The sequence below is a fragment of the Centruroides vittatus genome, unplaced genomic scaffold, assembly GCF_030686945.1.
Source record: "Centruroides vittatus isolate TY-2023 unplaced genomic scaffold, ASM3068694v2 contig_958, whole genome shotgun sequence".
In the NCBI taxonomy this organism is placed as follows: Eukaryota; Metazoa; Arthropoda; class Arachnida; order Scorpiones; family Buthidae; genus Centruroides; species Centruroides vittatus.
The window spans coordinates 2011677-2300034 of NW_027122637.1; the positions used below are offsets into that span (position 1 = coordinate 2011677).

Here is a 288358-nt window from a genome sequence, read left to right on the forward strand (position 1 = left end):
TTTATATAAATATATTCATGAAAATTCTCTCTTAAGAAACCCGTTTAGATATGTAAGCAATAACAAATATGCATAATTTAAACTAAATTTGATATTAAAATATATAAAAACTAAGAAATATTGAAATTAAATTATACAAATATTATTCTTTTTCAAATACTTTATTTATCTTAAAGTCCGAAATTCAAGAAAGAAATTATCTCTTCTCTAAACTTAAAAAAAGCGGCTGTTGTAGAACTTTTTAATGTCATTTCTGATAATTTTGGAAAATTAATTAAGGATCATACTTAACGATCTTAATTAAAGTCTGGGATAACTCAGATATATGCCAATATATTTATTATCTAAGATAAACGTCTCCAAACTTCACACAAGGAATTTGATTACTCATTCAAAACTTCTGACTAATTAATGGAAAAGATTTTTCGAAATATAAAATATTTGAATTTAAAAAAGCTATTTTAATAATAAATTTTATTGCTTTTGTTCGAAAATTTTAATAATTAATCATTTAAATAACTTTTTTTAATCTACAAATCTCGGGTCGTGTCATTATACTTAATATTAAAGTAAAAAATTTATACTTTTCAAGCTTTTTTTAGTGTTTTTTCTTTCTATAAATGTTAAATAGCATTAAATAAATGAATATAAAATAAATGCAAATATGTCAGTAAAAGATTTAATTAAGAATGAATAAAAATAATAATAATCAATCTTTAAAATATATTTTATTGTTAAAAATAAAAATCTTATACTAAAATATTGTTTGATCTTTGTTGTTGCAAAATTATGTGGTTTTTTTTGGAAATTATTTTCTGTATAACAGCAATTAATTTAAAATTTGTTATCCTGTAATGAATTTTTTGTGCTGTGAAATATTGCTTAGCGCTAGATTAATCTCTAAAGAGGCTGTAATATTGCTCTATATAAAGAAATTGTTTATAATGTATTTTACTTTTAAATTATTATTTTAATAAATAAAATTTATTTAAAAATGTACTAAATTTATTTCGAATATTTAGCGTAAATGAAATAAAATATTCATATTACGGGTGATGTTTCCGCTTTTTTTTCAAATTTTATAGCTTTTAAACCCATGTTATTGCATATAAAAATTTGCTGTGGGATGAAACGTATAAAAAGGAATGACTACAAAATAAGGTCTGTATAAAAGTGAAGTGTTTGAGTTTGTCTATAAATATATAACTAGAAATCATAAAATTTCTTATTTCTTGACTGTATTACTCAATATTTTGATAGAAAGCGAAATTGTCGTTGAGTTATTTAAAAAAAATAAAAAAATTTCTAGCATTCTGGTTGATTTAGCCCTGTGAGCAGCCAGCCAATTTTTGCGCTTCAAATACGAACAACTCCCCTCCGCAGTATATTACTTAATGTCGACCTAGCATCAATCACTCACTATGACAGCTCCTTCTTCCATCCAACTAGTATTGTTGTTTATAATAGGTCTGAACAGAGATGCGAAATTGCGGTTAATACAAGCAACTAACAAATAATGTTTCGAGAATGCTTTGGAGTGAAAAACATGTTTTTTTTTTTCTTTCTTTAATAACTGATGTAATTACAGTGAACTCAATCAGGAATATATTCCCCGAGGGGAAAGAAGGGGAGTACTCTTCAATTAACAATCACTATATAAAAGGCACAACCCTAGAGACAACAAAAACCAATGCGAAGATAACAGAGATAATGGCACAATTTCTTCTAAAAGGCGATTGAGTTGCTAAGTGAGATTATAATAATGAATGTAATGAACTGATAGATGTTAGAGAATGTTATGATAGTCTTTAAGACGATAAGCTGTATTTTACCAAATTTATTGTGATGACAGATTATTACGGGTTTATTTGATCTATTTATTATACGTAACAATAGCTATTAATAAGTCGATAAAATACGTCTTTATAAATTCGTCGCTGAATAACTAACACCTTTTAAAATTACCCTTCCGTATAAAGACGAAAATATCGAACTTGTCTGTTTGGTAGAAAACCTAATTAAGATCCTAATTAACCCGAAGTTGTATCCGATAAATCACTCAGAGCACGCGCTATCGACCAATATTTTTTAAAACAACTCTTCTTGGCCATTCGCGTAGGTCACATCTCTAATCCTGGGAGACTAAAGAGTATTATGAGGAAATAGTGACTCCCCTTATTCCATCTGTCCCCCCGTTAGACCTAATTGTGGTCTTTTCGATCCTTTACACATGTAACATTAGACAGTAACGAGCTAACAGTGTTTTATACTCTGTCTATGGGGACTGTCTCCACATTACAGTTGGCCAACTCCTGGGGGCACTCGGGGATAATGCATTTTCTAATGGAAGGCCAATGGCTTTCTATTCTCTCTTGCTCAGCTTGATATTTCTTCTTTTCGAATATTCTGACCCGTTATTGTTTCTAGAAAATAAGAAAATTGAAAGAATGTATATATTCTTTTTTCCTATTTTTCTTCCAATAGTAAGATTCCTAGTATTTCTCCGAAATTTGAATAACATATACAGTTATTTACGGAAATATTGTCGAATTTCTTGCTGATTTTATTCTATCACATATAAATAGTATTAAACGCGTTTTAAAATTTATCTTCACGTCATTGTAAACAGTATAAAGCACTGTTGTTTATTTATAGTTCATAAGCTTGTATAGGAAATGGCATCACACAGGAAACATGTGAAGCCATTACTTTTTTTTCGTAAACATTATATTCTATAAAATGAAAACATATGTTGCTATTTTTTGAATCAGAATAACAGTCTCGAAATATAATATTTAGAAAGAAAGGAAATATCTTATTTATGCTAATACAAGTAATAGAATATCGATTAATTGAAAATCATTTATTATTTTACATACATTTTTCTACTTTCTATTAATATAAATTTAACTAGAAAATACTTAATATTGTTGATACATTCGAACTGTCGTTTGTTAAATTAAAGAAGTGATGATCAAAATGGCGACGTGTTAGGTTTCTGTAATAACAGTGTTTCTTAAAATCCGTTTTTGAAATCAATCGAAACAGTTGTTACTGTTGCATTAAAAATAGATCACGTAGCTATAACTCTTTCTTCCTTTAATGATAGTTGAACACTGTTTAATTGATTCTTTTGTCAATAGTTGAATTCGAGTAACTGGATTTGATTTTCTTTAATCAATACCGCATTTTCTATAAATAAAATGAGATAAAGACGGAGAATTGAAAGTTTATCTACTAACATAAATATTTTGCAACCTTATATGTACATTGCTGTGTATGTAGTCGTACAGTACATAAATGTTTGCATATAGTATTTTACTATATATAGACCTACCCATAGTAAATATATTCATATAAGAATTAACTAAATTTTTAGATAAAAAGACGAAAGTATACATCTGTACAATATACAGGATAAACATTTTTGGAAGTTTTTTACGATAGAGTTCAAGTGTTAAAAGTAATAAATGGAATACACGCGATAATTGGATTGGAAAAAAGACGGAGCTACAGATTTTTCTTTGCAAGTGTTGATTGCTTCTGAAATCTAACGATATTAGTTTCATTCATTTTTCTTTGAATTTAAGTGCATTGTCATTTATCTTAATTCAATTAGATTCATTTCAATTATAATCATCGGATCTTTTGAAATTATATTATCACGCGTATTGTTACATTAAAAGCAAATGCTACCTTGGCTATTGTAGATTTTTCTCTCAGACTGGCTTAATCGATAATATTTATGTCCGAGTTCAAACACTGTTAGATTTAAATTTATTTAATTAACATTCAACACAGTGTTGATAATTAATCAGAGAGATAAGATAGTTGACAAAATTTATCTATGGACTATTCCTAGGAGAAAAAGCTTTGCATCAGCTGAACGCATGGTTAAAAATGCAAATAAAATACATTCGGCGCGGTTTTTTTGAATAAATCAATAATTTAAAAGTAGTACCGAGAAAAATATTGTAAATATTTTATTCTATTCTATGTAATTTGGCTTTAAGTAAATGTAAAATTTCCAGTTTGCCCGATGAACTAAAAAAGAAAAACTAGCCCGTAGATTTAAAAAGACCGTACAGACACATAGATAAAATAAAGTTAAGAAAGTTTGATTAAAATTAACACTACTTTATTATATATAAATCCGAGGAGTGAAACAAATCCGACTAGATTTAGGGTGTAGCTAGTGATTAATGAAAAATACGTCAACGTAGGCACCGGGGTCAATTTAATCATCTCGAACGCTGCGACTCGATCGATTAAATTTTCTGATAATGCATACATTATTTTTAGTTCTCTATTGTTGTAGAATTAGCATCGGGAATGTTCTAGTAGCAACACAACACGAGAGGTAGCGAAATGAAATCAGCAGTCGATGCACGTATTCTCTTAATCAGAAACCAAAGTGTCACCCGATCAACAAGAGAGTGCTGAACGAGCAAGACTAACAATGTCTCTCCATTAAGCAGCAAGTGCTGACTGAACTAGTTTTTCATTACCTCTGATTGCATTTCCTCTCCGATTGCCACCTTAGTTCAGACCGCCTTCTCAATGTCTCGTCTCTTTTTGTGTCTGTCCTATTTGGAGCCAATTGTCTTATTTGTCAATCAGGCGATTTCTGAGTCGTCGAAGAGAATCAATCACCTATTTCGGAATATAAGATAATTGATGGAATGATGACCAGCTGCCTCTCAGTCCGCTTGTGCCAGATGTGCTCGAGGATATCGTTGCTTCCGTTTACACTGCAGGAAATGGGTATTGCTGGAAATGACGAATGATGTACCACTTGTGTAAATTTCCTCTTTCGTTCATTCCCTTAAATCGAATGGAATTTTCCTCTTCTAACGCGTACTTAATTAAAAAATAAATAAATGAATTAAGAACGCTCGAGACCTTTTCAGAAGTTTAACAAATTTTTATTAATTTTTATGATTTGCAACGATTTTTAATGCTTAAGACAGTAGGCAACGACTCGGTCGAAACATTTTTTTAAAAATCATAATCCTTGATTATTAATCTTTTTTTTAAATTTTCGAAATGTCTCCTGTTTTCAGTGAAAAAACGACCGTTAATTCTTTTTTTTTCGACCGAAGGATTTGAAGGGGAAAAAATAAAATAAAATTACAAACCAATTACCGCGTTTCGGTGGCTGTACCCAACTTAAAAAAAAGACTAATGGATTTTAAACTTTATGTAGATGATAAAAAATATTGGTCTCTTCTAGGGAATAAATTTGCTTACAGACATTATAAAATTAAATAAGCTAAGGAGATCAGAAGTTTATTTCACTTTTTTCCAACCTGAAGCAAATTTGCATTTTTCTTAAGGATAACTCGTTTGCGGCTGTGATAAATTGTACTGAAGGAGATTATTTAAAATTTGTTGATTTCTAAAATATTTCGATTTATAAGAAACTTCACTGATTTACAAAATAATTTAATCGGTGAAATTTAGTCTGTAAATGAAATAATATTTTTTAAAGTATTAAGCTAAAATCTATAATTTTAATGTTATTTATATTCCTAATGTATTCATTTATATTCATAGGAATTAATAAAATTAACTTGATTATATTTAAACTGGTCTTGGATGTTATAATTTAGTCATAACTTTTTGCATCGATCGAAGTTTTTTCTTTCGAAATAAAATAAAACATAAAGAAATCAAACCGCTGTCCATCAAAACGAAAATGTCGTAGGGTGTTTCTGGCTGATTTTGCTGCGTCGATTTACTGTCAAAAAATATCCACTCGTGTTCTTATCTAAAGAGATTGAATCTAAAGTGCAATCACCAACAGTTTTCATCATTTTATAAGGTAAAAAACGACTTAGGAGGCGAGGAAGACAAAATAAAAATACTTCTTTAACTTGATTATCATTATATTGATTAGTTAAAGAATAACTCCTATTAAATTATTAATAAAAGGTATCTACATCGAGTTGTTTTTAATTTAACGTTTGGTTTGATGAATTCTTTTACGTAAAAATTGCGGTCGAACTAATTTTGTATTTTTCAATTTAAAATATTGAAATAACTGGTGAACAAAATAACTAAAAACGTTTATTTGGAGATAGAGATTGCATCTCTCTCGAGTGCAATTATTACAGAAACTAAGTTGATCCTTTCTCTCATAAACTAAAGGATAACGTTTCATAATCTGTTATTAACTATAGAATTTCACGAAAGACAAAACTAATGTAAGGATCGCCGACATCCAATTTTCAATAACAATTATAATCCTTGTCTTTCAATCAGAAATAGTAAAAAAACTATTGACTTTCTAGTCTAAAATTCCATGGGTTTTATACAGTATCTTGTATCCTCGTTGCAATTTTTAAAATAAAAATATCAAACGAATTTAGAAGATTTCACGTAAGAAACTATAAGATATATAGTAATAATAAAATATTATCATTTTTATCGATAATTCTTTGGTAAATTATTAATATACATCAACTAACAATCCATTTTTATGGCGATTTACTTTGAATGTTCTTTTTCTTAAGAGAACGTGTGGAAATTTCATTTAAGTGACACGTTCCTTAGAAATGTCTCTTAATGACAACTAGGAAAGGTGTTATCGTTGACTCCTCTGAGATATATTACTTCTTTTTGCCGTTCTTGCGTGCTTTCTTATTGCCGTGTCCTCGGTGTCACCGATAAGTTGTAATGATGTCTTCGAGCTAAAGACGAAGCTCGAAAGTATTAACGTGTCAAATTTTAGTAATCGGAGAAAATAAGTTAGACGTTATTAATTTTCCTTCCGATGATAAGTTTAATTAGCCAAAGAAAAATTAATATCGATATAAGAAACGATCAAAATATGTGTTTTTCTAAGCGCCGATTTATAATCTGCTCCTCTTTTTAGAGTAGATGCAAAGAAAAAAATCGTTCCGCTGATAAAAATTCTAAATCCTTTAATGTTCCATATGAATCCGTAGTAAAGGAAAGAATTTACAACGCTGAAAAAATTTACTCTCGCGTCGCATCGATTGGCAGCAGGATGCATTTTGTGAATGGTTCCTTTTCGATATTTGTTGTCTAAAGAAAAAGTGGAGTAAAATTGGTGAATTGAAAAGAAATAGGAAAAAAACCACCTGCGATATCAACATGTGTCCTCTGGCAGACGCATAAAGACAAAGAAGAAAGGAGGATTTTCTATCTCGCATCGATGTATCTGCAACTCGGACTCCCGGACACCATTCGGTCTTTTACTAAACCGTTCTGTACTGGAGACTGCAAATGGCCTCATCTATCATCTCGGGTATATCAAGGTGTCAGCATGACCCGAATGTCTCAGCTACGTAAACAGTTCTTCGATAGATGGTGAGGTCGAGTTTTCAATCAGATTTCTTTCTTTTCCCCAAAAACAAATTTCTCGGAGTGATGAATCGATGCGAGCAACACAACGTTAACGTAATTTTTCTTTAACTTATCTCCATAATTTCTTTTTTATATATTGACTCTTTCTTTCCGAGTGATTTAAACTTATTTAAAAGATAAAAAAATAAGGCGACGAAACATAATTTATTTGGCTTTGTACTTTGTTTAACCAACCAGACAGATCGGAATTATATAAACATAGTACCGTGTAGTCGTAAAATGGAATATTTTGCCGAAATTATAGTTTATTTAAACTTCTATATATTTCCAGCATAATTCTGTCAAGAGTTGTGTTCAGGAATCCATTGCTCTCATAACCGAGGCTACCTAACCTAATTATGGTGAGTGGCGAGATTATGAAAGTCTGAAGCACTCAACCCAATGATTTATTCTGCATACTATAGTGAAGACAAGAATATATGATTTGGAGATAAATGAAGTTGGCTTACAGTGCCATGTACATTGATAATTGACTCGACAAACCGGAGAATTAGGCGCTTTCTAAAAAAAACCCGAAATAATTAAAATGCAAAATATAGCAATTTAAAAAATTTATATATTAATAATTTATTCTCCAGTATGAGTTTTCAAGATATGAAAAAGACGTTTTATTTTTTAAATTTCCTGCGAAAATTTCCAGAATATTGTTTATTTTTTTTCTAGAAAAGATAATATTGAAAGAGATACTTTGCATTCGGTATAGTTTCCATTGAATATATTGATATGCAAAAAATAAAAGCACTTGAATGTCCTTTTAGACTAAAATGAAATCTTGAAAAACAAATTCAAAACTTGACTCTTCTGAATTATAAATTATATTTCTTTTCGACGATATTTAAAAAAAATGAATATTTTCAACTTTAAAACTTTTTCATAAATGAATTTACGATAAGAATTTGTTTGAAATTTTTCAACTTAGTGATATTACTTATTGTAACAATTGTCATTTTAATTAGTCTAGCATAAATTCTCAATCCTGACAACATAATTGCATCCATGAGTCAGTTTATTAAAAGCTGAATACCAAAGATAAATTATGAATTTAGTTTATCTAGAAATAAAAAAATACGACAAGTTTACTCGGTTAATTGCTGTGGTGTCATTTAATGAGAAGATAGCTGTCTTGAACTTTATTATTGTTGACAAGTTAACCAGTTTTAGTACTGAGAAGTCTACCGAGCTGTTGGGTCATCGTCATTCCAAAATGATTTATATGTTAACCAAAGGTTGAATGTTGAAGTCAATAACAAAAAATCCCATCTCCTGTCTTTTTAAAAGAAAATGAATATAATAAGTAAACTTAAGTCTTAAACGAAACACTTAATTAAATGAGTTCCGCTTCGTTTGATCGAGTGAAAAAATTTGAGATAAATATTTGATCCGTTCTCTACTAAACGAATAACGTCGGTTCGTACGAGCACAGAAAAGCTTCTTATGAACTTGTATTCTACTTCACTCGGTTACTTTATTAACACCGAATGTTTTACTTGGAAAAATATTCTTCTTTTAAATTAAAAATATATAATCGAAGCAGCATACTTAATCTTTTAATTCTTCAAAATAAATATAAAAATTAATACTTCGGAGTGTGTTTATCTCTGTTTGTTATTGTTTAGATTCGGAAGCGTAAAACCTAATGATAAAATAATCTTAAATTTTAAATCGCGTTAAAGTAGTTAAAACTATTTTTAAAAAAGTCTGTAAATATTTGAAATAAATTTAAAATAAATGAATGACCGAATGAATAATTCCTTTCAATTGCCGTTAATATTTTCGAAGGATGGAGTGAAATAAAAGAGTGGTGACCCAGACCAGTCACATTAGACAGCCTGTTTATTGAACTAATTCGGTGAAGGAAGCAATCATCTACTCTGTACTATACGCAGCGTAAGAGTCGTTAGTTCCTAACTATTGCTGGTCTGGGAGTTGTTGGACACTCACTATCCAGTTGTTAACGTTGTCCTCGTAGAACGATGACATGTCTTTGGATGCCAATACCCACTATATATACAGTTAATTTGTCAAGATAATCTAAGTTCTAACTCTCTAATCTGGCATCTGACGTCACGGGACCTTATCGACTGTAACTCGTCTCGTTGACCTTTATTCTTTGGTAAGACGCTCGTTTAATCCTTATTATTTTTAATTGTTATTAAACATCTTTATCGTAATTGGAAGCATTTTGTTTTAATTTAGAGAACTGTAAATTAATTCAATCTATTTTAAAATATTTGCGACGTTTTTTAATGACAATCGATTTTAAAATTCTATATTTGTTTTTCGTGTCGTCGATAGATTTAAAGTAGAAAATGATATTTTATATCTTCTTAAATAAATAAATCTTCTCATTTATGTTTAGTTTAAAGTTTTTTTTCCGATGTATATCCTAATTATCGAGTATTAAGAGCGTAGAATTCTCGCGAGAGCACGATAGGAATTTCCTGGAGAAGATTGAGGCAGAGAACAAACTTTAGCTTTTCTGGGCAGCGCGAATCGAGATGAGAAGTTATCGATATGAGACTGTTCCTTTTGCCCCAATAGACAAACAGGCAGAAAAGAAGAGGGCAAGCAATCAGACACGTAGTCGCAAAGGGACTGAGGTCAATCCGAACGAAGAACGCTTTGGTAATGTGATATGTTCATCTGTCCTCTGGTCTTGTCCAGCGGGGGACTTGTCTTTCCGTTGTGCAATGCTTTTCCCCGTCTCTCTTTAATCTTTGGAAGTCGCCGGGGAAATACGATTCTGGAAGAGAAACGCCATCCAGAGTAGCACAATCCCTACTTTTCTAACTCTCAGTCAACACAAACGTCTCTTACGATTTTTGCTCGAAAATTTGCGTTTCGGATTTTCGAGTATCAAATAATTTGAATGAAATAGCATTGAAAAAATGAAATCTATCAAGACGGTTTTTAAAGAGAAATATGCGACTCGATTTATTTTTTCCTCCCTCGGTGATTTCCTTGACAGTTTTGGATCTTCCGAAGAATTTAAAATCGCAGTTTTTAAAATTCTCACTTAAACGGATCGATGGATCCCGAGCTAAGCAACTTTTTTCCATATTATGCAAACCGAAAAACAATAATTTAACGCTATCGTATTTACATAATTACCAATAATTTTGAAAGTTGATTTTTTGTAAATCTCCAGAAAGTCGTTAAATTATTAACCAGTCATGCGATAGCCCACCACACTACAACTAAATTCGACTATTTTCTTCCATATTATTCTCCGAGGAATTCAATCCGCTTCTACTTCTGTATCAATTATGATATCAAATCGCAATTGTATAATTTTCCTATTAGACTATCGCCGAGCCGAGTAGATATCGAGTAGTCTTTAGATAGAACATATCAATTTGCATGATCATTCGAACGGAAAAAAATAAATTAAATTAATGCAAATTTTTTTCCCCGGATCTTACGTATTAACTTGACTTTTGCATATTCAGTCGGTAGAGGGATGACGGCGAGAAACTCTCTAAAGAATATTTCTATGAAGCGTACGCCAGTTGATGCTGTTCTTGCGCAGTAAATTTCTTGCTGCGCTGCTGCATCTATTGGAGGTAATTCATTTGCAATCCAATTGGTTCCGGAAAAATCCGATGGCTTGGTGATTATCGTGCTCCTCCTTTCAATCCTGGTTGAATATTAATACCCAAAGAAGCAAACAGATTGAATACATTCTGACATTACAGTAAAGACTTGTCGCATTTTAAGTAGAAGGGAAAGCAAATTTTAATCGACGTAAGAATTACATCTTATCGTACGACCTGCATAGTTAAATACGCCTTATTGTCGTTGTTACATCTTCCGAATATCTTCATATTTATAGAACTCTCTTATAAATATTAAAATGAAATTTCCCGATCGCGCGTATAAATTTTTGATGAATTTTTTCAGAGCTTCATTCATCACCCAGACACCATCTTTTATTTACATTCGCCGCCAATTAATTTATAGAATTAAGCGAAGAAAATATTCTGCGACCAAGGTAGCTTTAATTAGATCAAATAATAACTAATTTGAATTTTTAACTCTTTTAAACATTTACGAGATTATTTTGGGGGGAGTTAACCGGGTATTCTGAATGTCGAAAGAATCATCGGATTACTCTTGCTGGATCCACTGGCTAGTTAGGTATTACGAGCGGGCCATAAACAACAATTTACGTCACGCATTGTAATGAGATTTGTCCTTTCTAGATGGCAATACTCGCTTTGATGCCGATAAAGAGGTTTCGAATTAGAAGAATGGAAAAATCCTCCAAAATAACATTACAATTCTCTACAACTAGCAAATTATAGTAAGGCTTATTTATTTCGTAGTTCGATTATCTCGCCGTTTTTCTCTATTAGATAATTATATTATTTATGAGTAATGCGTTACTGGTAATGACATTACATTACTATTCCTTCGACTGTTCCGAGAAAACACTCGCCTTTAAAAGTTGCGAAAATGTTAAAATTAATTCCGTACAGAGTTTCGAATACGAAAATAGTAGCGAATTAAATATATTTACGATTTATTATTTAGTTTTTAACTTATTTCCACTTGCATAAGAAATATATTTGGTTTAAAATTGAGAAGACCTTGGAAAACTCCTTGTTATCTCGCTATCCTTAACGAGCAATGAATTGATAAATTTGTTTTAATAAGCGCCTTTGTTACATTTTTAGCAGTGGCACTTTTGAAAAGAAAATTAAAAGTTTTTTTTTTTCCTTTTGGGGAATTTAAGTATAGAGAAGGAGTTCTAGAAAAATTATTAACGCAATGCATTTTTGAACCTTTTCTATCATCCATCCATTTTAAAGGATCTGAAACTACTCGACCGATTTTACTAAGCTAAAAACTGTTGTCGATTATCTCAACAATACTTTCCGTTGGAATCTTTTTCGAGAAAATTTTTGTGGTAGATCTGAAAAATATGCATTTACGAAATATATGCATTAAACTTTATACCAGTGCTGAAAGTAGTTTATGCTATTGTAATATTTTTTAAAGTATTTTTAATGGAAAAAATTTTTTAAAGTTTTGAGAAAAGTTTAAAATATTCAAGAAATTGATCGAGAAAATGATTTTCTATCCTGATCCTTTTCTGAATATTCAAGATATAATGATCTTTCTAGTATTTATTTAAAATCCCTTTATATTTTTTTTGGTTGGGATCTAAAAATATTTCAAATTATAATATATTCTTAGTTGAATTAAGTCTTAACCATGTATTTTGGAGTTTTGATATATTCTTATAAACAGTTTTTCTCCCCGTTAGCTTAAATGTAAAAATTATATGAAAAAAGAGAGACGAATCAGTAGATAAAATAAGTTGAATTGAAATAAGTTAAGATAATTCTATAGAAGTTTAAAAAGTTAAAGTAGTTTTATTGCAAATTGGAATATTAAATTCTTCGTAAGGATCGAAGGAGATAATAGGAAATGAGATTACAAATTGAAAAATATATTCAGTTTTTCATAATTACTACAAAAATACTTAAGAGTTGAAAAAAAAATTGCCAAGGAACTATATATGGCACGTATTCTATAAAATTTCGAGTGTTAACATCGTGAACAATACTTATAAGGTGTATCAGTTCGTTATATTAGCTTTATTAACGAATAGTCATTGACAGAAAATGTCGTTGTGTGGTCGAGTTTCACAAGATTCTGTCATTTATGCCCCGAAGCTCTTACTTTGGATAAATGACGAAACTGTGACCTAAGATAAGTATGTAGGAATTAAATTTATTTACCTATAGAAATTTAAAGCTTTCAGCAAATAGAGAAAAAATTGTCTAAGAGTCGAAGAGTGCTGTTATTTACGTGGATTTATTTTCATGCCCCTAGGAAAAAAGACAATATGACACCGAAACATTCTTAGAAATGTTTCGAAAGATAGAATATTCTCTTTTGCTTCACTAGATCTTTCTTAAAATTGTAAAAATTTCAGTCAGAATTGTATTAAAAACCAAACAGTTTGGTTATTATTTTCAAATTGAATAATTGTTAAATGAAGTCGAACAATTTAATTAAAATTACATAAAGAAAAAGAAAAGGTATATTAAAATAAGTGCTACATTAAACTAAATCATTCAAAATGAAAAAGAAAGAAGCTTTAAGTTTTCATAGTATTTATCTTTATTTGAATTCTCTCGAGGAGAAAAGAAATGGATTAGATATAAATATTTTAAAATTATAAAAATATTCATAAAGTAGCCAAGAAATAATTCTTGAAAGGGGAAGTATATCACTTATAAATAGAACGTGCCCGGCATCGTGATCGTGGCGTGGGATTGAATGCCACTCTGATGGATCCGAACTGATTTGGAATATCAAGTCTCTCATGCCTTGAATATTAGACAAACAGAATATCGGATCTCGGATAGTAATGGACCCGTGGATGGTGAAATAATCTTTCTTTCGGGTCGAGTGAAGCCTATCACATGTTTCCAGTAACTGAAATTCTACGTGTTGGTCCCTTTCAAATAAATAATCTTTTCCCTCATTTTAAAGTTAGAATAGTTATTAAAAACAAATATAAGTTTTAATCTAATTAATTCTTACTATAAATAACTGTTACGTTACAAAATATTCTCAATCCATTTTTACTTGTACTTATCTCAATGTCCGCTCAATACACGATACCACTTTTACAAGTGAAATCTCTATCTCATCTCTAAATAAATGCCATCGAATTCAAAATAATCTTTCTATCCGCAGAAGAAGAAAAGAAATTAAATATTTTCATTTCAAAAATATTAATTTTCGTTGGGTTTTTATTGTTATAGTCAAAATGATGATTTCTGTCGAAAATTTAGTTAATTCTAGTCAATGTAGAATGCATTAGAAATAATTGTATTCAAATTAGTTTATCCTAATATGTCTCATTTCAATATTCTCTACATGATAAAGATCAAAAATTCATCTATTTCGCTAATGGAATGAGAAATGATACAATGATTCAATCTCGTTATTATCCTTTATCATCTTTCTATTTGTTACCCATAAAAAGGATTGAAATATTATCTATCTTCGCTTTTACCCACGTATCAGGATGCTTATATGAAGAGTAGAAAATGAACTTCGATTTCAATACAAACAAGATGTCTTCTATTTGACTCGTATCCACCCCTCGAATACTTTCCGATGTTGCTAAAACAGTATCAGGTTTAAGTATTAACATTTCTTAAACGAATTTTTTTTTCTAAATTATTCTCCAAACCCCATTTTTTAAAATTTAATTTTCTTATTTTTCAAATTAATTATTCTAGAAAAATGAAATTGAATGAAAATATATGAACGAATCGTACTTTGCGTAAGTTCACACGGACTTTGACTGGCCTTAATTTGTTTCATTACCGCTTGACCTAACTCGTGATAGGTCGGAAGCGTGGATGATAAATAGAAAAAAATATCACTCGAACTATTTAAAATTCTACTCGAATATTATGAGCTTCCTGATGAGGTTCGAATCCGGCTCTCCTACAACAAAAGCCACGTATCGTGTTCTGTAATTAATTTAAAAAAAACAAACATAATTTCTATAATAACTACTACTCAGATTATGGAATGAATTTATGATTTTATCTGATAATTTATTTTTTATACGTTACATATTATTATTGTAATAATATTTTATCATTATTTTCTTTTCAAATTGCAAATTCCATTAAGCTATATTAATTTTATACCAGAACCCTGCTGTAATTCTATTTTTTCAAGAACGTAAAGTCTCGTTTCAATTTCATATTCTTAGGCCAACTCTGAGGATGAGACTTTTCTCAGAGTTGGCCTAAGAACAGAACCCGCGACTTAACTTAGTCGTGGGTTGTATTCCTATTTTGTGGAGTGAGTTTGTAATATACTTATAAATATTTCTTCAGCTTAAATATAAAATTTCCTGCATTTTTGATGTAGAGTCTACCAGTGATTGAGTGGACAAAACCGCCAAACACTGATGGCCGGTTGGCTCCTGACCAACGAGCCGACCATTTTAAGTTTTCTGGGTTTTCTTCGCGTGGCTAAAACCCAAATAGGAGCCACTTTCCCATAGAAAGTCCTCTCGGGAGGCATCCCTCCTCGGCAGATGGCTCGTGTTGCGCTGCCTTATCCCATCAATTCAATTCAATTTTGATACAGTAACAAAAATGCTCAAAACAAATTATATATAATTACGTTAGATATAGTTTTAGGTGTAATTTTTCCAATTATAAATTAACAAGCTTTTTCTTTAACAATTTGTAAGAAAAATGAAATAGTAACCATTTTAATTTATTTTCTCTTATCAAGTTTCGTTTATCAGGTAATTTGATGCTATTATGTCTCGTCTATTTTGTAAAATTATTTATATAACATTCCAGTAAAAATATAGAAAATGTAATAGACGAAAAAGAAAATAAAAAAGAACGTTTCAGAAAATTCCATTTTAACAATACAGCAGCGACTAGACTAGTTTTTGTTTGTTGATTTCCATTCAGTCTGCTAAACAGAGATACCAGAAGACAGGGGATTCTTGAAAAGAATTGTATTCAGACAATAGGCTAATAACAATTAAGACATAAAAGTTAAAAGAAAAAAAAAAAGTAATTTAAAAAATTTTCAATATATAAGGCTTATATATTTTTCATTTTATTTAGAATAAGAAATTTATATTCAATTCAAATAATAATAAATTTTAAACAAAAATTTCGATAAATATCATTGAATGTTGAATTATATAAGGAATATAACTTATATACATATATATATATTTTCTATAGGAATTATTTATTAACCTACGTTTTAATAAATTTCTGTTTACACATTTTATATATTTTTGGAATAAAGCCAAAGGAAACAAAATAAAAATTGCAGGCAGGGGTATTATTTCTGTTATTTTACAATATTTTATTTTAATGACTATGATTTTTTATTACGTCCTTTTTGTTCCTTTTTCGGGAAACAAAGGAATCAAATTCGATAAACAAATGGAAAACTTTTTTTAGTTTTTCTTTCAATAAAATTGAACAAAGCGGAAAATAACAAATAAAAATAAAAATTTAATAAATATTTCTCTGAAATATTATTATTAATAGAGAAAAGAACGTATATAAAAGTCATATTGTACAGTACCTAAAATTAAAATAAATAAATTAAATTTCTTTCGTTCTTTCAATTAAAACTTTATAAAAATATAAGAAAACATTTAAAATTTAAGAATTTTTAAATTAAAATTAAATATATTTTATTTGCGTCGACAGTTCGACATGCCTAAGGCATTTATAACTAGGGATTTGCTCTCCTATCACGAACTTTGCGTGACGCTAATCGCGTAACATGTTACCCGCTCATAAAAATAATTAGTTATAAAATATTTTGTAATAAATAAGGCCTTTTATCTGCTACAAACATCGAAAAAAGTTTTTTTTATTTATTTATTTATTCGTTAATACCCATAAAATACGACTAGGCAATTTATAATTCGCTTAATAAAATATAAAGCAAATAAGTATTTTAAAATCTGTCGTTTAGATAATTAATCTAAAATAAGCGTTGTTCGTTATTATCTTTATTCGTCGACACTTGAAAAATTTGTACCTTACGTCGATAAACAAACGTGAAGAAATGCAATTAAATAACTAGTCAGCCATTACTTTATAGTTCAACCCTCGATACTATACTGCCATCTGTTGACAATTTCGAGTATTTCTCGTCTAAAACTTTCTTTTTTTTTTCCTTATTTATTTCTTATTTATCTTTAAAATTAAATTATTTATTTCTTTTCTTAATAGCAAAATCAGTTTAGAAGATTTTTTACAAAATAGTTTTAAAAATTAAAATAAACCTCATGAAACAATTATTTTTGTGAATCGTAATCCCAAGCTTTAACGACAATTTATTTTGAATATTTTATTAATAACACAGTAAAAATTCTTCCCAATTCTTTGGAGAGAAACCGATGTTTATATATTATTTGGTCATTTTATATTTATAATCTGAATATAAAAATTTTTTTTCGAAATTAATATTTTATTTATCGTTACGAAATGTTTGCCGCAAATAAATTATTATTATTATTATTATTTTTATGAAAACTTATAAATCAAAATATTTTTATTATTTTTTTATTTAAATACGTATCCCGCGAGAAAGAAACGGCTACGAGAGTATTAAAAAAAGTTGCACACGAGAATTGAAACGTAACATCTTATTGGTCACACCTGTTCCGGAATGACGTCATTTGATCGATAACACAACAGCCAGGACGGATTAATAAAACACTAAAGGCCCGATGACAGCCGTTTAGTCCTGCTTAGGTTTGTCACTGCAACTCCGCCCAGATGTCGTCATGGCGCTACAAGACTCGGGACTTACACACAAAATGTTTCACTCTCGAATTACTGCTTAACCAGTTTATAAAAATGATAATTTTTTCCCCTTTTTACTTTTAATGTTTTTCGTATTTCTAAACTCTGCATTATACAAACTCCTCTAAACCCTCCCCTGTAATGCTGCGCTTAATCATTTTATACAAAAGTAATTCCTCCGTTCGAATATTTTAAGCTATTGTATCCAACAGACTCTGTTAAACTTATAACAAAATCGATAGAATTACATTCTTAAAACATGTAAATTGTTTATTTTAAGCATAAGCCAAATTAATGTTCTGAAATTATTCAAACTGCTGTAATTCCGAGGCATATTTTTGTCACTTGTATAGTTTTAACCGAGTAGATCATTTATAATATTCTAGAATTTAGAATTTTGGCAAAATTCCCTGTTAGATTCGGTAGCATTCTTCAGTGCCATTAATACATTATACAATTAGTGTGGTTTCCATTGCTCAACTAGGATCTCATCTGTGTAATGCGTCCTTCGTCTCCATTCATTATTACGCGAATTAATGTTATGTCTTTTGTCCTGATTTGCACTTTCTATTGTCGTCGAATTACAAGGCAGTTCATCAAATGCGTAAGTGGACATCCCCATTGGTAAAGTACGAGACGGGGCTTTAAACAATTATTACTATATATATATAATATTCCTCGTTACCGAGTGAGCAAACAATATGCTTATTTACTAATTGAAAAGTGAATATTTTAGTATTTATGGAAATATTTTTTCTCTCTCGTCGGTTTGTCCGATCCGTACCAAAGAGGGATTCTTAAAGGAGGGAAAAAAATCTGTAAAATAATCTTAAGTGACTAAAGTCAACATTAATCACGAGACTTCATCATCAAAGGATCTTTGACGTTTCACCAACAATTTCTGAGGATGCGGAAAAACAGAAATGAGCAGATTATTGGAGATTGGTCAGTGATTAAGAAAGTTCGAGAGTTACCGTTTGATCAATAACTACTGTCATTCTATCTTTCTTTATATCTCTAGAGATGAAACGTTATTATGAACTGAAAAGTGGCTTTAAAGATTTTACTGTTTATTCCCTCTACATTATCTAATTCTTCCGTCTTTATTATTTCCTAAATTATCGAATTAATATATAAAAATTTCTAAAGTATTACCAATTAGTTGCAAACTTTACCAACAGAGGGCAGCATAGAAATCCTTTCGCATAGCCATTTTTCTATCTTTTTGTGTGTTATTAACAATACAATCGACGTCAGAAGTCATTTTAGTAACAAGAAAACTACCAAGAAATTTTCCAAATTTTTATTTCCAGAATTAAGAATTCTTTTAATATAATTAACGAAAGCAGTTTTGTCCGAATTAGACTAAATTAGGACGGGTTATTCAACAGATAAAATTAAGTATCGCCAGGCACATACGAGTACTGACTGTCGTTACAGTAACTAGCCAAACTTCGTTATTGTTACGCCGATATTCTACCTGTTGTGCAATTATACGTTTTGATGCCACTTATTAATATTTTATTCGATACTATTAAAGAGGCCCGGATTACTATAACGTGACTTATACAATAACGTTGGGATGATAATAATATCGTCGTCGCGTAAATTTACATGAGATGAATCATACCTCCCGGAAACGTATTCAAATTTGGATAGAAAATAGAAACCTTAGAGACGTTTTATAGTCGAGCTTAAAGCGCTTTAATATAAATTTCAGGTGAATCCGAAATATTTTATGGTCGACTTTATATTTTAATAGTTAGGAATACTTGTTTTACTACTCTCGTTATTCGTACTTTTGCCAGTTTTAATACTTAATTTACGAGGCAAATTGTTTGATTCGGCATCGATAGCTCTATTTATTATATTCCTAATAAAATTTGATTGCGGGAGAAACATGTTGTTTTAATTGTTATAAAATTGTGACGTGACGTCGTATTTGGAAATTCGGTTAGCATTTACTGTTTAATATAGGAAGTTAAATCGGTTTAAAGGCGATAACTAGATTCAAATCACTACCCGGAAAAAATATTTATTTGTAAGATATAAACTGAATATCTTTTGGCATTCCTATAAACCGTGAAGTTATAATATAATGCGCAGGTGTGACACGAAAGACATTTTCTCTTCGGAAGCGGTCACGAGAAGACGTCGTTTGGAAATACACTTAGTTGTCTCCCTGATATGACGAAATCGTGACGAATTCGCCATTTTAGACACGACTTTTGTCACAATTGAGCGCCAACCTGACTAGAAACGAATATTCTTCTTAATTAAGTCTTAAAATATTAAGGAACTAAGAGTTTTTCTAATTTAATATTTTGTCAGAAAATTGTTTTCCAGTCGTCTTTCCGAGTAGAATGTTGTGACGTTAAAGATAAAATTCGGCATTTAAATCTTATTTATCGTTTCTATTTTCGGAATATTTTTCCGATAGATATGTTTTCTATGTACTATAACATTGAATGTTACCACAACATTTCCAAAATAAACATTTACTTTTCCCGTTAAGAGCTGTACCATACGGAGAATGGACAAGAAACTCTGATAGTATTTCGCAAGTGATGCATTCACTCAGAACAAGAACTCCTTCGACCAATACTTTAATGCATTACATGACCAATGCCACACATGAACAAGACTTTCCTCTAGGGATTCCCTAGAAATCAACCATTTCGCCCATTATTTATCAATAAAGATTTTTTCACCACATGTTTCGTATAAATTCTCCATCGACGTACACGCGTACTTTTCTTAATTCGCTTCATAAATATTCATTCAATTTATATAAAGAGCCGACTACATTATTTAAGAAACTAAACTGGTTCTAATAAATTTGCATATTCTGAAATTTTTGACCGAGAATTCCTACACAGAATAACATCGGCAAGAATGAAATAATAAACAAACACATATCTTATGCTTTTATCATTTTTTATTTTAATTAAATTGTAAATTTTAACGTGTTAAAATTAATAACAGATATCGTAAAATGATAGAATTCGTTCCGCGAGGGTGATTGAATTAGATATAAGGAAGTCTTGACACGATTACTCATCAAATTAGCGAACTTTGAGGCGCGAAAGTTTGACCCTCTCTGACAAGTATTGACGAACAGAGAACGCTTCATCATTTATGACCTTATAACTTATTCATGTTCGTCAATCATTAAAATTAGTGCCAGGACAATTTGGTCTTTGAATTTAATCGAATTGGATTGCACCTGATTAATTTTCTACGATGTGTACTCGATAGAATTTCCTGTGTATAGTTGCCGGATCTGCCGTAGTCGATAATTGAAAATTGTTATTAATCTATATATATATAAGCTATAAAAATTGCATAAGCGAATCGTAACAGATCAATACATAATTTTCAAATATTTATAATTTTATTTACAAAAGGAAGAAATGTCTTTCGTGTCTGACTTATTTGCTATTTCTTTAGCCTGAAAATCGTGTATATATAGCAGGGGAAGAAGGAATAGAGTCGAAAGGAACTAGTTCATCTTCGGCCAACGGCTTGTAACCAACTAGCGTAGTAGTGTAAAGTTTACACACGACAAAGGAGCACATCTGCCGAAGACACTGTGTGATCTGGCTGAAAAGGCGCGTGTCTTCCTCCAATCGATTCCTTTTCATAAGAATGTCTAGAAAACAAAGGTTTATGGGTTTACATTTATCAATTTTGCTCCGTCATTGCAGAGTTTGCATGCGGATAAGATAAATTTTAATCTACGAATTCTTGAAATTTCACTTAGTTAGTTCTAAATAAACTCTAGAACAATTCAATTCTCTTTATTAATATATTTCCTAATTAATACGCGGCCGATGCATTAAACATGCTGCTAACATTTCTTAGCAAAACAAACAACTTTTATAATAGATTGCCAAGTTTTTCGCTTATCCGAGTTCGTTCCATCCATTCTTTTCATTTTTGAGATGTGCGAAATTCTTGCACGAAATGATAAATAACCCTATAAATAACACAACCACTCTATTATAAAGGTCGTATTTTTTTCTTTTGTCAACAAAAATAATTTTATAGATTAAAAAGTAATTTAGAAGAATGATCCGTTCGATGGATCGTTTGAGAGAAAAGAAGAATTCATTACGTGTTATAAAATATCACTTTGTTATCGCTCATTGGAGTGATAACAAAATGATATTTTCAATGAAACTTTGAATTAAACTATTTGTCATGATTGATGAAAGCGGCATCAACTATCCGTACGACATGTACTGTACTAGAAGGATGCTCTTGCGGTATATCCACCATTCCGAAATGATGCGGATCGAACAGACACAGGGATAGAAGTCGAAGATTTTGCCGAAATCGCCGTACATCATACCATAACACCCAAAATACTATTCCATTTCTTATCCAAAAAAACATTCTATTTCCACTCAGCTTGGAGCAAAATGCCAGATGGAAAAAACTGAACAAACCAATATTGTTTGCAGAATATTTTATATATAGTCCCTTTATAAATATATTTTGCATTTTATTAAAATCTATTCTATAATATTTTAAACATATTTGCCAGACCGTTAACCTTTAAACCAATTTAAAAAATAACCATTGTTGATAATAAAGTTATAATCTCATTTTAAATAACTTTTAATTAAATAAGCGTAGAAAAACTCGCGTTTATAATTAATAAATGGTTTTTAATTTTTTCCAACACTCAATTAATTTTTAATGAAAACTTGCAAATCAGCTAAACTTGTGTGTGTGTTTGTGTGTGTGTTTTTTTTTCCTTTTTAAAGAGCGTAAATCATCCCGGTCAACATTTATTAGATGGGATTAAGATGGTGTGTCGTGTCAGGAAGAAGACCGAACGACCAATTTTACATTAAACGTAGCAGCTATTGATTTCGTTTTCTATTGTCAACGAAGTATATTCAGGAGGGGAACCATTTGCATGTGTTGCAGCAGTCCAATTTCCGGCAATTCTAGCGCTAACTACCGTTGGTGAATTGAGGTCACGACACTCGCAAAAGTCACACTCGGCTTTAACGTAACCCGTTACAATCCCGTTACATTATATGCTAATTTCGAAGCGTTAGTCGAGTTGTTTCCATTAATATCGGTCCCGGTTGAGACAGTTACTTAAGACAATATGTATCAAACTGGATTCTTGTTCACCGTCCGACTGATTGGCACGCGCTGATGGAATTTATTTATACGGGATCGCTTCTACTAAAGGCACACCTGCCATCGGTGAATAGAAGAAACAAACCGCATCAACATTGATCGAAAATAACGTCTCTTGAGTAATCGATTCTGCAGCAACTTAGTTGTATAGTTCCACCTTTCGCTTAGAGCAAGTGCCGTTTATTAGCTAGACATCTCGTGTCAGACTTCGACCTCTTCTAAGGCAGTTCTCTTCTTTGAGAAATAAGTAAATAAATAAAAGAAATGTTCGGATGATTATTATAATCAATATAATTTCACTTTGGAATTTTGTCGATGCCCGTCGAATTTTAAAAAGGACAAATTACTTTGATGTCTGCAACAGCTTTTTAAAACAATTTATAAAGAATTATTTTTAAGTTTAGTCGTTCGAACTTATCGATTTTTAGAGGTTATTATCTCTCGAATTTTAATATAAAAACGTGTTTATTATTTACAGTAACAATTTTCGTATTAAAATAGAATTTATTTTGAACTTTAAAAAAGTTTGCATTATTTAAATATAATTAAGTTTTAAAATTTACTTAACAAGTAATAGAGGTTTCAGCTACTAGAAAAGACTTTTCACTTTACTATGTCAGGTGTAGAAGGCAGATTTCAGACACATGACACTCTTAATGATCCAATTACAATAATTTATTCATAAAAGAAGTGAGCAATGTCATTAGTGCAATCAAGTAATTTGCATTGATTGGATACGAACATGTTAGATTTCAAACTCAACTTTAATAGAACAAACCTGACATATTCCGGAAAGTTAAAAAGAAAAGAATGCGAAGAAAGAAGAAAGGAGAAAAGAGATTTTACGATAATTAAATTTAATTTAAGAAAATAGATTAAATAAGAAACCGAGAATAAATGAAACGGGTCCTAATAGTTTTATATATTATCAGCAAATTGTAACATTCGAGTGGTTTATAGGTGCCATTGCTGACAATGCAGCAGTTTCCACTCGCTTAGTTTATTGGATCAGCAATTTCCATTTGGAACATACCTGAAGATTATTGCGGTATTTGCAATTTGCAACTGGCAAAAGAAAAATTTATTTCACATATTCGCTTGCCGTTGCTGACGAATCTGGTTAGACTAATTAGCAGATTCGTAAGCCAAGCACTACCTTTACAGCGGATAAAAATGATACATTATCTTTTTCTCTGTAGACAGTAAATGAAAGCCATCAAAGGAGTCGAGTCTATGTGATTAATTGGTGAATGTAGCACTGTATCACTCCGCCCACAATCTCGATAAAATCCCCACCTTTTCTTTGTCTTAATCTACTTCTCACAATTTTATTTCCTTCCTCTAACACATTCAGCTGTCAAAGCAGCAACCCCATGTGGACAGCGAGTAATGTTTCCGACAGCCGCAGATATGGCACCGCCGGGTGTCCACAGTCGGTATTCTTTCCCTCAGGACAACCAGAGATTTAACCTTTTCGATGTTTACTTTTTTTCAGGATCAACGTCCAACATCGCTGTTACAAACACTTCAACCAAACAAGATTAACTTTGTATCAATAACAGAGAAAATTAAGTATTAAATCTACCGCAAAGCTCTTTCTTTTACTATATAACCTTCCGAAATTATTCGTTAATTAATTAATTTTCAGTAAAATTCTTCTATAAGAAATAAGAAAAAAGAAAATTCAAGGGTAAACGATTCAAGAGGTATTGAAGTTTTACAAGCCGCACATTTATCCTTGTCAGTTTGCTCACCAAGTAAATACCGAACAATTTGACTAAATTATAGTGTTTAACAGATGTTACAGTCCATTCGCATCCATAATTCCGAACTAACTCAAACATCGGACAAAAGTGGCCATTCTTCATCCGCGGATTTGATCGGACAGATATTCATCAATAATTATGCAGCTACAGAGATGTACTTTTGAGATTTTGTTATTTAAAAGGGAATAAGCCGAGCTGGATCAAAATTTTCCCCCTTCTCTCCGACTCCCGACTGTCCAATTTAATCTTGATAGACAGATAGATGATTAGCCCGGAATATCCGATGTGTATACTTTGTTAAAGCCTATCCATTTATGATGGAAAATTATTAATGAAGGATTAAAATACATCTAAACAAATATTGGTTCAGTAATATTAGGAGTTTTTTTTCGTCGGAAAATAGGAAAGTAATATCTGATAAATTCTTAGCCAGTTAAATTTGGATGTCCATCAATTTTATTGATCTCGATTCTTATCTAAAATTGTCAATTAGGAATTTATTCGCAGATTATTTTTAGAAGATGGAATGACGTTTGATATTCTTATCACTTAATTTAACTGATATTAGAAATACTTTATTATAAATTTACTGTTACTTTGTTACCAGCTTAGTGTCAATAGAGCCGTGTTTTAAAATGTAATAAAATATTGCCAACGCGTTTGAAGCCATTCAATAGCATTTTATCTGCATTGATGTATATCATTACAGATTACAGAGACAGTCGTGTCCTACCCGAAGAGAAAATTGTATTTCTCACATATTTAAATATGCATATATAGGTCCTATACATTATCCAGCTATTATTTTGGCTAAATAAAATTCGTATTGTTAAGTAGTTGAATTATATTCTTACGTTTTACACACGAATTTGTCATATAATTGTCATAAAATAGATTTAGTATTCTTATAAATTTAAAATTTTAATCCTAATTTATCCAGGATTTATATTTTGCAGATGCGAATTATATTTAAATATAATTTTTTCTTCTCTCGAGAATTTTATCCTTTTCTAAATTTTTTGTGTTCCTTTTTTGTTTAATCAAATCAAACAGACAGGTATTGGGATAAGGTATATCTAGACGTTTGTGATTTACCATTGACAAGTTGAAATTTTAAATTATTCGAAAGAATAAAGTAGATTTTTACGAAAAATATTTAAATTTTAAAAATAAAATATGCAAACTGAAGGATTCGATTATATCTATTATTTATAATGTTGTAAATATAAAGAATGCGGTCTGTTGCTCCAAAAAATAAATAAGATGTTTTAGTTTTGCAATTTTTTCCTTTCAAATTGAATTTATGGAGTTATTTTTTAAAATAAAATAAATAAAAATTAAAGCATAGTTTTTATTTTTAGCAGAAAATCGATTATCGAAATTAATTTAAAAAGAAAAATCGTTTCTAAAAGTTATCGAATGAGGAAAAGGGAGAGTATAAGTCGATTGTTTTGTTTGGAGAAGTTAATAGAATGTGTGTTGTTGCTATCAGAGGGTGACGATTGCGAAACCTTCTTTCACCTCTTAAACGATTTCTTTGTGCCTGTGAAAAAGTATGAAGTATAAACGACACTTCATCTAGCCCAGTTTCAGACCAGAAAGCATCCCACGAGAGTTCCTTTCACATCATTCACAGATCAATAGCACACCCTGGCGAGCGGCATTGGGACGAAAGAAAAGAACGGCTTTGGCCAAAGTCGTTTGGCAATCATTAGGAAAACGTGCTTTCTAGATTCACTCGGTTAAAAGCAATAGCTTAGCGCAGTCGGTGCCTCAAAAATCGCTAAATTTAACTACCTCAGCACGGGTCTTAGAACTCTGCCCAGTCAGCACAAGGGTTACTACGGCAACCGTATCATAGTCCGTTTTGCTCTATTGCTTTCTTGTTTCATTTTTTACTTTTACTTTTTTTCGTTTTCACCTTCACAATCCAGCTTATAGCGCATTGTCTCGAATTGAAGTTGTAAACTTTGCCGAAAGTGCTGCAGGAATTTTTACTTTCCAATTCCCTCGTCCCTCCTCCTTATATAAGGGAACACTGGCGCTGCAAATGGAAATATTTCCAGCCAGAACAGTCTAAACTCGTCTGTTTTGCACTTTGTCAGAATAGGCAGTCGTTTGAATATCGAGAATGTTAGCGCACACAATATATATATATATATATTTTTTTTCGGAAACTACTCTCGGAATTTCAAACGACTGTCTATATTACACAATGTAAGACTATATCTATTGCCTGCAATTGTTTATGGGCTGGATTATTTAATTACGTTTCGTTTGTGTATTGTATAATAAGTCAATATTAAGTTGTTACAACAATAAACAATTAGATGTATTGTAAACTTTAACATTATTTAGCCAATTCAATAAACAGTATTAATATATTATCTTTCTATCATACTTTATCATTTCGCCGTATTGTTATCATTATTATTAAATAATTGCGTACTATAATTTGATATCAAGTGTTACCATAGAAACTATTGGAAATTATTGTAGTCCGGGCATTGTTATGCCGAGGAATATTCGTGTTGTCTACCAGGATGATGTCGTTGTAATTATATTATTCATTTTACCAAAGTTATGAAACATTTTTATAAAAGTGATAACCCGGGTTGAAGTTTATGCTAAACTCTTTTTATAGTAACTTCAAATTTTATCCAAAAATAGCAAATGGAATTTAAATTTCTTATCAAAATATTTTCGTCTATCATATATTAGGAAGGAAGATTATTATTTAAATATTCTAGTTTTTGAAAATAAATATTTAATATTCGATGGATATTTTATTTATGTTTGAATAACGAATTCTAATTTCAAAATCTTCTATTTAAAAATAGTAAAAATCGCATGAATAAAATTTGATATTATGGAATATATTATTATAAGGTTCTAATCGTTTTTTGAATATAATCTGCTGGTTATTTTGACATTTTTTTTCTTAATTCGATTCAAAATCATTACTTTTATTATAGCATTAACGATACGGAATATTTAAATAGGACATTTCTGTAATTCCACCTTATTTCTATCTACCGAAACTCATTTAAGTTAAGGGTTTTTATTAAATTTCAGATTATATCTGCATAAAATTTTTTCCCTCTACTCGATTAAATATTATTAGTCATATTTTGATGGTTGCGGGCAACTTTCTTTCGAATTATAGGCATTTAATGCTAAATTCTCTTAACGAATTTCCATCCCGACAACTTCGAGTAGAAAACTTGCTAATTTAGAATAAGAAATACTCATTTTTAAAGTAAATTGTCCCTAATTTTTTAAAGTAGAATATTATACGTAGCATCCTGTCTCGTTTAATGCCATTCGAAATTAAATCATTCTCTTTACATCGCTCACTACCACATTTCATGTAAGTAAAGATAAAAGAAGGAAAATCATTCAAAATTTAGAGATAAAATCCATCAATATTTATTTTTAGAATAGATTTCTTTATTGACAGAAGTCTCGGGAGAATTCTAGAAAATGAGGAATGTTCCCTAATTAATTGTCTTCGCCTCTATTGTTTACTTAATGAATGAACACGATTGGCAGTGGTGTTTAAGAACACTACAAAATTACATGGCTCCAAGCTATTCTCAGTACACCCACTTAATTATGCCGGATGTCCACACTTGGGATGTACGTTTGTTGACATCTGATATACACACATCAACCAAGCAAACCTTATCGAGGTTACGTTTATTAATTAGTCTTGTCAATCCCAAACTGCTTCAATCATTATAACCGCCTTCTAGTTCCACTCGGATCCTACAAAACAAATATTTTGACGAGGACAAAAAACCGAAAGGGTCAGTCACTGAGCCGACTTCTAGTCGAAAAAATTTACTTTGCGATAATTATTAAAATTCGAACGCATCTTTATTTAGAGGAGAGAGAGTTGTTAATATTTTAAAACAGAAATAAATAATTTAAAATATAAATATGTATAATTAGAATTTTCGCGTTTACATCAAAAAGTTCAAAAATTTCTCTTCTCGAATTTCCTTTTCCGAATTCAAACATCTAAATTTAATTATGATCATTAAGACTACCGAGATTTGCAACAGTGAAAATTTAGTTAATGTACACCATTAAAAATACAGAATCTTTTATCCAAACAACTCTTTTAACCAATTAAGTTAAATTATCCTTGCATCCGAAATGAATTAAGAAGAGTAAATTAATGAACGATTAAAAGAGAAAGCAACAAGAAAATATCTGCAAAACTTGGAAAAAATTCATCACATTTCGGACAATTTAGATTTGAGATATTACATTTTTTGAATATCGCTATATTAAAAGTACGCCCCGGCATCATTATAATAGTGAAAACAATTAATTATTTTGACATTTATCATGGCTTTACATCTACTAATTGAAGAGTAAAACTATATTATAATCATCACGCAGAGTAATTTAACATAAACAAAGTCAATAAAAACGATATAATTCTTAATGTAAAACCGGTAATAAACTACATTGCCTTTCATAAGTCACAGGAAAGGAGGCTGATGTCCTTCTTCAAATGGCTACTTTCGAGAAAGTGGATCAGACCATTTCGTCTATCGCCAATAACACTTCTGTAGCCAGTATTTTTCGACCAGCCTCTACCTCTGTCAATATTTTTCTTTCAGTTCTATTTTGCTTCGAAATGACCACATTTTATTATCTTTCTAACTCTATTTTTTCTCTTCTCCACTCTTGATACAACACGCTTATCCTTGCCATTTCCTAACTATTGTTTTTCCAATCTCCGATGGTTTGCATTATTTCTTATACAATATATTAATGCGATTCATATTTTATTTGCATTTTATTTCCATAAACTTATTTCTAATAAAACAGAATAATAATGCGATGGATACAACTAATTTTCTTGCCTTTAATCGTAAAATTTCCCTCTTTCTAGATTTAATCTCTATTTTAAAGTTTTTAAAATTTGATAAGAGTTTTTTATTTATTAATAAAAACTTCAATTTTATACTCTTGAATAAACTTTTTTCCACGAAATATCTTTATATTAAAGAAAAAATCGCTTAAATATCTAATAAAAACGGGACGAAATCTTATAAAAAAGTCATTAAAATAAATACAGAATAAATCTGATAAGAGAGGAAAGTGTTCAAGTTTTTAAAAAATGCTTTGGCTGTTGTTTTGTTTGAAAATTCGGATTTTAAACTTCAATCCAACTGTTTATAGAACGAACGGTTCATTTTTCCGTCCTTCATCATTAAGTTAATCGCACGTTCTGTTCGCCAATCCGCAGAGCACCATTTACCACCATTTATTTAAGTACGGGTTATTAGTGAATCAACTTCTGTTGTTGAAAAGGACTAGAAATGTAGCAATCATGTTCAGCAATCATGATGTGCAATCAGATAGAACACAGAATTATACATCTATTTATGAGCCATTTAAAATGGAGTCCTTAGTATAGCAGATGTTCTCGGTAGCATATTTCCGAAAATACGGCGCGGTTTATCTTTCAAATTCCAAATCGTATAATTTCGTATTTAAACATTTACTTAATAAATTTTGCTTGTTTGTGAACCGTATATAAAGTCTGTAGACTGAAATAATCGTTAGTACGGATCCGCAATTACGGAAAAACTGATGGACTAATGGATAAGCGATGCGCTCTACTTAATGTGTTCACCTGAAGACGAATGTGTCAATGACCTACAGAGATGAGATGACATTCAGTCAGTTCTCGTACTGCTTCTTTCATCGATACATTATTTCCTGCAAGAAAGAATCCGATTATTTCGCTCCTTTTCACATCCTCTCACACACGCGCATAAACACAAAAAATCCTGGTTTATAAACCTAAAATGACGTTAATTAAATTGTATGCAATTGTAGGCTATATTGATAAAACGTATTCTAATGTCTGTTCACTCGTAACGAAAACAAGAAACGAATATCACGCAAGCAGAAAAACTAAATGGAATTGTCACGAAACTTTGCAGTTGGATGTAGAGATGGAGTTTAGATATGCCGAAAGGAACATTACTAAGTTTACATTGACACTTAATGAAGCGAGCGAGATGTGCAGATAGAGATGATGCGTTTTGACGAAATGACCGCCGTGCAAATAAGAGTTGCTAGGAAATTTAGGAAACACAATCAACGATTAGATTATGAAAGGTAATTTTGAAGAAGGTTCTCTCTATTCACTTCGTCGATGTTTTCGTGAGTTCGTAATGCTAGTGTTGGATTTTAATGGCTTAAAAACTACATCATTTAAGAGGTGTTCCGTAAAAAATCTTTTTTAAAATCATTTCTCTCGAATAATATCATATTTTAAAAGCTATTCGTTATTTTATTTTAAAAGAGTAGTAAGAGTATTTTTTTATTTGTCGAAACCGGTAGCTTCAGAAACTGATATTCTGAGATTTCTAAAAGATAAATGTAAGCTAGGAAAACTTGCAAGTTTGGAAAAACCATTTAATTATTCCGAGAAAATGACAATCACTTGTCAACTTCTAATAATGCAGATGACTGTCAATAATACTGTCTCCTCGGGTCATTTCGGATTGGTCGATTGTTCGCCATCACACTTCGGAAGCAATCATTAACAGAATGTCAATATTAGGTTTTCCTATTCGCAAGCATAAGACTCCAGAATATTCCTCGCTAAAGTTAGCTTTGCTATAGAAACATCTATTTGTAATGTTATGACTGACAACATAATTAACAAGGGAGAAGATGTCCAAACTCGATAAAATTGCATTCGTCCAGTTATTCAATTTTTTGCCATATACAAAACGTCGATAATAACAAGCCACGCAATTAAAATTTATGTTATTACTATTATTTTTGGTACCCAAAAAGTCCTTGTCTAACAGGAAGTACATAGAATGGAGTCAACTCTAAACGATACAGTCACAGATACCGCGTGAATTATTGAAATTTGTCACGCCAACATGTTTAAAACATTGGATGAGCTAGTAGATAACTACATATTCTTTATCTGAACAATAGTCATCAATGAGATCGATAATAAAATTAGTTACGTTTATTTAAAATAGAAAATATGATACTATTATCGTGAAATGTACGTAATAAATTTAGCCATTATTAAATTTATTATTTAATATTATTACCATGTCAAACACACACACTGACGTTGCAGTCCAGTAAATTAATAAATATAATATATTTATGTTACGTCAATTTTTTTAAAAATTAATTATCATTGAACCTTAATTTTATATAATTTTTATGCTTAAATTGATCGTTTAGTAATAAAAAACTTAATTTAAAAAAATCATTTTTTATCATAAAAAATTACGAATTATATTATTTATTCTTGTAAAATTTAAATAGCGAAAGTAATTTTTCAAAATTCAAGAGAAAGAAAAAGATTTCTAAATAATGTAATGGTTTTATTGGATCCATGTAACCATAGAATTATTTTCGTTTTTAAATTATTTGACCCGGTTTTGAAATGTCATTTGGCATTTTAAAAGCGAAAATAATACTTTAAAGTTAAATTCGAGTTGATTTTTTATTATAGAAAAATAACGCCAATCTTTAACCTTAGCCACTTGCTTTTTTTCCTTTCTCCTCGGGCCAAAAGAGTAGATTATTCGAAAACAGGCAATAAGAAAAAAATTCAAATAGAAATTTTGTATCTGGAAACAGAGATATTGCTAAATTTCGCTTAGATATTTTTTCTTAGATTTCAACAATAGTGATCGTTAGAGAGAAGCCCGCAGCCGCCCATTACCCATCTGTCATGTTTCAACTGTAAACGATGCCTGCTGGGGCCTCCTTCAATTGGACCTTTCAAGAAAATGGCTGCGGATGACGATAAACATATTTGCCACTTCGGCCGCAATCTAACTTATCTTTACAGAGCTAATAAACATCTTTTAAATCTATACAAAGTTATCAATACGCTTAACGACATTTTGTTTATTTATATAACTCATTCGGCGCAATTATAGACTATCCAAAAGTTTAAGAATCGAAAATTAAAATGAATACGTACTTATAAAGTTTAAAATGTTTCAATTTATTGCCAAAGTAGAAACGAAGTTTTTTATTTTTCCTTCCTCTTCAACTAGACAAATATTAATCGTTTAGTATTATACAAAAGTTTTATTACACTAGACTTTAATAATAACAATATTACAGTTTAGAAAGTTTTCCGTCTATTCAATTAATGGCATTTAATAATAATTACACACTCTCTTCTCTACATTTAATTATTTAAGACTTTACGTTAGCAAGATTTATATATTTTAATGAGCATTAATTAATTACTTTTGGGTGTGATTGTCAAATAATAAAATCTCTTTTATTGTAAAAAATATTATAATTGATATTTAGCTTAAGCTCCATTTCAGGAGTCAAATATTTTATAATTGAATTTGAAATATTCGAATTTTCGAAATTCCTTATTAAATTTTAATATTCAACTATTTTCACAAGCGAAAAATAGATTATGGGAAATCGTTTAACGATATCCGAGTTTTTCTTAAGTGCGTAAGAACTAAAATTTGTATTTTTAAAACTTATAAACATGTATTTTATCAGGCATAAAAGCAAAAATTCTATCCAACATCCTCTTTCTTAATCTTCTTCTCTAATTAAATCCTATAGATCCTACATAAGAATGAAGACAGCGCTACAATTGGTATTTAATGACAGTCTGCATTCGTTACTGCTGGTGCCTTGTCTTATTTGATAAACGACATAACTTTCCCTATATTTATAAAAATAATTAAATTTTTATTGCAGTCATTGCTATAATACGATATCGCAGAATATAATATAATTATATCTTTTATATATTTTTCTTCAGATATCGTACATATTAAAAATAATATATATTTTTTATTTATAAATATTGTACTTATAAAAAGAAAATTTTAAGTTATGAGATTATAAAGATATTATATATATTTAAATATAGTAGAATAATTTTCAGGTATATTTATTTTTTTATTTGAATTCGCTTTTGAGTTAATGTTTTCGGGATAAATTTCGTTGGAGGTGTTTTTAAAACTGTGTGGAAAATCCTTAAACTACGTAAACAAGATTTGCATTGGTCTAATCGATATTATCTTTAATATATCATAAATATTCTAATCAAAATTAAGTAATATTAAGAGTGGATATTTTCGTTTGTAGTCGAATTTATTCCAATTAATTACGGGAATGAAATTTGTTGCCGAAGCAAAGCAGTCTCCTTTCATCAGCGACATAATGAATGATATTTGGTACAACTTTTCCACATTTCGACAAGGTATCATTGATTTTTTTATAGTGATTTACGTATCCCTTTGCTGCACTTCCACACTAAGAGAGAATCGATTGCACCCCCTTTCGCGTCATTGGAGCAGTCCCGTTCTCCCATGATCCTTTGCGTTTAGTGTATCTGGAGAGGGATAGGGAGTTCGTACGGACAGAGAAAGCCAGCCGTGTGTCAAAGCGGTGACTTTAACTCTGGTGGACTGTCCGCAGCAGTTTAGATAAACTCAGTCGCATTGAAGGAAAGCATTGTGACAGAAGTGAAAGGTAGTTTGTCCTCAGAACTCCAGAGCTCAGCAGGAAAGCGACATTTACAGGACCTGTCTATGTTGCACAGCGCCGATACTTTAGAGAGGACTGTTGTTGACTGTGACAGGTAAGCTTGTATTTTTGTTTGGCTTTTCAGTGAAGAGTTATGTTGCTTCACCGCATTGTGCTTTCTACACATTCAACAGTCCATTATATTTTTTTGGCGGTAAAAAAGTAGCCAGTTAATTTCTATCCGAAAGTTGCGATTAAAACCGCGAATTATCTATTAATGATTTTTTAATTATCTTATTATCGTTTTCGGTAAAAATAAACTTTGATCATTTTTATAAAAGTTATATTTTCTTCGCTTTTTGTGTGCAAGCGGAAAATGTTATTTTAATAATTCGGGGAAGTTGCGTATATATGAAATGCGTGTGTTTTTAATTAAGTAAATTATATTTAGAAATGGAAAGCGGAGTTATTTGGTTATTTGATAAAGAGTGTAGATGCTCCGTCTCCTTATGTACTGATATTTATCATGGCTAATAAAAAGAGTGGATTATTTTATTCATTTAGATGATCGAACTGATTGCTTTGTTAAACTACTCACGTCAAGTTCACGCACGTATTACCTAAATGTCCAAGGAATCTGCACTCTCAATGAGTGCCATACGTGACCATGATCACTTTTTTACCGATTTAATAGTAATGGTATCTTTGATAAAACATCACGAAAACTGATTTAAATTGAAGATGTCGAATTACTAAAAAAAAAGAAAGTCATAGAGAAACAAAGAAAGAAATTTCTTTCTTTTCCAAACATTTATTGGATTGCCAAAGCTCATTGCTATGCATTGCTTATAGTTTCGGTATTCCGAGAAGGTTTGTCAACCTTCTGCAGATAAAGAAGATGGGTTCTAAATTGCTTCAATTTTGCATGATTCTTTATTTAACTTTGACCCAAGCAAAAATAAAGCTTTCCGGATTAAACAAAGCAAACAAAGGAATAATACTTTCTAAATTATAAAAAAAACTTGGCGAATAAAGATTTTAATTTATATAAAAGCTATTTCTTAGGATAATTTTGATGTTTTCGTTAAATTTGTACTGAACCTTAATGCTTGTTAATAATATTAAATAGTTTGACATTAAATTATTCGTGGGACGACAAGTAATCGAAACTTCTATATTAAGTTTCGACGGTCAATTTAATTAACATTTTGCTCTAATTAACAGATTTATGTGTATCGAAACTATGGTGTTAAATTTTCTCTCCATTTCTCTCCTTATATTCTTCTAAATCGACTTTCTAAAGATAAAGGACAGAAAAAAATCCGAATAGATAATATAATTTCCTCGTTTTATCTCTTTGATGCCGTATTTTTCAAGCTCTTAATTAAAATCACGTATTTCAATCCGGAGGGCAAATTGCCAAATTACACGGTCACACGTGTAACCTTTTGTCATAAGAGGAGATTGGATATTGGGTCACACGCAAGTTAAATTTTCACTCTGGAAACCGTCTACCTATTGATTTCTGTTTCAAATTTTAATGCTAACTTTAAGTAGAAATAAGTGTATCATTTTAATTTTTATGCTGAAAATCAATACTGTCCACTATACATATAAAAATTATTATCCAAATTTTTAACGAAGAATTCAAATTAGGGAGAAAAAATTTTTATCTTATTACTGATTATTTATAAATTTTAATTAAAATTTGAAATTTTTTGGAAATTTTTCTTTACGGAGTCATAAATAATCTACAATTATTCCTTTGGAGAGATGCGTAATGAAGTGATCTTTTCATGTTTATAATATATTAGAGCTAAAAATAATCATTTAGATTTGTTCTTCTATAAGTAATTAATGATTTTAAAGTTCTTTTGGAGTTTGAACATAATACAAATTTTTATTCGGTTCTTAATGAAGTAAGAAAAGATTTAATATTAATCATGTGAAATATTAATGTTTTGTTTACATAAAAACTTATTGTTTAAATATAAAATTAAAATCTTAATTTCTTTCTTTCATTACTTGATTTTTATAAAAATATAATTAGAAATTTTTAGTAATGATTAAAAAGACTTGCAAAAAAGAGATAAACTCTATTTCATCAGAAAATAATTAATAAATTTATTCTTTTTTGCTTATTTTTTATACGGATATTTATTATTGTAATAAATAATTTCGATTATTATTCATTTTTATTTATATAAACGAATCTAAACAAACAAAAAAACTTGAATATTTTCTTTGAGTAAAATCAAAATGCGATGAAGATTTTTAATGACGTTATATTTTGTTTACTCTATCGTTTCGATATTAAATTAATATTTACTTGAGCGTGATACATTTTCCTTAAAAACGACATGTTTCTAATTAGGTCAAAATTTGTAAGTGGATGAAAAAGTAAAAGAGTTGCAGCACAACAAACTAAAAGAAAAATGATCGATTATCCGAGTGCAGAGGAGAGAAAGAACTCAATAGTTTCTGTTCTAAAGGACATCTCGAATGACCCCAAAAGTTTTAGGTTTATTACAAGGTTGTTTGTTTACTACATTCACTTAGTCCTAACGGGAATAGTTTTCGATACTGACTGTGTTCGGTTATTGGCTAAGTCGAGAAAATCGGCTTAGTCGGCTGGTAAACTGATTCGTTTGTTTTCCATTTACTTGTCATGTGGGAGACTTTGCTTCTGAAGAACAACATAAAGATTTTCTCCAACTGAACTACTCCATAATAGAAATCAAATGATACTGATCAGATCGATATTTAAAGAATGTTAACAGCTGTAAAAATAAACAAAAATACACGTTATTATGGATAAATCGCTACTGGATTAAGCTTGTTTTGTTTACATTAACCGAGAATAGACCGGTTGAGAGCCGTAAAAACTAAGCATTGTTACAAAGTTTTGATAGGAAAATTATTTTTGAAAAAATCCATTAAAAATTTATTTAGAAAATTCTCTACTATACTCCGCTTCTGGTGAATACATCATCTTCGATGATGATGATGATGCTTTATTCTCTCGTAGTGTATGTAGTCTGGTTCGTATAAGAAACAGTTTATTCATTTCTAATATTATTTTTTTGGAAAATATAATAAAATTTCATTTTAAAAAGAGTAATATATCTTTCAAGCACTTCAAATATTATATGAGTAGCATGAAAGCAAAATTTTTGCCAAGTTTCTCTTTTGGGGGAATTCTTTATCCGGAATTTTTATCCCGCTGCTCAGCAGATTGAACATTCAGATCAGCCGTCACAAGCGGAGAAAACAAGATAGATATAAAAAGCAATTTTCTGTACTTTGCAGAAGACATCTTATAAGCTACTGGATATAATATATCAGATCTTTTCCGCACCTGTTCCCAAACTGAACGTCGAAACATGAGACATTGCGGATACGTATCGCTTTGCTGTATAATAGGACGGTTTATCACAGAACATGGACGGAAAAGAATAGGAAATTCCGACATATTGATGAAGAATCGCTCTTAGAATGGAAGAGTAATTCTCTATAGTATCTGAGAACTGGACAAATATTTCTCTGGAAAGGGAACTCTATATTAAATTCTTTGCATCATCATCCAGTCGGTACAAGATGAAGCATAAATTGCACTTTTTCTATTGTTGAAATAAGACGTTTTCGAGAAATATGGAAGCAATTTAGAAATATAATAAACCATAGACCCAAGCAATATCTCAATCAATGCTATTCCCTATCATAATTTAGCCTCAAATTATCTTTTATTACAGGCAAATATCTGATAACACGTTGTTAATTATTTGATAAGGAGCTACGTCCATATAAGACGGATATTATTATTTTAAAAACTGTTTTTAAATTACACCCGAGAATAGATGAATATTTATTGAGAAAATTGAAACTCAATATTGGATTACATACAGATTTAAATAAAATTATTGATACAGAAAATGACGCAAATGAAGCAAACGGAAACATTTGCATCGCTGGTGGAAAGAATCGGCTTTATTTTATTTGTCTGTATATTTAATAGAGCTTGCGTATATATCTTTTTTTCTGTTGTAATTTATCAAATAAAATGAGTGATGGCTCCTATTTTTCAAGAGAATAGAAATGTCATAAAGGTGTAAAGCGACTTCCGCAGCCAAATCACGCGATTTTGTAACGAATTTTTATACATAAACACACTCGCACACACCTAAATACACACACCTATATATATATATATAGGGCTTATATATGTGTGTGTGTGCGTAATGGAAAGATTGTTCTTTAATATATTCCATTCCGACATTTGTTGGAATTACAGTTCAATTTTTCACTTTTGAAAATATATCTGAAAATTTTATTACCATGTGATAAAAACGTCAGGATGAAAAATAGCCAAATATAAAAGCGAAATTTTGTTTTTGCATATTTCAATTTTTAATATAATTATAAAAGTTAAAAATATTGATTTTACGCTTAGCACAAAAGGATTATACTTCATGCGTTTGTTTCGTCAAAAACTGACGTCTTTTGAAAGGATTTTTTTCTATTACAATAGTTAAAAAGAGTATTATAATACAAAGTAACAATAAAATGCCTTAAAAAATAGGATTTGAGCCGACCAATTTTCAGACAGAGGAAAAAAATATTTTCGAGTTTTTAATCAGAAAAATATGCAAGAAACAGAGAAAAAATAATAATTTTTTCCCCAAAGCTGCATTTCTTTCGGTAGCTCTGCCAAGAATATTTACCCCAAGTTTCATATCCAGCTGCAAAGAATTTTAAACTGGAGTTATCTATTCTTTTTGGAATACAGTTCATCTCTCGTCTTGTTAATAAATGTGACAGATGTGACAATACAACTGAGTCTGAATGCAAATGAGAGGCTGCTATTTGTTATATTTCTCTCGACACCTGTTTTCGATTCGTGTCATTAAAACAAATGGAAATAAATGAACCAAACCAGTCAGAAGATTGTAATACATAATTATGCTCGATAGTCATAATAATCTGCTTTCAGTATTCTGTTTCTAATTTAATAACTGTGATTAAAGAATTTTTCATTTTTTAAAAATTTTATCAAATTAATATTTAAGTAACATTCACGTATTATCGAATGAATTTTTGATTTTATGTCCTAAAGTACATTTTAATAATATTCGATGCGGGTAAACACGAAGATTCTGTCACCAATCTTTTATAGATATTGCTATTGGACTGTACTTTTTGTGAGCTTCCTGACGGGATAATTATCTTAAGTTATCAATAACAAATATAGCTTACTAATACTTTCTTTTACAAATGTGTTTTTTTTCGATCCCAATCAAGCAATAGGATGGTGTAGTATATACTGGGACTGTTGCTGCAGTTGCTTTATTGATCGAATTCGTAACGGTTCTCCATCTCACAGACATCTGAGGCACAAAACCATTTCACTTAACCTAGTTTCTTTCAGTTTCCAAAACCTTTCTTCATGCATCGAACAAACTACTCTACGTAATATTCTGACACGGTTTGTGGTATGTCTCTATCAATATGATAACCTATCTTTGAACTTTTTATAAGGGATACGATATCTCCTCCGTATGATGTTTTTTGATAAAATAAATGCTGATGAGGAAAGAACGCCTAATCTTTAAGATAAGGTATATATAAATATAAGGCGCATTTTATTTGGACATAAAGTTTCTTTTAATAAATATGTAGACAATTACGATATCGTTGTATCGAGGACGGAAAGTTAAGCCTTGTAATAAATAATGTCTTTCAATCGAGAGCAACAATTCTACTCGAGATGCTCGAAATGTAGGGATGGATACAGCTGCTATATTTGGAAATTTGATTAGCTGCAATCTGAGTTACGTTCCTTTAACCGAATAAATGAATAAGAATTGCCTGTGTATATAAAATTGTATATTATTTTCTATTCTCAAATCACATATGTTGTATATGCGCGTATGTGAGCGCGCACGCTCACTTCTATCTTTTGCATCTATTCACCGAATCGATCAAATGATTTTCCATGTAGAAAATATTGTTTATTGCTAAATTTTTACAAGCGAAAAGATGCTGGCATTAAGGACAATACAAATGAAGAATTTCCCGGACACTCTATTAACTTTCTCACTATCGAATGGTTTCTTTCGTATCTTGGAATATCCAATATAACTCCTTCTGTAATTAATTTGTTAAGTGTGATGTGTGGTAATTACTCCTCGGGGAAAAGTGAGGCATCTTCAATAGTGCTTTGTTAGTCCGGAGAATCTGAAAAACTATTAGTTACCTGTGTTTAATTAAAGCGAATGCATCCTAAAACACGAACGCCCGTTGCTAACATATTATAACCACAAATCAAGGCGTATTCACAACTGTCGAAATCGCACTTTAGCTTCTTTCCTTCATTATAAAACACTTGCAAGGTAGAAAGGTAGTGAGTCGTTATATTTTAATACCGGCAGTCGTCTGAATTCTACGTCACAACTCATCACGAATGAGTAGAGTAAGGTTTAACTTAATTTTGTGTTGAGAAGTTTCGATGTCTCTTCTCACCTAAACGAATTTGCTTACTATTCGAAAGAAAGTAAAACAACTTTTTTCACAATATCGGGTATACAACCGAGACGGAAGAAAATGAAATCATACAATATGCAAACCTCCGAATTGAGTTTTGGAGATGGATACATCTATTCTAATATAAACTTTCTCAATAGAAACACCCACGTGGTATTCAATATAAATTTAAATATAAAATATTTTGTTTTGTTGTAATGCGCTTTTCCTTCACGCGGATCGAAAACTATTTCCTACATTTGAACGTTTTCTCCTTTTTAATTCTCAATATAAATTTTCCAACTCCTCCAATGAGCATTCCTCGTATTCGACTTCTTCGAATTAATTATTTTGATATTTAATAATTAACCTTACGGTTTGAATGAATGTATTAAACTCCTCGTCCCTTTTCAACTTATGAATGAGCTCAGGGATTATTAGGTAAACGATTTAAATAAATGAAATATTACAGACTCTACGCTATTTCTATTTAACTTATTTTAATTATAATTCTCGTTTGAAAACATCGTTTGGGGTCGTTTATTTAAAAGGCATAACCTAGAAGAGATAACCGCTACTTAAAATAATTACTGGTAAAGATGATAAAAAATAATTCATGTTTTATTTAAAAATATCAACACGGATTAATTCTGTTTAAACACGTCACCGTTTCTCCTCGTTTCGTTTCTATATTCACGCACTCACGAACATTACTATTCTAATCACACACATCAAAAGTTATGACGAAGCTAATTGAGATCAGTGAGGAAGTAAACTTGGCTTTTTCTAAATAAAATCATTTCGATAACTTCATTTAGTATTTTTCATTATCATAATAACTTTAATTCTAAATTTCATCATTTATCCAGATCACGTCAGTCGGTCTTCGCTTCTTTTCTTTAAAGACAACTTGTCTCTCTAGACGCATTAATTAGTAAACCGCAGACATTATTTTTATGTTATTTTCTTCATTGTTAAGTTAATTAAATTTCATATCATCCTCTCTTCAACTTTTTCTCTTCCTTTCTTTATAAAAGATTTTTGAAAAGCGCAATATTATCTTTGTTTTGTTAACTTCCAATGTTTCAGTTTCCCTTAGATTTCTACCATCTTTTGTTCAATTTTTTCCACTTTACACGCGTAATTTTTAATAGTTCTTCTTTTATAGGCCATATTCGTCTAAAAATAGAAAATATTAAAATTAGTTTAATAGTTGGGAGCACAATACAATTTTAAACTACTGCCGGCACTAAATAGAAACAGAATGGGAAAATATTAAATTAGTTTAATGATTTGAAACAAAATGTAATTTTAATGTTCAAACGGTTCTTTCATTAATAGTTGCAAATTTTTGGATATTGTAAAAATTATAAATATTTTCCTTCTATTTTAGTATTCATAAATGTTAGATTTTTATTACGTCTTTCTACATTTACTGAAAATGTTACACAAATATTTTATTACATTTATTCATAATAAATAATACTTTATTTCAAACGCTACGTATATATTATGAAATTTTTATATGTAAAAATACTCCTTCTTTCGCGGTAAAATATTATAAATTTAAATTGAGAAGAAATTGCTATAATTTATTTAATAAACTAAACTTAGAAGACATGCTTATCTAACACAGAATTGCAATTTTTAAAAGTAATTGAGGATTTTTATTTTTAAAAAGTATAATTTTAAACAATAAAAATTAATTAAGATTTTTCACTCTAGTAATTTTTATATAAAGATTGCTTCTAGCATAACTTCTTTCAGATATTTTTTTCAAATTATTTCCCTTCATTTATATCAGTTTTCGTTTTTGTGTTCTTGACATTACGGCTATTGAATAAAATCTTTTTAAAGCTCTTCAGATTCTAGAGATATAATAAATTTATTAAAACTATAAGTACATTCTCTTCGGCTTCGGGCATTAAATCTTATCTGTAAGTGATAAAAATTTATATAACTTATCTATAAAATATATACTTAAACTTTTACAAGAACGGAATTAAAAGTGAAAGTAATTCACTTATTATAAGAAGAAGACGAAAAAAATGCAATTTGAAAGTTTCCAAGCCGATAATTTAATTCTTTTAAGGCTTTAGATTCATTTAAGTGCTTATTAAATAAACGGTTCTATCTCGTATCTGATATAAAAGATATAAAAATGAGATTTGCCACGAAGAACAAGTGTGCCATTGGTTAATGCAAAGCAGTCTCTGATTATTGGACGTTCTCCCATATAAACAAGTAGGACAATTCTCTTATCTCTCAACATGGTAATAACTGTCACATTAGGATAGATTCTCTTCTATATATCAACCTGATTAAATATGTAAGCAAGATAGAGTTATCTCTACGAAAATTATCTGATTCGAACTAACAGATACGGCATAAATTGCATACAATTTGCTGCATTTTCCGTGTCGATAAATTCGTTAAGTTTAAAAAAAAATTATATAAAAGCTTGGTCCAAATGCCACGTGGCGTAATTAACTATTTACAGCGCTATCTTAAATCTAAACGACTGAAAGATAACCCGAGCGTGAATAGAAGCATAATGACAAATTGTGTGTCTTTAAAGCGACTATTTGTATTTAAAGTTGTATTTTTATATTTATTATCGCGTCGAGGCACGATACATCAGAATTATTTTAAGTGAAAGCGTATCTATGGGCAAATAACATGGCTGACGTCCGGCAGAAGACACGAGGATAATTGCCCTCCGTGGTTTATTAATCACTTTGTGTTGTACGTATTTGTTTACTCGTAGTTAAAGTGGCTCGCATAATCATCAGTTTTTATTAATTAATTGTCTGGTTATTTTCCGTGCGACAAGTATTACCGTGTCTGGTTGCGAAGAATCGTGAATTTGTGTACAAACCAGACACAATAACACTCGAACGTTAATGCTAGGGATAATTTAAATAAAGAATGTTATTAGCCGCTACTGCTTAGTAAAACTTTGCCACTTCTTGCAGTAATTCAGGAAATAGACCAACATCAAATCAATTTTACAGTTAATACTTAGTCACGTAAACATTTAATTACGCTATCTGTGCTTAGAGCATGCGCTTTCATACGCTTTGTTTCGATGCTGTACAACGTCTCTCACGAAACACTCACTTTAATTAAACATAATTATTTTCGACGTGCAAATCGCAAACTGTGCCGTAGATTAGAATGCATTTACACTTCATCTCTTCGGCAAATGCTTTTGGAATAGAAACGACTCCTTAAATAATTAGCTTGTTGGCTTCTATACTTTCAATGTCTGACTATTTGCAAAATTTACGTTCGTCTTAATTGGCAACGCGTACAACAATTCCTCTTCGATTGAAGTTTAAATAATACTTAACTGTTTATTGCTAACCATCACTTTAAACGATTCGCTAATTGGCAGCCGGCCATCCAATGGTTTCCACGACTCCAATCGACCTTCTATTTCCTACCCCCAAGTAATTACTAGTAAAAATCAATGTATCCACCTCCTTTGTTTCTTTCACTTTTTATATATTTAAATTTGCCGATTTACTCCTTCTAATTCTAATTTAATTTTGATGATAATTAAGCAACGAAAAAAGACCGGGAATATTATTTAAAACGTGGTATCGCCCAATAAAATGAGGAAATGCGGAAATAGACCGGAAGTGAATAGCGTTGTAGCGAACATCCGGGTGTCTATCTTTTCACTTCCGTACTCCCATTCCATCCCATCCATGAAATCCAATTGGTTGGAGACGGTATTCTCTTCACGTATCTATTGTTAAAGAAAGATGACACTTGTGTCTTAAAAGAGGAAGTTTTTGGTGTCGCGTCCAAGCATAATGCATTATACAAATAAACTTCGACTTAAGTAATATCAATACTTTCTTCCAAAGTATTTATTGCCGATGACAAACAGCATCCTCCTTTTTTCTGCACGCGCTCCTTTATTTTAATTTCTATTTTTTTCTTAAAACGAGTAATTCTCTAGCAGAAATCAAGTAGTAAATTCATCTATTAATTAAAAGCTAGCAGTTTTGGCCCAATTCCAATGATTTCATCCACGAATTCGTACGGTTGGCTGATATATAGATCAAACTCTTATTCCGCTTAATTAATAGCCCGAAACGACGATATTATTAGGTCCATAAAATAATTACTGAATTTGTAATCTGCCACGTATAATTTTGATTGACAGAAAAGTTTTATATTATATCTATTTTTATTATGTTCTATGGATTCATTGATTAACAGTTAGGAAAAAAAAAAAAAAATTTCTGTAAGCATTTCATAAAACGAGATGGCACCATTTTTATGTATTTTTATCACGGAAAAATACTTGTGTACATAAATCTTTATATTTTTTATATATATATAGTTCTAAGTTTTATGATAAATAATTGGAAGATATTTCTCAGCCGTACGCTGTATCGATGACAGCCCATTTATAAATAAAATCACGCAGCTCTCATAACTAAACTATGTTGATAGTGACACAGAAGGATAATTTGTTGTAATATATAAATAATGAATGCATTTAAATACATGCCATTATTTTATACAAACTACGCATTACCGTAAACATTATTACAATTCTTTAACAATACTTAAATTTAGTTTTAACTTATTTTTCGGGGGAAATACTTTGAAATCGATAATTAAAAATGAAATATTAACGTCGTAAAATATAATTATCAATTTTTGAGGATTTCAAGTATGTGTTTATATGGATTAAAGTTTGTACTTGAACCTAACATCATGACATTCTTAATAATATATCAAAGAGCGCGAGTGCTTCGAGATACTTGAATAATTAAAGTAACTGTACAGTTAAGAGTTGATTATATTGGCACAACCGCTTTTACCAGTGACAGGATGTCTTCAAACATAGAAATTATCAAAAATAATTTTGGCATTAATAAACTTAGCTTATCCCTCTTATTACATGTAGAAAGTTATAAAAGTTTATTTTTTTTATCGGTTGCATTTTTAATTAGAAAAAAAGTTCTTAACCTCTTTAAACAAGATAATGATTAGTATGAAAATTTTATTTAGAAGGGAAAAAAATATTTTCTAAAATTAAAGCAAATATTTCATAAACTTTTTAAAAATCCTCTCATATTAAATTTAGAATTTTTATCTACTTAAGGACTTTTCTAATGATATAAATAAATAAAAAGTATCAGAAAGAAATCACTTATTTTATTGCGATTTTAAAAATTTCGAATTATTTTACATATAAAATATTTAATTGCTTTTAATTGTGTTATTCCGATTGTGCTAGGTATTAAAATTATATTTTTAATGAACAGATTTTTCTCGAATATAAATAAAATATCGCATTTAAAATTCCTTCGATTTGAAATGAATTTAGATCTGTATGCGAGATTCTCAAAACGAAGATATTCTATAGATTCTATATCTTCAATCAGCCATACTGTCAACAACGTACGTTAAACAGCATGTTGGAAATTTTCTCATGCTATGAACACGAACAGATCACCATATTGATGTTGCATGCTCCAATAAAATTCAATAATACTTCGACAACTGTAGACATATCAAAAACTGAATGAATTACCTTCTTTATTCCTTGGTTAAATTAATTTCGGGGCATTTATTCGAGTAATAAGTGCATTGTATGATTTTCATTTTCGTACGTAAACAGGACTTTATAAACTTTTAACGTACTGTACGTAAGCCTATATATATATTTTTAAATATTTAAATGACCAATAAAAATAAGCGAAACTAATTTTGTAGCTTTGTACAAAAAACACGATCTTAATATAATCTTTGAAGTAGAAATTCTCATATGGAATGAATATAAATAGAAAAGAAATGATGCTATTATAAAGTAGTGGCTACAAATGAACAAAGGTAAGGAAGGAATGGTATGTTCGAAAACAAATCTTTACAGGCCAATCACTCAAGTAAGATAGCTTAAGAATTTCCTTTTATTGGTAATTATCTTCAAGGAAGTCTGTAGAAATCTTTCAAACAAGGAATTTAATATTGTAAGGTTTGATTAAACTTGGTAATTTATCGACTTGTGCGTCGTCAAATGAAAATCTTTACTTGTCTAGGTTCCTTTTCTTAGATAAATCGAGTGAATTTCTACTGATTATATTCCTACCATGTTCATCTATTTTTATTCTTCAATTCAATCTTTTCTTTTTTTCCCTACCCACATAAATCTATATTTCAGTTTCTATTAAAATTAGAGAAATTTATATTCATCTTCGTTTCCACTGTTTATATTTGAATAACAGCTTTTCAACATATTATAAGGATCAGTATTTTTATAAAAATAAAAAAAAAATAAATGCTTCTTTTTTCGGATAATAGGAGTAAAAATTTAAATTTTAAATATATAATTGAATATATCAAATTTTTAAATTTTTATTTAATGTTATTATGCTAATGTGCATTAAATAATTTATCTTGTGAATAATACATATTAACATAATGCAAATTAAATTAAATTTTTATTAATTATTGTTTAAAGTAATTGTAATTTTGATTATTTCTTCTGATAATGAATATAATTTAATTAAATGTTAAGAGATTTTAATGAAGAATTAAGGCTTTCATCCAAAGTTTCCGCAATTGTCAATGTGTTAAAATAAATCGGAATATAACGAAAATTTTATTGCGTTTTGCATAATGAGTTACATGTATTAATATTCAATTTTCTGCTCTTCGTATTCTATCATACGAGTCTGAAGATTAATATTGCCAACAGCTGAATGGAATATATCATATATACTGGTTTATTACGTTTTACAACCCGGCGAAGTTAGCTTTTCTCTACACTCAGGATGCTCCATAATAATAATCAGTTGGTATAGGTTATGGAGATTGTAAAGCGCATGTGGAAAATATCAAATTCTAAGCTAATCAAGTAAATCTCTACGTGTTACGCTTAACATAGTTTATATTATAAAATGAGCTTTCGGAGAAAAATAGTTTTAATAACCTAAAAGCACATTCTAAAAATACAGTGCATTGCATATAAATAAATATATTCTTCAGCGTATTGCATATTTGGAAAAAATGGCAAAACTATTCTGTAGGTTTCTTTAGTTTTAATGTTTCAATTGAAAGAATGTTTTGTCTGCCAGGTGCAGGATGTAAGAGAAAAACCTATCATAGCTGATGTATAATGTAAGAGGTTGTAATGTGGTCGAAACACGCTAGCTTGTGAGATATGTATAACCAATAATGTACCACCAGGTGAGAGTAATTAAGCAAGCAAGATGAGCATTCTGCGATAAAAATCTACTAAATGAAATTCTTTATTCTTTTTTAAAAATATTTTTATCATATTTTTCGTTGCTTGTTTTATAAGCATAAATTTCATATAAAATTATACGAATTTAAACACTTTCATACAAAATTCATATATAAATTTTTATGTAGAATTTTTAAACTTGTTTTCGGTGACTTCTAAAATATAACAATAAAAAATAAAAGAAAAATGTAGCATTAACTGACTTTCTATTGAAAATTTTGTTATTAGATATTGGAAAAATGTCTGGAAAAATAATTGATTATTATGAGAACTCAATTAGAATAAATGTCATCTAAGAAAGAATTTTTTAAATATCACTGACGCGATATCTGATGCTTTATTACCGTTCTGAAAGGCTGACAGGAAAGACACATTTACAGGCGCGTTATTAAAAATAAATAAGAACCAATCTATCTTTTTAAATTCTGATAAGAAAAGTATATTTTTTACATTATCTTATCGGATGCTTTCTTTGATCCTATTATCACGCAAGCATTTGTTAGGTGAAAATTATATTTGGATTTTCTTTGCAAAATAATTCTTTTATAGCAGACTCTAAACACCTGAGGTACACATCATCGATAGAGAAAAATGTACCGATAAGCAAGTCGTTATCTCCCGTACTTGATCAGAATGTACAAATTGAAATTCTCCTATTTAGAGTGGAGAATGAACAGGGGAAACCGTTACCACGACAACGAAAAAAGAACATTGAAACTGTATCAATGCTAACACGTTCTACTAATAACTGTTTTGTATCGTTCGAAAATTGCTCATTAACGTGACAGAAGATTTCTATATATATGTAAATTAATGTTGAAGTAGATAGTTCGAAAGTCCATGTTATAATTTTCAAAAGAAAGTCTTATTAAAGAATTCTTTATTTATCAATTTGACTTTAAATGCGAGGGTCTAACTTCTTTCAAGGTTCTGAAAATATATATTAAAAATAATCTGGGCTTAACACGAACGGAATTCTAATGGGATTTTAAAGAATTCTTTCATTCTTATTTTATAAAGTAAATTTGTTTTTTATAGAAAAAACTTTAAAAGAAATTGTTTAATAATAAATTATAATGCATTAAATTGTTAATAGCAAAAGTTTTAAAGATGTATGTGTTTATAAATTTTAAAAAAATAAATTAATTTTCTGGAGCGATTTATAGAATTTTTTAGAATTATGAAATGTTTGGTTTCCTAGTTTCTTTCTGTCATCATCTCGCCCACTAAATTAGTTACATTTACTGTCAATGACCTGAATCGTAGATATATCGCAGCCAATTGTGCCATTTTTCCTAAATTATTACAATCGAAGCATGAAAAATAAAACTCTAACGGTCGTAACCGAATGTTCCTATAGCAATAATCGAGTTCTTATTGTCTGCTCGTACAATTACTGGAAATATAGGAAATATACATTACTTCCCTTTTATTGGTTCGTTTATATATTGTTATATCATTTTTGACTTATTTCCCGTAATTAGGTCTTTTATGTGAAAATAAATAAATAATAACAAATCCATTATTCATTTTCAGATTACGGAAGAATATTTAAAATATTCCTTTAATTAGAATAAGTATTAATTTGAAATTAGTTTAGAGAAACTAACAATTTCGTTTGATTAAGCGATCCTTATATAAAAGAATTCTTAGCCAATGCATTTTTTTTTCTTTGTTGGCAAGCCTTACTGGATCTTTTGCTGAGAGGGGGAAAAAAGTCTTTTTCTTTGCGTCTGTAATGAATTTCTCTGTTCGTGCCTTTGCTAAAGCCCGAATCAATTTCTCTTTCGTGCTACGAAAGTCTTTCGCTTCGCTGCTAGAAATTAAAACAACAAAGTTAGGAAGAAATAGAAGAGGAGAAAAAAGGTAGAAAGAAACAAATTCGAAATTGTATAAACTAAAAAATATTTCTGATAGTTCTCTTATTTTCTGTTTGGCGATTAATGCTTTTCTGGGGAATGTTGATAGACTGTATTACCGAAAAGGTATTAAACGTTAAAGACGATTAGAAATTTTTTTCCTCCTCCCATATTCGTGAATAGAATAAGTTTCCTCTGCCATGAATTTAAAAACCCAGCGTTTTAAATTACATTTTATCTTTTTAGAAAAGATGAAAACTTTGCTTTAAAAAATATATATAAAAATACAAACGCATTATTATTATTATTATTATCATCGTGTTAAAAAAATATTACACACTTCGCGTAACACCATTAAAACTTTTAAAAGATACGAAAATTATAATTAAAAATTGATTATTTTTACACGCAAATCTTTTATGCGTTAATTTTTTTAATAGTTTAAAATTATTTGATTCCGTTATAATTAAGAATTTCCAACGTAGATAAATAGGTATAGTAGTAAAAATGGTTTTATTCTTATATGATAGATAGCTGGAGTCCCGTAAGGAAGGGGTCAAAATTTAGATAAGGATAACCTTCACCGATTTTAAGTATAGAGGCTGGACCATTATAGTGACTAGGGAGTGTCCCCTGACAGTCATACCATTTTATTGCTTCGTCCCGGCCATAACGTTAAAAGCCATTAACGCACTTCTCAGATCCGCAAACTGATGAAAACGACTTGGTGCTTGTTCGGATAGCGTGATCTACAACATAAAGATATAGCGGGTATTAGAAGATCAATGCCTTCCTTACCTTTTTCTTTACTCTATCCTCACCATTCTCATCTAACTTTACTTATATGTATACACGTACCGTATAAAACCGTTGTTATCATTAAGTATTCAAATTCCATCCGATAAGCCCGTAATTAAAACTTTTAATTATGCTCATTTTTAAATGTTTAACGATTCTATCGAACGGGGATCAAATTAGAAATTACGAATAATTTATGAGAATGTTTTCAATTAATCGCTGAATTCTCTTCTATTAAATTTAATCCTTTTGATTCTCGATCGATCACATTAATATAATTAAATCAAATAATTTCGATTTTGAAAAATATATTTAATTCATATTTAATGTTATTCGTATAATAAATAATTTCGAATTACTTTCGATCTAATTTTATACAATTTAATTTATTTTAACGGATTTAATTAAGATAACATTAATTAATTTAATTAATATTTTATTTAATTAAGCCTCTTAGTTAAATGAAAAATAACTCGGATAAGTTATATCTAGATTAAATGGAATAAAATGTAAATATATATTAATAATAATATAACTTTTCTAGTTTCATTTGATAAAATTATTTTCTAAATTTGATTTTTAAACTCGACAAATGTTCTTCTAATTGATTATTTCTTTCAATATTCATTAATTTTTATGAAAGAAAATGAATAATAAATATTGAAATTCGAATGTGAGTAGAGAAATAATAATTTATTTCCAGAAGAATAACTGCAACAACCCGAAGTGACTGTAAATTATATTAATTTTTTCTTTTTGCTTCCTCTATATTTATAAATAATCAAGAGAACAAATATTACCAGGTCTGTAATGAATAATCATTTCTGAAAAACAAATCGTTATAAATAAAATATTATTACCCTTTTTTAAAAATAAATAAGCTAGTTATTACGTTGTAAATAATTAAGTAGCAAAAGTTTCTATTGTACTTTGCCTTTTGTACTTTTTTTTAAAATCAGAAAAATGCTTTATTGTTAACCTATTATTTCTTTGAAATTTTATATTTATAATGGTTATAATTTTATTTTTTTTTAACTTTTCTTATAAATATTTAAAGTTTTTAAGGCTAAAAAAAATATGTTAAGAAACGTAAAGGCGTGTTTTATGTAAATAAAAGCGAATACGTTTACATAATTATCTATAGAAATAAAATATTATTTGCACTTTCGTTAATGGTTACTAATTACATAATTTGGTGCCGTTATTCACCGTTATTCACGAATAATAATGTTTTTGTAAATTGTTACGTTTATTTTTGCGAAGAATAAGTAACAAGTTCTTTCGCATTCGGATAATTTATGTATCTGAGATGAAATTTGAAATATATTATGTGAATAGAAAAATAGCATAATTTATTCAGATGTTGGAATGATATTTGTTTAAGGAAACAATATATATTCGAAAAAGAATTTTACGAATAAAATCTAAAATGTATTTTTCTTTTATTGTATAGAAATTTGTACGAATTCTTTCTGCTTAGAAAGAGAGAAAAAAACATAGAAAAAATAAAGGAGACCAGGAATAGTTTTGCCATAAATTTATCGTTCGGTATTTTTACCTACCTACGTTCACTATCAGGTCAACATTTCATGCGACCGGATAAATCTAACTCGACAAGCGAAAGTTGCATTCGTGATACCTCTAAACTTTCATATACATCACCGTAAATATGGTATAAAGTTTCTTCTCTTTGCAAAAATCGATGAAATGACCGATTTTTCGGTGGCGATGTATTATGAGTGGAGCCGAAAACGGTGAAACTCAATAAAGACGACAAAGTTGCGGTTTGAAGCTCCTCGTGACAGGATCACAGACCTGTTGCATAACGCATGATGGGTTTCTATCGAGACAACCCCTAAGGCGTGCATCTTGGTCCACCTACTGCAAACACTTAGGTATCTCGTTTATATTGACGCCTTCAACCTATGTAATCTCCCGTTTCTCAAAGCTTTGGTAATCCACCTTTACTTGCCAGACAACAATAATTGTATTTTTATCTCTCCGGACTGTTTCTGCTCTGTAAATATCCTCCAACTTTTAATTTATCTTTCAATTTAATGAAAATGTTTTCAGTTTATAGATTAGAAACGCCGGTTAGATTTCTTTTTATTTTAAATGCAAGCATCTCTCCACGTCCAGAGGGGATTTAAAGATCGGTGACTAGAAAACAAGTTCAATGTTCGGTTGAAACATTTTCAAAAATTTTTCAGAAAACTCGCTTAATAGTCGCAAGATTGATGTAACTTTTTTGCAATTCGTTAGTCGCCGAGTGAAGGCTCGTAGTATTCATTAAACTTCCAATTTCTGATTGAACCTAGCAACATCGAAAATTACCTCAAGAAATACTAACAACACAAACAAAAATCCCACTCAACAAAAGGAGAGTGAATCACTCGTTAAGAGAGACCAGACACACAAAAGACAAGTTTTTCCTTTGTCGACAACGTGCTAGAAAAACACCCCGGTCCAATCTAGTTCTTTCACAGTCGTCATATGGTAGAAGAATTCCATTGTTCACTTCGAGATCACGTGGCATGCTAACAGTGACTTTAGGGAGTTTGTCGTTTAAGAATTTTTTCCCTAGCCAAACAAAGCCAATATCCGTCTTTATTTTACTTCACCATTATTAAAATATTCCATTATTCGATGCTAAATTCCGCATACCAACTACCATTGATTATAATTATTCTTAAGTCATTACACGCTTTACATATCTTCCATTTTAGACGATGTTTTAAATTTTAGTCTGTATTAAAAAATATTACTAAAAATTATTATGCAAAATTTAAAAGTTTTTCGTGTTTTTTTTTATTCCGGTCGAAAAATTTTTAAAACGAGAAGGTGTCCAGAGAATAGCAAAAAAATCTTGTGTATGTCACGTTCGTTCCGTACGACGCGTGACAAATATCACGTCTTTTATAAATATTACAAAAAACATAGAATCTTCTGAGAAATTTTTCGATCGAAAACCACGAGAATATCTGAGTAATAATAAAATAAAGAAAACACATCTTCAATTTTTTCCGCCATTGTCATTGTGTTCTCCAAATTTTGATGCTTTAACTGGATTTGGGCGGGTGCGGCACTGTCAGTTTATTAGTTGTTTGGGTGTGGTTTGTCTATTCCAATGGAAATTTTACTGAATTTTTGTAAAGAAAATTTTCTTTTATCCTTCACTAAAGTATTTATAAATATTTAACGACATTGCAATGAAATTTAATTTTATTCCGGATGCAATTATTTTAATCTTATTTATCGAGTTGTAATTTTAAAACTCGTTTGGCGAAAATCTCTTAGATTTCTTCCGAGTTCACACTTCTTATAGGCCTAAACAAATAAAAATATCGTTAAAAGCAAATTTTTATCGAAGAAATAAGTTATTAAATGTCAGATTTGGAAGGTAGAAAGCAAGAAAAACTTTTTACGATGTTAAAAGTAGAATTCTATTGAAAAAAGCCGAATTGAATTAAATCTAAACAGCTATTTTCAGTTATTAAAGGAGAGAAAAAGAAAATTTTATGAGATTAATTTTTAACTTTCTATCTAATGTCTTAAACATCAAATAGTTTACTTACAATATAACTTTCTGGCAAATATAGCATCTGTTGTTATTCTCATGCCCGTTCAACTTATATTTCGAATTGTTTCCGCAGAAAATTATGTTTAGAAAGTTCTTTCCTTCTTTTTTATTTTTTTAAAACTATTCGATTTTAGTCAGTGAAATTAGATTATACAATAGTTTCTATTTCTCGGGTAACGTGGCAATATTTCAGGAGAATATTCTCGTATAGCTGTCTTATAACATTAAGAACTCTCTTTGTATTCCGATCAGCGAAAAATTTTGAATAGAAAGGTATTAAAAATAAAGAATAAGACCTGCACAGTCATCATTCAACTACGTACCGACGCCATAATTTCATCATAAGGCAATACACTTTACAAATAAACCATTGAGATCCATCTATCACACGGCGAACAATTTCTCTTGTAAATACGTTTTTCCTCCAGATGATTAAGTTATGCATGAAAGTAGATACTTTCAGGCGTCGTTTGTTGTATAATATATATTCACCAGAGGCACCTGACCGCTAAGAATAAATTCTGATAGCAAACGGACGTCCATTATCACAGATTTTTGAATGCACATAAAAACATCGCCATGCATTGATCTGATTGAAATGAAGACATTTGTATGGGCAACCACGTTGGATGAAAGTACTACTTGGAAAATAGTTCTTCATTCGTTGGAAGATGTGTGTCATGTGATCCAATGAAAGATTCATGGCTCGGATGTAAAATCTTACCAGACTAGAGGGAATCAGTTTTGGGGAAACACTAAGATATGTTGTGACATTTTAGATGATGGATGATAGGCGATCTATCAAAAGACATCTCTCGAGCTACTGCCTAAGAAGATCTGACAGATAGACTTCTACCGAATTTCGCATCTTCACGGATTTTTCCTCTCGCATATTCACCCCTGCTACTCTCGGGGAGAATATGAATAATTTTCTCCCCTCTATATTCCGGAATATCCGAGCATGCGATTCGTGTATCTTTTCACTCAGGTATTAGATGGCATGCAATAGGATCCAAGAATTTTGTTTATGTCTTCTTCTTGATGCACTTCCCAAATCGATCTATATGATAATATAGATCTAGATAGAAAGTAACGCCTATTTTATTCTTAATTTCTAAACGTTTAACATAATCGCATTTAGACGATTTTGAATTATTTTTACAGCATTTACTTGGAAATTAATATTATAATCTTTAAATAAGCGGAGAAAAGATTTGTTGAATATAATTTTACGCGCATTTCTTTTCGCCTCGTATTTATAAAAAATACAATCATTTTTATGCTAGTTTAAAAAATAAGTGCTATGACGTAACAGTACTATCACGTTCTGACGTCATAGTAACCTTTACCTGTAGCGCCATCTGTTAGCAATATAATAAAAAATTTTCCAATATTAATATCAAAATAAAATTAACACGCAGTTAACGTAATTTATTTCAATATTAACCCGCATAAAATAATTCTTTGCGATAATTAAATTAAATTACTTTGTTTTAAAAATTTAATAACTGTTTGTATTGAATTAAAGCCGGGAATTTAATAACTCGATAAAATGATTAAAGGTTAGACAAAGTGAGAAATGTGCGCATTATTGTACAACGAATATGATTTAATTCAAGTGATCTAACTTAATTAATTATATTTGTTAATGAAATTAGTCTCTTTCAACTAATATAATACATTAATGCAATCATTGTTACATTTTCAATAACAGACATTTATTTTCCTCTCTAAACTTTCCTTGTGTACAACCGTTTATTACATATTTTTATATTTAATGAACACAAACACAGCATTATAATTCTCTAATATTTGAAGTTTTAAAGGATTATAACGATTAACACCGATTAAAAATGATTAAATGAGATTAACGTTTCCATACTTTATTGAAAATTACTAGTAAATTTTCAAATATCCTTATAAATTGTTTAACATTGTGATTAAATGTGTATTTTTATTACAGAATTAATGAACTGGGCTTTTATTTGGAATTTCTAGAAATCTTTAAACTCTTTTTTAATATCTTAAAGAAGCTTTTTTTATTGTTTATTTGTGTTCATTCGTGTTCTATTGATCATTTTTTAAAACAAAAACAATGTTTCGGAATTGATTTTGAAAAGTCTTTCAAAATTCTATTAAATTAGTACTTCAGATACTCTTCTTAGCTTTTGAACTGTGAAGATCCCCTTATTCTTGGTTGTTTCTTTCCTTAAAAACAAAAAAATGAAAGAAATATGAACATTGTTTTTCTTGAGCTTCGTTGGTTTCCATGCTTAAACATGTTTTATACGGTAATATAATGTATAAAGTTATGGCTTTCTCCATTTCAAAATCTTATTTATTATCAATGAAAATAAAAGCTTACAAAGAAGCGTTATCGAGCAAGCAGTGGTCCTAAATGTGGACGAAACATTAACGTCCTAGTAAAGTTTTTATGATTATGCCGTTATTGTGTGTAAAGCAAAATTAATGTTTTATTACACCGTAATTTATTTTTTAAAATTGTGAAATTTAAGTATTAGAAAGACGAGAAAGTCTAACATGTAATGCAAAATCGTTATCGAAGCATCCTTTAATTCGTCTTTGATTTGGGATTATATTTCCTGTAAGTGTAGCCTATCAAACTAGATCATTGTTGGTTTCATTGACAAGCAATGGCAGGAGGATTCTCGATTAATCCGCGTAGGAATGCTGAATAGTGAGATAAAAGTATATGATTCAATCGGGAATCGAACTTGGACACAACAATGTTTGTATTGAACGTTATTAACGTGTTGAATGCAAGATATAAATTTTGCAATATTTTATTAGAAAATAAGAAAATCAATTTTAAAAATTGATTCTAAAAATATATTCCAGCATTAAACAAGAATATATTTTAGGTTAAAATTATTGGGCTGCAATTGGAAAAAATTGTAGACCTATAAATTCCTGTCGGCCGCCGTCTGTCTGTCAGTCCTTCCTAAATCTCGAGAATAGTGTTAGACAGATGAAAGTTAATACCAGATTTAGAAAACGTAAAGGAAGAAGGTTCCGATTAATTATATACAAACTTATGAAATAGAGAGAAAAGTTACATGAATTTTAATTAAAAAATTCCCTGAATGGCGTTACATAGATGGTTGGCATGACTGTTATTATCAGGAAAAGTATGATGTACAGGGGAAAGACACTGCAAATTAGAGATGGAGAACATATATTTTAAATTGAATAAATTAAAAATATGATTAAAAATTACACACCTGCATTGTGATAATGTAGTGTTTGTAAGTAATTGTTCTTTAGTTTATATCATTCTGTATAGAATTTTAATATTACACATTTTTTATAAAATAAACAAAAATGAAAATAGAAAAATATTATTTAATCTCAATGTTAAATTAAGATTCGTCTTCTATTCATAAAGTAGAATTTTTCAAACTGTTGTCTATCGTGAAACTGTCAAATCACGAAAAAAAAGTATAATGTTTCGTGATGGTGGCCAGATATTTTTTCTTTTTAATTCTGGCTCATTGCCATGGCGAAAGTAATACGTTTTCGCCCGAAAATATTGCGTTTTATCGTTTTAACTTGTCCAATTTTTGTGTTCTTTCGGTTATTTCGCTTAGTTTTCAGTAATAGTTAACAATTGTTTCTTCCAGAGAATTCTTGTTTCAATTCCTATTTTGTACAATCGACGACGAAGTTACTGACACAGAAGTTGATGCTTTCCATTCGTTTTATAGTACTCGTGTTGTGCAGATTGATTGTTTTGGCTCCGTTGGCGAAGAATATGATCCTCAAGAGTCCTCGAAAGCTTATGCCAGCCACGCTTCTAGTTTGTCCATTTTCTCTTTTCCTCCTCGGAAGCTTAGAAACATAACAAAAGTTGATTGAACTTGTGTTTTTTTATCCTCGGTTTAAATATTTTGTATTTGGTATTTCAAATTCAATTTATTTTAATTCGAATAAAAAAGAAATGAATAATTTTGAGGAGTCGAATCATTTATTATTTGTAAAGCATAATTTGCTACCATCATTGCGTTGTAACGAGAAGAATTGATATGCAAAAATATACAAAACTGTTAAATATTCAGCAATATTTCATAATTACTCATTGCACAAATGGGTAAATTATCAATATTCTTTGGTGAAAAACAAAAATTTTTATTTGCTATCTTTGCCAAAAATTATTTTATCGATCTAACACCGCGATTACCGCACTTCTTTTTTTTTCGTCTATCATTATCATTATACTAAAATCAATTTATTTAACGCAATTACCAAATACACGTAGTGTTCAATCAATTTTTGGCACCTACGTAAATGTTAGATAATTCTTACCATAAGTTGTTATACTTCTCACGCATTTCGATAATCAATATTACTGTTATAAACGTCAAGAAATATTATATAATTTATTAAATATTTCAAATAATGAATATGTAAATATCAACTATTAATACCAACTTCGTTACGGCTTAATCTCCGAAGGAAATATATTTTTTATGGTATAGTTTCGAGTGTTGGATTTTATATCCAAATTCCCTGGAGCGGTCAACTGTTCTTAGCTCGAGTTTATTCTGACTCTAAGGAATTCTCGAATTTCTACATTTTTATAAACAACCGAGTTAGAATTTTTCTTTATATATATATATATATATATATATATATATTGCTATTATTGTTTTTTGCCGCTATCTATAAGAGAAAAAAAAGAAACTAGTGGACAGAAATGCACGAAAGTAATTCAATTTTCTGAGTTGAATTGCATTAGTTTCGAAGTTTCGAAAACAATTTTATTTAAATTTGAATTCAAATATTAACATTTTAATGGTATTTATGTTTGCTAAGAAAATTTTGAGTCGTTTATTATCAATGGATAGAGAAACATTCAATCGATTAAGGGCTGCAATAAACATCATCTGTCCTTATTAGCAGCCAAGAAATATTATTACGGCTACTCGTTAGCAAAGTTTCTTTTTTCGATAATAGGGTCAGTTATGCTTCGGTTCAAATTATTGCTCCTGCATACGTTGTATTAGTTATTTATAAAGGACAACAATATTAAATATTAATCATTAATTTTCCTAATAGAGAATCGTTATCGTGGAAAGTATAACTCTGGATCATATTTATAATTTTGTTATATTAAAAAAAAATAAGTTTTTTCTCTCGAAAAAATAATAATTAAAAATAAACTTTACGGTAATTTTACTGGAAGAGTATTTTAGAAAATAAAATAATAATTTGATTTTATTTCTTTATTGTTGCATATTTTCTCCAGTTAAATAATTTAAGTACTTCGCGGGTAATAAAGGTGAAAAAATTAATATAGACATTAAATGATTCATTTTAGTAAAGAAGAATAATCATTTCTAAAATAAAATTGCTTTGTTCTAGACATTAAAAGATTTTTTTTTAAAATTGAATTAAATTCTCGGCAATTTAATTCAAGAGAATAATAGTTTCGAGTTTGTTTAAAACAAAAATTGTAAATAAAAAGTGGAATTAAAAATAAAAGCAATTTGAGCAAAATCTAGAAGTGACTTAATCGCTATTTCTAGCAATTTCCATTAAATGAAAATACAAAGAATGTTTTGGTTACAAATCCCCTGTTCTCATGCAGGTAATCACATTTGTGTAGCTAAGAGAATCGTATATTGTTAGTTAAAAGATACGAAAAACTGTTTTATCCGCTATTTCTAGTAACTTACACATAACAAAGATAAGACTTCCGTTCTTCCACATTAACAACTAGATTTATTAAGTTTCAACTGTAAATTATCTATTAAATTCGGCTTAAGAAGAAACGTCTTATGTATATAATTCATTGCATTTTCTTTTATTATTCTAAGATAAATATTTACTTCATTAATTTTAATGCATTCTATAAAATATGTAAAATGTATTTATTTTTTTAATTTAGATTACGATGTCTGCAAGTTAGAACGTTTTGCCTAATTTGATTCTAGAAGAATTCTGTTCTTCGTAAGTACTTATTTTGTTAATTATGTTTAGAATAATTTAAGGAAATCTCATTTTCAATATGGTTACAAGAAAATATATAGTAACCAGTAAAATTCCTTTTGAACAACATTGTCCCGATATTGGAGAAGTCTGTAGACATTGAGTAAACAGAAATACGAAGTATGAAGAGGGGATTCTTCACCGCTGGCAAACATTCGTGTTGACAAGATCTGATGGAATATAAACAACAGTTCCCTCTTGGAAAGATCAATCTCACCACATAGTCCTTTAATAATTTTTATTTATGAAAGATTGCCAAGTTCTGTTTATATAAATCCTGCTGAATTTATGTGTAATTTCAACAAGTTTAAATTTATGGTAGATTAAGTAGAAACTTAGTGGAGTTTGGTTAGAACTAACGTCTTTGTCAAATGATGTTATTACAGCATTACTTTAATGGCCTTATATATTTTCACCGTTCTCTTATGAACACTGGATTTATACAATGCAGTTGGATAAGTTTTGTTTCCACCAATAAATTCTCTACTTTTCGTGTCATTTTCGATATCGTGTCAATAAATCGCAATTTATAGCAATCACAAATGACAATAGATGCTTTATTTGTTTAAATGCCATTGTAATTATACGAGTACATTATTACAGTAAACACAACCATTAAGCTTAATCATTAATATTTATCACAATAAACGGAGTAAAAAGCATTTTTGTAAAGTGAAAAATTAGAAAATAAAATTAATTTTATCACATTTAACATGCGACTTGAGCTAATATAAATATTTCTACGCTTACATGAATAAAATGATAAACAAGAAGATTTAATAATAGATAAATTTGACTGTTAAAAAAGATAAAAATTTTCGAAAAATTTCATTAAATTTCACCATCTAAATAAACTGCTTATATTATAATTAATCGGCAAAGTTTCAAAATTTAAAATATCTTGTCATCATTTGGAAGTTCCCTTCAATTAATTGTAAAGCAACCATTAAGTTTTCAATTCTGTTTAACTAACTAATTAACTAGATATTGGAATAACGATGTTTGAATGTAATGACCAATTGGTAATGGCCAAAGATATTAGACCCACAAAACAATTTATTGACGTGTCACAACCGAATCAATGTATACGAATCAATTTATAACAGAAAACAATTATTGTCAGTTAACGAAACGATGCGAATTAATTATTTAAACTATCGCCATGTTTTGTCGTCGACTACAATATCTAATAATGTTTTCCTTTCACGTTTAATTGAAACATCGATTAAGCGATATCAGCAACTTGAATAAGTAAATTTTCTAATGAGATTTAAAAATGTTTACAACTATTATCCAATAGATATCTGCGCTACAATTAACTTAAATAATAACTAATTTTAATTTAAAAATGACAAATTTCTTATTATTTTTGTTTATATTTGTTAAATCTTTGTCGATTTTCTGATTTATTTATAATAATAAAATTATATAATTGACCAAAAAATGGCAAAATCGAATTTCAATCTTCGATTAGACATTTCCATTATCGATCTCGGTTAGTAGGAAACTTGTGTAATTTTTCTAGGAAAATGATAGCTGGCACTAAAGATAATGCTTGTTTTAAAATTCATTTTATCTATTAAATTAATCATATAAATCAAAAATAGCATAGTTACACTTTAGATTAAATTTTCGTCAAAAAATGCGTGATTTACAATCACTCCATTGACTTACAGATTAAAAACATAAAATTATTATTACTCCACTGATAACAGTATCAGTAAAAAAGAAAAAAAGGAAAAACTTTTTCGACACTCGCTGTATATATTAGCAAAATCCATAAAAACTTCAAACTCGCAATTCTCACTTTTTCAAATAAATCCATATCCATAAATAGCGTAAACCAGAATTTAAACTTTAGCCATTAGAACAAGAACAATCTAGGAAGTTGAATTACCTTTATATGGCAACTAGCCCTTAAAAGAAATCGCGTGTCAATCTGTAAAACTAAGTCGCATCATGCATTTCATCAAGTTAATGGCTTCTAAGAGCAAACATGTCCATAAAAAGATATTTTTTCATGGCTCTGTAAACCGATGGTACTTGGATCGATGACCGAACTACTCGATCATCATTTCCTCTGACCAGCTCACACACTCCACCCCGAGAACAAACATAGACTCAGTTGTGTATTCGACACCTCTAGAACGAATCCGCAAATATATCACCGAATATTGGAACACTATGAACTTAACTTAATTGAAACAACATTTGTGCTATAAATTTGTTCGAAAAATGTCTTCCTTCTGCTATTAATATAACTTGTTTTATCGAGTGATTTTATTTCTGCAAACTAGAAACTGGCGGTGCTTCAAACGTTTAGAATCGAAAACTTTTTCTAACTGGATTGAAAAAGAAATTTAATCGAAGTTTAGATTGGAGCATCAACCTGTTATTCTTAGCGAAGGAATGAAAGTTGCTAGCACCAACGTGAGACTTTATCAACTGGAGACATGTCACTGACCTCTTTCGTAACTGCCTGGATACTTAACCCTCCCTTGCCGCCTGTGTTTCTTCCATTTGGGGGTTGTCCCACAGAGATCTGCCTTCCATCCATTAATGGAACAGTTGGGTGGGAAAGAACGTAGTCTCTAATCTCTAAGCCTCTTTTCTCTTTCTCTTTGCTTTCTGCGACCTCAGGCAAAGATTACACGAATTCCACCGGGTACTCGTGACACGTGACTTAGTCTCATCTGAAAACTGTTATAAAGTTTAGAAGCGATTTTTACTGGTACTATATTAAAAAAATATGAGTTATTAAAGTATTATTCTTCCGTAATACTTAATGACCAAAATAAAGTTTATTCAAAATTCCCATTAGGCCACCGTTAACTTTTAATTGTTAATCTATTTAAACTTGTATTATTCGCTCAATTCCGGTAAATGTAATGCTACATTTTAATTTCATCGAGGTTCTTCTATTAAATCGCTATTATCTAACACCAGATAACACTTACTTCCCTACACTGTTTGAGTACCGTCGAAGATTGTTTAATTAATTTATTTAAAATTTAACTGCTTACACACGATAAGATTTAAAATCACTGAGTTTAAATTAACGAAAGATTGATTAAAGCAACCCTTTTCTTTTGACCTTTAATAAATATTTATAAGGAGATAAGTGATAAAAATAATCAAGTTTCTATAAAATTAATTACATAAAAAGTTAAATAAGAAAATTTGTTATAACGCAATAAATCATAACATAGACGATCAATAGTAATATATTTTTTACTCATTTTTCTACAAAATTCCTGTAGTTAGCTTAAATAAATTTTCTTCGTTTAGAAGTTATACAAATCTTTATATATAACGTATAAAATAAGAGAAAACGAATAAGCATGAGTATTTTTTATGGCTCCAAGTTGTTTATACTAGCTCATTCAATTCCCTAACTCATTTAAAAAAGATTACAAGTCAGAAAATTTAATATTAATTTTCGAATCGTTAATAATTACTTTCATGCATTAGCTTTCAATAATTCTTTATAAAATTAAATATACTTTTATATAAAAATCCAAGAAAATAATTAGAAATTGAAGAATAACTGTTCAATCATATTTCTACAAAGTACATCTAATATCTTAATGATTTACATAATACTTTATTTTTAAATTACGATTTCATTTTACTTTGTTTTTAAATTGCAATCAATTATCATTAATCTTCAGAAAATCCTTCTCTCTTCTATCTTTCTCAGATTGCATGTTCAGTATATAAATCGATCGGGTCTTTCAATGCTTCTAAATATCGTAAGCTCTTGTTGATCACATAAAATACCTCTAATTAATCTATCGACAAGCAATTGGTCCGCGTTGATAAACAAATCGATATTAATCGCAAACTTGTTCCTCCAAAAGATCTTCCCAAAGTCATCCAACAATTTTCATATTAATCGCTTTATTCCCGATAACAATATTTTAAATCTTTTGATGGAAAATGTCTTTATTATTTTTCACTTCAAAATTACTTTCAAATCTCGGAAATAATAATCTCGTTAAGCTTCGAATTGTTATTAAGGCCTCAATAATTAACCAAATAGCAGTTAAATGACTTATTTTTCTTTAGAAATTTCATCTATTTTCTAAAGGAAACAGTAAAATTTAATCGAAATTATTTATTTTATCATTCGTAGAAAGAATTAATTTATATTATTAAATTAATTTTTCAATTCAATTTATAAAGAAAAATATTTTCCTATTGCAGCATTAAAATCGACAATAATTTTAAGGAATATCATTAAATAACCAAACAATAAAAATAAATCCAAGTTTTAGAATTTTATTCCTTAATTTCTTCAAACAAATTCGACTAAACAGAAATTAAAATTTTCTACCTTAAAATAAAACTTTGATAGTTTGGAAAATTTCTATCGTAAATTAGCATTTGTTACTTAGAATATAAAATCAATTTTACAAAATATTTCTGACGTTTTCGCTATTTTTTAAGTGTTGTAATATCATTATCGAAATATTGAAGCCGTAACTGCGCTTTGCTCGACATTTTGCAGCCTCCAATTACAAGTGGAGTGCCTAGTAATGGTTTCTTAAAAATCCTACGTGGCATTCACAGACATTGTTACGTGTTGCTGCTAAAAGAAAATATTTATCAGACAGTTATTTCGATAGAATAAACTTTAAAATTATTACTACTTTCTCATAAAATAAAAATATATATATATAATTATTTCATTAAAGCGTTATACTTCTTCGGTTTTATCGTAGCAATTTATACTAATTAATAAATCTATTTCGCTAAATAATGAAAAGATACTTAATAAATAATGGGCATTTATTCAAATTTCTGTAAATGACACTCGATTCGTTAAAACTGAAAACTAATTAATGGATATTTAAACAGATAATTCAATGTTTAATGCTCATCCTTGTGCCTGTTTAAATGGCACTTAAGAAACGGTGTAAAAGATATAAAATTATATTATTTTGTTAATGGTTTTACTTTCTTGGATGTTATAGAACAGAGGAAAAGTATTGTAATCGTCAAATTTTGACCCGCTGGTTATTTGCACGTCTTGATATTTTTAAGGTTCCTTGATTAAAAAAAAAAAAAAAAAATTGGGAACAAGATTCTGTAATGGCCTGTATCTTGAGGTATAAAGCAAAACTTTATATTTCAAGACCCCGTGGACCAAAACTTTTGAAATTTGTCAGGAATATTTCTATATATGAATATTACATTTTGGAGATAGATAGAGGGGGCACAGTGTTATATCTCGAAAGGGGTCAGACTATTATTTTATTTATTTTACAAAATTTTACTCGTTATCTGCATTTAAGAATTTAAAAACACTCACCCCTACTCCAAAAAATAAGGCTTTTGCCCCTTTTTCCTAACTTAAATTATAATTTTCAATTATCGGGCTGGTCCCTTTAACCTCGTGTACGAATGCCGAAAAAATCGTGCAACAGCTTTTTTCTAATAGAACTATTAGTATTTATACTATTTCAATGAAGATATTTGGTATATAAATGAATGAAATTTAAGATTTATAATATTATTTTTGCCTGATTTTCTCGTATTTGGTTCTCATTCGAAAATATTCTTTTGTTTCGGTCTGTATCCCAAATTCTTTTAATTCGGTGCTGTTCTTAAATATTGTCATCTAAGAACGTTAAAATAATTTACTTTGAACTATTCTTTGCGCGTAAAAAATAAAACTGATATAAATTTTCTCATAAAATAACATTAAATTTAATAATATAGACTTTAACTTTTAATGAATTTATTTCAACACGCGCTCATTATTCGTGATTATTACAGCAATAGAACTATTACATCGAATTACTTAATGTTTTTAAAAGCAGGATTTATTTGAAATTTCTGCTACTTTTGTCATTTAACTGTAAACTCTGTCTTATTTATGTTGTATAATTTATGAAATAATTGAGATTGAGATATTACTGGTGTATGGATATAAAACGTTATAAACCGTTTAAGTATCTGCAATAAAATTTTATCATGAAGACATAAATTATTACTAATCTAAATAATTTCCAAGTTTGTAAAGTTGTTTGCGAAAATCGCCCGCTTTGATAGTTTAACGTTTAAAATTAAATACTTTATAAGATTTTTTCTTTGGAAAATTGTATTTTTGTAATATTCAACTAATAGAAAATGAATTCATTGGACGGAAATATAAAATAAAAATGTTTGATTACTTTAACTTTTAAGAGAATTTTCCGTCTTTCCAATATTCTGTTTAAACTAAATGAAAGTGTATATCGATAGTTTTATTTGAATAGAAGCAAAATGAAAATTGCAGAAGAGTGGATCCTTAGGCGATAATAACGCAGAAAAGAGCTTTGTAAATTAAAGACAAAAAATCTTTGTGAAACTTCAATTCGATCGAATGATAATTAGAAACCAAGAAAACTGTTAGGCTGCCAACTTCGTTAATGAAAGCTCAGAAAATCCAATCAAAGAGAGAAAGAGGTACAGATTAGTAGGAAAATAATCGGACATACAAAGTACAAAGCTTCCATTACGACTACCACAATCAACTATTGTTAACAAATAGAGGTCGGAATTAAAGTGAAAATGGAGAGATAATATTATTGGATATCTAACTGGTACTTGTAGTAGTTCTTAATGTTTCCGAGGTAGACAGAAAGAAATATTCTCTTTCTTAAGAGCACAAGTTCCTTCTTTATCTACTTCAGCAAATCTTAATTACTGGAAAATTCATTCACAGCATTTTTTCCCCTTTGCTTTTAGTATGTAAGAAAACAAGATTTTCCGCACAAAATTAAAACAGCGTCAGATGTATCACAATCCAATAAAAGTCTGCAGAAGCTCTTGAGATTAAGTCCCGATACTTAAATTCTTAAACATTTACAGGGCAAAGAAAATTAAGAACTGGCTTGATTAAAACAATTAATTAACCTCCCAATTCTTTATTAATGAAATCATTTAAAAGTGAATTATTAAACATACCAGAGACAGGATGTATAAGTTAATTTTCTTCTTTATACAATTCGATTGAGAACAGAAATGGAATATAATCCAAAAGAAATATATTATTGATCTTTATTATATCGTGGAATAAAAAGTATTAATAACGGATGGAACTTTTCTAGAAAATATTGTCGCAAAGATTCTGAGAGACTATCATAAAGAATTAAAGAAGTTGGAAGAAAAAGTCACAAATACTTTGCTGTGAAAAGAGAATGGACTGAATCTCTAAGGAATAAGGATGTCTCTTGGGAGCATTGTTGGCTTGATAACATCCTGGAATTGGTTCGGTGTAGAAAACGAAAAAAATATATATATAAAAAAATAAAGTAAAACACAAGAAGGACGACAAATTGTATATTCTTTTGTTTACAAGGATAAAAGGCACAAAACATCTAAACTCTTGTGAAGGATGAGAAAAATAAAATTTGCTTTGTTTTTTTAAATATAAAAAGAATAAAACCGTATAAAGTTTATCTCACAAACAAAGAAATATGCTAAACGATATTTTACTCGCCTCTGGAGATCAAAAAGAATGTTTTAAGTGACAAGAATAGCCTCGGGAGTATTTTCGAGGATTATGTCTGTCAAATAATTTTGCATCTCTTTTTATGCTAATAAGAAGGTAATAGAAAAATTTTTTTATTAAAATAAAAGAATATTAATATTTATATCTTAAGTTACATAGAATAAATAGAATAAGCTACATAGATATAAAAAATATAAAAAGAAATCTACCATACCGCTTTTATAAGTTTAATCTATGCAAACTCGATTCACAAATTCCCTAAGAATATTCAAGTTAAGAAATTAAATTTGCATCTGCGTCACAAGTTGAAAATTTCGTGTTTTTTTCATTTAGAATACGATTATTTTATTTAAAGTCTTATAAATTTTTGTTTATCAAAATTGAAAAATACTGCAAAGTTAAATAAATATTCAATAAATAAAACGAAACTAATGTAATAAGCATACCATTTAGTTTATTTCATTATTTCCAAGCGAATTTTCTTTAAGTTTACTTTTAATTTTAAAGTAATAAATAATTGAAAAACTAATTTTAACGTCTGTAACTATTAAAATTCTTACCACAAGTTAAACTTTTATTTTCGAGTTTTTAATTTTTTTTTTTTTCAGACAAAAATAAAATTTATAGAAGAAATAAAATGTCCAATTTTATAACATTTCTTTTTATGTTTTCTTGCTAGAAATTTTAATCATTTCATATGATTTATGTATTCTAAAATACGTAAAATTTAAAAAATCATGTCGACGTTTTTCATTTTAATTATAATTTTTCCTATTTACGATTACAGTATAATGTAAAATTTTATACGTTCGAAAATTAATCTTAATAACTTTAGAATGAAAATGTAAGATTACAGGAAGAAATATATATATATATATATATATATATTTAAATTCGTAAAATCTTAATGCTTATTGCTATTAGAAATCAAAATTTTATGTTTAAATTATCAATTTTAACATGCGCTCAATAAAAATAATTATAATTTTCACAAAATTAAACAATGGAAATTTCTTTGTATCGATCTTGAGATTTTTTCCCCTGTAGCACTTATTGAAAACAGTGAAAGGCGGCATTTTCTCCGGATTTTTTTTTTTTTAATTCGTGAATAACATTTATTCTTAAAGACATTGTAAATAAAAGAACCGAGATCAACAGACAAGCGTACAGTTATTTGTTATTAGAACTAGGCAGGTAGACATCGAGTGGGCAGAACGATAGAGCATGCACGTACAGGTGATATAAAGGATTTGAAAGGGAGATGTCATCGATTCGTCTCGATTTGAAAGTACAAATACGGCAAGTAGGGCAGGAAAAATGGCACGATTAACGGTAAATGTTTATACAACAATATGGCATGTTTAGTTTTGTTGTCATTTATAAATAATCACGGAACAAATGAATATCATTACTTATCGATTTTCTATTTTTTCCCCTCATATATTTTTACATATTTATAATATAATAGTATTAGAAAATTATTTATTTACTTATATATACATATACGGACCTATTACGGTATAATTCTCATCGATATTTTAAATTTTATTTCATGAATTAAAACGGAAAAAAATAGAAACTTTATATTATTATTATTATTATTATTATTATTATAAGATATAAAATTTTATATTTAAAATATCAATTCCTGAATTGCTGGATAGTTGCATTTTATCACTCAATTTATTCCTTACAAATGCTGTTTCTTGTAAAAACGGTGTTTAACTATATAATTTTATGTGAATCAATCTATCTTGGTAATCTGTGCATTTGAGAGTTTATGTAAATGATCTTGGAAGAGAAGAGACAATTCTAGGATTTGTCGTCTACACACTTTTACTGAAAACTGTTATCGATTGAAGTGTTGACGAGGTCTCTTGTGTTCTTGGAAATGCTAAGGTGCTTATTGGAAAAGAAAAAATTTTAGTTTTTTATTGGAAGATACTTACAATTTTATAGCTGTAAGAAAAAATTACTATCCTGCGGATTTCTTCTCTCGCAAAACATCGTGATTATTTGCAGTAAATCGATTAAACGAATTATGCAACAAACATAGACCTATAATTTTTAGTCGTTTTTTTCAAAATTATATAATAATTGATATAATTTGCAGTTTAAAATCTTATAAACGTAGGTATTTGAAGTGGAAGGGCGACGTTATTTCCGCTTCATTAAAATGTATTATATTTTAAAATAAACATCTTTTTAAATTTAGGGAAAAAACACATTAGTTGATATTTATTTATTTATAAAATCTTCTTTACTTTATGGCTTGACCAGAGAGTAAACCGCCTATTCCCGAATTCCCCGAATTCATCTAGATTCTTTTTAAAGCCATTGTTTTGAAGAACATAAAAGTGTATATTTTAAAAGAAAGTATATTTAAAGGCGAATTTCCAAACCATCGCAACTTTTGCAATTTTAATATAGCTGAAGATTATTACGAGTAAACGAATCTTATTTTTAACCGTCACGTTATAGGGGGGTTAACCGAAATAATTGGCATTGCTTGCTGCAGAAGAGAAAATTATTAAAATAACCACGTAGCGGAAATGGTAAAGCAAAATTAAAATCTTTCATGTAGTCTCTTTTTCCTTGCCTCTCTCTTCTTGATCATTTTTTCTTCCTTTTCCTATTTGCCCTCATTCCTCAGAGAGCAATTTTGAAATTCCTACGCTTCTTACGTGTTAGGTAGCCGAGCCACTTTCATATTTGTTATAGCAATTTGTACCTGTACACACTCACCATCATTCATATAAGTAGTTAATTTAATTATGTGCGTGCATATTTATCGTAGATACTTTCTAGAATAAAACGTTGATGATAAAAATTTCTGATTTGGACTGTGAACTTTTAATTATTCTGGACGATGGTCATTAAATGGGATACTTATTTGCTTAATCTAGTCACGTCCTGGTAGTCCCGACTAAACCCTCCGCTACTGTGACACTAGGGTTTATATTCGTCGTTATTCTCGCATCAATGCATTTTATTATTGGCTACTGGCTTTCGGTTACTTATACTAAATCTTAATGGCAGTTATTGCATAAAAATGCTCAATTTTCTATCCGTAATTCTTTGACATTCCGCAACTTATGCAATCTATTCCAACGCTTAAAAAGTATTATAACAACTGAATATTTATTGTGTTAACAGTTATATCACTATAATGTGTCGCTTATCGTCGTTCGAACGTAACTGGACTCATTATTTAAGATTTAGATAAGCTAATCTTCAACTGTAGAGAAGAGAAAAATACCGCTACATAAATTTACATTGAGCAAGATAATGTAATCCGGCAACATACAGATAAGATTTATACCTTATTGGAAAATTAACTGCAGTTAATTACCTTTTGTCTTTCCCCATTGCGAGTGAAGTAAATTAGGTTCATTAAAGTCAATTTAGGGAGGTTTCGACCCTGTTAACGTCTAAAATGTACTTAATATGTGATACGTATCGTAAAGTAACAAAATTATTTACATCCCCGTTTGTTGTTTTTGACAGGAGAAAATGTTGCCAATGCAAAAAGAAAGAAATAAAGAGATTATATACATTGTCATTGATAGATGACAGCAAATGGTACAAATCTTAACGTTAAGTAAGTGATTGAAGACGATGTTGGAGTTTCGGTTCAAAACAATCTTTGTTCCTTCTGCACATCAGACTATTACCTTTTTTTCCGAACCTAAGGATTATCTGTGGTCAGGTGCAGCCCACAAAAGAACTAATCCTGTTTGACATGATCAAATTTTGGATCTTTCTTCTCTTTAGAAAATGTTTATTATTTTTTATAACATATAAAACATAAAAGTCTCAACGTGGAAACGAAAATATGATTGAACGTCCTAGATTAAAAAAAAACAAAAACACAAAAATAAGTTATTTAAAATGAAATTTTATAGAATTAAAGTCATCTTTATTTTTTATATTTCTTTCTTATTTTTTGTATAAAAATACTTAATTAATTACTTAATTTTTTAATTAAATTAATGAAAGAAACGTGCAGGCTACTTATTAATAACGCATTATTAATATACTTATTAATATACTTATTAATAATCCTCTAAAATCTTTTTGAAATTTCTTTTTTTAATTAAGACTAGTTTCAAAATATTTATGATTTTTGTACACTTTAGTTTTTATTTATTTCAGTCGAGCAGAATCAGAATTTCAGTCACCATGTCCGAAGTTTTCTTAGTTCGAAAAGGAAAATAGGAAATCCTTGGCTTCGATTTGAAGGCTAATGTGAGAGAACCAAATAGAATTTATAGTAGTGTACACAGCTGTTCTTGCATTGATAAAACTTTTTCCTTTTGTGTTATTTTTACTAAAAATTATTTCCCTATCGATTTTTCACTTTAAATTTGTCTTTATTTATTTCATTATTAACTAATTTTTACGACAAAAGCTTCGTTAGATCGCAAAGAATTTACTATTGAATAAAATTGTAATAGATTAAATTCATATTTTATATTTTCTAAAGATTTTCGAAATTCTTATGAAATTTATGTTCCGAAATCCTCCAAGATGCTCTATTAATGCCTTTAAATCTTGTTTCCTTCTTAAAATGCCGAATTAATCATATAAATTTATATACTACTATCTAATTTGATGCATGGATGATAAACATGTCTAAGACAAGGTAACGCTCATAAAAATGCTTGTAAATATTTATGGAATTCAGTATAAAATATTTTTTCTTTAACTATAAATATTGGAGTTTTGTAGAAATTCCACTTCACTTTTTACGTTAGGTCCACTATTTCATTTTAAAATGTCGAAAATAAATTTTTCCTGAATGTTTAATTTATATTTTTTTTAATAATATAAATATATAAATAAATAAACTTTTAAAGTGAAAATATAAATAAATTAATTAAGAATTTTAGTTTAAAGTTTATAATGTTGTTTATGAAGGGAGAAAGTTATAAAATACAGAGTTTTATAATAAATGTAACACGAATATAATCAAATAGAGATGTTTATATCATTGCTTATTCTTTGACTTGGAAAATATATTTGCAATGTATATAATAAATACAAAATTTTATACTTAAAGTAAATTTTAAAAATGATTTCTGAATATATTTTTCAAAAAAATCGTGTTTTTATCCGGAGAGATAAATTTTTTAAAGGGGATATTCAAACGAAACTTTTCTATAGAAAATCATCTCTATAATATCTATTTCTTTGAAAGTTTACTATTTATATACAATATGTAGCGAAAAAAATAACATATATATATATATATTGTACAGTATATATATATATATATATATATACTGTATATATATACAGGTAAAAAAGCAAAAAAATGAAATGATCCAAGATAGTATTTCTAATTCAAAAAAAAGGCGATAAAATTGTAATTTGAGATTTAAGTTGGGTGAAGACCAAAATCTACAAGTTGCTAAGAAACGTACAGCAACAAGTACTGTAAATCATGGCTAATAAAGAGTGAAGCAGTCAAGACACCTGTCTCCTGGGTTAGGAGACGTCTCGTCTGTCTGCAATCGGCGCCAACACTGATCCAATGATGTCCATATTTCACATCTTGCAGAAGTGCAGCACGTCCAATCTGCCACTAGACAGCAGAAAGAGGAAATAATTGTCCACTTTATTGTCCCAGATATTCTCGACATACATGAGCCGTTGCTGAATGAAAAGTTCCGAAGACCTTTTCGCTTGTCATCGATGACAGACTTCCGCAGTCAACAAGTTGTTAAAACAAAATTTGACTGGCGCCAAAAAGCTTTGAAGAATTGGGCGCCAAACAGTTTCTAGGAAGTGACTGCTAAGTTATATTTATATATAAGTTACCTATATGATATTTAAAAAAAGAGTAGAGGGTATCGAGGTGACTTTCAGGAAAATCGATATAAAATATTAAAAAATAATAATATAAATTACTCAAGTCTGATGATTTTAAAAGTAATATTAAATAAATTTTATAGAATTTTTATGGGAATATAATAATTTAAAATTTTTTAAAGTATTTTAGTTGTAAAATATATATATTTTCAGAAATATTATCTTTATTTAAGATATAACGAGGACTTAATATCTCGATTATTCAAATATGTCAAAAAAATATTTTCCGTCCGGCTTGCCAAATTGCTTCATAATGTTCTGCGGTGGGGTTTTCTACAGTAGAATGAGGAAGGAATTCATAAACTGATAAATTGGGAAAAACGAGATAGTTAATACAATATTACATTCATAAATTAGTTGAACAAAGTGCTGTAATATTACCTGTCAAAAAAGTTCTACAGATGATATTAAGAAAAAAACAAAAGAAGGAAAATATAATTTCCTTGCTTCACTTACTGCGCTCTTCCATGATATTTTATCTGTCGACTATAGTGTTTGCGGGCGATCAATTCATTCTATACCACCCGAACTACTCTAAACATGTATAATCCACAAGACTAAATTTCGGGCCTTAAAAAAGAGGATTACAACAATCTTTTCTAAAGAAGATTATTTTCCGTTCAAACGTTGAAATAATCCAGTAGAATTTTAATCCTGATGCTATTTTATACCTCTCTTTGCTTTGCATCTTATCGTGAATTTATCATAAAGAATTTTATTTCATACTTTAAAAGTGGAAAGAACTATCTTGAATAGAATACGTGACGTTATTCTAAATAAAAGATGAGAATATATCTACCTTCTACTTCTGCTTAAATTGGTGTATCCATTCAAAATATTATCCACATTACGCTAATGTTTCTCACTGTTTTATTTAAATTTAACATTTTAAAATTCTAAAAATCAACCAATTTAATTCTGATATATTAACGAAGGAAGACGTTTCCTTTATTGGAAACATACTTTCATCCAAAAATATATCTAAGGTATATTTCAGAAAGAGGAATATGTAAGTCAAATTCGAGTAGGCCTACTGTACCGTTGGAAAATCCTCCAGTAAGGTTGCAGAAAGTTAAAAAGATTTCTGATCTTCTTTAGAGTATTTCTGCATCTGCATTTCATCCTAAACTCAATAGAGAAACTCGGATTGTAAAGTCACGACTTTTAATATTATAGAGAAACTTAAACATATAAGTTTGCATCTACGTTAAATGGAAAATATTTTAAAAGTCAAAATTTATAAAGTGGTGTTGAATATAATAGTTTTTGATGGAGTCAAAAACGGGAGACATGCCATTACCATAATGTCCTTAATACTCTTATATATAATTGCTGGTGGCGAGAAAATCCCATGGTTGCGAATACATTCTCCAAATTCCTCCCAAGAGAACCAGGATGTTTGGGCTCTTAAGCAGAATTAGATAATGATAGATTAAATAAAAGCATTAAGTAAAGAATACCGCTCTTTAATACTTTTATTTATAATTAATTATTATTACTTTATTTAGTTATGTCAAAATTATGAAAGGGATTTAAGTTCTTACTTAATTTATATCGTTTAAATACAAATTTATTTTTATTCGAGTATTATAAAAGCGGTTCGATGTGTAAAGCATCTTTTTATCAAGGAAACATTTCTTTTCGATAGACAATCGCATATCGTGTACTAGAGACTCGAGCCATTTATTCCCTATAGTAATAGTCACATTCGTTTCACTTGGCTAAATTTAGGACACTGATAGATAACAGAGGAATGGACAAAAATGGAACCCGGTTTGTATATTCAGTAGTTAGTATGCAGCTCGAGAGAAGTTATAGTTTTGATAGTGTTTACTAATTTTCTCACGATCTGTGCATTTAATAGCATCATTAACTTAATGTTTGCCGTCTAGAAAATTGTGTGTTGCCGAAATTTTGTATTTGTTTTGTGAGAAATGAAAACACTGATTCTTGAATTTGTACCCGATTCGTACGTACACTTCTGATTACGTTTGACGGCCATTACGTGCCATTGTCGTTTTAAAAGCAGATTATTTCTTAGAAAAAAAGCGATTATTTTATATATATTTAAAAAAAAATTGTCTAGTATAAGCGTAGAGTTCGATTGATCGATCCTATTAACCATTCTTGGAAGAAAGTTTTAAATAAGTCAATTTACATGATAGACTGAAATATAATTATTCAAATTGATGCCATTCATGGATAATTACCGTTTCGTTTATATAATTTGACATAAATTTTTTTCTTTTGACGAAAATTTTATATTACAGTGACAATAAAGTGAAATTATAAACATTTGAAATAACTTCATTCCTCCTTACATTCACTCCGTAAATAGAATGAGGAATATTAATTTTTTAAAAATATATAAAGCTATTTTTATCGTATAAAAAGCGGTATTTTTGCTTAATACAAATTTGTAATCGGAAAAAATATAATCTTTGACTTATTCATTAAAGTGTTGGAAGTCTAGATGGGCGTTGTCGCTACGAGACAGCTCATTTATTTCTGTTTCCATGTTGCAGTAATTCGTTCGCACAGCGGGATGTATAATCATCTGGAGCAATTAATTATTGTCTTAAATTCAGGCAAAATTTTGTCCCCAGACAAAACCTTACCAAAAGAAAGATTAATATTTAATGTCTTGTTGATTAAAGACTTGTGATTTCTTGCCATTTTGACTTATTAAATGAAAATGGAAACTAATCTGGATTTTAAAACTTGGACATTTTCGTTCTGTTACCAGAAATGTATTCGTCTCTTCCCAATTACAGATATTAACCAAAATATCGCAAACGAAAACAATGAAAAATCTTAAATTAATCGCGATAATTTGTAAATAATTTTGATAATTATCAAGTTAGTTTCAAATTTGCAATTATAATTTTAAGGAAGAATCGATTGAAATCTTAAATATCGATTCCATATAAATGTGAAAATTATAACTAAATTAATGAAGCTTTTAAGAGAGAAAATCGATTATAAATTGTTATATTAATAATTAATTGGACTTAAAAACTGAAATAAAACAAATCCTTTCCTTTATTTTATTGGCTGAGATTAGATTCTGTGAAGTCGAAACGTTTATGATATTCGATCAATCAATCAGATTAACTAAAACCACAGATACATGTAGCTTCATCTGGTATTATACACTTCTGAAACTACACGAGTCGATCGATTTTTTTATTCTTTATTGGTTAACTCTATAATATTTTCTGAAGATCGACATTTAATATTTAAATGGCTAAATAATCAAATTTATATAATATAATACTGTATTTAATTATAGAATCTGTCTACCTAACTATAAACATATATAACCGATCATTTAAGTGATTATGTATAAATGTAATCAGTTAAATGATCAGTTATTTTTATAATTAATTTTGTTTAAAAAATCTTTTAATAACTTCAATGGCTTGTCTTAAATATATAAAATAGTTTTTGCTGAAGTTTTAATTTGGCAAAATTAATTGAAAATATCCGGTGATAATCCAAATAATTAGACGAAGGAAGGAATTTAGACTTAATGTTACTCGGACAAATTTTTAGTGGCTATATTAATACAGCGAAGGAATGTTTTTAATAAAATTAATGATATAACTCGATTTTTATGTGTTTTGCTAATATTTCATCATTGGTAATTAGTAATTTCCATTTGGAAAGTTTTTTCCTAAATTAATATTTTATTGCTTTGCTGATGGTCATCTATCTAATTAATGATGTTTACTGTAAAGATAGCAACGTTACTTAAAATTAAGACTTCGATGATCTTCATAATTATTTAATAGTTATGAGGCGAAACTAGTTTTGTATCGCACGATTCAGAAATACCGTTTTTAGTTTTATTTCTGATTACAAAATCTTTGATTGTAAGGTAATTTGATTAAAGAGATTTTAGACAGAATAAATAAGAAAAAAAAGCTGCAGGAGTTTCACTCTGTGCACTCGAAAATGTCGAGAAAGAAATGTTGTGAAGTACACATGCTTAGAATGTTTTTCGTGTTTTATTTTTTGTTTCCTTTTCTATTCACGTGGAAGAACCAAAGCTGCGAGTACATTAGCGGGAATCAGAGCTAATGATTGAAATCCGGAATATGTTTGCAGAGATGTCAAAAATGGAAAACTTTCCGTACTTACATAGTCACATGACTAGCCATAAATCTACATGTCTTCTTCTCAGCCAGTAATCAAGTTGTCACCAAACCTTGATGTTTGACGTCAGCCAGATGGAACTGACGAGAAGAATGATAGCAAACCCTAAAAAACTTCCCAAAAATTCCTGTAGTATAGGGACGAATAGAATCCTTTTTTCTTATCTTTGGGGCTAAATTGAACAGCTTCAATCCCGCTGGGGTGCCGATTGTGTGATTAATGATGTGTAGGGAGTCTGCATCAAGACTTGTGTACCGAACTTTTTCTGCATTCTATTAACAAAAAAAACAGCATACTTTCTGAAAAGTGGAAATTTCGTTTTAAGTGCGTATAGAAATGTTTTAATTTCTATAATATATATGTATATTTCACTATAAATTAATTATGATATAGTAAATTTATACAATTATATAGCGTTGGAGCACGGTTAACAGAAATGAACTTAATGACCCGCGTTTATATTCCCAGATAAGATCTTTGCTATCCTGTTTTAGTTTTTTTCGAATAATAATTTATTCCAGAGCTAATTATCGATTGGAAAAATTTCAATTTTATATACGATTTTATAGCGGTTACTTTTTAAAATTCAACTTTTATTTTTAAATTTTCCTTAATTAAACATATGTAATTAGTTATTCGAATTTCTTTAATTAAAAATTGATCTAAAATCATTAATTAATGGTGAAACTTATTAAAGAGATTTTAATACCACAAATATTAATTGGTAAAAATTCAATAAAATCATTTTGCACGCTTTAATTATCACCGAGAGTAATTTGGAATTAATTTTGTATTATTATTTCTCGAACATTTTCCCTCAATTCGACATTATCCAAGCATCAATTAATCTTTAAAAATCTAACCTATTGACATTCCGTAACTGTGGCTGTCGTGTAACTGTCACATCATCGTCATTTGTAAATTGAAAAATTCACAGACATACGTGCACGACAAATGTAAAAATGATAGTTTCACACGATAGACCTATATTTATGTAGAATAATATATAATAAGCTCTTTACTAATTTTCATTTTCTTATTTGAACATTATCGTTCTTAGTGCGAAATAAATTCTAAATCCGAGACGATCGAATTTTTTCTTTATAAAAAATACAGTGTTTGAAAAGACTACCAAAGAAAAGTCTTTTCAATTCTTTCCACCAATTTAAACTTTAAATCCTCGGAGAAGAAAGAGTGTATAAATGCCATATCGGCTTTCTCGTATAACCAATGGTTCCAACTGAATGAATGCGGGGTTCCTAAAGCTTTTATATTATGAAGAAGACACACTCGAGTAGCTCCTGTCGCGAATTTCCAATAGTGTTTCAATGGTGAGAAAAATTTCGCCTCTACCATCTAAAAAGGACTCCGACGATTTGTAACGGTTTGGAGGATTTAATAAGTCTTAGAATTATACCAACGGCCATAGTTATGTTTCTTAAAAGGCTCTTTTGTAAAGAGGTTTTTGCAGCATTTTACTTGCCACTTTCATTATCTCTTACCTTTTTATAGACAAATAATGCAAATGGTTTTGATCTGATTCTGTTGTCTAGGAGATTTCCCAATCGATTTAGACTCCTTAGTAATTGCTTTAATGATAGGATGCAGACTAATATTTTCCGTTCTTTCGAGTCTCCTGCTAAATTCCCTGTTCATACTTTGGTTAATATCGATTGAATTCTTTTTATTCTAATCACAGTTTCGCTAACGTCAAAAAAAAAAATCCAAAATTTTATTCATTTGCTAAATTAAATTCACTGCTTTGTATAATTTTTTTATCAGACGAAGTAATCTATGTTACGACTAATTATAAAATTACATAAATATCTCAAGGTAAGATTCCATTCCGTAAATGTTATATACAGGAATACGAGATATAAATATCACCAGTCAAATTACTGCAAATTTATGTTTTCCGGTGTTAAAATTTTCTTTTTAGCATTCTTCTGTCTGATCCGAAGACTAGTTCCACATCTTAAGTAGCATTCTGCTTTCTGCAACCGAAGACCATTAAACTAGAGCAATAAAACATTCCATCGAAGCGATTTTTGCAAAGAGAACTTTTCTATTTCCCTCCCCTTTCGGGAAACAAAAGATAACTTGGAATTTTACTATGAGACGTTAAACAGAATTTAAAAGTATTCTTCCAACACAGCACAGGAAAGATACTTTTTTAAAGCGTCTTAAGTCACTACCAAATAAGATAATTATGATTAGAATGGACTAAACTCCAGCTTCACACGAACTTAATTTCGATAATTTTATTGTTTTTCTAGTTACATTATCCAGATATCTTCTTCCTCCATCTGCACTTTCCAATCATTAATAGAATTAACTTTTAAAATTATTGAAATAAATCCTTTTAAATTCATATTTAAGAATTTTAAATAAAAATCTTCCCAAAACAATTCAAAATAGTAAATATTTTTAAGTATTTCTACTCGATTCTTTAATCTGAAATTCTATGGAAATTTCGAATGAGTAGCTACCTTTTTAATTTCGTTCTGCTAAGTTTATTTATTTTAAATTACATTTATGCAAAAAGACACCCAAAAGACGCTGTAGAAAATTAAACTCGGTTTTTTCATATAAATATATTTTTGCCTTAATTCAAATTTTTGATAAAACTTTGAATCATTCTTCGAGCTATTACAATAAATAAACCCATCAGTTAAAATGAGAAAACTTCGTCAATTTTGGGGAAGAGACATTTAGTAAGGAAAAAATAAGATTTTTTGTGGTCTTTCCACTGAACGTTTCGATAGTGGAAGAGAATATCCGCCTAAAGGCAGGCTAATATTCCTACAAATTACAGCTGGCTGAAAACGGATAAAAAGGGGGAAAAAAGCTTGATTGCGAGCTTTAGCCAATAAAATCGCTGCAGATAATTTTATTTCTAGTAAGGGATGCTCATGAGTATGAAAAAAATCAAATCGATGTAATTTCCAAACAGCTATAATTTTTTCTTTTTTGTTTAGTTCGCTCTCAATCGCCAACAAATTAGATAAGTGACATCGAATCTAGACCTTTCGCAGAGATAACAATGATATTTTTTATTATTATTTTTAGCATTCTCCATTCATTTAAGCTGCTATTTGCTTATTGGTGTTTCGCACTGTATTATATAATTATATAACTGTATTGTACTGTACTGCAGTGTTCTTCTTTTCCTTTCGAACACCTCTAGCTGTAGAGATCTAATCGCCTTTTTTGTATGAATTTACTCTCCTTTCGTCCTGTTGCATTATTTATTCAAAAAATATATGATTCTATCCGAGTAGAATCCTAACTGCTGCATTAAAATCAGCCGTTGCATAAAAATGAAAGTAAATACCCAGTATAGATCATGGAAAGTGCGATCTGTCGGTTTTTCTAGTGACGTCAAAATCAACTTATTTAGAAAGAATTCACGTATTTTCTATATTTCTATTTCTATCAGTATCAAAATTTCCCAACGGTTTTTCTACCACGATTACATTTTTGTCTTCCATACCAATACAACATTTACTTTTGTTCACGTTTCTCTCTTCTGCAGATAATAATATTATTTACTGAGACAACGCAGAGAGTCACAAATCTAATTTGCTGCAAAGTGACTTTAATTACACCTACGCGGATTTATTAGTCTCGATGTATTAGATTACAGAACAAATTACACCGCCACCGTCATTATATCCCTCCTGGACAATTGTCCCTTGAAAAATTATAACATATTCTTGAAAATGTCACCGTACATCGCAATGCAGAGAATTTTTTAAACGAGTAAATTTGCTAAATTTTTATTTTCTCGAATTCTTTTTACAGATTTATGGATGTTTCACGAGGTGGTAGAATGAATCGTCCGGGTTCCAGGCTAAGAAGACAAAGAAGCCAAGAATGGCAAGATTATAGTTCGTCAGATAACGACGAAGATCTCGAACGCCAGGGATATCGCTATTCAGAAGATCACGGACATCAATATGAAGATCCCAGAGTGGTTGTTGACAGCAGGAAACATGATGGAGGTACGGTATCCTATTTGCTGCACGACTTCCGCAGTCGAATTATAACGAGATCCCACTGGGAGTAAACATGTTTCTTTAACTCTTAGAATTATTCGCATCGCTTCCTGCATTTATACTTATTCCTTTTACTTTAAGATATCCAGTAACTTCTGTTTTGATAGTCTTGTTTTCTCCAAGTGCTCGACAGTAGTTTTACTTACATTGATTCAATTTAAGCGTAATTTCCTTTCATAAATTCTCATTAACGATTTCCAATGTCGCAAAAAAATTCAATTTTCTTTCGAATTTCTAAACAGAAATAAAATAATCAGTATTCCGAGCCGGTATATAGTTGAAATTCTGTGTTAACCCGTGTCGAAATTATGTTAGCACCCCAGTACTTCCGAAAAACTAAAATCTGAGAAGAGTTTCCAATTGACAATACTCCACCTTTACTGGTGTAAGAGACTGTTGTAAGGAAGTTGAGAAATCCTATTCTCTACAGCCAGGAAATCGAATGATGGCTAGGAAACCTTTGTATCGGGTTTGAGTACTATCAGGAGGGCTGCTTAACATTCTATCCAACAGAATGCTACAACTTTGTACGTTTACAGAAATGTTACAACGAGTCTCCCTCTCTCTCTCTCTCTATTACTCTCCTGGCATTGCTAAAATAAAGATAGTCTGCCGCAGGGATTGTCTTGCAATAAAGGTTTATTTGTTGACTATTGCTTCCAGCCAAATTCATAGTAGTTGATTAGTTAGCTGCATCAGCACAACATAATAAATTAAGACTGTGTACTTACGTAGTTAAAGTTCTCAATTTTGCTAAGCTTTATACAGATATTTTGACGAATTTCAGTATTCTTCAAAATATTTATTTTGGCTTAAAACAAGAAATTATTTATTCCAGCTTACATCAAGAACTGCAGTTTTTAAAAATCATGTCTGACCAAAACAAACATTTAAAAAATTAATGAGCGTTTAAATATTGTAATCTGATCAATACCTAAAATCAAATGAAAAACGCATTTATCTTAGATTTTTTCGGAAGAGAAAAATCATTAAAACATGAACTTCTCATAAATTTCTACAAATATTTCTACTTTGGGGTGTGGTTAGAAAAAGACATGCTCCAAGAGTTAAAAAAAGAGAAATAATTGGAATTAAGTGAAGAATTTATTAAAGCGCTGAAAAATGATGTTTTATAATATTATTAAATATAATAAGTTTTCGTCAAATTAAATAATTCGTTTCACTGAACCCTTCTAAGTAATCTGAAGTTTTACCAGAAAAGTTTTGTAGAGAGATTCCGAAAAGTAATAGAAATTCGGAGAAGGTAATAATAGAAAATTTCGGAAAAAGGATAAATCGAAATAAAAATCTAGAAGATAAAAATATCGTTCAATAATAAAAGCCTCGGCCATTTTGACTGTAAAGTTAGTGAAGATAAATTCAATTCTTTTCTGTCCAATTGAGTTTCCCTCTGGCAGAAAAATTTACTTAACCTTTTGTCTGCCAATGTCTGAAGTTAACTCATCTGTTCCAATCAATTTGGTACCTGAACAAAACTAGACAGATGAAGAAATGTTTTTATAGAGATTCGTTTTTGTGTAAATTCAGCAAATGTTTAAGTATTCCTTTAATACAGCAATTTTATCCGGAAATTATTGGTAGCAAGTCTACTTAAACCACGCATTCTCTCAATTTATAAAGTTAGAAAACAAAACAAAAGTAGTATAAATAAAAATGGTTTAAAAGTGAATTGATATTAGTACCGTTTTGTAGTAATGGATGTAAATTTGCCATAACAGAGATAACTTAAACGAGGAAAGAATGTAAAGGGAATTAACGTCTAGACAGAAAACAACGTTATGTAAATCGTCTCCCACAGCGTTGACACATCCCAAGCGACCTGCGAGTCGACACAACCTTATATTAACTGCTTCGATACAGGCACGGGAACGGAGATTGGAGGAAATGAAGACAAATTCGATCCCCCATGACACGATACCTCCTAGTGGTGTCGGTGAGAGATTAATCCGGTACACCCAATAAACCAGACTGGGATACAGGATGTCTCTCCCCTCCACAAATCACAGACTTGTCCTCCGATTCCTTGCAGTGTCAAGTGTTAACCTAAATCGTCCTTTTTAGACCTCCAAAAAAAATATTTTTCTACAAACATTTATTAAAAGAACTCTCGATTTTCTTTTGTGTATGGCCTTTAATTAAAAATATGTAAAGTAATATTAGTAATAATTAAATTGCATTCAACCGCGAGCAATAGATTCTGACTAATAATTTTTAACTATATAAAATAATAAAATTAAATCTTATTTATTTATATGATATTTAAGTTATAGAATTTATTTTTAATTAATTAATGTATTTGTCTTCCATTCATTTATTTAACAGTTTTGCGTTTTAAGTGTAATAAGTTCGTAAAAATGTAGTCGAGAGTAATTAAAATTATATCGTAAAAATGTAATTTACATAATTAAAATTTTACAAAATGAATGAATCAAACTTTATACGTAAATAACAAAGTAATTTTATGAATATTGAGTGTCTAATTTTTAAAGTAATTTAAGTAAAAAGACAAACAAACAATATCAATTTAATATAAATGTTGGAAGAAACTGCAACCGCATTTATAAAAGGTTTTGTTGTTGTCTTTTTTTTATGTTTAACAACGAAACCTTTGCCAATATTTTTGAACGAAGATACTTCGGTATATTAAAAATATATAAAACTCTAACATAAGACGATATTTCTATTCTGACATTATGATTTGTATGAATGCATTTTTAGTTTTTCTGCTCAAACAAAATTTATTTTTTTAAAGTTTTTCTTTTTAAAAAAAGTGTTAAGATAAAGCTAGAGAATAAATTAAAATTTCTTTAATTTTTTTTCTGCTTTCATCAAAATTTAAAACAGTTTATAAATTTTCATGTTTTTCTGCTATTATTTACTATAATTTATTTTCAAATTTCCTTTATTTAACGATTTATTTTACAATTTATGTTTTTTTTAAAAATAAAAACGTGCAAGAAAATATATTGATAAAATTGTAAGTTATTTGATACATCTATAAGCAAAAGTTACTTTATTAGAATAGGCTACACAGCATTATGTATGTAAATTATCTCTCATCATTATAGATATTAAAAACTGAAGTGATTATGCATGTGTTATTAATTCTTGTCGACTTTATTACACTTAATCATTTAATGTTTTCGAGCCATAGATTTTTGAAAACAGACGACTGCGGTTTCGAGTTTCTTGAAGGAAATGACAAATTACAATAATAGATAATTTCAAAAATTATACAAAAATAGGCGCTAATACAGCTATTAACGTCGATTTTAACAATTGCGGACAATTATTTTTATTCAAAACAGACGAAAAGCTTGGTAAATAGGTTTTTGATTTGAGAAAAAGAATGACTAAAAATAAACTTGGGATGAATAATAGAGAGATTAAATGTTAGATGGCTGGCATTGTCCGAAGCTCAACTGTAACACTATATCAAATAGTTTTATTGAGTGGACTTGGGCTTTGCCAAAGACAGACTTACATCAATGTTTGGTCTGTTATATGTATAGTCTCTAATTAGAGTTCCGAGCCGGGATGTTCGTGTAGCTTGTTAGTGATCCCATTCATCGTCTAAAATGTCTAGGGATCTGATGAATGCCCGAGGCTGCAGATCTGTGGACAGAGAAGAGTTAGACAAGGAAAAACCCAGATCCTTTTGTTACGAGTCCGACAAGGGCACAATTCTTCCATTTTTTAAAATATTTTTCCTTCTTCTTCTTCTTTTTATTCTTCTTATACAGGGAGATTTTCCTTAAATAAAAGAAATCTTTTCAATTAAAATAATGTATCTTTTATAAAAAATCATTTTAAATTACAGAACATTCTTCAGACATAAATATTATTCGAGTTTAAATTATTGTTTACGTGCTTCTACCTAAATTTCTCTAATCGATAACTCCCGCTATAATATATTTTGTAAAATAATATATATATAATATTTCAAAAAATATTTTAGATTAATATACCTAGAGAGCTAATACTTTTTTGGAATGCAAACGTGACAAACTTTTGGTCACGTTTCAAACAAGTTTCCAAAAATTTATTTAATTATTTAAGTATATTTTCTGCATATTTACATCATGTGTATCGATTTATAACGCTTAAGGTATTTACTATGACGAAATATATTTCAATTGTTATTAAAATTCTAGAAGAGGAACAACTGTCTTTAAAAACTTTTAGCACAGGCGAAGAGACGAGATGATTGCAAATGTGCCATGTTCTTACTAAGGTGTGGTTAACAACCGTTGGCTCACGACAGAATACGATCACGCAAGAAGCCGTGACGCTAAAGCACACCCCTTTAAGAAGCGATCGAGTTAATAGAAGGCATTGCGCAATCACGTCTTCACTAAATAAAATTCAAGACATCCAGCATAAAAGATAAAGAAGAAAAAAAGTAAAACTGCACAGCATAAAGTTTTAATGCAATATTTGCATTTTTTAAATTTTCATTTTAATCTATTTACGTACAGCTTTAACATCACAAACTTTGTAGATGTAGCTTTTTTTATTTCGATTTTATTATTAATATAAAATTTAAATGAAGAAAGATTAAATTTTCTATATTATTGCAGTAGAATTAAGAAATGAAATGTAAAACATTTATAAAAATTAAATAATTGTAATAGAGGAAAAGGATCGTAAAAGTAAAGATTCACGAAAATTTATTTTCATGCGAAATTTTAAAATAAAATTTGGTACAAAAGAATATATATATATATATATATTGAATATGTTTCAGGATAAAAAACAAGGAAGAATCTCATAGATTTTTTTAGCAATTGAAATTACTATTGAATCTGTAAATTATTCAAATAATACAAAAGAATATTTTTAAATAAAAAATATTACATCAAGGCACAATTATACACTTAAATAAAAACATTAAAAAAAATATTAATGGAGTCGATTAGAAACGAACTTTGCGTTTTACTTCGTGTGACAATGACATTTGTGTTAAAAATGGAAGAGTTTTGCCTGACTGCAAATAAATAATTTATTAAGATGTTCTTTCGGAGCCGATTCCTGTCATACTTTCTGTCAAACTTGTAAATTGTTACAAACCATTTGGTTTATAACCATTTTAAACACGGCAATAAAAAAAGGCATTCGTGATTATTTTATGCAAAAAATGTTCGCAGAATGTCCCCCCTCGATTAGGCAGATTAAGAATTCGACATAAAAAGACAAGTGAACACTTGGCTGATCAATTATTGATTTATCTGACATCTTTTATATTTTTATGTCAAAAATAGTTCGGCTAAAAATCTAAAGTGCTAAAGAGCATTGCGAATTCTCATTTCTCAGATTTTCCGAGTGGAAATTGGTTGAATTATTCTTTAAATTACTTCCATAAATTTTTTTATGTGTATGTGTGCGTAAAATTCTCCAGGGGTTAAGAGACAGGAAAAAAAGGTTTTAACTGGACAAAATATGGAATCGATTTCTCAACTTCCGATAATTCTCCCTTCAGGGAAAGATAATGTTAAATTTCATATCTCCAGAGACATAGGAGGGATCGTAAAGAAACTTTAGATTTAAATGAAAAAATGTTCTTATAATTTTTGTAAGTATATATATTTAATGTATTTCTCTATACAAAACGAAGCATATTTGACTGTGTAGCAATTAATGAATAATTGCTAATAAAAATTATGAATAGTTTTGTTAGTCATCGGAAGAGAATGGCTATTGACTTATATCAGCAGAAGAAGTGGTTAGAGATTAGTAAGGAAGGAAACCCAGAGGAGGTAAATTCGTCTTTACCCCAATTCCGATCAATCCAAAAGCCAATTTCCTCTTATCTCGTAATACGGTACCTTACACGTGTATATGCTTGATAACTGGTTTAATCTCACCTAACATACTTCGTAAACAAGTCACGAAAGTGCAAGCTGGTCATGCAGTTTGGCACCACAGCGTCGTTCCACTGATTACAAACTGATTTGATTTCTCTTTCGCTTCGAGTATTCCTTCCTTCGCACGATGTGTCACTTGAGAATTTGGTGTCTGGTAATTCGTTCCGTAATCTTTCTGATACGATGAAGTAACTTGTAAGACATGAAGATGATCAACCAACCATACACTTATCTAACGTGGTATCTCTCTAGCTTGCAATTCTGTATGTCGAAAGCAAAGTAATTACTTTTTACCTTTTGATCTCCATATTACACTAAAGTTTTTTTTAAATAATCTTTCATATTACTATGATAACTATCATTTGTGCTTAAAGAGAATAGAAAATGAATAGGAAAACACGATGTTTCTTTACGCGGTTCCAGCTTGATCCTTTATAATGTTTTCGCGAAGTACAGGTATACGTTTCGGTTTTACAATGTGATGGAAAATGAAGGTAAAAGCGCGGTAATCATCTACATTACGAAGAATGATATATTCTGATTTTCAGTACTTTTATTACAATGTTAATCTTTCCATTCGACTAATATTGTATTACCGATAAATTACGTGATAAATAGATATAATTATAAAAGCTGACATTCGGTACAGATCACTAAGCTCATTTTTAACTTTAGCACTTAAGCAGTAATGATGCTAATCTAGCCTACACGATTCTTGTTATTAGGGTATAATTATAGTTATTTGATAATGAATGTATTATTTTTAAATTTATATACACATGGACAATAATGATCTTTGTCTTTGCCACGTGATAATTATTACTCTCCTATAATTACGAAGAAAAAATATAGATATAAATGTCTAATTGTGACTAATGCCTTTAATTCTCTTGTATATAATCCGTATTCCGTTTAAAGGCGTATATCTATGGTGTTCTTAATGACTTATGTGAATTATCTGAATTCGTTTTAACAAATATTCTTTGAACATTTTCTCATAAAAAGGATATTTTTTAAGACTGATTATATCTTTTAAATGTTATCGTTTAAAACTGTTAAATCAGAATTTTATTGCACGTTAATTTGAAAAATTTCATCGTTTAAATAAAACGATAAAATGTTCATATATTTAAAGCTTCAATTCCATAGAATCGAAGACTTTTTATAGGCTTAATATCATTCTTAGACTATTGAAGAATTGAAACCATAGAGAATACATAAAAGAACTTCCCCTTATCTAATCTTTTAGATTCTTATGGATTAATATCCGATGTCATTGCATCTCTCAAAATGGATATTCGATAGTCTTTGTTGCTTTTAATGTTTGAATTATCATAATTACTGTAATCTGTAGCGTACGTTTTCTAGACAATTCGATTTCTATATCAATTCACAATCAATGCTTAATCCACGTGACTATTTTCCCTTTGCAATCCGTCTTCCACATGTTCTTTTCCGATATCTGCTTTTTCTTGTGATGTCTCATTTATTGGTCGATCTTCCTTTAGTCTTTTTGAATCACGCTAACAGTCAATTAACGAATTCTCTTCAGAAAAACAACTGGTCTCTTCTATTTATCTATAAAAAAATAAATGCCATTATATCTTCTTTAATCTTACATTAACAAAAAAACAAAATACTTTTTATAATTTTTGAATATCATTAGAATAACAATTATTTTTGCATTTGTTTGGCCATCACGAATTTAAACAAAACTGTACGTTTAATTGTACTGTACATGTGATTATAAAATAAAAAGATCAATAACCTTTTGAGGTATTGAGATAACAAAATTTGTCATTTAGCATTTAGTTCCTAGAGCACTATTCTTCGACATTCAGGTCGAAGTTGACATTTGGATGCATCAATAAGTTACTATGGTTACATCGTTCTCTAGACAAAGAATGGTTCATGTTTGTCAGATTTAAGCTGGATCCAAATTCTATCATCGTCTTTCAGCAAGTAATTGGCAGGTACATGGGCATTGCGTGCTTCATGTCAGTAATCCTACCACATGTCATATTACTGTCAACATATTGTAGAAACCAGTTTGTTCGTAGTATGTATTAATGTGCTATTCCTTCTTTGAATATGTTGCTATTTTCTTCAATATTTGAAATTTTAAATTTTATAAAAATATTAAACACTGTTATTTTTATAAATATTTTATTTGCATTTTTTTCTTTTATGAATTATAATTTAAAAATCGAATATGTCTTGACATTATGAAATAAAAACCATGCTAATAGTAAGTAATGTATTCGGCGATAGGCTATTACTTCTATATTTAACTTAATATACGAAATTTAATTAAATTCGATTAAGAAAGTGGTTTTTTTAAAAATTTTTTTAATATATTTACTGTTAATTTATTACATAGATTTCAAGTTTTATCATTAAATATTCGTCACGTATATTATTAAATGAATAATTTTTTTAATGTAAAAATAATTTATTGTAATTACTTATTTATTACTTAGTTTATTGAAAACTTAAATTCGCTGAAATTATTATTAAATAATATGTAACATAATTTTTTATGTCAGTTATTTATAATATTAAGTTTTGGACGAAAGATTATTCAAATTTGGTACTGTACATATTGCATTACCAATTTGTGTTTTATGTCGTTTTTTTCTACAGTTGTAACATGTATACAAACTCTTCATATTAGAATTGATCGACCTTCAAGAAAGAAATGAAAAGCAAAATATAGGAAACTAGTAGGATTAACTATTTTAGTTGAGATATCTCACACCCAAGAGTCTCCAATTCTCATCTGTTTGACTTAGCGAGTGACGGAGATATTCTTCTTCTAGGACCTAAATACTTATTGCATTCAAGCTGCAGCTATACTCATTTATTTCCATTCATCTGTATTAAGCTACTAAATAAAACCTCCTTAATAATTTATAAGCAGGAAAATAAAATTTTCGGAAGAAAAACCGGATTTATTAACTATTCAAATGTAGGAAGGAAACGTGTCCTTGTTGAAAATAGCATTTCCGACCGAGAACGGTTGTGATACCACAATGATATATGAAAGACTTTTCCAGAAAGTTGGAATCGTAACCATCTACAACGTCTCTTAAGATTTTCCAACCGGAAAGTCATCGGCACAAACGTAAACCTAAGAAAAAGTTTCGTGCACAGACAGCAATATTTCACTATACATCTGGTTGAGCATGACATTCAATTGACATTCAATAAATGCTGCCGAGACCAAAAGCATTCATTCAATCTAGATTCTATCGGGCACACGACAATTGCGCCGGCTACAACTAATCTCAAGAAGTATTATTTTAAAATATTTACTTAGATAAATAGCCGAAACTAAACTTTTGTACGTCTTAATATTTTAAAATAAGTTTTAAACGTAATCAATATTAAATTATAAGTTCGGGATTAAAAATTCTTTTATGAAGTTATTAAGTTCGTTAATTGATGTTTGGTCTTTTATGCAATGTCACACACCGCTTTCATTATAAATGTTCCTAAGCATCAAAATGAAACATTTACGGATACGCTTAAGGTAAATACTTCAGGCGTGACGATGGAATATTTTCTCTCTGACAAGTTCGTTAATTCATGTTTCTCGTGAACGGCATCACGCAACAGCAGTCATAAGGAGTAGTGAGGAATGTAAAAGTCCTCGCTCTTTTCTTCTTACCATCGAACCCGTTCCTTAAAAAGAGATGACTTAAAGACGAATTTTAAATATTCTGCGAGTTTTTCTTACATTAAAAATAACCAGAACGATTTAAATCTATTAAAATATTAAAAAGGCCAAATAAAATCGAAAAATATTTTTAAACCTAACACTCGAAAATTTTCGGCTCGTGTAAATGTTTTGTAAGCTTTATTCGCTTATTGTTGTGTGTATTAGTTGCCTCGCAACCATTTTTAATTAATGTTTGCCTATATGTCATGGCAACACTTATAATCATTACTTCGGCAATTTTGTTCAATTCGTTATTTGTGAAAATTTTAGCTTAATTGATAATTGATTAATTAAATTAGGTCGTAAATATAGTCAAACAGAAATGCGTGATGCAAAATGTAATTTTTGTCGGATCAATTCTTGGAAATTCGTTAAATACTTTTGCTTTGCGTCGGCCAGCCATTTTGAGCATATATTATAACGATTTGGTTGAAACTGTAAGTCTGACAGTTTCGACAAGAATCGATGAAAAACACATATATTTTGCTTACTTTCAAGTTGCGCGTTAGAAAGCTGTCAAACTGAGACATGTTGATATAAAACACCTTTATATCTCACCTGTCTATCGTAGTCCAAGCCAGATGTACTATTCTTTTTGGAACGTAAAGTATTTCGGATGATCGAATCAATCAAATCATTGACACGCTCATCATTCTGGTCTGTTTCGATCGATTTTCAAACTTTGCCCAATATACCAAATGCTTATAGTTCTCGACAACATTGGTTTTAAATTTAAAAGAAATGATTTGAGATACTTCTACTCAATCTTTCCTGATGTCAGTCTCAAAATTGTTATCTGATTTGATACAAGAATTTTTATTTTTTGGTCACGTTCAAAAATTTTTTTTGATGGAATTGATAGAATATATCGGCTGACGGCGAGTAGATATTTTCTATTGTAGATTGATAAAAATTTGATAATGGTATTTTCAAATAATTCGTCGTTTCTAACGTATTTTGCTATACATTTCCTACTCAGCTGACCTATTTTATTTGGAACGAAACGTTTGTATTTGCTCAAATGATTTGAGAGCTATATAACAAATAAATAGCCATACATGAAAGATTACACTATTCGAAAAAAGCCTTCATTTTTATTAAAGCACTTTCTTCGATGAGAACAATTTATAGAAAAATTATTACTCATATAGAAATATCAATTTATGGTATTCTAGCATAAGAATCGAGTGTAAACTGTAATAAGAAGTGAATTTCGAAGGCAATATCAATAAAACGCTTGGAGTAATGTAGCAGAAACTAATAACGATTTAAGATTTAGTTATCCCTCAATAAGACTTGGTAGCCACTCGTTCTTTACTAGCTTTCTATCGATATCTCGGTCGATTCTTAAACGATAAAAACTTCTTCAATTCCCTAAATGTTAACTTTAAACTAGCGAAATTACTAAAAATCGATATTCATTGAAATATCCATCTTTTCGATAACCGTCAACCAATATTTTCTATTACATTTCCAAATTTAAATTTACTTCAATTGATATAAAAATATGTTATGTATGGTATAAAAATAAAAAAAATAAAATTTTTCAATATATTGTATAATATGAAATCATGCATTTGTTAATATTGATTTTTCAGATAGAGGAAAAGGCAGAGGTAACGGAAATAAAGCCAACGGAAGCAATAGTAGTGGTAGATCATTCAGTCACAGTAGTGTAGAGCTTCTTCCTGCCAGAAATTTTCAAGGATACAGAGAAGCTGATAATGATATGGAAACCGAAAACTGTTACGGGCAAACACAGAGAGATGGAAATGTAATATTAACGGGAAAGCAAATGCAGTATCCATCGTACGCTTCTCTCCCTCGCCAGAGCCACAATCAACAAACCAGAGAACAAGAAGTAAACAGGGATAGTCAAAGAAACATTGCCAATATTAATAATAACTCCAGGGGACGCCTTTATCTTTCTTTAAGGAGAGGACCTTCTTCATCTTCCACGTCGGATAACAATTCCGATGCTACTTATACCGATTCGGAACCGTTCGCCAGAAGAAGAGCCTTAGATGGTCAAAATGGTGATTTTATTCTTTATTTTTAGCCATTCTTTAGTCAGATTATTAGATCCAGCGTAAATATAATTGCACGTTTGACCTATTCGAACAGTAGCAATATTGTTCTTTTGTCGTTTAATATTAACCATCTTGTGTTAAAATTTAATAAATAATAATAATAATTCCAATAAATAACTCGACTCTAATTAAAATTAAACGCTATAAAATCAAATTAATTGCCGATACGTAAGAAAATTTAATATCCACTTCACAAAACCCTCATCTACATTTAATTCTTATTTGTCTTCAAAATTAATTAAATTAAATTTATACCGGAGCGTGGCAGATGCTTTCAATTACTAAATACTAATTAAAATGAGTCAATTTTTGTCTGGAGATCCAAAATAATTCTTTCATAAAAATGTTTTAAATTGCAAAATAATGGCATTTACTCTATTATCTACCGAACGTAAATGTAACATTAAGTAGTCTACTTCTCGGACCATGAACGTCACAAAATTAGCTATTATACACTATTTGCCTAAGTGTTGCATGGACGAAAAGTAATTACGGTTTAAAATCTTTCAGAAATTCGCAAATAAAACATTAAACGGGTTTATAATTTTGCATAAATATATTCGAAGAGAAAGTATTGGTGGCGTCACTCTTATACAAGCGAGTGCTGTGACGTAATCCGATAATTTCAATTCTTGTTGACACGACTGTGATGTCGGGGAATGAAGGGTCTGAGAATAGAAAATGAAATTTCATATTGCAGCAGAACTATTGACACAGCAGTTCCATTCACAGATAGCCAACTTGGAAATGACTGTTTGCTCAGAATCTAAGCGTGAATGTTGTTTGGTACAATCTGACCACACTCCATTCATTTCAGGCAGTAAACATCATACGATAATTCCTTCTGATAAATAGAGAAATCTAACCTCGTACTCCATTATGGTTGAGTGATGCATCGAAATATTAGTAAATCAGATTTATTTATATTTACTTTTATGTTACATCCAAACCACTAGGTACTGTACTTTGGCATTTTTATCATTCCATCATTTTCGATGCTATTTACAGATTACCTCACAAAATATATCAAAATATAATATTTCAGATTGTATTTTATTTTTTACGCTCTTAAGCCGATTTTGTCTTCAGCACTTTGATCGATATCATTTTCTCTAAGCCAGTTTACGTAACAGAAATGTTATTGCTTCTAGCTAGATCTCTTCTGCATTAAGCTGTTATCCTTAGATATTATCATCCGTTCAAACAAATATTCATTCGACGCACACGATACATTATCTCCATTTTGCACACGTATTTCAATATTTCATAAGTAATCCACCTCGGAGAATTAAAAGAATTAAAACGGTCTCTTTTCACTTTTTACTAGAAAGATTTCTTTCTGTTTTTATTCTCGTTGATAGACAAAAGCTTCTTATTTAATTGATATAAATCCGAAGAGATTTCGGGATAATCATTTATAAGTAATTTCTACTTTAATTAATTTCGGGTAAAAATATCGTAATGATTATAGAATACATAATATTAGAATCTACTATAATGCAATGGTAATCGATGCAGCGTTAGAGAAAAACTAAAGTTTCCATAGTTTCTGTTAATTTTAAGTATCGAGTTTAAAATATAGCCCTTACATTTTCAGTTTTCACTCTAATTGAAATCTATAGGACACCGATAATCGTTATCAGAGTTTTAGAATCCTCAGATCTTTCAAACTACTGTTTCATTTCCTTACTTTTTGCTGATAAAGCTTCTTTTATTGCAATTTTTTTTATCATTTAGGCCACCACATCTCTCTACTTCTTACCTTTTCAAAAAAAATGATAGATAAATATGATTTATAAATGCATAAACGTATACATAAATTCTGGATGATGTTCGGATTTCAATATTACTCGCATTAAAAAAATTTCCAAGTCAAAAAAAAATTGACTCATCGCAAGAGCTGCATAGACGCATTTACAAGAGAAGAAGAAAAAAGGAGGCAAAAATGTTTCTAACGAACTTGTAAAGAGAAGTATCTCATTTCAGCACTCTTGTTGTCAGAAGGTATATGTCCTTCGTAAGGAAACCGTAGAGTAACGCGTGTGTTTTGATTAGCGACCCCTAAGGTCAATATTGACATTACGGGTGTGGGTCTAAATTTTCCTTCGCTTTCATAATTGGAAAATGTAGCGAAGGTTTTAGTATTCGATCCCACAGAAGAGAAGAGAAAACACAAGATAGATTTTCGAGCGCATCCCTTTCACAGCTCGATGGAGTTAGCACCGGGAGAAAACACAATCCATAGATCGATGGACAAAGTAACTGATGTCAGTAACGCCTTCTCTCAAACACTGTTAAGTTCTTGTTCAATTTAATTTTGTATTGTTTGATCGACGTTTCTTACGCCGTTCATTAGTTGACCGGATAACTTATATTAAGAATATACTACTTAAATACTAAAAAAACGTCTGATAAAAAGTGAAAAATTCGACTGGATTTTAACTAGACTACTTAACGAATATCGCGAAAGATGCGTCATTATGCAAATGTTATAATATTTCATCCCGGATATATCGTATTTTTCAGTAAGTTCTGTTAGTGACATTTATTTAATTTCAATTTTTAACGTATACAAATAAAATATGTAAAACTTTAATTACTTTTGCTAAGTTTGAATTTTCATTCCTTTTACTAGATTTAATTCAATTTTAATAAAAAGTTCAATTTAACGATCAGAAATAATAAAATATTTATTATATTAAATATTTAAAAATATACTTATTTGATTCGTGTAGGAAAATTTTAAATGGTAGATATTTCTTAATTATTTTTTCTATATGTATCTCGAGCATATTTCATTTTAAACCACTTCATAAATAATTAAATACGGGAATTTTATTATGAAAAATATATATTTCTTTAATAAAATACTAATCTGAAATTAATTTTTTCAATTTACTTAACTTAATTAAATTGTTATATTTTTTTATTTAATTATTTGTTTAAAATAAATGAAAAAACGAAACCGTATTATATCAATTCCCATTAAAAATACTTAATTCTCTGTTAAAATTCGAATTTCATTTTATTTTCTTGTTACTTTTACTGTAGCTGGTGTTGGATCGCTATCCAAATCGATTGGGCATTTTGCTAGACTTCTTATACAAGATTGATTTCCAAATACTGTAAACTCCATTCTCCTGAAAAATGATACCTTCATCTGAATATATCCTTGTATTAAATGTAAAAGTTTATAAAATTTTCATTATTTTATGTTTTAAAAATAATGTCGGAAATCTTTTTACTCGAATTTTAATCTCAATGCTATCAATTATTATATCGTTCGGAAGAATAGGACATGATAAAATATGTGATATAATCGTATAAAAGACGGGAAACGGATGAAATTTCTTTTGAATAAAATGCCTGATTTGGATAAGAATAACCGCTAATAAGGTTTCCTCTCAATTGAAATTATATATTAAATTTTGTTCAGGAGTTACTTAAATATTTTAAAATTCCATAAAAGTTCTTTCATTGATGAATTGATTTCATCTTATTCGTTCCTTATTCTGCAATCTTTACACAAATTTTAACAGCCCTTTCGCATTTTTATAAATATCAAAGGACAGTAATATCAGTTACAGTGGAAAGCAGCAACTTTGCTTCCTATCTTCTTCTTCTTTTTTTTTTCTAAAGATTATGATTATGCGAATCTCTCTCTCCCTTCAGTGATGAAATTTTTATAGATTCATATATTCATGCAAAGCATGTTTCGTATAAATTATAAAAAAAAAATTCTATAAGTATTCTATGTAGTTTGTTCTTAAATAATTTTTTATAATTTTGTTTTTATGTTAATATTATAGAAAACTTCGCCTGGTTTTATTTTATTTTTTAATTTAAAGTTTTGTGTCAATTCTCTTGGTTCTTCATAATAACGCAAAACAAATTATATATTTAAATATTTTTTATTATGTTAATATATGCATTTATATATATAAATGCATATATTAACATTAAATATATATATATATCGCATGTATTTAGTAAATTTGACTGAGAAATTCCAAAAAATATATTCGTATTTTTCATATTTATTCAACATTATAAAATTTTTTTTTAGCTGAAACAAAAAGAATTTTCGACGTTAACATTTTTGTGACATTTTAATTATCTTAATAGAACATTGCAATGAAGAATTTTGGTAATAAAGTGTACACGCTTTCCAAAATAAAATTGAAAAAAGTAAAAAAAAGAATTCATTTTTCTGGAAATATTTTTATGTTCAAAGACAGAAGGAAAAAATTTTTGTTTGTGTCATTTTCTTGTCGTAAGTAAGGTTAGAGTCTTCTTTTCTTGTTTGGCATCATAAAAATAATTAATAACAATTAAATACATTAAGAGGATTAATTGCTTAACTTACTGCTTTCCCTGTTAATAATAATTAATGACGTATATTGAATTATGGATTTTTAAACTCGAAAAAGATGGTAATGTTAATCATTGATGTAGGTGAATGAGGCGTAGAATCAATAAATTTTTAGTAAGAGATTTCACACAGATCTTAATATAGTCATTGAAAGCAGCGCAGATCAAGGAGACCAAGAGAGTGGAATAATTATGTTATGATCAATAGTCAGATATATGCTTATGGAGAAAGACTGTGAATCCCCTTAGGTGGATCAATAGAATAAAAACACAACTGACGAAGTAGGCTGAGAAGAAGCACCTGCAACCAAACTAACGGTCTGGGAATGTTCAGATGCTCTATTCTGCTACATCTTTCTCTTCCCATCTCAACCCTACCCGATTTTTTTTCTTCTTTTCGCAGATAAAAGATAATATATTTTTCCTCAGTCAGAAGCTAGGCAGGTGTTAAGATGAAATTTGTGCAACTAATTCCCTTCCTATATTTTTATGTGTGAACGTATCGCAGATTTAAAATTTTTAAATTGTTACAGTTCTAAATCCCACATCATTCATTTTTAATTCTTTTTCTTCTTTCGTTTTCAGATGTCATTAACCTTTTAAAATTGAATTTAAATCTAAACAAGAATAAATTAAAATAGCATCAAAAATTGCAACGAAATAACCATTTAAACAAGATTTTTTCCGTTTTTGATAAGCTATTATTTAACAAAATTAAATTTGACGTAACTTTAGCTTTAAGTAGAGAACATTAACTGATAAAAGATGCTGGATTTATGTTCGGAAATTAAACCAAGATAAAGAAACACAATTATTGTTATCATTTTCATCTAGATATTAGCAGAAGTCTATACACGTAAACAGGCTCAAAAGTATAACGCCCCATTTTTAAAAAGTATTACAGAGAATATTTCGATGATAAATATTGAATACTTATCTTAAACATTCTCTTGAGAATATTAAGTACTAAAAGTTAATGCTTTCGACATTAACTTTTAGTAATTAGTGGATTAAATAGCTACGTGTGTGTATAAATATATATAAACGATTAACGGTTATATATTTTTCTTAAAAAAATCAAGGATAAAGTCAACGCCTTCTAGTGTCAATTAAAGTGACGTTTCCACTCGAGAGCAATCCGTCATGTCCATCTGACAAAAGTAACCGATAGTCGATATTGTCCCGGCCAAAAGACTACAAAAAAAAGTTGTTTCACTTAATATGAACTGAAATGCTAAACTTCCGTCCGAATAGAAAGCTTTGCTAATAGTTCTGGCTCCAGAAAGTTCTGTAGGATATTAAATATTAAAAAGAACATAAGCACAAAGGAAATATAAATTATTTAACTTTAAAAAATTTATATCAATTTTTTTAATCGTGTAATTTATTAGTAAAAATAAATAAAAGTTCGTATATTAATACAAATATTTATATTGCATCAATTAAGGCAAATTATTTTAGATTTTTTTTTTATTGCTCGACAAAATTTTCGAATTTAATTTCTTTTTTTTTGTGACAATGAAAATTCGAAATGAAAATTTTTCTTCCAGACGAAAGATAATTTAATAAATATCATGATTTAGAAAATGGAAAGTATCAACATTTCACTAAGTGATGGTACGATGATAATTAGTTAGAAATTTATTTTTGTTTCATTCGTTTTAATAGGATAAATGGCTGCTAAATGGAGTTGTGTTTTCTTTTCCTTGGGGAATAATTATTCGTTATTTGAGTTGTTTAAATAAATGTGTAACACGATTAGTAAATTCTCTCTCAGTAGTCATTCGATATGGTATTTCTCAGATCCCTCTGAAAATGAGTAGGCCTTTTCTGAAATAATGAATTAAATTATATACTTGTATATTGCTTAATTGAGTTGAATAAAAGTGATTCCGGGTTATTTTTGCCGAAGTTTAACATTTATTATATTTATTTATAGTGTTTGGTGATAGTCCTCCCGAACCCGCTCCCGGTACACTCCCTTCTAGAACCACTCCTCCAGTTTACCATATCGAAGCACTGGGAAGAAGGCCCAGATTGGGATATTTAGAAAGCGAATGCGAATCAGAACCACCTTATTTACCTAACATGCTGTCAGGAGGATTATCTTCGTTTGAATCACAAGGTAAGAGCTTAAGCGGATAATCGAATGCACAAGTGTGCTTCATCTCTAGGGAGATTTGAATAAATTTTAAATACCTTATATTCTCGATCGAATCGATCACCCATAGGACATTTTGAATAAACTACTTTCCGTATTGGATTATATATGCACTTTGAAAAAATTATTTGTGCCTCGATCGATTCAATCCTAACTTTGAGATTTTTTTTGGCAGACATTTCCACATTAAATCCAACTCAGACGGTTCCTGATGCAACGGCGCCATCTTGCACCGGTGAAGATGGAAGAACGAATATCAACAAATTAAATAAGACGGATAACGAAAGGTAGGAGATGATGGCGAATTCGGAATTATGTCTTGGACGACGGAAAGGTATTAAGAGCTAGAGAACGAAGTGATGCGAACAAAAAGAATGGATAAAAGATTGGCATGCGGGTTGAATGACACCAGACATCGAAAATGCGCTTTGTGTTTTGTTGTCCCAAGTCAATCTGTTGTTCGGGATATATTGGTCGTGTTCTCTCTTGATTTGGTATTCGACCGTTTCCTTTTATTTCTTTATTCCTCTTGGCATATTTGCATATTCAGGATTCTCGCTCCATTTGACATTTTTACAAATTTATCATAATAACAAGTCTCATTTTCAAAACCGGTAAAATTACAATCGAATTATCATTTATCTAGAATACATTATTTTCGGTTTTTATTTAATTAATACATTTAATTACGTTATTATTTTCTTAATTAAATTCTTGTCCATTGTAATTTATTTCCTAAAAATAATTTTATTGGCAGGAATCAACCACCTTCTATATTCATGTTATGAAAGCAAAAACTTTAAAAACTTTTCAAGCAAAATAATATGAATAAAGAATTAATATTAAATCTTATTGCATAAATTTACAAAATCCTTTATTTCAATTTATTGACCGTTGCTAGCTAATCTTCGCATTTGAATTATTGTCGTTTATTTTGGTTTCTTGATTCCTTTCCGCCGAAGTATGTTTAATTTCGAAATTTGTTTCGCCAATTATTTTTATCCGTATCTTTTCTTGCAGGATATATAGTCAACCGCAACAGGTTTTAATTCCTAAAACTGAGGGAGCGACCTCGGCAACCAGCACAGCCACCACAGCCACTCCTAGTGCGCCTCCTACAAGTAGTCCAAATACGGGAGGGCCTACTTACAGCAACCCTTTACCAGTATTCTGTAGCACGCCTAGTTCAACAACGGGCCCTATGGTACCTGTTCCTAACTGCGTGAATCCTCAACTTATCCAACCAGCCACGGCTCCCGCTAGAGTCAGGCAACCCTTCTCTCCAGCTTCAGCATTTTCATCTACAGCCATCTCTTCATCGAGGTTTCATTTCCAGAAGTCTTGTAGCCATAGATGTTCTTGGAAGATGTCTACCATTGTTCTTATATTTGTAACTACCATTCTAACGGCAACAATGACTTATTTTGCAGGTTGCAATCAAGTTCTTATTAATTACATAATCCGCAATTCATAAGTTTTATATTAATATAAAAATGCACACTTGTCTCTTACAGCTATGAGTTCTCTTAGCGTTTATCCAGAAAGCAACAAACCGTGCATTGTTGTTTCAGATAGAGAAAACACTAGAAGTACTACAGGTCCTACAGAGCTTCCAACGAACGTTAAAGGTTATAAATTTTATTTATTTTATACTATGTAATGATATCTTTATGTATAAAATATATTTTAAAACCAGGAATAGGACTTCCAGCCCAATCTGCTTGTTTAGTGGGGCTGACGGACACGGCTATTTACAAAAAGATTATATTGGGCACAGTTCTAACGAAAACTCTGCCTGCACACGAATCGTGGAATGTTTGGTTTAGTCAACTAGAATCTACTTTTGTTCGTTTCAACTTTTCGGTTTCTCACGGTACTCGACTAGCTTTTTTAGCAAGGAAGAACGAACCACCTTCAATTACTGCTTATGATATTATGGAGGTGATAGCCGATGAGCACCGATTGTACAAAAGAGCCACGATAGTGAGTATTTTCTAAATATTTTAGTTATAATTTTATGATTAAAAATGATCCCTTCACAGACGTTGAAATGATTAACAATTTATCATCATTTAAATATGAATTACGATTGAAATATTAATTAAATCGTTATCAAATTTTTCGTTAATTAATTAAAAATTTGAAAAATAGAAAAAAAGGGAGAGTTTTAAAAATGTTTTAAAAAATATTGAAATGTTTAGATGTGGAGAAACATTACTTAACTAATATTAATTACGCCGAAATATTTCATTCGAGTTTAATTACTTATAAGAAAAATTTTGGTTTTAATAAGTAAATTTAACTCAGATAAGAAGAAAATTGAACTTTTATTAAATGCGTCTTAAAATTAATTTAAGATTTGATCAACTGAATTTGAAATATTAAAATTATAAAAATAATTCAAGAAGTAGCTTTTTGGAAGAAATTGTTCATCACTAGTTTTAATTAATATAGCAAATATCCGAATTAAAATTACTATTTGGCATATTATATTTTTCAAGCAAACTATTGACGAAGAAAAATAAGCAATGTCTAATTTCAGTAGAGGAGATTGAGTCGTTAAATTCAATTGTTTTCGCTAACTTTTATTTAAGAAACATGTTCCCTGCAGAAACCATAAATGTGTGCTAGGACAGTTAACAGGAGCGAAAACGAACAATCAAGATTTTCTTCGGCATCCTTACATCTGGTGAAATTACCCATTGGGTCAATACAAAGGTGCTTTTCTATGACTTCTTTTTTCACTATCGGAAAAGTCGAATCAAATAATCTTGCTCCTTTGTCGTTAGAAAAGTTATGGAAGAAAAAACTTGTTCTTGTGTCTAGCTTCCATAAGATCTTCATTCTACAAGCCAGGCAAAGAATTCTTGGTTAAAATCTTCCAGTATTGATTGTTGTGATAAAAAGCAGTCAGGCAAAACTCTTTCTAAATTATTGATCTAATTTCGACTTACTTGATGGGTCCACGACGGTCGGTCTAAAGAATTATCTCATCCAAAACTTAAAAAATCTTTACCTTGTCCAACTTATTATCTATTATTGAACTTCCTTCATATCTACTTGAGATTTTTTAAAAGATGTCTTAGTTTTTTCTTCTTCAGAAATTGAAGTTGTAACATTAGTTCGGCGGGAGATCTGTGGTTTTAGCAATTTTTTTCTTCTTTTTCTTTGAGAGATTCCATTGACACTTCTCTTTCACTTTTATAACTGTAATTTTTAATATCGCATGACAGCTGAGATTGAGTATGAATCGAAAGAATTAATTTAATAATTTCTGCAAAAGGATTCTCTAATAACACAGTTTAACTGAGAAAAAAGCATGATAAATTGCCGATCTCTGAATATGGTAGTTAAAAATATAAAATCAATAAGTTAATCCAAGAAAATCGAGGCAATTACAAAGTGTGTAAGTGTTTCGGGACGTTGGATAGGTTGCTGCACTTTTTGATTTAAACTATAAGTGCAATAGTAAATTTCCTACTTCATCCTGATAGATAGAGCTATTTGTTAGAAAATATAACTGTTGAAGTCTGATAGGTGTAGGAATTAAAGTCAATGGACAGAATCTTTGAAAATTTCACTCATTTCTGACGTCTAGTAGCAAATATATTGAACAAGTAGAGCGGACTTTGTTGCTATAATCAAGAATTATGATCCTTTTAAATTCACAGCTAATGTATTTGTTATGCTGACTTCAGTCATATCCAATTTGCAGAAAACTAATAAAATAGGTCAACATATGAAAATTTAATTTGCCTTTTATTTAACGTATCATAAGCATAATTAAATTATACGATAGTTGCATCATATGCATTATTCAATTTACCCATTGATATCACAATTAACTCCAATTAAATAAAATTATCTCCGTTTTAATTTTCCGTTCATTTTGATTATTTTTACAAGTATAAATATCGTATTAGAAATGAATATTTATAAGTCTATATGTACTGTAAATGAATTTTGAATTGTAAATTAGGATTTTAACTATTCATTTATTATACTTTTTAGAGTTTAAGAATAGAATTTGATGATAAAATTATTTTTCTATAGAATTTTGATTAGAAAAAGTAAAAGAGAACTTACAAAATTGATTAACCTTTCAGCAACACGATGAAGTTAAATTTTTACATCATCTGGACCCCGGTACTTGGTACATATCCATTATAAATGACGATAGTAAAGCCGTTATTGTAAATTTTCACCCAACAGCTGCTCGTAAGTATTTTCTATTTAGCCGATAGAATTAAAATTTCAATTTTAATTAAAAGGATTTTATTCAATTTATTTCTCAAAATAATTATAATTAGCAATTTAAAATAACCTTGATTAATGAAAAAAACACGGCGAATCGAGCTTTGAATATGGCGTTAATTGCATTAATAAATAAACAATAGGGAATCATAGGAGACTTAATCTCTTAAGAGTCTCATTCGAAAACTTAGTGGCAAATGAATAAATTATTTCGGGAAGAGACAATTTACTGAACTAATTCAACATGTTCTTAGCATAGCAAGATAAATACAAGTCAAAACAATCACGGAGATAAAAGAACAAATTACTTTTATGGCTGGTTAATTATGAAGGCATAGAAATTGTGTAAATTAATTATCAGCAGTCTAACATATTAATTAATAATCAGTACAAGTAATCTAGAGTTAAACCTCTCGAGAAAAATATAACTTTTTTATTCTCTTGTTAGTAAAGAAGTTTCCAAACGTAATAAAGTTGGTGTGAAGAAACGATTATACTTTTTATTTTTTTCCTCCTTCGTTAATATTTTTAATTAATCGCCAGAAGAGAAAATTAATGTTTTTTTCATCTTAACTGTAATTTACTAAACTCTCTTCTTTAATAAGTAGACCAATCTATTTGTCTCCTACTTATGAAAGTCGCTATCTCAATGAAAAATGCCAAGTAAATCGATAAAAATATCAAAAAGAATTTTATATATATTTTTCGATCAATTCTTTTATTGTTATCTTAGACTAATTAATGATTATTGGTTTGACTTGTGTTCTTTAATGTTTTTGTCGAAGAAAATAACTTTTGGAGATAATTGGTTAGTTTTCAATTAAGCAAGAAATGTGGTATCTCAGACAGCATGAGGGTATCAATTGTCTTAAATAAATGAAGGAGAAATGCTCCTATCTCTACTAAATTTTAAACACGATAAGAAAATTTACTGTTACTCTAGCTCTTATTGTGTAACTAAAATAATACTTTTAGATGCTACGTGATATTGATCTGCTGAATTTAAATTAGTTGTAACTTTAAAAAGTCAATTTTTATTTTTAACTCCAAAACAAATTTATTTCTCGAAATGAGTTATATTTACTTCTGGCTTTTTATAATAACTAACCACATTTTGTCCGAGTTTAATCTGAAAAATTTTAAATAAACCTTAAACAGCCATTTAAATTTATTTTAAATCGAAATTTATTTTGAAAAATATTAAAACTTTAATGTAAAAAATAGCTGAGAACTTTTATAAGTTTTATATAAAGAAATATAGCTATAAACCTTGCTCGGTTCCATAATCTTAAAAAGATAAAAATGGTTAGTTAATCTAAACTATAAAAGCGAAATCTTTTGGTCGAACGTTACGGCAAAACTGCAAGAAAAAATGAAATAAATGCAATAAACTTGGCTATTATTCGTCTAATAAACTCTCTTTACAATCTAGAAATACCATAAATGCGAATCTACTTAAATTGGTATGTTTTCATGTGAAACGAATCATAACTTCATTACTCCGGTTTCCAGCGGCTTGATAACGTACTTTCGAAAATTGTAATTTTACGAGCGATGCACTTTTAATAATAATAATAATAATAATAATATGTAAATACATAATAAGACATCTCATCCGAGATCGTTTTTATTGTTTTCGATTTGCAGGTGACATTCCAACGACGTGTCCCAATGATTGTCATGAACACGGTAACTGTCACCTAGGAAAATGTCATTGTTTCCCAGGCTACATTGGTCCCGATTGTGCAGACAGTAAGTATTTGTAACATCTCATTTCATTCGTGTGCAATTCATCCAACTTAATCAAGTAGCCACGCAACATTCGCTTCGTAACTAAACTTAAAAAATTAATTACTGCAAGTTTCATTTAAAATTTAATTTTACCTAACAATTTTATAATTAAAACAAAGTTATTTATAATAATTTTAAAAGAAATTTATTCCCGTTAATAACATTTATTCCCATCCCAGAAGACGATAATAGCTATGTTATAAAATTTTCAAACCTGTTTAAAAGTTTTGTTTGAACGGAAATTGCAGAAAATGAAGTTATATATTTATAATCATCGAGTGTGAAATGAATAACATTACTTCGATAAGTGCTCGCTTCATCAAACATCTAAAATATACACGAATATGCTCGAATGCACCATAAATAAATGGTTTATGAAGGTCCCCGTATGATTATCTGTCAAGCATAACGCATTAATAGTATCTATAATATAATTACGAATATACCTTTATTCCTAATTATATTATTCCTTTATTAATGTTTATGAGAAGAATCTATACATTAAAGATGAGCATTAATAATAGTCATTATTATAATGCAAATTAATGAATGTTAACGACAAAGTTTTAAAAATCCAGTACAGAAAACAGGAAGAAAAACGATTTTAAAGCAAATTATTAGTATGAAAATTAAAAGGATGGAGATATATCATCATTTTGCAGTGACTTAGAAACTGTTAAATTAATTTGGATTCATGTGAAATGTTGCATATGTTCAGTTTTGAAATAGTCATCTTTCATCGCATTTGATGAACGAGCTCATCTGAGAATCAGTCGCTAGAAACTTTAGCTTAAGCTATCTAAAAGTCGATTAACCCATTCTAAATAGCAAATGGCTACGTTATACTCTAAATAGTTAAAGTATTCGAATGTATGATTAATTCTGCGTAATATACAATTACTCTACATAAAAGTGCAGTCATTTTATCTTGTTTAAAATTTCATTATCAACATAATTTTCTTGTGGATAATATTTTAAATAACGATACAGCTTTAAGATTTTACAGGAAATAAATTCGGAAATTTCACACCCAAGCAACCTTTTGAAATCTCGGCAGAAATTACAATTGATCAAAATATGCATAACGTATGTTAAATTATTAATACAATAATAAGGAGTCGTAATCTATAGTTTAGAAAATTAGTCCTATAGAAAGTAGGTTATAAAAATCGAAATGATGTAATATATATTATTAATATTTTAGCTAAATTTGGAAAGTGATAATTTTGATAAATTCGATAATAAATTTATATAAAAGTTCTGATGTTTTTTCCTTGATATTTTTTATATGACATCTCAGTTTTATAATTGAAAAATATTATCATTAATTTTAGTGCTGCGTGTCTGTTTTTCCCCTTTTTATATGTAAATTTTACATGTTTTTTTGGAGGAAATGAAGAAAAGTCATAACAGAAAATTTCTTTTCTAAAAATTCTCCTAAAATTTCTTAAAAAATTGATAAATTGTAGTTTCTTCAAAATAAAAAATTAAAAAGCAGGTATACTTATGTCTATAGTTTTTTAAAAGCTAAATAAATAATTATTCATTTAAACAAAGAATTATATAATTTGAATTTTACAAATGAAACGACAAACGATAATTAATTGGTCCTTCGAGAGTGAAATGAAGAGAAATCATTTATTTTCTTCGTTTTACGAATTTTTTTTTCATTATTAATTTAACTAATGTAAAATTGATTTTAAAAAAACATTACATATAGAAAAATGTAAGAAATACGAAATTTACAGAATATTTTAAGCTATTTTACAAGTTTTTTTTAACTCGAATATATTTGAAGCTTATTAAATTATATTTAGTTTACTATCACAAACTTCTCATTAATCATTTCGTAATTATAATTTTAAAATATTTTCATTATCACTACGTTTCTAATTTAAACAGTATGAAAAAACACTATAAATTATAAAAATTTAAACGACTAATTTATAATTTTTTTCACTTATACTATTTAATTAGAATTAAAATATTCAATGATCGTTGCCAATTTAAGTTATTTAAGTTGTTTAAACGGGAAATTACGAAGAAAAATTTCGATCACTTTCTCTGCGAAATCAATCTAACCTTCGAAAAATGAGTGTTTTTAAATTTTCTATTTCAGTATTATGTGAAATGACATTTCCAATTTGATTTTTACTGTCTACATGTCTGTAGATTTAAAGAGAAAAAATGCTTTCAGCCCACTCGAGAACAATGATAAAAAAAGACTTAAATAGTTTATAAAAGTATTGAATTTAAAGATGACAAACTGAGACCGGGAGGCAGAAAACCGTTTACCGAAATTCATTTATTTAAAAAGGAAATAAATGAAAGAAAGATATTTTCTTTAATTTGAATTAAGAAACCATAAATATATATAATTTATTGTACATTTCTCATATTTCTGCGACCCATCACTTGTTATCTAATCCTGCAAGGATGATTTATTGTTAGAGTATCAATTTTATTTTCCAGGAATTGTCGAAAGAAAAATACGTGATAACATTGTACGAAATATAACTCACGATTTAAAAATATATAATTTATCAAAAACACTTGTAATAATTTCTCATGTAGTTTATTATAATTGTATATAAATTAAATAATTGTTCATAATTGTGTATAATTGAATATGTTGTGGCCGAAGAGTTCAAAGAGTTAATCATCGTGTGATCCTTTAATAAATATAATTTTCTCTGGAATTTTTAATAATATAAAAAATGAGGCAGATTCCTGGTTAATTCTTTAATATATTTATATCTCAATGAGTAATGTCTGTGCAATGAGTCGATGTTTAGTGAAACGACAGTCGAAATCGAGATTTTCGATTGAATAGTGTTTCTGTAAACGAGAATCTCATTTATCCGAGTTTGTCTTGATGCTGTAAAGACTATCTGAGACTATCCCATCAATGTTTGTTGACTCATTCTAAACACTAGAGTCGTGTGCAAAGCAGATGTGATCAAAGGATAGAGGTGTGAATAAACATTATTTGATAGCTATAGCCAATAAGAATCTGGTGCAGACACGGAATCAGCATCAGTATTCGTGTAAAAATATCCAAAATATGTTGGCAACTCTTAACAATTGATTTTTCGTCGGTGTTAAATTCTCTAGTAAAACAAACTATCCTTTTATCTACACTAATTTTATGTAGGCCATTCGGGTTCAAAGGCAGTACAAACCGTCAGAGTAATTAGTGGTAACTGCTTCCATGGGAGTGATACCAGTTTAGGTGAAGGCATTCTGCTTTAATTGCTATTTCAGCTTCAATCAGATAGTTTAGACATCTAGTAAATAAACCATCGAGAATATGGGAGTTGCGCTATCTCGAGGGAACTTCAAATCAGTCGCATATCGGAAATTGTCATTAGACTCGAGTGACTACGTTTGTTAATAAGAGTAATGGAAATTATTATAATAAATTAGGTCATTTATTGATTCCATATTAACTTCATTACATTTATATATATATATAAATGTATATATAATATATATTTGTTGTAAACCGTAATCGATTCCAATCTTCTAAATGCTCCATTAGTCATTTGTCTGGATGAAAAATTGTTCATCCTTTGAAATTTATCTTTTTTAAACAAATGTAAATATTGAACCCTTTCGTATCGTTTATTTTAGGTGTTTGTCCGGTTTTATGTAGTGGTCACGGTAGGTATGTTCATGGTAGATGTAGATGTGAACCCGGTTGGAAAGGTGCAGAATGTAGTGTCCAGGCTGATGAGTGCGAAATTGCTGATTGTAACGGTCAGGGAAGATGTGTGGATGGTACTTGCCAATGTAATTCTGGTTACAGAGGATTGCACTGCGAAGAGGGTAAGTATTTGTATTGCTTTTTTTCTGAATTATAGTAGAAATAAATGGTTATGTGTTCTATAAAGTTGTTTTTACCTTAGTTATGAAATGTTACACAATAAGTTCTACTGTTATATATAAATTATATATTATTTTGTGAGACTTTCGGTGGTCAAAGTTATAACGATTAAGTTAATACATATTCATTTTTCTTACAATATTAATGTTAATAATAATTTTCGACTATAATATTAATGAAGTAGAATATTTTCTTTAAAATAAATGCTTGACATGCGAGGTAACATGACAGTAATTATTATTTATTAACCTGAATATTTAAAAAATTTATCATCATTAAGCATTTATTATTTTATATTTCTACTTTCCTATTTTTAATGTATTTCTGCGGATACTTGCATCTAGATTGAATATTATTATTATTATTATTCAAAATATTTTTAGGCATATAGCCTAATATAAAAATAGCAGAAGAAGCCTTTCAATATTCTTTATTTATATATTATCTTCCATATCACGAAACATAACAATTTTCTTTTATTTTATAAATTTTTATACACGTTTCAATAGAATTGTGTAGTTTTATTTATTTGTTTCCGTGCTACAATACACTGACACGAAAATCTTTTAGTGGAAACCTTTTGCATCTGAAATGATTACAACAAAGTCAATGAAAAAATTTGAAAAGAAAAGGAAATAGGTCAACATCTTTTCTTGCCGTAAAATCCATTGTTTTAAATTAAATGTTTTATTTCTATAAGTTTGTGTAGATTGAATGTGGTTGGGCTATAGCCTGTAATATAAAAGGACGAGATCTTTTTCACAAGAGCGAATGGGTAATAAGCAGAAAGGCTTCCACCGCAGACGTTCGAGAAGACACGAAGAAGTTCTACTCTCCCAGGCAATATTATTGCTAACCACGCATCAGTCCAACTTGTCTGTGGTGCTGAGTTACTGCCTCGCACGCTAGCAATAAAGCACTTTACGACGAAAAGTGGAAGCCATTCCATGCGCGTGAATCAATGTCCTATAAAAACAACTTTCGGCCATTCTTATAGAACTTCCAGGAATACTTTAAACATGGACCGAGCAGAAAGGAATCTTTAGAAAATTTGCCCTGTACTTTATGGTCTCGGAGATAAATTCTCCGCTGCTTTGATTAGTTCGTCGTAAGCCGCGGATCAGTGTGACTTCCAATTACTACCAAAAAAAGAAAAAAAAATTAATCCAATTTACTAGTTTTTACGTCGTTTACTGAAATTGCTCTTATACTTCCAATGTAAAAGCTATTTCAAAATGAATCCTCGCTTCGGAGCAGTTCAGTTTTTTATAAATTGATAATTTTTCGGAGTTGTAAAGATTCTTATTATATTTCTTTAGTGGATTGTTTGGATCCCGTATGTTCCGGGCACGGTGCCTGTATCGTTGGTCAATGTTGGTGTAAAATTGGTTGGAAAGGAGCCAACTGTAGCGAAGCGGATGGTCGCCTGAGCAGGTGCTTCCCTGATTGTTCATCGCATGGTGTATATGATCTAGAAACAGAAAGATGTGTTTGTTTCGAACATTGGACGGGCGAAGACTGTTCTAAAGGTTAGTTCATTATACTCTCTTTATACACCATCGAAAGCTTATCTAATTCTATTATTTTCCACTAAGAAACAATCTCTGAAAAATCTGGCAAAAAATGAATAAGTTAATAAATAATTTACATGTAAATTCGCTTCGAAAGATTTTTAAATACTTTCCTTTCGAATTTATATTTTCATTTTTCGAATCTAACTACTAAATGTTTTGCATCCAGTACTTAACAGTTGCTTCACAGTTTTTTATGCATCTAATCCGGAGCGAAGTTGGATGATTAATCTTCCTTCAACAAAGTTAATTAATCAAATCTAAAATTCTTTCGTACCTGCTCGACCGTATGAATTGTAGAATATGGAAAATATTACTCGGAGCACTTCTAGGCTGTTAGTTTTTCGCTGGAAAATGAAAAAATAATAATAAAGCATTTTTCTTAACTTGAAAGAAAAATATTCGAGTTGGTAACACGAAATTACAGAATAAAATTTCTGTACTAAGAACAGAGAATCTAATAACGCTATTTTTAAAGCTTAAAAGCTTAGAACTTTATTGTATTTTCTCGAAAGTTCTGATTACACTTTTTTAATATGATTTATTATTCATTTTTGTCAAAAAAAACATTTATCAATAACTTAACCGTATTAATTTGGTTTAAGTGCTAAAACATATTAGTTAATCATAAACAAACACTAATATAATTCAATTTATATCGAAATTTCTGCATAAAATTGCTTATTAGATTTATACTGTTTTCGGGCTTATCTTTTAGTCTACTTAATTTTAATTCTCGCAACTGGTTATTTAATATTTTATAAATTACTTAATTCTGTAAACATCTCTAGCATTTTTAGATCGATAAGAAAAACGTAAACCGAAATGAATTTCTTATTTTATAATATCTACTCAAAGCCATAAATTTTACGATTACGAAAGAGTCGAGTCTTAAAAGTTTTCGTTCGAGAGCATATCTCAGCAAATTTATTTTGGTGTGGACAAAGCCACTTTAAAATTAAATCGGTAAGCACGGAAGATAAGAAAATAAGCGAGTGTATTGTTTGTTTGTGAAAACAGCAAACTATATGTCGAAGATAGCATCTCGCCGAGTACATTATTTTTACACTCTCCACTTGCGGAGATAAGAATTGTTTAGTTTTTCCTTTCTAACTAGATGAATAGTCAGATAAAAGAAGGAACAAAAAGATACTCGATGGACTAACTCATTCTTAGTCCGTCATTAATTAGAATTTGCCACAGTCACCCGTGAAACGCATTACTCACGGATGCTGAATAATAACCATTGACGTCCAGGTTTTTGCATTTGACTGAAGTCCCTACCTAGTCTGTGTTTACGTTACGTCAACGTGAATTTATTAAGACATTATCTACGCATGATATGTGAGCTAACACTGACATTCAAATGACTAATGAAACTTCATTAAGGAAAGAGAAATGAAAATTTTAGCCTTCGATGCAATCTCGTTCGGTTTACGCACAGGTAAATTAATCAGTACTTTCACTTTGATACATTGTTTCTCACAAACTTTATTTGTATTAATTTCGCATCTTGTAATTCTTTTCTTTAAAAAAACTCTTCCGAAATATTTTATAATTTTGGAGATTAAAAGTCAAATATTAGATAAGCCGGTTATTCGTTGGGGTATAATAAGAACAAAATATAGATCTTTACTTTATAAGTCGAATGTCGTTACAGCAGTTGGAATTTCTTCTTTAGCCAAATGTACACTAGACTGTGGTCAATATGGACAGTGCGAGGAAGGTCGTTGCCACTGCGAAGACGGGTGGACGGGAGAGAGATGCGATCAAAGGATATGTGATCCTAGATGTTTGGAACATGGCCAGTGCAATAACGGAACTTGCATCTGTATCCAAGGATGGATGGGAAGGCATTGCACTTTGGGTAAGTTCGCTAATATGCGTCTTTAACGAAGACATTTTTCACATTTTTAAATACAGATTTTATTATAATTAGCAATCATTTTCGTTCAAAGAAATGCACTTTAGACATTACAGATTATTATTAACTCTTTTACATCTCCATTCTATGACGACAATCAATGGGAAGTCCTTAGTTGGTTGTTAAATGTCTGGCAAAATAAAGTGACATTTTTTTTTTTCCTTTTATAAAATTGTTTCTTAATCAACTAAAATGTTTGATTAGTGAAAAAATCAATGAGAAAAGTATTCAGTTAATTATAACTCTACGGAAATGAATTGCATATAATCATCTTAATAATCAAAAATTTTTATTACAGAAAATTTGTAAATAATACATAAAATTGATTAGTAAAGTTACTTAAACCTGAATCTCAATCCAATTTAATTATCTAACTGTCAATTAAATTAATATTCATTAATTTAACTGAGAGTGCTTTTATAAAAAAAAGTCAACTTTTATTATTAATATTTTTCAAAAACTTGTAAAAACTATCAATATTTTTCATTTTTAAAATTAAAATTAATTTTAAAATTAAGTTAATTTTAAAATTTTAAATTTTAAAATTAACTTAATTTTAAAAATGATAGACCTTTTATTATTAGAATAGACCTTTTATTATTAAAATATATACATTTTAATAATAGACTTTGTTTTTTCTTTTAATTGTTTATAGCTAAAAAATAAAATCTTTAAGTAATAAAAAATGGACGAATTAAATTCATTTTACGAAAAACATTTATTTTTAAATTTCGGAAAATTTAGAAATAAAACATTAAGTAATACGTTAATATATGAAAGATACTGAAGGTTTAGGAGTAGAAGTATCGACCCAAAGAATTTTTAAGTTAAAACTGTCAGCTGCACTAAACAGATACGTGCAAATGTGTTAAACAATTTATGAGGATTATAGCTTTATTAAATAATACGATAAACTAAAGATAATAAATTTTGATTAAGCTAATGCAAAGTTCAAAACTGTAACAAAATATGTGAATCGAACGCAAGGAGAATAAACAATGGCTCAATTGGATTATCAAGACAACTCATCTTAAACAATTCCCCAAACTGAGAAGAGTAATCCTCACAAACGCAAGAATAATTTTAACGTTCAGGTAAACTTAAGTTTTGGATTAAATACATTTAACAGCAAGTAGGAAAACTGTAAGCATCGTCTATTGTCGTTCAGAGTTCACTGTCCTCCCTATCGACTTTCTATCCGTCACTTAACTTGCTATCGTCGCCTGGGAACTTTGCCTCTGCTACTGCAGCGACAAATTAAACAACACAATAGACCAGTCTGCTAACAAATAAATCTCTAAAACCCACACACATATCTCTTTTCTCTTTTGTTGTTCAACAGCATTAAAAATACCCATTGTAGATACCATCTAAATATTAACTATTGATTCGGCATTTATTACCATTCTCTCCATGTCGATGAATATAAATTTTTATTCCATCTCTAATCGATTTGGCAAGCGCATCAATCTCTATATCTTCTTTTCTAACGTGGATTGAACGCGAAAAATCACGGATAATAACGTCTCTAAGTCGGGAAATCAGAAATTTCTTGGTGATGAAAGCGTTTATATTTTACAGATGGATGTCCTAAGGGCTGCAATAGTCATGGCCATTGCATCAGAGAAGGCGATACCTGGACGTGTCACTGCGCTGAAGGATGGGGAGGGAGAGAGTGCAATGTGCCACAAGAAGCCAACTGCGACGACGAAGTGGACGACGACGAAGGTGAGTTATTCCAACATAAACGTCACTATCGTTTTTCTAAATTCTATTTTTCGGTAGTTCTACTTATTGGCGCAGTTTGTGAATTACTTTAAAAGCATAAAAACACCTCACATGGTCGTGCCGCTATTTAAAATAAAATTAAAATATGATATAAGCGAAAAATCGAATTCGATACAACAGTAAAAATTTGCAGGAACTTTTTTGATATTTATTATCCACTTACGGGGAGACACCGTCGTAGTAAATCCACGTAAGTTTTACTATTTTACATAGGATTTTTATTGCCATCTTTACTGCAACCATGCCAGATAAGACAACATAAAAGTCGTATTATAAACTTTCTACAAAATAGATTTATAGTGAAATAAACAGCATAAAAATGATGATGATGGTACCTTAGAAAACGAGATAACACGTGCCCAAATGACAAATGCATTTTATTTGTTCAAGGATCGGTAGTAAAACGTTGTAGCTTTTCTTAAAATCAAAAGCAGAAGCTATTCGTCGTTTATATAAGGCTTCTATATAATTATATAAAGATTTATAATTGAATTTAAAAGCGAAATATTTTCTGGAGGTTTCTATCTACTTTGCTGGGTGAAATTCGACTGGCTCTCGATGCAGCTGTATTAGTTCCGAGACTGCACATACATCCATCACTCGGTTCGATGATACGAGAACTGTCGGAAGAGAGGCAATATATAAATGTCCACGAAATAACTCCGTTTGGATGCCGTAACTATAAATACTTTCTAGGTTGATCCATCGTCTTTCTTTATCATTCCTTTCAATATCGACTGCACTAAAGGTATTAAGTGCTAGGCAATACACACGACGCTCATTTCTGAAATATTGTGATTACTCGCCGACACACATCCACCTTTAGAAACGTTTGCTTTCTAAACAGATCAATTTCGATCGAAGTTTTTCGGGTAAAGACCTCGTTCGACTCTATTTTTTGCCGATAAAAGCAATTTTTAATCAGTTTTTTTCGCTTTAGATAATTTTAATTAATAAAGCTATAAGCGGGGGCCCGATCCAGACTATTTTCGAAACTATAAAAATGTAGACGGACGTTAATTTGCAAAGCTTATTATTGTGCGAGTACGAAAGATTGTCCGCTATATAATTACTCGCTCATTAAATCTCATCAGTAATATTTAATTACGTGACATTATAATTACAAAAGTACTTTTGGAAATGTGTTTCTATCTCTGTGTTTGAAATTAAAAGTGTTCTTAACAAATTGAAATTTTTCCATGTTTCCGAATGACCGTGTCGCGGATGGAATGTTTATTTTGAAGTACTTTGACAGTGACGGCGCATTGCCCAATGTTTGCTGAATAAGCCCAAAATTGTCTGTAATTATCGGATACAAGATTTTCGTTTTAGTGCACAAGTAGAAGGAAACATCGCATTGAAATGAAAGCGCTAAGAACAAAATGGAATTGATTCTGGTTACTTCATTTAAAATTTTATATAAGCGACTAAATATGGGCCCTGGATATATAAACGTCACTTTTACAACTCTCTCCTCTTTATTTACATATAATAAATAAACAGTTTAAAGAGTTATAGCGAATATTTAACCTTAACATTTCGGCACATAATCGCATTTCGCCCGTTGATTTATTAAATTACAATATTCCGAAGTGGTCGAGTGGAAGTTAGCATGTTCATCCAACATAACTTAAATTTAAGAGCATTACTTATTTAAAGGAATCTGTATAATGTGTACTTGCGGTATCTCTACCACGCAAAGCGGTGATTGCGTTGACAACTCTTTTATCTCAACGGAACAAACATACAAAAGCAACTTTGTTGTTTAATTTCCCACGTGGTTTTCACTCGAAATATATGCTAATAAAGACACTCACCTAACACGAAACGCTCCCTACATAAAGACTTCTTTACAACGTACCATTACTACTACCGGATCTACGTTAAAAATAGCTGCGGATAGTTAACTTCTTAAAAGGATAATAATTTGTGTTAGATTAAATTTAAACTGTTGCAGCTTTAACTGCTTAAAATATATTCGAATCTAGCTTAATATTGGAAATGGCTGTTAAGATTCCGGGCAGTTAAACCGACATCACACCATCCTCGTATTGGTTACAAGGTATATAAGCTGTTATAAATGCAATGGCTTAGACCATCCTTACCCTAATGGTCCGATATCCAAATTGTATTTACTTAACAAATACATTAATTACATTAAATTTAATAACTATTAAGGCTGTTAAGCATATACTTTTTTTTCTTTAACTTCTCTTTAATGTATATGTTATAAAATAAAGTAGAATGTTAGGATAAGAAGGTTTTTCTTTTACTTATCAGATTAGGCCATAAAGAGTTTTTAAAGTATGTGTCATTCAAAAACTTAATAGATGCCTCTTTGTTAAACATTAATGGCCTTTTGTTAGTTTCGTTTTAATTGGTAAAAAGGATTTACGTGATCGTAAAACCAACGATGTCATGTTAACTTTGAGATAAAACTGTTTTTAATTTTACTCACTAGAACAGTTTTCTAGATAGAAAGATTGCTGAAATACATTAATAATTTATAAATGTGGAAAGTTAATTTATCGAGTTAAATCAGTTTAGAATTAAAATACCCTTTTCCCTTTTTACACAAACGAGACGTTGAAAAATAAATACTTTAGCTTAATTTACTTAAACAAAGCACTTAATTATCTGGTGCAAAAATTTCTTTCCTATTTTGTCAGATTATTAATAAACGGCATAAAAGTTAGAGAAGAAAATACAATGTTAAAAAGTTAAATAAAGTAGTGTATTTAAGTTTGTTATAGAAGTTTTAACACGGTTTTCTTACTAATAATATTGTCTTGCATTTGTATGATAGAGATATCATATTAAGCGATGCTTCAGTTTCAGAATCATATAGATCGGTAACTGAAGAGAGTCCATTAGTTATCCGAAACTGTCCCAATATCCGGTAACGGCATATTAAGCATGTTCAACATCTGCTACAAGATTCTTAATGAAAAAACACGGTTTTTTTTAACATCGTTGACAAGAATACAAGCTGAAATGCTGTTCTCCTGTCTGTAGTCATTTTTTAAAATTACGATATTTTGTGAATGCAAGAAAACTTTAATAAGACCTCCTATCGATGCATAAAATACAGTTAAATTTTGTATCTCCGTATTCAATCGTCTTTAAAGTATACAATTGGGCAATAAATCGAGATTGGGTATCATTAAGGTATATTTTTAGAATAATGATAAGTTCAGAAAAATCATATTCAATCGCTCGTTACTTTAACTAGACAATTTTTATCGTTTTATATAAGAGTAAAATAAATTTAATAAATTTTTTATTGTGATTATAAATTATAGAGGTTATATTTTATTCAAAAATTGATTTGAAAATAAAGATTTTTCCCCCTTTTTTTGCTGAATTGATTAAATTTTAACGAATATCTGAGGGCAGTTATAAATATCTCGATAATCTTGAAGTTTTGATATCGCCAGCTTTTGTTGTTTATTAACTAAGAATGAAAATCGCTGATAAATTTTCCAATAATCGTATCCTAGACACCGTTCGCTCGTGTAATATTAAATGATGTTTTTCTAATATTGCTTTCTATAAAATTAAATGAAAAACGGTTTAAAATGTATGTTATACATATTTGTATAAGATTGTTTAAAAAGATTTTTTAAAATAAATAACTAGTTGATAATGAAATTTGAGTTTATGGATGCAGAGAAAAAGATTGGAGACATACCAAAGATTTTGTCAATTTAAAAATTATTCCATAAAATTTTATTACAAATTTGTGATAATTTAATGAATATTTGATGCTTAGCATTAAATAGTTTTAAAGAATTCGATGAATTTTAAAGGATGGAAGTTTTTATGAAGTTAATAATCGAACTATTTTCAATACGTGTCATCTTTGAAAAGTCGATTACAATGATTGGAGGAATAGATTATTTATAATTTTTCTATTATTATTCTAGCACTATCTCTGGTATAGAATGATATAAAAAAAGGTGGTGGAACGTTATGTAAAATAAAATTTCGAAATATTAAATTCTTTAAATTGAATTGTGAACACATTTTGCGAAGAGAAAAGCATTGGCTTATTTATATAAAAGGCTTTAAAGTATAAATATTGAAATGATGATAGGTTATGAAGGCAAATGGCGATTGTTTGCTTTTTATTTTCAGACGGTTTAACTGATTGTGCAGACAGCGAGTGTTGCGCCAGAGAAGAATGTCAGGACAGTCTCATGTGCCTTTCTTCGCCCGATCCTTTAGATATATTATTAAGAAAGCAGCCACCAGCTGTCACTGCTTCGTTTTATCAAAAAATGAAGTTCCTCATCGAGGAACAAAGTGTGCAGAGTTATGCACACAGAGATGAATATTCCGAAAGGTACGTTCACTTGTTTTCGATTAAATGAATCGTGTCTTATAAAAAATAATTCTTGTTAAATTGAAATTTCAAAAATATTATTTAAAGTAATTTTATTGGAGATTTTTACTTAAAAATAAGTAAATATTACAGTTTTATTAAATAATTTTAAAAGTAAAGAGATTAATTTTATTGCCAAATGAGATACGTAAATATAATTAATGGGGAAATAAGAATATTTTTTCATTAACAGTCATATATATATGTATGTCATTTTTGGATAAAATTAAATAATAATATATGTATATTGATTATAGAGGGAGTTCATATATGTTTGTCGAAACGTCATACCCTAATGTTTGTGTTTCGCTCTTTGTTTCATGTTTCCGTCCATCTATGTGTTTGGCATCTACGGAAAAGTCATTTTTCGTAGTTGTCTATATGTGTATGTGTTCGTCTGTGTCTTTTTGTCTCGTAGTGATCACACGGAGTTTGTCTAGTCCTTATATGTATTTCTGGGTTTTATGTATTATATGTTTGTGTTATTTATAAGACGTATCTCTTTGGTTTATTATTGTTAATTCTATGTGGCTCGCCTCGAGCGCAGCCGAAATACCTTCCTATGTGTCCTTATATGTTCTGTGTTAATGGAATTCTAAGCACCTAAATGATTTTTTAAATACAAATCTAATATTAAATTATTATATACATTTCTATAATTAATGTATATTTATTTACATGTCAGTTTGAAAATGTCATTTGTAACATTACTTGATATGGTATGAGATGAATCATTTTTTCGAAAGTTGGCGTCGATCCGTCTTCATTTCGTTAAAATTTAATCGATTTCTTTCGAATCTCCCCGTTGGATATTAGTGGACTATATACATTATATGCGGAATTAAGATGGAACGACGTTGTATGAATGTGTGCGTGATTGTATGTGAAATTGGATTTTCTATCAACCTGTCATTAGAGCTGACTGTATATATTCCGTGTCCCTGCTTTGCTATGTCCGCGTGTCCTCCACGCAGCCAGTTCTGGAGTGCCTTCGTCAAAAGGTGAGTAACACTGGCCCACCAACCTTTCTTATCCTGCTATTACGCTTGCAACTGCTGCTTGCTAATAACCTATTTCACACATATTCTATCTCTTTCTTCGTCTCTTTCTCAATTTCTTAATTCCGATACCCACTCTGTGCTTTCGATACCAGATATTCACCTAGCCAACCGCTCCTATATTTATATAGAGCACCTTTGTGTCCTCAAATAATCCCGGTAGTACCCTGGTGTTACATATGCTCCGTGTGACACACAATTTTGTGTTGGTTATGCCTTATAGCCTTTATGTGTTTTTGGTCCTATGTGAAAATATCTTCAGTAACGAAGGCTCGTGTGCGAGCTGTTGCTTGTTTGTTGTCTGTGGTGACATGCAGGGCCAGCATCTGTGCGTATATTTAACCCGCTCCGTTTAGGGACGAAATGTGTTGATGTGTTTCTGTGTTTCCTGTATGTACCAACACCCCATATCCCAGTTTCCTCTTGTGTATGAAAGCTATAATACCACCAAAACCTCTAGCAGCATGCATGCTCGCCTATGACCTAGAATAGAGAAGAAATGGAATGGTTGATATCCTATTAATCCCATGCAGTTATAGTCTGCTCAAACAAGTTTCCTGGCACATCAAAGCTTTATTGACTGATGTAGGAGTTTGATAAAAGTTTTTAAATCGTACTAGATGATTTTTTTAATAGAACTACGAGTGATGCATGCTCCATTAGTCGTCGTATGATGATGGTGATGATAGATTTTTTTTCCTTCAGTACGAGCAAACTGTTTCTATTATTTACACCTGCTATCTATTCCAACAAGCTGTTGCGAAGCTAAATAAGCTGTACTTGTCAACTAAAGCCAAGCCAAGCTAAAATTCTTACTCTTTTATTTTCCCAACCTCTTTTCCAAGGGCATGCTGTCCTCATTCCGACAGTTGTTGATGAAAGGAAATGGCTTGTTGCCAAAAACTGCATGTCATGCTGTCGTCAGAGGTATTTTCGTTCACGTTTTAGCTGGATATGGCGCAGCATGGATTGCAAGCAGGGACTGATCATATATTCAATTGTACATAACCACCCCTGCTCTGTGCACGTCATTCTGTTCTCTTACTTTCATTCCAGTTTTTAACCTAGATTTAAGAAGTTTTAAAAAATTCTTAATAAACAGTTTAATAATAAAAGAATTTAAATGTAATCAAATTAAATTAGAAAATATTAATTTTGTGGAAAGCCTTTGAAAGATTTTCCATATTCAAAAGAATACTTTCCTATAAAGTATTTGCCTGCATGCTGCTAGGTAGGATTGTTATATGTATCTCGAAATCTTTTAAAGGCGACAACTTTTAAATTATCTTTAGTTACCTCTTTTCTTTACTCAGCTGCCTTTCTTTAAATGTACTGTACTTCTAAACTTCATTTTTATTTATTTTTCAAATCTTTTTAAAAATAAATTCTTAAAGATTATCTTCTTAAAATTAACAACTTTTTACTACTTTATTTTTACATTTTAATTCTTTAAAGGAATATTTTTTTGTATTTTTGCTCACCTAAACTTCTATTTCTCAGCCGGGTAGCCGTTGTAAGGGGACGGGTTATAAGTCGTGAGGGCAATGGTCTCACCGGCCTTAGGGTCAGTGTTGCCACAGACCCTCAATTCGGCTTCACTCTAACCAGGAGCGATGGATGGTAAGTAGCACTCTTCTTATACATATATTACACTAAATAACTTCCATCCGCTACAGTTAAACTAGAAATAATAAAAATCACAAGTGATTATTGTTCATCCATCAGATAAAACTCACTTGATTTATTGTTTAGGAATATTACATGGCGCGATTGTTAGCACCTTTTTTAGTAAAAATGTACTGAAATATTTAGTTTGTGAAGCAAAACGAGTGAAAGTTAATTTATTACCTAACGCATTTTCATTACAGTCACACGCTTGTTACAGTCTGTACTTTATCACGAGCACATCGTTGTAATTACTGCCTTGTAAATTCGACACAAACTTCTAAACATGGCTTACTGAACTAATATCTCACTACTTTGTCTGAAGCGATATCCTACAATGCCTGTTTTATCACTAGACTGCAGACCGACACAAATTATTCTCCATACAAGTGCTCCTAAAGTATTTTAATGATAACTCATTCGAATCGATTAAAATTCGCAATCGTTTTCTCTTCCTCTTGTGTAATTTTAAAATTTACGCCAAATCTAAAAGTTAAGAATGAATTTTTCGTTGGATTAGTCGTAATTTTTTCTTTCTTCTACAAATTCTTATTGTTTTGATAAAATTATCGTAAGCCGAAAGGAAGGATTTTCTAAAGGCTATAGGTTTTTATCTTGTTATTGGTGTGTCTTATTCGTCAGCACTTTTTATAGCTAGATCTATTTACGAGAGAAAAAATTCTTCATAAAAAATTTCCATTCTTTTCAAAAAATAACCATTCTTAACACCTAGAGTATATAATCTGTTACCGTCTTAAAAAAAAGTGTACTAATAATTAAACCGAGGTATTCTAATTGGTTCTTGACCAAATCGTCATCTGTTGAGTAATTTTTCATGCGCTTTCGCAATTAATTTTTCATTCTTTTGCTTTTCTCTAACAAATATTGTAAGAGTTTTTTTGAATTTCTTCCTGCTTCTCATTAATTACTGCCATTGTAATTCACCTCCGTGGCTACAGAAAGGCGCTAATTACATCAGTTCGGCGTAACAAGTTTGTTTTTATACGAGTATAGAGTCTTCTTTCATTCCGTTGTAAGCGAATTGAGAGATTTTTTAATACTTCCACTCTCTATCTACTCAATTATAATGGTTACATTGTCAAATTTAACTAGAAACTTTTTACTCGCAGCTAAACTATATTCCAGTTAATATTTAAAAAAATATTCGATGATTAAATTGAAAAAAAGTCATTTTAATTTATTATAATTTCGTCATAAAATTTTTTCGGTAACGAATAAAAATGTTAAATTGAATTTTTCGCAGGTTTGACATATTAGTTAATGGTGGTGGTGCTATTACCCTTCAGTTCCAAAGGAACCCTTTCCATCCAATCAAAAGAACAGTTATGGTGCCATGGAACGCCATCATTGTAATGTCTCCAGTAACAATGTCGGCCACAATCGAGCAAGAGCAACAAGGAGAGATTGGTGAAGAACAAGAACCTTGCATAGATCATGATTACGATCAGATGAAGCCAATAGTCTACCAAACTTGGAGGCCAGGATCTCAAGGGGGTTGCACCACTACCAGCTCTGTGGTAGTGGAGACACAGGTACGATCGATTTTGCCGGAATTAGTAAGCGAAGGTGACGGAATGTCATTATGAAAAGGAGGGAGGAAATTGGGCGGAAAATCTGCAGAATTTATTTGCAGACAAGGGAGAAAAAAGTCGGATTAAAAAATAAATGATACTATCGGCGCTGACTACATTTTCGTCATGGTTCTTTAACTGCATTTCTGAAATTTATTGGAGATAATTAAATGTCACGAGAAACGATACGATTAATGACGTTAATCGTGGACTTCTTGAAAATTAATAATTTGCCAAAATTTGGTTTTATGTTATTTTTGTACCGTTTGCTATTCTTTAAGACGATCATTTTCTTTTTCTTTCTTGTAAAAGTGCAAATTTTTTCTTTTGCCTTCAGGTTCTTCAAGAAAGTATTTCCATTCCCGGTTCCGATTTACATTTAATATATCAAAGTAGTCACGCTCAAGGCTATTTATCCACCATCCACCTTCAATTAACACCTTCGGTAATTCCCGAAACACTTCGATTAGTCCATCTTAAAGTAGTAGTGGAAGGTATTTTATTAGAAAAAACATTTGAAGCCGATCCCGACATAAAGTACACTTTTGCTTGGAACAAAAGGAATATCTACAAACAGAAAGTTTACGGTTTAACCGTAGCCAGAGGTGAGTCGATTAACATTTTGTATTTTTAATCAATTTCAGAATTTTTCGCGTCGCGTTATCGCACCACCTAATAATTAGAGAAGCATATGATTAATAATTAATTAATTATTTCCCCAAATTACTAACATTTATCTCCTTATTTTAAAACGTTATTATTATGCACCAGCGAGCTGCACAAAAGAAGACGATATTATCTGTTTATTGGACGGGAAATTGGTATACAATGAATGATGTCGAGAGTCGACGTGACATTCCCTGCACGTGACTGAAGCGATAAAAATTATTGTTCTAAAGTCATATTCATAGAGCGTCTTGTTGCACTTTAACCTGCATCATTCATCATGACGCGGAACCCAATCGATAGATGCCAATGACCTTTTCTAATTAATGTTCCAGTGTACGTTGGATACGAGTACATCAGCTGTCAAAAGGTTGTGTGGACAGTCAGGGCAACCAGTCTCCGAGGGTTTGACATGGATATATCCGAATTAGGAGCTTGGAATTTGGATGTGCATCACCGATATAACTTCCACGAGGGTAGGTGTAATTTAATTATCCGTCTTCGTAAATCAATAAATATTTTAACGTCTTTGTAAAATATTCCTCTCGTTTCGCAGGAGTTCTTCAAAAGGGTGATGGTGCCACCATATACTTTCGTCAACAACCTCGAGTCATTTCTGTTTTAATGGGAAATGGCCAACAACGTCCTCTCCTCTGTCCAGAATGTAATGGTTTAGCTCGAGATAATAAACTCCTAGCTCCAGTAGCTCTAACTAGCGGACCCGACGGCAGCGTGTATGTTGGAGACTATAACCTAGTTAGACGCATAACCAGCAACGGACAAGTGTACACCGTATTTCGAATGAGGTTACTATAATAATGTAATTTTAAATCGACGCGATAATAAATATATTTATTGGTGTAACCGTTAATAATTTACAGAACTAGCGAGGTTTCGAATCAATATCATTTAACACTAAGTCCCACCGATGGTCACCTGTATATCTCGGATCCCGAAAGACACAAAATCCTTCGAGTGCACTCTTTGGATAAAGTGGAAGATCCCGATTCGAATTTCGATGTTGTTGTGGGTAGTGGAGAAAGGTGTCTTCCTCGAGACAAAGATAACTGCGGAGATGGTCGACCCGCGCTCGAAGCTCGCCTCTCTTATCCCAAAGGTAAACTCTACTTTTTTTTCCTTTGACGATTGCAGTTTAGATATTATTCTCTTACATCTTTTTCGTTCTGTTGAAAATTTTAAACGTCATTGAAAGCTGTTTTCCAAATTCTGTTCAAATATTTGTTGACAGAACATGGGAAGTATGGAAGAACTTTCATCCATCCAGTTTACTCTCCGTCTCTCTAATGCTCGTCTATTATCAATAAGCTTGACAAAACAAATTCGTTGTCTAAATGTGCCCTAAAGTGTTTGTCTTGGATATTTTAAACTTTTTTTTCCATTAGAACACACAAGACCAATATCTTTTCGGGAACATTAAGTATAATCCCATATATAGGAGCAACAGATTCAGTCTTCCCACTCTCAAACTTTTCAATTAAATGAGATTTGGTGGAGTTAATACCCATTTAATTTGCTTTCAAAGTTGTATTTATAAAGAGGAAAATAAATTTACATTGTGAACTAGTAATACCACGTCAAACGTAATTATTTATTAACTTACTAAATTGAAGAATCCTTATCCATCAGCGATTTTTTTAAATAAAGGAAAAAATACAATTTTTACTTAGATATTATTTATTCCATAGGCATGGCAGTTGCAGTCGATAATACTCTATACTTCGCCGACGGTGCTAACATCCGGATGGTGGACAATCGAGGGATCATCCATACTCTGATAGGAGATCATCATCACAAAAGGCAATGGAGACCGATCCCATGTTCGGGAACGTTGAAAGTGGAGGAGGTTTGTGCCCTTTTTCTTTTCACGAAACGAGTGCGACGTGATTTATTTGCCGAGTTATTACTGTCAGATAAATCCCCATTAGGTTTTCGAGAGTTATGTAATGGCTCGGCCATTTATTTTAATATAATAAAAAATAAGGAAATCAATCGCTTAGCCAACCGAATTTTCTGCAGACGTTGCTAACAGCCTCTATCATGAAAAAGTGGCTCGGAGGTTATTAAGATTTAACTTCCTATTATGATCGATTAAATAAATTTACACAAAAAACAAATTATTTTTCTTCCGGATTCAATGCTACACATTTTATGCACCCGCCATTCGCGAGGAACACGTGAAAATTCATATGCATTAATATTTTGATTTTCTGCTCTAATTAAGTATGTAATTTTTTTATTTAAATTATATAAATATATTTTTTTTAACTAGGTGAAACTGCGATGGCCGACGGATCTGGCAATCAACCCTTTGGACGGTTCCCTTTATTTTATCGACGATCACATGGTCTTAAAGTTAACGAAGGATAAACGTGTTATGGTAGTGGCGGGACAACCCGTGTATTGTAAACTCAACCACAATCAGACATTAAAGACGCGAATGATCGGAGAGGCTGCTCTCGGCTCATTAATTAGTTTTACGTTCGGTCCAACGGGAGAATTGTACATCGCCGAAGTAGACAAGAACAATGTACATAGAATACGCAAGATGACACCAGAAGGAGAGCTGCTGCATTTTGCTGGTAAAGAAGGTGGTTGCGAATGCGAAAAACAGAACTGCACGTGTGCAGCGGACGAAGAAGGAGCCTTAGCCAAAGACACTAAACTTTATTCGATATCTTCGCTCACGGCACTAGCGACGGAGTAGTTCATCTCGCCGATCAAGGCAGCCTCAGAATCTTATCTGCTATTCCTTATCTCCCTCAGCCAGACGATCAACTCGAATTTCAGATAGCGTATCCCGAAAATCACGAAATTTATGTTTTTAATAAATACGGTCAACATACCAGTACTAAAAGTATTTTAACCGGCAAGACAATCTATACCTTTCTTTACAATGTAAATACTAGTTTTGGAAAGCTTTCCGCAGTGACGGATGCTTCTGGTAATAAAGTGTCCTTTTTGAGAGATTCGGGAAATAGTCTTCACACCATAGAAACTGCTAGAGGACAGAAATGTCGCGTTCAAGTCACCAAACAAGGACTACTCGAAACAATAGTCGATCCCGATAATTTAGAGACAAAGTTCGAGTACGATAGCCTGGGACTATTAGTCAGTAGATCGGATGCTACCGGGAGATCGTTCTTTTATCTGTTCGATGAAAACGGTCGAGTCACCGACATTGTAAGAGCTAGTGGACGGGTGACCTCGTTGACCTTTGATCTTAGCCCCGTCGGTGCTTCGGTTTTATCAGTCGATCAAGAACAAGGCAGTCAATTGATGGTGACCGTAAAAGGAACGAGTGTCATCACGCGGGAAGGTTAGAACTATTTTTCTTTATTTATGATAAAATTCTCATTTTTAGCATTTAAATGATTTCTGTTTTTACAGGAGGCATTCCGATTGAAGCTAAACTTCATCAAGATGGGGCCATAGAAATAGAAACGCCGTGGCAGCAGGGAGTCGTTTGGGAGCCCGCTTCACATTTCGTTCTGCAAGAAATGCTTCCGGTCCAAGCGGGAATGTTTCCACTTCCTGTTAAACAAACTACATTTTTGGGTGTAGAGCCAACTAATGTTGTTGAATGGAACTACGATTTGAAGTACAGCAAACGTGATAAAGATAAGGAAGATCGAGGAATATCGGCTGTCGAAAGAGTTTTATCTGTAAGAAACTTTCTTCTAACTGTTTTCAATTGTTTAGTTAAAAAGCTAAAATACAAGTACATTAAATTCTGATTTTAACTTTATTTTTTAAAAGTTAAAAAATATAATAAAGCAATTATTGATGACTTTTTTTATTTAGAGTTTGAAAGTAATACTTAAATAATTGAATTTAAAAAAAAAATAATTTAAAGTAAATTTATTAACGAGGAGAAAAAGCTCGCAATAAAACGAATACATAAATTTATACTGTATTTATTTATTAATTTGCATGCAGGTTGCACAAATAATATATACTTCTATGTATTTATATACTTTATAGTATGTATAGTATTTGTATACTGTATAATCTTTTTATTTTCTAATAATAACTGTTATAAGAGATCTAGCCATGTGATCAATTGTTTTCAAATTTATTAATACTAAAGCATTTTAAAATATTTTACATTATTAAAATTAGTAATTTTGTTTATATATATATAAATAAAATTATTCAGATAATAAAAATTTTAATTTTAAATTTAAACCAATACACATACATATGTATTGCAGAACTGCTATCGACATATTTGTAAGGTTTGTTCGATTGAGATAGTGCGCATTTTTACGTGAATTTGACGTCACTCTTTAGAATTTCTCATTACAAAACTGAAGTAATGACGAGAATTTGACATAAAAATGTACACGATCCTAACCAAATGAATAGACTCACAATAAACTAATAGTTTTGTCATCAAATACTTTGATATAATTTTCGAAAAGAGCTATCAGTTACATTTATTTAACGATTTGCAAATCGAAAATTTTGCAACTATAAAAAACGAAACAGTTATGATGTGCGTAATTTTTTATTACCTTTCAAATCAGCCTAAGTTTTTATTTCAATTTTTATTTTAAAATTCGGCTTTATATTGTTAAATTACGGCCTTTGAAATCGTTAAATTGATAATTTGAATCTAAAATCCATAATTTTAACAATAACTTTTGATTTATAAGCTGGTATAAATTTGGAAACCGTAAATGTGCAATTTTTAGGAACGGTAGAAGCCGCGAGCTTTCAGATACATATATATTCCCTATCTATCTATAAAATAGACATTTATACAACACATCAAGATTTCAAAACATGTAATATTTATGAGACCGTTTATTTCCTCATTTCGCTCTGTATAGGTGAATGATTTCCAGTTTCTAACAGTGGAATACGATTGGGTTGCATCCAGAGAGATCTTCTACAATAGCTCCAGAAGACCGTTCCTGGTGGTCCAATACGATAGCTCTAGTCGACCTATCCAGTGGCTACCTACTGACACCAGACTCCCTCTGAACGTCATGTATGATAGACTGGGAAGACTATCGGGATGGCAACAAGGCCCACTCGCCGAAACGTTTGGCTACGACAGAATGGGACATTTATCCGAGATTAAGTACCCGGATAATGCAGCCATGAGATATAGCTACGATGGAAAAACCATGGTAATTCTGTTGATCGAAAAAGATGCGTTTAATTTTATCATATAAATAGTTTTGCTGTAACAATCTCCTTTTTTTCAGCCGAGTAAAGTGGTGCTGCCCAGTGGAAGAAGATATACCTTTCATTACGACGATAACGGAGGCTTAAAATACATCACTACACCCAAAGGAACACGCCATTCGTTTTTATCGTTGATATCTATTGGTTTTTACAAACTTTTTTATATACCACCAGGTAATAGTGGACCATACGTTGTTCACTTTAACGATCACAGACTACCCACCATGAAGATCTTTCCCGGTGATCAGGGAAGAATCTTATATCGATACAGCAATCAAAGCTATGTCAGTGCCATTATTTATGGAGGCGGAAAGGTCGAAAGAAATTACACGTCCTCTGGATTTGTGGCATCGGAATTCTGTTCCGGAAACGACGTCACCGTTAAAACAGATTACGCTTACGATGGAGCATTGCTAACAAGCTGGAAACAAGAGTATTTTTCTCCGTTTCACATGACCAGTGCCGCTTATCATTATCAATACGACCGAATGTTTCGAGTAAAAATGTTCACGCCGAGAATCGGTACTTTACAGTTGCAATCGATCGAATTCCGTCACAATCCGAAAACAGGTAGAATAGAACAGATAGGCGACTTTAAATTGTTCGACAGAACTCAAAACGAAACAGTACTGTCGGATGGAAAAGCTTCCATTTCTAGACAAGTAGACGCACTTCATCGTCTGAGACAGACATCCCTTGTCATTGGAGATAAGGAAGTATTCAGAATGGAAATACAATATGACAGCAGGAACTCTGTCACCCAGTCAAAAATGCACACTTCACACGCTCCCACCAAATCTACCGTTCAGAATTTTTCCTACGACGAAGACGGGCAGCTAATCGAAATGGTAGGAGGAGACCATTGGAAATTCACCTACGACGAAAACGGCAACTTGGTTACGATGCAATACATGGGAAATCGAATAGACATTTTACACGATATCGGAGACAGAATCGTAAGCTTCGGAGACACGCCTTACGTCGTCGATGGCAAAGGTTTCGTCATTCAAAGAGGCGAAGAGGGATTCTCCTATAATACACGAGGAGAATTAGTAAGAGCTTCGAGGAACGGAAAGTACGAAGTTTTGTATTATTACGACGCTAAAGGTCGATTGTCTGTCAGGAAGGATCATTTCGGCAACGTCACCCAATTTTTCTACGCAATTCCCGATCGTCCTCAACTAGTAACACACGTGTATAATAACGCCGACGGTAGGATTTTGAGTATAGTTTACGATGACACGGACGCACCAATTTATCTCACCGTCAACAAAGATAGCTACTATGTTGCGTCAGATCACAATGGCAGCCCTCTGTTTATATTCGATAAGGCGGGAGAAGTGGTTAAAGAAATTCAAAGAGGTCCTTACGGTCACGTTTTGTTCGATTCCAGATCCAGTTTTTATTTACCTGTAGATTTCCAAAAAGGAATTTTCGATCCGTTAACCACCATGGTACATTTTGGAGACAAAATTTACGATTCTCTGGTGGGACAATGGCTGACACCCAGGTGGGATGACGTTCTTTATAAAGTAATGGATCCGAGAAACTTGCACCTTTATCGATTCAGCAGAAACGATCCCGTCAACGTCGATAGAAAACTCCATAATAAGCTAGGTGGGTTCAACGTACTTTTGTCTGCAAACTAATTATTAGATTCCTTTAAATGTAAATAACTTTTTACTGTCATTATTTAAGGGTTTCAGAAATTGAAATGTTTGCATAATTATTTTAATACTTTCATTAGGACGTGTTTATCTTTCTTCCTTTCTCGTTCAAATATTTAAACAGTGTTAACTTGATTAATAAGGAAATGTTTTTAACAACATTTCAAAAACAAAAATATCTCCAAATGAAAGTGTTATATGCTATTTGGCGAAAATAATAGTCATTTTCTCTTAATATTGCGTAAGTATAATTAAATCATTAATTTCCGTGTCGATAATATGTCAGCACTCGTAAAATAGCAAAAACTATTTTCTGCCGAGAGAAGTGACTTCGCTTTGCAGCTGCTCAGAAAGGCGAACTGAAGCCAACTATAAATGAAGAAAACAGCCTCGTAAAACTCGACATTCTCTTGGTATTGGTTGAATTGTTATGTCTGGCGGTTTGCTGGGTTTGCCAAGACAGTTCTTCGCAGGGGGTAAAATGAATTCCAGATCTCATTGACATTGAAGTCATTGTTACAGTTTCTTATTTCTACAATTCTTCTCGTCGGGATTATAGTAAAAATATTAAATTTAGGCTTCTGGGAGAGGGAGACTTAGATACAAGAATATGTCCATTTTATGACTAAGTTTAATATTATGCCTTTAAATCATGTAATGAACGATTCGCGAGTAATTGGAAAAATAAAAATTGACAGGAAATACTGTTTTTCCACTTGAATAACGTCTAATAGAGATTGAAAAGATGAAAAATTCAATTTGTGACCGTCTTAGAACTCAAAATTTTTATTGTTTGTAATTCAATTTCTTCAAAGTATCAAGAAAATATTGTGCTCTAGCAATGCTTTACACACATAATTTAGGGGTACTTACAAGAAGAGAAGGATAGGAGCATGATTCATTTTGAAGTTCTTAATCTTCTTAACTTTCTCTAAATTTCAACTTCCCACGCCTTTCAGTGCTAAAAATGTAATGACAAGAATAAAAAACTTCCATTTCTTTTCCACATAATATCATTAAATTTTACGATTAGAAGAGATCAAAATATTTTATTAGTCAGCATAGAATTATTTTAATGGGTTTTTTAACGGTAGAAGAAGCATCGTTTGATGAAAATTAAATCATTGCATGTGTTTGCAATAAATTTTTGTGAACTGGAATTTTATGTATATAAATGCGAGCTCAAATTGGCTGCATTAACTAATATGCGATGACAAATTGCTATGGTATGGTGACATTTGCGTGATTTCAAACATTTTTTCACTCAATTTGTCTTTCATGTAAGGATTTAATGCATATTTTTCTCTTTTAATTTTATACCTGGAAAATACGTAGCACGTCCAGATACAAATACGTTCGTGTTGTGTAGGCATAAATATGTTTCTTTCAATATATGCATACTTTAGATAAAAGATAAAGTAACTCAACGTGCTCCCAGATGATACCAATAACGATTAATATAATCGATTGTGTTTCGGTAAAACTATCATAAAAATACGAATTCTCGGTAAGAGATAAGTGAGATGCGTGTTTGTGCCCCATTAAGAACCGCTTTGTACTGGGATAGTGCTCAAGTGTGAGACTTAACATCTGTTGAATAAACAGAATAGCGCACGAAATCAATGACTTGTATAATTTAATAACAATAAAGGTTTCTTATTCGTACTAAAATAGTACTATACCGACACATCGTCTGGCTGGAAAGCAATTCGGTTTCCATTTAGATGTCTATCTTCTTCCATCTGTCGCTGCTCTATCTTCTCCGGATCATCACTTCTCTTTATAAAATGTGATTTATGCTTGGATCTACTGGATAACTCGTCTCCATTCCGAACAATTCGTTTTAGCCCATACTTTATTGTTTTGTTTTGTGATTTATCATTTTACAGTGCATATTCAATATTATTCTCGAAGAGCTTTATCTAAAGATATAAAACTTAGTATAATACTTTCTGTTTTAAAGCTAAAATTTTTAAGAAAATAAATAATTATAACTCGGGTAAACTTAATGAAAGATATTTTTATCCATTTCAGATCTTTCCGAATGGATAAGCAGTCAGGGAATTGAAATGGGCGTCTTAGATTTAGCAGCATCCAGCATCTTTGGAGAAAACAATCCCAAAAAGCCACCTCCATTGTTTATCGATATGCCTTCGGTACCTTTAGTATCCGGTTTTGCCTGTGCCGTTCAACAGAAACTGAAGAACTTTGCCACAATATCTAGTGTCGAACGTCCAAAAGTCAAACGTGAACAATTATTCGAAACTGTGCTTCCTAAGCTCAGCACACAAAGTGTTCCTTTCGGAGCTGGCATAACAGTATCTAGATTGGGAAATAGAGCTATAGTTAGATCTTCGAACGAAGCAGAAATTATCCGCCGAGATGTTTTTACTTCAGTTTTTAATAATTCATATATTTTAGATCTTCATCTGGTGATGCACGGACAAGACGTGTTTTATTTTGTTAAAGATAGCACTTGGAGAGTAAACGACGATCTTAATCAACTACAGAGATTAGGCACTGCCATTAATACTACGGTTCACGAAAGTAAAGTAGAAGATCAACGATCGGGGCATCAACACGTCGATATCAGAGTGCACGCCGATCACTCGATCCTGAATATTCGTTACGGAAGTACGTTACAGAAAGAAAGGCAGAGGTTATTGAGACACGCCAAAAAACACGCAGTGGGTCAGAGATGGGCTCAAGAGCGCGAGATGATATTAACTAATCAAAGAGGTTCGCGAGAATGGACAGAGAAAGAAAAAGAACACATTTTAAGTTCGAGTTCGGTGCCAGGATATCGTAGTGATTACTACCACTCGGTGGAACTGTATCCCGAATTAGCGGACGACCCTGCTAACGTGTTGTTTCATAAATCGTCTCAAAAACATCGTAGGTGACACCCCTGAATCCGTGGTGGCATTATCAAAATTGCATTTACGTCAATGTAAATGTTGAAGCCTTCAATCAACCGATAGTTTTCCGAGAAAAACAAACAAACAAACAAACAAAAAAGCTTCCGATAATCACTCGAAAGAAGAGTTATATGGGAAGAGATGATATTCAACTCTTCCAACTGGTTCGGAAACTTATTTAAACATATACACATATACATACTCCTCTGATGTTTCTTGCCAACACTACTTTGCCTTAGCTGTGGCTGCTTTTCGTCTGGCAGTGGTTCTACGCATGCGTCAGCCTTACTCTATCTAGTGAAGTCTTTTCGCCGTGAGTACTGTTTCAGATGTACCTCGAGACAGCAGAAAACTGTCAGAATAACCCATTCGTTACAATCATTTATATACACGTCCTCCGTGAAAACATCTCCTTTTGGTATTTCCAGCATGACGGCTATCCGCGATGTCTCTTGTGAATGTGTAAATTGTACGTGACCTACGTATAGCATACTGTTTCGCTCCAGTTGTGAGCAACACGTTACGTTATCGGCGTAACTGTTTGTGATTTCCGACGTCTGTGAGAATTTAAAAAGAAAAAAAAAAATGGTGTTGATCACCAAATTATCGACAAATGTCTCGTGAAGGTATTTCTACAAGCGGACAGATATACCGTTTCAACCTGTTGTCCACTATATCCTGCCGTATATATATAAATATATAAAAATATATATACAGTATACATACAATCTGTATGGGCTCTGTTCCCTCTGTCCTGGACATTGTTTTTTTGTATACACAATTGAGAAATGTCATAAGTGTACATAAAACTGTATGGATTCGTAGTTCGTCAATTAACTGGAAAAAAAAAAAAAAAAGATCTAATATTGAAATTCGATAAAAAAGAAAAATATTAGAAACTGTTTATTATTATTAATTATTACCATTTATTACTATTATTATTATTATATGATTATCATCATCATGGAACATTCGCTGGTGCTGTATGTAAATGTTCATGAAATAAAGGACAAATGATGACGTTGCTTCCATTGTTCGTGCCAGTTATTTATAGTTAAATAAATCGAATAAATATCGTTAATCATTATCAATTTAACGTAGTTTAAACAAGAAAAACTGTTTGCACATTTTTAACTTTAATTCTTTGCTGGTAGTATCATTAGAAGCTAAAGATTAGATGTTAAAAAAGTAAAATCTCTAGTGAAAAATTGCCTCTATTATCGTTAATCCCGTAAATCTTTTCTCCCTTTTTACGCTAATAAAAATTTAAATTTCTGGATATCCGAATTATTATGTTTCTTGCCAAGACTCGGATCATTCTTTACGGCTTAATTGTTGGATATTAACGAGCCAATCTACTAACATGCTTCCTTCCGATTTTTCTTCTTACTCCACCCAATAGTTCTGCATTTCGGCATGAAGCGTAACATATTAGCATTCAGAATGACATAAAAATCAGTATTCTGTAAAGATACGAAAAATGCTAATTGTTATTAACTGTATACTTTGATAAAAAGTCTCATTTGCTTATTTAATTACTCTCGACGATAAAAAAAATGTTAATGGATATGAATATCAATTTTATTTTTACCGTAAAGTAATTAGCACGAACGTCATCATTTCCAATGCCAAAATTGATTATATACGTATGTGTCTTAAGCGTAAAAAAACATGATTCTTTTATAAATTTAATACGAAATATACTTTTTTTTAATATAAGTTATTATTAAAAGAAGACGTACAAACTCATACTTAGTACAAGTTTCGATATTTTCTAAATACAGTTTAATTTTACAGATAAAGGAAGCTGGATAAAGCTGAACAATGTCGTTTGAAAAGCCAGATGTTTGTTTAATGTCGCAACATCTGTAATTTATGTTCCGGACCTTAAATAGTATTTAATACGTCATTGGGACTGGACTTCTCAAAATTAAACAATGATTAACATTGCGTACAAAGTTCATTGTTTCTTCGTGATTTCTATAGGTCTACAAATCTCTCGACAGGTGGTAGCTAGTTAATTACTATTGCAAGCTGTTACCATATGTAAAACCCAGTTCTTGATCGTTAAAACTGACCACGGTGCAACCCACAATTGGTGTCGATTCTGTTTGAAATTTCAGCATTAAGAGTAACTGAAACATCTGCCTCTTTTTTTTCCATTTTTTCTTAAAGACTCTCCAAACATCGCAACAATTTTTTTTTCTTTTTTTTATGTGGCAAGATTCCAAACGGCAAATAAGAAAACTTTAATGGAAAGATGTCTATCTTCTTTTGAAACTGACAATAAAAAACAGAACGAAATAAAGTCCTAATCCTCTAGACAAAATTGTTTATAATCAATTATTTTTAAAAAAAAATAATAATCGAAATATATATATATATATATATAATTTTTGAAGAAAAAACTTAGTATTCCAGTTTTGTGCAGAAATTGTATAATATTTCATAAAAATTTTTTAAATTGTGAATTTATTTATTCTGGAAAATATTTATAAATAAAATTTCTTTATACTAAGAAAAATTACCATTTATTAGAAGAAAAAATTACCATTTTCCTTTTGGAAAAAGTGCGATACATTACATTGTATATTCATCCATATTTGTACTAGGCGTGACAGTCATCAAAGAAGAATATAACTTAAGTATATATCATTTCCTATATGATTATAACTTAAATTTAGAGTTTTTTTAAAAATTGGATAATAGAGATAATTATGTCAAGAAAATCTTAAAACATGAAACGAATTCCATAATTAATACTGAAATAATTTAAAAAAAAATCGTTATAATAAGTTCTTTATAAGACAAAGTACTTGGAATTTATAACTAATTATTAATTATTATATACGTCCATTAATATTATAAGAAAACAAGTAATTTTAGCATATTGTGTTTATTATTTTAAAATAATAAATTAGTGTATATCTCCGTTAAGTTGTATTACAAGGTGGGTAAAATTTACTCGCGAATCTGTCATAAATGAAAATCGTTAATGGCTTTCAAAATGGAAACTTATACGACTTTTAGATACCAATGCTATTTATGTCTTATATTACGTTAGCGATAATGGGTTTAGTAACTTTATCCAATATCAAGTGTGTAATATTTGTCAACGTCTGTCTGCATTATCTAACATCAAATGCGTAACAGTGGCGAGGCCAAATTGAATATCTTCATAATAAATATGTGCCCATACACCCCGCCGGAATCTTTATAAATACAATATAGCAAGAGTCATCCAGAGAAGACATATAAGTCTGTCCGCTTCTATGACAACAATTCCTACAAGAACAAGATTCCAGGAATATTGAGAATAAATCTACTTGTTATTTGCACACTGCTGTGAAATATATATTCTAGAATAAGAATTTGAATGCACGAATAGTTTCTTGCTTTGAAATTTAGTTTATTTCGACAAAATGAAAAAAGCATTTTACCTTAAATGACACGCGATAAATATGTCAATTTGCGGAAAGAATTGAGAATATTTGAAATTTGTCATAAAATATTTTGCATCGGTAGTAAAGATTTTAATTTATGTAAGCTCGAGAAGAAAATATCGTTATATATATATATATACATACATTTAAAAATTTTTCGATTCATTTGCTTCTCGAAGAATGTGGCTGGTAAATTGGAAGGAACAGCAAATTCTCATCAAGAATTTATTATTGCCGAGTTTTAAAGGTTATCCGTTGTTATTATTTGTTTCCCGGGTTACCGAAAGAAGCTTGCAAATGTTATAAAACTGATAGAAAGAGAATATATCTTTTAAAAATGAGCATAAACTCTTCGAAATTAATTACAATACACTTTCGAACGTTTGATTATATTATAACTATTATTTAAATACAATACAAATTTTTATGACGTCGAATCTCCTACGAAAATTATACATTTGAAGTAGTTGACTTTTAAAGAGTGTATGCCATTAGAATGTAAAATAAATTTTAAACAAACTTTATACAATGGTTTCTTTATTTTTTATTCTTTTTTTCCTATTAAATGCACTAGTTTACTGTGAGCTACTAATTGGTAGGAATGAAGATGAATATCTCCACTCTTCAATTCCAGTAATTTTCACGGGGAAGGTTCTGAATTATAAAAGAATGAACAACACAAATTAGGAAACCGGAAAATTTTAAGAACGTGAAATCTTTAGAGAAACTTACGCAAGTGTTTTGGCAATAAGTCACGAATCTCGCAAACTTTTAAATGAATGCTTTTGTTCGATAATTGTAGAAAATTCTTTTACGTTTATGCTTATACAGCGTGTTTTTTTTCCTATTTATTTATTTAATCCCTTTCTTCTCCGACGTCAAAAAATGTTTCAATCGATATAAGCCTAAGATTTGGTCCTACACAAAATTTTAATTCTCTACAAAAATCAGTGCGGAGATTAACGAACAATAAGTGAATGCGTAAGAAGATTATAAAAGTCTGAAGCTAAAAATGACAGAAGAAAAACGAAAAAAATATATGAATTAATAATAGTTTTGTTTCTACTTTCGATTGACAGATGGTCGAGTCGACGGCAGAAACGCTTTTTAAAGCTATTCCGATTTTAATATAATGCATTAATTAAAGTATTGTAGTAAAATTACATTGATGAAGGGGAAAAAAGAAATGAAAAGGAAGAAAAAATCAATTTAAAACTCGAAAATATGTCACATTCCGAGTTTTCCTTTGAATTATTTACATTCGAGCTGCATCCATCAATTGAAATTTTTCTTGAAATATGTTTTTGAAAATTTTATTTCAAATCTTTCCTCTCGATTTATAAAACATTTCGAATTATAAATTAAAAAGTTTCGAAAATCTTTTGGTGTCGAGCTACTTTAATTATAATACATTTATTATTATTAAATTATTTATTATTATCAAACATGTGATTCGCGTTTTGATTTCTTTAAAACAAAAAATTAAATTAAAAAAATATCGTGTAAACAAAATCTAAAATAAATATTCTACATTTAAACAGAGTTATAACATGAAAGAATGCAATATTCATTAAATTTCCTTCTAACTTTTAAACTAATATTTATAAATTTTAAATTGGAATTTTAATTTTAAAAGAAGATATAGGCGTATGTTTATTTTACTTGGTCTTGTTTATCATTGCATCGATTGCTAACCAAGTTGGTCAACATTATATCAATCGTAACTTTTCTCTGAAAGGATTAGTTTCAATTCCCATACCACGACAACAACATAAACCTTGTTTTTTGGATCGATAACAGACACAAAAAAGTTAGTCTGCGGTTAAAATGCATCTATATTTAACATTAATATTACTTCTATAATTAAGATATGCAAAAATTTAAGACGAACAACGCTTCTTTCGCATAATATTCTTGTTTTTTTTCCTTCCTTTAAAAATTTAAACATAAAAATAACCATCATATTCTTTTATAAGTGGTAATTCCACCGACTACAGAAGCGAAGATAATGAATGGTCTATTTAGATAGCGCTGTCTATCCGAGTCAGTAACTTTATCTTATAATTTGTTATTCTACTCAAAAACAAAGACGAAATTGCTATTATTTTTTTTTTTTTTTTTTTTGAAAAATTTTAATCACGTTAGAGTTATTCGAAACCGAATATATATTATCGAGTTACGGATAATATAATTTTCATAAATTTAAGTACTAATATTTTATATAAAGAGTGCTGGTTAAAGATTCAAATTCGATTTCGATCGAGTTTTGTTACTTCAAAATTTGCTTCTATCGTTTAATTTAATAATGTAAAAAAAAACGAGTTAAAGTGATATATATATAGGCTATATATACAGTATATAGTCGACTGGCACGAATTTATTTAGTTAGACGAAAAGAAAGCACTAGTAGATTGTTGGGGGAAAAAACTAAAGATTTTAATGAAATTTTTAGGCGGTAAACAAAATAAGAAATTAAGAAAGTAGAGAGAGGGAAGAAAAAAAGTAGCACGTGTTTTATGTGGTCGGATGTCATTGTTCCACGGAAATTCGTTTCGTTAATTAAAGTGTTTTTCTGGTCCAACTCCTTCTTGTCATTGCCAATAAGGCATTTGTTGTCAGTTCAATAGACAGAATACAGATAATTGGAAACATAAGCTCCCGTAGCTCATTCCGTGTAATGCCATGTAATTGGTACGAAATCTCAAGACACAGCTTACGATGTAATAATTTACCCAGAAGACACGAACACAATTCTCTAAAGTATTTCAATTAAAACCCCTTGTAAATATGAATATTCTATCGCATAACCTTATGCTTTTTATACTAATAATGTATCATTTATGCTTTCGAGCATAACGGAAAAAATTCGAACAAATGTAGTGTTTCGTATGAAAATATTAACAATACGTCTTTTAGAAAACAAATAATCCCTCGTATTTTAAAACAGAAGCAAGGTTTTTATGTTTTAAGTTGGCTGTCAGAATGATAAGAAAAAATGCGAAGAGAGTAAAAAGAATTTTAAAATATTTTTCAGATTTAAGCAAAGATTTCATATTTTAAGAAAATAAACAAAATATTTCTATGCTGTTTTAAATGTAGTTAATAAAAAATATAGACTTAAGAAGTTTTTCCGTAAATGAATAAACAAAAATTCTATAAATAAAGATTTCTTGCATTTTAAAAATATAAAATAAAACTTATATTTTAAAGTATAAACAAAAGAATTGTATTCTAAAAATATAAACATAATATTTTTATTTTATAAAAGTGTAAACGGATCTTTAAAATTTCAACGTGATCTTGGCATTACGCAAAAATAATACTTAAATCTAACTTTCATATTTTGAAAAGTATACGAGGAAAATATATAATTTAATGCATAACAAATCTCTGTATCGAATATGCATCTTTAAAAACATACTTTTGAATTCTAAATATTAAAAACAATTCTCTTTTATGAAATTTTAAAAAATATTTTGTAAATATGACACGAAAATTACGATATTTTATAAAATAATATTTGAATTTTTTACTTAGAAAAATAAACAATGCATTATTTATAATTTCTGCCTGGGATCTATATTATTTTGCATAACGATCACACGTAACAAATCACGTGTTATTAATATAAAATTATTATTTCACGCGATGTTATTCGTAGCATAAATAAAGATGCCAGGCAAGAACTAATTTCGAAGTTAGCATGGAATGGGCGACCATTTTAATGACGGAAATATATTTGTAAGTCACAGCTATTACAATATTACATCAGTTACGATCGAGTAACATTGATTCGAAGAAGAACAACTTTCGGCTCTGTCCCGACTCGATTTTTACAGTAAAAAATGGCACGGCTTCGACGTCCTAATGATCTCATTATATGGCACACGAAACGTGAGACGTAACTCGATTATGACGTCACTGGTGGCGGCAATCACTATCCTGGGAGTTAACTGTCATCTCGACTATCTTTATTCTAGAACATCGTGTAGAAACAAGTAGAAATTTCGCATTTGGGGTTACTCGATTCTGTTTTCCTTCCCTCTCAATCTCAAGAAACGAAACCGATCCCCTACAGAGAATCGTGGGATCTTTATCGCTCGAAATTTTCGATATTATTTGCTGTGCGTACGTGTACAGACGTTAGTCGTAATCCAAAAAGCGCTGTGGCACTCATATATAATGTATAAAATAAGAGATAACGATTTGTGACATACCCAATTAAAAGCACATTTAGGGAGGATGCGGAGAGTGTAGTGAGATGTCACAGATTGTCAAACCGTTCGTTATCGCCGTATAAGCGACACATTTACCTTTCAAGATTCTATCGGACGTATTTGTAGGACGAAGACAGACTTTAATCCGATTGTCCCCGTAGCAAGAATAAAGTTGATAGTTGATTGAACGGATCTGACGAATTACTTATTGTTTTCTAAAGTTAACAAATAAAATTACCTTTTAGGCGAAAGTAGCTTCACTATTTTGACCTTTCTTTCTTTTAACCGAGAAATTGGATTAAAGGGAAATCATTAGGAGGATGATTATGAACTGTTATCCCGTTCTAACTTAGTTAACCGGTCGCATCATCCAACTTATGTATCGTATATCTCATCACAATTTCATATAACAGATTACTGGGATAATTACTGTGTGGCCTTTACAATAATGTAATCAAACGTCAATTTAATATTATTGGTGTCCGAAACTATCTAGAAATTAATGGAATTTAACCACATCGCATCCAACGCTTGCATCATTCGACTTTGTTTCGTTTTATTGATCGCTCCTCCACAGGTAGTCGCATTTTTAAAGAAAGCGCTTTCACATTCTCTTCGCGAAATAACTTTAATTGCATTTACTCTAAATCTTTAGTTTTTTTCATTTTAAAAATCAATTTTGCGCAAGAAATAAAATTAAATTCCAAATGATTATCTTTGTTTTTAGTTATTTAAGTGTAATAAAAATCTAAAATTTATAGGTTTTAAAATTGAAAAATAGAAACACTTTTTCCCGAATAAGAAGAGGAAAAAATATATACTTATATAAATTTAATTAGACATAAAAATTTTCATAAAAGTTCAGAATTTGATTAAAATTTCTTTTAAAGTTATCTCAGTTTATTTGAAAAAGTATAAAAAATTCCGGAGAAGAAATTATAAGATACAAAATAAAGTTTGGGAGAGAGAATAAAAAATTTGCAAAGTAAACAAAGTTTTTCACTCGGAGATAACACATCTTGACAGCGTTGGCATCAGAGCCGAGGGTAGAAAAAAGCAAAAATAAGTTGGACATGATCCAGGTTACGTTTTTAACTCAAATTCTACAAATATTTATGAAGTGGAACATTCGATCTAATCATGCATGCATTCGACATCAACTAAAACCCAAAACATTCCCACGTCTTGTAATCCTGGACAAAGGCAAATTCCTTTCGACTAATCAAAATAAAAATATAACTTTGAATATTTAAAAAGTCAAACTGTTTCTTGTCGAAATTATTTTTTTTAGCATTTTTAAATACAACAATTAACATAAATCATTCGAAATTCGTAAAACAATTATTCCAATGATTTATAATTGCCGGAAAGACATCAGCTGGAATTTATATTTTCTTTATATGATATAAAACATATTTTAAAAGTTGCTTTGTATATTATACTTAATAATCGAGAAGCTAAAAAAATATTTTTTAATTAATTCGACAATTAAATTATTTTTAAAGTATAATGTTATTAAAAAATCATCGCCTGTTTATAATTGTTAACAAATAATAATAATCTCCTTTAAAAACAATCTTTTTTCACACGTAGTCTGATGATTTTTTGCTCGAGTTTCCTTCTTTCAACCAGCTTACTTGGCGAGAAATAGAGAAGGGGATAGAAGTGTGCACAAAACAGCAATGGAGTCTTTTCAATCGACAGTTTTCGTACGCTCGAAACGACCCGCTGGTTTTTTCCTTCTGCATCGAAAAACAGTCCAATCTTCGGCACCGTTTTGCTTTCCGGCTGGAAAAGTGATTGGTTTTTAGAAACGCTGGCCATCTTCAATACTCTTTCTACACCCGGGTCCTGACTGACTTTACAGCTCTTTTCTTATTCCTTTTTTCCCCCTTTTCTTTTCTTTTTTTTTCCTCGGCCGTTTCTGGCACATTGCGAGGTCAGACTATAAAGCACCGGCTAGGAATGATAGATGAAGCATTTTTGGATGGAATACGGAAAATGTAACACAATTGACGTTTTCTATACATGGAGCTCGGCCGTTCGTTTTGTACAACTATTCGTGTAATACACAATGATGAGAATTCGTTGTATTCACGCGACATCCGAACGTGAGTCTGCGTACTAACTCCCTTCTGCCGGATGTAACGATGTATTGCGCCAAAGAATTTCACTTTACCGACCTTACTTCTATTCCTTCGTAGTAGCGAGAAACTTATCGCTCAATAAAAATACAACCAGTTCCAGCGATAACTCTTGAGTGAAAACGAAAGCTAACACTCGAAACGCCTTCTTGGAGGATATTACCCATATAAATATATCCAAGAACTCTAGCTACAGCCAGTTTTTTCCCTTTTTTTTCTTCTATTTTTTGTGAGAGATGACGCTTTTCATATGGTTCCATTTTAGAAATCTGCACGTCCACTTCGATAAGTTATTTGTTACAGAACTTCTCGTCTTTCAATTTCTTGTCCCGATATTTTACATAAAGAAAATCTCCGTTCGTTCGGATGCTTTCTTCACTTTTATTTTTTTTATATTATTAACTTTAAAATAAACGATCGAGGAAAGGTATAAATTTTGACAAATAAAATCCAAATTTATAATAAAATATAGAAAACAATAAGTTGAATGTATTTACTGTTTTTTCTTTTTAAAAATTTATTTTCTGTGGTTTTTAGATGTCGGTAGCAAATCTCTGTTCTTTAAGCACGCATTCCATTAATTCTGTTTAAAATAGTCGGACTTAATGTAGCTAATCGGCTCTACAAACTTCGTTTACGTTATTCAAAATGATATTGATCCGGACCATCTCCATTCGGATTAATTAAGTCGGGTAGGAAAAAGGAGAGGAGGTTGCCAAAGAATTATTCTTTCAGATGAGAGAATTCCACTCGTACCGTGAAAAGAATCTTAGCTTGACCAACAATGGGGTACATTCAACAACTGCTGCAAAGTCAAAAATTACTACAAGATGTACTTCTCGAGAAAGCTTTTCTACGTAAGTAACAAAAGAACATTCGGAATGAATAGCGTGTAGTAGCATTTTTTCTGTTTCTCTTCGGTTCTTAAATGCACGTGTCAGCTATCCCTTCAAATTTTTTGCACAAAGACAGCTGTGAACTAACAAAATAGATGCCTGCATTATAACTGCCGGATTTCTTCTTCTCTAGCACTCTTCACCTATTTAATTCAGAACAGAAAGAACAAATATAGGCTACGCCCGGCTGTAACGTAGAACTTTTAAACTTTCAACTTTCCAAAAACATTTCTGAGGATATTTTTCCACTTTAACAAAATTTGAAATGCAAACAAATGCTTTTCCTCTATTTCTCTCGAGTTTAAAATAAATTTTATATTCCAAATAATTAAACTGCAAAAGTTTCTTTAATGTGTATTCTTTCGCCGATGTGTAAATATTTCAAGATGGATATGACACATTAAAAATTTAAATTAATTGATTTCTGCTATTGAATTTTTTTTCGTAAATAGTGAACTATTTTTAAATACTGTAGGTAATTCGTTCGACGTTATAAATCCACGCAAAATTCAAATATATTTGGAAATTCTGCATTGATTTTATATTTAAAGTCATTTTAAATTTATGGTTTACAAGATTCGCACCTTAGAGTAACAAAATGTTAGCGTACGTCCTTTCGTGTTTTACATGTATTATACATCAAAATGAGGACATCTTTAAATATACAATGAATATTTACTATCTTTTCTTGCTCTATTTAACAAAATATGGAATAATGCATGTCACATTTATCTGGAAAAGGATACACTAGGAAAATATATATATGTATCGAAATCGTTTCCTACCATCGGAATATAGAAAGTGCAAAATGGATTCGGCGCTCACCCAGAAGAATATCAATGGCGATAATTCTTCAACCATTTATTCGACCGGGTTTTAACATGCCTTTTACACCTAATAATAATTTATGAACGTTGTAATAAATGTTCGATGGTTGAAAATTGATCCAAAACGGAATAATTATGCCTTTGCGAGCATAACGCGCGGGTCCTGGCCAGGCTAATTACAAACTTTATTTTCGATTGAAAATAATCTTACCGCAAACACATGATTCGGTATTAGTGTTAATGAGCATAATAAACTTAAGGCGGACTGTGTTTATCTGGAAAGTGGCAAAAGCGCCAAGCTACAATGCTCGGCTCGCAATCAATGAAGCTCGTACTAGATAGTTGCGGAAAAGCAAGGAGAAAACAGCAATCAGGAAAATGATCCTTTAGATCTTGATAAGTCCTTCCTTCTTATCTACACTAAACTTTTCCTCTCATTCTCTCGTCTTATCTCCACTAGATTTCTCAATCCTTTCTTTTTATCCCGAGTTGGCTTTTCTTCGCCAAGTAATTTTCCAAAATTATTAAACTCTTTTACTTTCTGTAAACTCTCTGCATATCCCCCTTTAACCATTCACTCCAATATATTTTACTGCATTTGCAATTCTTTTCGCTTTACATCCTGGAAATAATCAGTGTTATGATTTCGGTTTGTTTAGATTGTCGAATGATGTTCGCTTCACTCATTTAAACTTCGTTATTTCTTTGTTGTCAACTTTTAACCGTTTTAAATTTTGTTAAATATTCGTAACGAATCTATAATTTTAATATATATAATTTATGAACGTTGCATGTATTCACCGTTTTGAGTTCGTGTAATATTTACAGCGACACAAACGGGTATTTAGATGATTTATAATTTAAAAAAGTCGGGCTGCGGGTTATAGTCGATCCACGCGAGGTTTAGAATATAGGTCATTCAATGATTTTCTATTAGCCGGATAATTCGGTTTCTTTAGCGATATAGAATCGCTACAACACGACTGAATTACACACACAGTTTGAAGCAACTTGGCCGGAAATTTATCCAGAAAATATTATCTTCTGCTAGAAATAGCAATCTTTATTAAGCTCCGTCCGGCTTCATTTTAACGCCAGCTATTTTTAGAAGCCGATTAAGTCAAAAAATACGACATTTCCAAGCGTTTAATTGTAAGGGATTTCTTATCGACTTCTCCTTTTAACTACTATTTACAACTGTTTGACAATTCCTCGTCAGATAAGTCACTAACCAAACACGAAATTAGCATAGACACGTTTTATTTTGGAGCATATCCTATTTTGATTTCTTCATTACCCAGCAGATGACAGAAAGTAAATTAGAAAGAAACACGTTGATTAGTTTCGTTTCTATAATAAATTTTAATTCCGTACGTCAAAATATCTCGGAAGAAACGATGTCAAGTTGGAATAAAAATCTTTATGGACTACAGACATATGGAAAGTATCTGCACATTTGATTTTGTTAATGGAATTTCACGGTATTTTCTCAGTTGTAATGTGTCTGGAAGCAATTCACGTCTCCTTTAAGAAGACACAACATTCTAACTTTCCTTTTATCTGCATTCATTTCTTTAGAGTATCAAGTTGGATGAAGGAATTGATTTTCTCTGCACATCTTAGAAATATGATGAAGTTATCTCCATCCGACTTTATTCAATTATTTGTTTCATTTTAAATAATTCTCACACACTAAAGGAAATCATTTTCTGCATAACAAATTCCAATAATTTTATTAAAAAAATCCTGGACTACTTTTAATTAATTTGATCTTTTATTCAATTTTTATAACTAAATATTCTCGATTTTTACTTTTAATCAAATTTCTTCAATTATAAATGAGGCTTAAATTCTTACTTTATCATTCTTGGATGTTTATCCATCGAGAAAATATTCATTAATCCAAAATATTTGTTAAGAGTATTGCACCTGGGTGAGGTGAAATGACACAGAACGTCGACTCCCCCAACTTTTTATTTAAATTGCTTATCGCCGTCTGCTTCGGTTGACTCTTAGCATCGCCCGACATTTTTTTTTATAAAGCAAATATGTTATATTATCGGTAGTGTGCACGAAAACAAACAAATAAACGTGTTCGGGAATCATTCCAGACTGCTTTCCACAAAAACAAATATCGTTCCAAATGATGTAAGTGCAATATTTAACCAATAAATTAACAATAAATTTTAAAGTAAAACGGTATATTATGCATGTTACTTTTTTTCGATAGGTTTCCACTTCTTTACAGACAACAAACATAATCTTCTCACCAATATAATCATAAACTTCTGCTGTACAAATAATTTATACATCGTTATACCGTTGCATTTATAAAAGATTTGTATATTTATAAAGATGCGTACACTTTCTAATTGTGTATTTAAACCAGTACATAACGAGATGTTTCGAGAATACCTATTTCTAAAGTCTGTACGTGAAACGGGCTACATATATGAAGTCTTTCGGTATATACTGTATTAAAAATAGTAATAACTTATATTATATACTGTCTTTGGTACTTTATAAAGGAATATTATGAGTCTATACATAAAGCAGAATGAAAGTCACTAGTATTTACCGATTTGAATAAAATATATAAAAAGAAAAAATACGTGTATTTAATTTATCAATATTGAATATTATTTCAAATTTAATATCTTTAAAACCAGATTCGAATAGAAAAAAATTTAATTAATCACGAGTTTCTCTCGTTTCTATACGTTCAAAACGTACAATTTCTTTAAATAACAACGTATACAATATTGTAGATTTTGTTGTATTTTACGATAAAAATGGTCAAGTTTGAAGACTATGTATAGAAATTGTTCTCTCGAGCACTTAGTATAATCAAAAATAGTGAAGAAGTAACAATAAATTCACAAATATTTCCTGATTTTATTGTTTTATTTGTCACATTTACAAGCGGAGATAATTTCACATCATTTTTCACGCGTCTAGCTTGTACGTTAGACGATGATGAAATTAACAGCATCTATCAATAACTATAAGAGAGTCATCTCTAACTATCATTTAAAGTGCAAATATTCGGCGTGTCATCGCGCCATTATTCATAATTTTCATAAACAGTTTGGCAGATCTAAATATAGAAATGTACATATTTTATATATTTTATTTAAGGGTAAAAATTAAAAAAAATCATTCCTATTAAAAGCAATTATTTTATGGATGCAATATTAAGTAGAGAGTATGGCTTCCTCTTAATACAAAGCAGTAGTCCCCATTCGGTTTCTGATTAGTAGTAAGTGCTTTTACTTATTCAATTACTAGCATACAATATTAAACAATAATCCCCATTCGCATAATAATTACTATTATTGCATTATTGCACGAATGACTAACATTTGATTGATGCATTAGATAACATTAATTCCGTTCGTCAATAATTATTGTTGGCTCCTATTTCCTCTAAGACACATAAAACCGATACATCTTACGTCGAATAAATCGCACTCTACTTCTATTGTTTACTAATGTAGATGATTTGAGTCGGTCGATTGTCTTCCCGATGCATCCAAACAATTCAATGCCGTTGCCTTAGCAACCGGTATAGTGTACACAGATATTCAACAATACCTCCTTCGGGCTGTTTAGTTCATAAACTGTACTTCGAAAATAACAATACACTTAGCTATAAGAATAAAATAATTCCTTGTATTTTTTTAAAAAATCTCTCTAAAGATATGATTTTAGAATTCCACTCGACTTAATTACGTCTTGGTTTAATGATGTCGTTAGAGATTAGAAAAGTTTTCAGAAGCGGCATGTCTAGATTCGAGGCTTTTTTTGTCGGAAAATATAAGGAAAGATGCTATTTTATGATTTTAATCCGAGGATAAAGAAGAAAACGTTAAGAAGCCGACCTGTGGGAGAGAGTTAGAAGATTCATTGTGGAGAATGCTTTAGGAATCGGATAGTCTTAGACAAACGTAAAGTTCAATAGACAAGAAGGTGAATAATGGTTGCAGTGCATACAACAGACTGAACTATGTTCTCAAGAGACAATAGCAGCTTCGTTTTTTTGTATCGCTGGCTAATCACTTCTAGTTACAAGATCGAAAGAAATTCCCTCCAGGCTCTATGTCTAGCCATGCGAAATCTTGAACTAATCCAATTATTTCAGTTAAGTCTTTCTATTCATGTTTTTAGTCGTTTTTGTTAAATAATGTTTCAGCATTTTTTTCCTTCTTTCGGCTTTTGTATAATTATTTTAACTTCTCTCTAATCGCTTCCCGTTCGAGACGGGGCATTAATTCGTAGTAAAACAGGAGAAGTATCTTCGGAAATTCCCTACGTTTTACGATGGGAGAGCGTAAATCTATATTAAGGCTGGCTTATATTATGTCGAAAGTTGATAAACTTTTCTTACAGTTCGGAATTTGAACGATATCTTTTATATTTATGCGTCGGAAGACGGTAAAAAGTTAAAGTCTAATTTAAATTCGAGTTTCGGGTTGTAATTTCCAGTCGAGCCGCGACTACAGTAAACAGGTGCTTGTGGATTTATCGTTTAATGTAGAACATTATAAAAGCTCCCAAAAGTATCGTAGGTTGACAGTTAAACTACGTTTTGCTACAATGCGGTCGTCAAAATTTTGCTTTATGTTTATCTGGTTGTCTGTAAAAGGAGCGTTATGGCTCTATTAAAGTTGTTGATTACAAATCGTCCCGTTCCCCATTAAATCAACATATTTGCCACTTTGTTTATACTCACTCCACGCGGCTATAACGCGCTGTTTAAAGTATAACAATCATTTAGGTAAAGGTGGACTGGGAAACGTCTTTCCTAACTTAATTAATTTTAATACAAAAGAGTGAAAATGCCCCAAAACTCTTCTCACTTCTTAGTTTGACCTCGTCGCTCGTGTACCGAATTGATTAGAAATGAATTGCACGGTTAATAATTAATAAATACCGAGCTTAAACCTTGCGATAATATTAATAATAATTAATATTCGATGATGTCTAATTTAATTATAATTTATAAAAGGTTATCAAAATATTGACAGTGCTACGGTGTAAAATTTTTCCTTGCCGACTCATTACCTAATTCCGAATATTATAGATTAATGAAAAGTTTCATTAATAAAAGATTTTCCGATTATGAAAGTTTAATTCCTAAAGGTTATTCAAAATCATTTGGTAAAGTGCCGCCATCTGGTATTAATATTGAGAAATTTTCTATATCTTTACTTTAATCTCGACGTTTATTTTTCTGTAAAATGTGTAATTTTATAAGCGAAGATAGAAACGTGTCTTATGGCCGGGCGAAATAAAGATCATTTATTTCTCTCGGCAGAAATCTCATTTTTCATCGAAATAATCTGAACTAAGCTAAACATCCGATTTACAAACTTCCAAACGATTGTGTAAAAGGAGACGATCGGTGATCCGGTTAACAACTCTCCTGTACAATCCTCGATCTTTACGCGTATCGGGTGTCGAGAGGATGTAAAACGTCTCTTCCATCTTCCGACGGATGACAAAAACCTAAGCGCTTGGGTAACGTCGGGTGTTGCACCGCGAGTCCAACGCTTTGCAGCCTTATCCGAGCTTCTTCTTCCACCCGTCCGCTCCTCATTACATAATCAGCAAGTGGACTAGAAGGACCAATCGGCCGGCGTTGGCAGAGCCGAGCAGATGGCGAGAATGACCGAGTAAATACCTCGGGACAAGACGTATTGCCTTCCTGTCTCTAGGCAGCTGGCAAGCCGATAACAAACGATGCTTTGCCGTCATTTCGGATATTTTTTCTGCTTTCTTCCACGCTTCTTTGCTTCTTCCATCGCCCTTTTTTATACTTTCGGAAATTCGGCAATTTTACACTTTTCGCTATTGGCTGGCGCTTCCCATTACTCACCGACTACGGCATCGGCCTTCTCGATTGTAACTTGTATAATGCATGAGACCGGACGAGAAGGCCGATTGCTTCGTTGGGTATTTAAATTTACGAGTTGTGCCCAATTGCCCGAGTTAACCTCCGGAGTAAGGACGACTTTTAATTTCCACCGCCGACTTTCTGCCTCTTCCAATGGCATGGCCTACTAATGACGTAAAACCTCAATTTACTAAAGAAAACCATCGTCTTCTTTAGGAGTTCCGTTAGGAAACGGCATTAGCATACTTATTGCTGGCAAAGATTCTCCGCCTCGATTAGAGATTTACACACCCACCGCATTTCTCCCTCCCGTCCTATAAACTTTATTAAACTGTATCAATATTAATTATTTTATTAAAATCGAAGGAAGCTTTCGGTTAATATTTGATAATTCCTCGCGCTCCGAATAATCTCCATAAATCGAAAACTTTAAAATTCATTTAGTCTCGTAATTTTGGGCCCGACACGTGACTCGATTATCGGAGATCTTCGGAGATAAACATAATGAATTTTTTAGAATTACCGAACGTTTTCATTCATGAATATTGATCTAGATGTAATTTTTTCTTTCCTACTTCTAATTTTATTTATTTTTTATTTCTATTTTTTTTTTTTTATCGAGTACAACGAAGTCCTCGATATGGCTCGAAGTGCTTTTGTCTCCTTTACAAAAGATCTTTTTAAAGAACTCCAGCAGGAGAGACAAACTTCATTCTGATCCATTAAAACAAAAACTGTTACACTCGATATTTTCAAAACGCGAAAAAATCCGACTTCAATTTCCATCTCACGTAGATACTTTAGATGTTTCACTCCGGGGAAGCATTTTCGTCGGTGAGCTTTTTGATGACGTAGATGATACGATGCTGGCCTCCTAACTGCCAAACTAAGAGAAGATTTAACAAATAATAGAACGTTCGCGATATCGCCGAGCATATATCAAATATAAAAAAGAAAATTTTTTCGCTAAGTGGACAGACATTAACTCGATTTATAAACACTCCTTAAAATTGAAATTTCAAATTTCTTGTAAAAAAAGTCGACAAAAACAGCAAAGTTTCCGGATAGAAACATTTCGAAGTACGTTCTTAATGCGATAAACAATTTTATTTTTTAACTTTTTGTTAAATAAAATTTGTTACAAAAATGGCTTCTCTGAAAATTTAAAAAAAAAAAAAAAGTAGAAAGTATTCTGGTCAACAACCTCAATAAATCAAAATTTCTAAAATTATAGTATTATTTTCGATCTTCGTATTTATTAATAACATTATTATAAAATATAATTCTATATCCTTTTATATTTTTTTCTAATTTAAAAAATATTACAACGATCTAATTTTTTTAGCGATTTCCAATTGCCGCAAAAATAGAATAACAAAGAAATACTGGAAATATTGTTAAATTACAATAACCGATCGAAGAGTACAGTGGGAGAAAGTATACATTGTTGCCCATATAAACTATCGATTCATCGAACCGATTCCTTTCTTACTCGAGCTTCGACATATTCGAAAATTAAATGTTTCCGGGTATTTATTTTTACTCGTTTTTCTTCAATTTTTCAAAAAATGCGACGAGTTTAGTTTACTTATTCTCTATTAAACGGATCGATAAAATGGAACAATTGCATAAAAATCGCGTAACCGAAAGAAAATATAAAACAGCGACGTTTAAAAAAAACGAATTGATCCAAACGGAAACAATGGGCAACGTCTCAAAAACGAATTAAGAAATTATCTTCTCATCTGAAAAAAATCGAAAAATCAAAAATCTGGACAGCATTATTGTATGGCAATTAGCGCAGCAAATAAAATTACCTTATCGCGCTGTTCATCGATTGCTTTAGAATCATCTGCGAACGGGATGAAGATGCGTACACGTTCGACGTTGGGCCATAAAAGATTATTTTATTAACTGCCGACGTAGTGGCTGAAAATGGGACCCTATGCAGATTCGTTCAAAAAGAAGACAATTTAATGCATTTTGTTCCGAGAAAATGAAAGATACTACAATAATACTATCTGGAATCCGTTTTAGTCGCTCGTAATTCTATTTTAATAACAGCGTGTGGGACAGAAATAAGGTTTCATTACGTCGACTACTCTCGACTCGGCTCGAATAACAAATGACTGGCTTTGAAAGACACACCTCCTATCTGCAACACTCTCCTATTTGCATAGTTCACTAATTACCTTTGTGTCCAAATGACACGCTGTAATAATTACCGTGACATTGTAAGTGGACACGACCAGATACCGACGAAACCCTTTCCTTCGCTCCACGCATTTTTCCTGCAGGAATTAATTTCCCGCATCACGTTCCTCTCTAATCGTGAACGTCCTAGAAAATTAAAAACCAGAAACAAATTCGCGTTTCTCTGTCTCTTCTTTATATCCCTTTTCCTCCTTTTTTTAGAAAGCTCCAGATCTTAATCAGACATTCGGAATTCCGAAAAAAAAACAATCGAAAAAACTTGTTTCTGCAAGAATTAATTCAATTATCTTCTGATGGCAGAGAGCTGATATCAGCAGATCTCCGGTTGCATAATTTAAGCCAATTAAGTAGCTTAATACGCAAAAGTTTTTCCACATTTGTGCATTATTTTTGCTGGAAATATTATAAAAAAAATGCATTACGTGTATTTCTCCCTGATTTTTTCTTGACGAATGACATCACGAAATAGAAACGAAAAAAAGAAAAAAAAATCGTACAAACGTGTAATTTTTCTTTCATATTTAAAATTTTAATTTCGCTCTCTCGTTAATTTACTGAAATAATCATTTAATTAAACTAATTAAAACTCACACGTCACAAAATTTTATTATTAATTAAAATAAACTTTATTTTAATATCTAAATAATTCCTTTAAGAAATGACTAAATTTGGAAGTTGTAGACTAGAGACTGTGAACCGGCGCAATTCGTACGATTTTCGAATTTTTGGTAATTTGTCCGCAAATGGAAGCGATGCCAAACCGAGCAAACTTTTGGATGCCGGAAAAAACCTTCACTTTCAATACGGAAGATCGTTTACTTGGCAAATGTTTTCTCAAAACGGCCAAATATATCAAAGGTACAAGGTGTAAATGCCATCTGCGTCAATCTTTTCACCTTCTTTTTTTTATACTCCGCTCCATTTGCTAAGAATGCGGCGCATCTCATTCCTCTCTCCTTTATTTCAATCGTGTAACGCCGCCAGAAACGTCGTACTCGTAACGTAGACAATACACATTGGTTATTTAAGTTTTTGAGAAAATCTGACGAAACAACCGATAAATAATTTACTTTAATTCGGTTAATTCGGAATTGAAATAAATTATCTCGAATCAAAACTCTAATAAGATGATTCACGCGTGAGAAAATTATGTATTTAAATTTATGACGTCACCTATTCGGTGATCCATTGATAGATATTACTCATACGGTATTACTCACGCGAATGGGTTGTAAATATTAACGTCACAATTTCCATACCGTCGCGAGAACAAAGAATCAAAGGATGATCTTTGATTCAATCGCGTAAAATAAGCGTAACTGAGTTATTTTTTTATATTTTTTCGTCCTTCCTTTCTTTTTTTAGACATATGACGAAACTAGAAAAATGATTTGAAGGGATTAAAAAGTAATTTTTATCGGAGTAAAGCTTAAAATAGACAGATGAACTAGGCTGGAGTATATTATTTGATAATTAATTAATTTTCGGATATTTAATAACAACATTTTGTACGTTATTAATAACGAAAATATCGATTCTAATAGCAAAAAACGAAGAGATTAATCAGAGAAGGTTTAGCAACAAAAGAATAAGTCTTTTCATATAAGCTACTCTACACTCATAAAAAAAGAGGGGAAAAAAGATTAATAATAAATGTAGAACTGCCTCAAAATTTAATTATCATTTATAAAGATTAATTTGCCGAATTTTAAATATTATTAAATTTATTATTTTTTTAATATTTCGAATGTTTTTAAATTAATAAAATCGTTATACATAAGCCTGCGTGTATCGTTTTTGTACATTATTATCATCAGCATTTTTCACTTATTTTTTCCATTATTATTTATATTAAGAAAGTTAAAAATATGTTAATTAAATTACTGACGTATAATATTGTAGTTTGCTACGAAAATTACAAGATTTAAGTTTTTAAATGCCTAATTTAGCAAAAATATTCGATTTTAATTAATTTATTCACCGAAGAGTATGTGAGATTTTTATGTAGGGAAGAAGGAACTCGTAAATTACAAGCGATCTGGCTGAATGCACATATTTTGTATGGCTTTTAGTAGAGATGAGATCTATAAATGAAACCATTTCATTAAATCAGTCCACTGGCTCATTCATGCGGCTTTCGATCATGCATTAACCATTGGAATGCCCATTGGAATTCGACTTAATAGTTAACAATTATAATTATTTGAATTGCAAATTATCTATGGCTTTACCTAACGATTAAAATCATTCTTTTCGTAGTAACAAAAGTAAGTAACGAGGTTTCAAATTCGATCATTCCTTAAGCTCTAAATCTTAATTTTATTTTGTAATAAATTAAGTAAAATAATAGTAATAAATTTTAAGTAAAATCGACATTTTATTTAACAACGCGGATGAAAAATAATACAATTAGAAATGTATATTTGCATCATCATTCAATGGAATGTGTAGAAAAGCCGAATAAAGTACTTCTCGGCTGTAGTAATGCGCGAATGGAGTTTTGTTCGGACTTTTTTCCATTACTCTCTCCATAATGATTGAAAATTTGTCAATGTTAAGCGATAATCCCGGCACATGGGAAAACATGATATACTGCAAGCAATAACGAATATGGTAAAAACTCTCCAACTTTGATACTTTACCCAGTAATTTGCTCTCTGTCACGATTTTCAAATCAATTTTACTTTCCGATCGATTTTTTTTCTGCATTTACGTCAAATTTAACTGTTTGTTGTTGTTATTAGCGCCGCTCTACATGTTTAGTATTCGTAATTATATTTTATAGAAATTTATGGCGTTATTATGGTACGTTCTATTTATGATTAATAAAAATATTTTCTCGTTAATTTTATATGATATTTTTTACGTTTTTTATAACTTATTTCTATAAATAAATATTTTACATCGTTTTTTAAATTTTGAATTAAAATGTTTAAATTCTGTTCAAGAAAAATGTAATTTATATATTGTCTCTACTATATAATTTAACCAGAAATCTGTGTCTTTATTTAAAGTAGTCTTTTACTTCGACTACACGAAAATGATAAGATCGTCAATAATTTAAAATTTCCTATTTTTTATTGAATAATCGACTATTCCTTTTTACAAAAAATGAAAAAAATGCTCTATTTAACAAGAAGACTAATAAGTATTTTTCTCCATTAGAATTTCTCGTTCTGGATTTATATATTCGACACGTAAATACGTATTTTGAGAAGATTATCATCGCTAGAAAGATGAAATTCATAGGATAGACGTGGTATAAACAGATTTAAAGAATTTCTTTCCATCCGCGAAGAAGGAAGGTATATCTTATCACTTACTATTCAGCTTTTCCTGTCAAACCGATTGAACTTATATAGAATTTATAGATATAGACTAGTAATACTCAAAATCAAATTTGAACTCGGCAAAAGTCGGACGATAGCTTTTTATCGATTGTTGATATTTAAAAAATTCAAAAACAGCGAATATACTCTAAACCTTCTTAATATTTATTTAAAAATTAATAGTAACTTTAAAAATTTGGTTAATGCCGAAACCACTCTCCAAAATCTCTTTCGTTTTATGCTACCGAAAGTATCGTAACGAAATAAAATATTTTTGTTTTGCTGTTGCATATTATTCTTAAACGTATTTAAGAGTATGGAGTACTCTATGCAACAGGAAAAGTGTCGTTAAATAATAAAAAATATTTAATGTTTTACGAAAATTTATCACTAAAAAGCATTATCAATAAAACCGAAAGCAAAGATTCAACAGTCCAAATTGAAATTTTCGTAGCCTAAATACCTGCTCTGCGTTTCAATGTAATTATCATCATCATTAACAGAAAAGCCAGCAACCAGTTGTGTAACTTTCCCGGCTGTTAAAAAATAAGTTTTACAGTATATTTTTAATTATAATAAATAAAATTGTGTATGGCGCCATCTGTTATGAGATTTTGTTATAAAAACTATTTATATTTTTAATTATTATAAAATGGCAAAAGGCTTCATTTTGAGGATAGTGATGAGTTTCATTAAAAAATTTGTAAATGCTAATAACGAATAACATCTGCATTAAGTCCGACCCCTCGCGAGATATGACACATGACACCACTTTATCTCCTCACTCCCTCTACCTTTAATCACAAAAAATTAATAGCATCAATGTCCCTTATACAAAACTACCATGCCAAATTTCGTTTCATCATCATTATCTCATCATGAGATATTAAATTAAATAGACGCCAACACAAAAACACGGAATTTTCCCTTCTTTTTTGACTTTTTTTGGGTTCAGAAGGTCTCAAAACGTGGAGATTTGCAAAAACCTCGGAGTCAAATTTGACACGATTCCAATACTTTCCCTTGTTATGTATACATAATAGCCGGGAAAGTAACGTTGAAATGATCTATTACAGCGATTGTTTTCTGTATGAGATGAAATATTTTTGAATATATTACAATTTTTAATGAAAATCTGTCTGCAGATTTTAAGGTGAGATTAGTTTCACTGTCGTAACGAACAATCACTTGCAACTTTTCACTGTTTGCTAATAGCCAAAGCTATCTTTGAAAATGCAAATGGTTCCATCCAAACTTCAACGTAATACGTATCGAGTCATTTCGACTTTAGAATAATTGCTTCGTTTTATTTTACAAACATTTCTAGAAAACGTAAACTGGAAAGTTAATAAAGTCTTAATATAAACATTTTAGATTTGAAAAATAACCTAATAGTTTTAATATACTTCAGTTCATACAGCTGCTTACTTTGGAAAATCCCTAATGCATAAATGCGTTGCATTTTCAATTGTACTGTACTTGTAAAAGCTTATGATTTCAGTATTAGAAGTTTTCTTCAATTAGGTTAGCTCTACATTGATGTGAGATAATGTAAAAGATAAAGTGGATCCTTTCAAATTGGTGTTTTTGTAACAAAGTGTGAGGAATATCTCCATAAAGATCACTTATTACTAAATGCTGGTAGGCAAAGTTAAGTTATATAAATCATATTTTATGGATAAAAAATTATTTTCGAATTTATAAACTCGCATTAGGCCCGGTTCAAAATCATGTAAATCGATATCCTTGTACAGTACGATACAAATTTCCAACAGATCGAAATTCTGATATTTTCCTGGTACGAAATTTTTATACGTAAACATTTGTAAATAATAAGTGAATGACGTATTTATTATAAATGAATGATAAAGTTATTTAAATTGTTTAATTTTAATTAATTAAATTTAGTTAGTTGTCAAATATAAATTTTCATCTGTTCAGGAACGTTCATTATTTATTATTACTTTTTAAGATTGATACATCCAACGTGTAAATCCCGAAGGATATGAATTTTTATAAGAATAAATCAATGTTTTGTAAGAGAAAAGTTTAAGATATTTTATCGCTGAATTTCTATTTTTAAACCTTTGTATAAAATATTAAATTTCATATTTTCGTAACTTAAGGATGTTCGATGTATATTTTTCAATAAAATGGGATAAACTAACATCATTATTTTAATGCCATTTACTTACGACAATTAACTAATTTTATTATGTCTTATTAATATACAGCTCTTTATAATCAATTACAAAAACAAAATTAAGAGTTCAATCATTAAAAAATGAATTTTAATAAATTAGTAATGATGTATTTTATACATTCATATTCATTCTTTTTCTACAATGATATAAAGAATTTTTTATATATATCTTTCAAAATGATGTTACATTTGTAAGAGCTATAAGTTATGAATCATAATATTATATCGAAAATTCAATTTATCAAAACATGTGTATTCTATTATATGCAAATATTGAATAATATCAAATTTCGACAACGTAAATCGATAATAAATAGAAAGAAGTTACCAAAACAGCGTTGAAAATTTGTTATAGACTGTTCAGATATCGATTTGTCAGGATTTTGATTGGATCTCATTAGTATTTTTGGAGACTTTATTGGTAAAATTCGATTTAATATTCCATAAATTCAGATAAAATATGTTATAATTAAACTAATAGGTTTTTCCTGTATATGCTTAATATATATGGATTTCAATTCTACATCTGTAACACACAATATAGCGGAAGCAGTTTTTAATTTGTTGAAATATTCAATACACGAGAATGAAACAGCTTTTTGCAATAAATTTTGTAAAAGTTTGAACAATTAAATAATTTGAGGAATAATTGAAATTGAGAATGTCATTTATACTTCATTATCATCTTTTTAATTACATTTATTGTTCCGAACGGGTAGTTTTTCGCCACGTTGGATCTTTGCAACAGAGCAACGTCTTGAAATGATAAGTAAACTTATTATTATTTATAGTCGTCTACGTGGACGTTATTTATTAATAGGACTTTATACTGGTGTTTAAAGATTGGCACAGTAATGAGAGTTAATTCAGGAAAAATTTCTTTATTATATCACCTGTAGTAGCAATATCCGTACACATATTATACGTGTTTCGGGCTAGCATGCCCCTCATCAGCAGTACTACTACTAAGCACTAAAATTAACAATAAAACAAATAAGTTACCATATAATCTAAAATTTTTCTTATTAATAAGAAAAATTTTAAAAAAACCTACTGTAAATACATATTCCAATTCAGAGTATGAATGGATATTTCTCGTTTTACAATTAAAGATATCGCTGTATAAAGTAAAATTAAATAAATATAGTAAGTAAAAGCTGTAAATCATTAAAATCTAACAACTTATACATTCTTAGCAATAAAATACAATTTCAAAACTCACTGTAAATACATATTCCAATCCCGATTGATATTCCTCGCTCTACCATTAAACAATTCGCTGTATAATTAAAAAATTAAATGAACATAATAAATAAAAGCTATAAATTATCAAAATCTGACCACAACGTGTAAGAAAGAAACTTACATCAAGGTTTTACTTGTCACCATTCAACCGTGTTATAATAGAGAGACTTAACTATGCTTATTTATAACGTCATCGAGTATGGTGTTCCAGGATTGGTGGATTATACGACCCAAATTATTGTTGATTCTATTCCTTTCTTTCTTTATGTATAAATGTTCGTATAATTGACGTTTGTAATACAGACATAACTATTGCAGTGTTCTGCGACTGCAGAACACTGCAATAGTAATGTCTGCAATAGCAATAGTTATATTTGCAATAGCAAATCGACAAAAATACTATAAAAATAAAGAAAAAAGAATTAAATAATTACAAACGTCAATTATACGAACATTTATACATAAAGAAAGAAAGGAATAGAATCAACAATAATTTGGGTCGTATAATCCACCAATCCTGGAACACCATACTCGATGACGTTATAAATAAGCATAGTTAAGTCTCTCTATTATAACACGGTTGAATGGTGACAAGTAAAACCTTGATGTAAGTTTCTTTCTTACACGTTGTGGTCAGATTTTGATAATTTATAGCTTTTATTTATTATGTTCATTTAATTTTTTAATTATACAGCGAATTGTTTAATGGTAGAGCGAGGAATATCAATCGGGATTGGAATATGTATTTACAGTGAGTTTTGAAATTGTATTTTATTGCTAAGAATGTATAAGTTGTTAGATTTTAATGATTTACAGCTTTTACTTACTATATTTATTTAATTTTACTTTATACAGCGATATCTTTAATTGTAAAACGAGAAATATCCATTCATACTCGGAATTGGAATATGTATTTACAGTAGGTTTTTTTAAAATTTTTCTTATTAATAAGAAAAATTTTAGATTATATGGTAACTTATTTGTTTTATTGTTAATTTTAGTGCTTAGTAGTAGTACTGCTGATGAGGGGCATGCTAGCCCGAAACACGTATAATATGTGTACGGATATTGCTACTACAGGTGATATAATAAAGAAATTTTTCCTGAATTAACTCTCATTACTGTGCCAATCTTTAAACACCAGTATAAAGTCCTATCAATAAATTAACGTCCACGTAGACGACTATAAATAATAATAGAATTTTAAGGACAGTAAGGCTTTTCTAATTAATAAGTAAACTTGCACGGTTTCTACGAATCTAAGTACTTATTGGGTTTATAGTTGAGTTATAAAATATAGTTAATTAGTTTTATCGTTACTTCACATTTTTTATCTACATGTAAAACAAAACAACGTAAAAATCGTATAATTTAAGTTAATAAAAGATGAGACTTCTTTTTTCCATAATTTAAACATTTACATCCCTCTTTAAATTACTCACGATCTCAGAATTGCAATATACATCTTATTCTTTTGATTAATTGTTTGGTTATGCTCAGATGTGGATATTCTATTAATTTTTGGTATAAATAAAATACAAAGTTATTACGGAATGTTTATATTAATACAATAATTATCAAATAAACAACCGGTCAGATGCTGTGCTGTGTGATGTTAGCCCATCCTCATATGAACGAAATACGAATTCATCCAGATCCCTAAGATATATCCTGAATAGTACGAGACAGCGCCGTTCTCGGCCCTTATTGTTAGCTGACCCCATTCTGGATCGGCCGCTTCTATAACAATTATAGGATTGGTCATTTAGTCTTAATATCCTGGTGCTTGGCATCGACCGATCGATTAATCAATCAATCAAATATTCGAATAATTGCTATCAAATGCACCTGGTGTCCGAAAGTCATTTTTAAAAAGTAAATAAAATACACTTAACAAAATATATTGGAATTTGATGATTATATACACAATCAAAAAGTTAAGAAATAACAAAATAAGTACTCATTTTGATAAACCCCGAAAGCGTAGAATTTCAAACTGGGATGCCAAATGTTATTGAGTGCAGATTCAAAAGAAAATATGATTACTTCACACTGCCAGAACTACTCTTACACCGACGAGTCAGTTGATTAATTCTGCAGGCATATAATTCTAGTACTTAGTGAGAATGGGATTTAGTTCGTGCACAATTCTGAAAAAGCCGACGAGCTATAATGCTGTCGTACTATGTTATTCAAGACTTCCAAATAAGTTCCGACGAATCCTGAGCTGACTTCTCCACTATTCGAATATCTGAGTGAAGATCCTTCTTACTCGTCTCGTGATCTTTACAAATGTTCCGTCCCGAGTCGTTCTTTACGCCTCGAGATTGTCCGTTTGATGGTCCGTTGAAAGTCACACCTCCACACTCGATAATTAGTTATATACAGTTTATTTACAAATATTTACAAAGATATACACTACGCAATAGCATTACGTACACTACAGTATCGAAGCTGTGATGCAGCACGTCGACTTAGCTGGCCTGGGAACACGAGTCACTCTTCCGGAGATGGCTTAACCTCGTGGCCGTCCGTCTCTACAACAACCTTTCTCCAGAGGACTTTCCAAGAGGAGAACACTCTCTCTATCCGCCTCAAAGGTCTGCCTGTTGTTAGAGACCGCCACGTACCAGGTCCCTCGCCCTTTCTCCTCGTTTTTTTGCCACCCTTCCAATTTAAGGGATTCTGGCACTGCCTCCTGCGACCAATCACTTCCTTCCCCTTCTTAGAGCCTTCCAAGACGTCCGCCCTATCTCCCGCCGACGTAGCTCACATTTGCGTCCGTGCTTTATTTATTCTTGTTTTCTCAAGCTGGCCGGCACGTGGCCAACACATTGTCCCTTAAGTGGAGACGCTACACCTTTGATCCTTCCGGCCGTTTATGGCCCCGACCCCAGGTGAGAGCAATTACCTCAGTCGGGCGGTTTCTTTGACACAGGCCACCAAAGGCGACCTTTACAATCTGCATTCTTAAAGAAATCATTGATATTCTATAGCCTACCTAAAGGTACTGTACCTGCTCTTGACCTATACGAACGATCATCATCCATAAAAATAAATTGGGACTCGGCTTCTTAACCCGTTAAAATTAATGTAAGCCTACGAAATAAACCTCACTAAATTTTATTTTAAAAAATTAAAAAAATTGCTTTCGAACTTTAATTCTGAACACCTATATTTTCTATTAAAAACTGCTAACGAATATTCATTCTTAGAACGATTGAGAAATCATCCAGGAGTAAGGAGAATTCCTTCCAATAGGAAATCGAGTTTAATGTAAGCATTTTCACGCTAAGTTCTTTCACGCTACCTATCAAATAATATTTTGTGTAGAATTAAATATAAAACTATTTTTGATTTAATTAAATTATTTTGCAATTAATTTCTAAAATATTACTGAAAAACTTTTAAACAAAAGAACAAAATATCGAACGTTTGACGAGTCTGTTGATAGTCACGTAAGCAATCGCCACTATACGACGTGACCACTAAAATTGGTCTTGGAATAAATGTCCAAAAAAATAGTTAAACTCAATCGCCTGTTTTATACACAATATTCAATTTTCAAATCGTCTAAATTGTTTATTGTTATAACTGGTAACGCTTTATATTCAATTCTTAAATTTAAAGATTGAGACAAAACACTTTTATACGTTTAAGATGAGTATAATAAAATGGAATCTTTATAATGTTATTTATTTCCTAAAGTACTAACTTAAATAAACAGTTTAAATATCAAAGATATATAAAATTTGATTATTATTGATTTATTGTTAACGTGTAAATAAAATAAATTTAGTTTGCCTTTTATACTACAATTATTCTAATAAAATTGTATTAAAAAATTAAAATTAGTCAATCAAATTTAACTTTATTTAAAATATGAAGACCACTGATAGAAGAATGATATATAATAATAAATTTTGGTCACATTTAATCTACTATAAAAGTATTTGGTTGTTATTAAAAGAACAAAACAAAAAACAGATTACTTGTGCAAGCCAGAGTTTGTATTGTGAATTTAATACTAATTTAACTAATTAAATAAAAAATCAAGATATTAGAAGAGCAGAAGAGATAAACGATAAATTTTTACATTTCTCGTGATAAAATCTATGTTTTACTTTTAGTTTTTAAAGAAGTACACTTTAAATATTAGTTAAAACTTATCTTTTGCAAATGATATCTTGTTGATGTGACGGCGTGTGTAATTTGATAACACCGAGAATTATATTACGATAACAAAGCCGTAGTTTATTGCGATCTATATAAGAAGGATCTTGCAGATATGAGTCATATAAAGAAACATGAGCCCACCAATGGCCTAGTGGATAAAATCACTGAACACTGTTAATCAGTCGTGGGAAAACTCCCCAACGGATTGCCACGTGGAGATTTCTAGTTATCTTCACATGTCTAACACCTAAATAGGAGTCAGTTTCCAATAGGGAATTCTCCCGGGAGGCAGCTCCCTCTTTACAGATCGCCCAAGCTTTGCCTTGCCGTATCCCATCCGTATGCCAAACCAACAAATACCATTACCGGATTTGGTTGAAGATTTTTAATATTGATAGGAAGGAATTAAATAATAACGGAAAAACAATATCTTAAAAGCCGTTGTACTTTCATTACTCTTGTTTTTTACAGTATAAAGTAAATATGATAGGCGCCCTTTTCTATCACATTTACTATCCTGTGTTTTGTCCTGCGATAGCAATCATTGAGACTCTGACAGTAAAGTACACGTATATTTACTAATAGTTCAATTTTCTCCTAGCAATTGTATTCATCATCTCTCTTCCAATGACTAGTACATAACGTGCCTGCATTATTAAACCCAACTTATAAAAGTCGTCTTCTGTGTGTGTGAATTCCTTATAATTCCTGCAATTTTTGTCCAATCCAGATAAAATTTTGGTTATGCTAGTTTTATGTTCTCACGGAAAGTACACGCTATTATTTTGCGAAAATATTAGCTATAGAATAAACGTTTTATCGATTTCAGATCGGTGATCGCACTTACGTTGCAGTGACGTCGGTGACCATTGACGTGTGACGTTATGCTTGGCAAGGAAATTTCCCTTAAGTGGCATTTTTAAATATTTTGGCAAATGGCGTATTTTAAACTTACTTCATTAAATTTAAACTTTAAGAAAATATAGCCGCATAGTGTCACTTTTATAACAAATTTAAAAAAAAAATCTTTCCATGGTGACCACGTTTCGTTCTATTATGCGATCGAAAGTAACGATCTAACGAGTCCGTTATTTAGTATTAGCGCTAATCTAACTAACGCACATACAATTTTGCCTTATGAACCTGGAATTAAAAAGATTCGCTATTTTGTCGAAAAAATGCCTAGGCAAAAGCGTAAGAGTAAAATTGATCAGGTAAATTCTAGATCTAAAAGTATAAGAACAAGCGAGACCCCCGAAGTCCGTGAAGTCTGAGTAACATCGAGTAAAAAAGGCATTGTCAAAGGCTGCAGAAACAGCATTGCAACGTCAAGCTCGACTTGAAGTTCTTCTCAATTCCTCAATCTCTACTTTTTCATAAAAAATATTCCCTCATGCTAGACGGGAGAATTTCTTTAATATTTTTCTAACGATTTGCATCTCGAATTGGTTATAAACTTTTCAATTTCTTTTTGTCTAGGTCATTGCTTTGCATCTGTATGACAGTGATTCAACATAATATTTAGCAATTTAATATAATAAATTAATTATTTTATATTTTTAATTAAATTTAAGATTTTCATAAGGGGCTGTTCATAAATGATGTCTACACTGAAGGGGAATGAGAGGGGGGAGTTATGACAAGTCGGACAAAGTTGGACAAGGGAAGGGGAGGAGTTGAACTTTAATGGACGTTCATTTTATTTCATTAAATTTTACACAGTTTATACATTTTATTATTCATAAAGTAATAAAGATGTTGAGGGAGGTTGAGTTTTGTTGGACGTACGAAGAGGGGGAGGTGATTATAGAAATTTGGACAAAATAGGACAATGGGGGAGGGGCCCCCAAATAAAAATTTGTGGTGTTTGACTTTAAAGTCTGAACAAGAAATTACAAATAGAGATAAAAATAGAATATGTTAAAAAGTATTTTTCTCCATTTTCGTTTCGTAACATAGTATACTGTACATATTTTTTGTCTTGCTATTTTTATAATCAATTTTTGTTTTTATTTTCCGAAGAAACCATCGTAAAATACGTGTAATCAGTCAAACGGTAAAATAATCCAACAAAATGGCATTTGTATTGAATATATTAACAAAATTGGAATCGTTACCCGTAAGCTTGCTTTCTAATTGTTAATAAAAAATTAAGAAATATCTCTTAAAACTCTGTAAATCTCAAATTTGAATTTGAAGGGACCAAAAATACATCTAGTTTGAGTTATAGAGAATTCTACAGTACATATGGAGGTATATGAAAAATAAAAATATTTTACTCAGACGCAATGTGGCGAAAAATTTTATGGTTTGTTTTCAACGCTTTATATTTTGCTCATAAGTTTCAACTTTTACAAACCATTTAGTTACAAATGATTTTACAAAACCAAGTTACAAGTAAAATAAACAACTGAAGTGCCTTTGACCGGTGTGCTTCTTCTCTCAGTAAATCGCAAACGTTTTCGAACCTCGTCGGGTTCTTCCTCAGGCGTAACGGAATTCTGTGTTCTAAAAATTTAAATATCCTGTCGAAGTTGACCGTTGATTTAGAAAAAACTGCATTCTGGAGGACAGGATATTAAAATTTTTAGAACACAGAATTCCGTTACGCCTGAGGAAGAACCCGACGAGGTTCGAAAACGTTTGCGATTTACTGAGAAAAGAAGCACACCGGTCAAAGGCACTTCAGTTGTTTATTTTAATTTCGCTCCGGTGTTTATCCTTTATACTTTATCAAGTCACAAGTTTTTTACAAGACCATTTATTAACATTCGATATATTTTTGTAACTTACCTAACTTTTAAGTTCCAGAACAGTTTTCTAGTTATTACAATACTTTTGCCTGTAGTTTTGCTATTTGCTATCCTTCTAAGATTTGTATTTTATCGTTTGGGAGAGGAAAACGAACGTTCCTTTGACATTTTTGCTCCTATGGATATGCTCAATATCTCTGTCTTAACAGAGATTCCCAACAGGGTTATTCACATCTGCAATCTTACCCTGCATTAGAATTATATATATGTTACTAAAAAACATCAAATCACTATAGAGATTATTGGCGCCAGGCTGCCTCTAACACGACAAATAATCACCTGGCGCCAATAATCTTGCAACATGACAAAGCTCGTTCACACACCTTGCACGCAACTGGAGAGGCTCTGCGAAACCTGAAGTTTGAACCGATTCCACACCTTCCTTATTATCCCCGATCTTTCGCCTTGCGATTTTTATTTTTTCCTCTACTCAAGAGAGACCTCAAGGGTAATCTCGCAGCTGCCTTCATCTCACCTCGGACGATGAGGTGAAGGCAGCTGTCAAGTCCTGGATTCGAGAAAAGTCGAGAAGAATTTTTCAGTGACGGAATGAAAAAACTTGTTACACGTTGGGAGAAATGTGTTAGCCTTAACGGTGACTATGTTGAAAAATAAATATATGATTTTGAAGCTTAAGAATTGTACTTTAATGTACTTTTTGCCCGATCTTGCTATTTGTTTTTGTTCGTGTTCTACAAGCATGTGTGCATTACTTTTCAGCCTACCCTTGTAGTTTCAACAAAATGGCTTTCGTTGGAAGTAGATAAGTCAAACACTTTTATTCATTAATTCTACTGTATTGTAATGAATTATTTTCTTAGAAATCAAAGGAAAACTTTGGAATTTTGAAAGATTGTAAAGTCTGATCAATATGCATATAACTTTCTCTTCCTTTTCTGAGTCTTCTTCCAACACCACCATCGATGAATGGCTTTCCAATCAGCAGCATAAAAATTGTGGCTATTGCACTCAAGAATGCATAACCATTAAAGGGTATCACGCTAATTATTGGGCATACAAATGCAGATACATGTTTTGATATGGTATATCAAAACGTGTCATTCATTAAATTGCAGTCTCGCTTGTTAAAATAGTAAAATAGTAAAATTGCAAGAATATAGACGATACAATGGTTTTTAAATGGTTTCGATCTTTACAATTAAATTGATTATTGTTAACAATAATCAATTTACATAATTAGTTACTTAGCTACAAACTTTGACATAGTTTCTTTACTTAATTAGTGTCCGTAATGGAAATAACTTAAATGTACTGTACATTATTTCAAGTATAAATACATTGTCTTTAATGTAAAAGTATATTAAACTAGCAGATGAGCCTGTCGTTGATCGTGGAAAATTACGATAGCTAAGATTAAGATTATCAGATTATAGCCGATCTTACCCGTTTTCACCGAGTGCAAGAATTAGGTCCCCCTTTCCGAGACTAATTAGTGAATTTTTAGATTGGTCTAAAATATGTTCAATTTCCCGCAAAAATGCAAAAAACCGCATCTATAACAGTATAGTAGAAACCGAGTTCTTCGGGGTAATTCTTAAACCTTTCTCTCTCTTCCGCGGGGAGGGAATTTCCAAAAATCCCTTCTTAGTGTACATTTTCATGACGTACCCTAACTGGATACTAAATTTCAATTTTCAACTCCTAACAGTTTGGGCTCTGCGCTTATTATTATTATTAATTCATCTCGATTATTTTATAATGTTAGGTTCAAATTTAGGAAAAATTTCGTTTTTACTATTGTATTTATCAAATATCTAATAGAGAAAATGATTAAAATCATTATTGAATGTTAACTGAGTAAATCTTTAGTATTTATAAAGATTTTTATTTAAGTAACCCGTAAAATAAAGTTAAAAAAATTTTCGGTAGAAGTTTACTTAGATAGTCCTTATGGAGGATACTTCCGGAATCTCGACAACATGCATGCTTTGAAAGTTAATCTAGGTGTCGCAGTCTTTTGTTTACATGATTTCTAACGTCAAGTTCTAGATTAATTTCTTAACATTTTATAACTTTGTTAAGAGTAATTTATTCTGTTCAAATTTATTTATTCTATTCTGTTAAGAGTAAATTATTCTGTTCAAAAAGTTATATATTGTTGTGTGAAACAATTTTTTTTTTTTTTTTTTTTTTTTTCTAGTTTACATTTGTTATTTTGTCGTTTATTGTTGTAATGGCGGAGTTTGAAAAACATCGACAATTTTCTTGGCAAAAGTATACTTCAAGGAACTTTTTCATTTTTCAGTATCGGAATATCCCGAACGTAATTTTGACAAGAGAATTTCATCTGTTGATATGTTTGGAATGCAACCTGCAGATGCAGATTGTTCGAAGTGTGATGGTCTTCGTAAATTATATTATCGAAAGGATCGTGATTCTGTTTCTTTTAGATGTCATAAATGCAAGGTGAACAGTTCGTCATTTGAAGTAATTGTTAAACGTGGATTTGGTGAAAATTTCTGATGAACTACTTTTTCGTCTATTTGGCATCTAATTTGCATAGAATGTATTGTACGTTGAGCGTCATCTGTTTGGCTGTGGGCGTGAGTAGACGGACGCATTTCATACGACACATTATGATTGTTTCATAGTCTAATTTTACCGAAATGAAATTTGGATCGACCTGGAAAGATTGGCGAATTCGACGAGATTGTTGGGAGCAAAAGGAAAAAACTAGGAGAATGGTTCGACCTGTTCAGCATACGAGTAAGTTTCATCCAGGTGTAGGACGTGTTTTTGTTTGGCTAGAGCCAGATATTGTACTGTACATTCAGACCTGAAAGTATGGTATGTACCAATAAATCCGAAAATAGTAAGAGGAAGAATGTAGACGTGTGTTAAGAATGCGGAAAAAGTTTCTACGGTGGAAAAGTTACGAAAGAATCATCCGAACCATGTTAATTACCGAAGAAATCGGAGAAAAGGAAATAGAGATATGCCGAGGTAAGTAAAATTTTTATCTTTAAGTGCTGGTGTAGTAAGTCGCTGCACCGGTCGCCATCTTGTTTGTGGACGTCGTGTTGACAAACAAGATGGCGACCGGAAGTGCCGCCATAGGGACTAAGTAAACTTTCACAAATTTTTGATTATAAGGGATAATTAACTTACTTAATGATAAGTTTACTTGAATAAAATGATTAATTTTAAATTCTAAAATCTAAAAAAACAACTTGTTTGGAACATTATATTTCGAATTTAGAACGAATTGGAATCCAAAATAAACGAATTTCGTTTATTTTGGATTTATTGTTCTTGGGCTACCCGAAAGGTGGAAATGATTAAAATATTTATTAATTTCCAAATGTATACTACATGTGCCACTGTTTATTTTCCTTCTTTATTATTTACACTTTATCCTGACTAAAACTAACTCTCCTCCCTCTTCCCTTGGGGAGATGGAATTTTCAAAAATTCCTTCTTACAAGTTAGTGGGCTAGTGTTATCTTAGGTAGCCAAGATGGCGGCTCGTCTCTAATTCCAGCAAGGAAACAGTGGGACGCACGTTCTAACCTAACCTATTCTAATAATTTGGTTGCTAATAATTATGGCAATTTATTGGACTAGGTTAGGTTAGAACGTGCGTCCCACTGTTTCCTTGTTGGAATTAGAGACGAGCCGCCATCTTGGCTACCTAAGGTAACATTATGAATGGTTATTATGTTAATGAATGGGTATTAAGGTGAAGTAACATTATGAATATTATTATCAACCCATCTCGATTATATATACCAGACATGAACAAATGCGGCTCTTTGAGTTACATGCGGCTCTTGCTGAAAGTGTTAATTTCTGCTTTTTATTATTATTTTTACAATTTTATTTCCACAATTTTGTGAAAATATGTAATTATATATATATAATATTTAGTAATTTATTTCGAAGTTGGTGCAATAAATTAAATTGACATTTCAAATCTATTCTTTTAAAACAACTTCTCGACCCGGATGGGGGATACCCTATCCTTCCCTGTCTTACCATACTATATGCCACGACAGTACAGAACTGCGGCTGCCATGCATTTTGCAAAACCTACATTTCGGCTCCCACTGAACTCTTGCTTGCCCACCTCTAATATATACAGTATATAGGTTACATAAAATTATAAATAAATCTGTTATACAAAATTTTACTTTTACTATTTTACTTTATCTTAATAAAAACTTTAAATTTTACAATCATCAATATCTATGTATCAATTATTTGCTTCCGTCAGAAAGGCAGTTGAATGACGTTTAAAATGAATTCCATCCTACTATTCGAATTTATATTTTTCGGTTCTTTTTATCATCTTAAAATGTAGATAAGGTAGCCTATTAATGGACTACAAAACACCACTTCGTGTTAATTATGATCTCAGAACTTATTTGTTTATATTACTCATACTTTCGAACTTCGAAGAAAATATTTAAATATAATTAACACTTGAAAATATATATTTTATGTCTCCATTAATTACTATAATAATCCTACATATTACGTGTATGTAAATTAAATCATAATGACTTTATTCTTTTATAAAAAAAATATTTTAAATTTCGATTTACAACTTACATTAAAACAGCTTTGTATTCGAACCTTTTAACTAGGGTTTCTCAAACGGGATTCCAGGATCCCGGTTGTTTATTTAACCCGAGAAATATCCCGGAAAATCTCGCAAATTTCTTAAAAATGCACTTTTTTCTTATTTTGTGTTAAGGTTGAGGAAATTTTGCAAATAGAAAGTAACTCATAAACTGTCAGAATACATTTGTATTTATTAATTTTAAACCTACTTATTAGTGTTTTAAATTTTTGCTGGTTATGGCATGTCACAAATGGTCAATAACACTGTTTGACAAGGGTTCTATTTCTGATATTAAAGTGTGTGATTCTAAACCAATTTACCATGGGAAATTCAAATCTGGAAACAGAATTTCATTGTCAGGGATACATTTTGTGTAATGTGTATATATATGTATATATTCACAGTTCATGGCAAACACAGGGACGTTATAGAGAGGTATGTGTATGTGCCGCATCCAGTAGTGATCGAACGTGACAATTTCTTGTTCAACAGCAGATGGAAAATATGTAGAGACTTCAAAGTAATTGCTACGACATTTGGAACGCAACAAGACTACACGAAGTATGCATGTTTTCTTTGCGAGTGGAATAGTCGTGACAGAAATTCTCACTACATGAAAAAGAAATGGCCTAAGCGGAGGTGGAAAGTGAGCAAAAAGAATATGCAACGTGAAAGTCTGGTAGCTCCTGAAGATATACTATTTCCACCGCTTCACATCAATGTTGGCATAATAAAACAATTCATAAAGGCCATGGATCCAACAGGCAGTGGATTTGCATACCTAGCTGGCAAATTCCCCTGTCTTTCAGCTGCAAAAATAAAGGAAGGTCTATTTGCGGGCCCACAAATCAAGGAGCTGCAGAAAGATGCAAATTTTGAAGCACGTTTAACTGCCAAAGAAAAGAGAGCATGGGAGTGTTTCAAGATGGTATCAGAAAACTTCCTCAGAAGAAGAAGAGCTACCAACTACAAATCAATGGTGAATGACATGATCAAAGCATATCAAGATCTGGGGTGCAATATGTCTCTGAAGGTACATATGATGGACTCTCATCTGGACTACTTCACAGAGAGTTGTAGCGATGTAGCGGATGAACATAGCGAAAGATTCCATAAATTCATTTCTACTATAGAAAGGCGTTATGAAGGGAAGTGGGTACCTTCTATGTTAGCAGATTATTGCTGGAATATCATTCGAGAGAAGAAAGATTCTCAATACAAGAGAAAAAAGTGACGTGCATTACTATATGGTAGCTCATTTTTTGTCTATTTTCTGTAATTGCTCATGTGAAATAAATGCTACAAAGCGAATACACTAAGAGTACTGTGTTATATGTTAGATCCCAGCCTCCCTTAATGTGATGAACTTAATAAAATCATTAAAAAAGCAGATTTGTTTCTTGAATTTCAGCTAATGTGTCCTGCATTATATCAGAAACATAAAAAAATAAATAAAATTGTGATTACTCATAAACTATCCCTGACAGAAAAAAAAAAAACTAAAAACAGGTTTGAATTCAGCGCTCGAAGTACAACTAGGAACACAATGTATTTTTTCAGAAATAGAAAAAAGTTTGTTTTTGCAGAACAGTGTAATCAATATGTAGCTTATTTGTGGCAGGACTTTAAAAATTCTTTACTTTTCAGAACCTGTAATATCTGGAATAATTGTGCTTATGCTGTCTTAATTTTTAACCATGCTTAGTAGCTTCAATAACTGCGTAACGCCAAGTTGTGCAAATTGGGCAAGGATACAAACGAGTACGAAGTCTGCAAGTATGAAGTTTTTCTTCATAAACCTGATGATTAAAGAAACGAACTGCCGAATTATTGGGCTATAAGCTTGATGTTTCTATTAAAGCAGCCCAGGTAGACAAATAAAGAATACTAGAGAGCAAAAGAAGTACTACAATCTCGAAAACGAACTAGAAATCTTCCAGGCTACAGGTGAAAAAAAAAACATGTCTTTAATGCATTTAAGAGAGAAGAAGATTCCACCCACATAAATTGAATCGGAAAGGGCATTCTCGGTTGCAGGACTTTTCATTACTAAAATAAGAATCAGATTGAGTGATCGGAGTATTGACCATCTTTGCTTTTTAAAATCTTAATCTAAAAATTTACAATAATATTTTGTATTATGTTTTATTTAAACATGAAAATTACTTTTTAAGTTAGAAATTTGATCTAAGTTCATTTTTTTTTTAAATTTTCAACTCAATTGAAAGCATTTTTCGTTGTTGTTGTATGTAGTTTCCAGCAAAGTTTAATAAATTTTTTCTATTTGTGAAAATTTCCTCGTAATTCAAAAGTAATTTTTAATATATATCTTACACGGCATTATCAATAGGATTTTGGAGGTTGCAGAACGTATTAAATTAGTTTAAAAAATAAAAAATAATTATATTTGATTTCAAGATAGTTTATATATCTTGAAATCAATTCTATTCCGGGATCCCGGAAAACAGTTCACTTTTATCCCGGAATCCCAGAACAAACAAAAGACCGGGAAACGAGAAACACTACTTTTAACTGGAATATTAATAACCGTTAATACGATGAATTAAAATTTCGTTCGAAAATATTATATATTCAAAATTATGATATATATTAAATTATTATTTCTGTGTTATTACAAAAATATGTAAAATATTAAAATACTTTTAAAATATTTTTGTATGAAATTTTAAAACTTACACTACTGACCAGGGATAACTTTTATTCTAAAGAGCGTCCTCTATGCTTCAAAATACACTTGTCAAAAGTGAAATCGCAACACCATGAATAAATGTGCGTAGCCACGTGCAAGTTGTAGGATCGGTAGAGGTGACAGATATGCAAATAATTAAGTTTGTGTACGCATCGGGTCATGTGGTACCCAGTACCCATACTCTAAAGACCAGTTGCCGGCTCGGGCCGTAAATGCTATCAGCGACGGTTTGCGGCAGACAAACTTTGAATAAGCGTAGAAAATGCTTCGAAGATGACAGGCGCTCACCAGTGGTCAAACGGTCTTCGTACCCTGAACACTGGGAGTTCGGTCGTGGGTTCGCGCCCCGCTCGTACGGGCTGGCCACGTGGAGTTTTCCGGGTTTTCTCCACGTCTGTAACGCCTAAATAGGGCCAGTTTCTCTTAAAAGATCTCCCGGAAGGCATCCCTCTAGGCAGATCGCCCAAGTGTTGCGTTACCATAACTTAACAAAGAAAGAAACGAAGATGACAGATAGCTGAGTATCACCAGTTAACGGCTGAAGAACGATACCGTATCTGAATCTGCACGATCTCGGTTTGTGCCCAATATGCTTGCAGTTGCCGCGCATGTTGGACACGACGTAAGTACCATCCAGCGATGTCTGACAAGATAGATGCGGAAACATCTGTGAACGCACCAAGAGGGAGTGAATCGCACCAGTGCACCCGAGTGCACAGATGAAGATTTACCGAACGGCCTGTCAATCCGTGTCCACCCAAATCACTCGCAACAGATTGCATGGAGTTAATACGTATTACGAAGATGTCGCGATCTCCCGAATTCGATAACAATTACACTGTCGTTAGATGATGCAAAGCACATTGCTTCCGGCTTTCTCGAAGTCACGAGTCAAAGTGGCAACGCACCAGCCCCTCACGACCGGGATGGGCGAATTTTCGACTTATGGCGTCAATGTTATCGTCAATGCTGTTATACTCCACATAAAAGACGTTCATTCCAATTCGAAAAATTATACTTTCCCTTATAGTGGGCGCTTTGTACGTTGGGGCGATGTGCAAAAGTTGACACGCGCAATGGAAGCCGAATGTTAATGGGATCGAGATTTCAGATTAAAAATCTGTAGCTTTATAAAATAATTCTTATTTTTAATTAATTTAATAATGGAAATAACCAAACAATCGTTTTACAATATTAAATGCTGTATTTCGTTTCTAGCTCCTGGATTCATTTTGGTGGCTAGGATAGCCTGTTATATCCGCTAATTTCAATAGTCGTTCTCTAAAGACGCGTCATCGGAAAACAAGCATTGATTCTTTCTTCAAGCACTGTGTGTTTGGAGAAACACAAGTTCATATATTTATATTTTTAATACCAAAAAACATAGCGAAATAACTGTGAGAAAATTTGGCTTTGCCATTTAACCGTTGATCTTTTTTTTTTTTTTTTTTTATTTGTAAAGTTTATTAATGCGAAGTGTCAATTTTTAAGTCCTTTCGACTTCGTATCAACGAGGTTTGACTATATACACTTAAGTTCTAATTTAGCATTTAATGTAACATTTACGTAATGCTTAAGTCGACGTTTAAACTCTGAGAAACTTTTGACTCGATACCGTATATATACACTAGCAGGTAGGCTTCGGGCAAAAGTAACGATAGCGAAGATTAAGATTATTACGTTATAGTCACAAAAGAAAAAGAGTAATTTCATCAAACGAACTAAGTATTTCTAAAGAAAGATCGAATTTGAAAATCGAATGTTCTAATATTGTTCGATTTTCACGATTATATTGTTCAATTTTCATCGAATGTTCTAAAGAAGAAAGGTCGAGAAAAACCGAACTAATGTGTTTAAATTTGAAAATTGAATATGTTCTAACATATTACTCTTTTTCTTTCTTTCTTTTTTTTTTCTCCAGCGCCGGTAAATCTTGCACGTCGCTTTCTCTTGTTCTCCATTGTTACTTGACACTTCCATTGTTACTTAACACTTCCGTTGTTGATGGAAGTGTTAAGACTTAATCCTGTCCCTCTCCCCCATGGGGAGGATTTTCGAAAAATCCCTTCTTAGTGTGCGTTCTCGTGACGTACCCTAACTGTCTACCAAATTTCAACTTTCAACTCCTAACCGTTTGGGCTCTGCACTGATTATTATTATTATCAACTCGTCTCGATTATATATATAGATAAGCAAATGAGCCACGCGTTGCTCGGGAAAACGATTTGGATGATTTGGTAAATATTGTACGTTTGGAAATTAAGTTACTATCAAAAACAAAAAATCGCATCTAAAATAGTACAGTAGAAGCCGTTCTTCAGATTAAGCCTTAATCCTTTCCCTGACTCCCCTGCGGGGGGAATTTCCAAAAATCCTTTCTTAGTGTGCATTCACATGACATCCTGTGTACCAAATTTCACCTCTTTAGGTTCAGCGGTTTGCTCTGGTCGATGATGAACATGTAATTATATATATATAGATATATCAGCAGTTTTAAATCTTTCCGGGAAAGTTAAGCAACTCGTTGCTGGTTTTTTTTCTATTGTCACGCAAGCAGTGCCGGGGATTTAGGGGTGGGCAGTAGGAGCAGTTACTCAGAGAGTGCCAAATCGCAAAGGGCGTGTTACTCGACGAGACAAATTTTCTTTCCTCCAGATTTCTGAAAGTCTGCTTTTATGCATTACCTTTAAGGCCGAGAAACTGTCTTTACATTAGTATTCTCGTTTTTAATAACTGCCTTAGAAAAAGATTTTTTATAACCTAAACATCTATTTCACGATGCTCATGATCTGAAAAGGATCCTCAATGATGTGTCCTTGTTTTTCAAATTGTTAGTACTCATAGAAGTGTCCAAAACTGTTTATTTATTGATTAAATCATTAAATATATATTTTTCGTAATTTTTCAAATATTTTGTTATGAAATGTTACGATGCATTAATTTACATTAATAAAACAATGACGGGCTGCAATTTTTAGTCAGCTTTTAATTTCAAAAATCACGACTTCCAGTTCAGACCAGAAGTTCGTATATAATTAATCGGAGTCTATTAGCTTTCCATATCTTGCCCCTGTACACCATACTTCTGATAACAATTGAATCATGCCGGTCATCTAACTCCGTACTGAAGAAAATTCTTTAATTAAAATCACGTGACTTCCCGGTCTACATCGGAAGTACGTATATAATTAATCAGAGCCTCCGACCCCTCAGCGTTCCATATTTAGTCTCCGTTCTCGAGATTAACGAAGAACAAACCGACGACAGTGAGAATGTATAGTTCTGAAATTTAAAAATTGTAGCCAATAATAAAAATTATTAAAAATGTTTTGTCTCTATTCACTATACGTACAGTATAAATAAATGTATTTAAATTTAATAAAAGAAGTAACATAGAAGTGTGAGAAAGGGAAATAATAGAAAAGAACGCAGTTGATTTGAATCCGATCCATTTTCATGTTAAACGGGATCGCTTTCTACTGATACGGCTGGAAACTCCACACATTTTAGCGTTCTTAAAGAGAGTCTATCTCACAAAAAATTAATATTTCCGTTAAACTAATGATTTTACAGCAAAAGTGAATTAGACATTTTTTATTCCCCTAGTCGAGACCTACGATTAAAAAGAATTGGTTGGACGAATTCGAAATTTCGACATTTAATGCCATTGGGCTGTTTATAAATTGTGTACAGGTTAAGGGTGGGAGGAGAATTGTAATGCCTTGACTTCCTCCGTCCCCATTATTATACACTATGCGGAAGGAAGGGTCGCGGCATTAGCGCTATTATTCATACGTTTAACCGCGTGATTTACGACGAGCCCGCAGATGCGCACTCAAAAGCTTCCGTGTGAAGGTAAATGTGGCGTGCAGTCAGTCACATAGTTACTACATATATTCCAGCAATAGCATGGACACGATTCTTTATTTGCACTCGTAACATGGCTGACTCGATTAGGATGTAATTAAACTCGAGGATGCGCAACTCAAAACATTTGAAATGTTCAACAGTCCGCACCACGCAGTTCAGCGAGAATGCTCGCTGTCTTGCATTTACACGTCCACTCCTGCGTTTTGCCACTCTGAAAGCAGGAAATCGCTCGGGAGTAGATGTATTGCATTTTTCACTCTACGTTCTAGCACGTTACCATCCTACTTCCGTCCCTATGTGCGCGCAAAAAGGGCCCGCTCAGTCGCACGTTTAAGAATGTACGGGTAAAGGCCGCTATTGTGAATGTGGACTTTTTAGCGGTATTAGTGACACGATTTTGTTTCTCTAAGCCTACTTATTATGAATAAACTATCAGAAAATATCTGCAGAACTTTTTAAATCATTTCTTCGATGTCAGCGGAGCCCGAGATAAGGGAAGGAGTTTATCAAAAGTACCTCGTTGTAGACGACAGGGAGAGAGGAGCTCAAAATCTGCACACGTAATTAAAACACAGTCCCATTAAAAAAAAAAAAAAAAAGATTAACCAGGCTAATATTCTAGCGGTTTATCACCCATCACCCATCACCTTCATCGTCTTCGTCCAATTTCGTCCAAATCCCTGATTAAAAATTCTTAGGAATTTTTCTGGGGTGAGTCCGTTCGGATATGTTGTCTCATCCTTCATCAACCGGCCTCTCCATCGTGGGCCTGGCCAACCTATAATGGGCTTGTTAAAAAAAAAAAGGCCCTCTTAGTACTCACTGAGCAAAAAGAGTTTAAAAAAAGCTGTAATTGTAAATGATAGGTAACACTTATTACGCATTGTATCTACCAAAAGTTTGTCTTTTTTAAAAATATAATACTTTATGTTACAATGACGATCCAGTTTGCGCTTGCGTGAGAATTGTTCCGGATTTTTCGTATCCGAATTCCAAATCTATTCCTTTTCCATTGCCTTTAAGAAATTTCATGTCTTATTAACGTTTGCTGCAAGAGGTCGCTGCAGCAAAGATAAAGCAGCTTTTACGTCCGCTACACGTCTAAAGCAAAATGGACGCTTGTGTGTATAATACGATATTATGTTGCGAAAATAAAAAAGTCGAAGTGACCGTTGATAAAAATATTATGGAAACATTAAGAAGGATTAAATTTTATAAAATGACTCTGAAGAATAAGAAAATACTATATTTTAAATATAATTATATATCTCCTATCTCTTTACATTGTTCACATTTTTGGAAAGAGAAATGCTCAATTCTTTATATCTCTATATTTAAAAATTGTAGTTCTTTAACTAAAGCACTACTTTCGGCTGTAACTGGAATTAAAGGATAGATTCCGATGTCCATGTTTAGCTCGAGCGGAAAGCGTTTCTATAGTTTAGAAACGCTTGGATTAAGCCTCCGGATTAAGCCGCCGGATTAAGCCTCTAGCGGGCCCTAGACAAAATTTAAATTGGGGCCCCATTTAAATAAGTTGCTTCTAAACAAATCTTATATAATGTGACATTAGCGTAGCTAGCATGGGTGACACCCGGTGCGAATATCGTGGTGTCACCCCAAGTCACACCGTAGTGTCACCCTTTTTAACTCTTTTATAAAACACTATTGAATTGTAATATCTTCGCACTCGAGCAACTTGAACGCTATATCGAATATGCGATGTCGCGACGTATAAGTGTAGATTTAGAAAATAAATCATACCCATCCATACATCAGTACTACCACGAGAGGCGGCCCTAGGAATATTTCTAGATGGTGCGAGAGATCTCGTGGCTTACATCACTTCTGACGCACGGGTGGCTGTAGACCTTTTTTTTTTTTTTAGGTAATGGCTACTAGTAGGAATTGTTAAATACAGCCTTTTCTGTCCTGTCGAATTTCTTAAATAATTTTTAACTCGTTTTGAAACAGAAACAGAGAAATCTTCTGCACTGAAGCCGGGCCCCTCAGAATTACAGGCCCTAGACATTTGTCTACTTTGCCTATTCGATAATCCGGCCCTGGCTGCTAGTGACGTCATTTTCTCTCTCTGCATAAAGAAACGCGGTCAATGAGAAGCTTTCGGAGTAACGTCATGTGTTTCGGTGAGGTGTACTCTTTGGCTAAACAAAATACAGCATAATAATATATAGTTTATTCTTATTTTTTCACTGATCGAGTTTAGTTTGAATGTTGTTTGTCGCTGATATCGGCTTAATTAGAGTTGTCTAATGGCATGTGACAGAGAACGGGAAAATAAAACTACATTCACAGTCCCGGAAATCACAAATTAGGATTTTGAGGGCCTGAAACGTTCCGCGGGTCGCGAGTTTCTTGTGATTGGTCTAGAATATAGTTCATAATTTCGCAACGTCAGAAATCGCATCTTTACGGCCAGAACAAGTGGGTGAAATATATAGTTGTTGAATGTAGTAAGCAACATGCTTTATGAAATTTGTAATCCAGAATTAATGACTGTCATTGATGGTAATGTTGCTCATCATCATTGACGCAGGTATCAATTAAAATGTCCACTCGCGTTGGAATGGAAAATTCTCATGGCAATAGTAGTGCATGTGCAATATCAAACCATTAGACACGCACGATAGTGTGGAAATTCTGCAAAAAAAAAAAAAAAAAATCTTGCAATTTTATTCATATCCACAGGTCAAAAATTGGTTTCCGGTGATATAACAACCATGATATTTTTAACTCTGATGATGGTTGATGATGCAGAGGCCTGTAAAATTTTGTGGAGCGTTGCGGTTCATTTCCATTTGTATGGCGATGCGAACACATACAATTGCCACATTTGGTATAACGAAAATCCCATATGTTCGCCGACAAATTTCATTGTACTCGCCAATGTAACAGTTTACAGCATCCTTTATCATGCAAATTTTCTTCAAGAAATAAGTATATCTGGGTTTTTGAAGTTCTGTTAATGCCGCTAGATATGGATAAAATTTGAAACTCCGTCATTTAAATACTGCAGCAGAGAAATAGCTTAAATATCACGATCAATATGCGAGATAGTATACTCCCAAAAATCGGCTTAACATGGGAAAGTCAACTAGCTACGCTTTGGCCTGGCTTTCGGCTGGCCTTAGCATTGAATCTAGGCACATATGATGGATGATCCGCATACTACTATTCGAATTTCTTCACAAGGCATCGTCTGTTCAGCTGTACGCGACACAACAACTCGAGACCACGTACGGCTGCCTTTATCTTTTGGAAAGATGTCCAAATTTCTTTCTGCACATGACCACATGTATAGACGTAGCCAGGATCTTGAGAACATGGGTGCTACTCGAGGCAGATTAGGGGAACTAAGACACATGCCCCTTTTCGATTTAAGAGAATGTTACCTTTGAATTACATATAAAATTTAGATTATTCTTTTTCATTGGGATGCAATTTGCAAAAATTGTAGACCTAGAAATTTCCACTGTCATCCGTCCTTCTATCCATTTGTCTTCCCTTAATTTTGAGAACGGAGTTAGATACATGAAAGACGAGAAACCTTAGGGGCAGGAGGCACCGATTAACTACATAACTTCTGAACGGAAACCTGAAATCATGTTATTTCAATTCAAAAATTTACCCTCGAAAGGAGTTAGATGACAGGCACGACTCGATTGCTAAAAGAAAAGTAGATGGAAAAGTAGTAGGGCAAGACACTGCTAATTTAAAGGTGGAAAGAATATATTTTAAATTAAATAAATTAAAAAATGATTAAAATTGCAGCCCGGCATTGTGACGACGTCACAATAAAATAATTGCGCGTTAGCTTTTAAAAATTTGTTAAATGGAAATGAATAATTGATAATTTTGAATTGATGGATTTATTATAAATTATACAAATTACAGTATGATTTGTACTTGAGAATAGAAAGAAGGAATCGAAAACGTATAAAATTATTAAATTTCTTATTTGCACTAAAATCTATCGAAATACAGGAAATTCTCGTTAGTTTGTAATTATACTTTTTTCTCCTGGCCGAGGATATAGAGATTTACATGTTAAGGAATTTGGTTAGTTCGAAATACAGCTGCTTCGAAATTCGAAGTGAAAATTCTGTCCGAACTGTGATATGCGTATCATAACTCGTACGTTTAGATTGAAGTGTCCGCATGCTTTAAGAGAACAATAGACCAAGAACAATCCTAATCTGGTCAACATGGCTTTGCTTCTACAGTAACACATTTCCGGGTGTCACATTACACATGGACTATCCTTTTTTCTCTTATCTCATAAAATACGGCTGCTTTTTGGAATTGCAAGATTGGGCTACTAGTAGCAAATCCAGATATTTGTGGCGCTATAGGCTACTAGATTTAGCGGCCGGATGGCCGAGCGGTCAAGGTGGCAGCCTACCGCTCTGGGGGACCCGGGATCGAATCCGAGCGGGTCGAATAATCCCCAGGAATTTTTCGGGGGGTGGTCCGTTCGGATATGTCGGGCCCCGTCCCTCACCACCCGGTCGCCCCATTGTGGGCCTGGCCGAACCCATAATGGGCCTACTAAAAGAGGCCCTCTTAGTGCCCACAGGGCGGAAAGAGTTAAAAAATAAAAAAAAGGCTATTAGATTTGGGCGACTTACTACTTTTGGGCCACTTTAGAAATAATTTGGGCTACGTTTCCAGGAATTCTACTTTAACCTACTTTTTATAAAACTTATCTGGCAACCTGTGAAGTTCTGACCGGACATGTGTTATTTACCCGCAATTTATTTATATTATTATTATTATTATTTATTTATTTATTTATTTATTTATTAACAAAAGTAGCATTTTGTATATGTACCCATACTCTGTTTCCTTAATAAATTACTTCAGTTACATGGCATATTGTACAGAAATATATCAATTTCGGATAATTCGAAACTCTGTAATTCGAAGCCGCGATCATTCCGTCCCTAGAATTTCGAACTAACGAGGATTTTCTGTATTTTATTCATATGTAATTTTATTTAATCTGTTCCGTACTTTTTGACATTTGTTTCCAAGAGAGAGCAGTTAAATTTTTCTGCTTTTTTATCTGTACAGTATAAGATCACTTTCTACCATCGAAGTAGTGCGATGTAAGTTGTTATATTTCTTTTTATTTTAAAGTAGCAAAACTGGCTGCGTTAGTATCTTGATCAGTTTTGGGTCAGTGAGTGGTCAGAGGGAATGCTTTTGATGCTGCAGCACCATAAGCATCCCCTCTGATCACTCACAAACGGTGATGTGTTGCACAGTGTTTGAGTGGTCGGAGATTAATTATCGAGCCGTGTTCAATGAATTCCAGCAATAGCATACTTCAAAAATCCCAGAACCATGTATATTCTCCATTTTTGGACAGATGCCAGGGTTGCCGTTATATTTCTATATTCCTTCTCTCGGATACGAAACAACCGATTTGATTCATTCTGATCTTTGTCTTACGGAGCTTTCGTCGGTGGCGAAATAGTACAAATTCTGTGAGTCTCAGACGTGGCAGAACTCCAGCTGTGTAGTCTAGCATTGTCATGATGCTAATGAGAAGTGACTTCTACAAGTTCTAGACCAGCGATTCCCAATCTTTACAGTCCGTGTATCCTTTTACCATAATAGAAAATCTGGTTTATGAAAATGGGGAATAGCGTAAAACTGCTATTCTGGCTGCTAACACTGCTAACTGCTCCATTATCACTGAATTTTAATTATTAATTTGCAATTTAAATTATTACGACACTTATTTTAGCAATATAGACGCGTAGTTAATTAACCGATGTAAAATAATTAAATTAACTGAATCCTGGTTTTCATAAATACAGTCGAGTCCGCATAAGTCGACACCTCAAGGGGAAGTGGAAATTAGGGTTTGTCGGTTTTTAAAACCCGGTTTTGAAAAACCTGTTTTTTGAAGAAATTTATATAATTTGAAAACCGGGGTTTCCCAACTAAAAAACTGGTTTTTGAGCCTAGACTTAAACATAAAAAATAACTAATTATTGTATTCGTTCAATTCTCCCTACAATAGGGAGAAATCTTTCAACTACCGAAAAACGATAGAAAGATTTGTACACTTAAAAAAATGCCTTATTTTGGCTTTGAATAACATCGGTGCTTCTCACATGTGGAACGAAGCAGAGTATTGTAAAATTGTAGAGCTCCTTAAAGTTTAAGGGCTAATACGTTTAGTAGCTGATGCCTTAGGACGACAAAGTTTGCATCTTGTCGTCCTATTTATTAACAAGTGAAGGCATATTTGAATATCTGTTATGTGAATTGAAAACATTTGAAAACTGAAATTAGTTCCAAGTTGTTACATGCTGTAGAGGTACGAATTCAAGAGAGAACACAAACAAGGGATTAGTAACACTTCTCCTTTATTTACAAAATCCACAATACTTTTGGACAAAGTCGTCTAGAGTATTTCTTCCACTAGCTGCAAAATCTGATATCATTCAATTCTGGACAAATATTTTCGAGATTATATCCAAATTATTCTATAGAAGATGACTGCGATGATGAAAAAGTGGCGAAGAAGAAAATTAACCCAAAGTTTTTTAAAAAATGCTATGGAAAAATCAATTCATAAATATCTCCAAGAACCTGAAGTGACTTTGTCCAGCCCTAAGACACTAAAAAGAAGTTTTTAGTATTAGAGGGTACAAACAGAAGAACGAAAAATTTTGATTTATTATTTAATGCTTTAAAGACACAAACCCAGCTCAGTAGCAAGTGAGAGTTTTTTCTATTTCTGGCAATTTTGTGTGCAAAATAAGAACGGTTGAGCAATAGATCTATAGACGTTCTTTGCATTCTAAAATCATATTTTCTCAGGAAAAATAAAAAATAAAATAATATTTTCTAGGGATTCATTGTTGTTCGTTTTTCCTTATGGTTTTCTATGGAGTAAATTTTATAGTTTAATGCGATAATCTAGCATTTCCTTTGTTTTCTTTTTTGTTTCGTGTAGACGTTGGTCGATTTATTTTTAAAATTTTACAAATATTAAATAAAAAGTTTTAAAATAAGTTGTAAACATTCCTTATTTCCATTTGGGGGAGTAAAAATTCGAAAACCGGTTAAAACCAGTTTCGTACAAAAGTTGAGATTCGAAAACCGGTTTTTTAAAAAGTCGGTCTTTGTATAAACCCTAGTGGAAATGTGTCGAGTTGTCCGATATGACTACTAAAGCGAAGTTGAAAAAAACCCACAAAACTACAATTAGGAAAATACAGTAGTGCAATGTACTGTATCTCTTTGACCATCCATTACTGGCACTAAAGCTGGTTTCTACTCCAAGTACCCCAGCAATTTCCATTGCTTTTTGTTTCAGTATCTGTCCCGAAACAGGAAGATTCGATGAACGAATTTGCTTTAGCCAACGTACCAGAATATCTTCAACATCTTTGTACGGCGACTTTCTCTGGCGTTTTCGACGAAGTTTCTTTATTTCCTCTCTTTTCTTCAAGATTCCAACCAATGTTATTCTTGAAAGGTTTTTCGTTTCGCAAATTCGGCTTGCAAAGTTTTCAGACAGAAGTTCGTATTTTTCCTTCAGCGTAAGCGTTGTTAGCTTTCGGACACTCATTTCTAATAGAAATGTGAAACATGTGCTACAAATAACGCATGATGTGAGAAAATGCAAAATCGGATTCTGCTGTGACGTTGATATAGATTGTATATTAGCAAGGTTGAGGCCAAAGTTTTCAACGCGAAGACGTCCAGCGCCATCTTCCTGTAAGCCTAGAAGTTTGATAATGGCGTTTGGAACGTCGAGCATGATTCCACTGACGTTCCAAACGTTATTGTCAAACTTCTACGCTTACAGGAAGACGGCGCTGAACGTCCGACGTACACGTTTTCGCGTTGAAAACTTCGGCCTCAACCTCGCTATTTTCTTTTTGTTTATCTGTTATTATTTTATATAAAAAATACATAAAATGTTAAGGCATTTTTATTAATATGTATATATTAATAAGTCGACTCCCTTCCGGAAAAAAATGAGTTCACACTGTACAGTACAGTGCAATGTGAACTCATTTTTTCAGGAGGGGAGTCGACTTATCGGACGTCTAAACGAGTGTGGGACAGCAAAAGTATGTCAATTTATCCAGTGGTGACGAGTTAAACGGTGTCGAGTAAACCAGAGTTTTTTTAAACATTAATGCCTATGTAAGTCGGCCGGGACCACAGAAAACTGACTACTTAACCGACGGTGTCGAGTTATACCTATGACGACTTATGCGGACTCGACTATATATTAAATATCGTTAAAAAAATTAAAATTAGCAGCTTTAAAAATCTTGGGTTTGAAAAGTTTTGAATCGCTTACGTATAAATTGAAAAAATGGCCCAGTAACTTAAAATTACAATTGATATTACATTAAAGGCAGTGATGCCATGCCAACTTCGGAGTTTCCACTAAATTTAGAAAGACAATGTAAAGTCTGCTTACATTGGTTAGTGGAGTTTCAACGACGAATGGTTCTAAAAGTCACATGATTCGTGACTGATCTCGCGCAAGAATCTCTCGACGAGATCGGGTGCAAGTCACTTCATCACACGATACTTTTGTTCAACTGTGCCCACGCCACCCGTCTCTAAAATTTTCGAAAAGTTGTTTCTCTGAATTGTCAAGACTAATACTTTTTTGGATATTCATTGCACCTGCAGCTAAACTATTTAGGGGCTTTTCACCAGAAGGTTGGCAACATTTTTTGAATGCTTTATTCAGTAATTCAGGATTGCAAATCTATACGATAATTATTTTATCAGTACGATTATTTCAGGCGCTGTACGATGTACAGTACAATAATAGGGTTTTGTATGACAATTTCAGAGATACGTCTTACTCCCGAAACAACTTTTTTTTTGTAACTCTTTCCGCCTTGTGGGCACTAAGAGGGCCTCTTTTAGTAGGCCCATTATGAGTTCGGCCAGGCCCACAATGGGACGACCAGGTGGTGAGGGACGGGGCCCGACATATCCGAACGGACCACCCCCCGAAAAATTCCTGGGGATCATTCGACCCGTTCGGATTCGATCCCGGGTCCCCCAGAGCGGTAGGCTGCCACCTTGACCGCTCGGCCATCCGGCCTCCCGAAACAACTGTTAATTATTGAAAAAAATCAAATTCGCAATTGCCATTTTTATACTTATCGTTTTCTCGTTGATATTTCGTCTTTTTCTCTGTTAGAGAGCTGCTAAATTTTCGGAAGTTTTTACTTAGAATGGCTGCTACTATATAATCTCGATTATAAGGCAAACCCTTTTCATACTTTTAGAGACTGTTAACTGCTATATTGTACTTTTAAACCGACTGATAAACGCTCAAATTGACGTGCAACGAGAATTTGTACAAAAAAAAACGTTCTGTCGAAATGCCATTATGCTTCTAGTTGTGCAAAATATAAGTACTGCATTAATGCATTTTATTACAGAGTATTTTCCATCTAGTGAGCTGTCTAGAACCGAGACTTTTTTCACACAGGGCAGCGTTTCTTAAACTAGGTGTCTCCACAATTCAAGGAGTGGACCAAAAATTTGGAAAAACTAAGGTTTAAGGCATATAAACAAGTACGGTTTATAAAGAATGTGTTACATATTTGTTTGATATGTTGAAATTGTATAAAGAGAGAGAGATTTTAGATTATGCCCATTCAGAGTATGTTCTGCACCAGAGCATATTCTAACGTGCAACTGGACATAAAATGTGTAATGATAATTCGAACTGTGCAGAGGGAATTCCATATTTGTGCCGTAATTAATTGTTCGATTTTAGATTTTATAAGTATTCTTCTGGTTATGTTAAAGTTAAAATAAGTTTCTAAATTACACAGTGTACGGTAAAACCTGTCTAAAACGGAAACAAGCCTAAACGAAAAAAAATCTTCGGCACGGAACGATTTTTTATGCTAAAAAGAAACCTGTTCAAAACGGAAACATGGTAAATCGGGAAAATATTCGGTACCATGCGATTCTTGCGTATTTTATTCGGTCCATAAGAAAAAAGCTATAGAAGGAATGTTGTGATAGGATCTACCAGTTGTATCGAATATATACAATAGATAATGTTGCAGTTGCATAAAAAATATCATTTAAATTATAATCCACAACCCACTTATCGCATAGTAAATTATATCACATGTAGGTGCATAGTGCACACTGAGCATGTCTAACAATTAAAATTGAACGGCGATTGAAATGAATAATTATACAGATATGACATTTGTGTCATTGTCCTTATTTTCCATTCATGTCTTTTAGAACAGCTTATTAACGCTAAGCTTTAACGACTTGGCCAAAACAAAACTGATATTTGATACTTGACAGGCCTTATTCAAAGGTTTTTTCCTACTGTGCAGTAGGAAAAAACCTTTGAATAAGGCCTGTTTTTCACTATATATTACAAGGAGAGTCGTAAAAACTTCATTATAAAATGGGTCTAAAAACATTTTTGTTGTAAGAAGGGGTCAGAGATAAAAAGTTTAAGATATTCTAACGTAGGGAGAACCTTGTTAATATTTCTGCGGATATAGGGCTTAAGTATAACGGATCGAGGTGGATGTACTATAATTTTAAGTGAAATACAATGATTTCAAGGAGCAGATACAATAATTTTATTCCGAAAGGTTGACAACCTTGCGGTAATGTAATGCGGGTGGATAGATGCATGTTGATGAAAGACATGATAAGAGGAGGCATTCCCAGGAACACACGTACTTCCAGCATTCCCCTTGTGTCAATTGAAGAACACCTTACGAAGATGAGAGTGAAATAACATGCTAGCAATCATTTTATGTTAATATCTATTACATAATTGACGCGGCGTATTTATATCATAATAATTCAGACTTTTTCAGAGGATAACTAATGAGGCATCATTTGTGAGGGGTTTTGGGCGTATTCAAAATCTCAGCGTGCAGCCAGCACCTCTGTTCAAAATCTCAGATGACTTCCGGTTGCTGCCAGCGTGCTTCCAGCAAACTGCAAGCGTCTTTTTTCGGTGCTCGATACACCAGCAAACAAGATGGCAGCCATCACGAGGCTCGTAAGAGCTCTATTTTGTTTACAATTTTGAATTTATTTGTTGATGAATAAACCCTGAATAAAGTAATATTCGGTTAGTACATTAATAGAATATTTTAATATACTAGTATATTTAGTAAGACATCACATTATTTTTTTTGTTGTTAAATTGATTAATCTTAGGATTGATTTTAATTATTTAAAACTCTTACGGAAATTTTAAAAAATCTTCATTCCTATTTCTCTTTATGAAATATCCATTTTTCATTAAGCTATTCTCATTAAATAAGTTCAAAAATAAATGTAACGTAACGTGAAAGTCCACGCCATACGCCAATTTTATTGTTTTTCTCTCCCGAAATTCCCGGCAATCTGCGTTCTCTAGAAAATGCCAGCAGTTGCGTCACCTCCGGCAGCATCTCGCTAGATTGATGCTGAGATTTTGCATAGGTCCTTTGTCAAATGTGACAATGAATGACGTGGGAAGAGATTTAGTGTGACATCAATTACGGAGAGCCCCATTAAAATAAAAAATCGAGACCAACGGAAACTGATCAGTGCCTACGGAGGACGTAATCTGCATATTTTCGCTGAAATTCGTGAGGAACGTGGAATTAAATTAAGAATTACAAAGAAAATATACAGGGATGTCTCTTGGATATTGTGTGTAGTTCTTGAACTTTGTAGGTTTGAAATGATTGAGAAACTTTTTGTCCGACTAACCCTAATGACATTTCGGGAATTTTTTATTGTAATAATTTCAAAAGTTGTTACATTGGGCATTTTACCAGACAACGCACCCTTTGTGCCAAACTAAAATTTGAGTTATACGTCACATTTAACTCGATTATTATTCTATTAAATTTATTTAAACATTTTAAAAAAAAAATTAGGAAAATACTCAAGCTCAAGTTTTACAAATGCCATTACTATTTTATTTATTTACAATAAGAGCGAAAGGTATACTTTCTCATATAAATGTTGCTTTTAGACTTATACAGCGTAAATAATAATAATTTATGTAGGTCTATATTATTATTATAACATTATATAAACTACATAAATATGCAAACCTTTCGTTTGAATTTTCTCATATTTTAACTGCTCTATCTAATTATCAGCATATGTTTTTAAAGTGACTTTGAAATATTTTTTAATACGTTACATTAGCATAAAATAGACCCGTTTTTGTTTTTATAAATATTTGCTCATTCAGAAAATGATAATCGAGAATTTAAAGATTTCGATGTAATGAAATTTTACTAATTGAAATATCATTTTATAATTTACGAGAGAATTAAGCTGTATCTGAAAAAAAATTTCTAAGCAAAGTTTATGAGAATTGAAACTCCTCAATGTGATTGTACAGGAATTATCATATCTTAGATAATGTAATGGAGTCATTTTAATAAATGGCATCAATCCCTTTATCTAACTTAATGAATCGGAAATAAAATATAAATTTTACGATTAGTTGATTACGATTTATTTAAATAGATATGAAATTGTATAAAATAAATATTAATCTACACAAAATGCCAGCTATCATTTTCTTTTCGGAGTCAATAAGTGATATTGCTCTAACAGGTTACGTACTGTTTAGTGGATTCGGTCAATAACGAGGAGGAAATACACCTTCGTAATCATTGGATGGCAATAAATAAGGTCAATCTCCAGCGTCGGGTAATTTGATAGCTAAAAAAGTCATTCTTTGCAATATTTATCTTCTCGGTTTGTTCGTCTCGCTGGTGAAAATGACGCACCAGTCACCTGTTATCCACTGAAATGCAGACATATTTTCTATAAAACAAATTATAAACTAATTTAAAATTCTGTAAAAAAACCACAACCAAGCACTGGAAAATAATCTTTTCGTAGATTTTAGTTGGACTTAGTTTTTTCTTCTGAAAAAAAGAGAATAAATACGAACGTGACACGGAACAAAAATACACACATTTTAGTAGCTCCAGAGAATTTAAGGCTGTGGATATGACAGTTGCTTGCAAACTATGTATTACTACCTAAACAGAATTAATTAATTACGGCAGTTGTGATTTTGACATAATATAATCCTGTCATTACCAGTCACAGTTTATTCTGCTATACTCGATACACAATCACTTCAAACTTTAAATATTTAGAATTTCCGTGAGTTAATTATCTCAACGGACACTCTAGGAAGGGATCAATCTTCATTTATTTAATGTGATTAAGTTCGCATTAATTTACTGAAGGGAGAAGCAATCGTGTCAAGCAAAGATTAATGATAAGTAAAATTTGTCAGCCAAAAATATATACGATGACACGTGTCTGACCCATTTTTTTACTTCATGTTACATAATACTTATATTACTATAAGAATATCTCTCGTAAGAATATTATAAACCTTATATCAAAAACGTTCTTTAGAATTTATATTTCTTACTTCATTCCAAAACATTTCTTGTGCAATTTTCCGATTATCAGTCTGTAATATTTAATGTTAATTTTTATTTTGGAAAATAATTTAAAAGTTTATTAAGTTCTTTGCAAAATTCTTTGGTTTCACGTATTGATTCGTTGGAATATTTGAAAAATTTAGTATAAGACTCCCTTCACGTAATATGAGAAACAATAATTTTTTATTCATAAAGTTTATATAAATGTATATTATTTTTAGAACTTTTAATCATGTTAGAAAAAAATTATAAACCAAAATTACATTATTTTAATATTAAACCGGCTATTTAATATTAAAAGAATAATAAATTTGTATGTTTTTTGCAGAAAGAAAATAAAATGATAGCAATGAAATTAAAAACGTATTTATGTTTATTTAACATAAATAAAACCGAGAAAACACATCGTTTTAGTAACAATTTTAATGACAATCGTCATCACATCAACATGAATAAATACATTTGATTTTTACATATAGTCACGTTTTCCCTTCACCACGTGGTATTTTGGTGATTTATAAAAATTCTTTTCACCCTAATGTGACAACAAAATTTCACGGAAACACAATTACATAAACATATAAAGTACACAATCAAAAATATTTACAATAAATTTTATCTCGAATAAATTTTAATTGTTTTCCCAAATGTTATTCTTTTCATGGCACATTATATAATACAAGAAATTTTCCAGCACCACAATAAAAGTAAAGCTAAAAGGCTTCAAAATATTTAAATTATATTTATCCTAATTTTAATACGTGTACAACAAAATGGAAACTATTATTTTTGTAAGATACCGTAAATCTATTGCTATTTTATCATTCAAAAAATAAATATATAAAGGGAAAAAAACACTAATTTTTGGAATGAAAAAAAAAACTATCCACTAAAAAGTTCAAGTAAAATATCTTTAGATTACATAATTTCCAATTAAGCATTCAATCTAAATACTTTAAAAAATATGAAGACATATTCTCTGTTAGGAATTGATATATTTACAATATTAAACAATACAATATTTAATCTTCAATGATTAACACTCATTAAATATTGAACAATTTCAAAAATAAATCATTTCTATAGAAAGATGGGAATAAATTTTGATCATGGAATCAGCACAATTGTTACTGGTAATTTGTTAGTTCCAGATTATTATAAGCTGAATTGTCTAAACAAATTTTTGGACTAGATTAATATTCTAAATTAATCAAATGATTGGACTCCTATAACTAAAAAAGAACTTGTTCCATTGGACATTTATTTTTAAAAAAAATTTTTTCCCCTCCATAAAAATATATTAATTTAAAACCTGTTTAAATATTTTCCTGGATAATTTATCTAAATATTTCTAAGTGCTTTTAGTTGTTTTGTTTTTCTCTTTTTTTGAATAAGCAAGCATATAAAAATTTGATATCACAGAAATACAACTTTGTTTATAATCACAAATCATTTTTTTCCCTATTATTTTTGTTTAAAAAATAAATTCGGATGTTATAAGTGTCTTTTTTTTACATTAAATTGCTTAAATTGAAATATTTTTAATATTTAATTTTTTTACCAAGGAAAACACATGTTGATGTATTTATATATTTGAAATATAACATATTTACTTAAATATGAAAAGTGTTTTTAAGAAAATATCATTTTACATATTAAAAAAATTCTTTTTAAACCTTTACGTTTTTAGATTTATATTAACATTTTAAATATTCATCAGAGAGAGAGAAGAAGAGAGAAATTTCTAAAAAAATATTAAAATTTTGTATATGTAACTAAATAAACTTTACATTTATCTTTGTTTTGCTATTAATAAATTCTGTTAAAAAATTAATGTTAAAATCAAAATATTTTATTTTCTAGTTTGATCATTAATTAATTAATTAATTATTAATCACTAAAGTCTAGCAACGTTAAATCTATCACCACCATTCAAAATTTTATTTAATTTAAATTTAAAAAATCACAAAATTTCATAATCATAATCTAAAAATATTTAAAAACAATTGTAAAAAAGGGAAAACCTCTAATTATCACTTGTTAAGAAATTTTTCATAAATGCAATAGTAGGAGAGAATTTATATAATTGCATTATTTAGAGATTTGTATCAAGTAAATTACTTTTAAAATATTGAAATTTAAATGAATAATATACAGTCAGCAAATATTTTAGAATGTTATTTAATTTTTTGAAGTTCAGACAAATCCAATGCCTTTCTTAACAAATGAATACTTCCATACTCATTAGAATAAATATTTGTGTAGATATATTCTGTGTTAATATTGTTATAAAGTAAAATATATGAGATACTGTAAATACTAACTCTACTAAAAAATGATAATTAAGAATTAGCAAAGATGAAACAATTTAATGAATTGATTCAATAATATAAGAATTATACATTTGCTATTATTCAAAATTTAAATTCCAAATTTCAGTTAATTTAAAATTATATTTATTATGTTTAAAAAAAATGAAATATTTAAAAAAACAAATATATATAATATATATATATATAAGAAAAGTTAGTGTTTGTGTTAACTAAATTAATTATTTTAAGCATTTCTGCATTTAAAAAAAATTAAACCAATACAAATATATGACTAATTAGTAAATGTTAATTAACATTTTTCTTTTGAATATGATAGCAGTTAATTGTTAATAAAACTATTTTCATATCAAGAAATTATCTAAAGTGTATTTCATAGCAAATACAGTATTTATACAAAAAACAATTACATATATGCATTATTTATATTTGAATATTATGAAATTAGCTAAGAAATATTTTAATAGAGCTAATAAATTACATAGATCACAAAAATTATATAATGAAAATTCAGATAAACATATCATTTTTGAGGGTTAACTTCACAACTTAACTAATCCCACATAGATGCAAACAGTAACACTAATTTACCATATTTTATGGTTGTAAGTCAATTTGACTGTTAATAAGATTATTGTAAAAGATTAATATATTGAAAGCATACCTTAACAATAGGAATAGCATTTAGATTTCATGAATTACATAAAGAAAGAAGAAAGAATTCGCAAAAAGAATTTTATATTATATATAAACAGGTCAAACATTCCAATCAGTAGAAGAGATTTTTGTATATTTTGTTTTTTATTATTACCTATGCTTTATAAATATTGATAAATTATTATATATAAATAGAAAAAATAATCTTTTTTTATACTGGTTAGTTAAGGCCATATTTCTAACCTTTCCAATTACCTTTCACTTTACTATTAAGTACATGAATACTTATATGGTTAGTTCCTAATGCTTGATCCTTGGTTGTGAATACAGATGTTAGTGTTTTTATGGTACATTTACTAACTTTATCTATCTGATTTTCTGATTTTTCATGCTTAAATTTTAAAAATTAAGAGAATTTACTATATAATTACTGTAGCTTTGATAAAAAGTTAGTATCTCTAATATAAATTTTGTTTATATTTTATCCATTTAGTAAGTTAAGAATATCTTTTTACATTAAATTGTATACAAACAAAAAATAATTTACTTGGCACATTTTATTTTTTTATTAATTGTCATAGTCAATCAATAATAATAATTTCTAGTTTTTGTAATGTTAATGTTAGGCTTTAGAGTTCAATATACTGGAAATAAAAGAAAATGTAAAAGCTTAAAATATTTGCATATACAAGCATACCTCACTAACATTCCAGACACTGTAAAGCAAATATTGTCTTAACGTAAAACACAGCTTTCTTTGCACTTGTATAAAATGCTAAAAACATATTTTCATTATCATTTATTAAGTATGTAATAATGCTCATCCTAAAAAAAATAACAAAAAAGTAAAAAAATATGGCAAATCCTTGTTATTTAAAACTCCAAACTAGTGGGATTTTGAACTATCTAACTGTACTGTTTGTTCTGGCTGGGGATATAAAGTTTATGTTAAGGAATTTGATTAGTTCAAAATATGGCTACTTTGAATTTCAAAGTGAAAATTCTGTCCAAACTGCAATGTTTATGTTAACTTGTATGATTACACAAAAGTTTACTTTCCTCCATATTATAAGAAAATAATTGACCACCAAAATCTGGTCAATTGTCTTTGGTTTTACAGTAAATAAAATACAGTTGAAGATTGGGCTACAAGTAGCAGATTGAGATATTTATAGGTCTCTACACTACTAGATTTGGGCAACTTATCACTTTTTGGGTTACTTTAATTTTAAAAATAATTTGGACTACATTTGGAGAATTCTGCTTTACTTTTTATAAAATTATCTGGCAACCTATCAGGTTCTCATTGGACACCTGCTGTTTACCTGTACTTTATATTATTATTAAGAATAATATAAATAAACAAATGTAGCATTTTGTATACATAGATGTAATTTATTAAGCAAATAGAATACATCAGTTACATGGCATTTGGCATATTGTATAGAAATATATACTGTAAATCTTGGATAATTTTGAAGTTGTGATTATTTTGTCCCTTGAATTTCGAACTAAAGAGTAAAAAAGAAACCCCAAAAACTCACTTAAGAGTAAGTGCTGAAACATGAATATAATTGAAAACCACCATGTCAGCAAACTACTATAAAGTGAAGTGTCTTAAAGTAAGGTATGCCTGTATATTTTAGATCCTGGAATTAATTTTTGAACAAAATTTGTTTTTGTTCAAAAATTAAAGTTTATATTTTTGTATTATTTCTTAATAAAAATAAACCTCAATAAAAATCAATATATTTAAAAGCAATTTGTAAAAAATATTTTATATTTACATGTTTATATGTATTTTGAATTAAATAAAGAAATTTATTCTTCATTATGTAAGATTTTTCATTAATATGAGAATTTAAAACATTTATTTTAGAATATAGCTTCTAAAATAATAATAAATATTCTAATCAGGGAGATCAATAGGAGGATTAATTAATCGAAGCCCAATGTTCAGCTTTGTTCAAATTTTGCAAATGAAACTGATTCAGATTTAATAAGAATACATGTTTATGATTGGATAAATACTTTTGCTCTTATTCAAATATTTGAATAAGAGCAAAAGTATTTATCCAATCATGGACATGTATTAAAAGAAGTTTTTAAGAATGAATATGAGGACTACTGTCTATCAAATATTCAAATTAATGGAATTTATATGATTAATATTTAGAGTTGATTAAATAATTAATCTAAAAGTTATATCATTTCATATTAAAAAAATTTATAAAACTTAAAGTTAAATAGATCAAAAGTAGAAATTCTTTTTATAAAATATTGTTTGAAATGTAATAAATGTTGAACTTCAGTCATTCCTGCTGATAATATAGTAAAACTTAAAAATGTTAGAAAAATATTTAGATAGAAAATAAAAATATCATTTCTTCTATTATTCATTTAAGAAAGTATATATTTTGATGTAATTACTATTATTTTTCTAAAATAAATGCATCATATAAATCTACTGATATTAAAAATACAATATTTAATTGTAAAGTACATTTATTTTAATTAAAATTTAAATAACTTCTCTCCTATGAAATTATCATACCAATTAATAAATTCCATCAACATTGCAGTTCTAAAATTTGACAATTGTAAACTAGAATTGCTACTTATTACTAGAACTGATACTTATTATCTTATAAATAAAATCAATAATGATTCATAGGTAATTAAGTTAAATTTATTTAAAATAAATGTTAATAGTGATTAACTACAGTAGAGCATTGATTATCTGACTTATCGGTTAACCGACCGCGTTCTAGTCAGCAAATTCAAATGTCCGCTAGTGATGTGGCGCTACAATATTTGGTTATGTCTTGGCTACTTTAATATTATTTTTGTTAAATTTTTGCATGTTTTAGCTGGCAGCACTGGCTCGACCATGAAAGGTAGGCTAGTATTTAAACCAGGCCTAATACACTATACTAATAATGTATTTTTTCACACTTTTCGGTTATCTGACTTTTCAGTTATCCGACCAACCCCAGTCCCCAATTAAGTCGGATAATCGATGCTCTACTGTATATGCAATAAATCAAAAGTCATATATCATGGAATGAATTATTTCTTTTTGTTGCAAGATTTCTCAATTTTCAGTTATATTTTTCAGTCATTTTCCATAAAATTTTTTCCTTTGTAATCATATACAATCTATTGTGTATCAGAAATACCCAAGAAACATTGATAATTTAAGAATCAGAATGTCATAATATTATAAAAGAAACACATGTCTCAAAGCATCATAAGTACAAACAATTTGGAAGCATTTGCAAAATTGGAGTTGGTCATTTTGAATATGTTAAAATAAAATAATTTATCCTATGATATGTGACTTTTGAGCTGTATACTGTATACACATCAATTAAAATTTATACATAAAACTTATTTTTTTATAAATACTATTTTTTGATATTAGATCTTATGCATAAGCAAAGTGAACTATATCTTTACCTATATGGAATATATAATTCTGTATTAAAACAAATAATTTTTATATTTAAAAATACGAGTCACTTATTTTTGATTAATTTAGGATAGAAGACCTTAAATTTTGGTTCCAAGACAAAAAAACTGCTGTGATTAAGGATACAAATTAATGAGAATAATGCAATAAACATTTATAGTTCTATAAGTTTATATTTCTTCAGAACATTTCTCATAGAATAAAAATAATAATAGAAAAATTCATGATTTGTGATTATATTTAAAGTTTGGGAAGCTTGTTATACCAGTGTAACAAAAGCCATTATTTTGTTATACCAGTAAATAAAAAGAAAATAATGAAAATTAAAATCTTTCCACAAGATTCACATATTCATTAAATGGATCTATACGATATTAATGGAAGATCATATTTAAATTATAGAATTATATAAGTATTACATAATGTGGAAGATAAATTTAATAAAAATTGCTATATTAGGAAAAGAAAGAGCATTCTTTGCAATATATGATATATTGCAATTATATATTTTAGTTCAAAAATTATTCAAATATTTCCTATAAAATAGAAATATTTTAACAATTTTCATTTCATTTAAATGTATTTAATAAATAAAAACAATAAACAGATGTTATTGATACTGAGCTAGAATTCATTTTGGCACCAGGAGCAAAAAATTTCATATAATTTCATTATTATATTTTTAAAGAAAATCATGTTGACAAAAAAAAATAGAAACTTTTCATATTTATAATGTACAACTTTCATAAATTTTTCAAATTTCTCAACTCTAGTTTTGTTGATTTGCACAAAAACATGAAAGACCTGAAGCACCTTTAAAAAATGCAAGATGTAATTATTCACTTGTTAATTAGTGAATATTTATATTACAGATAAGGCACTAGGAAGGAACTTTACATAAGATTTTGAAATGTTTCAACAGGTAAATTCTTAGATAACAAATAATCATCATCTGCTTGTTGTTTCAGATGTGTTTCCAAAGGGCTTTATCAAAATCTGAAAAATTAACAATAATTCATTAAAAACAGAATATTTGAGGCTTTAGATTTTATTAATTTATACGTAAATCAAAATAATTTGATAAATTACATATGTACATAAATTACATATATATATATTTATCATATATAATACATCATACCATATATGATTAGTTTTGTACAAAAATAAAACTATTCTGCAAAATAACCAGGAAGAATGTGAAATTATACAATATGCAACTTCCATAAAAATCATTAACATATTTATAAATACACAAATTATATACATATACTTACATATGAATTATCGCTACGATAATTTTCATGCCAAATACTGTATAAACGTTGCAAAAAGTAACGTGATTCATACGAAAAAGTAATTCATATGAACTTTTTGCAATGTTCATATGAATTAATTAGTTATTACACATAACCAGTGGCATCATAAGTGTACATACCCAGGGCATTCATGCTACAAATTGTTTTTGTTGCTTGCTTTTCGTTTGTTAGCTTAAAAATAATATATCTTATGATAGTATATTATTGAAACATAAAAACTAATAAAATTTTTTTAAAATTCTTAGAGAGATTTTAAAAGTTAATCCAATTGTCATTTTCAAACATCTTGTATGTATGTATAATATGTTATGGACCAAGTGATTAATACAGGCATTATGAATAAAGACAAACAAAATCAGGCATTTTAATGAATTATGTTAAAACACCTGAAATTTATCAAATTGACCGGTCATTATGAATACTGCTATCACCTAGTTGGGCAAAGTGATAACAATATGTTGAGGAATGATCATCCAACTTGCGCTAGCCAATCAGCACTTGCATCTGAGTTGCGCATGTGTACTGAATTTTAAATTTATGCGACCAGTAGTTAATCTTGTGCAACATTTTAATTTTACTGGTGGCCAAGAGTATAGTTGATGTTGCTGCAAAATTAGCATTTGCATATGTTAATTTTTTTTCTTTGGTTCAAATCTATGTAATTATGTAATTCCAAATGTCATCAAAATCTTAAATGTTTTTTAGTTTATTTATTCAAGCAATTAATTTTTTATATAATTTATACCAAAAATGAAATTCCAGAAGTGTCCTGTAAGTTAATTTTTTGTTAATAGAGAGGTTGAGGCACAAGTACAAATGTTAAACTTGTACAGCAAGCAGAAGTACACATTTTCCGTTTTAAGTCCAAGTAAAAGTCCTTGCGATGCTTGTTTACAACATCACATGACTCAGTGAACATCGCGCATTGACTCAGGGAAATTTGTTGAAAAAATGGCGAATACATTTAACATCGAGGGTTACCAGCAAAGGTAAATAAACAAATTAAACTGTTTAAAAGTATTTACAGGATGTTTAATAACACTAAATAATTATTTTAAATTAGCATTGTGTCTCCTACCATACGATCAGACAATAGGACTACCTCATACTTTTTGTCAAGGGAAGTAGTGGCTTATGTAAATTCAGAAAATTAATTTTTAGAAAATTTACAAACGTATTACGCTGTTGATGGTAGAAGATGCTGTGGAAGAACAAACCTATCTTAAGATAAGCTATTATGAAGACAAATATATGTAAATTCTATAGGCACTTCGCATCACTCTCTAAAAAATTGAATAATTAAATAATTTCTGAATTAAAATCGTCTATTTAAGCATTTACAAATAACATTGTAAAGAAACAATCATTATTTTAACTCCAAACACACAAAAATTAAGAAGTTTAAGCCAATCATCTACTTGCCATTCTAGACGTAGGGAATGCCATTATCGACCATATAGAATTGCCAGATGGCGGTGCTTGTCCACCCACCATTCACACATTAGGTAAAATTCTACCAATTAAACTATGTGCACTGTGATGGCAGCAGTCATGACTGTTTGTGCTCCCAGAGGGAAGCAGCCAGCAGGCTGCCGATTATTTAATGTCACTAGTTATTGATACATACTATCAGTGGCCTGCCAGCAGCTCCCCTCCGAGAGGAGTCTGTTGAGAGCATGAACAGTAGCGACTGCTGCCATGACAAAGCACATTATTAAGCAAAATTCTACCATTTAATTTAGTTAATAGTATTTAGTTTTAAATGACTACATGTTCTTTTTAAAATACTTAAAAATATTTATTTTTTGTGAATTATTTTAAAATGAAATAAATGGAGATTTTCTAAATCAAATTAAAATGTCGCATAAATTTAAAATTCGGTACTAAACGCATCTGAGTTGTGTATTGCAAGTGTTGATTGGCTAGTGTATGTTGGATGATCACTTCTCAATGTATTATCATCAGTTTGACCAACCAGGACAGCAGTATTCATAATGACCGGTCAATTTGATAAATTAATCAATATTTATCAGACTGCACACCCATTTCAGTCATTATTCATAATGCCCTATTAATCACTTAGTCCATAACACACACACACGTGTGTGTATATATTACGCACAAGCAAAGATTCTTTAAATGTTTGCAATAATTTTTGTGAACCATGTATTCACATTTTTTACTGGATGCTCACCCTCTTGTGTTAAAAAAACAAAATATTTTATCTAGGTCGTTTGAATCGTTCTTGTGTATTGTCAGGAGTAAAGATGAATAGCAATAGGAAAAGCAAAGCTTTTGAATTGAATTCCAAATTGAAATTCCAAAGTCACACAGGAGCCTGATATACATTTTAATCAATTCCCACATGAAATCAGAATTCGGAGAAACTCATAGTTGAATCCATTCTCCGTCGATTACACTTATTAAGAATTTGCAAAAAGGGTTCCCAATTTTCCAGCTTTACATGAACAAATTATGTTGTCGATTTTACAAGATTTTTCCTTAAAGTTTAAAATGCCAGTAATTTTTGCGGGATAATGTGTGCATTTGATATTTTATTTGTGATTAAACAAAATAAAATTAGAATTGTATTAATAAATCTAATTTTTTTTACTTTGATCTTTAAAGTCACACCTCATCCTATATGCAAGATTGTCTTATACACGAGTAAATATGGTGTGTATACATACACACCATATTTATTCACGTACAAAACGATCTGTCATAATGTATTAGCATAATATATTAGCATAAAACATTATTCTAAGTTACACTTACGTGTTGTGGTGTTACGAACGTTAACTATTTTGGATGAGTTCACAAGCACTCATCGAATTTCACCTGAAGATGGTAGCTGTATGCTATCGAAAGTGCTTGTGAACTCATCCAAAATAGTTAACGTTCGTAACACCACAACACGTAAGTGTAACTTATAATATTAACAAAAGTCGGCATGAAGTGATTATTATATTTGTAATGTTTTATGCTATTTAATCATTATTGAATTTATTTCTAATAAATTTTTGTAATGTCATAATTTTCAAATCCCTTGTGTCACTTATGGTCATGCTTATGCCTTTCCACCAAAAAAGTGTGATGTAATAGAAATTAGTAAGATTTGCTCACAGAAAGAAGTAAAATACATATGCATTTCAACCTACATATTTTAGTGTAGATTTCTGGCACTTTTAACATTAAAATGCCTGAAATATGCATTATACATGTGAATACAGCAGTGCATATATCTGTCATTTTTTCCTGAAATTTTGCAGGGAAGATGCTATTAAATTTTGGGGATTAAAGGTTGAAGGGAGATAAAGGGAATCGTGTGTATCTCCAGTAGGATTAAAGTTAATGACTATTTTACTTGTTATCAGCATTTAAAATTTTTTATAAAACCTATCCCTAGCCTCAAAATTAATCTCAATCAAAATATAAAATATTTTATTTTAAAAACTTTTTATAATATATGGTGCCACTAATTGTTGCCGAGAATATTAACAAAAAAATCTTGTAATGAGTTGCTTTTGTGACATAACTATAGAAATTGTTTGTGTTGTTCCACACAAAAGAATCAAATTTAAATTTATTTTAATTTTTTAATAATTTCATTAATTTTTGTTTCATAAATATGCCCGCATTTTAAAAATTTTAATTATAAGCAGCAAGTTAGCCTGCTAGTTCAATCACTATTATCTAGTTTCAAATCAAGGCCAGTGGTCAGCAAAACAGTTTAAAATTCAAACCAAATTTTATTTTAATGATAAAATGATTTTCCCATTATAATTATGAAAAGTTTTTATGATTCTGCAATATGCATAAATCACATTTGAAAATTTAACAATTCTAAGTAAAAATACTCATTTGTGAGTTTTAAAAATTAATTTTTCAAGATGAGCCAGTCTACACATTCATGGCTCGGCTCATTGCATCGTGTGTTAAATACGATAGAGTTAAATCATTTACAAGATATGCCCATTGTGAGAAGCATGAAAAAATGTGTTTTCCTTCCCCTCCCCCAGTCATTGCATTGGTCAACGAAGCAGTTTCCAAAGATGGTGACCCTAGATGACATGATGGGATAGTTTATTAAGTAAAAGGAAATAAACTGTAGTTTTTTGGGGTAGTGTTACAATATTAACATTATCTGAAATAAAATTACAAATTTATTTTGTAGTACACAATAAATGCATGAGTATCCAAATATAAATGGAGAATTTTCACGTTTCTTTTGAAAGATTGATTCTGGATTTCCCAATTGTTTTCCAGTCTGAAGTTTGATGTTTACAAGTATGGTACATTCATTAATTAATAATGTAAATCATTATTTTAGTTCAGAAAAATTAAACTTTAGAAAGTACAGTGGGTGATCAGTTAATGAACATAATCCATTCCAAGACCGTGTTCGTTAACAAATTATGGATTTACCATAGATTTTTATGGGAATTCGATTAATTGTTCTGGAGACCCCAAAAAATATAAAAAAATTATATACTTTCTTACTATATGTAATTGATAAAAATGCAAGACTGTGTGTATGTATATATGTATTTTTATTGTCATGTTGTTTTTCTGTTTGAACAGATTCTTTGACATCCCACAATGTCGATTACTTTCCTTTCTTCATCAGGAATTTTCGAAAGTAATTAATAGCATTGTTGTTGTAAAGATCTCAACATGGTTTGGCTGCCATTCTAAGACCATTGTTCTGACATCCTCCCACTTCTTCAAAAGATCTTTAATAGCAGATGTCCACATTGATCCTCTTTCATCTTCCTTTTTTCAGAAGAAAACACATCTCAGTGAGTTTGCTCGTGTTCTTCATTCAAGAGTTCTTGGAGTTCTTCTGTCATCAGATCAGTTTCAGGTTACATTATGTGCTCTTCAATGTCATCATCATTCACCTCCAATTTCAGATCTCTAGCAGTTGTCACAATTTCATCCATAATTTCAGGGACATCATCTCTGTCTCCCTGAATGCAGGAGGAGGACAGCTTTTGCCAAGCATAATTCAACTGTCATTGAGTGACTTCTGACCATGCCTTTCGAATGAGCTGTATAGCTTCAAGAATATCAAATTTTTCTTTCCAAAACATTTTGAATGTCATCATTGAGAACTGGCATGCTTCAAAACACCAACACCAACAAAACAAGCTTGAATGTACAATTTCTTGAAACCTGAAATAATCTCTTGATCCATTGGTTGAATCAACAAAGTGGTATTTGGAGGCAAAAACTGAACTGTCAGCAAATTATCTTCAAGGTCTTTTGGGTGTCCCGGTGCATTGTCCAATAGCAACAGTGCTTTCAATGGCAATTCATTGGTCTGAAGGTAATCCTTGATACTTGAAGCACAAACTTCAAATAGCCATTCTTTGAAAAGAGCCTGCATGACCCATGCCCTTTCATTTGTTCTCCACATCATTGGCATTTTTTTAATTATGGAATTTGTTTAGAATAATCTAGGGTTCTCAGAGTGAGAGACAAGATGTGGGATAAGCTTCATATCACTACTAGCATTAGCTCCCAAAAATAACGTCAATTGGTCTTTCATGATTTAGGAACGGTTAAACCAGTTTCATCACAATTGTGGACAATATCCTTTTTTTTTAATGAATTCTTCAAATTTGAGACAGAACTTCTCAGCTTCTTTATCTGCACTAGCAGACTTACTGTGAATTACCACATGTTTAATACCAGATCTCCTACTTTGCAAACCATCAAGTGGTAGCCTTAAATTCTATCTCCTCATATGATGAATGCAGAGTTTGTTTCTTCAGTTCTTCAAAAATTTCTCTAGCTTTCTCTTGAATGATAGTCATGCTAGTTACATTGCTTTTAATTTGGATAAAAGAAATCTCTCCATTTTTTCATGGATGGCACATCTTTGTTTCTCAGATGTGACTTTTGTTACTCCTTTAGCTCCTTGATTATATCTTTCTTAGCTAAGATTGTACCTACTGTAGACCTGACCTGTTCAAGCCATACTGCCTAGCAACATCAGACATCTTCTACCCACTCTCTACCTTGGCTATTATCTCGTTTGGTTTCTATGGTGAACATGGTTCTCGACACTTCACAATATTATCAAAGTTCAGAGAACAGAAATCAACTAATGCACGAAAGAATTATGTAAATATGAGGCCCAAATAAAATTCAAAAATTTGGTATTAAAACGTTAATGAATATCGGATAGGACAGTTAAACTCTCACCTTTAAAAAATTAAGTTTTGCACCTGTTTTTATTTTCTATAGTCTTTGCGAGACTGTTGGGCATTCATTATTTGTCAGAAAGGTAAACAAAAAGCTGAAATTACAATGGAGAGTTTCAAAGTTCAGAGGAGTACTATCCGATCAATATTGGGTTCAGTGTCAATGTTGACGTCTCCTGCACTTCGAAAGGTTTCAAACTGTTACCTGGAGATGGGAAAACCAATCAGCATTCATTATTTTACATCTCTTCTTTTTGTGTTTGTTGTCCGATTTGTTCGCAGTCTGAACTGTTCATTAACTAATCACCCACTGTATTCAAAAGAACTGGAATCTGAATTGAGAGAAATTTTGGTATTGTTCCATCACTACTTATTCTTAAGATATATTAGTTAGTTAATATTGGCAAAAAAAGATGATGTGATGTTCATATAGTTTGCTGTTTATAAAAGGTGATTAATTAGCAATTATTTAATTAATCACTAATTAATCGTTGATATTAAAATGAATATTATCTGTTGCAATGACTTGATGACAGATCTTCTTGCTTATTAATTAGAATTCATATTATTATTTTTAAAAATAAATTAATTTTTGCAATATTTTTTTCAAGCCTCATTAACAATAGTAATAAAGTAAGTAATATCCAGATTAAGATAAATATTATGTAATGGCCAGATTTAAACTGAATGACATATAAAAAAAAAAAAAAATTACTATTACCTCACTAAGAATGGCCCATCGATCACTTTGAGTATGTACATTTAATCTTAATACTTTTATAGGGCCAATATTTGTATTAAGAGTTCCTTCTGCAACACCATTTGAATCTTTAAAACTTCCAACAATTAAATAACCATCTCTTGTTACAGGATATGAATTGTCTTCTAAAATCTCTGATGGTAATACTTCAACAGTTGTGTTGAAAAATTTGTCATCTGGATGCTCAGCATTGCCACTTCTGAATAAGAATCTAAATAAAATTGGAAGGAAAAATATATTGCATTTAAAAATATGAAGAATAAATTTTATGAAATTACTATACTGTTTAAAGAATTATTTATAATATATTCATAATGAATAGCACATTATAAACAAACCTGTTTCAATAACTGTTGTCATTTAAATTTTTTTTTTTTTTTATTAATGCAAAAGATTTATTTAAAACAAAACTTTACATTCTGTACTTCATATCTTTAATATAGGTTAAAATTAAATTATTTAAATACAATTAAATAACTGTCAAAAGATATATAGAAAATGGCTATTTAAGGTAAAGATGTAGTTAGGATTATTTTCTATGATTGCTATTTTTCTCCAATTAATGAGATGTAACTTACATGTACAGATTTGACACATTAATCTAACAGCTAAGAACAAAATAAATGCAATTCCTCAGAGTCTGTATCAAAATTGTGACCATTCACTGATTATGTACACAAAAGTTGAGGAAGAAATTTGTATATTTATAAGTTTCGTGTCTAACTAATTTGTGTGAAAATGATTAATTATTAAGTAATGCAGAGAATTAATACCAGTTATTGAATGTGAATCATATTTATTTAACTTGTGCATTATTCATGAATAAGATGATCAAATACTTTAAAACAACTTAATATATATTATTTTAATAAGTAGTAATTACTATTAAAAACAATAATCTTTAAAAAATTGTGAATTCTTTAAAAATAAACGAGTTTAAAAAACCACTCTTTTTTATCCGACTTCGAAATGAGTTAAAAACTGAGATGGACACTTTAAAAATTAGCAAATATTTCTTACTTTATTATCCATTATTATCCATACGTTATTATCCAAATTATCCAAATGCATTTCACAATCACTTGCCTCTCCACTGAAGAGGCAAGTGATTGTGAAATGCATTTGGATAATTTGGATAATAACGTATGGATAATAATGGATAATAAAGTAAGAAATATTTGCTAATTTTTAAAGTGTCCATCTCAGTTTTTAACTCATTTCGAAGTCGGATAAAAAAGAGTGGTTTTTTAAACTCGTTTATTTTTAAAGAATTTACAATTTTTTAAAGATTATTGTTTTTAATATATATAATAACCGATCCCATTGCTTGATATTTGTTTATTATTTATTAAGTAGTAATTACTTTAAAATAATTTAAAACTAAGAGTATAATTTCATATGTAACAATGAAAATATACATAGTAAATTAATATGCAAATCCTACTGTTGATGTGGATCACAAATAATATTTAAATATAATTTAAACAGTAAATATACAGGTTAATACATGCTTCTTGCCCTTAATTACTTATATTATGCTTTTGTGAACTAGGACCTGTTATACTGAGGGAAGAGAAACACACCATTTTGAAATAAGATACATGTATATTTATTGTAACATAATCTAACAAGATTACATTACAATAAACGTATCTTAATTTGAAATGGTGTTTTTTCCTTCCCTCAGTATAACAAGTCCTAGTTCACAAGAACATCCACAGTGGACAAAAGCATATCATCTAGATATACAGATTTATTCAAAAGAAATAACATTAAAGCAATTTTGCTTTATTATGTATTTACCGTATTTTACGGACTATAAGACGCACCTTAATTTTTAAGTAATTTAAAAAAAAAAAAAAACACCTATAAGATGCTACGGACCATAAGACGCTCCTGAATTTTGGAGGCAATTTTTCGAAGAAAAAAATGCGTCTTATAGTCCGTAAACTACGGTATTTATATTTGCTCTATCATCTATAATTAAGTACATATTTAAAGATACAGCAGATAAGAGATAATCTAGGGAATACAAAATTTATTAAATTATTAGAATTTTCTCAATAAAGTATGAAATTTAATACAGTAGAGCATTGATTATCAGACTCGATTGTGGACTGGGGTTGGTTGGATAACTGAAAAAATGGATAACCGAAAACTATGAAAAAATACATTATTAGTACAGTATATTAGTAAATCCCATGTAATTAGTATATTGCTATTAACCTACTTTACGTTGAATTTTCATTGATGTTAAGCCTAACAAATTTTTTTTTAAAATAATAATCGTCGCTATTTCTTCTTTATTTTGCACAAAATAAATACAAAAATTAAGCGTGGTTTAAATACTGGCCTCCCTTTCATGGTCGAGCCAGTGTTTCCAGCTAAAACACGCAAAAATTTAACAAAAATAATAAAATAATATTAAGGTAGCCAAGACATAGCGAAATATTGTAGCGCCACATCACTAGAGGACATTTGAATTTGCCGACTAGAACACGGTCAGTTAACTGATGTGACGGTCTATCAGGGGTCGGATAATTGATGCTCTACTGTATACTGTATTCTTTATAACACAGAAAACAATGAAATATAAATATAGTTTACAAACTAAAATAACTTACTTCTCAATTTTAATAGATGGATTAAAATAAAATGTCACATTATCTCCTGGTTGTGGTAATAAAGACCAAAAAAATGTCTCTCCTTTATAAGCTTTTGATAACAAATAATTTTTATATGCTCTAAGACTAGTATGTACTTCTGCAGGTGGATTATCATGAGGACGATGAAGAGAAACCTTTCCAAATTGTTTATCCTACATAAAAATTTTAACACACATTTAAATTTGAATATATGAACTTTATGAAATAAGTCAAATTAAAAATATAAAAATAAGTTTTATTAAATATACAAGGAAAAGAATGAAAGAAAACTACATAAGTTTTATGTAGTTTTTTCTTTTCTTTCATTTTTTTCCTTTTGTAATATGAAAACATATTTTGGAAGCCCCACACTTAACAAGAAATGCTAACTACTACATAAAATTTATTTAATTTGAAGTCATTTTCTCTCTATAATAGAATCTTTCATTTTTTTTCCTCTAAAAAAATCTGGAAATTTTAATTTATTAACAAAACTATATTAAAAAACCAACTATATGAAATTATTAAAATTCAATTAATGGATTTAATTTAAGAAGTCATTAATTTAAATATTTAATTAATTGAATTCACACATTCATATTTTTAATATTTTTGAACTCTACTTTCATTAGCTTACTCTATAGACAATAATATATAATTTACAAAACAATAGTATACATAATGCAGAAAGTAAATGTTTAACTAAATCAATAAATTTATTTTCAGGTAAGCAGTTTTCCACTTTTTGAATTTCTGTTTTGGTTAAAAGTTAAAGTTCAACACCATAGGAGAAGACAGATTTACAGGTGATGATGTATAGCTTCAATTCAATCAGAATTGATATTTGATTATTACATTTATCTTGTTATATTTCTGTATTTTAATGTCAATATTTGTATCATGATCTTAATTAAATTTAGATATTTGTTCAATTAGTATTCCATTAATTTTGACTTTTGTTCTGCAGATGTTCTTGCTATGTTATGCATTTTCATTGTTTTGGTTTTTGATGATGATTTATTTCTAAAGCCTTGCTCATAAGTAAAATCTGGCCATCTCTATCTGGATAATTCTATAAAAGGTTGGTACCTTATCCAGGATACATTCTTGTTACAAAAACATAACATTTAAGTCTCTAATAAGTTTTATAATTTTTGTTATATTCTTCAATTAATGATTAATAATTTCTAAAATTATTATTTAGTTTCATTTAATAAATTGCTGAATATACAAATATGTTTTAGCCTTATTATGAAAAAATTCATTGGAATATATATCCTACAATTTCACAATATTAATAGTAAACTTGCAAGGAGTCAAGACTATTCAAAAGACTAGGTTGTTCTTTCATATGTAAGATATAATTCCAAAATTTCAGAATAAGAATTTACATTAAAAAAGTTTAAAAATATTCATATATTGATATTTCAATGAATGAAAACACTCATATGAAGGATGAATCAAAAAATTGAAAAATGTTTAAATATAAAGCTGTATTATTAAAGGTTGAATGTTATTTATATTAAATTTAATCTAACAATGTTAAGAACAAAAATTTTGTTCCTACAGTATATAATAACACTTCATTAAAATATAAACATCTTTACTAAACCTGATACATAGCAATAACACCTTCAACTGCTGTAAACTATCAGGCTATAATTTGGCAATAACAATTATAAATTATAAATTTGGCCCTAAAGGGAGGTGTTACGCACCATCCATCTAGGGGTGGCACTAATGCGCATGGTAAGTGGCAGTAGCAGGTTTCAGTCCCGCTTTGGGCCAATTCATTTCTTCCAGTTTATAATTAAATTAAATACCAGATGGCACCTAATGCCTCCCTCTAGGGCCAAATTTATTACTAATTTATAATTATTATTGCCAAATTATAGCCAGATTGTTTACAACACTTCATTAAAATCACAAACTAAATTATCAATGTTTACCTTGAGTTTTTGGACTTTTCCTTTTAATGATGAATGTGTTCCAACATGTTGAAACAGAGATGGTCTATAGTGAAGCCATACAGAATCTTTTTGTTTTTTGCAATCTTTCTGTTAAATATTAATACATATTACTATTTATTATATGCAATATACAATAAGTAATATAATAAACAATGTTTTAGAAATATTATGCTAAATATCAAACAAAATGAATATTTTACTGTAAAAAGAAAATTGAAGAAAAGAAATATTCATATTTTTCGAATATATTAAAAATGTATTTGGAGTTTTTGCTTTAAAATAAATTTTAAACTAGATTAATATAAGAAGTCAATTATGACATTGCCTGTTGTATTAAAAAGAAAAATATTAATATGTTTTTTCTTTTATTTATTTTTCTTTTTAATACAACAGGCAATGTCATAATTGACTTATGATTACCCTCAAGCATAACATTATAAAATAGACCCCATTAAAAGGAAAAAGGTAAATAGCAACAAAAGTAATAAATAGATATATAAGAAGGTATACATCCAATAAAACAATGATAAAATCAACTATAGTGCAGACAATGTAACTGTATGTAAGATAAAATAGAGACATAAACTAGATACTGTGATACAAAATTTCTTAAAATGTTTATTTCATAATTTTAAACAATCTTCTAGTTGAAAAATATTAAACACAACCTGTAGATTGAAGGGCAAAGACAAGGACATATTCTGGGTAGTGAAACTAGGGGGGGACAAAAAATTTCAACTGAAAGAAAAAGGAAGGATGCACTCAAAAACATCATTTTAGCCACAGTTGTTAAATGAATTTTCAAATTTATTGTATACCAAGAAATAAACTCAAGCCTGAAATCATTTTCAGAAATAAAGTAAAAAATACTAATAAACAATAATTATTAAGCAACTCTTGCCAAGGCAGTGCCAAGGCCTCAGGCAACCATGTCCACTGTGGTGCACAAGTTGTCTGCAGTATGTGGCAGGGGTCCCTGGTGCACTTCAACTCAAATGAAATGCTACAGGTTTGATGGGAGAGAGATCCGGCCAGAGAAAGATGTGAATTCCATTCAGGCCGGTGAGAGTTTGCCATGTGACATTGCAGTTGTATAGTGTCATGCTGAAACATTGTGTTGGGTCCAGTCTTCACAATTGGTCAAACCACAGGCCCCACAATTCATGTGATGTCCTGGTCTGCTGTCAGAGTACCAGAAATGTGCACTAGGACGTACCACTGATGAAACATGATGCCTCCCCATACTATGATGCCTAGTGGGGCCAGTGTGATGCTCAGTGAAAAGGGCTGGCACATAGCATTCCGTGGATATCACCACACCTGTCATTCCTCCACATACAGAAGTAGGATTTATCTGTAAATAATATCCAGTGCCATTCAGTGGTCCAGTTGCAATGACAACACCATACCAGGCATACAGCCCTGCATCAATTGGTTAATGGCATCCTGATTACTGGTTGCTATGCATGCAGCCCAACTTCATGCAAGCTGTTGTGAATGGTTTGGATGGACATAGATGCACCCATTGATAGAGACAGGCAGCTTTGGATGTCACATGCCTTGGCAAATGGGTCCTAACAGGCCACTTAGCAAATCTGATGGTCGATGCAATCCACTCCATCTTCAGTGTGTTTGCAGAAGTTCCTACCTCCATGTCCAACGTGCGTGCATCGACAAACATTAATTTGAAATAAATTTGCATGAAAAAAAAGATGCATCATAATTCATATTTCAGTATAACACAATGACTTCATCATTTATGATGATTTTTTTTATACGAGGGCTATTTTTTAAATAAGGTCCGTTTGTGAATGAAAGTGAGAATAATGCGCAATCACGGCAGTATGCATACGCTTCTGCTCCGAGCAAGCTTGGCGCGTGTTTTGACGCCATTTGCAGCCATATCGTCTGTCTGTATGCTGAGCTGTAGAAGTTTAAAATGTTTAAGAAAATTGAGTCTCCTGCCGACTGTGAGATACGATCTGTTATTCGATTCTTGAATGCAAGAAACTTGGCAGCAACGGAAATTCACCGTCAGATTTGTGAAGTTCACGGTGATAATGCTACGAGTGACAGTAAAGTTCGAAAATCGGTAAGAATGTTCAAGGATGGGTGAGTTAATGTGCATGATGAGCCACGCCCTGGCCGACCTTCTCTGATTTCTGAAGATTTGATTCGTGATGTGGATAACAAAATTTGAGAGGACCGATGATTCACGATTTCAACGTTATCAATTGAATTTCCACAGATTTCAAGATCAGTTTTGTATACCATTGTTTCGGAGAAACTGAGTTATCAAAAATTGTTTTCTCGGTGCGTTCCAAGACTGCTTTCTGACGATCACAAAACAAATATTAGACAGTGCTTTATCGTTTTAACTCGATACGATCATCCACACAGTCCAGACCTTGCACCAAGTGATTTTCACTTGTTTCGATACTTAAAGGAGTTCCTTGGTGATCAACATTTCAACGATGAAGAAGAAGTGAAAACTGCAGTCGTGGATTGGGCTTCTTGACAGGTGGCATATTTCTTTGAAGTTGGAATTCAAAAAATTGTTGAGCGGTATGACAAATGTCTAAACAAAATGGAAATTATGTAGAACAGTAGATAAAAGTATGTAGAATATGGAAAAAAAAATATTTTAACGATATTTACAGTATTTTTCTTCTTATTAAAAAACGGACCTTATTTAAAAAATAGCCTTCGTATTAAGCAATCCATTTAAGATCTTCAAGTACTTCTTAAATTTTTGAGAAATGTTTTAAAGTGTATAAAATCTACATTATTTTATTACTTTTATTTTTATTAACAAATTGACAAAAATGTGTTTACATTATTTTCAGCTTGAACTTATAATGTGAATTAAAAAACAAAACAGAATTTTAAGAAATGGATTGTGATTAAATAAATGTTTAAATTTTTTCAAATAATGTCAAATTGTGTGTCAAAAAAATGTGCATTAAGTTCCTTGAAACCTGGCTTGAAAACCTGATATATTATAAAAGAATAACAACAACACTCCCATGGTCACCACCTGGTCGTGGTGGGAGAGTCCAGTAATTATACTGATCCATAAAGCAATGCAGGCTGGAGCACAAGCTCTTGGTAGGGACACTCATGCCAGTAAGGTCTATGGGGAGAAATAAAGCTAAGAGTGACCACATCCACATTCTGTGGAGATATTTATCGTGGTAGTGTAAGAAGCCAGGGGTTGAGGTGCAAGACTTAACCCCTTCGTCAAAATCAGATCAGTGAGATCAGCTCACTTTGTCACTGGATGGTGTAATCTATTAATTGTCATCAAGATTGCACGATCCTTTCGACGTCAGGACCTGACACCAGTTAGAATGAGAATTTTTACTATCCTAACTCGCAAATATTCTGATATACTTGGGTTTAATTATGTTCAAATAGGAGGGTGCTCCATAGTTCAAGTGGGAGAGTTAGTGAGGTTGTCAGCAATACATGAGTGAGAGCAACCATCATATAAATTCAACAAATTTAACATAAACTAAAGGATTACAAACAAAAATCTAGGCGTGAGGAATACAGTTTCCTTGATCTAGCTACTAATACACTAGAGAGTGCTATGAATACTGGCTTCTAATAACTATTACCAATTGAGAGAGAGAGCATACATAAATCAGTTAATTATCATACCTCTTTGCAGTAGTGGCTGTTGCCTTGGAAATAAACTATCTGTGGAGGACTGGGGAGACATTTGGGATGACACTTGCACAATTCACGAATGTAAAAAGATACTCCTTAGGGACTGATCAGGTTGGAGGATAAGACACCAAACCAAAAGGATAGCTTCCTGTAGGATGATTGCCCCGAAGATAAGGTGTGCGATCATTATATCTTCATCGGGTGTGGGAATTTCGTCATGGGAATGACCTTTTGTTTAGTAGTGATGACACTTTGAATGTGTCATCTCTGGGCCGGCTAGGGTGGTAAGAATGAGTCTACTTCAGCTAGATAGCTTACTATTTCTTTTGATTGTTTTTTAGACTCTCCCTGTGGACTTATTTAAATGTCAACTTTCTCAGGTTGATGCGAGGAAGAAGGGACTTGTTACTTCAATGACCCCCTACTAACACAAGATCCCTAGTCTATTGTTAACAGTTAAATTAACATTTGATTGTCTTCCATTTTTAACTTCATGGGAACCGGACGGAATAAAAAAAAATTCTTATAATTCCCCCCTTTTCCACAAATTTACGGAAAAACAACTTCTCAAATCTCACAGTACTAACCATATCTAAGTGTGATACTGGCTTGGACGTCACCTGGGTTAACAAGGTGCATGTTCATGGGTTAGGCAGAGGCTCACGTTCAAAAAAATAGGCCACAGTCTCCCTTGGTTACCGGTGGTGAAAGCAGCACTGACCCAAGCATGGCTACTGCAATGCTCTCGACAAAAAAGAGGAACAAATCTAGCCCTGGTGTTTCTGTGGCAATGCATCCACAGACCACAAAGACTGGAAAACCATGCTAACGGATGAAATGGACATTAGAAATGAACAAGTGCACTTCCACAATGAACAAGATCCACACTTACTATGCCATCACAAAACTTGAAACAAACATGATCACAGACAGATACACACAAAACACAATTCTATCACAAGCCTGCTTGACGGAGAAGAATAGAAACACAAATAAATGACATTAGACAGCAATTAGTAGGCTGACACAATACATAAAAACAACTTAACACCCATATTAAAGAAACAACTCAAAAACATTTTCAAGAAAATCAAAACACACAAAACATGAACATCACTTTCTATACAAAATTTCTCTTTAATCCAAAAAGAACTCATTTGGTAGACGATCTCACAGCTTTCTGGTTAGAAACAGCTTTATTTTACATATTGGATTACATATGCATTTCAGGTTGGTTTAAATTCCCAGCCCCTCTTAAGTGATATCATAGAATATTTGATTTATGCCCTTATATTTCTACAATTATATCTTCCATGAATATACACTACATTTCCATTTTTCATGCACTTAAAGTGGGTGGGTTTAAGTGTATGAAAAATGGAAATGTAATATGGGACTGTAGTGTATATTCATGGAAGATATAATTGTAGAAATAGAATATTTGATTTATGCCCTTATATGATATCACTTAAGAGGGGCTGGGAATTTAAACCAACCTGAAATGCATATGTAATCCAATATGTAAAATAAAGCTGTGAGATAGTCTACCAAATGAGTTCTTTTTGGATTAAAGAGACGTTATATATAGAAATTGAATAAACAGCAAGATGAACATCACAACACACACATTAAACAAAACCTTGCAGCCAATGTATTCTGTAATGTATCAAAGCACAGACTCAAACAATACAAAACATGTACACTATAAATAATTTATTTTGTTGTTTTTGTAAGCAATGAAAAACTTATTTATGGCAAATTAGTAACAAAACAAACACTGATACACAGCACAGTGGTACACCAATAGAAGAACTCTCAACTTATTGGTCCAGTGCTGTCACACACAATGCTGAAGCAGGCTGGATTGAGGAGGAGAACAAACACTTGCATAACATACAAGCTATGTCCTGTGCTGAAATAAATGTACACGACATCCACTACGCTGTTAACAGAACACACAACTGGAAGACACCTGGTGTAGACAACATTCACAATTTCTGGTACAAAAAGTTTACATCACTGCACCAGGAACTAGCTAAACATCTAACACACATCATCATCAATCCACAAGACATGCCAAATTTTCTTACTCAGGGCATCACCTACATGAAACCTAAAAACAACAATACCACAGACCCCACACAATACAGACCAATTACATGTCTCCCAACACTGTACAAATTATTGACATACTGTATCGCAAACAAATATACAAACATGTTGAAGAACACGACATTCTTATGGAACAACAAAAAAGTTGCCATAGAAATTACAGGGAATGCAAAGAACAGTCACTCATAGATTCAGTCATTCTACGGCAAGCACACAAACAACACAAACATACACATGGCATATATAGACTACAGAAAAACATTTGACAGCATTCCACACAGTTGGCTGCTACATATTCTACACATGTACAAAATCTATCCAAAACACTGTGAGGACCGGGTTTAACCCGGCCCAAAATCTTTTTTTTTTGTTCAAACCCCCTCATGGGAAATTGTAGAAAAGGTCGAAATTCAAAGGATGTGCAGCCTTCCGCTGTCGAAAAGCACTTCCTTTCTCTCCGGATCCAAACTCTTAGTCACAGAGATAGAATCATCAGCGATTCACCAACTATCGCGATTGGTGATCGAAGATAACGTGACCTGTGGTATATAAGGGGGGAAAAGGCGGATAACGGGGTCGCTGAAGGTCCAAATAAGACGCATGTCCCGTCTGATCTGACTCGAGAATCGAGGACTCCGAAGCCCGCCGACGACGAGCCGCTACAACTGATCCTCCTGCTTACCTCCACGACCGGAGAACGACCGATCCTTTTGCTTATTGAGACGATTATTCCTACGATTACAGCCAATACATCCTAGGAAGAGGTATGACCCCGAAATTTGTAAACTCTCTCCCCCTCACGGTTAGGAACTGGATGCGTTAGATTTTCTGTATTTTGTTTATCTGTCTAAATAAATCGTTATTTGTTTTCATCATGGTTCCGTTATTTCGAATATCGCCTTAAACTTATCGACGAACTCCACTCAACCTGACAAATAATTACCCAATCCCGACAAATCGGGATATCAAAAATTTAGCCATCTGTGACAGTGGGGTGGGTCTTGCCGACCTGTTCGCCAAAAAGAAGGAGGTATGACTCCGTCCTACCTCCCGGTGTTCCCACAACACTATGCAAAACTGGAGAACAATACTACATCTCAGGATTCATAATGCTTCCATACAAACAAACCAAATATTCATTAGGCAAGGAATTTTTCAAGGAGGTTAAAACAACACACAATATGGTTGAAATATCAGACATGAAAAAACAACAAAGTTTATACTGTCACGTCTCATGTACAGTACATGTACAAAATAAAAACTTTATGCATCCACATAAAAACAACTTCATCAACTCCTACAAATCACACATTCATACACCAAGGACATACAAATGGAGTTTAGCCTAGACAAATGTAAAACACTTTGCATAGAAAAAGGAATCATGAAAATGGAGACATCATTGAATCCATGAAACAGGGCAAGTTCAACAAGTATTTAGGATTCCAGCATGCCAAACTAACAGAACATGCACAAATAAAGCAAAGATTAATTAAAGAATACCAAAATAGGTTAAATGCTATTCTCAGAACAGAGTTAAATGCAAAACACACAGTTAAAGCAATAAACACATATGTCATCCCAGTACTCACATATTCTTTTGGAGTTACACAGATCTCAAGCAACTCCAATGTATGAGTTCAAAGGAAAACAAGAACAACACTTACTAAGCATAAACATTATCCTAAATCTGGCATAGAAAAATTAGCCCTTCCATGTAAAGATGGCAGATGTGACATGATTGACATAGTTAACCTTCACTACAAACAAATACAGACACTACAAGAGTTTTTCTACAAAAAACAAGAAACATCACAGTTACATAAAGCAGTAACTCTAGCAGATCAAATAAAATGCCATTAAATTTACACTCAACATATAAAAAGCATAGATACCATTAAGCAATCATGGGTTCGAAAGGCACTCCATGGCAGGCATCCCTGTGACCTGGCCCAGGATTTTGTTGACAAACCTGCATGAAACAGCTAATTAGCTTGGCGATGCCTCTTTGGGGAGATGGAAGGATTCATGATCGCCATACAGGATCAGGTCATAAATACTAAAAACTACAGAAAACACATACTCAAAGATACAACACTCACAAATGACATGTGCAGAAAATGTCACATCATGCCAGAAATTATACAACACATCACTTAGATTATTTACATAAACATAATCCACCAAGGGCTTGCAAACAAATACAAATTATTAGACATCCAGGAATCATACTACAAATACATTCCAGACAGTATTGGAAATGACATGCACAAACTATACTATGCAGAGCCACAATCATAGATAAAACAATTTACCACAACAGACCAGACATCAAACTCATTTACAAACACAATAAAATCACATACATTATAGACATTTCCATTCCAAACATACAAAACACATGCACTGAAAAATCAGCAAGTACACAGAACTCGCCCAGGAAATAAGGCATCTGCGGAGGATGGATAGGGTGCTTATTGTTCCTGTTGTCCTCTCAAGCCTGGGAACATTACAATTGAATAGAAACACATACATCACACTACAGAAGGCCACTATATTGAATACATGTCATATTGTTAGGAAATTCCTGAATACAGACACATACACTGACACCCTTAATTTTTGTCTTGTTTTGGTTACTATGCCTTGATTCTGGTCACAGCCACTGGTGTCAACCAAGTATAACTCACTAAACCTAACATAAAGCTTATGAATATCATCATCACTATTATTATGATTATTTAGTACTAACCAGAAAAAATTCTGAAGCATAATATTTACTTTGTAGAAAGTTTTTGTGGGACAATTTTGACTACATTACAAAAACATTTCAGATGCAATTGATCATATTATTTAAACATTTAATTCCATTTTATATAAATAATATGTACAACAAAATAAGATGATGATTACAGTTTTATATCTAACGTAACAAACAGTTTATGAGTAAACTATAGCTTTGAAGTTTTTCTTGATATTTGTGTATTTTAATAAGAACATTTTGTGAAATATTGTGAAAAACTGATTCTCATTTTTATATCAAAATGACATAGATTCTTTTATTATAAACCTTATTGAATAATTGTTTAATTTAATTTTTGCTTCATATACTCTCTTATATTTATAAAAATTCTGTTCTAACTACTATAAATTTGTTCTAATGTATTTACAGTCCTACACTGCAATATTTTAAACTGATGATAATCAGATCATGACCAAAATGCATTTATTTAATAAATGCTGGCTTCTTGAAACAAACAGTGATTTCTTTATTTACAAAGATGGTACCAAGTTTTGTAACTTTTAATAATAAAAGAATTGAATCTCTCTCAAAACATTACACAGAGTAAACAGCAAACAAAAAAATAATAATTAATTTATGTATAATGTAAATAATAATCAAAAATTATAATAATAAACTAATGAGTGTCATTCCTACAAGAATATACCATTACAAAAATTTGCCTCAATTGAATTGGACAGTATATGTGGTGTTAAAAAACAAAAATTCAAAGAAACTACTGTAGATCATTATCTTTCTGCCATATCCAATTATCAGAAAACAATAACAATCTTTTATTGTAGACTATGTAACTGTTTTGCATAATTCAGCATAGGCAAACATTCACTGATAAGCCAATTTAAAAAAAATTTTTGAAAGTAATACATATTTTTAAAACAAAAAACCATAAAAATTTTAGTGCTTAAAATCAAAAATATTAATTACCGACATTAGTTATTAGTTAATATATTAATACTTTCCATATTCATTTAAAACAAAATGTTAAAAGCATTTAAAAATGTAAATTAATTTATTCAATTGTTGTATGTAAATATATATGATCATTAAATGAATTAATATGCAATAGAATTAAACAACAAAAATATATCATTTAAAAATATATCAAAAATTACATATATAACACCATACATATAAAATTTAAATAATGTTAAAATAAATAAATAAACTAATATTTTTACTTACTGAATCTTTATCAAATCTACACATTTTAGTTTGTATTAAGTGATCAAGCAACCAATCCACAGGCTTATCATTGTAAAAAACAACAAAGAAAACTACAAGTTTTGAAAGATCAACTGATTTAAACATTTTTCCTAAAAACAAAATAATCTTATTAAAAATGTATAATTATTATATTATTTAAAATATTAATCTTTAAAAACACTAAAAAAGTTTTTAAATAAATATTAAATATGTACCCACATATATTAAAATATAATTTTTTTACTATATAAAAAACAATTGACATTGTCAAATATTAGACATTAATATTCCTTAAGTATTTCAGAATTCAGTTTTATGTAGTGCAAGAAGTCATGAACATTGAAAAGATTATCTGTAATAAAGCTTAATAGATTTACTAGTAAAGAGCAAGTCACAGCTGCTACAATGCATTACAAGACTGGGGTTTAACTGATATCAGAACAAATATAAACATCTTTTAAATTAAATGACATTATTAATATGAACAGAGATCCACTTTATTTATATTGTAGATATCACAAGTATGAACTAGTTTTAAAAAGTACTTTTGATTAGGCTTTGAAAAGATATGTAGTCCCAATAAATCAGTTTTGTTGTCATAAATAGGAGCTAAACAATCTGTACCTAGGTCAGAATAAAAGATTCCAAAAGTGGAAACATTTTAGGAAAAAATAAAAAGTGAAATTATAACTTATTAAAAATAAATTACAGTATTATACCTATGGAGATGATTAATGAACTGCTTGATTTAGCACTTATTCTTAGATAATACATAAAAATAGAAAATAAAATTAAAATTCAACCACTAGGAAAAGACATTTTGAATGAGTCATGCAATTTGCTGTTTTAAAAGTTTTATATTCTGCCACTAATACAAAATTATAGCTAATATTAAAACAAATGTACAAAGTGCTCATAGAATTTTATATTTTATGTGAACTTGTCTTTTTTTATTTGAATCTAATTAAAGCACCCAATTAGAACTTTAATTCAATGTCTACAGAAATATGAAACTGTATATTAAATGTTGTTCTTGTGAGTGCTAGATTGTTTTTCTTCAGTTCATTAATACTGAACACCATAGATAAATAATTACTGAAAATTATCAATCTTTCACAGAAGGTAAGTTTATTATTTTTTTTATTTCCATCTAATGAAGAATTTTAGAATCAGAAATATTTCTATTAAAATTGCACATCTGCTAATTTATAATTTTTTTTTTTTAATATTTATTCAAATAAGCTATTCATCGTCACTTTAGCCTATTGCTCCTAATGATTTTTGTTGTTTATTTACTAGTACCTATTGCAAAATATTAATGATACTAAATAAAAGCATTACAAAACAAATTAAGATATTTTTTTTTTCATTCTAATTTATTGTACTTTTTTCTATAATTTTCTTACAGCTCTGCAATGTTTGCTAAATTATTGTACAAAATTTACTAAATATGCTACATCCCAAGTAATTTCTGTATATTTTGGTATTTTGTTTTACTTAAAAGCCTGATAAAGTACAATAGATATAACTTCATAATCAATTAATATATACATAATGTCCCAAAAAAAATGTACTCACTCTTTGACTGACCATTACTAATATACTAAGTTTTGATTTATGTGTTTATTGACATGTATACAAGTCTAATAAGTTAAATTAACGAAAATGTAATGGCATTACAGAAAACATTAGTATTTTCTCCTAACCTAGTTTACTCATTCCTGCAAATGTTAAAACTGGTTTCCACCATTTTCCAAATACAGCTGATACTGCAAACCAATGGATTTGACAACATTGTGGAACATTTCATTGGGAATTGCAAGACATTGCCTTCCAATTTCTTCTTTTAACTGATTGATTGTTGCTGGTTTTATGGCATTAAAAACGTATGAGTATTACACTGATAAAGAGTGAGTACATTTTTTTGAGACACCATGTATATACCTTGAAAATTTAACATTAAAAAACAAATAAAATTGTACAAAAATTATTTAATATTTGGCATTTCATAATGCACATAAAAACCAATCTGTAAACAAAATAAAAGATGTTAGTTCACTTAATTAATTAATTATCTAAATAAACCTAAATAATATACAAAAAAAGTGTGTGTTATCTAACACTACTTTTATATTTATTATAAAGAATAATAAGTTTAAAGTTTAGATTTAATTGCTTTATTATTTATCATTTTAACTTACCTATAAATCCTAGTTGACAAAAATCTAGTATAAGCCATTCTTTTTTTAAAGTAAGTTGTTTATAAGCATAATTTTTCATAATTCCTATGTATCCTGGTTTGCTTAAAATATCATCTTCCAGCTACAAATAAAAAAAAATGAATTTGCTTTAAAGTGAAAGATTTTTATGTATAATTTAAAAATTTTTTAGGAACTTCATATATTGCAAAGTTCTGTTTCTATCCAAGTTTATAACCTCTATTGCAAAAAATTAAGCTACAGTCACAAAACTTTGCATGTATGTATTGTTTGAGGATATGCACAAATTTGGAACCAAAAAGATGTTTTATAAGAAATGACAGCAACAAGATGACATTTTAGTAAGTGGTAAATCCTCCCCTAGCAGCTATATAAGACAAAATTTGGTGTGGCATAGAGTCAATTAAGTTGCTTATGTCTTCTGCAGAAGATTCTGCCATAAAGTTTGCAGCTGGTTAGCTAATTCATTGTTATTCTGAGACAGCTACAATTGCCATCCAAGTATGTTCCAGATGTTTTTTATTGGTGATAGGTCTGAGGACCTGGTTGACCATGGGAAGGCATTAAATCCTCAAAGACATTGTTGACAAAGTCAGTATATAGTCAAGCATTGTCTTGTTGGTAAATGACACCTGGGTAGCTTGACAGCATAGGCAGAACAATTGGCTGTATTCTGCAGCCAATACACAAGACATCAGATTACCTTTCAGCACAACTAGAGAAGATTGGGAGTCCTCTCTTGGGACAGCCTGACTGTCACATGTGTGATGGCCATTTGCCACTCAACAACAAATGTGAGATTGGAACACTGGCCAGTCCTCCTCCACAAACATATGCAGCAGTCATCATCACAGAGAGAACATGTTTCCATTTGGACACTATCCAGAATGACTGAGCTTTGCACCAATGCAGACAGCTGTATAAAGACTACATTAAAAAATCTATGTAAAAAAATGAAAATTTCTATAACTTAACTACAAGGGCGAGTTTTTTTTCAAGCTCCGATGGTCCATAAAACAAAAGAGTAAATAACAAAATGAATTTATTGTTTATCAAAAGTTAGGTACAAACATGGTTACTTTTAGACATAATCACTGTAAAGATTGAGGAATTTGTCATATCTGTGGACAAGGTTTTCCATCCCCTTATCATAGAATGTTGCCACCAGTGAATTGAGATGGCCTTAACAACATTGTTTTGAAGATCGTTATTAGTCTCAAACCTCTGCCCTCCTAGCCACATTTTCCGTTCAAGAAAGAGGTGGAAGTCTTCACATATTAAAAAGTTCCAAGCTGGATGGAAGTCTTCAACACCTTTAAACACCCATCACATAGCCCCGATTTAGCGCTGAGCGACTTCCACCTCTTTCCTGAACGGAAAAAGTGGCTAGGAGGGCAGAGGTTTGAGACTAATGACAATCTTCAAAACAATGTTAGGGCCCATCTCAAGTCATTGGCAGCAGCATTCTATGACAAGGAGATGGCAAAGCTCATCCACAGATATGACAAATGCCTCAATCTTCACGGTGATTATGTTGAAAAGTAATCATGTTTGTACCTAACTTTTGGTAATAAATTCATTTTGTTATTTACACTTGATTTTTTTTTTTTTTGTGGACCATCAGAGCTTGAAAAAAAACAGCCTATGTACTGTACATACATGTGTAAATGTAAATGTAAATGTTAAGAAAAAATTATGAAAATTAAACTTTTATACTAACCTGAACATAAAAAGTTCCTCTTGGTTGAGCATACATCATCAAATATGCAAAATCTAAATTCTGTTTAGTTCTCCATCTAAAATTTAATTTAAAAAAATTATTCATCATATTAATTAATCATAGTCTATATTGCAATATATTATCAACATTAATGTTAGCTGAATGAAGTAATGTGTAAACATTTTGTTCTCTAATTTGCATTCCATAATTTTATAGTAAAAACATTCTAATAGCAAGAAAATAGCTGTTAAAAGAATAAATATTTTGGTTATCTTTAAAGATGTTTTTGGTTGTAATCTTCCATTTGATTAGAGAAAATAAATAGATTATTAACTGAAGTGTGTGCATAGCCACCCATTGTCAGGACTCAGGTAACATTCATCTTTCACAAGTGGACATCAAAAGTTAAGTGAGGTTTGCATAGGCAACTACTCATGCCCAACCAGAAATTGCTCCATAATAAAAGGAGGAAAACCTCATATTTAACATCATGCTAAAATCAAGAATTAAGCAATATAGTTTAACAGTATTTTAATGTCATTTAGGAAAATTGGCTGAGGTTATTTGGATGAAATGAGAATTAGTTAGCATTTTTCCAATAAGAAATAATGAAAAACTCTTCCTGATGCCCAAATTATTCTCATAAACACATCAAGATTAGTAATGATGTATGGCTGTATTTTCAAACTCAAGTATGTTATTATTTGTTATTCTACTTTCTTCAATTATTAGGTGTCATAGACAATTGAAATGAAATATTCTGTTTTAACATATACCAATATTTTTTGACAAACTTATAATAATCATATCAAAAATATACATACAACATGATTTAGTTTACTTACTTTACTCTTGCCATATCATCACCCAAAGTTTGACGTAACTTATTAAAATCAGGATAATAATTAGAAGGTGGTGATATTATTTCTAATAAACCAGATGATGTATATAAATGAAATCTGAAACAACAAATATAATCTATAGTAATTATATTAAATACTAATTTTTTAATTAAATCTAATTATTTATAACTACAGTAAGTAATGAATTAAATCATCATCCAAATGTTAGTTATGCAAAGTTTCTTTATCTGTTTGTCATGGCAAGTGACAAAATATAGGGTTATCCTCAACTGTAATGTTAAAATGATTTGAACTTTGAAAAACAATTTCAAAATAACTTTATCATTTACTTTTGCCCCGTAATAATAGTGTAATTATATAATGCTAATGTGAGAGACTGGACTTGACGAAATTCTTTCGTCTTTCGATTGTTAAATTAGTTCAAACCCGGCAAAAACAAAATTTTCAATTTAATTATTGGAGGATGATCACATCTCTCTCCCCAGAGTCACTGTTTTTCCCAAGAGACTCATTGAATATGTCACCAGGAACTAACAACAAATATTCACCATTGGCTGAAATTAGTAATGTGGCTAAAAAGAAGGCATCGAAACCAAAGGGGGAGGAGAACCCCTGATATAAAAGGATTGAATTGAGGACAAGAAGGTCGCCGAGAGTCTGCCGATCCTTTCTTCTGCCCTTCCACCAATCCCTTGACCATCGTTCCTGTCCATTGTTACCATCCTCCAAACGTGACAAGCTGACATAACGAACTCAAATTCCCTCGATGATCCAGGATGATTTCATCAGGCAATCTACAACCTCGACAATCAACGCTCCAATCAAGGTATTCCGCATCACGTGTAATATTGTAAGCGTGATGCGAAACACCATGATGTGCTCTCAGCTAGGAACTCATTAACTTAAATACGCAATCATGTTACGCTATATAGCTTTATCCAATTTTTAGACACTGTAAAGCTAAACAGAACTCTCTGTTATCCTATGTATATGTGTAAATAGGTTATATAAATAAATGGATATTTTTTCTTTTATAAGTAAGTTGTAGTGTGCACTTCTTTCGGGCGCGATGTCTCGCAGTCTGTCTCCATCCCAAACCCCTAGTGTCTACATATGTGAACGTGAACACAAAACTGAAACCGCAGCCAACAAGGTTTCTGTGTTTGCCTTAAAAGACACAGTGGTGTCAGTCCTAACATAAAAATCACCAGTCTGGTGCCGACCCTCTGGTCACACTAAATTCTGTGGACTTGTAAACTACACCATAACTTTTTTTAAATATAAACTTTAATTTAAAAATTTGATACTCAATTCCTAACGACACATCATTCTATGATATACTAACAATAAATTAACATATTGAAGTTTATTATTATTATTTCAACTAAATATACTATATTTTTTAAGTATATTATAGTATATCAAACACGAATAAATATATTGATATCGATCATTTCCACTAATTCTAATTCAAAATTTATTTTATATCATTTAAAAATATTTAAACTGATTAAGAATAATTAACAAATTTGGTATACAAATAGATAATTAGGCCACTATTGGGTATTAATATTACAAATTTAATAATTAGAAAATTAAATAAATTTAGGAAATTCTGAAAAGGTATGTTCAGAGTAGGATTCAAATTTAACTTCTGCTTACTATGCAGATACGTACCAATTACACTATTCAACATCCATTAAATCTCCTCTTCCGAATATATACAGTCAAACCCGTTTTTATGCGGTGGATAGGGACCGCATTAAAAAAAACGCATAAAAAAAATCTCACAAAACTTCACGAATGGCTGTAAATAATAGTTTTCGCAACACAATTAAAAAATATTTTTTTTACGCGGTCAACAGGGACCGCATTAAAAAAGTCTCACATAGAAAATAACTCAAAACCATACGAAATAGAATTTATTGACAACAGATGTCAGCACTTGAGTGCATCGTCTGGTCTATCGTCTGTTTTACATATTTTTGTCCAGGTGGTGTTTTGTTGACTTAAAAAGTAAATTATTTCATTTTTCGCATATTCATGCAATAATATTACTATAATAAGTGCATTTATGCTATAATAAGTTTATTTAGCTATGATAAGTCAACGTGAGACATGACGAATCGCACGAGACTAGTCGCCAACTATACCGCACAAATAAAAAAATCGCACAAAAAACCCGCAAAAATTAAAAATTCGCATAAAAAAAATCGCACATAAAAAGACCGCATAAAAACAGGTTTGACTGTATATAATTTGATCTGAATACAGATCTAATTATGTTTATGTTTGGAATTAATATCAAACTAACTGATAGATATAACTATTGCACATTGAATGAGATTATCCACTGTATAGTCAATCTAAAGCATTCAGCAGGCTGTAATTTTGTTCCAGTTTGGTATGTGTTATCTTTGTATGGTATATACATTTATTCCTATCTCATAGTCTACTTTTAGACCAAACTCATTAGTTCAATCATTCTTATTAATTGTTTTTAGTTTATTTAATAAATTTTCAGACTAATTTATAAAATTCTTATTTACAACAAAGCTGCCATGTCTCATTAAATTTAATAAGAGATGGCATTTAATGTCTATCTATAGTGCCAAATTGGTTATAATGGTAATATTAATGAAAAAATATCACACAGTGCAAAAATGTTATAACAGTAACTGTAATATTCATATGATTTTTTTGTATTAAAGATCAGAATCAGAGACAAGACATCAACTCTAACTCATAACCCTGATATATATATTGTATTAAATGAAAAATCGTTAATCATTTTTTTGTTGTTGTAATAATAAAACAAATACTGTATGATCATGACTACAGTTTAAACTTTGACTTAAATATATTAATTTAGACTTACTCTTCTTCAATTTCTGTTGCCTGTTTTTGAACATAATCATAGTCTGTCTGCAAAAAATAAATATAAAAAAATATGTTAAAAACTAATACATATAATCATCATTAATTTCAAATTTAATAAAATATTTTTGAGTGTAATATATTTTTACATACATTTGTATATTTGATACTGATATGTAGAAAATAATTAAATATAATAACGATTCAATTAAACTATGTAGCAAAATATTAATCTATCCTTACATAATAATACGATGTAGAACATACAAGGAAAATCATACATTTTTCCAATTAATTTTGCTATTACTACTAAATAAAAATTACTGTATAACAAATTTTATTTCTATCAATCAGATATTTAACAAGGTACTTATTTTAAGAGTTGAGTTTATATTTGTCACTGCAATATAATATTAAGGTTCCAGTAATTCAGAGTTTCTTTTAGTAATAATCACTGCTATAATATATAAAAACATTAAATGTTAGTTTTTAAACAGTTTCAGATACATCTCTTCTGAATAGTCTCATTTAAAAGAATATTCATTTTTGTATAATTTTGAATAGGTCTGATATTATAAAAGCTACATTAAAAAACTACAATGTAGCGTTATTTAAAAACGCATATTCACTATTATCCAATATTGTTATATCCATAATTAGATCTGCAAAAAATGTTAAATAAAAGTTTCAGTAAAATCATTTGATATATAGACATTGCCATTAAATTTTTGCTAAAAAATCCCATTTAATGGAAGAATTTCAGGGTTATAAATAGTTCTGAAAGTTATAAATGATACTGTACAATGCAATATAGAATTAATAGCATACATTCAACATAATTATGTATGATTGTCATTTTTATTTTTGTTGTTATTATAAGTAAATTTTTATTCTTATTTTTCCTGAACAAGTACTAAATTAAAGTACAGTAGCATTCAGATAATTCACTTATTGATATTTTTCAATTTAAGATTATCAATTCAATGTTTTCCAACTATACAACAAACTAAGTCACATTTAATATTTAAAATATAAAATAACATAATAGTAATAATACATTTAGGCAAGATTGTTTTTAAATAAAATTTTTATTTAAAATAACAACAGATCTCAAATAAATTAATCAGTGCTATAATTCAAAAATAAAGAGAAATGTGCTTTATTTTTTAATCATATATCTTTATTATATTGCTTTATTTGTGAACTTTCTCTGACAGGATATAATATATTATCTTTGTCAAAAAAATAAAAAATAAAAAAACAATTATAATTATAATTATAAACAATTAATTGAGACAAATTTGTAAGAAAATAGAATAATATAAATTTGAAAGTTATATCCAGCAAAATTGTAAAGTACTATTTTTAGTATCTTAGGAAACCGACACTAACTGCAGCCGGTAAAACTTCCGTTAACCTAACGGGTACTTTATGCGGATTCGAGATTAGTTTGCCAGGCCTGGGCTTTTACGCGTGCACCAAAAAATTAGTAAGAATAACGACAAATATCAAGTCAAAGCAAAAAAGTTTCAAATATATTTAATTAGTAAATAGAATTTACTATGTACAATTTGTCAATAATCCAAAACAAAATTTATTAACGAAAATCAACAAGTCAACCCGACAATAAACTCAGCTACTTAGCTTAACTTAATATTAATTCCCCTTTTGAAAATTCGACAAATCAAATACTTAGAAACTATGAACAGAATCTCTTACGAACTAAACGTCTACCCGTCACCTCACTATACTAGGAACCTATATCCTCAATCCTTGCGTTATCGTCAAATCGAACTCCTTTTTAAACACCTTGGATCGCCTAATTCTCAATCAGAACTTTGACCAGGAATCACCTCACTTTGGAAATCACCTCGTCATTCTTCGGTTGACGTGCTGGTTTTATGCTGTGAGGTGACGTCACAACTCAGCTGGGTTACTCCCCTTATTTACATACTTAGTTTTCTAACATTAAGTTTCTTTCTGGCAGCTTTAATTTTCCGACAAAAGCTTATAAACTGTTTACAAAGTATTTAGCACAATTTTCTGGGATGTTATTACGGTTTAGTAAGTATTTCTAGTGAGTGTGGTGATTCCCCCTCCATCTTTTTTTTCTGCAGACTGTTTACTTCCGCTGGGCAGCGCAAGTGCACGAGATTTTCCTATGGCGCTTGTTTTTTTCGTGAGTTGGTTTATCTTCTTTTTTCGTTATTACTAAGAGAGTGGTGGGGAACCTTCATCCTAAATAAACATAAGCCCCAAACAAAATATAATAAAACGAAAAATAATAATAAAATAAAACTAACGCTCGGACTCAGTTCCTTACAAAATCACAACAAAACTATTTTTTAACCCGACAAAAACATCAAAATGATTATCAAAAGGTAACTTTTGATAATCATTAAATCATACATACTATAGTCATGTTCTGAAAGTAAGGTAACAATCAGCATATGTTAAGCATTAAAACAAACAATTCTGCATAGCCAAAAACAAGATTACAAAAAGAAAAAAGCTATATATTTATAACCATCCCTTTGCGACCATTAAAAAAATTTCCCAAAATCTTTCCATTGATTTAGATGGGACATAGACCTCTATTTTGTGAACACCTTCAATAAGTGGCCATATTATTTTGATCCCTTCCATACAAATCAGCATCTAATATGTGGCCATTTTCACAAGCCTAGTCATGCAGTTACTTCAAATGCAATTTCTTTGTCATATGGAGCTGCTTTCTTTGTTCTATTTCCAGGAATGCTATTATGACTGCTATTAACCAATGAAATATAATTTCTTTACAGTAAACAAGAGCATTAGGATGGCTGGCAACTTTCTCGAAGACTTGCATTCATTAACAGAATTGTAAACAACTGTAAAATCCAGAACAAATTTTTTAAAAACTAAAATGTGATCTTATTTAAAAGACTTCATCAGACTAAATTATTTCAAATATTAAAGGCATTCTGTGAGTATCTTTGATATTCAAGTTTGCTAAATCAAGTTATTAATAACACAAAAAATAATTTTTTTTGACAAAATATTAATTTTATCATTAAAACACTATTTTTGAAACTTAGTCTTTAGTTTACTTGCTTAAATTTTGAATAAACATCCTTCTTGTCTTTGTAAATTGTTGAAAATCTTGTAATAGTGTATGATGAAATAAAAATTATAAATGACACACTTGTAGCCCACCTCCCATATGTGACCCCTTTTGCTTTTTGGAGAAACCCAAGAGTGATCAAAAATAAAAAATAAGTGGTTTTGCTTTGTATATTATATATATAATAATATACAAGTAATCAATCAATCATTTATTTGATATGGCTTTTTGCTTTTACAAAGGAGATACAAAACACTTTAAAAACAACATAATTACATATATTATGATCATTATTATTATTCAGGTACAATTATAAATGAATTGAAATTTAGAAACTATTGTAACATATTTACTAAATAACAAAAATATCTACACAGTTTAAATAATGTTACAGAACTTAAATTATGATCATAGCACAAAATTATTTTTCAATTTTTTATAACTGATTTTAATATTAAATTTTCAGTACATTCACAAGATACAAACAAATGATTTTTAACATTTTCAAAATACAGATTACAAAAGGAATAATTAGAACAAGGTGTTACATTAATTCTACAACGATTTAAAAAAACAGTATATTTGTTAAGCTGTAGTTGTATCATCAAAGATTTAATCTTATAATTTAAATTTAACAACAAATACCTTTCAGGTGTTCATGAAAAGAATAAAGAATTTTTCAACTATACTTCTGCTCTATATAAAGACCATCTTGAGCCCAATATTTCTCTCTCAAAGATTGTTGAAGTTTGACCAACAAAAGCCTTTTATCAGAAAACAGAGCAATAAATAGTGGAAAACCCCAAATTAGACAATAAACACTCCACTGAGGAAAAACAAAGTTGTAACTGAAGAATTAGTAGTTACTAATTTTAATTTGTTATAAACCAAGCTCCTGAGATCAGACTCTTAACAGTTCTAGAATCTTAAACCAATAATGTAAAATAGCCATAGTTAAACTTATAGCTAACTGCAGTCTACCCAATTCAAATCTCAAAACAGGTCCAGGTACCAAACGATTAAGATGAAAAATCGATCTAATGAATCTCAATTGTCTTCTCTCCAGTCCATCAATAAGACATGGACTCCAAACAGGAAACATAAAACCCAAACTTGATATGATCAAGGAATCAAACAATCAATAATATGACTTAACAGAAGATTGTTTCATTCTAATCATTAGCTTTATTAATTAGCAAGTTTCAGTTTAAATTTTGTAATTACTTTGTCTAAATGTAAAGAAAGCAAGCCCTGTGGAGAAAAATAAATACCCAAATATTTATAGGATGACACCACTTCCAATTTAGAATTGATTAAATAGAATTTATCAGTTTTTCCCAGCTTAGCACCTCTCTGAAAAATCATCATCTTAGATTTAGCATCATTAATATGTAATCGGACAGGCTGGCCATGTGGAGTTTTCTGGGTTTTCTCCACATTTGTAAAACTTGAATAGGGGCCAGTTTCCCCTTACAAGACCTTCCGGAAGGCATTTACCCTCGCATAACATCACACACCAGAGAAGGCAACAGGGAACCACTCTGGTTGTAACTTCCCCCAGGATACACCTTGACATCTTACTAACCACTTATTAACACGCGCCAGGTGCTCGCCGATGTCAGGATTTCTGATATGGCACACAGAGAGAGAGAGTCCAACAATAATCCTATAAAAGATTTTCTGCTTAAGACCAATAGGAGCATAAGAAAGTACTGCAATATCAGCAGCAAACAAAAGACAATTCAATTCAATCAATGGTGATAGACCCATAGTGTTATAACTGTGAAAGAAATCTGGAAGATCATTGATAAACAGATTAAAAAGAATGGGGCTAAGTGGTTCACCTTGAAGGAGACCTTTATTAGCAATTACTGATTCTGAAGTACAATGATTAACTTTGATTTGATAAGCAGTACTAGAATACAATTGTCTTAGGCATTCCTTTTTCTTTTATTAATCTTCTATCTGAGAAAGCTCAGATAAAAAAATTATATTTGTATTGGATTAGGATAATGCTAGGATTATAAAGCCACAAATACTCAAAAAATTACTGAAAAATAGAAAAATAAGAGCAAGTTATCAAAGGTAGATGTATCAATGCAAGAGATGTTGAAGTTTTCCTAGCTGCCTGGAAAAACCTATGTAGGGATGTAAAAAATGGGAATGAAAAGTGAAAGCTTTTATTTATATGTGCATAAATACTATTAGTCTTACCCTCAGATCATATCAAGTTTGGGTTTTTATAGTAAATTATACTTAAAAATGTTCTGTACATGTAAAATAGCTTATTTTCATTTGTAAACATTTTTAAACTGTAAGGAACACTATGTATTTGAACAATCAAACAAAACATTATATTTAAAATTTGTTGTGAGAATCACGAAGATGAAAATATTGTACTGGTTTGAAAAGTGATTGATTCTATCTACTGTATAACAACTTATATTTAGAATATAATTAAAATACTATTGCACTCATTAAACTGTTAAAAAAAACTACTGGTAAATATGTAAATTGTTTTATAATAATAAATAAATAAATTATAAAATATTCTATTTAAAAATTAAACATTTAAAATAGATATTTTTAATTTTTAAATCAAAAATTTAAATGTATTCAAATGCTAAGAATTTATCTACCTCAGCAATAAATACAATTATCAATGTTTCTTCCTGTTCTTCTGGAGTCATATTATCAATTAAATTTTGAAGCGTTGATATCAAGTAACTTTGTACATCTCTCTTCACAGTAGGAACACCTAAAACAACAGTAGCTAAAAAATTTTTTTAATTTTAATGTTAAAAAAAATTACTTTCCAATATTTCACAATTATAACTATATATAAATTATATAACAATAATTTCACAATTATATTTATTTATTTATATATTGATATATTTAAAAATATTTGGCAGAAATTTTGCAGGGAGGTTTGTGTATTAGAGGGATTGATGCTATTAAACTTTAGTGGGGGAGATAAAGAGGGATCTTGTGTCATGTCAAGTAAGGTTGGACTTAATGATGATTTTACTTATGATTAGCATTTACAATCTTTTATAAAACCCGTCCCTGTCTTCAAAATTAAGTTTTTGCCATTTTATAATAATTAAAAATGTATTTTATTTTTAAAAATCTCTTTATAACAGATACAGTTTTAAATGTTGCAGGGAAAGTTAAGCAACTTGTTGCTGGATTTTTTTAAAAATAAGTTCTGGTTGCTCAAAATGTACAGGGTAAGTCAAAAAGGTCTTCCTGATTTTGAAAAACCAGTACCCTATAGTTAATGATCTTATATGACCAATATTGCACATTGACATCAAGAAACTCTGAAAGTTTCTTTGTAACTTTCCTGCCAGGTGTAGTTACGTTAAATTGCTGCCAGGTAGAATACAGTAAAAATGCAACCACTGCAGCAGAGAAAGTGTTTTGTGTGCTAGAGTTTCATGCTAGCAAGTCTGTTATCACCATTCAGCATAGTTTTCTCCTCATATATACAAAGCACCCACCAACAGACAATTTGTGCATGTTACACACAGTTTCAAGAATCTGGCTGCCTGTATAAGAAGAAATTGACTGGGTGGCCATCCATATTGCAGAAAACATGACACTGTGTTTGTACCACCATTGTCTTCTGACATAACAGAGCTAAAGAATTGCATTGTCAATGCTGTGGAGACCATCCAAGCTGCACATGGTAGGAACTAGATTACCACATACCTGTGCCAAGTCACCCATAGTGTGCATATTGAGCATCTGTAGGGACCAAAAACTTTCAGTTTCTACATGCACTGTTTCATGTTCATCAAGGTATCTTCAGCAATACATGTGTAATGATTTTTAAAATAAGTGAGACTTTTTGAATTATCTTGTATAAATGAATATTTGAGAAATTACCAAAAATGAATAGATACAAAGACTGGAGGCTGCAATATGACTTACAGTAATATACAGTGAAATAAAAGTTTAGTTTATTTTGTAAATGATAGATGATAAAAAAATTTTCTAACAAATGTTGCTTCTTACAATAAAAGCTCTAACCAACAGTATCCAAGTCAACCCTTTTTCTAATATGTAAATTCAGAGTTAAGACAATTAGTCCTATTTCTTCTGGGTCCCAACTAATGATAATGTTACCAATTTATTCTTCATATTGGCTTTGACTATAAAAAAATTTTCTACCATATTCCAATTTTCAAGAAAAACATGGTACCGGTAGTCTGGACACCCCGTATAATGAAATATTTTTATTCTAAAATTTTGTACTAGTACAAGTTAGTAGAAAAATTTCTGAAAATTTTCAATACTGATGTAAAACCAACAAAATGAATCTTGAAATTTTATTATTTTATTTTGACTGTTAAAAGTAACGATGACAAAACAATTTCTTATATTTCTTTTGTTTACTATAAAAATTGTTAGTGAATTTCTGCAAATACATTTTACACAGAATATAAAATTTTAATAAATACCTCCAGTACGACCTCTTGAAAGTTTGAATGAAGGTTGTAAACCATCAGGATTACTTAATAAATGGGGCAAAAAATGATGAATGGATGGAAGTTGTAAATCTAATGATCTTGAGTTCATTAAGAGATTCTCTCTCCATAATGTTTCACGACCCAAATGATGAGTAAAATTTGTATTGTTGCGATGTGGTTGATCTGCAAGCTGTATTAGCATTCCAATATTTTCGCGAAGTGCTAATATATCTCTTCTCCTTTCAGTATTTAACATTTCAGCATGTCGCAATCTTTCTTGTAATTCAGCTATCTTTTGTTGTAAAATTTGTTCTTCAGATAGATCTATTAAAATAAAGGCTTAAGTAAGATTATTACTTTTATAAAAAGTTTTTGAATATTTCCAGTAATGTCTATGAAATTAGATAAAAACACTTAATTTGATAATTAGCTAAAATTTATTTATATCTATACTAAATTTTTTATTAATTATATTTTAAAAATAAAAGTTAAAATATTTCTTTGAGAATATCATTACATTTAACAATTATTTTATAGAATTTTAGTTTAGCAAGAAATTTAATAGAAATGTGTTAATAATAAAATTATTTGCTATTAAAATTTAATATCTTTTTTTTTTCAAATTTTAACTTCTTGAATTCAGAGAGAAATTATGTACTTTAAAATTTAATATTTTTCTTATGTAAATTTAAATAAAAACACTAAGATTTAAAACTAAATTATTATAATCTATAGAACAGAATGGTTTTGTAGGATTATTATAGTAGTAGTTATATAATATTTTTAAAACAAAAATAATTTGAAATATTAAAATGTTAAAAAACCCTTACAATATTTACACATAATTGTGTAAATACCAAAATTTCCATTTATTTTAAATCTGAATTTAATGTCAAAAGTCACATATATGTATCAAAATATATTAACAAAAAAATCCGTTCATTTAACCATGTGATTTAATATGCATGATATTAATTAATTTATATTTTAAATCAATAATTGCAATTTTCATCTACTGTAATCAATTTATTAGCTATCTTTTCATTTAAAGTATGTATTATTTAAGTTTTTCAAGGTACATTTAAGTTACATACCTTAAAAATTTGCCTGCAAAAGCACTAAAATCCTATAAATTATTTGACTTGGGCACAATTCTCCCAAATAATTTATTACATGTCAAATTCACAATAGTGAATTGTTAATAATCCATAATAAAGTTCAAAGTAATAATAAACTTAACAGTAAAGTTCAGGAATAACAGAAAAATAATAGTAATATTTTTTACACGGGCTATAGCTATATACATAGTATATATAAATAATCATAAACTGAATGGCAAATTTCATCTATCACACCTTAATATTAACATTTTGTAGGGTGATATCAATAAAATGAATGCATAAATGCATTATTCAGACTTGTTTAATAATAAAAATTTAAAGTTAGAAATGTAAATCAAAATTAAGATAAAGTAACTTCTCATATTTTCTTATTCAAACATTAATTTTTCACATAATAAAAAGTTTGATATTGTAATATTAATATATAAAAATCAAACATAATACTTATAATATAAATGTATAGTATAATTATAAATAACATATGTAATATAAACATACATTAAGTTTAATGTAATTTATTATGCAATATTTATAACTGTACAAAAAGAACTGAAGAGGGACAAATAGCCCAAAATGCATATCTGCCTCTTTGTACAAAAATAATGGGTGATAGAAAATAAAGTCTATTCTCTTCATCATGTGTGTTCCTGTGTGATAGCAGCACAGCAATTTTGTGCTTTTTCCTCCAATAAATGTAGAAAGAACAAGAAGCAATCAAGTACAATAGTTATAAATTAAATTAAAATTAATTATACCATAATAAAAAATTTCTGAAATATTTTACTTATAACAGCTTTACATTTCAATATCTCAAAATGATAATTTGTGCAGAAAAAGCAAATGACATTTTTGATAAGTTCAAATATCAACTCTAAATAGATGATTATTTTTAATAAATTTAATAAATTACTAACAAATTTTGTTTTAAAAATATATATTTAAAATAATTCTTAATGAATAATTTAATTAATTTATTACTTCAAAAATAAATTTCTATTATTTATTAGTACTGTAACATAATAAAAAATAAAGTACCGTATTAGCCCGAATATAACACGATATTTCTCGACCATTTATTTTCCGTTAAAAAATCGACTCGCGCTAAATTCGGGGTTTAAGTAATGGAACGTAATATAAACAAGGACATTTTCCTACAGAGATTGAAACGCGACTGAACGTCAGACCTAGCTCGACCGACCACTTCAAAACAACCATGTGATCTAGTTAGTAGGCCTGCGCTTTTGTTTGCATAGCGCTACTATAGTAAGGCTATGTCTCCGCTTGTTCGAAGTTCATTAGTCACGTGATTTTTCGACCGCCTTTTAGTCACGTGGGCTCTCACAGACGCCATTTTTTATCTTAAAATTGTGAAATTTTTGGCTTTGCTCGAAAAATTATTATTACATCTTTCTTTTCTTTATTTTCTCTACTTTTAAACAATGTAAAATATTTCTATATTGACAAAAATGCTTTATTTGTGTCAAATTTAATGTAATTTGATACGTAAAACGCAAAAAATAAACATATCAAATTTCAACTCGCTGTAATTTATCTCATGTTTCACCGATAGCCATCGGGTTTATTTGTAAATGGGGAAGAAATATGACTCATTCAAGTTAAGTCAGTAGAAATTTCGTACTACTGCGAGAAAATTTGTCAATAGACCAGCTTTACCCCCTAACGCGAAAGTCAATAATGAATAACGGAAGTCAATGAGTTCTCATTCTGAAAACAGTTCAGATTCTGAATAAACATTTCCGTTTTTTGTTGTTACTTACGTAATATTAATTTTGTTTTACATTACTTAATTTTATTGACATGAATGTAACCTGTGTTATTAGCTATAAATACCTAAATAAATGCTTATCTGATTGAATTTTACTTTCTTTGAATTCTTTTATGAGTATTATTTTTTTTTCTAAATATCTTTATGAAAATTTTGGAGTCGCGTTATATTCGGGCTAATACGGTAATAGCATATTTTTATGTTTTAATAAGATTTTGATATGGAAAGAAAAAAAAAATTATCAAGATTTTTTTTAATATAATCCCTCTTAGAAAAAAAATGACAATGAGCTTGGGGACTATTAATAAATGACTTAGGTCATTCATGGGAACTCTAAGTTAATGCATCAAATCACAACTAAAATTATGCCAGAGAATGAACAAGAGTAATTTTTAGACATTTTGTACTAGTAAATATTTCATGGCTTTTTGTCAGTGATTATTTACTGGACTTAATTATTCAGTACTTTCTAATATATGTTAACAATACAGATTTGTTTTTGAATGTGCTATTGAAAGTTTTACTGCTTCTTTTTCAGTTTTCATATATCCATGGCTATAAAATTTGATTGCTACTTACAGGCTTGAGATTTAAACTAAAAATCAATGATTTTTTAAAATCCCTTTAATGTTCTTCAGATATTTTTATTTATATAGACATATTTAACTTTTTTTGTTTATCCAAAACAAACTTTAATTCATATAAATCAATCACGAGCAACCTGCAGCCTGCAAGACCCTAATATGCAGCCCCTGGGTTTTGGCAATGTAATTTTATTTTCCTGTTTTCCATCTCTACCATTGTGCAACTCTAATTGGACTTTTATTCATGACAAAGAACATTCAAACTAAATTTGACTAATGAAAAAATGATACAAACTAGTAATAAGAATTTATATGTCATTAGCATATACAGCATTATTTTAATACCTAGTATATTGGCAGTTATGATGTATGTTGGTGCTCAGCAGACTTAAAGCCTATGAAAGTCTATTGCAGCCCAGATCCAGAAAAGGTTGCTTATCTTTTTATAACATTGCATTAATACATTTTCAATTTAAAAAAAAAAAAGTGATATTTTAGCTCTGTTCATCAGCCATTCATCAAAATATTTAAACTATAACTACAAATAAAAATGATCATAAATGATTATGAAATAATGATTCTAAGTAGAAACAAGCAATATTTTTATTGTAGAATTTTGTCAAATGGCAATTCTATAAAAATTAATTTGAAGACAGTCTGTCCAAAACTGGGAACCACCATTTATTCACTTTAGTGTTCCAGAATACAAACATTTGATGACCTGACCTTTATTTTTAGGTTGCTTTTTAAAAGATGTTTTTAAGATTCGTTGGCCAAGCAGCCTAAAAAGAGAGGTCGGGTTGTCAAATGTTTGTATTCTGGAACACTAGAAGTGAATAAACGGTGGTTCCCAGTTTTGGACAGACTGTCTTCAAAATTAATTTTCAAATATTTTAATTTTTTCCCCAGTAAAAAACATTTCAAAAACTTCAATATAAAGACTTCCTTCATATTGCTAAGGACTGAGACAAAGTGCATCAGCAACTTCGGAAGTCATGCCATGCCACTAAACAATATTTTATTGAAACCATGACTTGACTTAACACACATTTACAGTGAAACCTGCTAATGTGACCACCTGTGTAAGATGATCACTTTGAGCTTATCCCTTCAGTGCAGGTTTCACTGTACAGTACAGTACATATAAATTAATTATAAAAATTAGCTGATTTAAAAATAAATTTAAAAAAAATTAAAATTCATCAAAACATTATATATGCTTATTTGTTGGGATGCTGTATTATTATGTTGGGTTAAGTGAGATATACTCGGTTAACACCGGTGGCTGTGTACTATGCCGAACCAGAGTCAAGGCATAGTAACCAAAACAGAAATTAAAGAAGTGTATCAGTGTGTGTGTCTGTATTCAGGAATTTTCTCACAATATGACATGTATTCAATATAGTGGCTTTCTGCAGTGTGATGTATGTGTTTCTATTCAATTCCAATGTGCCCAGGCTTTTGTGTAGTATGTGTGGTATGACACCTGTAGAGGAGAGAACAACAGGTACAATAAGCACCCTATCCATCCTCCACAGATGCCTTATTTCCTGGGCGAGTTCTGTGTACTTGCTAATTTTTTCAGTGCATGCGTTTTGTATATTGTGAGTGTTTGGAATGGATATGTCTATAATGTATGTGATTTTATTGTGTTTGTCAATGAGTGTGATGTCTGGTCTGTTGTGGTAAATTGTTTTATCTGTGATTATGGCTCTGTCGTAGTACATTTTGTGCGTGTTGTTTTCCAATACTGTCTGTGGAATGTATTTGTAGTATGGTTCATGGATGTCTACTAATTTGTGTTTCTTTGCAAGCTCTTGGTGTATTATATTTGCTACTTGATTATGTCTGTGTAAATAATCTGTCTGTGCCAAGAGCTTGCAACCAGAGGTGATGTGTTGTATAGTTTCTGGCATGATGTGACATTTTCTGCATGTGTCATTTGTGAGTGTTGCATCTTTGAGTATGTGTTTTCTGTAGTTTTTAGTATTTATGACCTGATCCTGTATGGCAATCATGAATCCTTCCGTCTCCCCAAAGAGGCATCCCCGAGCTAACCAGCTGTTTGACGCAGTTTTGTCAACAAAATCCTGGGCCAGATCGTAAGGATGCCTGCCATGGAGTGCCTTTCGAGCCCACGATTGCTTAATGGTGTCTACGCTTTTTATATGTTACGTTGTGTCCATATGATGTGAGTGTAAGTTTAATGGTGTGTTATTTGAGTCTGCTAGAGTTACTGCTTTATGTAATTGTGATGTTTCTTGTTTTTTGTAGAAAAACTCTCGCAGTGACTGTATTTGTTTGTAGTGAAGGTTAACTATGTCAATCAGGCCACGTCCGCCATCTTTACGTGGAAGGGTTAATCTTTCTGTGGCAGATTTAGGATGATGTTGTTTATGCTTAGTAAGTGTAGTTCTTGTTTTCCTTTGGAGTTGCTCGAGATCTGTGTGAGTCCAATGTATAACTCCAAAAGAATATGTGAGTACTGGGATGACATGTGTTTATTGCTTTAACTGTGTGTTTTGCATTTAATTGTGTTCTGAGAATAGCATTTAACCTACTTTGGTATTCTATAATTAATCTTTGCTTTATTTGTGTATGTTCTGTTAGTTTGGCCTGTTGGAATCCTAAATACTTGTAGAACTCGCCCTCTTCCATGGATTCAATAATGTCTCCATTTCCAAGTGCAAAATCTTCTTTCTTCAGGATTCCTTTTTCTATGTGAACTGTTTTGCATTTATCTAGGCCAAATTCCATTTGTATGTCCTTGGTGTATGAATGTGTGATTTGTAGGAGTTGATGAAGTTGTTTTTGTGTGGATGCATAAAGTTTTATGTCATCCATGTACATGAGATGTGACAGTGTAAACTGTGTTGTTTTTTTGTGTCTGATATTGTAACCATATTGCGTGTTGTTTAACATGTTGGATAATGGGTTCAGGGCTAAGCAGAACCAGAGAGAACTCAAGGAATCTCCTTGAAAAATTCCTCGCCTAATAAAAATTTGGTTTGTTTGTATAGAAGTGTTACTAACCCTGAGATGTAGTGTTGTTCTCCAGTGCTGCATAGTGTTTTGAAAGAATGCAATGAGTGATGGATGTATTTTGTACATGTGTAGGATATGTAGCAGCCAACTGTGTGGAACACTGTCGAATGCTTTTCTGTAGTCTATATATGCCATGTGTATGTTTCTGTGTTGTCTGTGTGCTTGCCGTAGAATGACTGAATCTATGAGTAACTGTTCTTTGCATCCCCTGTGGTTTCTACGACAACCTTTTTGTTGTTCTGTTAGAATGTCGTGTTCTTCAACATGTTTGTATATTTTGTTTGCAATACAGGATGTCAATAATTTGTAGAGTGTTGGAAGACATGTAATTGGTCTGTATTGTGTGGGGTCTGTGGTATTGTTGTTTTTAGGTTTCATGTAGGTGATGCCCTGAGTAAGAAAATTTGGCATGTCTTGTGGATTGATGATGATGTGTGTTAGATGTTTAGCTAGTTCCTGGTGCAGTGATGTGAACTTTTTGTACCAGAAATTGTGAATGTTGTCTACACCAGGTGTCTTCCAGTTGTGTGTTCTGTTAACAGTGTATTGGAAATCATGTATGTTTATTTCAACACAGGGCATAGTTGGTATGTTGTGCAAGTTTCTGTTCTCCTCCTCGATCCAGCCTGCATCAGCATTGTGCGTGACAGCACTGGACCAAAGAGAAGACCAATATGTTGTGAGTTCTTCTTCTGTTGGTGTGCCACTGTGCTGTGTATCAGTGTTTGCTTTGTTATTAATTTGTCTGTAAAAGAGTTTTTCATTGTTTGTAAATAATTTATTTTGTTGTTTTCGTAGTGTACATGTTTTGTATCGTTTGAGTCTACGTGCTTTGGCAGCAAGTTTTTGTTTTAGTGTATCAATGTATTCTGTAATGCGTGTGTTGTGATGTTCATGTTTTGTGTGTGTTTTTATTTTCTTGAAAATGTTTTTGAGCTGTTTCCTTAATTTGGGTGTTATGTTGTTTTTAGTGTATTGTGTTAGCCTGCCTAATTGCTGTCTAATGTCATTTATTTGTGTTTCTATTCTTCTCTGCCAGGCAGGCTTGTGATAGAATTGTGTTTTCTGTGTATTTGTCTGTGATTGTACTTTCAGTCCATGGTGTGTCACTACTGTGACTGCCCCAGCATAAACTAATGTATGAATGTCTGCAAGTGTAGAAATTGAATGAATGTAGTGTGGTAGTAAGTGAGTGTTTACATAATTTAGTGTTTTTCCTACTTTCTTTGACGTGTTGATTTTTGGTATTCGTGGTCGTTGTGTGGGATCTGTACCTGTATATTTAGTGAGTGTTTCCTGAAATATAAGTGAGAGCGTATTAACTAAATCCAAGTCTATGTTATCAGTGATGGATGAGGAAGTGTCTGTAGTATCATTAGTGGTAATTGTTGTATGTGTGTTATTATCAATGCTTGTTGCTGGATTATCCTGACAGGTTACATGATCTTCATTAATGTTAGATGTTTCTGTCTGTTGATGTATTTGATCAGCAACCTGTTGTTTGATAAGTTCAAGTGTTGTTTGTGGAATAAGGTTGTTGTGTATAATTGTTCTTTTTTGATCAACAACCCTTTGTTCGGTGACAGTGAGATGAGGATACTGTTGCGTGAATCTATGGTGTAGCTGTTGTCTGTATGCTGTCATGTTTGTTTCAAGTTTTGTGATGGTGTAGTAAGTACGGATGATAAACTCGTTCATTTCTACTGTCCATTTCATCCGTTGGCGTGGTTTTCCAGCCTTTGTGGTCTGTGGATGCATTGCCACAGAAACACCAAGGCTGGGTTGGTTCCTCACATCTGTTGAGGGCATTGCAGTAGCCATGCTTGGGCCGATGCTGCTTTCGCCACCGGTAACCAAGGGAGACTGTGACCTATTTTTCGAACGTGAGCCTCTGCCTAACCCACGAACGCGGACCTTGTTAACCCGGGCGACGTCCGAGCCGGTATCACACTTTGATCTAGTTATTACCATGATGAATATCTCCACAGAATGTGGGCGTGGTCACTCTTAGCTTCATTTCTCCCCATAGACCTTACTGGCATGGGTGTCCCTACCAGGAGCTTATGCTCCAGCCTGCATTGCCCTATGGATCAGTAAAATTACTGGGCTCTCCCACCACGACCAGGTGGTGACCACGGGAGAGTTATTATTATTATTATTATTATTATTATTATTATTATTATTTTCAATCAACCTGATTAACAGGATTAAAGCAATTGAAGATGATAACATTATAACGATCAACCAAAAGTTGCTTATTTATATATAGATAACATTATATATGATGGCATAATATATTTGCTGTCATTTGTAATAATCTCTTTTCCTATGCCATTTGTATGTTTATTTATATGACATTTAATGTTTTGTTTTTTTTTGTTTTTACTTTGTAATAAGATTTTCTAAATTTATTTCTTTTAGCTATTTCAATAGTACATTATTAATTGGGCTACAATTTGAAAAAATTGTACACCTATAAATTCCCAATGTTGACTGCATGTCTGTCCTTCCTTAATCTCAAGAACAGTGCTAGATAGATGAAAGCCAAGACCAGATATATGGAAAGCTTAGGAGCAGGAGGCCCTGATTAACTATGTATGAACTTCTGATCTAGACTGGAAGTCATGTGATTTCAGTTCAAAAATTTTCCTCAGAACAGAGTTACATAGATGGCCGGCATGACTAATTTAAGATGGAGAGCATATACTTTAAACTAAATGAAGCGTGCAATGCCATAATGTTGTAAATGCCAAAAAACAAACTTTTCAGGAGAGAGAAAAAACACTTTTTGTAATGAACAAACTTTAATTAAATGCTATAAAAATTATTTTAACAATTTACACTTTGGAATAAAACATTGGGTTTAATTTCAAACACCTAAGTATGATGGTAAGGAAACAAAAAAAGTTTAAAAACAGAGTTAGAGCCATAACGTTGTAAATGCCAAAAACAATTGCAATCATAAAATTAATGTTTCTACAGCTGAAAAACAGTTTTGAATACCAAAAACTTACATTTAAATTATTAAACACAATTTACAAATTCAATATCAATTTTAACATTAAAAACTGGCAATAATCTATTAGTGACTGCTTCCTGGCTTCAACAATGTTGGGCCCACAGTTTTGGTACTTGAACTGGGCTGTAATCTTTATCAATTGTAATATAATTATGATAAATAAAAGAAAATATAAACAATAAGGTATTAATTTAGTGTAATAAAAGTTAAAATGTATTTAAAAACTTCAAATTTGAAAGATTAATGGAAGTCCGAATACCATTTTGAAATATCAAATCATAAGGTGATACAGGTTAACTATTAATAAACTGGGATTCAGTTATCCGGTTCTGCGTAAAAAACTCACTGCGTTACAAACTGGAATAACAAAATGATGTAAATGTAAATCGTAACATTTTATGCGCCAAAAGTCACGTGGCTTGCAGTTTGGCACTTAAAACGTTGTGTCTTGCACATAAATTCATCTTCAAAATGTAGCCACTTAGAGAGCCACAATCGCCACAATATTTTTTTGTAGGAAAACACATTGCATTTAAAATTCATTTCTTCAATAAAATGTATTTTGAGAAAAATGGCATTTACAACCTTATGGCATTGCACGCTTCAAATATATAAAAATTATTAAAAATCGCAGCACAACATTATGATGCCACAATAATTTTTCCTGATTAAATTTGAATTACAATAGTATATATCAGGGGTGGGCAAGCGAGAGTTCAGTGAGAGCCAAAATGTAGGTTTTGCAAAATGCATGGGAGCTGCAGTTCTGTACTGTTGTGGCGGATAGTAAAACAAATATTGAATTTTTTTGATAAACATATTTTCACAAAATTATAAAAATAAAATTGTAAAAATAATAATAAAAAACAGAAATTAACACTTTCAGCAAGAGCTGCATGAAACTCAAAAAGAGCCGCATTTGCCCATGCCTGATATATATATATATATACATATATACATACATATATATTCTTCATATATGTATGTATCTTCATATATCTTCCTGATTATATATATATATATATATATATATATACATACATACATATATATTCTTCATTTCAAAAATTATAACATCAGTTGTTGTATAACAAATTTAGAGGTTCAGAAAACAAAAAAATTAAATTAATTCATCATATAAATTAAAATTTAACAATCTTTGAAACACACTATAAATTTTGATCATATGCATACCATATAAGTACTAACATTAAATCATTTTTTCCCCTATTTTAGTAGATTTTATGGTTTAACATTAACTAACTGTATTACAATAATTTCTAGTTACAATTTTCACTGTTAAACAATTAATGTAGGCATAATTTATATTTAGATATAAAAAACAATAAACTTGAAAGTTTCAATAGTATTACTAAAACAGAATTACTATATTAATTAACATTTATATATAAAGTTAATTGTTATAAATTATATAATTACAAATATATATAGTTAAGAATATCAAAAATGGTTATTATATTAATTATTTAATATTTTATATTGTTTAGTTCCATAATTTCAATAAGTTTGAAATTAAATCTACAAATGATTGTAGGTCTAATTTCAAACTTGTTGAAACTATTGAACCATATTACAATAAATAATAAATTACACAACTGTTACATAATTCATAATTGCTATGTCATAATACAATAACTTAAATAATATAGCATTATTATTATGAATTCATAATTTCAATAGATGTAATATATAATTATATTAAATGTATTTAACATATATTAAATTTATTGATGTAACAGTTGAATTAAAACAATTACTGAATGTCAATAAATAACTTTTAATAAATTTCTAATTATTTATTGTTGTTTAGTTCAATGAATTTGAAATTATTCTACACACATTTTTATACATTATTCTTTTTTATTTCTATCAATAAAACTATGAATGCCTATTCAGACTATAACAATAATGAAATAAAAAGCAAATAAAACTTAATAAAAAAAAGTAATTTTATTTAAACAATAAGTGATTTGATATTTTATTAATTTATGCAAAAATATATATGTCTGTTTTTAAATACATTTTTTGACTATGACCATTTTTACATAATACATAATCAATAATAATAATAATAGATAAAAATGAAAAAATTATAAGCAATTAATTACCTAAATTTTTAAAATTAAATTCATATAATGTATTGCTTAAAAATTTTTTGAGTTTGAATAATTAGGTTCAGAACAGCTAACAATTTTATTTTCTGTATGTTTTATGTATCTTTACACAACAAAATTTACTTAGTAAAAATTTGATCAATAACCTTTTAGACTATAATTTAATAGAATTTTGTAGTAGTATCTATAAACTGTAGTTTTGTGCAAAAATATATGACTTTTTAAACATATACTGGAAATCTTGTTTCTGTTTTCATCACTATTTTAGATGAATATCACTAAAATTTTTAGAGAGTTAAATAATAAACAGCTGTAATGAATAATCAGCAAAATAAATCAAGGTTAAAGTTTACCTTGATAGCCCCAATGGCTGTGCTTCTGACTGTTCGTGCTCCCAACGGACTCCTCCCAGAGGAGAGCTGCCAATTGTTTAACATCACTAATTATTGATTCACAGTAGTTCTTGAAGAAAAAAAAAAAAAAAGGAAACATCTACTAAAAATGTAGTTAAACTAACCTAACTGCCACCATTGGGACTACAAAGGTAAACTTTAACCTAAATCAATTTTATTGACTGACAAATTTCAAACTTAATAAACTAAAACAAACTTTGTAAATCAACTTAATATTATTTTTGATTTTTATTTATAAATTGCAGACAAGATGACTAACAAATTTATGCATTTTCTTTAAATATAATAATTATTATAATTTATAGAAGACAAGACTATCAGATAGAATACATTTTATGTCAATGGCAATTACATATAATTACTATACCTATTTTCCTTGCATTAGTAACATTCTCAAAATTAAACATAATATGCATGCATGAGAATTAGAGCATCGAAATTTCTACCTTTAAAAATAGTTTAACATAAAACACTTGAAAATACAGGAACAGTTTCTTTAAAATAGGGGTAGGCAACCTTTTTGTTGCTAAGGGTGCAATAAAAATTTTAAAAACCATGAAGGGTGCATAGTTTAATTTTTGAAAAAAATCACAATGTTGTAATAAACAAAGAAATAATTGTGTTTTGAAATATGTATATTTATACAAAATAAAGATCATACATGCATTTAATAACTAAAAAATAAAAATTAAAAGCATGTACTACAGTACATAACATAATAAAAAATCACATTAAGTAAAATTACAAGTAGGATATATATATATATATATATATATTTGCACTTGCATTACTATAAATTCTAGAGGATGCATCTGAAATGTGCCAAGGATGCCATGGTGCCGGCAGGCACTGTGTTGCTGACCCCTGCTTTAGTAATATTAACAGTTACTAAAATTGCAAGAATGATAATCTATTAGATAAATACAACACTTGAGCCTGTGACCGATGTGAAAATAACCAAATCAAATCAACACCTTTCCGGACACCTTCTGTGTCCTTCCTCAGGTTAAAACTGCTGGATTCTTTTTTATATAACGCCGTTCCGAACTTTTAAAAAACGAATTTGAACGTTGATAGTTCGATTGTGTAATGTCCATCGCGCAAGCGCTGTATCCGTCGTGTTCCGTGCTGTTCTGAATCGTCTTTCTCCTGCGTGTTTAGATATTCTTGCGTTGCATTCTTTTTTAAGATCACATGACTTCGTGTGTCATCGGACCTCAATCAAATCTTCAGGCATCCTCTTGTAATAAAGCTTGCCAAGCAAGTGAAAGAGCTATCTCCTCCCATGAATTAATGCATGTCGTTTTAGTTTGCGCTTTATGAATCCCTATCACTTCTAGCCATTTGAGGTGGTCTATCCGGGGTGTTTTGGTTATTAACGTGGCTCCCGCGAAGTCCACATTAATGCCCGGTTCAGAAGCGTACACCGCGAATGACCTGGTAGCTCTGTTGTATCGTATATCACATTACTCGCGGTGTATGCTTCTGAACCGGGCATTAATGTGGACTTCACGGGAGCCACGTTAATAACCAAAAAGGATGCATCTGAAAGCGCAAACTAAAACGTGAATTAATGTGAATTAATTCTGTTGACCCATGAATTAATGCTGTTAAAGTGCAAACTAAAACGACATGCATTAATTCACGGGAGGAGATAGCTCTTTCGCTTGCTTGGCAAGCTTTATTACAAGAGGATGCCTGAAGATTTGATTGAGGTCCGATGACACACGAAGTCATGTGATCTTAAAAAAAAAATGCAATGCAAGAATATCTAAACATGCAGGAGAAAGACGATTCAGAACAGCACGGAACACGACGGATACAGCGCTTGCGCGATGGACATTACGCAATCGAACTATCATCGTTCAAATTCGTATTTTAAAAGTTCGGAACGGCGTTATATAAAAAAAAATCCAGCAGTTTTAACCTGAGGAAGGACACGGAAGGTGTCCGGAAAACGTTTATTGATTTGATTTGGTTATTTTCACACCGGTCACAGGCTCAAGTAAGTGTTGTATTTATCTAATATAGACCCCGGTGTGTGTGAGGAAGATATAATGATAATCTATATCCACACTTATTTAGATTGCACAATTAATAAACCTTATTCAATTTAATTACTGGTAAATGATCATCTCATCCATGCAATTAATTCATTAATAAATTACTTATGCAAATAATCCATAAGAAATTTCTTAAATTCAGTCACTTAACTACTGGTTATTTTCATAAATAATACCACTTTAGATACTAGGCTTACTTTCAATGATATAATTTGAAATCTATGATGATGATAGATGAGTTTGGTGCTCAAGAGAAAACTTTGGTGATTTCAAAATTGAAAGCACTAAAATCTTAGGCATTGTTTACATCATCCTGAAGCCAAGGAGCTATAGAAAATCTATTGCCTGTAGCTTCTTGGCTTCAGTGTAAATGCAAAGTTAAAGTTGCACTTCATTTCAACTGGGAGAAATGGCTTGCAAATGAATTCATAAAATTTACAGCAAAAGGCACTAAACTAAGAAACCATTTTGAAGCTTTTTACCATTGTTATTCCCACCTATCAATATTAAAAAAAAAACAGAATTGTAGTAAGAAATTTTGAAACCTGTTGAATAATCAAAAAGGGATTATAAATGCAGCAGGAGAAATCCAACATTAAATGTTAGTGAAATTAGTAAATGTGAAGAAAAGAAAAATTGTCTTCCTATTTATGTCATCATGACTATTTAAAATGATGGCAAATAGAAACAGAGTTGAAATTACAATTAATAGAACTGATTCATAATCATGAATTCATGTGACTTTTTCATCAAAATTAGAGCTTTTTTATTTTCATCTTAAGATTTAAAAGATGGCATTGTTTGTTTCATTTTTAAAATCACACAAAGTTGATCATAACCTATACTATCAAACATTTAATACATTAGAATTTCATTAGTCAATTTGTAACTGTGTTATGGTCTATGTTGTACATGTGTGATCATTGATCCATACATGAAACTTGTAGCCACAGCTGCCTGCCAAAGTGTGACCACTGCTTTGTGACAGTAGCCTGGAACCCAACTTGGAATGCCTGTACAAAATAAAACATTTGAGAGACAAATTCCAAGTGTCTATATCCAGACCTGTTGAAAGCTTATATGGGGCCCTTTTCCCTTTAGCCATTTTTTTCTTTGAAGAAATGGAATATAGATGTTTCTTTATTAATAAAAAGCAATCTTAAAGATTTTATTTTCTATTAGTAAAAATCATTACTTACTCCTAAATTTTCTCTGGGCCAGGGATAAAATCTCTTACTCCCCTCCTCTCTCTATGGCCCTGCCTATATCTATATAGCTAAATATATAACAACAAATACTTTACTTCTAATTATAAGAGAGTAAATTAATACTGTGATAAACTGTTTACTAAATTCAAATATTAATGCTGAAAATTTTGCAGTTGATTAATTGGTGCAATATTTGCTACATTTCCTGAAACTCTATACACTTTTCTCCAGGATGTCTTACTTGCACAAAATGAGCAAAACATGGCATTTAATTTTTTATGGAAACATTTATTTCTGTTTTCATTTTTCTACCTTTTTCAATTCAAATTGAAAATTTCATAATAATCAACTGAATGAATAAGAACAAAGGAACTTATAAAAATCAGTGAATCAAAAGTTCATTAAGATTTCAAAAAAATCAAATTATTATTAATATGATTACATATTGTGTTAAACTATTATTCATAAAAATAACATTCTACAGATACTTTTTATAAATAATTACATGTCAATAATCATTAACAATATATAAGTTGAGTTCCAGACTACTGTCAAAAATCATTAACAATTCTAGTCTTTAATAACTAATTTTATTTCTTACTTGCATTACACTAACCAACAGAAAAAAACTTTTTATACCTCTAGCATTAAAATAGTGATTACCACAGTAACAATCCTCCCACTTTCAAATTTTTCTATCATGCAAGGATCAAAAGAGATAGATAATTGTTGTAAAATGATACATATGATACAGCACATGTACTGTACTTGTAAAAATCATTCTAATGTAGTTTTGTTTGTTTATACCATTCTGAACATTGGTAGATATATCAGCAGTGCCTGTTCTAGGTACAATCAAACTGTACAGCCACACATAATGCTGAAAAAAAATTACATTATAACGTATTGATTAGCAAGCTTGGGGTGCGCCAAAACTTCTTGCACAGATAAGATTAGAGCCATTATTATATATCAGGATAAGAATCCAAACCACATTTCAATATTGTGGGTGTTTTCAGTTATTTGCTGGAATGTTATACATCGCTAGATTCATCTCAGTGAGTACTTTCATTTGATTCAGTTTTGTTTGTTTTTCCACCCTTTTATTGCTCTGGAATTCCATGGGATTCTGTCAGATTTTTCCAGTACTCTGACTATTGCACGGTGTTAATTAATATCTTGTTTTGTAAGGTGTGTGTGTATGCAATATTGTATGCCACATCAGTCTTTCTCAATGATCGTTATTTTTCATGTTCTTTAATGTTTGTCTTGGTCAGTTTTCAGGCCATTTTGCAGGCCTCTCAGATCTTTGGTCTGTTCTTGCTTTTATCACATTTTGTATGCTATTATTGCCATGTTCGGGTTTAATCCTGTCATTATATAATCGCTTGTTAAGAAGTTATTACAGTTTCAAATCCTTTGCCACACAAAGGCCATTATTCTGGCCATTCTTAATAATTCCAACGTGCAGAAGGTCCAGCCGACCCTAACCTAGGTCATTTTCCATCTGGCACACTAATTTTGTATTATACTGAACAATTAGGGATGTTTTCAACTAACTTTGCATTTTATTCAGCCTTGGGTCCCTTCTGATCCTATTACACAGCGTTATTTCTGCCCCTATATGTTTACCTTGTATTACTTGTGTCCTTACTCTTGTTTGGACAGGATGTCACTGAGCAACAATGACATTTCTGTAAATAACAGTTTTGCTGAAGACCTGATCTTTTCTATCAACAATTATTTAGAAACAATCTTAAACTTTGTGTATCAGCAAATAATATCCAAAATGTGAAGAAAGAGGAGAGAATGCAGGCCAGAGATGCAGTTTAGAAAATACATGCAGCAGACAACCAAATCTTTGGGGTTGGTCTTAGCATTAAGAGAAAGGGTTAAAGACCTCTCCAACCAGGGGACAATCAAAACCCACAGCAACTATTCCAAGGTGTTAAGAAGGCCTTTTCCACCAAGCAAGACAACAAAATTAATAACTGAAAAATTGGACAAACTTGAAGGAATTGAAAACCCTAAAAATGTTGGCCACAATATATCATCATCTGCTAACGTCACCCCAGACCAACCCACACTGGTACCTGAGGAACTAATGGGATTAATACAAAACTACACTGACCCCAAACAGCTGGGTCTGAATATTAACCATATTAGGCCCCTGCCAAGTGGAGACATCTGCATCCTGGTTCCATGAGAGAAAGACATGGAAACTCTAAAAATGGCAATACAGAAAAATTTTGAAATTTCCCAGAAAATAAACATAACAGACAGAAATAAAAAGACTACCAGAGATCATCTTATTGAATGTACCAAACAGTACAAGCAATGGGGAGTTCCTCATATATCAACAGAACCAGACAGTCCAGGATCATATTTTGTCTGCTGATTTTCAAAATAGCTGTAAAGTCAGTCATAACATAACTTAGAAGAAAAACTTCCAATCCAAACACATTGTCTTAAGTAATTGTGTAAGTAATTGTTAAGTAAGTAAATGTGTTGTAATTAATCCCTCATAATCAGAAACCTCCTCATGAAAACAGAAAGAATCTTTATTGAATGGTGTTTAATCCCTATGGGTGATTACATGTCCATAGTCAGATGCTTCCATTGTTTAGGATTCAATCACACTTCCTATGGTTGTAAGAGAGACAAAAATGTAGTCAATGTGCTAGGAACCACAAATTCAGAGCATGCCCTAATCTTCAAAAAGTTTTGAAGTGCAATTGTGCAAAATATAATAAAATGGCTCTGGAAAGCAGGAAACTGAAAACAAACCACAATGCTTTTGACAAAGATTGTCCAATACTCAAAAGACAAAACCATTCAAATTCAGACCACATAATATGAATAAACTGGCCTCCTTATTCTCTTCTCTGCTCACATTCAGCTCATCTAATGACCCCACCGGATGCACCATTCAGACCATCCCCTAAAGGACACTCAACATTCTCCAAATCAACCTACAACACAGTAAAGCTGTATCAACTGATTCTTTCCACACTATTCGGAAATATGATACTGACATTCTTGCTTTTCAAGAACCATATGTTTACAGTAATAAGGTTGCTATGTTAGGCTAAGTGAAAATTCTTAACTATACTGATAACAATCCCATCCATACAGGCTTCTTGGTGAATATGAACCTAAAGGCCCAACTCCTCACCCACTGTTGCAACTGCTACCTCACTACCATCAGTGTTGAACTAAATTCACAATGGCTTTATATCATCAATGCCTACTTTTCCCCTTTGAGGTTATCCACACAGCACTCCAGGCTCTAAAGGACAGAATACTCCAGATACCTTCGGACCCTGTTTTGGTATGTGGTGATTTTAACACCAAATCACCAAAAGTGTAAAAAGGACAAACACTATTATCTATATACAGAGGGGTGCAAAAGTAGGTATACAGTTGAGAATCTGAGAAATACAAATGTTTGGTGTTTATTATTATCATCTTTATTATCTTTTATTAGTTTGTATTCCTTATTTGTGATTTAACTTGTACATAAAAATAAATGTTTTTTCTTCCTATTTTCTCCCTGTATGTGTTTTTTCATAACAGCAACTGTATACCCACTTTTGCTCCCCCCTGTATATAAGATAGAATCTGTTTTTTCCAAGTTCATCTTGTCATCTATTACTGAATTTATACTTTTCTCACATGGAATACATAACAAGGGCAGAAATTTTATAGTATTTTTGTTCTAAGTGATGTCATAGTCCTACTAAAACAATGACGACAGAAATTAACATTAAAACATTCTTAGTAATCGTAAATATTTTATCGTATTTATTCATGATATTTTATGGAAAGCTAATGCGAATAAACAATCATCTAAATGCTCAGCGCTGTCATAATTACTTACATAAAATAATTGAATGTCTACGATTTAGAAACAATTTGTATGTATGTAATACAGTAGAGCATCGATTATCCGACTCAATTGGGGACTGGGGTTGGTTGGATAACCGAAAAGTATGAAAAAATACATTATTAGTATAGTGTATTAGGCCTGGTTTAAATACTAGCCTCCCTTTCATGGTCGAGCCAGTGCTGCCAGCTAAAACATGCAAAAGTTTAACAAAAATAATAATAAAGTAGCCAAGACATAACCAAATATTGTAGCGCCACATCACTAGCGGACATTTGAATTTGCCGACTAGAACGCGGTCGGTTAACCGATAAGTCGGTTAATCGATGCTCTACTGTATTTATATTTCAACTTTATTATAAATTATTGTCTATCAAAATTAAAAACTGAGACCGCAAACATAATTTGATAAGCTCCACAGAAATCTAATTCAATATTTATTCAAAAATATTTTTCTATTAAATCATCGATTACACTTTAAAAAATTCATCAACGAGTTGCGTAAATTTCCCGCAAAAGTTAAAATTATGTGGCGCCATCTGTTATGAATTTATTTTAAAATTTTTTATTATTATTAATTATTACAAAATGACAAAAAGGCTTAATTTTGAAGTTGGAAGTGAGTTTTATTTTTTTTTAAATAAGTGTAAATGCTAACAACAAGTAAAATCTTCATTAACTCCGACCTCACTCGAGATATGATACGTGATCCCCTCCATCTTTCAACTACCAAAATGTATCATCATCAATCAATCCCGTAATACACAAACTTTCATGCAAAATTTCAGAAATTTTCGACAAAAAGCACAGGAGTTATTAAGCTTCAAAGAGGATGAACAAAATCATGCCCCACACCAACACAAAAAACCCCCAACTTTTTTTTTGCATTTCTCGGCGTTTCTGAGTTCGAAAACCTTGGGTCATTTTTTGGCCTTTCGCCATATTTTCCCCTGTTATAACTTATATAACAACCGGGAAAGTAATAGATTAAAAGATTTAAAGTATTAAAATGAGATATTACAGATAATACAATTAAAAAATAATAATATTTTTTCAGTATATCAAAAGCTACAAATCTATACTAGTTTTCCCCCTTTATCTTTTCTCCTACTAATAAGTTTTGATATCTAATGTTTAAAGACTGGATATATCCAATGTTTAATAATTTCCATCGAAAACAGTTACAGTAGTCCATAATAAACTGAAATAATTTATTTTACTTAAAGAATAAATTATTTATTGTGATATCGTCACAATGCAGGGCTGCAATTTTTAATTATATTTTAATTTAAGCTTTCCTCGTCTGGTCTCTGTTTTCATAACTCCGACCTCGAGATTAACGAAAGACGGACAGACACACGGATGACAGTGGGAATTTATAGATCTGTAATTTATAACCATGGTTGGACTGCAATTTTCGAATGTTCGGTGTTGCTGTAGTTATTAATTTCATTTAAACGAACTCATACTAATATGGAATATTAAACACCGGAAATTGTTAGTTTAACAATATGTTATTTAATGATGATAATTGCTACTAAAAACAAACAATAACAGGAAAATAGAAATGTTCTAATTTTACAATGTCGTGTGATTCGTTCCTATAGCAAGTTGTTATGCTTGATAATCGTCAACCTTGAAGTAACGAAATGAAAACAAAAGTATGACTTTTTTTTACATATTTACACAAGCTGCAAAGCCTATTGCATCAACCAAAACGGCATAGTTAAAAAAAAAAAAAAAAAAATTCTTTTAAAAGGCAATGATGAACAACACATCTAAATTGGAGATCAATGAAGCAGTTCTCGTGAGCATTCATTAGAGTTAAATTTTTCTAAAATAACCATTCAAATTTCAATAATTGTCACTTGATAAAACGCTGCTGCTTTTCAAGTAAGCATTGTGGAAAAAGTAATGAATGAAAATTAAATACAATGAATGTTGTCTTTTGTGTAATATGGAATTTTATAATGAAATTAAATAAAATATGAAAAATAAAAAAAAAATTGTGCAGTTTGAAAAAAATCAAATACATCCCTGTTTTATAACATCAATAACAATTAAGAAAATAAAAGAAAAGCTTATAGATTTAAATTTGTTGGACGAATTGAAACTAAAACTTTTGAAGTTATATTTGTATAAATAAACTGATTATTTGATATATCTTATAAAAAGTTATAATAAAACTAGAACGGAATATATATCTCAAGTTCAATACAAATGATTAGCGAGGTTGAGGCCGAAGTTTTAAACGCGAAAACGTGTATGTCGGACGTTCAGCGCCGCTTTCCTGTAAGCCTAGAAGTTTGACAATGGTCTTTTTGGAATGTCGAGCATGATTCCACTGACTTTCCAAACTCCATTGTCAAACTTCTAGGCTTACAGGAAAGAGGAGCTGAACGTCCGACATACACGTTTTCTTGTTGAAAACTTCGGCCTCAACCTCGCTATTATTTTATTCGAAAATATTAATAATTGAGTACTGTATACTATTTTAAATGTTAAAATATCAGTTTATAAAATAAAACTTATACAATGTATTGTGTTGTTTGTGCGGGCATGTGTGTATACAAGTTTAATGCTTATTATAAAGTATTTAATTAAATACAAAAACGATGTCATAACGACAATATCAGTCCCCCCAATTTCTCCATACAACAAACGTACAGTAGATAACAATCCCCATTAAAAAATAATATAAAACGCTAACAATTAAACGTAAAAAATATAAAGCATAAAATTAAAAGACTAAATTAAATGTTATGTAACACAGTATTCTTTTACAACTGGATTTTTATAAGTGGTACTCTACGTATAGAATAATTTCTATATTAACACCTAACTTATAATAACGGAAAAAGATCTGATTATAATATTAAGACGACATAAAGGAACGTAGAAACATGAAATATTTCTAGTATGAGTAGATAAAATTCTTAAACTAATATACTGGGAAAAAAGCGAGCCATTATAGTATTTATAGGTAAACTACAGATCGAAGTAACACGTTTGAAAAAAATTCAGGGAGTCCTAGATGAATTCACGCTATATCAGAGATGAGTTAATGTAAAGAAGGTACAATAATATATTTTAAAATATATATATTTTTGAAATTTCGGTATTTTATTATTTTATTTTTATACATTTTAACTCTGATGTCGACATTCTTTGATTTAATTAAAAGCAATGAAATAGGGCTTGAAACTATTTTAATCATAAAAAAAGTAATAAAAGCAAGAAGGAAATAAATAAAAAGTAACTGAAAAAATTCTTTTAAACAATACAGTCATTAATAATCACAATTTTTCTGCCCAACGAAAGTCATAAAACGTCATAAAACACACATTTTATATTATTCACACATACTGTGTAATGATGTCTACCGGCCCTATAAAAATCATTTTGAGAATGAAGTACGCTTCACTTTGAGTTTCGTGTTTTTCACCCAGAACACGTCTACCGCGGATATGAGTAATGGAGGAATATATTAAAAAGCTTTTTTTCCGGTACTTTAAAAATAATTTTTTGTAGTTTCTAGTCATCTAGTTGTAATCAGACTATAATCTTTTTATTAAAATTATTATTATACAGTCAAACCTGTTTTTATGCGGGGGATAGGGACCGCATTAAAAAAGACGCATTAAAAAAATAGCACGAAACTTCACGAATGGCTGTAAAAAATAGTTTTCGCAACACAATTAAAAAATATTTTTTATGCGGTCAACAGGGACCGCATAAAAAAGTCTCACATAGAAAATAACTCAAAACCGTACGAAATAGAATTTATTGACAACAGATGTCAGCACTTGACTGCATCGTCTGGTCTATCGTCTGTTTTACATATTTTTGTCCAGGTGGTGTTTTGTTGACTTAAAAAGTAAATTATTTCATTTTTCGCATATTCATGCAATAATATTACTATAATAAGTGCATTTATGCTATAATAAGTTTATTTAGCTATAATAAGTCAACGTGAGACATGACGAATCGCACGAGACTAGTCGCCAACTATACCGCACAAATAAAAAAATCGCACAAAAAAAACCGCATAAATTAAAAATTCGCATTAAAAAAAATCGCACAAATAAAAATCGCACATAAAAAGAGCGCATAAAAACAGGTTTGACTGTATTATGATTTTACATATTCAGTTTTAAAATGAATCGTCATCGTAATATGTAGACGAAATAAAGTTTATGTAAACTGACAATTCAATCAAACAATTGAATTGTTTGCCGAAGCAATGTACTTTTTACTAACATATATTGACTCAGATGTAATCAGGGCTGTGTACGAAATACAGGTATATAATAATTCGCATTTAGTAATTTCAAAGTTTGAAATATTTTATTAGTTTCAAAATCTTTCATTTTTCGTTACTCTGGCAAAAAAACGGATCATCATTTTTTTGCAGTCTAATATGCCATGTCACAAAAGTTCAGGTTATTTGTAACATGAGGTCTTTAACTCTGATTTGGTCTGATTTTTAGGGCTGCTTTAACTGTTTTGGTCGCCGAAATATTTCGGAAATTTTACGAAAAACCAATTGTAACCAAATACATAAAAACAATAGTAATCAAAGCTGTAAAAAATAACTCAGTAACTCGTTCCAAAAAAGTTCCTGTTTACAAAGTAACTCAGCCATTATAAAAACAAATTAGTTTACATTAAATTTTAGTTTTTCAATTGCATGAAAATTAAAATAAAGTCAAATTATCTGATGTCCTAATTACAGTATTTATAGTTGTATTCAGTGAAAATTTTAATAATAATTTTTCCCGTAAAATTTATCTTTTTCTTTAGTTTTTACAATATATGGGGAAGATCATTCAATCTTCGAAAGCTAAAAAAATCGTGCGACTTAACTATTTACAGAGAGGTTTAATATTTTTAGCATATTATTAATTATCTCTCTTTACATAAAAATCATTATAAACAAACCACTAATTGCTAGTGAATTCAACCATCGATGAAACATTTTTCATCGATGGTTTTCGCTATAACACTCTTCTGCGCCTAACTTTTCGTACTCTACAGAGAGATTATCTTAACAGCCTATATTATCAGATGTAAATCAGCACAATCACAATTATTGGCTTAATTAATAGAAAATGAAAGGCGTCAGCAAATAATTATCCAGTTACTTTTAATGTCAGATCACTTTCTAAACAGATATAATTTATAAACCTAAGAATCGGATGGAAGTATGCTAAACATTATGGTTCGGCAAAACAAAATAGGTAACTTTATTAAATTCTAAAACTACTACAGAACATGATGTATGCTCGCTAACATATATACAGTACGTGTACTTATGTATAAAGGATCAATTTAAATTAATAAAACGGGGGCATTGATGCGTTGACAGAATAGCAGAACCATTAAACACTGGATATTCATAAAAACGAAGTATTTAAACCCTACTTCTAAAAAATTCTTACAGTAAGTTAATAAATAATTTGTTACGAGGATTTGAGGCACAATTACAGGTCCGAATGACGCGGTTGCGGAGAGAAGTGGACTGGTGCCTGCCAGGACGGGGGTTCGAGTCCCCACTCAGGTAAGAGGTGTAATAATAATAGATACTCGTATTTACAGACAATAGATGGCGACTCCGGACGACTGCAGGCGGGAGACTTGGCCCGCGGGCCGCGTGCAAGGGGGAGACGGCGGCGGCGGCGGCGCGGACAGGAGGAGGAGGCGCGCGCGGGGGGCTAGGAAAGGGGGCCCGCTTTTTTTAAACACTGAGGTGGAAAAATCGGAAAAAATATTGGGTCACGTGACCCGGCTTTTTTGCCCGCGAACCCGCATGACGTAGGTGTATCTTTCGAGGGCTATATCTCGCGAACGCGCACATATACAGGTATGCTTCTTTTGACTTTTTTGCCCCCGCAGGGGGTCGACAATTTGCCCCCCCCCGTCATTCGGACCTGTAATCTTGCCAGATTTGATTATTGAATATATTGGTACAGTTTTTATTTAATGATAAAGTGATTCATATTAAATGAAATCATATATTTTGGATTTAATAGAAGCATTGTAGTTAAGCGACACTGTTGAATACTCGACTGATAATTTCAAACATGTTTACTCTCATGAAAGTAAAATTCAGAAAGATTTTAATATAATAACTAAAAACTGTATAACAAACAGTCAAGAAAGAACTTTTACAATAAATGTTATAAATAAAACACTTTCAATCAGAAAGAAAAATGGTGTCACTATTTGATGCAAATTCATTGTTTGTTATTATGAATCAGCATTTACAATAATGTCTATCAAACTACAATTTTGAAAATAAGATTATTTCTTTAAATTTACATATGACGTGAGATTTTTTTTTTATAAACTATATAATTTTTCAGTTTCCTGATATACGTTTTCTATTATTTATATATTAAGTTTGTAAAAAGAAAAAATACAGTATTAGGATATTAATAAATATAAATCAGATTGATTTATATAAATAGGAGTTTCGCGATATTTTCATATTTTTTCTATAGTTTATATTAATTCTTAATAATATAAACAGTTATTTAATTTATATACTGTATCAATTTTTATTTAACAAAATAATTGATACCAAGACAAAACGTTATATTTTAAAATAATATGAAGCACATTAATAAATCATAAACATATTTAAATATATGAACTTAATATCAGTTGTTCCGCATACCATTTTGTTCTATAGGACGAAAAGTCAAATATTCTGCCTTTAATATTTCAGATTCGATATCCTTTTTCGTGGAACCATTTCGTTTTTCTGTAAGAAGTCCGCTTTTACGCAAACATTTCTTCAATTAGTAAGTTAGTGAGACCAATATAACTTTATATAGAGATACAAGACACACATGTCAGTTAATTTCATATGCAAGTTTTCAAAGTAAAACTTTGCGTTCTTAATTAAACTACTGATTTGAAGTGTGTGAAATAAAGAAACAAAACAGACCGACTAATTATTGAACTTCAATAAAAACCAAAAAATAAACACAGTAAAAGAAATTTAGTTAAATAATACTCTCTCCAGAAATGATTAATAATCTATTAATGTAAAATGATTATTTAAATTTTTAACAAATGTACATCATTTAATACATCATTTTAATAAAACTCGATTAATCATTAAGTTATAAAAATTTTACGAATGAACAAACCGAAATTCACAAATTATCAGAGTATTCAAATATCAAAAATTTGTGCATGTACAAGAACACACAATTAATGTTCTTTCAATACAAATTTGTTACAAAGCAATGAAAAATAATACCGAGCAGATAGTTTATTGGCGGGAGTATTTTATTTAGGCTATAAATTATAGATAATGTTATGATAGCCAGAAATTCTTATCTTTCTAAATACATAAAAAAAAATTAATGTTTAATTTTATCAATATTCACAAATCAATTTGTAACAAGTTCTCAAAACAGAATTTACCTTTCGATTAACAGTACCAGTACATAGAATTATAGAACTACATCCGCAAAACTTTTAACGAAAATGTATTTAAATTTTATTCGAAAATAATTTACTTTAATTATTTTCAAATATTCTTTATAGCATATATACTGAATATAATTATATTTATAATTAATAATTATGTTTTTAAGAAAAAAGGGTATTTTATTTTAGAATGACAAATCACGAAAATTTTTCTGAAATCGCAAACTAGTATTTCGCAAACGAAAATGAGTATGGAAAACAATGTCGGAGAAAGTTTAATGAAAAGGAACGCAAAAAAACGCACATACGAGAGAAAAGATGAGGTCAAGAGTTCTTTTTAGCAATGTTCGAAAACGTTAAGACTGGGTTCTTGGAGATAATTACTTCTTTTCCAACTATAGTATTTTTTTAATTAAACATTTTACATTTTGGTAGATCTGGAATTCCTTCTTCTAAACAACAATTTCACAATAAACATCAGAAAATCAGTTAATAAGAAACTAAATAAATAGAATAACTCAAAAGCATTCGATATAATATAGAAGATAAGAGTAAAAAATTATTCCTATCTCAACTGGTTCAAAATTAAAAATACTGTACTACTTCTTTGTACTTATGGTGGCCACACAACACAAGAACCCATTCAGTTACTCTCGACTGTCCTCTTTTTGATTCATTTCGAAGCAATTTTCTCGGCATAACATTAATCAAAGAACGCAGAACCAGATGAAATCAACTAGCCAATAACCGCCGTAGCTTTGATGCATTCAAAAAGTTTCATCGATGGGACTCCAGAGAGCTTTGGCTCCCGACCAATTTCATCCCACTCAAAGCTGAATTCAGAAATAATTGTTCATTAACTCTAATTTTCCACACTTCTCCATTTCATCTCCTCTTATCTTCCCTTTCACTTACCAAACCAGTTAGTACTAACGAAAAGAAATTGGCCATCTTTCTAAACAAAACAACTATCATCTTTTAATCATATTACAATTTTTATTTTGAATTTTATTATTTTGGAGAACCAATTATCAAGATAATTATAAATACTAAAAAATTATTTTACATAAAATTTGCAGTTCAGAATTATATACATATAAAAAAAATGAGAATGGTTTTAATTATATTAAAGCTTATTTTGAACTAAAATGTTTTATATTTACAACTTAATTAACACTTAGTTTGTAGTTTTTTTAGCTTCTTCAACTGTCCGCAGTAAGAGGTGTGTCTAATGATTAGAGTTAACAAGAAAGGTTATAGTCCTCATTATATTCGTTCCATACTGCTAAGTACATCTACATCTATAAACTAAATATTGTACTTATGTAATTTTTAACGAACCAGATAAAAGATTAATACATAAATCATATTTATTTAAAAATTAAAAAAAGGATGTAATTTGTAAAAATAAGTCTGAATTGAAATAAATATTTGGAAAGAAAAATCTATTACCTTTTTAATAAATAAAAGAATATCTACATTACATCTAGGCATTTTAATTTCCGTCTGAAATTTTGCCAAGTATTTCTGATGAATTAACAATTTTAAATTGTCCTTGGATTTCAGATATATAAAAGTAACCAATGAGAAATTCTTCAAGTTTCAAAAATGTTAAAAAATATAGAATAATGTAATAATAGAATCTTGTAAGTAATAATTATTTTATATTTCACTTTCGAAAGCCATGAAACTTTTTAAATCAAAATGTGTAACATTAAATTGTTTAAAAACTGTTATAAAACATCTTTTTAGTATACTATATTTATTTACATACAAAAAGGATTTTGTATACAATACATTCTGTTAAGACTAGATCATTCAAATAAAAATGTAATCATACTTACGAGGTAATTAAAATCTTAAAACTAACTTGTAATTATTCAAAATAAATTAGTGTAATTATATAAAATAACTTCAATGAAGCAATGAAATGCTTTACAATATAAGTTACACCTTTTTCGTTTCGCAATTTATCTGAATTAATAACAATCAATCATTGTACGAGTATTAATACAATCCGACCACGTATTAAATTGAATACGATACTTTTTGCTATTCAAATATGTTTCGAAATTTCGTTACGTAGTTTGTTTTAATTAAAAATTACGCGAATATTGATAAATATTTTATTTAAATAATTCATAGCTAATGTTTGTTTGTTTGCTAACGTTAATAAAAAATTTTAATTACGAAATAAATCCACAGTTTCCTTATAATTTTTATGAATAAATATTAATTTTTACTAATTAAACGTAAGGAAAATTCGATTCAAATTTCCATTGAAATTATATATTTTAATTTGAATAAATTGCTGAGACAAAAAACTTGTTTAAACTAATTATTATATTAAACAATCGTATTTATGAAGACGGCCAATTTCCGTGTCTTCATAGTTATGAATTGTTAAATACAATCAAGTTGAATCGATAAATGCTATTCTCTTAATATAGTTTCAATGTCAAGAATTAGAACATTACGACGACAGTACAACATTAAACTCTTTTCTTAAATAAGAAAAGGATCAAGATATTTCTGTTGTTTATTATACAAAGGATAAGTTCCTCTTTTCTCTAATATATCGAATTCTATTATTATACCGGCAGTTCTTATGCCTATCCAATTATGAATACCAGAAATTGCTTATTGCTTTTCAGATTTAGTTAATAAAAATTTCACGAAAGAACAATTTTCTTTTTTAGTTTAGAAACATTATCTTGCAGTTCTATCAGTAACAAGGTTCATAAAAATTATAGCAATTATTAATATCAGTAAGTAATATAAGAAATTTAATCCTAGTAATTTTATCGGGAGTCTTGTGATTACTTCTGACAGTTACATCGTTCATATTAAAAATGAAACAGATTTTAATATGAGAAATCTTAAATAAAAACAGAATATACGAATAATTTCTTTTAATATTTAAATTTACAATAACTTAATATGTACTAAAAACTGATTACATTGCAGTAATCTCGATTAACCGGCTTAAATGAGTTGTGTGACGGATCGAATAACAAAAAACTTCCGCTAATACTGTATTTGGGAATGCATCGTCTCAGTAAAAACAAAGCTGTAAAAATATCATCTTGTTCAATTTCAATTCTAGACGGTATTCAATATTTCAATGTTTTTTAAAAATAAAACTTAAAACAATTAAAACGAAGTTGTTACATTAAAAAATCTTAAAAGAAAAATAAATGTTTCTTTTGAAAAACTAAATTTTTATCTACAGTTAAAAAAAAAATGTTACAGGTGTTTATCTCGATACTTGTTACCAGATAACAAAGGCCGAATAATCGGGACTCTAAGGTGTGTAAAAAATACAGTTTTTAATATGGATATACATTTATATAAAATACTTTCATTCTAGAGAAAAAGTTTACATTAGCTATACATAGAATAATTATAGTAGTTTCCATTTCAAGTTCTATTTACTAGAACTAATAGTCTCATTGATTGCAAAATGACATTGTTTGATTCATAATAAACAGCAGTTACTTTTTTAACATACAATTCTAGCAGAAAAGATAGTCTCTTGATAGTAAACGATTTAGGTCAGAACACATCCATTATTTGTTCTCATGTTTCAAACAGAAAAAGAAAAATTTAACTGCAATTTTCAAGGAACGAATTGTTCCAAAAACCTTACTTCAAAATATTGTACGTCATCATTTTATAGTTACGAAATGTAAATTATTATGGAAGAAACTAAATTTTCTTCAGGAAGAACTGTAATTTATAATATTTTTTAAACAAACTTTAATAAAAATAAAAAAAAAACAATGATACATGTCAATATGATTATACAAATTTATATATCATTTTTAATTAATAAAAATTCAAAGTTTTTAGATTGTTTAACGTTGATAACAATTTATTATAATTTTAAACTCTACAATACAATAACTTTATAAATAGCAGAATTTTATATGAATTTTAATTTCAAAATTTTAAGGTAATACTTAAATTTCTTACATGTCATTTAGTGTTGATTAAAAATGATCGTTTCTTAGATTATCATCATAATACTTGCAGTATTATCATTTAAACATAAATTTGCAGAAAGTAAAAATGATGTAAATGTAATGTTTAATGTTTTTTTTTAAATATTTACTTTAATTATCAATGGGTAAAAATAATAAAAGTACATATGCAATGTTTTAGATAAACAAAATGAATTGAAAATTCTAGTCATAATCTGATCTTGAAATTAGAAAGTTTAAAAATGAAATAGAGATTATTAAATATTTTATTCAGTATGAAGGTTACAGTAAAAACCCGTTTTTAGTTAAAATGCGTTTTAACTAGTTAAAACTAGTTTATACCGGATGTCTTTGTTAAAATCCGTTTTGTCTAGTTAAAACTAGTTTTAACTAAAATTCATTTTTGACTAGCAGTAAATTCTAGTTTTATTTAATTTATATTTTAATATAATTTAATTCTATCTAGTTTTAGTTAATTTACTGCTGTACATGTTTTGATTTTACATAAAACTAGTTTTAACTTTTAACATTAGTTAAAACTAATTTTAGTTACATAAATATGTTTGGAGGAAATAAATAGTTATGTATAGTAATTCGGGGGAAAATGCCTAACATTTTGCTTATGAAGGAAATTATAGCGATACTTTGGGTTTTGGAGGCCTCTAACGAAAATATCATATTCTTGAGCATGTTTTTCAAATAAAACTTTGGAGTATATGAAAAATAATTGCATATTGTGTTTGCAATGACGACTTTTTTACTGTCCGGCATTTTAGGCATCTCACCCCAAGTATCCGAGTGAGATGCCAAATGACATTAGGGTAAGATAACAAATATAATTGCATAAAATTAATTTTTGAATATCTTAACCAAATTTAATTTATTGCATATGTAGTATAAAGTACTTCATAGTAAGTATAACAGCACAGTATAAGTATTGTTGAGTTTTCGCCCGTTCTAACGTGCTCTATAGCTAGCTGAAAGCTTTTTTCAGTTCAAAAACGTTTTTGAGACGTCCTTATATAATTTCTATGCATATCCTGCAATAAAACGAGAAAACAAAAATTTATTAAAAATGGGCATATTTGAATTCAATTAACAAAAAGTAGGCATGTTACCCCAAGAAAAATGTGACATCTTTCCCATTTGTCGGGGTAAGATGCCTAGTGGAGTCACGTGTTCTAGCGTGTCCGATCGGGATCGGCGGTAGCTCACAATGGAAACTTTAGAACCTTAACTACATCACACATTAATTGTTTTACGCAATTTTTAATAAATTCTATTCTAACTTTTAGTTTTAAAATGATTCTAGAAACATTTCACAACAAAAACTTCGTTCTTATCTTGCTTTTATTCTTCTCGGATGTAGAAAATGAGGTAACGGTAGCCAACTACAGCTTTCCGCACTCAATATTGGCCCGACGATTCATCATACAAACACATGACAATATCTGACGTCACCGTTTGAAAATATCAAAAAGTAGGCATCTTCCTCTCCTTACCATCTTACCCTGAATCACTCTATATGTTGCAGTCAAAACGGGTTTTTACTGTAACATGAACACCATTCAAAATTCTGTGAGCATGAAACTAATTGACAAGTCATATTCTAATCAAACCAAATACAATATTTAACGGGTTCTAGCTAGTACTAAAAAATGATAGGAGCGGATTACATTTATCTGAAAAAGCAGAAATGTATAGCATTGTACAATACTTGTATCCCAAAGTCTACAATAAAAACACAAATAAGAATCAATGAACGTAAGAGAGCTCTTTCATGTGCTATTTTTGCAAACAAAAAATTATGTTAATGCACGGTTAAATTCTGAATTTGAACTAATTTCTGGTTTCTGATAAAACAAAAAAAAAGATTTATTAATCAATCATGTTTCATTTCACTGGGAGGGAAAAAAACCATGGAAAGAGATCATAAGTTACATTGGAAAATAAAAACGTTTACAAATTATTGTACAAATTAGATAATTGCCATTAATTCGTGAATTTTGTAATAGAGACATATTGCAACTGATCTATTGCATTATTATTAATTTAACTTAAACAAAATAAGCAAAAGAAGTAAATCGAAACAGAAATTAAAAACAGAAAACTCATATGAACAAAAACAACTTTTTACAAAACATTCATAAAAATTTCAAACACTGCATGCAATATAAGGGAGCGAGAGAGAGAACAACTAAAAACAGCACAACATAACAGTTCTAGCTAATTTGAAAGAAATTTCTGTGCTGCGAACATTCTTACAAGTTATCTAAGAGTTTGTTCAAAATATAGCAGACTATAATTTCAGAAAATCTAAATCCAGTCATGATAAATGACATTTTTTATTATGATTTCTTAGATTTAGTCTTTCTTTAAATCTGAATTCTACGATCAAACGATTAATTTCACCACTAATCTAATTAAATTTACTCTATATAAATAAAATACCTTAAAATCGTCACGATACTTTTACCGTCACGGGAGGGAAATCGGCGGCACCGGGAATCGATGAATCATCTGGAAATTTTTAACAAGAAAGCGAAGCCCGTAATGAAACGAAGGATGGGCGAAGCCGTCTAGTGATTAAATAATTTCATGAAATTAAAAATATTTCGAAATAAGAAGCATGGATTTTCTTTCATTATTATTATTTTTGGTTTCAAATCAAAGATGCTGATAAAATTCTCTATCTATCTTTAATAATCACGAAATAAGTGGGATCGTCTCAATTTTTGGCAACGAATCATTCATTCATGATAACAAGGGGACCTACAGTACGTCATGAATGGTTAATCAAGGATTTGGACGAAACAAAGCTCAAACGATAGAGGTTGATGTGATAAGCAATGCTAGAATATTAACCGCAACTGGCCTTAATTTTTTTTAAATGCATTGAAAATGGAAATTTCGATTTTGTCCGATCCAGTTCATTTTTTAATTGTAGATCATTTAGAGGAATAAAAAAAGTATAATTAAATTTTCCTGTAAACTCAATATTTTAACGGGAATATTACATTTTCTTGTAAACTAAACACTCTCTAAGAACGTTAAAAACGTGCTCGTTTTTATCCGCTTCGGTGGTCACGTGAGAACTGATCGAAAATGAAATCGGGTTCTCTATTATTTTCACCTTTCTCACACTTCTATGTTACTATTATTACTGTATTTTGATTAACCTTTCAACAATATACATATAAATGTAGTGCATCTAATAAAGAAAAATAATTCCTGAATAAAATGCTCTCTTTATTTTGTTAATGAGAATTAATGCATCGTAATATTTCATGATGAAACATTTGAAAAATCGTGAAAGGTTAATCAAAATAAACAAACTAACAGAAATACGAAAAAGACTTTTTAAAAGCAAGCTTATTGGGTAAATTTAGTTTGAAGTCTCAACATTTCTGCCATTTTATATATCAAGCGATTTTAATCATTATTGATCTTAAGTTTCTGATATCTTTATTGTTAGTTATGAATGCAGTTTACTTATAGTATGCATAATATAAAATGACAACCTTTTTAACTTTTTAATTTTTTTTTCTCTTCGTGAAAATTTATTACCGAGAATATATTGTTCGATAAAAATATAAGCTCTTTATGCAATAACTTGTTCAATGTCTAAAAATGAAAAATTTTGTGTGAATTTGCAATTGTGCGACTTTGGACTACTTCAGAGACAGCGAGCTAGAATATACTACGTCGAGTGGCTGTAGCGACGCCATGTTGGAAAAAAATTGAATACACGCTCACCATTTTCTTTTTAGTCAAGGAGGCGTGGCATTTGTGTTGCGCAAAGGCAATGAGCTAGAATATTCTAACTTGTGTAAAAGTGTGCAAAGGAAAGAGTTTTAACCCTTAACTAAAATGGTGCGAATCAAAATGACCCTATTTAGTTTTTTTTTAGTTTTGAAAGTAAATAACAAGACATTTCTTTAACATTTTATTTAAACATTTCTAAACAAGACAAAATATTATTTAGAAATGAATTTAACTTCTCGCTAAACATTCTTAATTTTACTTTTTCGACTGTTATACGTATGATACATAAGGGAAAGAATTGGAATCGTGTCAAATTTGACCCGCAGAGTTTTTTCTTCTCCAAATCTCGTTTTGAGACATCCTGAACCCAAAAATGTCAAAAAAGAAAAAAATATTTTGTATATGTGTGTTAGCGTCTATAAGAAACGAAATTTGGCATGATAACATATGTTAGCTTAATTTAATAGCATCACAGCTCCTTAATATTAAAGGGATGGGAGATAGAAGGTTTTCATGCCATATCTCGAGAGAGGTAGGACTTAATGAAGATGTTATTCGTTATTAACATTTACAATTTTTTTAAAACTCATCACTACCCTCGAAATTAAGCTTTTGGCCATTCGATAATAATTAAAAATATAAAAACTTATAAGTAAAGGTTTCTTCTTCTAATAGTGAGACTAGTGGTATTTATCACGTCTTTCTTAATTATCCGCAATTAACAGAGACCATGATTTAAAACAATTCTCTATTTCGTCAGGCTCATGGCATAACAATTCTCTTCAGGCTAATGGATTCAGTGTCTAAGGTTTTTGTCTACAACATAACACAAACTAACCTTTTGTTTGTTAATATACTTTTGTTATCCAGAATGATGTATATAGTACACATCCTAATGATAGTTTCTAGATATCAGTCTCTTTCATTTACTGGCACATTTTCTTTTCTATTTTTAATGGAAAAATGTGACACTTCTTCAATTCCCCACAATTATTAGCTACTTATTGCCTGTTACAAGTTAGAAGGATTTTAACTTCAACAATGTGTTTCATAACATGACAAAAGTCAAAATTAGTTTTTCTTTGTAAATATTTTCACAAAAACTATAACTGTAATAAAAACACAAGAACACTACTTATATTCTGAAAAAGAAAAAACATTGTACAAAAAAAAATTAACATCATATTGAGTATAGTACAGATCAGACTGACCTGAGTACACTATAAATAAACAATTATATGGCTGAGAGTAAAGCCCTTCAAGACCTGGCTCATACTTAGATTATAAAAAAATTCTTATATTGAGGGTTAAGTACTACACTTACCACTTTAAACTCTGATCTTACCTTCTTTATAATAATTAAATAAAATCTAAAAAATAGCTAAATTTGAGATGAAAATCTAGATTTATATCACTTATCCAATTGCCTAAATTTCAAATCTAGGGGCAAACAAAACAATATAGATTTAGATGAGAAAAATAGATTCTACAGTGAAAATCCTGCCTAACACGCGGTATAACTTCAATGTTTTGGACTGAAAGTAAAATGGCGGTCAATAGTTCCCATCATTGCCACCAAGAACGCCTTAACCATTCTATGTAGTATATTCTAGCTTGTTGTTCAAAGCAAAGTTTTGGCGACTTATTGCTTTGACTATCTGACAGCTCTGTATGACTACTCATGCAGCAGAAAAAGCACAATTTTAGCATTCTTAAATGTCTTTATGTCACAAAAAGTGTAATATTTCCATTAAATTATTGATTTTACAGCAAAAGTATATTAGACTTTATTCCTCTAATCGAGATCTACAATTGAAAAAACAAAATAAGAACTCAACCAGAAAGATTCGAAATTTCGATATTAATGCATTTGAAAAAAAGACTGGCCAGCTACGGCTAATATTGTAATGTTGCTTATCACTCATCAGCCTCTATCTAAGTCTTGTTCATCCAAATCCCCAATTAATCATTCATGATCTTCCCTTGTAAGTTAGGAGATACAACAAATGTTCCACAATTCATATTTTACATCCAATTGAGAAAACAACATATAAAATAAAAATGTAAAAAAGCAAAATACTGTATTACTTTTTAATATTCTGGAAATAAATGAGAATTTTTATGTCATTTAAAATAAAATAAATAGGAAAGTTAAAATATTTCTATAGCATATTAAAGCATATCATGATGACAGTTTTGCTGATATGTCATTTTTCTGACAATTCTTTCCTGAAGGGATGATCAAAAGTTTCATTCAAGGGTTGTAACACCTGTAGGACTATTTAGAATAAATTATCACTGGCATTAAAACAATTGTTCTGTTGATGAATCAGGTTAAAGATAGATCTGATATAAGTCAGCTGGTTGCTCTATACTGTAAAAAGTCCTATATAATCATCATCATGTCTTTAATCAACTAAAACCATTGTCCTTTGAGGGACTTTTTCAGTTTGTTTGTTTAGATATGGCAATGCAACACTTGGGCGATCTGCCTAGGGGGATGCCTTCCGGGAGGCCTTTTTAAGGGAAACTGGTCTGTATTTAGGCGTTATGGATGTGGAGAAAGCCTGGAAAGCTCCATGTGGCCAGCCCATCTGAGCAAGGCGCGAACCCACGACCAATGTTGTAACGGTCGGGTGTAACTTGATCTGAGTGTCAGGTCAGGGGTGAAAATTCCTACATACTTTCGTGGTCGGGGAGCTGAGTTCTTGTGCAGTCGTCACCCCAGTCAGTTGTATCCGAGAGTGAATAAAGTTAATTGTTAATTAACTATGTGTTTTATGTGAAACAGTGTCGAAAACAAACTCGATATAAAATTGGCGACGAGGAATAATATACAGACTTGCCAGCAGAAATTACAATTCGATATAAAAAGCCGGAAATGTCGTTCCCAGGAACATCAACCAGTGGAGTTCGTTTCGAACCATTCAAGATGGACAGCCAGTGGAAAACTTACAAGGACCGCTTTAATTTTTGCTTGAAGGCAAACCAGATTGAAAATGACCAAGATAAGTGTGCTTTATTTTTTACTGTATGCGGTGAAACTTTATATGAACTTGTAGTCACACTCATAGCGCCGAAAGAAACGACACAAGTTAACTTCAATGAAGTAATTACTGCTCTTGATAGCCATTTTAACCCGAAACCTAGTGAAATTGTCGAATCGTTCAAATTTAACCAGAGGTCGCAAAAACCGGGAGAGAGTATCAACGACTATGTCGCGGAACTACGGAAAATTGCAATGAATTGCAACTTCGGCGCCTCACTAGAGCGTATGTTAAGAGATAGGCTAGTGGCAGGTTTAAGGGATAAAGGAATACAACACGTGTTATTGGCGAAAACGGACACTACTTATAAGGCCATTTTGGATGCAGCATTGGCAGCAGAGGCAGCGTCTAACGATGTTAGCCAGCTTGGGTCAGACGGAAACAACACCCAAGTGTATAACTTAAAGGCGGACTACAAGAGAAAGAATCAGCCGGCCATATTACGCTGTTTTCGATGCACCGGAAGTCATAACCCGAATAATTGCCGATTTGCTCAGGTAATCTGTAACTTCTGCAGAAACAAGGGACACATAGAAAAGGCGTGTATCACGAAACAAAAGAGTGGACAAAGAAAATTTGCAAACCAGGGAAGAAACCAAATTGGGGCACCACGGAAAGAGATATCCAGCCAGAGAGCCAAAGTACACCGAATTGAGGAACATAAAAATTTGATGTCTAACCAGGTCGAGGAATATACATCTCTATTCAAAATACAGGGAAGTAAGATACCACCCTTAAAAATCTTACTCAAGATTGAAAATATACCAATCCTGATGGAAATAGATTCAGGGGCTGGGTACACTGTAGTGAGCGAACAGACCTTAAAAGAAATCAAAATCCAGCGAGACAAGTTAGAGCCGGAAGAAGTCAAATTACAGACATGGACTGATCAGAATCTGGAGGTAGTGGGTACTACAATGGTGAGGGTACAATTTAAAGGAAAAATTAGGAATCTGCCATTGTTAGTAATTAAAGGAAATGGACCAGGACTTGTTGGAAGAAATTGGTTTGAACCATTAGGAATCAGAATAGAGGGACTTTATCACCAACATGATGCAGACGATCTGATACAAGAATTCCAGCATTTATTCAATAATTCAGAAATGGGTCTATTTAGAGGCGAGGCAGTCAGTTTAGCGATAAATAAAGAAGCTAAGCCTATTTTTATGCGGGCAAGACAGGTTCCTTTTGCATTGAGAACAAAGGTAGAACAAGAGTTGAATCGACTTCATCAGTTAGGAGTTATAGAACCAGTTAGAACTTCTAAGTGGGCCACTCCTGTGGTACCCGTTGCAAAACCAGATGGAAGTGTACGTTTATGTGGAGATTACCGCTGCACTGTAAACAGAGAGGCAATAAAAGTAGATGTATACCCATTGCCGGCCATTAACGATATACTTGCTTCACTATCTGGTGGAAAGGTATTTGCCAAGCTTGATTTCAAGGAAGCGTACTTCCAATTTCCTGTGGACCAGGAGTCGTCTGAGATTCTGACTATCAACACATGCAAGGGGTTATACAGAATGAAAAGGTTACCATTTGGAGTGAGTAGTTGTCCAGCTATTTGCCAGAGAGAGATGGAAAAGATCGTAGGAGGTATTCCAGGGACAATTGTGATGATAGATGATATACTTGTCATGGGACTCAATGAAGAAGCCCTACATCAAAAGTTGAGGAAAATTCTTAACCGGATTTCAGAAGCTGGACTAAAACTAAACGAAAACAAATGCCTATTCAAGACTAACCAACTTAAATTTTTAGGATATTTGATAGATGCTCAGGGCGTTCGGCCCACACCGGAGAAAATTGCGGCGATCCAACAGGTTCCGGAACCGAAAAACAAACAAGAATTACAAGCATTTTTGGGATTTGTAAACTTCTATGATAGATTTTTGAAAGATAAAGCAACCGAAGCTGAACCCTTATATAGACTCCTTGATAAAAACAAACAATGGATCTGGAAAAAAGAACACAGCAAAGCATTCGTGAAAATAAAAAAGATGTTAACACCAGAAACATTATTAATCCATTATAATTTAAATAAACCAGTAGTATTATCCTGTGATGCTTCACCATATGGAGTGGGAGCAGTCCTTTCACACATATTACCAGATGGATCCGAAGCTCCTATATACTTTGCATCGAGGACACTTCACCCAGCAGAAAGAAATTATTCACAATTCGAGAGAGAAGTATTAGCTATAATCTTTGGCATTACAAAATTTCATAATTACCTAGCTGCCCGAAATTTTACTATATATACAGATTGTAAGCCAGTTGTGGGCCTTCTGAACCCTGCTAAACCAATTCCTGATTTAATCTCACCCAGAATGATTCGTTGGTGTTTAAGATTAGCAGCATACTCATATAAGATTGAACATCGTCGGTCAGCAGAGATGACTAATGTCGATGCATTATCTCGTATACCAACTACTGTGGAAGACAAGACTATCCCTGAACCAGGAGAGATATTCCTTATATTTGAACAGCCAGAATTGCCCATCACATCTCAGGAAGTAAGCAGAGAAACAAACAAAGACTCAGTGTTAAAAAGAGTTGAACATGCAATCTTACACGGATGGCCACTGAGTAGTCCAGAAGAACTTATGCCTTTTTCTAGGCGAAAACTAGAACTTTCAATTCACCACGGTTGCATTTTATGGGGACAAAGAGTAGTTATCCCTAGAACCTTGCAACCACAGCTATTACACCTGTTACACTCCACACATGAGGGTATGTCTAGAATGAAAAGAACAGCCAGAAGCTATTTTTGGTGGCCTGAAATGGACTCCCAAATTGAAGAGACTGTATCGATGTGTAGAAAATGCCAAGAACAGAGGTCAAACCCAACCCCAGTTAAGGATACTCATTGGCCATCACCCTCGGGACCCTGGGACCGAGTACACATTGATCATGCAGGACCACACTATGGACATACATATTTTATTCTAGTGGATGCTTATTCGAAGTGGGTGGAGGTAGAAGAAGTACAAACGCAGTCAACCCAGGAAACCGTGAAATTATTGAGGAGAATATTTAGTACACATGGACTACCAAATACAATTGTATCAGACAATCACCAAAGCTTTAAATCCCATGAAATGGAAGAATTTATACGTAAAAATGGGATACAGCACATATTTACCCCTCCATATCATCCCTCTTCCAACGGACAAGTAGAGAGACAAGTGCAAACTATAAAGAGGAGAATTGAAAAATTACATCACAACCAAGAAAAAACTGAAGTGTTGCTCCCCAGACTTTTGTTTAGCTTACGCACAACACCTAGTAGTACTACAGGTAAAACGGCAGCAGAACTGTTGATGGGAAGAAGACTACGTACCATCTATGATCGACTAAATCCACACCTATATAAGGATAGAATAGAGGAAACAAGAATACGAGAATTCCAGATAGGAGACAACATCAACTACAGATGCTATAGAGACGCAAAGAAGTGGAAACCAGGTAAGGTGACAAAGAAGACCGGACCATATACATACATGATAGCTTCACCAGAAGGAACTATAGAAAGGAGACATATTGATCAACTGATAGCTCGAAGAGAACAACCACTCCAGAACAGGCAACATCCAGTTTCTCAGAATAACCAACATCCAGCTCCCCAGAATAATCAACATCAAGACAAAGGACCACCTGTTAGAAAGAGCTCTAGAACACGGACACTACCTGCACATCTCCGAGACTTCGTTTTAGAGGGGGAAGATCTGTTGTAACGGTCGGGTGTAACTTGATCTGAGTGTCAGGTCAGGGGTGAAAATTCCTACATACTTTCGTGGTCGGGGAGCTGAGTTCTTGTGCAGTCGTCACCCCAGTCAGTTGTATCCGAGAGTGAATAAAGTTAATTGTTAATTAACTATGTGTTTTATGTGAAACAGTGTCGAAAACAAACTCGATATAAAAACCAAACTCCCAGTGTTCAGGGAATGAAGATCGTTTGGTCACTGGTGGGCCTGACTTTTTCAGCAGACCAAATGTGTGAGAATTGCATAATGAGAGATCAGGACTGGATGGTGGATGTTCCAGTGTCTCCCATTTAAGGTTGTGAACCCTTCTGCTTGATGACATTGGCAACATGACACACATTTGTTGTGCAGTAGGATGCCTTTTTTACAAAGGTTACCAAGATGTTTGCCTTAACCGTACATTGCAACTGCTCAAGTGTAGCACAGTAACATACTCTAGTGATGATGACACCTGGCTCCTTGAAGTCCAGAAGCAATGGGCCATGATAACTGAAGAACAGAGTTGCCAATACTTCTGGGCAGATGTCTGGCCCTTGAACTTCTTGGGACAAGGTGAGGATAGAAGCATGGTAACTAACTTGGAATTTGGTTTCCAGTAGTAGCACCTGAGTTTTTTCCTGGAAACAATTCACTCCAGGAATGCATTTCCCTTAACATTGAAATACACTAGATATTTGAGACTGACCACCATATAGTATGCCTTCTGATGCTATTCAGTGCCCAGAGAATACATTGACAATGTCACTTGCTATGTTCTAAGCCCTGTATGATGTTATGGATACTGCTATAGCTGATATTGAGGTCCTAAAAATTGTCAAATGATTACATAGCAATCTGCCTAAATAGTATCATCAATGGTTTGCATGTTGTCAGGTAGTTGGATGTGGATGGCCACCCAAACTGATGTTACGTTGCAATATGAATGTTGTGTCATATGACAACATTCATATTGCAACCTTTGCAGAATTTCACACATCATTCCATGATGTAGTTTTGGACAGGCACATATCTCTATACACCTTTACCATTTTGCAATGAATGTCCACCGGTTTGTCCTTTTATAGCCAAAAACTGGTCAACTGAATATTGGTTTGATTTGGACACATTTGGTAGCAATGACACCATCAATATTTGTACTGCATATCCCACACAATTCTAAATGTATCAAATTCTTTAATACCTTAAATAATCACAAAAGTAGATCAATGGCTTTATATCAGCGCATCCTAAACATAGTACAGTACCTGTCACTATAATAGTTGTTAATATTATAATAGTATAATAGTTATAACTGCAGTACTAACAAACAAACTTTATATATACACACTACATAGTAAAGCAGTAAAGTGAAACACTTTTGAACTTTTGATATTGCCTAGCAACAGATGGATATAATTTTGAGTGAACATGTATTTTAACAATTTCTTAGATATGCCAGTTCATAATTGCAATTTAAAATTGGCCTACAATCCTGCTCCATCACATAACTACCCTCTTTCAACTTATTTTTTGAACAGAAATATCCCAAAGGTTATGTACAAAAATATAGTGCTTTTGTTTTGGTGTCATTGGATGCAAGATTGAATACATACTTGAGAAGTGAATTAACACTTTCTACAAATTAAAATTTCAAATTGCTTCTGAAATTTTATTATTTAATATAAAAATTTTATTCTTTATTTTTATTGCTGATATTTTAAAAAAAAGATTAAGAAATGAAAAATTTATTAAGTTAACTGCAGCTAATTAACTGTCAAAGTTTCTGAGTTTTAATTTTAATAAAGCACAAGAATTATCTGTTAATTATGAGTTTAAATTTTTATAATTTTTGAATCAATCATTTATATGAATAGTAGTTATAATGGGATGAGTAAGACAGACATCAGTGAGAAAACTATTTATACTAAATACACAGTCAGAAAATTCCTAAACACAGATACATACAAATAGCACACAAACAAGACTTTTTTTTTACTTTGGTACAGCACAAAACTAGGCACCAATATATTTTCCACACTCCATCAACACTGTAATAGTAAAAAACATTTAAATCAACAAATTTAATTTTAATTATATGTATTTTCTTATTTCAATGCTCTTTACAACTGACAATAAAACTTGAATTAGAATTATTTTAAAAATTTGTAAGATAGTGTGTCATACAAGCTATGATTATGATTATCAGAAAGTTGTGTTATTGAATAATACAAATCAGCATTTTCCAAAGTATCATTTGTTGCCCAATACAAGTATGATCTGTGGCCAAGTAAGTTTCTAAAAAATTTTTTATAAAAACTTTAAAATTATTATTATTTTAAAAAAAGCTCATATGAACAGCAATCATGAACATACCAGGATGCTATTATAACAAACTATTACACACACAAAACATCTGTATAATTGAGAAATCTCAAGAAAAATTATTGAGAAATACAGGTCCTTGGCACAAAAGTTTTCAAAATCATACTAGAATTATTCAAAATATTTTCTTCTGTCAGATTCTTCTTTTCTATTTACTATATACTACAATTTGAGATACAGGTATACCTCGACTTACGTCCCTCTCGAGTTACGTTGTTCCCAATTTTACGTCGTTTGTCAAAAAAGTATATGGAAAAATAAAAATCAAGTTTAAGTCAGTTTATTCGACTTCAAATCCGTCCGCCATAAACATTAAAGTCGTAATATCACTAGAAAAGCATTGAAAGCACATAAAATCATATTAAAATATGTACATTTACAGTAAATGTTAATACAATCATCATAAATCCTAGGGAACGAACCATGAAAACATCTGTGTTTCTGTGTTGTCGTCTTATTTAGCGGTCTTTAAGTGCTCATTATTGGCGTTTAGTTACGACTTACGTCGTAACTACACAAGTAAATTCGACTTACATCGTTTTTCAACTTACGTCGCCTCTCCTGGAACCAATTACAGACGTAAGTTGAGGTATACCTGTATCATCTTTTAAAATAATAATTAATTTTTTTTAATTATTTAAAGAATTACAAGCATTAGTTAAATATGCAAATAAATAAATTAAAGTAACCATGTGAACCTGAATTAAAATTATATATACAACACACACACGAACACAATTTAGGAATATATCCTCTAATAAACAATAATAATAAAATTACAGCAATATTATTCTAAACTTTTAATTTTATAAAAATGTTTAAAAAATTATATTCTATCAATATCAAAATAATAAATTATTTTATTGAAAACTTATTTATATAAAAATAAAATAAAATTTACTAAATTTCCTGTAAGAACTGATTAACACAAAATAATGCCGGCCTTATCAAATGCCTTTATTTCATAAATTGTCATTCAACAGTCATAGCAACATTTCAGGTCCTTTATCCTCTTTTTTGTATGGAATTTTACATCATCCTTATCAGTTTTGACAAGACATCTTTGCAAAACATTTCTTAAAATTGATTCTCAAAACATTTTTTTAAAAATTAACTTGGTTTAAAAAGTTAAAGTAATATAGAAATTGGACTAAAAAAGTTGAACTAGGTATTAATAAGCATAAAAACACAGAATTAGACATAAATGAAAAAAATCTAATTATATTTCAACCTCCTTCAAGAATGCTTAAAAAAATCAATTGAGCAGGGTTTAAATTCAAATGACTATTCTATTTGCAAAGGTAATAAGCATATCAAAGAATATTATATATTTTGTCAACGTGGACATTAATTATTAATAGGACAATTATACTGGTTTTAAGCTTTTATGCAAGAATTGAGGAAAAAGTTCTTAAAGAAAACAGATTTTCTTTAGGTAGCTTAATAAAGAAAGTCTGTTTTCTTTAAGAACTTTTTCCTCAATTCTTGCGTAAAAGCTTAAAACCAGTATAATTGTCCTATTAATAATTAATGTCCATGTTGACAAAAATATAATAAGGAAATAAAGGACAGTAAGGCAATAATAATTAAATCAAAAAATAGTTGTGATGATGTTATGGGGATATGTATAGGATGAGTAGACCTGGTGTAAAGAAGGTACAGCAGAATCCTGATTACCTGATGTAACATGGACCAATGCTACCTTGGATAACCAAAAACTCAAATAAAACAAATGACCACAGCCATTTTGGATTAAAAATTAAGAATAATAAAGATTTATATAATATCACCTTAAACAAATTTATAAATCTTAGGGCATGTTTGATAATGCTCCACAACTTTTAGTTTCCACAGCTAATGAAAAAAGTATTTGGTCTGTTTGGTGATAACAATACAGACTGATAGAAGACTTTTTTAAGACCCTATTTACTTATTTAAAATATTGAGAAAAATATTAATGACTCATATATGTATAGTCATGCTTATATAAAAAGAAAATATTTATAAGAATATATAAATATTTTTCTTTTTAAATCAATAAAAGAAGCATTATTCATTTCAAACCTTAAAGTACATGCCCTCTACCATTCCATCAGTTCTACTACTACCTTAAAACATGGAAAAAGCAGATCCACAGTTCCCACAAAGATGTCATATACTTGCATTATTGAATAGGTCAGTGAATCTAGTGGTGAATTATCAAATATGTTTGTGGAAAAAGTGGAAGTTATGGAACATTACTAAACATGCCCTTAGTGAACTTAAATTAATCTTCTAATAAGGCAAAAAGCAAAAATAAATGCTCCAACCTTAAACTGGTCTTGCAGATAAGTGAGCTTTCTATTACAAATGTTTTTGGTCTACTAAGACCCTCTTTAGGTATATTCCTTTCAAAAATGAATCACCATGATGTTACTGGTTAATATATAAATAAAAAACATCAAATTACCATTAAACCAGCAATAATTGTCATCTAAACAAACGTTTTTGCTTACATTCCATTTAAACCTGACGACAACCGTTTAAAGTGGAGGAAAATGTTTGTTTAGATGACAATTATTGCAGATTTAATGGTAATTTGATGATTTTTATCAAAAACAAATCTTCCTGGTAATAACATTTTAGAATAGAATACATAAAAGATTCTCCAATGAGTCTGTTTTCTTTACAGATGAGTCCTCAAACATCTTTGAAAGGAATACTATAGGAGTGAAGATGTTATGTTTTGAATAGGCATCTCTTTGGGCAGCTGCACAAATCTCTACATAACTTCTTTTGGCTGACTTAATAAGTATAGGGATGAAATCAGTTTGTGAGAACTTATGTGGTTGCAATAGAAATGTAAGTTCATTCTACAGGATGATAGCCTAATACCTATCCTTACAAAGCAAAGATTGTGCATCAATATCTAGGGGTGAATATCGTAACCCAGTGACTTCCGAACTTTTTTGATCATGTATCCCTAAAACGAAAGTAATTATAAGTTGTATCCCCTATAATATAATAATAATATCCCACTTACAATCATATAATATAATATTATTATATTATATGATTGTAAGTGATTGTGATCCTACTTCTTTGGAAGGATGATTGTAAGATTAGACAGACTTTGGACAGGACACACACAGTATTTTGAAAGAAAACTTGGCAATCCCCAAGTAACACTTTGCGTACCCCATTTTGGAGACCACTGGCATAACCCATATGGGCATGACCAGCACAATATCCTGGTCTGAATCCTATAGAGCCCATTTCAAATGCTCTATAGAGACATGTTTCATCTCTTCAACCCCCTCTTCAGAACTTCCAGGAACTCCAACTGGTTTTACAACAAGAATAGCAAAAAATTCCAGTTGCTTTGATCAATTTCCTCAAACAGTATAACAATACTGGAAGACATGTATTGTTGTAAAAGATGATCATACACCATGTTAAAGAATATTTTTATATTTCACATTGTGGACATTTTTTTTAATTATAATAAATTAATTTTTGATTTAGAAATTTCTGGAAGAAAAGAATCAGCCCAAAGCAGGACTAACCTACAACTTCTGATTACTGCACCGATATGCTGTTGATCACTATCCAAACCTCTGTCCAACCTTTGCTTCCAGAACTATTAATTTAGATATAACCATTTGAATTATATAGGTTTTAATCAATTAAACTGGGTTTTGAGTTGATATTATATATACACACAGACTTTTTTCCATGTACTGTTTGCACTGACAGTTACCTAAATTTCATTAATCTTGGCATATATATATATAAATGTATATATATATATATATATAATGTTAAACATCTAATTACAATTTTATAAATTATTTAGGGCTCTTTATATTGCAAGGCAATGTATAATTAAATTTTGTTCATTTATGCATTGTTCTTTGTGTTTATTAACATCCAGTTCAACTTTTTAAGTTCAATTTTTATTATGCATACTTATTATTATTCCATCCTGCTTAAAATAATGTAATTTTCAATGAGTAAATATTTATTGTGACAGCTTTACAATGCCAGGCTGCAATTTTTAATTTAATTTAAAATATATGCTCTCAACCTCAAATTAGTATTGTATTGTCCTCTGTACATCATACTTTTCCTGTTAGATAATGACCAGTACGACTATTGCTAACTTCTTTCAGAGGAAAATTTTTGAATTGAAATAACATGACTTGCAGTTTGCATCAGAAATTACATATAGTTAATCGGGGCCTCCTGCCCAAGCTTTCCATATCTGGTCTCAGCTTTCATCTATCTAACTCCATTCTCAAGATTAAGGAAAGACAGACAGACAGTGACAGTGAGAATTTATAGGTCTAAAATTTTTTCCAACTGCAGCCCAATTAAGATTCTTATGAAATATCAGAATAAACATTCTACAAAAAGAATTATTGATAGTTAGATATATAAAATAATAAAATTTTATTCTGTCAATAACTATAATAAAATTTATATATACAGTGACCTCTCACTTAAACACCTCTCATTTAAGCAACTCTCTGCTATGAAATGTTTTTCACTGGTCCTGGCTGAAGCCCATGGGAGATAATGTCTAAAATATCTCATTTGAATGACACACTTGGTTCTACACCTCTACAAATGTTTCGAACTAATATATTTTTCTCTCACTTTACAGTCAGGATTGTCAATCACAAGAACATAGGTCAAACAGGTGCCCAGGAAGATAAGAAAGCAGAGGATTATCATACTGGACATATCTGTTTTTAGAAAGAGAATGGCTGCTGGCTATATGTTTAGATAAAACAAATGGTAATGTCTTAGTTATATTTTTAACATTTTTCATTAAAATTGGTCAATCTCTCTTTTGTACAACACACACTCACATATATGACTTATCATTGGTCCCTTTAGAGTTGTATAACTGAGAGTTCACTGTATATAATTTTTATTACAGTGATTGACAAAATAACAAAGTATTTATTATATTGTTGCACTTCTGTTTTGAACAGCATATATTTTGAATAATAAACTTGTCAAAATATCTTTTAACCTTTGAATATAACCCAGTTTTTTGGTTTTGTATAATAATTATACATCTGTTTACCTTGCATAATTAAATAATAGAATTGAAAACTCTAGCTTAATGTTCAAATACTATAAAAAATAATCTGATCTTTATAAATTTGAAAAACATTCAATTCAGAAAACTATTGTTTTAAGTTTTTAAAGTAAAAATATTTATTAAATTATTACTTTTTTTCTTCTATAAGTATTAGATATTAATGGTGCGGTTTTTTTTATATATTGTTTAAGTATCAATTTCTTTAAAAAAATTTTCTTTTTTCAAAAAAATTAATTGATTTAACTTCACAGTTAGTTTAACCGTTGTTATTTTGTCTGTACCGCATTTTATCAGAGACAAAGACTATTGGGTTTTATTCTCATCATTCTTTATTCCACATGCATTTCAGGTGCAATCTTTTTCGTGTATTTTGTGCTCCTCATCAGGTGTTACATTTCTACAAGTGGTAGAGAACACATTAATAATCAATGTAAGAACTAACAAGAAATAATCAATGTAATAACATTGATTATTGTAGTTGGATTTTTTATACAAGTTATATAAGATTATTACAGTTTTTTTTGTACATGTCATAAGGAATTATTACAATTATTTAGATTAATTTAACACAAATTATTACAAGAGATTATTTCAAATTGCATTATTGTTAATATTATTGTGAACTAACCTTTTTTTAAAAACATTCTGTTACGAGGTGTTGATGTTACCATCCCCCGAGGCATTTCTAACGGTCCTTCTTTCAGTAAATGCGGTACAGACAAAATAACAACGGTTAAACTAACTGTGAAGTTAAATCAATTAATTTTTTTGAAAAAAGAAAATTTTTTTAAAGAAATTGATACTTAAACTTTTTGTCTTATTTATATTTTACTTTTATGTAAATCTTGAAATCTTAGCTATTTCAAAACTATCAAAAATATTTTGAATTTCAAAATAGGATATTAATACTTTAAGTAGGATATTAACGCTTTTATTTTAAACTTGCATAATTTACAGAAAAAACTTGAATTGAAATGTTATACAGATAAAAATTTCAATTTTCTTTTAGCAAAATATTTCAACATGTAGATACAGATATAAGCCAAGATAGACAGTAGATGTTCACATACTAACATTCTGAGATATCTCCATATATTGTGTATTGAGATATTGTATGCACAATCTACTCCAAACTGATTTATTCACATCCACTTTTGTTCAATTAATAGAAAATACAGTATCTTAAGTTACAGAATATCTGTTTTAGCAAACAAATCATATTGAGAGAACTGAACATACAAATTCTTGCTCAAGACTGGACACATGGGCACATTTTTGGGTGTTTTAACCACTCTCATTTGGAAAAAAATTAAATAAAATTAAACTGTATATTGCATATAACTTATACTTATTTTCTACCCATTCAGTTTCCTTCTTAGTCTATTTAGTGTTATTATAAACCTATATTGTGCTATATAACTATATTGTAAAAATTAATAAACTATATTATGAAAACAATGGGTTTTTAAAACTTTACTCTTAAAAATCCTCTACACATGCTTGTTCTTGCTAATAATAGTAATTAATTTCAATCATTTAAATCAATAGCATATCTTATCAATTTGTTACTATTTAAACTAAATGTTTATTATATATTATAGATATTACACTTCTTACTATTTAATATGTTTAATCCCAATAATTATTTTATAAGACAGACACACAGACATCACATTAACTATTTACTTTAAATCCTATTTGGATTGCTTATTATTATAAAATTTTACTTATATATATTTTTTAAACAAATATTGAAATCATTTACTATAATAATGATTTAATAATTTAATATCTAAATAGAATTCAAGATTTAAAATTTTAATTATTCAATCTGAAATCAAATAACAAAATATATTAACGTATCTATTAATATATTTTGTTAATACTAAATAAGATAAAGCATACAAAACATCTGGTGATTATCTAATAGTAATAGAAACACATGTTATAAATCTAGATATTAATTAAACCACACATTTAATTAAAATGTAAATTTAAAATATAGATAACAGATACAAAAAACAAACCTTAACAAAATCATCATCTGGTTAAAAATAAAAAGAATCTAGCAATGAGTTACTTAACTTTCCAAGCAACATTTAAAACTGCATCTGTTATGATTTTTTATTAAAAAACTTTTTGCCATTTTATAAAAATTAAAAATATAAAAAGCTTAATTTTGAGGGTAGGGATTACCTTCAAAATTAAGCTTTTTATATTTTTAAGCTTAAGGGTTTTATAAAAAATAGTAAATGCTAATAATGAGTAAAATTGTTAATAAGTCTGACCATACTCAAGATAGGACGCATGACTCCTCTCTTTATCTCCCCACCCTGTCGACCTTTAACCACCAAAACTTAATATCATCAATCCCCTAATACATAAACTTCCCTGCAAAATTTCAGAAATTTTCAACAAAAAGCACAAGAATTATTACGATTCAAAGAGAGTGAACAAAATTGTGCCTGACACCCATCCATACATACAGAAAAACCCCCAAATTTTTTTGCATTTCTTGACATTAAGGTCCCAAATACAAAAACATAAAAATCTTAAGAGGTCATTTTTTTGATCTCCATACTTTCCCTCTGTTATATATAATACAGCCAAGAAAGTAATAAGTATTTAATTTGCATAGTTTTTCAAGATTATTTGTATTTTCTCCAAAATTTCTAATTATAATCAAATATGAATTAATATATTTTGATTGAAGATAAAATCAAATTTTAAAAGTGTGTACTTACTTTAATAA

The 288358-nt window shown here is 30.6% G+C and overlaps 2 protein-coding genes across 2 annotated transcripts in view; one reads left to right on the forward strand and one right to left on the reverse strand.

The window, feature by feature from the left end:
- The first annotated feature begins 9062 nt into the window (after window positions 1-9062).
- On the forward strand, window positions 9063-135439 carry LOC136985304 (teneurin-m-like). The gene is given in 30 exon segments (XM_067282555.1): window positions 9063-9505; window positions 60118-60179; window positions 81556-81755; window positions 93014-93451; window positions 99816-100001; window positions 100213-100324; window positions 101058-101467; window positions 101552-101665; window positions 101734-102020; window positions 104144-104255; window positions 105939-106043; window positions 109716-109910; window positions 111288-111497; window positions 113221-113406; window positions 115045-115191; window positions 119389-119596; window positions 120610-120636; window positions 122194-122313; window positions 123623-123911; window positions 124288-124555; window positions 124952-125092; window positions 125173-125422; window positions 125498-125733; window positions 126323-126480; window positions 126907-127321; window positions 127324-127953; window positions 128025-128299; window positions 129470-129772; window positions 129851-131447; window positions 133532-135439. Coding segments are annotated over 28 exon segments (8484 nt in total). The 5' UTR covers window positions 9063-9505; window positions 60118-60179; window positions 81556-81559; the 3' UTR covers window positions 134401-135439.
- A 63621-nt stretch (window positions 135440-199060) lies between these two features.
- Window positions 199061-288358, reverse strand: part of LOC136985318 (alpha-1,3-mannosyl-glycoprotein 4-beta-N-acetylglucosaminyltransferase A-like) — a 96414-nt gene continuing 7116 nt past the window's right edge. Inside the window, exons 2-12 of the mRNA XM_067282575.1 lie at window positions 236880-237212; window positions 235050-235183; window positions 229309-229355; window positions 226413-226526; window positions 225568-225643; window positions 223830-223950; window positions 221608-221738; window positions 211818-211925; window positions 209848-210041; window positions 207185-207434; window positions 199061-199928 (exon numbers count right to left, since the gene is read on the reverse strand). Coding sequence (XP_067138676.1) covers window positions 199881-199928; window positions 207185-207434; window positions 209848-210041; window positions 211818-211925; window positions 221608-221738; window positions 223830-223950; window positions 225568-225643; window positions 226413-226526; window positions 229309-229355; window positions 235050-235183; window positions 236880-237212 — 1556 coding nt within the window. The 3' untranslated portion in view covers window positions 199061-199880. The remainder of the gene's footprint in view (window positions 199929-207184; window positions 207435-209847; window positions 210042-211817; window positions 211926-221607; window positions 221739-223829; window positions 223951-225567; window positions 225644-226412; window positions 226527-229308; window positions 229356-235049; window positions 235184-236879; window positions 237213-288358) is intronic.